The sequence below is a fragment of the Camarhynchus parvulus genome, chromosome 3 (genome assembly GCF_901933205.1).
Source record: "Camarhynchus parvulus chromosome 3, STF_HiC, whole genome shotgun sequence".
Taxonomy (NCBI): Eukaryota; Metazoa; Chordata; class Aves; order Passeriformes; family Thraupidae; genus Camarhynchus; species Camarhynchus parvulus.
The window spans coordinates 92,974,189-93,262,546 of NC_044573.1; the positions used below are offsets into that span (position 1 = coordinate 92,974,189).

The 288,358-nt window shown below is 39.5% G+C and overlaps 4 protein-coding genes across 15 annotated transcripts; all 4 read left to right on the forward strand.

Moving 5' to 3' along the window:
- Positions 1-2,085: 2,085 nt before the first annotated feature.
- Positions 2,086-104,230, forward strand: FILIP1 (filamin A interacting protein 1). Of its 7 annotated transcripts, none has more exons than XM_030945424.1 (7): positions 2,086-2,527; positions 43,973-44,251; positions 61,592-61,765; positions 63,773-63,951; positions 86,662-89,467; positions 95,500-95,723; positions 103,384-104,230. In XM_030945424.1, the coding sequence occupies exons 2-6, from the start codon at positions 43,979-43,981 to the stop codon at positions 95,704-95,706; spliced, it is 3,639 nt and encodes a 1,212-aa protein (XP_030801284.1). In that variant the 5' UTR covers positions 2,086-2,527; positions 43,973-43,978; the 3' UTR covers positions 95,707-95,723; positions 103,384-104,230. The 7 variants fall into 7 exon arrangements, with proteins under 7 accessions (XP_030801284.1, XP_030801285.1, XP_030801283.1 ...); XM_030945425.1 differs by having other exon boundaries at positions 95,500-95,557; positions 103,384-104,213; XM_030945423.1 differs by lacking the exon at positions 103,384-104,230 and adding an exon at positions 30,153-30,291 and having other exon boundaries at positions 95,500-102,390.
- Positions 104,231-108,946: 4,716 nt separating this feature from the next.
- Positions 108,947-120,642, forward strand: TMEM30A (transmembrane protein 30A). The gene is made up of 7 exons (XM_030945974.1): positions 108,947-109,248; positions 114,581-114,697; positions 115,314-115,421; positions 115,672-115,759; positions 116,232-116,375; positions 118,016-118,222; positions 119,121-120,642. The coding sequence occupies exons 1-7, from the start codon at positions 108,973-108,975 to the stop codon at positions 119,312-119,314; spliced, it is 1,134 nt and encodes a 377-aa protein (XP_030801834.1). The 5' UTR covers positions 108,947-108,972; the 3' UTR covers positions 119,315-120,642.
- A 4,195-nt stretch (positions 120,643-124,837) lies between these two features.
- LOC115902205 (cytochrome c oxidase subunit 7A2, mitochondrial) lies at positions 124,838-128,732 on the forward strand. Its single transcript, XM_030945546.1, has 4 exons — positions 124,838-124,986; positions 126,043-126,129; positions 127,587-127,671; positions 128,513-128,732. Exons 1-4 carry the CDS (start codon positions 124,969-124,971, stop codon positions 128,569-128,571), a joined length of 249 nt encoding a protein of 82 aa, XP_030801406.1. The 5' UTR covers positions 124,838-124,968; the 3' UTR covers positions 128,572-128,732.
- Positions 128,733-141,933: 13,201 nt separating this feature from the next.
- Positions 141,934-242,703, forward strand: COL12A1 (collagen type XII alpha 1 chain). 6 transcript variants are annotated; one of them, XM_030945580.1, is made up of 67 exons: positions 141,934-141,952; positions 142,848-142,947; positions 145,475-145,582; positions 153,787-153,903; positions 154,580-154,723; positions 155,603-155,659; positions 156,338-156,601; positions 156,715-156,879; positions 157,333-157,506; positions 158,320-158,610; positions 158,834-159,436; positions 160,821-161,093; positions 163,345-163,617; positions 164,534-164,806; positions 176,369-176,638; positions 178,469-178,735; positions 180,666-180,858; positions 182,434-182,555; positions 185,147-185,296; positions 185,383-185,502; positions 186,007-186,171; positions 186,361-186,507; positions 187,135-187,274; positions 188,426-188,555; positions 189,594-189,739; positions 190,006-190,135; positions 190,923-191,062; positions 191,813-191,942; positions 193,328-193,467; positions 193,720-193,852; positions 193,954-193,980; positions 194,291-194,433; positions 196,592-196,721; positions 197,563-197,702; positions 198,806-198,935; positions 199,591-199,733; positions 200,637-200,766; positions 201,673-201,815; positions 203,210-203,339; positions 203,536-203,655; positions 204,263-204,409; positions 205,146-205,262; positions 205,695-205,841; positions 205,929-206,003; positions 206,553-206,692; positions 208,745-208,868; positions 209,051-209,194; positions 211,042-211,206; positions 213,935-213,973; positions 214,068-214,206; positions 216,279-216,421; positions 216,794-216,903; positions 221,825-221,974; positions 222,391-222,468; positions 223,079-223,165; positions 224,010-224,063; positions 224,582-224,677; positions 226,118-226,171; positions 227,102-227,155; positions 228,367-228,420; positions 229,532-229,603; positions 234,897-234,932; positions 235,040-235,106; positions 236,693-236,881; positions 237,920-237,988; positions 239,029-239,199; positions 241,610-242,101. In XM_030945580.1, exons 3-67 carry the CDS (start codon positions 145,510-145,512, stop codon positions 241,789-241,791), a joined length of 9,369 nt encoding a protein of 3,122 aa, XP_030801440.1. In that variant the 5' UTR covers positions 141,934-141,952; positions 142,848-142,947; positions 145,475-145,509; the 3' UTR covers positions 241,792-242,101. The 6 variants fall into 6 exon arrangements, with proteins under 6 accessions (XP_030801440.1, XP_030801439.1, XP_030801441.1 ...); XM_030945579.1 differs by lacking the exon at positions 141,934-141,952 and adding an exon at positions 142,475-142,493; XM_030945581.1 differs by lacking the exon at positions 141,934-141,952 and having other exon boundaries at positions 142,516-142,947; positions 240,364-242,703.
- Positions 242,704-288,358: the final 45,655 nt, after the last annotated feature.

The following is a 288,358-nucleotide window of genomic DNA, read 5'->3' on the forward strand; positions in this document are numbered from 1 at the left end:
ATATATTCTCTGAGTCACATGCAAAACCTAATCTATTCTATTTTACCTATTTTTTTTCCCTGAAGTTCCCCTGGTGTTAGAAACTCCCCATGGTGCATGGTGGGGAGTGAGTTTGCAAGTGTACAAGAATAAGCAGACTCGCACCAGCAGGTCACTGTTGAAACTCACCCACAAGGGCTGGCAGCAGAGAATGCCTCCTAAGAAGTTGTATTGTTTTCCACTCAGTGAATGTGCCAGGAACTAATGGGAGAGAAATGTTGAGAATAGCTTGTTTTTTTCTGAGACCTATAAGCCAAGTTAATTGTTTTGTTTGCCTGATTTATTATACTTGAATGAATAAAGTGCTGTTAGAACTGCACTTTGAGCAAGAATTTAAAGCCAGAATAGTCAAAAAGTTATACATCTGGTTGGAGCACCTCAATTTTATGAGGGAACTAAGTTAGAGATTAATTTTAGAATGTGGATATCTGTATTTCACTGCAGTTCAAAGTGGAAGCATATACCAGCAAACTTTATGCCAATATATTATTAGTCTCTAAAATAATCTTCCAAATAACTGTTTTTGAAAACCAGAAGTTTTCCCATTTTTTATACATTCTAAGTATTCTGTCCAAGTCAAGTATTGAAATGCAAATGGAAATTAGTGATTATTACTTGGTCTCCAAAACAAAATATATTTGACATGATGGAAGTCTTTGGGGCTTTCATAAATGTGTCATCAATGTCTTAATATCAGTTACTTGACATAATACCTAATATTTACTTCATTTTCTCTTTATGAGCAACTTGGGAATGAAAGTATTTTTTCATTGTTCCTTGCTTGTTTAGATAATGACACAGATCAAGCAGAAGTCATTCCAGAGACAGGGTTGGAGCACCAGGCTACAGCTCATCCCACAGCTGCTTCCTGTAAGGGCTTGTACTCACCCTCCGGTATCTCATATCCTTGTGGCCAGTTATGCTCCTGCATGTTGAAATTGCCACAGTGTGATACCATTTCACTCCCCATCCTACTCCTTGCACAAAGACCCAGCATCACTGCAGGGTACTGTTATGACCTGCTTGAATATTTTTTTGCTCTGCAAGGTTGGTGTGTCCTCACATATAAATATCAACAAGCAAATTTTTTAGCATCATTTTACTTGTTTTCTTTCCTGGCTTTCTTCCCTGCCTCTTCATCTTGCCCTAGATCAGTACCTCAGATCATCACTAGAGAAAAAGCCCTCCAAAGGAGGGTCTTTCTGCATTTAACTCTGAAGTACTGCTCAGATGAGAACAGAGTTGTTGGGATAGGGAATTTTCCTTGCCAGAGACATTTACAGAGGCTGTTCTGCCATGAGATGGTAGAACCTTGTTCTAGAATCTGAGATCTGCAACATCTTTGAGTCTTGATATCATGACAGTTTGTGGGCTGAAAGCTGTCCAATGTTACTGCTGGTCTGTTGATTAAAAGACTTGTGGCTTAGAATTAGGAATTAGATCCAGAAGCAAGTGTGGGTACATCAGAATGCATACAGCCCTGGAGCAATGTGTTCTGAATACTCCCGTCAAACCAATTGTGATTTGTGTGGCTTTCCTTTTCTTCAGTGAGAGACAGTGTAGGAATAACTGCAGGAAGCTCTTGGTCTGGGAGAAGAAGGTTGTCTTTGGAATAAATATCACAGTGCAAACTTTCCACCCTAAGCCTTCATTAATTTCTCCATCTCATCTTAGTATATTTAAACTCTGTAAGAAATCATGCTGCAAAAAGTTCTTCCCACGTGTAATTTTTTCTCAAGTGAAGTGCATACCTTTCAAATTATAAACTTCCTACTTGTCCTAGGAAAATTCTCACTGTATAAATAATTGAACTCATCTGCAGTGAACACAAGTATTCTTTCTCTAGCAGTCTAAAATATATTCCTAAATACACATCTTGTACTTAGTGCTTTAAATAGTAATTACTCCTGTGAAGTCACTGGAAGCCCTTAAAAGGATTTGACAGTTTCCCCACAATCTTTCAGGGAATGTAGTAGCTGGGCTGTGCAGTGCAACATCCACTGATAATTCAGCAGCTGAGGAACTCAGCAAAGCCTGCTCCAAACTTCTCAGCTGTTGACAGGCTTGACTTGCTGAGAACACTGGTTAAATATAGCACAAGCGAGCTGAGCTCAACAAAGTCATTGCTGTAACACTGTGTGAAGAGACCAGAAGAGGGGAAATACAATCTGAGAACTAAACTGCCAAAGCCTAACACCACCTAGCAACAGTTGAAAAAACTTTTAAACAAAAGTCTGGGTGAGACACAGACAGAGTATACCTCCTACTTCTCCTGCCTGGGATTTCTGCGAGAAGCAGCTCCGGTCTTCTGCTCTCTACCTTGTTTCCTTCGTTACTTCAACTGCTGATAGACCCAGAAAAGTGGGAAAAGTTTCTGTCTTTGTGATCTCCTGAGCTGGATCATTCTACTCCTGTGGTAGTGCAGTGGGACAGGCTACTGTGATCTTGCAGTGTAAAGGATATATTCCTAGGTCTGTGTTGCTGAAAGGTAAGACTGAGTTAACCACTCCGTCTTTTTTTTTTTTACAATAACCTTTATTTTCTAATGTCTTCTTTTACAAAAAAATTCTTTTCTAATGTTTATTGTCTCTTTCCTTCTTTGAACAATCTTCTGAATGATTTGAATATGTCAATATATGAAAGCTGGGATAAAAATTTTAGAGGGTTTTTTTTTAATGTTTTCATTATAGAAAAGCATTGCTTAAATAATTTTTGCAGTTCTGAGAACAAACATAATGAACTAGCCAGCAGTAATATGAAAAAATGTGCATAGACAGAAGATAAATCAACATTTAATAATAGAATACATATCATCTCTGACCAGTGATAGTCCAGCAGCTATTAAAAACAGTGACAACCTGTGTGATAAATAAAAGGAAGCAGCCTTTCAGTAACAGAATTAACCAAATAGTTCGTGACCCAGCGCATTTGTACTTTCTGTTTCCTTACTAACTTTTAGGACACACCTGGTGCCTTTCATACTATCTTAGTGACAACCACTCTTGGTTCTTGTGCTTATTTACATAGAATGAATATTAATCTCTGCTGCTTTGATTAGCAGCATAATGCAACCGTCCTAAGGACTGACCTTATGTTCATTGTACCTGAGTGTGCTTGAGCTGGGTCATTGTTAGTAAAGTGTATGTTTCTATCAGCAAAATAAATGAGAAACCAGTTCTCAGATGATTTTTTTTTACCCTGGCAGCAGGATGGAAGCCTGTTTGTTGTTGGAAATGCACATCCCATGGCCCCATAGTGGTCATGTAATTTAGGGGAGGAATTGCTTAGTGTGATTTACTTTGTCTTAACTGACAAAAGCTGTTTGATCCATTGGAGAATGAATTCCACTCCTCCCTGCCACCTCTTTTAAAGCTGTTTTCTGCAAACAAAAAAATCTAGTGCGCATGAATTTTAAGAGATTGATTGCAAGTTCATATGCAATATGAATTCAGTTATGAAGGCACAGATTTAAAGAATGCGCTTACCCTGTGCTAAAACCCTGTTCACAGATTTATGTAGAATTGTCTCAGATGAAAAATATTTGTCCTAAAGAAGGAATGAACTAAGTGAGTCTGTGCTGTCTGTGGTGTTTGACACTTAGTCTGTGGACGCTGGGACTGCCTCAGGGAGATGAGAAGGTCTTGCTTTAACTTAATAATTCTAGTTGCATCCCTGCATACTACATAAATGACATCAATACCACATCTTAGCAGTGGATGGATTGGATGGAATTAAAATACTCTGAAGCAACTTGTACTTGGTGACTGAGAATGTAACTGCCTGTGCAATGATAAAATAAGTTAAGTATTAGGATGGAAGAAAATTCTTAAAAGAAAAAAGTAACACAGTGTACATTTTTTTCATAGGAAGGGGCACACTAAAGCACTAAACACTTTTTGGCAGCTATCATTTAATGTGATAATCATTATTGTGGAATTACTAAAGCACTATGGTATCCCAAACTAAGTCTCAAAAGGAAACTTTGGAATTACTTTTTAATAAGGACATATCCCGAGAAAGTTATTTTTTTCATAAGAAGGCTACACAGTGAGAAATAAATCTGAGACAATATGATTTGTACAGTCTTTGTCATCTTGACATTAGAGTGAAAATTACTGCCTCTTCTCTTTAATGAAATATCTGTCAAATTAAACTGTGGAGAAATGACAAATTTGGCCTTCTGAAAATGTAGGGATGGCAAAATCTGGGAAAATGCTATGGTAATATTGACTCCCTTTTTGGTTTAGTAGTTGCTCAGTGTAATGTGTGGTTATGCAACTTCCCTTTTTTCACACAATTTAATTTTAGCCAAGTTTTTTATATCAAAAGGCAAATTATTAGCTTGATAACTGTCAAATGAAGTGACATTTGAACAATCTAATAGCAACTTCAAACTCTAACACGTGGAGTTGTGGTTTTACATACATCTGTCTTCCTTTCCACTTCAAAATGGAGGAGGAGGCTAAAATTACTCTTTTCAACAGGTGTCCACAAAGAGGCTCTGGGATTTTCCAATCAAATCTGTGGAATATATAATGTGGCTATTCAACAGATGGTTTCATATTTGAAAGACAGCCAATTCTTCTAATGGCTACAGTGAAACCAAGGTTGATTTTATATCAAATCAAAAAGTAATTTATATTTTGGTGATACACATAGTGATTTTTGTGGAACACAAGTAGACATAGCATACCCATTTATTTTCTCCCTCATGCATCATTTTGATTTTGTTTATATTTACATAACTGTGGAATGGATGATGCCTTTCATGGTGCTAAAGACTCCTTCCAATCTGAATCCACTTCCAGAGTATGTTGGTGACTTTTTTGATTTTATGATAATGTTTTCATAGTTATGGTTATTATGTATTATTATTATTTCATTATTACATTAATTTTGTTATAATTTTAGCTGATCTAGTCCCAGCTAGAGTCACCATCTTGACTGAGTGTTTTAATCACCTCAGTCTTTCAGTCTCTCTGTAGAGGATCTGATTGTTTTTAACACCAAATTCAAAGACTTGAAATTCATCTCCAAAGCTCGGCACTGTTCTGTCCCTTCTTACGTATGCCTTGATTTTCCTGAGCTCCTCCTGCTCATATGTGGTAGATGATTGACCTCTGGCTCTGGTGTTTACTGGTACATCCTTTTTGCTACTGGTTTTAGTGAGCTTGATGACACCTCACAACATCCGAGTTTTCTGTAGTGCCTCTCACTGTTACACCTGACACAAATGGAAAGACTAAACATTCATATTAATAGAATTGTGTCAGCCAAAGTAGGATTCCTGAAAAAGGGGGATGTGCTTCCTGGAAGCAGCCTGTGGACTAAGCATTAGAATATTAGGAAATCTCTGTTTTGCTGGTATGCCCTGTTGCTCCTCTGGGTTACAATTTCACCACTAAAGCCATTTCCATAATAAAAGCTTCCTATTGATAGAGGTGTATCAGTGAAACTCCTCCTGATACAGGATCTTTCTGCTGGCAGACATTCCACACATATTTAATTTAAGGCTTTTGGTAATCTTATCTAACTCAGTTCACGTACCTCCAGGCAGAAATTAAGAATGTGCCTCAGAGCTGTGCCAGTCAAAGGTCAGGTTTATGCCACTGAATTCAGACTGAGATTTCCTTTGAATTTAATAAGATCAAGTTTTAGTATTCAGGAATTAACAGATACATTTCCAGCCCCCTCAAGAGCATTTAACAAAAGAGATAATCTCTATTTCTGTCCAAATATTTTTTTCGAAGAGACATTTTACTTTTCTTCCAATTTCCTGTTTCTTCCTTTCTCAAGGTCTGTTGTTGCAGGTTGCCCTGTTATTTAAATGTATAAACTGAATTTTGGTCAGGGGTTTTGTCCTTCTACATATCTAAAATGACAATTGGAAAAATAAAGTGAATATTTGTGAAGAAGCCAGATAAAACAACATTAAAAATGAGAAGGAACTCCATCTATTCATACTTCCTATTTCACCAAAATATTTAGCCTATAAAACCTAGGATAAGAGTTGAAAACTAGAAAGATAAAATAAGGATTCTTATTTCTTATTCTCTATTGTATAGAGATGTTTAAATACTTCTTTAGAAGAAGCTCAAATGTCTAAACTTTTCAGCTTGTGGTAGTTTTCATTTTTAACCTTTTCTGTTTTCCTTTCTCTTATTGTTTTCTACTGAAAGCTGTTTCCTAATTTTATACAGAATAGTGATAATTATTTGGGGACGACAGGCTTTTCTTCATTTTGGAGCATTCTGGATAACAGAGAAAACAATCAATTCATAAAATATTAATATTTTTTAACCTCTCTTTTCCTACTTAGTAGCCAGTATTTGTACCAAGCTAGTGACACTAGAACTTGTAACATGGTCCTGCAGTTATGCTTTGAGGTGAAGGCAGAAACAATTGTGCCAGTGTTCTGTTCACAAGAGACAGTGGGAGTCTCTGGTCATGTTGAAAATGTGTGATGCCTCATGTATTTGTGAAAATCCTGCATTTCATGACACTTGATTAGATTTTCCCTTTTATTTTGGGTCTTTGCAGCTACTCTTCCTGCTTCTGCAGGTATTATCTGTACTTTCTATATTACTTTATATTCTCAGCATCATAATAAAATAAGTCCTCATATAAGTGCAAATAGAAAATCTTCCTAGATTGGGACAGCTGTGTTTTGTTGTTTTGTTGTTTTATTTTTTTTTTTTTTTTTTTTTAATTCAAGATGGCTTGGCCCTGTGATTCTCATTCTGCTTTGTCTGGACTATCTCTCTAAACGTTTTCTACAAGTAAAGCATGCAAATTGTAGCTGTAAGGTGATCTGTAACATTACATAGATTGTGGCATCCTTCACAATATTTTACACTCAGAGATACAGAGAAAATACAATCAAAAGCTAAATTAAACTTTCATCAGAAATGGGAGTGTATGTGGTCATGTGTGCATGACTTTTGCGAGGAAGGAAGTGCTTTTTGGCACAACAGAATGCTTTGCTGAAGGAGTGGGACAAACACATCCAGAGCACAGGGAAATAGGCTGGAGCTTGTACTTTTTCCCTTAAATGGACAACCCTGGTTGCTGTGTGCTGACAGAGGCAAAGGGGGGTGTGAATCTGAAAGATTGCTGCACTTTGTCCAAGTGAGTTTCATGTCAAAGCTGATAAAATGACAATTAAAATCCTAATTATCTAAGATGTGGCCAAAGTCATTCAGGTATAAACTGGTGGGGTTTCAAAATGAGCAGAAACCTCGATGAATTGCACTAAACTTGTCCAGTTTGATTCACACACTTTTAGAGCTCTGTAATACAGTAATGGTTACTTTCTTCACTTTTCCTTTTTGGAGAAATGGTGACAAAGAGTGCAATGTTTTGTGATCTATGCTATTCAAAAATCTGTTCCAGCGCATATGTAAAAGTGTATTTTGGAATCTAAATCCATTTTCTTCCTGAAATCCTCTAAATCCAGTATTTAGAGGCTTGTGTGTTTGTGGGAGGGAGGTATCTAACTGATTAGTGTGTTATGGTTGTCGACAGCAAGAGCTACAGCTTCACTAACAAACTTTGAAAAACCCCAACTGATAAAAAATTGATTTTATTGCAGTAACAGAATACGGGTTTTTTTAGAAACTGAGTTGAAGGCTGTTCCTATTATTAAAAAAAAAGTAATTGAAAATGAAAGCTCATGTGTCCTTGGTAGAAGAATTCTCACTAGAGTTTATCAGCCTGCTTGTGTTTTTCAGAAAATATAAAGGAAATGAATGCAACAGAAAGTAGAGACTGCTTGCATCAGTGTAATCGAATTGCTGCCAACTTGCCTTGTTTATCTAAGAGATCTCTGTGAAAATAAGGTCTTTCCCACACAGGCATGAGTCATAGGATGTAATGCAGCTAAGCAGACTTGCTTCAGCTTTCTAATGCACACAAATCTAAACTAACCTGTTTTAGTGCCTGCTCCTGCAACTAAATGAAATCTAACTTGACAACAGGAAGGGAGAAGTAATGGTGAGTTCATGGTGCTATTTCAGTGCAATAACCTGAATGCTAAGGAAACGATGCAATTTCCATTTATTGGGAAAACTGCAGTTACTGTGACAACAAATATACACTGAAAAACACATACACAGTTTATCCTCAAGTTCAAATTGGTGAACACAGTAGAAAGGGTATTCGTAAAATCTCACACTATCTAGTTATGTGTCCCAAAGAACATTCTTACTTTTAAAATATATAATCCAGATTGTTCAAAAAGTAACCCTTTAAAAGCCACAAGCCAGGGCATAAACAAAAGGGTGGGAGAGAACACGTGGTTAATGATGACTTGTTTAGTGTTGGCCTGGCTAAAAAATAATTAAGCATATATTTCTCATGCTGAAGTTACTCTATTCCGGTGTCTGTCATTCATACTTATCCTGAAAATCTCACTTCTCTCACCATCTGTAATTACAAAGCCTCTTGGATCTAAGGTAAAGGCTACAGTAGTTCTTCTATAATGTGTTATTTCTCCTTTTATTTTTCAACAAGGACTTCTGTAATGAAAAGAAGCATACATTTTATTCCAGTAGATAAGGATTTCAGTTCCTCAGTCTGATAAAATTCTTTAGTGAAAATGATACATTCCAGCTCTTGACTCTGGGCAGGAGATGGCAGGAAGGGAATGATGCCATGCTGGATGTCCTGAGGCATGTCAAACACAGCGCAGAACAAGATGTCCCTGTGCACAGAGGGACACACATGGCAGCAGGGCTCAGTGTGGGAACCACTGCTGCTTCAGTGGCACGAGACAGAGGCTGGAATCCCAGGCATAAAAGGCATCAGAGTGCAAACAGAAAAAGGCAGGGTCACAGTATCATATCCTCTGCCACTTATTTACAGAACCATAACTCGGGTGGGAGGAGCTGGCAGAAGTCATCCAGTCTCCCTCAAAGTGGAACCATCTCCAGACTCTGATCAGGTTGCTCAGGGCTTTGATAATTTTCATATATCTTGAGTATTTTTAATTTATAAATATTCTAAGGTCTCTCACCTTTGTGATCTTTGGATCAGAAACTTTTGGACATGGCTATGGAATATTTTGCAAGAAATGACAATCAGTATATCAAAATGCATAATACACTGAATAAAAGATGGCTTGATAGTAACAAATCACAGATCCTTGGCACTTTCAAAATTGCAAAAAGCCCACTTGTAGTGGGTTTTGTTTGTTCGTTTGTTTGGGGTTTTTTGTTTGATTTTGTTGTGTTTGATGTCTTATGTCCTAAAATAGGAATAACAAGGACAAAAAATCTTGTATGTAATATTTTATCTTAGTTTACTCCAGCTTTCAGAGTGCACACCCTCTTCCTTTCCTCCTGCCTGCTACAGTCTGTTTGAAAGCCAAACATTTAGATTTAGGCACAGCTGAGGTGCCATCTTTCTGCAAAAACAATTCTGAAAAATGTTAAGTATATTCTATCCAGGTAGTCCAGTAAGCTGCAAGGTTAGCATTGAGAATGTAAGTAATAAAAAAGTGTATAAGAAAGGATAACAGAGATGCTGCTCTTGAGGAAGGAAAGTCTGGAGACTGTTTCCACTACTGAGTTTCCCTTTTTCACTGAACATCTCTTTCCAATTCTATCCTAATCAGGAGCAGAGCATGATGCACATATGGCAAACAGGATTCCTAGATGGAGTTCTGGTTAGCCTGACTAGCTTAGGCTAGTTTTAAAAAGCCAAACTTGTGGAAGCATCTAAATTGACCTGTTAGCGATGATTGTAGCATGAAACAAGGACAAAGCAGAAGGCTTGTGACACTCAAAGGGATGTGGCAGTCAGTCTTTCCATATAGGATTTCTTATAAGAATAACCACTGAAGAGAGGTGGTCTTCTCTGTAGATAAATAATGTTTCTAAAACTGGAACTTTAACTAGAATGTTGTCATCATCTGTACATATGGAGGGAATTCTTGTAGTTGGTGGTGTACAGAGGTCTCAGAAGCCATTGTACTTGTCTGGAGCAAACGCAGCATTGGTTGCAGAGAGGAACTGGAGGAGCTGGTACACACACACTGGTCATATAAACCCTTGCAGCCTTTTTAATAAAAAAAGCTGCCATAAGCTCCAATGGGGTTAATTTAGTGAGAAATGTAATGAGATTTAGGAAGAAGAGCTCATGCTTTGAAAGGCACCAGAACAGGCTAGGACAGACAGTGCTTTAGCAGGAGGCCAGGAAGTTGAGTGTTTTAAAGCTAAACTCTAAACCTCTTAATCAAGAATTTCCAGGTAAACATCTTCAACTACCCTGCCTTGAATCCGTATGGGAAGAGGTTTCAAAAGTAGCTAGTGAGTTGGAGAAAAAAAAATACCTAAATTGATTTTTCTTTGATTTTAGAGAACATATTCTAAAACCTCAAATTATTTTAGAACAGCTTTTTACTAGAACCATGGATGGGGTGCAATATAAGTACCTTTGGTACAGAATCCCATCCGTTTGCAAATGAAAATTTACAGAACTTACACAAGAGGATTGTACTGCTCTGGTACTTGGGGGCCCAGGAGGAGCTGTTCAGAGCCCTCCCTGTGACAGTGGCACAGCTGCCTCATTCCAAGAAAACAAACTCCCTGCAGTGCTACAAGTTTCCAGCCCCTGTTCCATATCACTATCAGCCACACAACCTTTATCGCTACAGGTCCATGAGAACTAATGGAGTGCTAGAGAAATATGTAGAGAGCTGTAGACAGTGTTATGAGTTTCTCATCCTAGCACAAAAGAAGCCTAGGAAAATAAACAGAAATAAACTGAATAATCTACAGAAGTGTTCAGTGAATACGCTCATCTTAACACAGCAGTTTGTAACAGCTTGTTAAGGAGTTGGTAGAATGGCAACAATTCTACAATGGCTGTTGGTGTCAGCTCCAAAAATCCCTCCAGGACAGCAGTGAGTGTCTAGAAATAAGGCAAGCATAATTGCACGCAAGGAGGGTTAGTTTACTTACCACCAGCACTAGTTGTGTAAACAAAGTCTAAATAACACTGCAAGAGTGTGCTTGAACTGCAAGGCTGTAAGAGTGGCAGCGCATCTCATAGATTCCTTATTCACCAGAAACACTTTGCTAAATTCAGGTTCCCTCTCCAAAATATTCATGTCATGTTTGAATTTTGTTGCTTAAAATAATGCTACCTTAAAATGTGAGGTGATAGTTGTCGTACCAGGGAGGAGAAATGCTGCTTAAATTGACTTTCACATCAGTGACTCCCTGTGTGACTCTCAGCAAGTTACTTTTCCACTTTTAATAACAACCTGGAATGTTACAAGAATAAACACAGTAGTGACTTTGACACTCTGAGATGTTGCAGTGTTGAACATCATGTCAACAGCTTTGAATAAGAAGACTTAAATAGCCCTCTTTAGAAATCAGATTCTGCAGGGAGAAGAAGGAATAGAAGTTGAATTAGTCTGCGTGACAAGAATATGTATTTTTAGAGGAGCTCCCCAGAGGGAAGCTTAGCTGTGCCCTTAGTTGTAAGTCACACAAACCAGCCATGCTGGTAAAGCACAGCAAAGAAAGGAAGGAGGAGGACCAGCGATGTGACCAGGACAGGAACAAAACCATACCAGAATAGAAACCAAACTAATGTCAATACTAAGATGTTTCAGGAAAATCAAAACCATTCCCTCAGGTTCAGTTGTACCATGAGTAATTCACAGGGCAAAGGGGGTGCTGTCAGTTTGTGAGCTTGTTGTTATTTTGGGAGTGCTCAGGACAAGCTCTCTAGTACAAGGAGGAGACCACTGGGAAAAAAAATAATCCTGAAGGAAAAAGAACCTTTGAGAGGAGGGGTGAGCCGAATGTGACTGCCCAAATAAGCTGGTGTTTAGAAGCTCTGGAGCCGCTATGGGGCTGTGGGGAGGGACGAAGGGGGAGCACCTGGAAAACAGAAGTGCCTTGTGGCACTGCCTGTCTCCTGCAAGCTCCTGCAGTGTCTCCAGTCATGCCTGCTTTGTTAAAGCAATGGTGGCAGCTCAATTGACTCTTGCCAACTGGGATTTTTGATGAGGACTTACCAAGGAATTAAGCTGCCATAACATGGCACTCAGCTTTAATTAAAACCAGAGAAAATTAGAAGAAAATGCAGTTCTGATGTCTTCAAGGAAGTTGAAGTCCCTGATCTCTAGATGATCTGATGCCATGATGCTTTAAAATGTCCTGAAAAACAACTATGGAAGATTTTCTCGAGATTTTGAATCTGTGTGGTTGGTGATGCTAGTGGACAGAGGGGATGGTGAGTCAGGGAGCAGGGCAGAGTCTCACCCTTACAGATGTGCTGCTGCTCAGGAGAGGCCATGGCTGCTGGGACATGGCCAAGGGCAGCGTGGGCCTGCCACACTGTGCCCTGCCATGGTGACAGCAGTGACAACTGCACAGGTGACCTCAATACTAGCCCAGACCAAAGCAGGAGGTCTGGAAATAATTTCTTAGTTCAGTTGTGAGCCTCTCAGATTGAGGAGAGAATGGGGTAATGAATGACCCTTCCTTGGATTTCATAGGGAGATTTAGGCTCCCTTTCAAAAGAAGCTCAGCTCTTTATTGTGAGGGCTCCCCTGAAAAAAAGGTGTGAAATGTGCAAGTCCAAGCAGCCCCCCACATCCTGGGTTTACCAGCACAGAAAAATTATCTGCATGTCCTGCTCTGCTGGGAGGGGAGTGAAAGCTGTAGTCCCCTTTTGGGGAATGACACAGGGAGGGGTCGCAGGAAGATAAGGAAAAGTCACCTACCAAAAGAATGAAAAAATCAGTCTTCTGGGGCAGTTATATTCAGATGCAAGAAAGAGGTGTGGAAAGGAAAGAAAACAGTAGTTTCTTTTAAATGATCCTAGTTAATTTCACTTAAAATCAGTGACCCACAGTGATGACATTTAGAATGCTCAGAAGAAGGAAAGGGAGTTGCATATGTACCATGTACTGAAATGTAGCAGCATTTCTGCAAATGCTTTGTCATTGTGGAGGGTGGAGCTTCTCCCCATGTGTACAGTGGTTACACCCATTCTCTTACGAAAAACTCACTCCATACTATGGCAGAATATGAGTTCAAAAGGTTTGTTTAAAGTCTCACAGCAAATTGTAGCGCATCAGGGGGCTTTTTTGGTTAGTTGGTTGGTTGGTGTTTTCTTGCTGTTGCTGTTGTTGGGTTGTTTGATTTTTTTTAATTTAGGGTTATGGGATTGGTGGTTTTTTTTGTGGAATTGTTTTTTCTTCTTTTCATAGTGAAAGAACAAAGTAAAGCCCTCAGGATTTTGAGCCTAGTGTCTCATGGCTGAACCGAATATCTGACCTCTAAGCTCCCCTGGACAGCCTACTTCATTGTTGTTTTCCTGATATAAAAACAAGGGACCCTGAGAAAGTGAGAGGTAATTACCTCTTTCCTGGGTGGTCATTTGGGCGCTTCTTGGATCAGGCAGCTTGAGATGCTTCAAAACAACCCAGTGTATTTCCTCCAAAGGATGCATATACATCTCATCCCTGTGTGTCTAAGCCCCCCTGGCCTCTGTCCAGGAACATCCACATTTCCTGACTCATAACAACTGTGCCCTGTCTGGTTGTGCTTCATTAGCAGCAGCTCAAAAATCAGAGCAATATTCTGCTGTTGCGTAAGTTTCTACAAGCAGTAAACAATAACACATTGCCACAAACTTTATTGTATTTATCTTGGAATTCAAGATTCTGAAGAGACCACTGCTTATTATTATTTTATTTAATGACTACCCGAAAAGATTGTAAGATGCTATTATTTAATAAATACCTTCAGGATAATTTAGTATCTTATTAATTAAAATGTCTGAAAAGGAAGAATAAATGCTACAGAAGCTATATTAAGCCAATAGTTTTTCTTCCAACTGAGAAATGCAGTTATGATTTTTTATTGTCATATCAGGTTTATTGCTGTATCAGAACTTACAGAATAAAATGGCGAGGGCAAATTTAAAGCTACAGAAATAGAAAACAATTAGTAGGAAAAATTACAAATTAAAAGTTTAGTAACATACCTTTCAGTACATCCTATTCTAAATAGCTCTTCTTTACTTGAATCTCAAACATTTAAAACATTGTAAAAGCAGTAGCATTATCAACTGGCTCAAAGCAGCTTAGAAAATAAATGGTCCTTGACTATTACTGGAGTTCATGAAGAGAAAACTCTTGTCTGACTCTAAAATCTATTTTGGAGCTACGGCTGCTCCACTCCCCTGCTTGTGGCATGATGCAGCTGCTATTCCTTTAATATTTTTGCTGACAGCTACAGCTGACAGATAACATTTCAGTTCACCCCAACATCAACTGTGTTTCAAGGCTCCCTGAGGCTGAAAATGCTGCCTTCCTTGTGCCTTTACCTGCATCACAGTGCAGCTCTGCAAGTGTGCAATATTCACTGGCCACTTGTAATGGAGCAGCAGCCTCAGGGCTGCAGGCAGGTCATGTGCTGGGGGAGCACATCACCCATCTCTCATCTGGGAATGGTGCAGCAACAGCTCCTCTTCTTTCCCTTCATTCCTTCTCCCACGTCCTAAGAAAATAGGCACCTGAGCCTGGGAATAAAAATAATTTTGCATATATAGCTCTGCAGTATGTCGACTGATATTTTACATTTTACATTAGTTGTCACCTTATATTTTTGTTTTAATTATATTTGTTACTATAGCCAACATAAAAGTTATTTTAACCATCTGAATGTATAATTCCCTAGCAAACAGGCTTTGATTTCTTGGTCCATAGGAGCTTTCATATCATAATCAAGCACCCAGTAATACTATGGTGATCCCACAAAAGGAACTATTCACAAATGCAGGACTGTTTTCCTCCCTGAGAGAAAACAAGAACATTTACAGTGCTCCCAGTTTTGTCCTTGAACATCCATATCTGTTAGAAAGAAGAAGCTGGAGGACAGGTAAGCAGTCAACATGTAAGAGAGAGACAAAGAAAAGTGAGAAGGAGGCATTGCTCAGTTAGTCCTCCAGAGAAATTCTCAGGAGAATGAATTATGATATAACTGTACCTTTTTGATTGATGACAGAGTTTAAAAAAAAGGAAAAAAAATAATGTTTTGCTATGTTTTCTGGTTGGTTTTGGTTTTTTTTATTTTTTTTTTTAGGATTTGCAGTGAGATCCATTAGTTTTTCTTTGGATTTAATATTTTACTAGACTTCAAAATACTGCCTTTATTATGGGGCTCATGTATCAAAATTTAAAGAACAGGAAGATGGAAGACAAGTGGGAATTTGGAACCATGAAAAAAACCTACCAAAACAATCCAGAAAGGAAGAGGTTACAGTACCTTTTTACTACAGTATAGACATTAAAACATCTCCCAGGAAAATACTTAGACTGTTTCACTTCACAGAAAAAAGTCAACTTTGTGGGAAATCTTTAATTATTCATGGTGCAAGAGCTAGCACTTTGGAAGACTCAAAGTTCCATGCAAAGTGATAGCGTTGGTTGGCTCCCTGTGACCCAAAATCCACATATTTTTGTTCAAATACCCATTTTTGAATCCTGCAGACAATTTGAAAAACAGTTTCTGTATTGTAAGAATTTAAGACACTACTGGGCTTTGACAGAAAATTGGGACTTTTGGTAAAAGAAGGCAGAGAAATAAATTTCTTTAAATTGTTCTACTTCCCTCCTATAGTACCTTTGACTTCTTGCGATCTTAGTGTGGGGAAAAATATCAGAAATAGGAAAAGGAACTGTTTCTGCAGTTCATATATTCAATTTTCATTTCTTGTTTCTTTTCAACTTTATGCTGAATTTGACCCAAATCTGCTTCAGAGTACTCAAACCCATTCTTTTAGGCAGAATGAATTGTTTACTAGAAGAAATTGCCCAGCATAATTTCAGCTGCAGGCTCTAATCAGACTGCTGTGCCTCCAGTTCCCCTGTGGTAGGAATCCACACGAGGCAAGCAGCAGGATGGTCGCATAGCTGTAACACCAGGGGCTGAGAAAAGCACATCCTTGAGCCTTGACAGGTAGTGTGAAGGTGTCCTAGCCCTTCTCTAGGGCCCATGGGACGCGATTTATGGCTGGAGAATATTGGTATTGACCTCATATTCCCATTTCTCTGCAGAGAGAGAACATAAGCAAGCACAAAGCCACCACTGAAAACCATACCTGCCAATACAAATAAATAATACAGTGTTATTATACTGTGAAGAAAGCAGCCAACCTCAGTTTTTTGTGTCAGGTGATGATATTAGATTATGTAGTGTTCGACAGTTCAAGAAATACCTAATATAGGCACTCTTTTGTTATACTGGATCCATTTTCTCTTTGGTGCAACTCCCTTTCCACAGGTTTCTCAAGGAAGGCAAAACTTCTCAATTCTGTCCTGCAGTTCAGTGCAATCATCTGGTTTCTAACTCTGACAAGTGGCATTTCATCTGAGTAACCCCTCAAATCAAAACACTTTCTTCATGGAAACGAGCCTGCCTGAAACAGCTTGCATTAAAAATCTGCTGTAGTTAATAGGTCAAAATTCCCAAGGACATTGCACAAAAGTCTGGCAGTGTCAGACTGGTTCATCTTAAAAATGCTGTCATAGAGCACTGCAGGCAGGAAAACACAAACTGCAGACATTATATTATTTTTACATATTTTTTGAGTGCTGCCAAAATAGGCATCATTTGCAGGTCAAATACAGAAAAAAAAAACTTAGCAGGTTTGGCTGAAATAATAATAAGGAATATTTAGAAATTTCTTAGAGCATGTCTGAGAATGTGCTGTGTATGTCAGATTGTGATCATGTCCTTTTTTATATATTCACTAAGAAACCACAAAATCAACCAAGAATAAGATAGTGAAAGTCAGAACAGACATCCCTTCTGATGTTTTGACTACAAAAAAAACTATATTAATTTATTTAATAAAACATCTGGTTTTATTTTTAGCATCTTTAAAAATACTTCTTTTAGAACACAGAAGGGAGGGAATGGATTTGTTGATAAACAGTCTTATCAACATTAGTTGGTACATTTTGAGTCTCTTCGGCGGATTCCTCTTAAATTTTCTTTGCAAGTCCTTCCTTAAAGTCAAGAAAAAACTGGTAAAAATCAAGGTGTTCCATGATTTTTTATACATCTGACAGATTTTTCTTATCTAGACAATAACCTGAAACTCTGTTAGTGGCGGCACTTGATGGATTTCTCTTAGTTTGAAGGTTTGCTTTGCTATTGGTAGAATATATAAAATCAACTGGTAATTCACAATGTATGAAAATTTGAAGTATAAATGTGAGCAGATATGAAATGCTATATCAAAACACTATAATAAACAGTCATTACAATTGATTTACAAATGAAATGTTAGGCTGAGATATAAGAAGAGAGCACATACTGCAGAGCAAGCTGATAACAAAGCCCTATCTAAGTTTGCCTGACACTTTTCATTAAAAATCTAGTCTTATATGAAGCCCAGTTGTTTACAGCTTTGCCAAACTTCAGTTGTTCAGGCTGGATGTCTGGCTGAGTCTGAATTGTTTTTGGAAGTTTCAGCTAGAAAGCTTTGAGCATTTCCAAGAATTAGTTGAGAGAAAATTCTTGTTTGCCCATGTGAAAACAATCCCATAACCATTTAGCTGAAGAGCTTTAATGTCTCTGTGTTCCAGAGTGATCTTCTGAAATTCAGCCAGGAAAATGCTCTGTGGCAGAAAATTGACTTTTGCCATTCCTGTGAAAATTATGCTGGGCTAAGAGCCACTGAGCAAAGCATTTCACCAAGGATGTCTTGTGAAAAGATACCTGGTAGACATTGGTAACTGGCTTCCCAGAACAGCCCACACATGCTGAAAGCTGTCCCAGCTTCTGCTATCTCACCTATTGCAGGTGACTTAGGCACGTGCCATTTACAGAGAGCACCTCTGTGCACCACTGGGTTAAGAAACACTCTTCCCACAGTTACTCCTTCCCCTGGTGCTTCAGCTTACAGCTCAAAACAAAATGAGATGAAAGTCCTTGCTTTTTCTGTTTCAACAATACTTCTTAAGTAGAGCCTATGCCATGGTGGCAAAAGATGTGTGGATAGCATGATTGCTTTAGCTGCTAGGAGGGTCACTGGTGAGGAACTCCACAGTGATAAATCCTTTTGTGATGCCATTGTGCCTTGTCTGTCAGGATTTCTTTGCCAGCAATAAATATTGGTCATCACCTTTGCTGTGGGATGGATTTCTTGCCTTTGGGACGGCAGAGAATAATCAACAATCATACTGACACTTTGCCAGTGTAAATATGCTTTTATCAGGCATTTATCTCAATCTTCAGCTGATTCACATTTGGAATCAGAATTATCTCAGTTTGTGTCTTTCTGTGGTGTGAGATTTGTGCCATTGCATTGTCTGGCATTCACCACTGCCTGACAACAAGTTGGACTTCTCTCTGGGTCCCAGCATCCACCTCAGCTCATCTTCCAGCTGTGAGCTTTGGAAGTGTTCAATCTCCAATGCCCCTATAATAGCTGCAGCTCTCCAACTTCACCCATCTGCAAGGTACCACACTTCCCTGCAAAGCTGTCTTAGCTCTTCCCTTTGGATTTGGGGACAGGGCAGGCTCCTAAGGCAATTTGCTCAACCTGCTTTGCTCTTGTAGAAACAGCTATGGCAGCTGCTGTTCCCTTATTTTTACCATGCTTACTGTTCCTCTTCTCCCTGCTGCAGTCCTCCCAAGGAATTCATTCCATCTGACTGTGCCATCTGTCTCAGTGTTCCTCGCTTGCCCTCCTCTCCAAAGCCAGGGCTTTGCAGTTCTGCTGCAGTTCTGTAAAGCAAAAACCTCCATTTCCATTTCTCACAGTTTGAAAGCCACACAAAAACAGTTAAAATATGTGGGTGATACAAAACAATGCCAGTGCTGGTTCTCTGACCCTCAGCCATTGTGTGGTCATACCTACATTACTAAATGTAGACTTCAGAACAGGTTCACTACGTTCAGGCTGCCAATCTCTGGCTAGGCTAATCCCCAGGCAGGGCTAACTCCTGAACCATTCTAGGAAGACCCCTGGTTAGTCCATGCCAAAATTTTGACCAAGCCCTGGCACTGCTTAATCTCCTTGTTTAGATGTAATCCTCATGTCACACTCACCTGAGCACACCAAGTGCCTGGGATCATCTGAACAATCACATAAAACATTTCTGCAATATAAAGCTATAGTTTATTATTATTGAATCAGACTTCTCTAAGATTACAGCTAGAGAGACTGTTTTCCAAGCATATTTTGAACGTCTAACATTGGAAAATTCTAGCATTGGAAAAAATATTGTGACACATGTTTAAAGTGATTTTTTGAGTTAGTTCCTTAGGCATTATTTTAGTATATATCCTCTGTATGCATCTTTTTTTACTATCTACTTTCCTTTTTCTCTTTTCATTAGATGAGTAAAAACAACACAGACAATTTTAATAAAGCTCAGGGATCAGTGTTTCCACCTGAACTATCTTCATTAATGAGCCCAGCAGATGATACTTCAGTCAGATGAGTTGAAGCTAATAACACCTCATTGGGTCTTCTTAGTTCCTTATGGACAAACAGCGCTTTGTGCTAGAAGCACAATTGGGTACATGATTTCACAGGACTATCTCCTCTTCAAAAGGCAACATGTAAGCAAGAAAAAAAAAGCCAATAATAAAAGTTAATTTTAACCATATGTGGTTTTGGAGGACTGTTTTTTATTGAACAACAATTCAATGAGTAACACAAAAAACTCATACAGGCAATTCTAAGCTCCATCAGAAAAAAAACTCCCAAAACTTCTTGATACATCAACAACTAAACTGTAAACAGCCAACAAACCAACCAGAAACTCAAAGAACTACTTTTGAGCCCTTGTCTTCAGCAGAATACAGCACACAACTCTTATGTTTGTGGGGATATCAGGCCTTGCAGGGCCTTTCTCACTCCTCCATGCAAAAGTAGAGCATTGGAACTTACAGCTCATGAGGACTGACCAGATGAATTCCTTGGCCTTCCTGTCCTGTGAAAGGACTGTGGTGGTGCCTTAGAGCCCCAGGAGTTGCTCACTCCTGTAAGTGAAGCAGAATCTCAGAGGCAGCTCCATCCTGAAATGATAGCATGAAGCAAAAATGACCACCCATTTTCATCCACAAGTTTTCGATGCCCTGTGTTCAGTGCATGTTTTGTTAAAGTTTGAAAATCACAGTTTTAGAGCAAACCAAGAGACTTTCATCTGCCAACATGCCTTTCAAATCCTTCTCCAAGAGCTGATGAAATGATCTGACATAAAGCAGACAAGTGGCTGCATTCTTTACAGAGCTTTGAGTGATGCATATTTTACCAACCCATCCATGAGAAAGAGATTCTTGAACAAAATGGCTAAGTGAAATAAGAGATAATTTAAAAAATATGCTTAAATGGAATTTTAGTTGTGACATGCACTGCAAACATTGCTAATAATTTCAGATATAAGATTGTCTACAATTAAGAAACAATTCAATACACTTTTAAATTGTAGCTCTGAAAACATAATTTATGTTTCTGTTACTTTTATCTTAAATAGTCTTTCTGACTTTACAAAAATTTAGATACAGATTGGTTAAAAACTTGCAGCTCCAGTGCTAATTCAATAGAACATTTTCTGAGAAACAACTGTTACATCAATAAATATAAATATCTAAATACACGTAATAAATATAAATATCTAAATACACGTAAGATTAAGATCCTTCCTATCCAAGATATTTCACCTTTATTTTAGGTGCTTGAGGCATTAGCGAAAGCTTTAAAGTGTTATTGAAAAAGTGCTGTGACATCTGAGCTATGGTATGCAATTTGTTCACATGCTCAGCAACAAGCAACGTGCTCTGCCCTTCTTTTCTGTCCATGGGAAGAGTTGCTTTTGGATTTCATTTGAGGGTGAGGCAAGTACTTTTGAGATAACGTTTTGCAGTTCCCTGCTGCTCTGTTCTTATTTGCAGGCTCATTAGTGACTGTTTTGCAAGAATAGCTTTCACATTTGAACCGCTTAGTAATGGCAATAAATTTTTGTGGTTTAAAACTAACAAAAGTCAGCTCCAGATACCTGCCGGGAGGTATTATAATTTTTTGTGTACCTCAGCCCAGGATACAGTTGGCTTTTGTTGTTTTAGGGTATGAATTACGGTTTTGCTTCTAAAAATAGAAGTCCTTTGTATTTGAACAAAACAGTTCAATAAACCATCCTTGCCCAGATAACAGTATGCTTTTCATGTCAGAGCTACAGTGGGACAAAGAAGCCTGCTTTCAAGGGTACCAGCCAAGCCACAGTAATTTAAAATAGCTGAGCATCAAGTCTTTCAGTTTTACTTCCATGTCTTGTCATAAGCAATCAGATGAAGAGAGGGAAGTCTACTGAATTAGTAGTAAGCCACCACTGGTTTTCCCAAAGTGAGGTTCAAGGCTTCTCTGTGTGAGCCCCTGAAATTCAATCAGCTGCAAGGAACTCTGCAGCATAATTAGTGGCAGCTGGGGATTGCATTTGTGCTCCACTCTGGGCAAGCAAACAAACCAACCCACACACAAACCAGCAGCTGAAAACTGCCATCAGGGGAAAGCAAGTGCATGGCAAGGATTTGAAACTTCCCCAAAGCACTCTTTCTGTCTCCAGCTATTTTCAGTTCAAGAGATTGCCCTAAACTGATGTGGTTTATCTGGGTAGCAACCATGAGTGAGTATTTGTGCCAAGAATGTCTCCTCCTGAGTCGTGTTAACTTCTGCATTCGTGTAGAAGGCATTCTGCAGTTCTGCTCTTCAGTGTGTGAAGAACCATCCTGTTCTGTTTGTTGGTGGAGACTGCTTCAAAGCCCATGTAAAGCAACAATAATCAGCAAAAGAGAGCAGGTGCCAGAATGTGATAGGAGCATAGACTAGTTTTCTACTAGAACTCTATGGGTTTGAAAGATATCAGCATCACTCACCTTTCTGGCTCTCTTCCCAGACATAGCCAGGATGGAAGGCAGTCAGTGCCAGAGCCCTGCACAGCTCAGATCCCTGAGCTGTGGATGACCAAGGAAAGCCAAAGCAAATGCTCTCTGGCTGTTGTGATGCACAGAAATCATCTGATACCTGAGAGATCCTCAAGAACAGATTTGTCTTCCACAGGAAATGAAAACAAACAAAAAAAAAAAGGGAAGCACATAAGCACATGAAATTCTTGTCCAGGGTTCTAAACCTAGAGTTAGTATCATACACTTTCTGACCATCCTTACACTGTTTCTCACTAATATTTCAGAGGAGCACAGAAACTAGCAGTCCTTACAGAGGCTCTACTATACTTTGACCAGTCACAATAGGGACTTAAAACCTACAGTGCTGGAGATTCCTTGGTGAAGCTATGTCTTGTTTCTGACATACAAACATGAGCAAAATAATGTGGCCCATGAGGATTGTATCAGAATTTCTCAGAATAATATGTAAATCCAGAATCTAGTGTCAGGCAGTATATAACTTTTTCTTTTGAATATGGATCAAGTTTTTTTTCTTAAAATTAGCACAGACATTTTTCCCCTGTAAGAGAAAATATTTCAGAATATCAGTCTTCTGAAAATCGATCAGTCTTCATTTACTCATGACCAATTTGCTTCTGAAAGGGTTCAAAGCATGTGGATGGTTTCTATTCAAATCAAGAACTAATTTTGCTTGAGACAAAAGTAGCAGTTTAAGGAGGAAAGTTTAAAAGTAGCAGTTTAAGGAGGAAACATGGCTGTTTTGATGTATATGTGTCATGTGGACTGCTGAGGCAAATCAGGAACTTGAAAAATGCCTATCTCTTCTGATTAAATCCTTAATCAGATATAACGGTGTCATGCTTTAATCCCAGCTGGCAACTCAGCCCCACACAGCCACTCAGTTCCTCCTCACAGTGGGATGGGGAGAGAATCAGAAGAGTAAAAGTGAGGAAATTTGTGGGTTGAGATAGAGACATTTTAACAGGTAAAGTGAGAGCCGCACATGCAAGCAAAGCAAATCCAGGAATTCATCCACCACTTCCCATGGGCAGGCAGGTGTTCAGCCATCCTGAGGAGAGCAGGGCCCCATTGTGGGTGTCAGTCACTTGAGAAGAGAAATGCCATCACCCCAAATGTCCCCCCCTTCCCTTCTTCCTCCCCCTGAAGGTGACACCATATGGTATGGGATGCCCCTTTAGTCTGTTGGTGTCACTGTCCTGGCTGTGTCCCCTCCCAAGTCCTTGCACACCCCCAGCCTCCTCACTGGTGGGAAAGGGTGAGGAGCAGAAAAGGCCTTGACTCTGAGCAAGTTCTGCTCAGCAGTAAGGAGAACCTCCCTGAGTTATCAGCCCTGTTTCCAGCAGAAATCCAAAATACAGCCCCATACCAGCTACTGTGATTACCTCTATCCCAGCCAAAACCAGCACAAATAGGAGTAGGGACAGAGGCTATGATGAAAATCATCAGCAATGTCAGAGTCAAAAGTGAAACTTTCGATTTGTTTACTTGAGAGACAAAGGTGTGAAGAGGCATGGAGGAAGGATGTTGAATAACAAGAGGCTAGAGAAGATGGATGGGTGGATGCTCCTTCACAATATAAGTGAATGTGCATATGATAAAAAAATTTAAATGAAGAAATGCATGCAAAGTTATGTAGGTATATGTAAATTGATTTTCACTGTCTTCCAATAAAGTCAGAAACTTAGAATGCTTTCAGAATAATTTTTACATAAGATAGGAAAAGATGTTGAAAGTCAGTAATTCAGGTCCTAAGCCATCCATTAACTCATGACAATGGAGACATATTTTCCATTCTCCTGGATCCTTTCTTCCTGAGTATCTAATGCTGAATCTTGAGAGATTAATTCAGCATTGCTTGCAAGAAAGTGGTGAGAGATTTTTAACTAATTTTTAATGCTGGCTAAGACAGTGAACTGCTAATAAAACCAGGAAACCTCAAGCTAGGTTTAGGAAGCCATCTTAGTTGAGAGTAGAGTGAATCAGAATTTAGTATTATTAATTACCATAAGATATGATATTACAGTAATTTTGGGGCATCTTCGGAGCAAAATTTGCCTCCACTGAGCTATATGAAAATAGCATGCTGGTATTTTCATCAAAATTTCAAGAAAGAGCTACAGGAAAGTAAAACTGTGCATAGTACTGTCATGGCTATAGTTTGGTCCCATTCACAGGGGCTCTCTGTGTATATGTATGTGGGTTCGTGTTTAGAAAGAAGAACTTTCCATAAATGATTAATTTTTATGTAACCATTTTACTGATTTTGGTGGAAGTAGATTTTTACAATCTTCTACTTATTTTTACCCAAGAAATTTTCTGCTTTGTAGAGTTCATGCGTTTTTACTTCAAGCTCAGCATAAGAAACCTTTTAAGCATAAAAAAATGAAGTATCTCCAAAACCAGATGACTCTGTTTTTAAAAAAAGTCTTCCCTCTCATGTGTCCAACCCATGCTATGACCAACATAAATTAGAAACAATCATGATTCTGTTCCCTTGGCTATATCTTTTGGATACCCTCCAACATAAAATGCATTAGCACAAAAAAATGTTCTTGTCCTTAATTAATTTATAGCTTAGAGCAGAATACCATAAATAACAGTTGAACTTCAGCTGCAAAGGTTTTAAATCTATGGATAAACTATTTTATAAAAAAGTGTAATAAAGCTTAAACAGTTCTAGATGACAAGTAGAACTAATTAACAATAATCTTAGGAATTTTGGTGGGTGACAAGTGAATGTAAAATATTTTTATTTTGTAATATATTTGGGTTCTATTGAATTTATTGTCATTGTGGGAGAGAAAATTATTTAAAGTTTTATCCCTACCCTGAACAAATACACTTACTAAACCAAACTATTTGGTTAGAGTTGTTGGTTTGGTTTGGTTTGTTTTTAAATAGCTTAAAACATATAAAGTATGCTGGCATATCTTGTTTTGAAGCATACATGACTGAGGTGTACAGAATCTGCATGAGATATTATAGCTTTATATGGCAACAGAGGACTAGAAAGGATCTAATGGGTCATCAAATATATTGTTGTAATATTGCAGGAATCATGTTTTATAATCCCCTTCATACACTTATCAAGTTCCACTGTGAGTGCATTTAGGAGTTTTGCTGCTGTTTCTCCAGCTGGAAAATTGTTCCCAAATCCCATTGCCCGATGTGAGAACCTGTTTTTGGTCTCTCACATAGGTTGAATTCTGGCCAATCTATGCCATTGGGTTCTACTGCCAACGCTGTCATTTAGTTGAAATGGCTCTCCCATCTCCCTGATGTTTGCCTCTGTGATATTTTTATACACAGCAACTGGATCCCTTAACAGCCTTTATTTTGCCAAGTTAAACAAGCCAAGCTCTTCATTCTGTCTTCTCATATGATAGGCTCTCCATTACCCTGATCATCCCATAAGTCCATCTTTGTACCTGGACAAGTCTGAGGTAATGTGCTACAAATGACAAAGTACAACAATCTTGCATAACAGCACAATAAAAGAAACCACAGCAAACAGAGTAATAATTTCAGGCTTGCAAGGATGTGCTGTGCCAAATATTTAGGAGGTTGAGTAAAAGTTTTGAATCTTCTGAGGGGATCTTCATTAGAAATAATGTGGGTTCCCCCCCCTCCCCAAGTTGTTGATTGAAATTGCAGTATGAAAGGTTTTAGTGTTTCAATCAAAAGCTGGGAAATCAATGAAAATTTTTATTTGGTTGAGACCTTCAGCCACCATTGTATGCAGTTCATTGGATTTCTGACAGTGACAATTGAAGAAATGGGTCTGGCATCTTGAAAGTTTGTTTGGCAAAGTTTTACAATTATTGACTGGAAAATTCCTATGAACTCTGTATAATATGAGATGAACCTTTCCTGGAGAAGGAACAATTTCATTCGCATGTTGCTCTTAAGAAATCTCAGTTACAGAATTCAGAGGGTTGGAATTACCCTGGAATTGCCTCTGCAGGGTGCTCCTGTTGGTGTGAGCCTGTGGAAAACAGAAGAGAATGTGGGTACAACTGATCCCACCATCTCCCAGGACCACAGAGGAAAGGATGTTTGGTCAAATCCAGTATCCCCTGGTCTCTTGTGCCACAGCTTCTTGGAAAACTCCAGGAGACTCCTGACTGCCAGCTATTAAGACTGTGACAGCAATCTTTTTTTGGCTGTTTTACTTGTAATCCTTACTGAGTTGATAGTTTAATCAAGTTTCAAGGAGAGCTTCAGAGAGAAACTTTTCCCCAGTCATTCTGAGCCTGACATCCCAGTGCTTGGTATCTGCAGAACCACTGCAGAACAGGATGTCTCTGTAAGTGTAAAGGAGAGATACTGGGGGAGCATTTGTTTTTCTACAGTCCTTCTTTTCTCAGGAATAAGCAGGCTGATTTCCATTTTTCTGCCCTGTGGCAAAAAGAGCTTTTGTAATATATGGTAGGAAAAGGGAAGCACAAACTTATGCTACTACGTGCACATATGAAGATCAATGAAAATGAAAAACTTTTAAAATACTTGAACAAGAGCAAAGGAGAATCCCAACTGTGAATACAAGCAGTTAAGTAGACAATTAAAGAAATACATGCAGGAGTGGCTGCTTTCTGAGGACTGGGGATGGCAATCCCTTGGGGAACAGAGACCTGAGGGAGACAGCTGGGGACAGCCCCAGCCCTTGGCATCAGGAACATTCCTGGAAATAGGAGGAGCCCAGGATGGGCTGTGGGCCCAGCTTGGTGGCCTCCAGGGTTGGGCTGTGTGTGGCTGTGTGGCAATCCTGGGACTGGGGCTGGTGGCCCCAGGGGGGCTGATGTAGGACCCTGGGTACTTGGGGCACTAATAATAAATTAAATGGAACTGTAATTCTAACAAACACTTCTGATGAGAACAGTGATAGTCAAAGGGTTGATCTGATGGTGGAAGCCGTCACACGACTCCTGCCCCCGTGGTGGCCTGTGGGTCATGGGAAGGAGGTGCCCCTTCCTGCACCCCAAAGCCTTGTCCAGTGGTGCTGGTGGGGAGTAGGGTGCTTGACAAAATCAGCTTCATTTTGTGTCCCATTCTGACTAACTGTGCACAGCCAGACCTTCACAGTGGCCCACCAGCCTGTCTGCCCAGGATGTGCCCTTTGTTGTACGATCCCCAGTGTAGCTGCTGGGGCTTGGCGTGAAAAGCAGCTTTGAGAGCTCTTTGCTTTCCCTGGCTTTTCCTTTGAAAGTCCTGGGAATGGTGGCTTGTAGATCAATGGGAATATGGGGACTTTCACTGACCCCTTTCATTAGGACTTCTTGGCAAACATGCCAAAGAAAACTTCAGCTTTCTGCTACGTTTGGTTTCCTGATCCATGTTTCACTGGGGGAGAGGGAACATGTGCCTGTGAACGAGGGAAAGCGAGAGACTTTCTCCAAAACTAATCTACAGAGAATCAATAGCTTCTTACTACTCTGCTGAGAGTAACGAACAAAAATTATTCTGTTTAGTGCACATGATAAATCTCTCAACAGCTGGGATGGAAAAGGCAGCCCAAAAAGCTGTAATGCCATTGCAGCCCTGCTAGGTTTAAGTTGCTTGTGAGGGAGTCTGCAACCAAAGCTTTGTCTTTCATTAGCCTAACAGGGGTTTAGGAGCATTTTGATGCACCTGTGTGTTGTCTGCTAGTGAAGCATCAGCTGTATCAGTATTCAGCTCAGCAGCAAAATCTCATGGGCTTCTTTCTGTACACAATGTTGTATAATGGGGAATATTTTAAGTGCTACAGTGATATTCACCTTGGCTCTTTCTTTTGCTCACTATTTACTTTGTCATCACTTAATTAAAATGAAGAAGACATGTATAGGCATAAATATTATCTTGACATATTTAATAGTTAATGAAAAAAAAGCTTATCCAAAGAGTATACTGTGTCCACCTTATCCTGCTGCTTGGTCAAGAATTAGAGGATGGAAATTACTTAAGTCCTATCTGTGTTCCAGGATGTCTCCTCTTGGGAAGATATAGATGTTATTACTACACTTGTAAAATGACTTTAAAACAATAAATAAAGGAAAGAAAGTACCCTTAAGGGCCTATTTTTAAACAATGTCTTCTGTGAACAAGGTTTCTGCAAATAATGAATAATGCCACTTTTGTTTGCTTACAGAACATCAGACTTCAATCTCATTTAGGCAGATGAAAATCCAGAGTAACCTCTTTAAACTCAGAAGAGTAAAGGCAAATGAGGTCAGAATTTGACCCACTAAGCCTGCGTCCACCCTTTTTGTATCTTAATAATTAGTATGTGCTTGTTGACAGCAAACTCTTCTTTGCTTCTAGCACTGTGTGAATTGCATTGGAAATTCAGCTCTTCATTACAAAAACATAACTCATTTTCTTTTTCTAGGTCTAGATACTTTTAAAGACAGTAGTCTTGGTCCTTCCTCCATTCAAATTAATGAAAAAACTCTCACTGAATTTTTTTGAAGGACAAACCTTTCACAGGCCAAAGAATTAATTACTGTAAATCCCATATGTCTCATACAAGTTATCTCTATTTTGCTTCTTGTGGATTGTCATGAGAGATGTGATTCAGGGCTTGTGGTATAACTGTGTGATAACCCAAATTCTTGCACATATAGGAAATGCTTTCTGCTATTCATAAATAAATAAATAGGTAATTGCTCAATCTTTTCCAAGACGTAGCTGCTGCTCAGGATTGAAGTTCTCCAAGCAAATTTTCTAGAAAATGAAAATACTTATCTGTAAAATAACCTTCCTTTAAAGCTAAGTTTTTCTTAGTATGTATGCACCAATTACAGCTGTTTAAGATTTCATTACTGTATCTCTCCTTATATTGCCCAGAATCCGATAGATCTTGTTCTTTCCACTTAGAGCAAGGGAAAAATATACAAATACCAAGTGGATAGTTACTATTTTGCAAGAACTCACATACAGTTTGTTAAGAAATAATAGACAAATGGATCATACACTGCTCTGACTGCTACTAATTTAGTGCGGTAGTTCTTCTTTGTTCCTTGAATGCTAATGTTCCTTGTATGGCTATACTGTTATTAGAACTACATAAATTATTTAAATTACAGTCAGTTTGTAGAGTTGAACAAAATTGTTACTGTTTTATTTAAAAAGATCACAGCCTCCCAGAACACCATGATTTCCTTGCCCAGGAAAGACCTCCATGGTCTCACAGGCCTCAGAATCTCTGTGAGCCCTGCCACTGAGCCTGCCAGGATGCAGCATTGCTCAGACCCACTGGCTCTGGTGTTTCCATGCCAGCTGTGTCTGGCGTGTATTTGACCCACAGAACTTTGTCTATGCCATAACCATGCTGCTCAGTCAGGAGGTTCAGGGCAGAATGCAGGGAGTCCACCATTCCGTTTGTTTAGGCAACCCAATCAAATGCATGAATGAGCTTTTATCAACACGAGACCCGGCCTTTGTCCAGTGCGATGGCTCTGATCCCCATAGGCCCAGCAACATCCCCAGCTCTGCTGGAACAGAGCTCCTGGTTCCCTGCACATCTTCTATACCTCCACAGCATTTGGAGTTGTCACCAGGTCCCCAGCCTTCCTTTGTTTTGTGGGCTGTGGCAGAAGCCATGTCTTGCTGTGCTGCAGGTTGGCAGCTCAGCCAGCCGCGGGTGCGCCGTGTTCCCTTTGAGCAGACTGCCTGCAGTGTCACCGATACTCTGCTCTCCTGTCACCACGCTGTGCCACTGCCCTGCACATACTCTGCAGAACTGCTCTGCTCAGTGAGGAACCAGCACATCACCTACCAGCTTTTCCCTTTCCTCCTTACAGCTGCTTTTTTTGGGATGGAGGGGTTTCTTGGTGTTGATCGCCGAATTACAGCAGAAAGCTGTGACTTGGGGCATGGCTCTTTGGAGGCAAAGGGAGTGTGAGGTTTCACCATCCAATTGCTGTGCTGTATCATACCTGCAAGTCCTCCTGGATTCTTCAGGCCACTGTGCACTGTCATGGCTTTGGAAACACAAGGATAAAGCCAACAGGAGTCTCTAATTAAAAATATTAGTATTCTCAAGCCACTTACGATCTGGAAGCCTGTGTTTTCTAGCTGGACTGCGGGCTGGCTGTCAGACAAGCAGAACATGCTGCTTCTCTCTTTGTCCTGGCGTGTGGCCCCTGAGCCTTGTCTCTTCTCCAGGGAGCAGCAGGGACCCCAGTCAGCCTCAGGTGGGAGCAGCAGTGATGGCACAGGGACACCTCTACCCTCGACTCCCTGCTCCCCACTCCGGACCTAGATTCTAGTGGAGCCCCTGCCCTGGGAGCATCCCTGGACTCAGGTATTCCTGCACAGCACGGGCTGTTCTGCTGACACAGCTCCCAGCTGGAGCCACACTCCTAAATAATAACACTCAGGACATGCTGTTGCAATAGCATGGCTGGAAAGCAATAGCTGAGCTTTCTGCAGATGTCAGCTCCAGGAGGTAACCAAAATGACTTATTTCAAACCAAGAACATGTGAACGTGAAAACCAAGAGTTTTTCAAAGGCTCATCTAAATTGCAGAGCTGTTAAAGCCCTTGGGGACTGTTGGCAATTCCCAAGGACATCCTCAATGAGCATTATTTTCTCTGAAACTTTTTAGCATAATGAGTTAAAAATAGGCATCCTGAGTTGAGGACTTAGTGTAATGAGGAACTCTGCAGCAGACACCATGGAATCCTATGACCATATTATGTGTCTTACAATATTCATCTTGGATTTTTCCTGTCTTTAAAAGCCCCATTGCTAGTATCACATTGGTTATACAGCATTCTTTATTTCCAGTTTTAAAGTTCCTCAAGGTGCTAGAACATACTTTGGAGCTGTGAACCCAGCTCAGAAACTAGAAGGCAAACACTAAATTATTTTATAAAAATTTCACTGCTTTAAGCCCAATATTAGATCATATTTTAAAATGTCTGAGTCATTTGGAAAGCTCGGGACTGTCTGTATTAATTATGGCCCCAGAAGATCTATCCCAACAGTTAGAAAGCAACTCCATTTGTAGTCAAGGATTGCAAACACAATCTTCCTGGAACTGAAAGTTGCACATTGTGCAATTTTTATGGCTTGTATGGCTTTTCTATTTTTAGTTGTTTCAAACCTGCAATACATCATCTAATCCTCCTTAAACTGTCATCCATAATGCTAATTGACACTAACTTGGCATAAGAAATTTGCTTTCTTAAATTTATATAGTTACTGTTTTATAACAATGTTACACAAACAAAACTTTATTTTTCTCTGATATAAAATTGATGTGAGTGCAAACTGGTAATGATGTGTTTCTAGTTATGGACTTCAAAACAATTAACAAAAAAAAATTACTCCCTCTCCCAGTATTTTTTTTTTCTTTTAAAAATATGCATGTGTTATAAAGTCCAACAACTGTTCAATTATTTCAGCAAGCCATTTATTTAATATTTGCCTGTATAGACATTTGGAAAAGTTTCTCTGAGGTTTGAGAAAGACTAATATAATGGCACTTCTCAGCTTTTTCGAATACACAATGCGAAGAACAATTTTCAGGGTTTTTTCCTTTCTAGAAATGCATCTTCAAGGTATAAGAGATGAGTCAGCGGCAAGTATTTACACAGAGCTCCCCAGCCTTGTTCTTGCTTATTTAAATACTTGTTTGGCTACCTGCTGAAACCTGCAAGACCTTGTGTCACACTCTGGCTGAGCAGAGGACAGGGGACTTGCCACACCAGTTCATGACTTTTGTACCACATTCCTAAATGTTGGGTTCTGCCAGTATTTTTATTTTCTAGGCTTTCCTATCCCTTTGATTGTAATCCTTTGACATGTACGCCTATCTAACAAGTCCAAGGTTTGTCAAATCCTTGGTGTTTGCTGCTTCCACTGGGTGAATTCTAATGCCTGGAAATCCAGTGCTGCAGCCAAGTCATCCCACAACACTGGGGTGTGCTGCTGAGCATTTTCCATGCAGGCTTTTGGTTTTCCTTGATGGCAAAAAGTAATAACAGTACCAGTAAGTACAATCAGAATAAAGATAATTTTTGCAAGCATGGCAGCCACCTTAGGCTGAGCCATCTGCCAGCTGTACAAAGTTTCTCTAAACTCTCTGGCCATTTCATAGCAGGGTGGTTTTGCAGGCCTAGAAGACACTGACAAACTGCTGATTGATTTTTTCTTTTTTTTTTTTTTTTTTTTTAATTTATGTTGGGATCTTGGGGTTTTTTTGCAGTCAGTGATGCTGTTCAGGATGAATTGAAAAGATGGATACCATGTTTCTGAATTTACCATGTTTCTGAATTTACTTTGTTTAAATGAGTTGCACAATTTAATACAGGGGCATAGGGTGTATGTATTCCTCAAATTCCATTTCATTAACAGCGTCTTTCAGGTTTAAAGGTATAAAATATTCTTAATTAGTAAAAGTAAGGAAATATTTATTCAACATGGGGACTTAATTCTAACTTTTCTGAAAGCCTTGGGAAATATTTTCAGTATATATACAGTGGAGGCTGAACTGTTTAGTTTGAGCTTGCTTTTTTGGCACAGCTGTGCTTAGCAGTTGGCTATTGGATGCTCTGGAGAGCTGCCCTTTAACTTTCCTCTGGGCAGGTCTGAGAAAACCCTCTTACCTCTGAGATTCATGCAGTCCACATGTGGACAAATGCAGATAAGGAAAAGCTCTTATCTGTGGTCTCTGTAGTGAATAGTACCACAGCAAGCAGTGGCACTGAGAGCTCACTCAGGCACTCTCACTAGGCATCTAAAGCTCAGTGAGGTTTATTCTCACTGGGAGTAAAACAGTAAATGAAATGTGAAATGTAAAACACTAAATGAAATCTTGTTTCTTAAGATAACTAAGTATAGCACCTTGAATATGACAAGAGGTGGATTTGCTTCCTCAAAGGAGAAAAACTGGTTCATCTTCCTTTTCCCAATCACAGCTTGGTCCAGCTTGGTCACAGCAGAGCCAAGACATGACAGAGCTGCCAGCAGCAGCAGCACCTGGCCCTGGGTCCACCACACAGGAGAAGCAGCTCCAAGTAATTTCTCAGTCACCTAAACTTCCTTGAAGGCAGATGGAAAATATTTAGGAAACAAATAAGGAATGCTGAGACATTACATAACTGCAGGGTCAGACAGCTTTTCACTAAATAAAGAAAACCAGTAATGTATTTATGTATGCTGCTTTCTTACCTGACCTACCAATAATATGCCATCTGTATATGCACCTCTCCCTCTCTCTCTCTCTCTTTTTTTTTTTTGGATGGTGACCAATATTTTGTGAAATGTCAAATCAGTCTTGAAAATTTGTATTCCAAGACCCGGTGATGCCTTAATATTTAGAGACATCCCACCAATTCCCTTCAGCAACAGAGATCTCCTCTGCTTTTCTGTCATTCAGCTCCTCATATGAAACAAGAACTTGAAAATTTTATGATTAATTTTTTTCAGATTTTTCATTAATAAAAATTAGTTTCTAGTTTCGCTTTCCCTAACTGAAAGAAACCTAATGTAGATCCATTTTTACTGCTCTTTCCTTAATTAGTTGTTTTGTACAATTACAAATTCTCCCCACTCGTCCTCCCAAGAAAAGAATTTAGCATGAGAGGTTGTAGCTGGAGTACCAAATGGGCTCATTTCCAAATTAGGGAGCTCAGTAAGGGTCACCCATTGACTCTTTTCACCTATTTCTTCACAGTATTTTTAGGAATACTGTGTTCTCTGCCCCTCTCAGGCAGAAGTGTGCATGCAGCAAGAGATCTCATGCCTTGTAGAAAACCCATCCCAACAGCACAAGCCACTCCAGTTTCTGACTTCATTGATACAAAGTTGTCAGGGTTGGTTATAGCAGGGACTGTGAGGGCAGACACGATCCCACAGCCTCTGCCATGTCCTAACACTTGCCACCAAGTGTGGCACTGTGTCAGATGCTGATAACGAGGTGCCAAATAAATACCTGCTATTGCCTCCCCACCCATCAGCAAAATCGGCCTTTGTGATGATGCATTTCTGGATCCAGCCCCAGTTTATCAGTGCCCAAATTAAGGGTGCAGTCTCTTTGGAGAGATTAGGGCTGACTCAGAGGGGCAAAACTGAGTCCTCCAGCCATGAACTCTCACAGGGAGACTGGAACAGCACCACCCTCAACCCAGCACCTTTTACCATGGGAAGATAATCAGGGGATGCTTTTCCTGGCGATAAATAGGAGCCACGGTGGGTCAGCAGTGGTCACTGGAACTGCCTGACTGAGGAGGAGGACGACGGACCTGCAGTTCTAACATGGCCTCAAGGAGCTCAGACTCCATTTCAAAGACACTGCAGATTATGGATGGAACCTAAACTTCTACCTAAGTCACACAAGTGAAACACTTAAAGCTGAGCACTATGAATTTATAAGTGCAGACAACTTTAACATCACGTAGGCTTGTAAAACACCCATTCCATTTGTTGGATCTCTTTTAAATGTCTTTCCATGGCTCTGAACTGAAATTACTTTCTAAGAAAAGCAACTGAGCAGCTATCCTTCCTAGTTAAAAAAAAAAAAGAAAATTAAACTCTTTTAATGAAATTAAGAAAGGTAGGGTGTTTGGCTAGTTGCAACAAGACAAACACAATTAACTTATATTTTATCCCTGATGAAATTGGATTTTAAGATGTCACAGACATGAAAGAATCTGGCAACAGGTAATCCTAGTAATGCTAATGCAAGACCAAGCCTATGCAGAAATATTTATTTGCTTCTTCCTTCTCCTTTACTTCCTTACTCAAAGTAACTATGCTGTATTTTCAGCTTAGCCTGAATTTTTGCTCTGAATTAAAAGGCCAGGTGAAGATTTAAGCAGATTAACATTAAAAGGCTGTTAAGAAAACCCATCAAAACCAGCTCAACCTGTACATGCAGGATAACTCTTTAACTTCATTCTTTTCAAGTGAAGAAATTGTTGTCTAGGGATTTTGAAACCATGACATTATAAGAGGCATGCAAATATGGTTTCTAAAAATGAAAGCTATTAAAGTGGCTGAGGCCATTCTCAATGCCCAGGTGAGGCATCTGCAGATTGTTGTGCTGCTCCCTGTCAGCAATGTGAGCCATTGGTATTATTTAAATCATTTAGGCTGACATTTACTTCTTTACTTTCTTTGCCACAAGTTCTGAAGTCAGTGGAAAGCCTGCAGGATTACGGGGAAATGATGACAGTCACTGGGCTGGCACTGCCAGGAATGAAGTAAGACTCTCCTTTCCTGTTACCTCTCTGCAAACAGTAATGGCAAGTGAAGGCCAGGGCTTTGAATAATGCAAGGGCCACTCTGGAGCCTCACAGTGCCAGTCCCCTTATCAGTGACACAAAGAGCTCCAAGTTTGAGCCACCAAGCCCAACAAAAGCCAGGATAAGGCTGGTGTGAAGTGAGGATGTTGTACAACCTCTCTCTGTGCTTCAGCTTGCCCGTCTCTTCCTGACTCCTGCTGAACCTCTCTATCACCAAAATATCCCTCAGTAGCAACTTAAAAATATGCCTCTAGAATAAGTACTAGCGTTCTGTGTGCCTTGATCTAACTTGAAAAATTCGAGGTTTTTTTCTGTTTTCCCACCACCCACTGCTTATTTTCTCTCTCCAGACTGTGTATTTATGGTGAGTTGCACTTTTCCTTAGCACGGCTGATTAGTTTTCCATTTCCTCTGTTTGTAAAGGCTGGGGAAAGGAAAGGTTGTAAATTAAACAGTGAGGGGGCATGAGCACAGATACTGGAAGGTGGATGTGTGTACTCTTGCTAAATTCTTGCAGTGGTCCTTGGCACACTTGTGGCCAGGGCACTTAACACCCTCCCATCCCATCTGAGAGCACGTTTCAGGAGTCAGCACAGGCTAGGAGCAATTCCCAGTGGGCACTGTGGATGCAGCCAACATGTTATGGATGCTAAGAGGGCTTAAGAGCCTGAAGTATTTTCCAGGACAGCTGGCCTCACAGTCAGAGAGGAGTCCTGGGCATGGTTAATCTCCAGAATAAGTGTAGCCAGAGAAATTTTTTTCCCAATGGGAAAAATACTGCTGTAAAACCACCAAAATTCATAGAGAAACCCAAGGGCAGGTTCAGTATCAGAGACTATTTTTAACTCCTTGTTTTGAAACCAATTAAAATTCTCACAGGAGGAACCTCTTGGGAGGTGGAAGGCAGCCCAGTCTAATGGAGGGGGTTAAATTCACATCTCACCAGATGACAAGGCATTCATGTGCAAGCTGGTACTCTGTGTCTATCAACAACTGAAACTTCCTACAAAGGAGTCACTGACAGAGATTTGGAACTTGCTCCCTGCTTTGGTTGACAGTTGAAATTTGAGATGCTGCAGATGGCTTTTTTTACACTGTTGTCTCTTGGAGACTATATTTGTAGATGATACAGGTCCTCTGTCTAATTATTTCCTTTTGCTGTAAAATCTGTAAGGGTATCTATATTGTGATTATTTTTTGTATTTTTTTAAAACAAAAGAAAGACTAATTAGTCACATGTAAAACATAGCTATAGTTTACTGTTTCAGCAAAATCAGAGCTGTGCAAATTATGGCTACTGAAAAGAAGACAGATTCAAGATCCACATCAGGTCAGAAGGAGACACCAAAATGTTTACCTCTACCCAAAGCTTAGAGTTTGCTTTTGGGACATTAATCTTTCTGTCTCATCTCACACTTGTTAAAAATACAAGTTAATTTTGAAATAAAAAGTAATTTCAAAGTGAAAAGTTGAAACTTATCTTGTAGAAAGCTAAGGGCTTCCTCATTTCCTAATTGTATTTGCTATTTGTCCCATGGTTCGTCCCTAGGTTGAAGCAGGCTTGCAAATGAATGAGTTTACTTTCTGTGCTGTATTCCCTCAGTGATACTTCATTTTTAGGTATTTTGGTTGGTCATGGTGAGGATACAAACAAGGCAAGACCTGTGATGAGTTTCAGCCTGCTCCTGTGTACTGCTGCTTTCAGCAGTTTTCTACCACCTTGGCAGGAGACTGTGCACTGTTACAGGAGCAGTGATCTTTAGAAACTACTTACTAGAGACACTAGAGTGTTGTTCCTATGTCCACAGTGTATTTCACCTTGTGGGTTATCAGCTTGGTTCTATGCTGCCAACAAAAAGAAATGACCAGTGCTTACCTAACACCAGAGATTTCCCAGCTGCAGGAGTGAAAACCCTTTGGTAGGCCAGCTAATCTGCATCACCTCTCTCACCATTCTCCAGGCACGTTCTGGCTGTCAGGTGATAAAACAAATGTTTAGGAGGTTTGGACTGGAACTAATGGTGATGTTGCTATTGTTGTCTTCATGTGAAGTTCACAGATTAATTTGAAATGGGTTAACTCAAAAGAGCTGTAAAACAATATGTGAGGAATCATGACAGGGCACAGTGCTCTGAGAGTGGCTGTGTCTCAAGACAGGCTGCATCAGCTGGGTGCAAGACCCCAGAAAGCAGCAGCATTAATTTCTTCCAAAGATTCATCTTCCTTCAGATCAGGGGTATTCCTGGCCATGGGACACCCCAGTGTGCTGGGAAGAGGGATGATTCACCCACCTGTCCCAGCTCAGCTGAAATGCGCTAGAAAGGCTGCACTGCAGGCACTTGGCACTGCTGCCCCCCTCCTTGCTCCTGGCTAGTCCCTTTCAGCCACATGGCCACTCCAGAGAATAAATGTCTCAGCCCTCATCAGACCTTGTGGCATGTTTGTCCAGTGGTGTCAGCGACTTGAACTGTCTCCTCTGTGACTCCTGTTTGTACTTTCTGGCAGCTGGGAAGCACAGTAATCAAAACATGGGTAGGGTGATATATAAAAGTTTATTTTTTTGACTCAATTATGATCTAATAGCTTATCATTCCTCATGCCTCATGCATCCAAGATGTTTTTCCAGATGAAGCCTGGGAAACATGAATCTTTGTGAAACAAGTCTATGTTACTCCTTAGTTGGTCAGCATGCATTACTCATGTAGAAGTATTCCAGATGAAACCACAAGTTTTCCTGAAAATGACAAAATTAATGGAATTATACCAGCACAAACTCTGTTCTTTGTAAATCTCTGCCATAATTTAGCTAGAGAAGAGTTTACCTTGGAATTAAGAAAATGGAGTTAAAGTGGTATAAATCTGCCTTGGGGATGACTGTGTTTCCTCTTTTAATTTTGTAGAATCCTTTTCTGCTTTCATGCTGATTATACTTATTTAGAAAGACACCTGGATATGGAATTTTCAGAAATCTATTTTCTTTCTGAGAGTACATTTATGCTTATTCCTCTTTTTTTCTTCCAAGCAAAGCAACTATTGTTGATCTAGTCCTTGGTGAACACAATCCGTGTGTTACTATGCGCCACTGTTTCAAGAATAAATTTTAAAATAAAAAAATAAGTCTTTGATAAAGCAAAAAGGCTTTGCTGATTCTCATGCTGCACCTCAGCAAGTATGTCTGCTACAACCTTGCTACTTTTCTACACTACTTGCAAACACCAAACCCCACTATGGCAGCAGTGTCAACAGGATGAAGCAAATATTTATTCTTCAGTGCATGAGGCTCAGCACTGGGTGCTGTTCCTCCTAACACCTGTATGACAAACACTTTTCCAGGGCAGCAAGCAGACCAGGTGAAAGGATGAAAGCAGCAAAGGTTTACATAGCTAGACTAGCCACAGGTCCTCTGCTAGTCCGTACAGGAATTACAGCCCTGTGGTTTGGTTATTCAAACTCTTCACTAAATAGAGAATTGTCCTGGTTCAAAGAGTATCCATAGCTCCGTGCCAAGAGTCCAACAAGAAGGGCAAGCAGCAAACATGTGCTCTCACAAAAGCACATTGGCAAAGTGTAACACTGTCAAAAGGAACAAAGACCTTTTCTTGTTTGCTCAAATCATGATGCATATGAGGACAAGAGACTGGGGTTAGACAGCACAACAGATTAGTACTTTAAGCTCGAAAATTTAGAAATTCAGGAAACTCCAGGATGACTAAGGTCAGATATTTTTTCTGTTCTTTATTGTATTAGTCATTAGGTTTATTGCTCTCCTCTGACCATCATGACTGAAACAAACACAGGAGCCATCTGCAAAAGCAAAAGCCAGAATGAGGTCTGCATTCCCTCGGCCTAGTTCATTCACAGTCCAGAGTCTGTCACATCCAGAGCTGCTCCACACAGTGTTAGAGTCCAACTGCACAGCATTGCTCATTCAGTGCAGCTACAGCTCCTACTGGGCCTATCACAACCTCTTGGGAACGTGACTCCTTTTAGTCTCTTCCAGCCAGACAAAATAATGAACATCAGCAGAGCCCAGGAATATGACCTGGAATAACCAATATGAAAACTAATAATTTTAATCAGTTTCTGAGGTGGTATGAACAGTTGTATCTCTACATGATTGTCCTGTGACAGTCACACCATTGAAGCCAGGTAAACTTAGTTGTGGTTATCCAGATCCCTTGGGGCTAAAGACATCCATTCCCATCTGGGGTGGCTCTTGCTGAGGACTTCTAAGCCAACAAGGTCAATTTGATGTCCCCACCCTCCTCTCCTCCTGAAATTTGAGAAAATGTCTTTTCCCCTTCCCTTCCCTTCCCTTCCCTTCCCTTCCCCCTTCCCTTCCCTTCCCTTCCCTTCCCTTCCTTCCTTCCCTTCCCTTCCTTCCTTCCCTTCCCTTCCCTTCCCTCCTTCCCTTCCCTTCCCTTCCCTTCCCTTCCCTTCCCTTCCCTTCCCTTCCCTTCCCTTCCCTTCCCTTCCCTTCCCTTCCCTTCCCTTCCCTTCCCTTCCTTTTCTCATCTTGTCTTTGATGTTTTTTTTTTGGTTTTTTAACTGGTACCTACAACTTTCAGATACAGACTGACACTATTAAAAATTTCCTAGCTCTCCTCATCATTTTTGGAGTGTTTCAGATCTGATGGAGGGTTTATATAATTTGGTGTCCACTTTGAGTATATTTATATTATTTTTCACTCCTAGTCTTATATAGTGATCCATAACCTCCAGGCAGAAACTTGAATTGCTCAGTGCTTGAGTTCTCCTCAATCAACCCTGTGTACCCAGGCACTTTTGCACATCACTTTGCTCCACTCCAAATTCCTGCACAGCAGAGCCCCTGAAAGATACAGTTCCCAAAGCAGAGAAACAAATTCCAGTTTTGGTTCACTAACCCAGCTGCACTGTCCCTGCAATACTTTGTTAGCCTGTCAGAAACCCAGCACTTTCATGTCATACTCTAATCAGTTAGATCTGCAACTGAGATCCAGACTACAAACTTATTGCCAATGGCAACAACCATATCATGGCTTTAAATCAACTTTTGTGCATGTGTGTGTGTATTATAACATTATTATTATTATTATCTTAAGGGAACGTACTATGGAGCCAAAATCATCATGTCCAATTAGCAAGAGGGGCTGCACATTAAGTTCAAAGAGCCCCTTTGCGTTATCTGATTCCAACAGAACCAGTAACAGAGTCTAATCTAACCTGCCATTTCAAGAGCTTTGGGGAGAACAAATTGCCATCAGAGGGGGAAAGACTTGGAATAGCATGCAGCCTGTCCTCTCCTGACATCCTACTCAGCAAATTCCTCACAGATTTCCTCCTGATGTCAGTAAAACTAACATAAAGGTTATTTCATAAAATCTTCTGTGGATTCTAACTTGTGAAAACTGAAGGATCCATGCCCAGAACAACAATAGAGGCTCATGTAAATAACCATAGCATCTGTCCTATGTGCATAAAGCTTAACAAATGACTGAACCAGAGGAGGGGCTGAAGAGTTCCCATGCTGTGAGCACATATTGAAATGAGCAGCCAATAAGTGTCAAAATCAAGGTGACTGATCACATAAAGTCTTCTTTTTTGACTGGAAACTGTTAGGAAAGGTTTCCAGCTTAATATGCAATTTGATAAGGAGTGGGAAAAAAAGAAGTAGAGTTAAGTGCTAAAGTTGTTATAAATCATATGAGCTATTTCTTCAGGGAACACAATCCCTTCAGCAGATCAGGAATGCTGTAAGATATGGAGATGTGGTCAGGACTGACAGCAGGAGGTCATTTGTTACCAGTGTAACAAATGGCAGTGTCCCCAGAATCAGTTTTGGAACCCTGGTGAAACAGCGGATAAGCAAAGTTTGGGATTTGGATATTTGCATACTGAAATCATGTCATGCAAATACTCAGAAACTTTCCTTTATCGTGGTGCCATCAGAAATGCAGACGGATATCCAAAATGATAATGCTGAGCACTCCTTTCCAGCACACAGTATTTCAGCCAACATCACTGGTATGTTCTGGCTACTTCACACTGCTCTGATTAAAACTCAGTCACCCTTACAGCTGCTTTGTGTTCCTAGAGCACTGCACAACAGCTGGATCATGCCGTTGATTTTGGCCCTTAAACTCCTTGGAAATTACTGTGTGAATATCAAAACCTTGGCCTTTTCTGTCACCATTTAAGCTTCTGTCACCTATATCTCTGGCTTCAGCACATGACACCTTTGCATTTGGGTAATGTGTTGAAAAAGTATCAACATCATAAGGGAAGACAGAGTAAGTGTTAGCATTACCCTGATTTTGGCAGGCTTTCACACTAAGAAAGGCTGTTAGGGGCAGTGTCCCTGAGTGTGGCAGACTGTCTGCCACACCTACTGTCAGGTAAGGCTTGCTGCAAAACAAATCTACAAGTTTAAAAGTTTTGAAAGAGGCCAAGTTTGATCTCCTCTAACAGCAACCATATGCTAATTAGCCAGATGATACGAAACACCAGGTCAATTGGTTAAGCCTCTCTGTTGCCATTTTAATGAACATAACTTTGCATTTGTCCTTGGTGGGCCTCAACTGATTTACATTGAGCATAAGCACACTTGAAATATGCATTCCTAATTTCTCTGTTAACAGGTTGATAAGCCTATAGCCAGCTGCTCGGTCTTTACACGGCCTCATGAATTGCTCTCTCAGCTCCCACAAGGACAGATGGATCAAAGTGGCTGTCTTGAGCTATGATGTGCCTGGGTGACACACCACCTTTCATGAAGTCTAACATACTCAGCTAAGTGCATCTGGTTGATTATGCAATGTTTCAGGTTGATGATGTGTCTCAACTACACATAAGTTAAATTTAACATTAATTGTGCACTTTCAGGTCTATAAGTTGAGTCACCTTGCTACAGAGAAATCCCTAAAATGGCACGTTACTAAGCAGAATATACTGTAATATAATAATCTGTTTTCCACTGCAAAACATATACAAGACAGTCTTCAAATATTTGTTCTTAAAACATGTGGGATGTCCTGAATCCATGAAGCTATTCACTGTAAGCCATAAAAAATAGGTTTGGTTTAGAGATGAAAGTGGCTGGAGGCTGTGACCCACAGGGACTCAGAAGGAAACACTTAGAAAATAGAGACAGATTGAATCCCAAGTGCTCTCTCCTGAGAGGAAGCATGGTTGGAAAGTTTCAAACCCATTAAAGTTAAACAAATTGAAAACCCCTATCTGAGAGGAAACATAGTACTATGTTTATTTTTCCATTATAAATCTGAAACCTAAAAGATTTCCTGAGGTTCTCAAGTATTGTTCATGCTTATAATGGAGATCTGTTTTTAGAAAGTGTAATTCATGTATTTAATCCAAACTGTTTGATGAAAAACACCCTGAATAAGCATTCAGGAAGCTAAAGGCCATTGTATACCTGTATCACATATTGTTTGGATAAGAGCAGGGCTACAATGCAAGGAATCTCTTTGTGAAACTCTCTCACTCCAAAATAGAGGGTCTAATTCTCTCCCTATTTATGCTGCTGGATGAATTCCACTGAATTAGTGAAGACATGAGTAACCAGTCATAATGAAAAGACAATCTTCATGCTGAGTGTGAAACTACAAAAGTGCAAGGCTAATTGTGGCACGAGATTTATAATGCTGGCCTGAGTCAAGTACATAGGCAAGCCACTGCAGACCCAGTGTAATTTAGCAAAGCTGAATAATCAATATATTTTAGGTTTTGCTCCCTTACTAGTGGACTGCTGCTCTGCACTCCTTATCAGAAGCGTGTGTGATGTTATTGATGTTGAAAAGCATCTGTTTGACTAATGAACAAACTGCAAACTAACACCAGAGATTAATTTAAATGAGAGGAAATACTTGGAAGCAGTGGAATATTTTTCATTAGATTTATTGCTATAAAATTTAGCAGTACAGTTGGTCAAGTGACAGAGCTGAGAAATGTTTGATGTCATAGTGTAAGGCTCAGTGTAGGTGCTTAAGAAAACAGAAATGTGAGCATTGAATAACCATGACCTGACATTTTGGAGAAACCCTGAATCTTCTGGAAAGAGTGTGTTGATATTGCCCATTTACCTGTTAGTGATTTCATACCATTTGTGCTCATTTTTCAAACTTCTTTTCAACTTTCCTTTATGGAACTTATTGTCTAATAATCCTGTGCAATATTTGCCACCTGATTTACTCTGCATTCTCCATTTTTCTTGGTTACCTGCAATAAAATCATTGTTTATTTCAGAGAAACAGCAGACTGACATTGGTCATGCTTTGGCACTCCACTCTCACAGAGAATTTCTACTCCAGCAATATGCTTTTCAAAAATTTAATCGCATTTCTGTTTCTCAAGTAAGCCACGTATTAAATAAGATCTATTTGACAACCTGCTTTGTTTTGTAGTGTTGAATTGTGAATGATCAACACGTCAGCTGAAGAAAAGGAAACACTGGAACATGTTGTCCCACATCAATTTTAAGTTCCATACATTTAAACTCATATCAGCATTTGGCGTGCTGAAAAAGATGGCTAACCTTACCTCGGGACTTTTTTTCTGCCACACACAGAGTTGTTGGAATGGTTGAGCTTTCTACCACAATCTCTTGAGCACAACAGTATTCTCCAGTTTTTAGAAGACTGTTGTTCTTACCAAAGGCAGTATTTCCACTGTGGCTTTCTTTTTTTGTAAGTAATTTTGTTTACAAATGCATCTTTATGTTTGTTTCTTTCTAGGCAGGGATGAGGTCCCGAAACCAAGGTGGAGAAAGCTCGTCTAATGGGCACTTCTCCAGTTCCAAGCCTGTCATCAGCCACACAGAGAATGAAAAACTTCAGGAGGATGCCAAGAAAAAGAACAAACCTCATCGGAAGGAAGATGAGGTCATGGTTTCAGCAACTGTCAAACGGCACTCAAAATCACCCGGTCCTAGTGAGAGAAAGAACAAGAAGTCCATAGAGTTTTCTAAAGAAGACTTGATAAAACTACTCAGTATAATGGAAGGAGAATTGCAGGTAAATTAAACATCTTCTAAACCATATTTTCTATGTACCTATCTATTTTTAGGTTGTCCAAAGAGCACAGAGCTCAGCTAACAGGAACATCATATTTAAGGCAAAGGACCACAATGATAGAGCAGTGGGAGTTGGTCTTTAACAGTCATAGTTTTAAGTGATGCTTTATTTCCCACTACAGCTACCAAAGCAAGATAAATTACAAACACCTGTCAAAGAAACACCTGACAAACAAATGTGGATCTGCAGGTGAGGCTGAAAACAACCACAGGGAAATCAGTGGTGGGTGAGAAGAAGGGAGAGGGGGAAGACAAGTAAATATAGGGAATGCAATTACAATCATTACTCAAGAGGCCAATATACAGGTCAGGAATACTGAAAATGGACCTAGGATGTCCCCTGGAACTTCTGCATATTTAGATGTTACTGAGGCTTCAGCCAAAGCTCTGCCTGTCCTGTCTGATTTCCAGAGCCTGGTGCTTTGCACATTCCTTGCCTTTCAAAGATCCATTCGTTTATTTCTTGGAGTAGTGCTTGCTTGAAAGCTTTCTCAGTTGTCATGGTTTGCATGTTAATTCCGCCCAGTAGTAAGTCCCTGATGGCAGTCAGCCTGATTCTGCACTTAACTTGTCCCCAAATGTCTGTCCAGTTTAGAAATTCTCTTTAATGCTAATACATCATTGAACTCTCTGTAGTGTGAGAGATTCTCTCCAGAGAATTTCAGAAGAAGCTGAAATGTGGTATTTCAAAAAGTCAATATGAAGACTTGAGGCTTTTCAAAAGTTACCCCCTTTTGTGGTCGGACTGCTTTTCAAATTCATACACTGTTTTGGTTGTACTTTAGTGACCTTTTTCACTGAACCTATGGACAAGCAGAAAAAAGCCACCTGACCTGTATGAAACATTTTGTCTTAATCCCTTTATTCCAATTAACTATTACTATTTAGCTTTTCATAGAAGGCTTTACTTTTCCTCACATTCATAACATTATTACTTTAATGTTGAACTTGTTACCATCTGATTTGTTACATAAGTCATCATTAGCACAACTCTGAGATTCCATCTCACTAAGTATCATTAAGTATCACTTTTTCTGCACATAATTCACCTCTAGTTTGTCAGAAACTACTGTCAACTTACAAGAAGTATGCATTCAAAATAAATAATTTTGTCAAAGATGGAGAATGGTCATTTTACAATGAAAACCTGCAGGGGAAAAAAAGGAAGAAAATATGTTGAATGTAATTTTGCAGAGGAAAAAAGAAATTACCATTACAGAAAAGTAACCATTTTTATCGTGCCTCATTTTACTTTATTCAAAATCTTGTATATGTAATTTCCTTAGAGATGGAGCTAGTGTGCAGCTTCTGTGGTGAGAGGAGCCAAACCTCAATAGAAATGTATCATGCTCATGTTATTCACAAAGATTTACCCTGAAGTCACCTTTGTGGTCTGGAAAGGCGAGGTGAAGAAAGTCACTAATGTTTCCTGTGTGGCAATAAATGTGGTCTTTATTGCTTGAGTAATTCTCCTGTTCTTCACCATAGTCTTTCACTTTGTGGGGTAGTTACACAAGCTTTGAAGGGCTGCCCATGTTCTCATTATCCCTATGGGGATGATGGGAATAGATCCTGGACAATACTTTTAGGGGTTTTCATACATACAGACCCCAAAGGGATGTCAGGCACTGCTGAAGCTTCCTGGCATGCCAGGAGGGTATGGGGACACCCACACTGGTGGCCATAGAGTGCTTCTGTTCTTCTGCTCCTTGCAGCCAGGCAGGGAAGAGAGAAATTATTTTTAATCCACACAAGTTTTTAATTTCATGTCAACCCCCCCATTTTAGTTTTTTCCCTGGTACCTGTGTTGACCCATTTCTGAAGTGGGCAAGCTACAGCACTTTGGCTTGAGATGAGAGCCTGGCTTTTACGCTACAAAGGAAGATGAGCCAAGGAAGGCTCCAGCCAAAGTAAATACTCTGGTATTACCTCCTGGCTGTCACAGTGACCTAATGCACTGAGTCATTTCATGGCTTTTTATTTTCAGATCTTTTCAGACATCTCTGGTGGCTGGCTGGCATTTCGTTGGACTGACAAGTCGTACTGCGGGTTTACTTTGAAGCCATTTCAATTCTGGCAATGCAAACACTATCTAGGCATATGTAAGAAGAATTTGTTTTGAGAATAGCATCAGGCTGTACCTGTAGGGAGATGCATTATTTTCTGAATTAAAAAATGGGATAAAATACCATAATTGTTTACTCAGCCATGAGCAGGGGGCATCTTATGCCTGTTCCACCAGGGTGACGCTGCCTTGGAACCCTCAAACAGTGAGCTAAGCCATGGAAGGTAACCTGTGACAGTGACAACTGTGGGGTTAGCAGGGTGAACTGGTAATGTATTTATATGCATCATGTGCTTAGTTCAGTACTCTCATCCTCTCACATCATAGACCCACACCACATTGATCTTGGTACCAATATCGAGCACTTACTTTACAACTTGATGCCCCAGCTCAATTTTGAAGTCAAACATGCCAGAAAACCATGGAGAGATGCCCTGTGCCCTGGAAATGATGTTTATGTCCTCATTTTTACCTTGATTTTGGTTTTTGTTTTCAAAATTATAATACCCGCAGGTAGCTTGCTTGTGCTTTAGCTTCTAGAACCACGTTGGACTCAGCTGTGCCTGTCTTCATGTTTCCTGGCTGGACCCTGTGCATTTACTGAATATAGAGAAGGAAAGCTTTTCACAAACATCTGAGGTCACCACATAACCTATGCCTTATTTTGTAAGAAAACAAAAGGGAAGAAAAAGTTTACAGAAGCTGTAGTGATGAGAATGTGTCCCAATATACATGGCAGGAGAGCTCTTAAGTACAGCCTCTCTGAAGGAGAGTGGGAAGCAAATGAACTGATGACAGGGATTTATTTTAATGGGCCTACAGCTCAGTGGAGTGTATTTTCTCTTGTGAGATCTAACTGCTCATATAAAAAAAGTAGTGATTACATGGTCTTTAAACCCATATTGAACATATAGTGGCAAAAAATCCATGAAGTACTGCTTCCTATACCTGGGGAAAAAAAAATCTAATTTTTAAATATTGTAAAGCTGGTTTGAAAAGAAAACTTCAAATACCAGTAGAATAAGTTGGACCATGAAGGCATGGCATTAATTTGCCTGGTTGTTACAGTGATTTCAGTCAAACCCACATGTGAATATTATTAATTACAGAGCAAGACAGGCAGTGTGGATCTTTACAATGATGATATAATACTATCTGTGGTTCACAGATTTTTGTCCAATGGCCTATGTATTTGTCCTGGCAGGAATATATTCCCTTTCTGTATGGTTTCTGAGCAGCAGCCATTAATCTTCAGCAATACCAACACTGATTTTCAACATTTCCTGATTGGGAGCCCAAAAGGAAATGAGGAGGAGTATTCCTACATGTTTACGACTCACTCTTTCATTGCATGTTTGGGGAAAAAAACCCCACAATAATAAAAGTATATTTATAAAGACAGCATCCCACTACAAATCATTAGGTTTTTCAAGGAAAATAATTTCTTATCCAGATTCTGTGCCTATTGCTGGAGGACAATTTAAGCTTGGGAGACAGTTTCCCATATTTCACACCAATTCAAAAAGGAGCAACTTTTCCACTCAAGGCCTTTATTATAGTCTATGTTTTACTGGGTTTCTCCAGTGCCAACGTGGCATTCATCCCCTGCAGCTCAGCCCCTCAATCCTGTCGAGGTCCCTTGCATGCTTTAGGGCTGAGGGAAATGTTTCCTGAGAGCCTGGCACTGTTGGGTAGCAGAGCTCCTCAAAGCCATGCAGCCATGGGGTGTAAAGGAAATGCATTTTAAGTCGTCAGCTGCTGTCACATTCCCTCTGTTGCAGACCTGAGGGTGCAGATGGGCAATGTGTGAAATCTGATGTCTTGAGGAACAGAATGTGTCATATACAAGAGATGTATAAATTAATATTTATTAATTAGACAAGACACAATTTCTGACAAGTCCTCAGATTTTCAAACGGTCTAATGTAGCACTGGGTTGGGTTTGGTTTGATATTTGAAGGGAAACACAATGTAGCAGATATTCAGAGGTAAATCTATTTATATACCATTCCTGGTTCAAAGGGTGAGACCAAAGCACTCTGCTGTCAAAGAAGTCCCTTCCTTACAAGTATTTAATCAAGACTGCATTTAATGGTTAATTTGAGTGCTTACACAAGGTGCCAGAGCAATATCTTGTTGAAGGGCAGGTGTGGGAGGCTGGTTGCTGAAACAAGACAGTCGTGGGGGAAGGAGATCTCTCATCCAACAGAGACAGGAGGAGCTCACCTTCAGGTGGGCTGCAAGACTTTCCTCTCACCATGGGAGGATCAGGGAAAGGTTAGCAGAGGACTCTGTTTTGTTCTCCCTGGCAAGATCCTTATGAAACACTTTGGTATCAGTGGCTGCACATCCGGCCACCAGGAAAATCCTCTGTCTTAACAAAGTCAATTAACACAATGGGTATAGGTGATAAACTACCCATTGCATGTTAACATTTAAAAGGTATTTTAGTATTTTTCTGTCTGTCTTTCTAGCAGAAAACTATGCTTTGTAAATGCAAAGCAAAGGAAAATTCTTTACTGTTTCCATCTTTCTGCTTTCTACTTTCCCTTTTTTCAGGGTTACATATTATATAATACCTTTTATTCTATAATTGCTCTGTTCAGCTCTTTTTCCCAATATCTAAATTTCCCTATTCACTTTTCTTCCCTTCTTTATTTTTCTAGTTGTGACCTTTTTTCTTACTCTACCTTTTTGTCACTTCCCAGCTCAGGCTTCCCTCGTACTGCAGGTGCATTGACTGACCTGAGAATTCTGGAGATAAAATTGTGCAAGATCTACTGTATATCAAATCCCATAATCTAATTTTTTAGGCAAATGCTCCCTTTAACCTTTTTGTTAACTTAGTAAGCCGTGTTTTAAGATTAGGTAGGTTGTTTACTTTGACTAATCCTATTGGAAAACAGTCCCAGAACTGAAAATCTTTAATGTTTATCTGATTTCTCCCATTTAATTTCTAAAGCAATTTTAGTTATGCCTAGTGAAACCTTTATGAACTCTGCTATACAGTGATGCTGCTTTGAAAGCCCACCTCTGTCCCTCCTGCCTTTAATGCCTGATGTGTTTGTAGGCAGCAGCCTTGCATCCTCTGAGCCTTTGGTTTTGCTGTGCTACTGTACCACATCCTGTCCATTTCCTCTGGCAAAATGGGCTCTCCATGTCCCCATCTGCCCTTGACCAGCAGCAGTCACACGCCGGGGTCACTTTCTTGGTGGCTGTAGCTGGATCTGCACGTGGGGCTTGCTGTGGGACAGAGCTCCCTGTGCCTTGTGCATTTGCTTTCATACTTGCCTTTCTCTTTAGGCATGGCATTACCTGGCCTTCCCATCACTTGTCACTCTGACTGGCATAAGCAAGAGAATTTGACTCTGTAGCTGTTGTTGTGATGTTTTTGTCTCTTTTTCCTCTCGCTGAAATGTGTAAACTTGCATGTAATGCCTCAAACTGCTTTTGTATTGACTTTCCCAAGATATTGTAACCACATTGGGAGAGCCACCTAGTTGTTGTTTAGTTAAAAACACTGTACAAACTTCTATATTTTTCTTCAGTGCCTTTTTATTTATACTCTTCCATTAATATTAATAAATATGGATCTACCTGAAAGCTCAAGCGAGGAATGTGGGATAGATAGATGGGTAGAAACCAAACATGTTTCTTGTGCAGGTAACAGAAACCAGAAGAGAAAGTCGGGCAAGTTGCCTTGGCACCAGAGAAAGCAGTGAAGAGAAGGAGTTTTCAAATGGTCATTAGCAAAATAGCACTGATTAACAAGCAGCAGATGAGCCAAGGCTGAAAGAATAGGTAAAGCCAGAGAAAAGTGCATGCAGGGTATCTGTGAAGTCCTGTTGATTGAATTGAAATAATTTAGGACTTATGAGCATATCATAGATGAAATACAAATTCCCCATGGGAAAAATCTTGGCACGTACAGAGCTACAGGGAAAAAAAGAAGATAGGGTTAATGTGAGGAGGGAGAGGTGACTTAAGCAGAATGGAATGAGGGGAAAGAGGCTGGGCAATAGAAGAAAAAGAGTGTAAGCAAAAGGGGAGTACAACAAAGATAAATGGAGCCAAGATAGACACGCAGAAAGTGGGCACACAAAAGGCAAGAAAATGAGGGGATAGATGTGTAGCAGTGTAGCAAAATAAAAGCCTAAAAACAAACCCTAAAAATGTCTGGCATATCAGTAAATGAGTAAATTCTCTCCTCTCTGACTGACCCCTGGTTTGTTTGTGTTTTGCTGGTGAAGAATGCTTTTGCAGCACAAAAAAAAAAAAAAACAGACCACAGATGCTCTCTTCTATTTTTATTGAATAATTTATAACCAGAGATTAATTTTGTCCAGAATAGCATGGTTCATTTTCTGTAGCTTGCATTTTCTGCTGTGCAAAGTGCAGAATATACCATAGGAGGTAAGAAGAACTTGTCTAGCAAGTCCCAAAATCATCAATTTTAAAATAGAACCTGGCTGTTTTGTGAGAGGAAAAAGAAAAAAAAAAAAAGCAAAGGTAAGACAGTATACTGAAATATAGTTAAATTGTGCTATTTCGGCAGTTTCCTGCTCCATCTGAAATAAAGGGCAGAGGTACTATCAACTATAGGGATAGTAGCCATCCATCTCTTTGGTACTAAAATTGCTTTAGATATACATGTATGCTTTTCAAAGTAATGGTCCCCAGTAAAATGTCCCTGTCACAGGACAGCTGTAGGCTGAAGACCTCTTCACAAAGATATTTTAACATTTTTCTCTAGTAATGCCTGAGCTGTACTTAACAGAGCTGTATCTGTTGTGTTAGTTAGGCTTGAAGGATCAGAAGAGAGAGGAATAACTGAAAAGTGTCTCTGACCCATTGAACATCTTATCTAGAGTGGAAGGAAGAGTGGGAACAGCTTGGGGTTTTTTTTCCAAAAATTCTTGGTCTTCTGTTCAAAACAGAAGAGAATTGCCCACAACCAGCTTTTTAAGTTTTGGTCTTTTTCCAAACTGATCCTCTCTTGCAAACTTTTAAAAATTAGTTTTAAATAATGATATAATTTGACTATTTATTTTTCTTTTTCTTTACATTTACTTAGTAGAAATTGTATATTCAGTGCAACACTAATGAAGACGTTCGTATCTCTTCTCATTTTTCTTGAAAGTTCACTCTGTGGGAGAGCACATGGCCGATCATTTTGCAATCAATGTTAAATGCATAAGCTTTCTGGCTTTAAAATATCTGGGATTCTTTGGAGAGCTTGCAATGAACATATGTCTTATGTGTCATAATGCTGTCCAGTAGTCTGAGTCACCAGTTGTTAATTTAACATTGCAGTTGTAGATGAACCTGTTTTTATTAACTTTGCTGCCCCAGTTCACTGTTTATTAAGTTTTTGTCTGTTGTCCTCTAGCTGAGGATCAGATAAGCTCTTGAGAGCAAAACAGATTATTTTTCATCCAAAACAAACTTTAATAAATGCAAATATAAATCTTTACATAATAATTGTCATAACATGGCTGAGAAAAAGTCTTTTTTCTAGGGTTAAAGGCTCCACCTATTGGTTGACTAAAGTGAGAGAAATGTAACATTTTCACATAGAAAACTCCAGGTCCTACTGAACATCCTGTGTCTTGCCACATCTTGCAAAATTGCTGCCTTGAGTGTTTGCATGATGTCCAAAATGAAGTAAACTCTGACTTATTTCAGAGGGCTGTGCAGATGTGGCACCCAAAATGATGCACTGCTGAGGGAGGCACTATGAAGGGAAGTCCTTTCCTGAGACAGGAAGGGTTTGGATTTTGCAAGTGATATCTTTCTTATCCTGGAAATTATTGGATTTCTTTGCAAAAAATTAGCATAAACTCTTCCATGCCAGAAAAATGAGTGGAACTGAACTAACTCAAATATACAGTTGCATGGTAGCTTCCAGACATTTTTCACCTTCAAGTTTAAACAAATCAGAAACAGAAATATTGATGTGAATATGGAACCCCAATTTCCCAGTATTGGCTCAGGCAATCTCAGCAGTTCAGGTAAAGCAGCATTCTGAAAGGCTTCAGAGTCATTCTTGGAAATGCAGTGGGAGAATAGAGAGGGGAAAGGATGTCCCCAAGCGAGGCTTGGGGAGGGCAAAGGGAAGGACAGACACTGGGGGGAATCAGGGGGATTTTGGAGACAACTGAGAGCATTATGGGCATGGCTGGGAGCTCTCACTCTATGCCTTTCACTGCCCACCCACCCCAGTTGCTTCACACTCAGAGTTTGGCCACTTCCCTCATTTCCTCTGACAACTCCTCCATTCAAATAATTGGTTGTGCTGGTGAGCGCTTGCTGAAATGCAGTCCTACTGTTCTTGCCCATTCATCAGCCACCAGTAACTTGGGTGCACATTGTGCAGCACAGAGTACTCAAAAACATCTCGTTGAAGCCAACAAAATGCTTGGACAAGAGAAAGTTGTGTATACAGTTTACTCCACATGTACACAGACTTAGGTCTGTTAGTGTCCCACATGCTCCTGTCTCCACAGAGGAGGCAGAAGGAATGCCTCTGACTTCATCATCCTGGTGGTTACAGCCCTGCTGGCTCCAGCTTGTCTTGCTCCATCCTGCTCCTTGTGTGCTTGTTCCTGCCAGAAGGCAGCAAGATCACTGTGGAAAAAAAAAATGCCTGGGCTGATTTGTTCCTCTTGGAGACAGGGTACTCACAGCAGCTGCTTGAAGTGCATCCCTGAAATTCAACTCGGAGCACCTAATTTCAGATGCTTCTGTTCTTTATACTGTCAATGTAGCACTTGCAAACAGCAATTTAGACAAGATGAGTTACACATTTAATGAAGATACTTTTTAGTTTCTAATGGATTTCAACAAATTGGATGATAGTACAGAAGAACCTGAACCTGGCAGAAATAAAATATAACAAAAGGGGAAAAATTAATAGGAGAACACTGATATTGATGTCAGAGCGCCATATTTTTTGTAGCATTCACAGCATATCTAGATCTTCTATAGGCTTGGAAATTAAATTTCATTCATGAGAAATGTTATTTCCTTTATGGAATGGAAATTAGAGCATGGTGGGGTTAATTTTATGTGTGAAGCATAAGAAAGAGGTTCATGATCCATGGGTCTCTTGTGTCTTGGTCCAGACTTACTAATAGGGCCAGATGATAAGAGAAGAAAGAGGAAAATAAACGCTTTTCCTGTTATTGCCCTTTCATTTCATTTCACTTTTTTTCCCCTCCTAAAGAGCTTCTAACAGATCACAATATAATTCTGGTTACAAAAGGAACATGGCAGCTTGATGGCTAGATGGATCAGTCTGTGGTTTCTGCTTGCTGCTGGGCTTCAGGCCACGTGAAAAATATACAGTTAATGTTGGCTGAGACAAACACTCTGTGACTGGATACAGCAAACCCAAACCAGTGGGTTTAGCCATTGTGAGGCATTGCTGGAGCATGTAGAACATATCCCAACATGCAGAGTCATGCACATAACTTGACAGTGACCCCTTGCCCTGGTGTCTCTGTGCTGACTGGATCATGACACTGTAATTCTATATGCTGTAGTAACTGCCCCACGGCTTGATAATATCAAGCAAAGCACTCTTTCAGTGTGAAAAGACAAGACAGGGTATCCCAGACCATAATAATTCTGAAAACATCAAGCAGTGTGGAGTTAATACTTCTCAGGGTCTTGCCATGGGAATTTTGCTGGCTATGGCCCAGACTACAGATAATTAATTATGTCAGTGAAAGGCTCTGGTGGCCTGTTTTCTTCAGAAAAAAAGTGACATCATCCATGGAGCGCTCTGGCAATAAAGCAGAACAAAGCTGTGTGGGCAGGAAATAACAGACAGATGTCTTCTAGTGCTCATTTGATCTGTTTCAAGGCTTGCTGGAAGAAGTAATACATTGCTCAGTGCTGCTTCTTCTCAGCTCTGCAATCTTTAGCAGGGACTTTTTCAAACATAAGAGGCCAAAATAATTTCTGATGTAATTCTTCTGGAGCCACTTCAGAAGATTTATGCAGTGGCTGAGCTAGTCTATCATGTGCCTCTTCTCCAGTATTGATTTTAGAAGAGCTTTCTGAGCTATCACAAGATAAAACACAATAAAATTAAATACAGTGTAGAGCTCCAAAGGCATCATACAAGGCCAGAAAGTTCTGCACAGTGTGGAGAAGACAGGGCAGTTCTGTTCAATATCCTCAGGGTCATGAGGGATTATTTGTATTTCTGGATATATATTTCACTTACCCTTTGTACAAAATCAACAATCAACAATGGTCACTTTTCATCACTGAAGTAATCTCTACCTCCAGAGCATATAGTGTATATCGTGTATCTAGACTTGAATACAGAAAAGTTAAAAGAAATTCATGCAAGTGAAATTCCCAGTTTCAAGTATTATGAAATTAAGCTAAGATGAAAGGTGTAAAAAACCTTTGCTGTACATAAAGTCTTCCTTGCACAAAACCACGAGGTATTCCTGTTGCTGGTACAGCCTTACTTTGACTCGAGTGTGTAGTTGTGGCACCACAATATTAAAAGATATAAAGCTATTAGAGCATGTCCAAAAGACAGCTGTGAAGATGGTGAAGGGTTTAGAGGAGAAACAATAAAGCAGCTGGAGTCCCTTGGTTTGTTCAGTCTGGAGGAGACTGAGGGGAGATCTCATTGCAGTCTACAACTTCCTCATGAGGGGAAGAGGAAGGGCAGACCCTGATGTCTTCTCTATGGTGACAGTGACAGAACCCAAGGAAATGGCCTGAAGTTGTGTCAGGGGAGGTTTAGGTTGGATATCAGGAAAAGGTTTTGTCACCCAGAGGGTGGCTGGGCAATGAACAGGCTCCCCAGGGCAGTGGCCACAGCCCCAAGCCTGACAGAGTTACAGAAATGTTTGGACAATGCTCCCAGGCAGCTGGTGTGACTCTTGGGGCTGTCCTGTGCAGGGTCAGGATTTGGATTTGATGTTCTCTGTGAGTTCCTTCCAACTCAGGACTTCTATGATTCTATAATTTTGCGCAATTAGCCAGCATTTTGCATGGCTAGCATCATTGAGTGATGCTAGCTACTTCAGATATCTGATACAGGAGAAAAATATATTTACTCAGTTTTTGGCAAAAAAATCTTCGTGTGATGCAATATGCAATAGAGCATCTAACATCCCTGCTTTGAAACATGCTTTGTACAATAGAAGGGCTAGAGGGAACAATCAGGCCTTTAACAACAGTGTCATTCCAGCTGTCAGGAGTAGTTTTTATTACATTCTGTATATATATTTATAGTATTATGAGACAAAATTAAGAAAGTACACTTTCCTTCTAATTATTTTTGTTTCCTCCTAAGATAAGAATGAAGGGAAGTTATTTGTCTTAAAGAGGGACTAGTGGATTAGTGTTAGGAAAAATTTTCAGATACAGGTGTTTGACAGGTGTTCAAGCCCCTGCTTGAACGTGCTTGCTTTCATTAAAAACAACCAACCGAGCTAGTGATATCCACTTTCTGAGGTCTCTAATGGAACTTTTCAGAAATAAGGCTATTCCTGCCCTGATAGCAGCACATCATGTTCTGGATGGCAGGGAAAGCAGTGTGAGAACATTCTCCTGATCTGCCTCTGGATGCTTTGAGTGTGATGTTTATTAACTCTAGGTGAAATATTTGTAAAGCCTACTGGCATTTAGGAAATCAGTCACCGGTAAGACCCCAACATTACATGGATAACCTGTGACCTTATCTAGTTTCGGATGCTGAACAGAGCAGCTGTTGTGCTATAAATAACCTGAACTGTGTGCAATGCAAGGAACAACAACACAAGTAGAAGTAAAGGTTCCTGTCTGTGGCTTCATAGTTATTTTTTTGTCATTAATCACTGGCAAGAAAAATACAACTTCATAAATATTAAACATCTGCTACTTAGTGCACTTCCTTGTGTAGGTATAATAAAGTGTCTTCATAACCAGAAAAGAAATATTCAAAAGCTGGAAATATCAGGTTGCTAAAATATTACATAATTGCATTTCTTGTAAACTGTACTCCTGCTCCTAAATTTTGAAAACTTCTTTCTTCTAATTAAGAGGATTTTTGTCATGTTACTGAAATAAAGATTTCTCTAAAGTAGTTAGGTGTAAAGCAGTTAGGTGCCTCCAAACGTGGAGCTATGAAGGTAATAGTTATCAGTAACTGATTTTGAGAGATACAAACTGTGAATTTGCAGGAAGGCTACTTAGGAAAAAAAAATCAGGAGAAGAGTTTAGGACATGTACTGGCAAATGATCTTGAGTTGGGTTTTACACCTAGCTGGCAGTCATTACTTTGACTTCATTCAACCCATCTTGAATACAATTGAAGTTTTCCCCGATTTACTAGATGCCTTATATGAAACGAGTTTGATCAGTTCAGTCCCATTTCCCAGGTGACAAATAGCCTGTGGCAAAAATTCCCTGTTTAGTGGGTGCTGAGTTTTGTCAGCAGGCTCATGGGAGAGGCCAAAGACTGTGGGAATGGGGAGAGAGGGCTGTAGTAAATTGGCAGGGCAGGGCATGAGGAAGAGGCACGTCTAAACGCCCAGCTCGTGTAACAGTCTTTCCATTGACCAAGAATCCGGTTGCTAGGCTGCCAGACCCCTTTTACAAGCAGCAGAGTCATGCTATTGTTTCCTAAATGGTTTCAATTTTATGCAGGAACCTCTTTACATCCTTTCTATATCTTTTAAATATTTTACTAGGCATGTAGTAAAGCGAGGTTTGGAACACCACCCCCTGCTCTGCTCAAGTCGGTGCACAAAACCAAGTCCTTCTCCTTTATTCTGCCAAGAAGTGAGTGTTTCAGGGTGAGGAGAGGGCTCATGTCAGCCTTCCATCTGGGCAAGCAGTGTGCACTCATGAGAGAAGGGGAGCATTGTCTTGGATTTCCCAGGTAGTTACACAGACCCCATCTCTTTGGTAAGTGCACTCATGAGTGGGGAATAGAGGGGAGGGAAAGGAGAGCAGGCAAAACTTTGTGGGACAGCAGTGCTCCCTAGCACCTCAGGCCATCCATGGCATGCTCAAGAACTGAGGTCATCAGCCTTTAGATTTTGGCACCTCCAGTAAGCATAAAAAAAGCTTAGACATAGTTCAACTTTGCAGTTCTTCTATCAGCAGGAGCAACCGAAGGAGTTAAATGAGTACATCTTTAATCTGTCTTTATTGCTCCTACTGCTTGGAGAATCTGGTACTTGGGACCAGATTTTCATTAATGGAAAAGTATCTTTATTTTCAAGAACTCACAATATTAACAGTATAGACAGAAAGGTAGCTGAGTGTCTTCTGTAGGAAAATGGAAGTAATAAAAAACTAATAAAAGTAAATTTTTAAAATTCCATATTTTGACTTTAAAGAGCTTCTCTGACTAATTGCAGTCTTCTGGACTTTTGAAAATGGGTTTCATTGTGTTACAAGCTGTTGCAATATGCAGTCTTCTCAAGCCTGGATGCTCTTTCTCATCACAGCACCAACAAAACAAAACAAAAGCAGGGCTTGAGAGATGATTTTCCTGTGCCAAACATCATGTTCCTTCTACCAAAACAGCTGAAAACTGTTCTCTGGGATTTATACACAAGTTTATTCGCAGTTTGAAATATCTTCCTTGTGTTTGTCTCCTAGCTTATGATTTTCACAAGACAGGACTGTGCTTTGGGGCAAGAGAGGCACCAGCAGTAGATTTCCACCAGCAGAAACAGCTTGCCAGAAAAGTCCCCTCTTCTTAGCTAGGGACCCCCACTTTGAGCCTCTCATGCTCAAAGGTATGCTACTTCAAAATTCACAGGTTTGGATTTTGAAGTAGCTCCAGTGCTCCTCTGCAGGATTATTCTGACTTGTTTTCTGAAAATGGTCTGCTTCCTGCAGATCACTATACATTGGAAGAAAACACCTCTATCTGACCTCTCTTCTAGTTATTTCAGGGGAAAATTGGTCATCTGGAGAAATATGAAATCACAAGATACACAGGCATGCTCCTTCAGCTCCTTCCCTCTATATCATCCTGAGGAGTTTCAGAGACACTAACTGGAACTCACAAACCCTGAGGCTGATGGATGTTGCCTGGATGTCTCTCTGACCTAGGTTAGCTGCCCTTCAGAGTCTCCCTGTGATGGAGCTTGTTTCTGACCAAATAAAAGCAAATTTGTCTCCAGTTTATTATTAGCATTAGGTTCCCTTTTTGGTCCAATGCTTCCTAGCAACCTGTGTGTCTGTTTGTCCTTTGTTTTTCACAAGCTGTTATCACAACTGAAACAAAGTCCTTGGTGAATTAACCGATACCCTTGAGAAGATAAGGATAGGAGAAATGGCTGAGCCCAGAAAAGGCAAAAGGCAGCCTGCCCCATTAATGCCATCCAAATCTGAGGGCCAGCAGAGTGTGGGGTACCCAAGAAGGGTACAGGACAGGGCAGCTGACTGTGCCCCTGGGCATGGTGCCACCCAGCCTGACTCTGGGCTAGGTACCCTCCCATGGGCTGCAGCAAGGGCTGTTCAGTGCTGACTGTCCTGCCCTGTTCCCTTGGAGCTGGGTGTGTCATTGCTTCCCTTTAAAGATGAAGCAACGAATGGGTTTTATTCTTCAAAGTTCTGAAGTGAGCTTGGGCACCTATTTTCCTTCTTGGGGTGTCAGTTCCTCCATTCAGCATCATCCATTCCCCTGGCTTGGCTCCCTCTGGCTTGATTCCCTCTGTCTTTTGGGGGACCCAGACCTGCAGCATCCAGAAGCCTTTCTCAGTTAGCAGGGGCATTCTTAGCTGTTTCAGGGACTCTTATTCCTACTCCCTTGTGCTAAAGTTGCTCCATTTTAACAGTGAGTGATGACAGACTAATGAGGCCAGAAGGAAAGTCAGGCAGTGCACAACTGAACAGGGGCTGGGGCACTTGCTGGGCAGAGCAGCTGCCTGCACAGCTATTTCTGTATCAAATAACCATTGCAGGGGCTGGAGTCCAGCTCTTTGCTCTGCCTATTCACAGTGTTAAATCCCCAGTCCTGAGCTGTCTCTGTCTGCTCTGCCCAGCCCTGCCAGTGTTTAATTATGCCATCCAGGGCCCAACAGCTCCAACGTGAGAGAATGAACTCATTCTCCTCCCCTCCCAAACAGGGTCTGAGGTGTGCCTGTCCCTGAGGAAAGGGCTGTGTGGGGCATGAAGCTTTGTGCACTCAGAATGAAAACAAAAAGACATTTCAACATGATTGGTTGTGTCCCTTGGTGCAGAGGGTAGATGGGAGCTGCTCCCTCATCCCCATCCCTCTGTGTTGGTGCTCCCTTTGCACAGGGCTCTCCCTGAGCATGCCTGTGGCACAGGGCCCCTGCTGGGAGGCACACAGCAGAATACCAAATTAGTTCACTGGGACAGGGTGAACCTCATGGCCTCAGAACTGCCTCTTCCTAAAAGGGCTTAAGATAGCACATCATAAAATCTGGACATTTAGGAATCCCTCCATACTCTCATGCTATCCTATTGGACTTTTTAAAGGCTTTTTCTTCAATATAAAAGCATTGGCCTCATGGTGATGAAGACACTAAGACATCTGTTATTTCTACAGGGATAGAGAAAAGTAATACATTCACAAACCTGTCAAGAACCTGCCTAAAATAACATTTTTCCTGTATTGAGAATGGCAGAGTCTTAGGATGTGATGTAGTGAGGTGTACATGCTCTTCTGCCTTTCTTTGGGACTAGCTCACATAATTCACTTAGTTGTAACATCCGTGAGTGATGAATCTTTCCTGCTCTCTTTTTGGAATAAGATTAATACCATTCCAATTTGCATTTTGTATCTTGCAGACAAGCGCAAATATTTTACTTCAGGTTACATAATGTTATATATATTGGGCTAGTTCTTAATTAGATGGCATGATCTTTGCCTGAAATTCATTACTTATTTTCATGTTAAACTGTTTTAAATTAAAAAAAAATAAATTAAAGGATCTTTACCATTTCCCAAAATTATTTTCTTGCTCATTTTAAAACCAAGTAGTTTTGTTGAGCTGTGGTGCCTCTGTGGTTCTGGGTAAAGATTTAAGATTTGCTACAGGCATGAATTGAATGCTGTTATGAATGGCATGGAAAAGCGTGAAGAGTTGGTCAGTTCATAAATCTTAAAACAGTTATTGCTTACATAGGGGCAGGATTTGTGAAGAATTTTTTCCTAAAATGTCTGAACCTTTCCTTAGTGCTTAATTTACTTCCCAAGCTCACATGGGTTGTCAGAAAGGCAGGCAAGAGAAAGATGCCCATACTCTTCTACTCCCCAGCCATTTGCACTTGTGGGGAAGATGTTCCCTAGGGAAATCCAGGAGCTCCCCTTTGCCCACCAAAAACCTGTAGATTTTACAGTCCCTCCCTGGACTATGGCCTCATAAACATGCCTTGAAAGAAAATCAGGTGCCCTGCCCCCATTTTACAGATGGCTTAACAGGCGTTGGCAAGTATCATTAGAAACAGAGCCCTGGCTCAAGTGTTTGTCCACAGCACAGCCCTAAAGTGCTCCTTGTTCATAGCCAGGTGGCTCTGCAGAGCTGAGTGGTCATGCCCAGGTGTTTGCTCATGCTGCTGGAACTGGGGGCTTCCACCTGGGGCAGGGAGCTCCAGGCTGCCTTTGGCCACAGGTGCACCCCTGCTCCCAGCCCCTGCCCCAGCAGCACAGCCTTCCTCCAAGCTGGGAGGATTTGCTCAGACTTTCCCATGTCTCGTTAGCTAGGGTCTGCAATGTCTAGGGTTTTGTTAAAAAAAAAAAAAAAAAGGAAAATTATTTCAAAGGTTACTTGAAAAGCGTATTTAGTCACAAATTCAGTTAGGGAGTGACTAGGAAGTAGCTGTCGGAGAAATATTAGCTCAGCTCACTTGTGCTGCTTGTTCTCCTCATTTCCTTATCCCTTCAGGGAACACCATGGGCAACATCTAAGATCCAGTGTATGAAGAATAATGATGTTCTCTGGCTATAGTTGCAACTCAGATAAAAATTCATAGCATTCAAATGTAATGCCATGCAGGAACAGAATAGTTCATCCCTTAAAGTACAATATTTGTATTGGACTGATCGTGTTTAGTCTGAGATGTCCCAACATTGTTATATTTGCATTGACAGCCTGTCATTTTTCTAATTTATTTTATTTTTGTGTATGCAGTCTGTACATATGAAATGCCCCTATTTTCCCCATGTTCCATCCTGGTTAATAGGTTGACTCATGACGGTGATTTGCAATATTACAGGCAAGAGAGGATGTGATCCACATGCTGAAGACAGAGAAAACCAAACCTGAAGTTCTAGAAGCTCATTATGGGTCTGCAACTCCAGAGAACGTGCTTCGAGTGCTACACAGGGATGCCATCCTTGCCCAAGAAAAGTCTGTAGGGGAAGACGTCTACGAGAAACCAATTTCAGAGGTAACAACTTCTTGATTATTCTGTATGTGCAGGGGGAAGCCTAACAAGAAGTGAGACTCCATATATTTCGGATATATTCAAAGCATGCAAGAGGATTACACAGAATTTGTACACTGAAAACAAAATCTTGTTCACTCATATGCAGAATAATTTGTAAGCGAAGTCACTGGATTTGAACACAAAGCATAAAGAGGTTGTATGCTTCCTAGGGCTTGTGCTGATATGCAAGACCAAAATCTTTGGGTGTTAAATTTCTAGTTTTTGAATTCCTTTCAATTACAGGCTTCAACCTCTACTGCTCACAGCACTGGTAACTACTCCTTGATTTTCTTGGCATACTAGAACACTGTCATGAGGGTAGTTAAGAAAAGAAGACCTTTGGAGATTGACTTTGACCATATTTATGGGATCATAAATCCATATTCATTTTACGTCACTTAAACTCTAGGGCTGCAAAGCCACTGCAGACCCTAAAGAACACTTATAGGACTCCTAGCTTTAAAATTTAAACAATAAATGAATGTCAAGTAGACCTGAGAATTAGAGTAGACCTGAGAATGTCTGAGGCCATAGTGAATGCCAAAATAAAGAGCCATTGCTCCTGTTCATAGTTTCATAACACTCCAGGTCGTGGGGAAGGAGCATGCAACAACATAGTTCATCCAATTAGAACACTTAATTTGTTAACCAGGAGTTGTGTCTACCATGGGATATCTTTGTACTGTGTATTCTCATTGAAGCATCTCCTGGAATTTTTGGGATGTTAGTAAATAAGGAAATCAAACCATAGTATGTGGGAGCATACATAAAATACTCTCAGACAAGATTAAAAGAGCTTAGCAAGGCTTTTTCCAAATAAGCTGATAATTTGACAGGGACCTCAATGTAAAACTTTCGTCATGTACAGATTCACAAGGCTTACGTTGAAATAAAATAGAAAAACTAAGTGCAAAATCTACTCTGAAAAGCTGAATCCAACCTGGCTCTTTTATAAAATGCAATGATTTTTTCACTTTGACTGCTATGGTCAGCTTCTGGAGACCAAACTGCCAAGGTCCTCCTGCTCTCTTATTTCCCTCAGTTTACTGAGATGTGATGTGAAACAACAGCAGCCCAGGGCAGCTGGGGCTGAGGAAGATGTGATTCTCACAGGGCAAGGGTTGGGAGTGGGCAGAGCAACCAGACAAGTACCAAGGCCGAGGGCTGCTTTGGCAGGGAGGAGGCTGGAGTTGGTCATCTGCACCCAAGAAATAGCAAAAGCAACATGAATAGCCATGGTGGGTTTGGAGTACTCTGGCAAGTTTTTAGACACACCTTCCTGGGTTTTTTTTCTGTTTGTTTGAATAATAGTTGGCATGTTAATAAAAAATGCAGAGAACAAAAAGGGCAAAAGGTTGTGAATAAATAAAGAGAATTTCTGTCAAAAAACAGGCTGAGGGGAAATTCCTAAGGCTTATATTTAATTGTATTTGGTAATGTAAAACTGAATCTGAGCAGAATATAAATAATTTGGGTCTTTTATCTCAGCAGAGTTGCAGGTGTGTTAAAGATGTGTGACTCAAATTTCAGCCTTCAGATTACACTTTATGCTCTTCATGCAAGTGTCCAGTCCCCTACAGGTGTGTGAATTCAGGCTCCCAGGCTCTGAGTTCTGAGCTACAGCTTTTTCCCAGTGAAATGAAGAAAGCGTGCACAGCACTTCACCACAGGGGAAATACAGTACTGCAACAATATTATTTGTTACCCTAAAGCTAAGTGAAATTCTGTCCTTTGTGCATCTGAAAACTGTGCAAATGTTTATTGCTAATATGTCATCCAAATAAATCATTACTTTCACGGGGCAGTTATTCTTATTTCTTTCTTATTTCTAGTCACTGCTTTATGTAAAAGGCAAAACATATAATTACAGGACTTGCATTTACCAAACACAACATTGTTGGTTAATAAATCAGATGAAGTAAGCAAGGAGACCTTTAAAACAGTCTGTTCTCCTTTCCCACAATCCAGCTGGACAGACTTGAAGAAAAGCAGAAGGAGACGTACCGGCGCATGCTGGAGCAGCTCCTGCTGGCAGAGAAGTGCCATCGTCGCACCGTCTACGAGCTAGAGAATGAGAAACACAAACACACAGATTACATGAACAAGAGTGATGACTTTACCAACCTCTTGGAACAGGAGCGGGAGAGGTGAGTGAAAGACCAACCCCGGTGTCCCAGTGCTTGTCCCTTCAGCAGCGACACAGACAGGAATTTTCTGTGTTTAAATGACACTAAACTTTTGTGTAAAACATCTGTAAATGTCAGTCCACTCCTGTCATTTGTACACACGTTACTGTGCAAGTCTGGAGCTGGAGGAATACCACTGAATGTTCCTGTAGTGTGAGCTTGACTTAAGAAACAAATTTGTTTTGAATTAGCCATGCCCATTTTGGGTTCACCTCCACGTAGCTTTTGATCAGATGTTATTTGTGTTGGCTAAGTTTGAGACTGGCTTGCTTAGCTAAGTGCTGAGTTTGTGAAGGACACAGCACTGTTGTCACTGCAGGAGGGCAGGGTAAGGAAAACCAAAACACACATTAGGATACTGGCACACCAGTGGTGGGACTCTGCCATGCCCTTTGTGTTTAGGCTTGCAAAGTCACAAACCATTTATATTCTCTTTCACATTTTGAAGACGCATGCCTCAGGCAAGTTATCTGGAAGAAAATATTATCATGCATTACAAAATGTGCCCAGCCTGTGATGGACTATCTGTGGTTTTTATCTCACAGTCCCATACACCCCACATTTCTTTTTTTTGAGTGTTTATTCTGCTTGTTGGATGAGTAATTTGTTCTCTGTGTCTCTAAGAAAAGAAAGATATCACTTACCTTAGATGAAGACTGAGCACCAGTAACAGCCTCAGTTTTTCAATATGAAATTTTTGTGCTTATACCAAACTGCTTGAAATCAATCCATGTTTGTTTATTTTTTTTTTAATGGTTCTAAGAAAAATACTTAAGGCAAGTTCAAAGAAGAAATGCTTTTGAGGAAACCACAGGCTTGTGGCAGATGTTTGCAAAAAGCCAGGAGCAAAACTGTTTAGAGTATTTCCTGAACTCACTTCAGTGCCAGCTTTGAGTAGGTGGCACATGAGCTACAGTGACCGTATTTCCTGGTTTAATAGGTTTTGGTTTTGTTCTATCTTTACTTTCCTGGGTTGATTGGCAAACTTTAAAGAACAAAAATGCTTCCGCATCTTAGGAAATTGATTCTCACAGTAGAAAATGAAAAAATGTAAAAATAAATATGCTTTAAGAAATAAAAGATGTTGTATTTTCAAGTAAGGAGCAACTTCACATCTGATTCTCATAGAAGACATTTTGTCTCTATACTGAATATCCACGTATGTGTGGACACATACAATGTGTGGACACAAAAGTGGTTTTAAAATACCAATTACATTTGTCCTTACATTTTAATATTCACATTAATTTGACAATTGTTGCCTTCTTATTATTCCCTCTCAATGTGTGAAAGCCACTAAATAGTCTACTATTATGACCTGGGTTGAAATGACTTCCTTTAATGAAGTGATTAAAGAGCTTTTTGTCTTGCCACTAAGATATCATGTCCCATATCTGTGGACATTTTCTCTTACCCTTCCTGCTCTCTCAAACTTCAAGTTTTCTACATTCTACAATTTTTGTAGAAACAGCAATAAGAAAAGGAAAATTTGAATTTTAATTTCTCTTGAAAGCAGATCTTTAAGAGCAACTAAATCCACTGGCTTTATTCACCAGTTCCTCTGTACTGGTGTCTGCAGGGGAATAATTGCAGTGCTGAAGCCCTTTTGATTTATGTTGAGTAACACCAGAAATCTGATGTTTGCTATTTAATCCACTTTGTTTGTCTATGACACTACTTTGTTTCAAGATAGTAGTGGCCAAGCAGAGAGAACATGACATGCAGCTAAACGTAGAAAACCAAGATGCATGTACCTCCCTCTTCAGGTTCCTCCTCTCAGATCACTTGCAGAGTAGATTGGCAAAATCAGGATGGGCTTACTTGTTAAGCATAAAGTCTTAAACAATCTCAATTTCTTACCTTTGTTTTCTGAGTGCACATGAAACTGAGGCTGAACTCACATCTTTGTAGATATTAAAAACTAGAAGTAGTATTGTTTGAGGGCTATATTCACAAAGAAAGAGAGGGTGACAGGATGACTTCTTAGGAAAGCCCCAAAGTGGCAATAGATTTTGTCAAAAAGAAAGTTTGAAGTGGAAAAATTAAGTTGCAACAGATTAAAGCATACAAAAATCTCATTCTCAGTCTACATATTGGGATAGAGAACTGACCTGCCCAAAGGCATTTTTTAAGGTCCTGCATAGGCATTCTTGTTTTATAAGTACCACTGTACATATAATTCATTTTACTGTGGTACTTTGAGGATTATTTTATTAAGAGCTGAACAGACTTGTAGTCTCCATGAAAACGAAAAGGGACACAGAGTTGAACTTTGCCCGTCAGCCACTCTGCTGCACCCACAGTTATAATGTTAATGAGACAGGGTGAGCCAGAGGAAGAACAGTGCTGCAGGATGGCCATCTCACAGCAGTCTGCTACCATGAGAGAAGTAATAATTTTTACACTGGCTCTAAGTAATTTCAGCAGTTTCTTTCCTCACAGCATTTTATCAATCTTCCTGAACCATTGTTGTCTACATCAACTTTTGCAGGCCACATCTGCTTTTGCTGTCTTGTGAAAGTTTGAACAAAGCAACAGGGGATTCTTTAAGAAAGAAATATGCCTCAGTTCTAATGTATGTCTAACACTCTCTTAATGTATTTACTTTGGAACATTTTTTACATGAGCTTTCATACATTATCTCTAGTCCATCTACAACAACATGCTATGAAAGCAAACAGTTCCTATGAGTGACTAATTATTAGGCCAGCCTCATACAGGAAGGAAGGAACAGGAAAACATGATTTCTCAAAAATAATGATGCGTGAAAAATATGAAAAAGAGAAAATTGTGCACTGGGATATTCAAAATGTAGAGAGCTGGGGATGTGGGGGTATATGGAGAAGGCTGAAGGGCCTCACTTTTGCTGTTGGCTCTGCAAGACCAAGTGCAACTGACCTGAAGAAAGATTGTGGAAAATGTTGGCGTGTTACAGGAAAAGAGCAGTGACAACCATTTGCCAGGTGAAGAAAGAAATCTGGTACTTTTAGTGGAGGGTGCTTCTACAGACACGGTGGCTGAAGAGTTTTGCAAATTTCCCTATAGTATGCTATACTAGTACTAATGATGTTTGAAACATCTAATGATGTTTGAAAGTTATGAACAGTATTTTCTATTTTTCTGTGGTATCAAATTTCCCGTTTCAACGCTTGCCCACCTCGGCTGCTGTTTCTCTAACATCAAGCTGTGCTTGGGTATCTCTGACTCTGGGGGATGCAGAACAGACATCTTCCTGGAGCCTCCTGAGGAGGCTGAGGAATATGGAGAAGAGCTGAAGACCCCCAGGCCCCCTCAAAGACTTGGATGATAGACGGTGGTGTAAGGAGTCTCTGGTCTGAGAGGTGGAGAATGAAGGGTCTTCTCAGAACTGCATTAATGCTGTGGCTGGCAGTGGGCACTTGGAGAGCAGCAGAGCAGGCATCAGCAGCCCCAGGGATAAAATTAGTCTTCTTAGCACAGGCACCCTCATGAACTTCAGCTGTGTTTTGGGGAGGGAGCTGGTGGCGTGACTTTGGGCTGAGCTGGGCACAGCTAAACCAGCCATTGGTACTTCATGACCCCAAAAATTCTTGTATAAAGCAGGCTTAACATGAAATGGTACTTGGCTGTTCTCTGTGCTGCCTAGTCCCAGCCCTCCTGCCTTCCCTTTTAGGGAACTGGGGGGCAGGGCTGGGGGGAATCTTTAGTTTATCAAATATAAACGTTTTCATTTGATCAGCAGGGCTTTTTTTTCTGGTGGAAAAGGGTAGAGATCTTCGCAATCTCAGCATTTCTTTGATGTTTTGATTGACCTAGGAGATGAGGTTTAAAATGCTGACATTTTTAGAGGTGCTAATCTCTGAAAATTTTTTTCTTGTGCCCTTCTTTTAATCCTCTTGGTTGACAGCACATTTTGCTCCTATTAAAAGCACTGGAAAGCTCCCATTGATTTTAAAGGTTCAGAAAGAGGCTTGAGGTGAAGACCACTGAGCCAGTCCTGCCCTCCAGAATGGATAGAAGAAATAGCCTGAAAGCCTGCAAAAATGAGGAGCAGAGAATTTCTTTTATATGTGGATCAGACGTGGGTTGCCAAACAGAGGGTGTGATGCGGCAGAAAGGCTCTGTAGGAGCTCTGTTATGGGGGATCCATCCGTGCGACTGCTTTGTGAGGCATTTGATCATTTCCAGCACAATCCCTGAGCCTGCTGCGACTCTGTCACCCCACCACATAGTGATCAGGAAACGTACACCCAGTATCTCAGTGCTGTCTGTGCTAAAGGATAGATATATTTTATTGTAAGGCTGAATACTTTATTGTATTCACTGAAGTGATGAGGATTTAATATTGGTTCTTGCTTTTCTCAGCGCTTCAAATTATTCTTTACAAGCACTGGGAGTGTTCTCAGTGCACTGAAGCATTTCACATTTTCCTCAAAGGCAAGGCTGAGGATTCAGTCTGTACTTCCTAAGCATTGCCCTGCTAAATCTGGTTTTAGTTAAACCCTCTTTTTGAAGTACATGGCCATAATTAGATCTGCCTAGAGGAGACAGCAAGACTGTGACCCCAGCTCTTTCCTCCACAAAGTTCCCTTTCAGTCTTCACGTAAAATTGTCTCCTCTTTGCCTTCCCCACTGCAGCACCCCCAGCAAGGAATGCACTGGCAAGGCCCTCGGAGGTCTGGGATAATACATTCCTCTGGACTTCAGTCATGCTGGCACCGAGATGCTCTTGGCTGCTCTGCTGGTGATGTAATTCTGGGCCCACATCACCTGCAAAGGAAACTGATCTGTGAGCAATAAAGCACACAGCCCCCTTGAAACAAAAATGGGAGTGTTGATGTTAACAAGTTTACAAACTCCCTTTTCTCCCCTTTTTGCATTTCTGCTTTTAGTACCAAGGCTTCCCTCCTCCCTTTTCCCACGAGACGGCAGCACCAAGCCTTTCACTGGGAAGTGCTGGCCTTTCTGCTTCCCTGTATTTCATGGATCCAAGCAAGTGTAAAGGCTGGAGTGTGATACAGATTGGAGATTTTGAGCGTGTTGCCTTTCCAGTTTGTGTTTTCCCTCAATTTTTATGAAGACTGTAAAATAAAGGAGCTGGCAGGAAGACAGCAGGGCAGAGTATCCAGAGTATCCATCAGTCAATTACTTGTTTAGAGAACAACCAAGCCAAAAAAATGAAGTGTTCAGGACTAATACATTTCTGTGATTTATCACCATAAAGCCAAATTCTGTGGTAAGAATAGGCCCATACAGAAGTATTGGGGTGAGGTATAAGATCCAAACATGTAACACAGATTTTGCCCTGTAACTGTAATCTGCTGGTGATTCCTCTTAAGTCTGGAAATTAAGTTGCTACCTTCTTACCCACCCTCCCCCCTTCCCTGCAAGAGTTTTTAGCCATATTTATACTCTGGCTTTTTTTTCTCATATGGAGATTTTTTTCTATGCCCTGGTTTCCAAATTGTGACCAAAAAAAAGGAAAAGCCATCCCGAAGGGACCTCACCATGGCCTACAGCAGTTACTCATTTTACTGCACATTACTGGCCTTACTAGAGCACTGAGTCACTCTGTCTACCTTTCAGTAAGTGCATCTCTAAACTTTTAATATTATAATGTAGAAGACAAGGGCAGTAGTGCATTTTTGTTCTTTTCAGGCTGGCATGCTATCAGTATGGTTTGAAAAAGCTGGTTATTTTCCGTCAATATAATATATTCACAGGGTCACAGATCAGAAATTCTGGGGCAGTCTATTAAAATAAATGAATTAAAAAACATGGCAATGACAAATACAATTTCTGCACAGTTAAATAAATCTGAAGGCAGTCCATTTTGCAGGTCCTGTTTTACAGCTCTAGCTGACTGCAAGGCAGAGATGACTAAAAGTTTATGTTTTAACTAATGAATCTGGTCCCAGCTTCCAACAAAATGGTTCCAAAGGTAATTTGAAAACGAGAGAACAAACAGCTACATCTGACTGTGGAGAAACAATATGAAAGTATTGCAAGTCTTACACAATGTGAGCTGGGACTAATCCAAATCCATCTCTTTACACTTGGATAGTCCTCAAAACTGTCCAGTCTTTCAGTCACTTCTGGGATTATATAAAATGGCATCATGTGTTGTTTCAGCTACTTTTCCAAAATTTTTTCTAAGTAGGCATCAGCTTCACAGCCCTTGAGAGAGAATTATTATACAAAACTATATGTACTTCATTATTCCTAGCAAGTTTGCTTGCTAAAATCATCAATTCAAATGCTCCCAGGGTCAGACAGGGGGAAAAAATTACTTCATTCAAAATCCACTCACGAACTCAAACTCTGTCCAGGGTGCAATAGGTAACAATTTGAACATTTAGGAGGCCTTTGGCATGTTTCAGAGTTATTATACTACTGAAATAAATATCAGTTCGCAGCTCTACTGAGGCCATCTTTTTAAGTTGTCATTTTTTAGGCAAAGAAAACAAGAATTGAATCAGGGTCATGTAGGGAAAATTGCTTCCTCATTCAGAGAGATTAGAAACAGGTTTCTGTTGAAATGCCAGGTTTCAGTGAATTTCTAAAAAATTTAAATAGATACCACCACTTATTTACAAGCATAAATATATAATGGGCTCTCGAGCTTGAACACGTTGGATATTTGCTTTATGTTTAAATGCAAGTTTACCTGTGCAGAGATGCACAGTCTGATTAGTGAAGTATATGACCTACTGCCCTAATGCCCTACTAATATCCAAGACCTGTTCTGTATGGTCTGATAACTTCCATAAGTTCTATCAAGAACCTCAAGACATCATCTGGCTAGGGGGGTTATTCTGAATCAGTGAGCCTATATGGAAGCTTTCCTAACCCTAAACAGATGTAATGCTTTCTCCATCTTCTTTCCCCAAAAGGGTGCTGTCGTGCATCTCTTCTCATTCCTGCAGCGTCTCCAGCAGCAGTGGAGATTAGAAATACTGAGTTTTATATTTGCATCATTTCACTTTTCATTTCATTTTAAGGCTTGTATGTGAAGAAACCTTAAGGCAGAAATAAAAAATCCAGGGGCTGCAAATATCCAGACAAAGCGTTCCTGTGAAATTTGCCAAGGCCTGTGCAAATATGAGGGCAGAGAAATGCAAAATGTATAATTCACCACATATTTGTAAGGTACTTGAGTAAGTGCCTGACAATAATATTGTGTTGCCATAGTTAGTATTTCAACTAACTTTTTAAAAACTCATTAAGACATACCATTTTGGGTGTAAGACTATTATTAATGTCAACAAAAAAAATCTGGTGACCTAATTCACAAGACCATCTAGTCAAAAAACCAAATCAAATAACCCTGTGATTATCCCACTCACATGGACCATGATAGACTTTTAATCCTCCTGTCCTCTTGTTGGGACCTGAAGCCACCCCTCAGGGGAGGCCTTCCTGGTCACATCACTGGTTCCTTGGGGTGTCTGTTCCCATTTTTCTTGGGAAAAATAGTTATATTTTTACAAGTAACTTATATAATTTTGGGTTCTTTTCACCAAAGAGATGAAAATCTTCTCGTAGGTCAGGGCCTGAGTATTCAAATTTCCCAGACAGAGGAACTCACTGGTCCAGGCAGATCACCTGATCTTCTGAAAAGGGAGGATTTTCCACTTGTTGGTTTGGTGAATTGGGCCAAGATACAGTCCTTTCTATCCCCTGCTTTTCTTAAAATGACAAAAATGGAAATGAAATGACCGATCTGAAACAAACAAATGTTTCACTGAAATCCACATGAAACACTTTTTTTCACTTGAATGAGAGAAAAAGAATAAGCTTTTTAAAATATATTTTTAAATTTTTGGTTAAGCTCTGAAACTGAAAAATCAATTACACAGCTTTGTTATGCAATTGCTTATGCTAGGGAATGATTAATAGTAACATGCAATGCCTTAATGAGGGAAGATAAAGAAATGAGCAGAAAATGAGGCTAAATTATAGCAGAATGACAGCAATGTTTTTCTGATGATGGCAATTATGTCATAGCTTAAAAAGTATCTCTTGGTGACAAGTACATATATCACAGAATGAAAGTTTCTGTACAATTCCATTTAAAAAGTTCATTTTCAGAGTAACCAGAAAGGGATAGATGTATTCTCTTTCATCATTTAAATGTCAGGCTTTTCCTAGATGACTTAACTCATTTTAAAATGATGCATAGCTGTCAACGTTTTTTCATTTTGAAAATTACTGCCTGGGACACAGCCGTGGTTTCCAAAAGCAGCAGGGGCAGAGCTGTGTCTGTCACAGTGAAAGGCAGTGTGGAGAACAGCCCATGTGACACTGGCACAGCTCATCCTGCAAGGGAGGAGAGTCTGTCCTGCTTTCACTGCCTCGTGTCCCCGCCTGACAGAGCCAGTGCTGCTGCTCCAACTCGCTTTCAGTGACAGGCACCATTGCCTCGTGCCCACCATTATCTCACCCAAGCTTTCTACATCCATCTTCTCCAGGTCTTAGGAAATAATTAATCCTGATGCTGGATTTTATGAGCACAAAGCTGGCATTGCTGCAACTCCTTTGAAGTCAGTAGAGCTCTTCTTGATTAATGGGATTAATAGAATCAGAGTAGGAATTCTGAAATGTGTGTATGCTTGTACCTGTAGAAGTCTATACATGCACATATAAACGTATTATGTACAGCAGTTTGTTGGGTGGAATTACAGCTTCTGCATGGGAGTCTGCAATCCAGAAAATTAACTTGTCAGCAATACATTTCCTGTAAAAGAATATTTTTATATAACTCATACAGGCATTTTGGTTCATCATAGCAATTATAATAACAATCGTACCAGCAACAACAACAATAACAATGATAATACAGCATAATAGTAATAATAACAATAATAACAATAATAACAATAATAATTATAACAACAGCAATAATAATAGGAATAGTTTTAATGACTATAATGTTTTACATAATTTCCACAGCCAAATTACTCCTTTTAGGTTTTGCATCATTTTTGGTTAGTATTGCCTATTGATTCCACCAAGGAGGCTGTAAACTTCTGCCTCCTTGTGCATGAGGCATCATCTGCACTTATGTCCCTAGAAGATTTTAAAAAATAATAGTGATTTGTAAGTGAGGATGCCCAGTGGAAGTCAACAGCTAATGACCGAATAAGTGATTGGAGAGCAACAAGGCCAGACTGCACAAGCCCTGCAGTTATTCAGAGATCAATACAGACAGGGAAGAAAGAAATGTGAAGACCAAGGCAAGCACAGCACCTTCCAATTCCCACTTACTGTATGAAACTGGCCCAGTTTCTCCTTGCTTGCTCTCCATCTCAGAACCTAAGTTTTCCCTGTCCTTTTTTTAAGCTGTTCATATGCTCAACAGGCTACAGTCAGGATATGATCTTGGAAAGGGATAGCGCAAACTAGAAATATTTCAGACTGAGGAGAGAAATAAAACCACACATGCTGTTTTTGTGGCAAGGGATGCACAGGGGCTGGTGCAAGTAAGAGTTTCTTTGAATGGAAGCACTGACAGCTCCTGTTCTTATACAAGGGCTGTCATCAGCCTGTGTCTCTCTTGTCCCCAGAACAAAGCCCTGGCTTTTAAAGACTGTATTTCATAAGGCCCAAATAACCTCAGGTGCAGAATGATGCTCAGTTCAAGCAAGGTGACGGGACTACCAAGGATGTGCAACAGCAAATCTGGGCAACCAAAATACAGATCTGCTCAAAAATCAGATGCCTGTGGCCATTTATATTTATATGTGTACTGGTCCTGTATTTTTGTTTTGGGTTTGGGTGGGGGCTTTTTGGTTTTTTGTTTTCTTTATCTTTTCCTTTTAAAATTCTTCATTGATTGCATTCCAGGTATTAATGAGAGTCTTTTTTGAATTCTGCTCTAAGCAACTAGAAGTAAGAGGGTAAAATTAGCAGGCTCAAACCTTGGGTGAGTCTAGGCCCTTTGTGTTGGCTGGGGAGGGGAGCTGTGAGGACAGACTCTTCTCTAATTGTCTCTCAATAGACACAAATCTAATGCAATCAGCAAACCTTAGAATTGCATGAGCTGTAGTAAATAGCTATGTGATAATCAAAAACCTTTGTTTAAGTATGGGGGGTTTATTTAGTGGTTTTTCACAGTTGTGGTGGGTTTGTTTTTTTGGTGTTTTTTTTGGGGGGGGGTTGGTTTTTTTTTTTTTTTTTTTTTTTTTTTGAGGGGAGAGGTGCCCATTTATGCTGCACCTCTGGTACACAGGCAAAAAGCAGTAGCAAAGGTGGGGCTGTGGGATGGATGTGGTGGGAAAGTGTGTGGACTTTTGTGTTCAGGGCAAGAGCTGAGGGTCCTGGCATCAAAAATAATGGAAATACCTTCCCAGCCTTTCAGACTGAGAGTTGGGACATGGCATATTAGGACAGCCAGGATTACTCTATGCTGATGTTAAAATTTATCAGTCCCTTTCTAGATCATAAAAACAGCTGCTGGCTGCTCTTTTACAGCATTTGAAAATTTTTCTGAGGATTCATTATTTGCTAAATAATTGATAATATGACACTCACAAGGAAGTAATTTAAAAATCAAGAAGGAATCTTCATTAGATTATTTTTGTCCGCTTTTATAGGTGTGTACTGTATTATTCTTAGGTCACTGTGACCAAGGTGGCTGAATATGATATGGACAAGTGCACACAAAGGCTGTATTTCTAAAAAAGTCTGAGACCCTGTATTGACAGAGATGAGTTTTTATATTGACTCCATTTGAACAGCTATTTGCTCTCAAGCTGCATTGCTGTTGTACAGCTGTGTGAGCTTCTCCATGCTTGACTAGCCCAGCGTGTGCAATTGCATGCAAAAATGATGACAATATTAATGATGCTATTTCCTAAATCCAGATTTTAAATTTTGTCACTCTTTTTTTTTTTTTTGGCACACTTTCCAATGTTGGTGACCCTCTCATGGTGATTCCAGACACAAACCATCACTAGTATGGTTTGATGTGAAAATTAAGCAGGAATTCCTTGGTTTCTGTTTTCTCCCATTTTCCCTGCCCACTAGTTTTACTCACTCTATCAAATACTATATTCCAGTGGTGTTTCAAATGTGCAGCAGTGAGGTAGACAACCTTTCGTTTTAGGTGTAGGACCCAGGTGCCTTTCAACCTCAGCAAGTTATTGGGTTACCTTGCTTGAAGGAAGGGTCAGTGGGAAGGAACACAAAGGAAAAGAATGTCCAGGAAAAGTCAGCAGGAGTGAGAGCAATGGGGCAAGAACTGAACTGATGGACCTGGATTGAAAAAAAGAGGAATAGCAAAGAGACAGGTTTAGGCCAACAAAACAAAAGCAACAGAAAGGAGACAATCAGTCAGGATTAATTTCACATCCTAGACCCAGCTGGAGCATAAGAGGCCAAGACACTCCCAAAAGACTAATTCTCTCTGGGTAAACTGAGAATAGGCATGGTTCTCCCTCCTTTTAAAGACTTGAGCTCACTCTTCCACCTAATTTTCCCCTATGAACACCTAGCACCTCAAAAGCAAGTAACTTAGAAGAACAAGGGTGGAGCCCAGAGCAGGCAGACAGCGTTGGTGAGGGGCTCTGAGAGAGCAGGTGAAGCAGCCAGCACTCACAATGGTGAGTGCACAGAGGGCAGCAAGTGGCATCCTGCCAAGTGTCCTTGTCTAAGCTCCAGGACACCTTTTCCCTTGACTCCCACGATGCTCTTGTTGAAGGGCCACAAGAGGCTTCTATGAGACTCCTGGTGCTCATTCCCAAAATATGACCAAATCATACTATGAAGCAATAACCGTGACACAGGCAGGTCCTGTTTCAGCTGCAATCACTTTTACTTAAAATAATTCCAGCAGTATTAGAGATGCTGAGCTTTCCAGCTGTCAAAAGGATACACACAAGTGCCAAGAAAGCAGAAAACCAAAAGGAAGGGGGTAGAGTGCAACAGGGAAAAAAAAAAAAAACAGAAATGCTTTTGTTAAACTTTTGAATCATGCTTTGACAAAAGGCAGCAGATCCCAACATAGAGTGATTTTCATGCTGTAATAAACAGAAAAATAATTTAAAACCTAGGCAGCATGACTTATTCTGGAAGATCTGAGGGATAATAAAAAAGCCTGTGTGCAAACGTGTGTGTGCACACAGTTTCTTTAACAGCTGTATGGAACAACCTGTTTTAAATAAGAACAAAGGTGAACAAAGCCAGTTGTCAGGGCAGCTCACCAAATGAAGTTTTTTAATGTGCATGACATATGCCATATAAAGTGTATTGCCTGAGATACAACAGCACAGAGTCCAACTCTCAGTATTTTTCTCAGGCTTTTCCTACAAAGCCATGTTTCAAGAATTTACTGCATTTATCTTCAGTATTTATTTCTCTTCTCCAAAAGGCCCAATGGATCACCTTGCTCGTTATATCTTCAGCAGCAAATTAAAATCAGCCTCTTCCCTCCCTAAATATTCAAAATTTTCTTGTTCTATCAAGATGTCACTCAATCAATTTGTATTTGTTGCACTCTGAGCAGACAACTGTAAGCAGAAAGTGGAGGTCAGGTCTGACTTACCAAATGAGTTTGACTTAACCAAGAGAAGGGAAAGAAAGAAAAACCAAATAGTGATGGAAGATTTTCACTGCTTTGAAGCTTTTCTGAACAAAAAAAAGTCTGACAAGAACACAGTGTACCTTTTCATGTATGTAAGTAAACACAAATTTAGGAAAAGCCTTGCTTTGCACAAACAGAAGTTTTGGGGCTTTTTGTAACATGTTTGAGAACTTGGAGAGAGTTACAAGCTCTCTGCCTTCACTATAAATGTTCCATATGTTTCTGCACTGAAGGTAAAGAGACAACTGAGAGCAGGGACAGTCTGCTGGGAAGGTTACAAAGCTCTGTTTACAGAGAATTTTATAATCAGGCAATAATTTGTTACAAGTCTCTAAGATCCACAAGAGGAATCTATTGCTGTGCATAGTTAGGAAATTTTTTAAAGAGAGCAGCTTATCAAAGATATGTGCAGTCTATTAGCACATCATTCAATTTTTATTTATTTCAAGTTCCATCTTTTGCTTCCCAGTTACTCTTCTCTGTAGTAGGCAATCATGCCAGATGCAAAGTATCATTTCTGATTTTCAGGATTAGTTGAAATTTGGGATTCTTATATATTCCCTCTGCTGCTTTTATTTCTTGTTGTTTTTCTTATCTGCTCTCACAATGTTGCAAGTGGTGCTTTACTCAGGAATGCATTTCTTGAACTACTTCATCCCAATGAATGTGTGAACAAAAAAATTCATGAGCAAGTTAAATTTTCCCAGCCTTTGAAGTGACTTAAAGTTGAGGTACTCTTGAGAAATAACAACATATGACGTACCTTTCTATTTTTATATAGACACACAATGTGATTTCTAAGCAGTAAAAGAAAAGCTGTAAATATTAAAGGCCTTAGCTGTGACATCCTACCTCATATCCCCTATAGGTCTGGTACCAGTGTAGTGGTGGGTATGCAGAGTAGCTGAAATGGTGATGGGAGAATACTTAATTGTGAAATCGCCTGGTGGTACAGACTTAACCAGTGCAGGTGTGTAGGCTCACTACTACTGCACTGCACTTTATCATCCTCTTGACATCCCTGACCTTTCTGCTCAGAGCTGAGACCATGAAGACACAGATGAGGGAAGATGTATCTCTTGCAGTGCCAGCCTGGCCCAAGCGTGGCAGCCCAGACAAAGGGACAGCCAGAGCAGACACCAGAGGACACCTAGAAGGGCTGTTGATTTGGGAGACGTGGGGGTTAGCAATGGAGTGCAGAGGTGAGGAGCACCTGGGACTCAGCAGCGGAGGCAGTGGGACCGGGATGAGCTGTGCAATGAGCTCCAAGCCCAGAGCCAGCTGGGATGGGGTGTGTGAGCAGAGATCATCCTCCTGCCGAGCCAGCAGCGCCGGTGGAACACAGCCTTGCTCCTGGCTGCTGATCACAGCCAAACCCATCTGTCAGCAGATAGTTTTGAAACTTGCTTGCAAAGTGCTCCATGCCTTTCTAGTATCAAACTGCGTCGAGGCTGACACCCTGCTATTGCTATAAATTATTTTGTTAACTTAGAGTGCAGACTTTTATGCAAGGATCTAAGCTCTTCTGATGAACTCTTAAAGTGCCCGTATAATGCCACATCATTACATTTCAGTGGTCAATATCTTAGTGTTTGCCATTGTGTATGCAATTTCCTCTTTTAAAAGAATGTTTAGCTCTACCAAACAATTGTTGGGATTGCAAAGGACACAGTAAATAGAATAAGCAGATCATTGGTCTGCTCAATGCATGTGATCATTTCTAATTGCACAATCAAACACATTTTGTACAGAAACCTTTCCTCTGACACTGGAAAACAGAAACATACCAAGATGCATCAGCTTTGCACACAGGAAGCAACAATCTCTCTATAGGACCCCAGCTTCTTCTTTTGGAAAGTATTTAGTAAATGAGGTAGAGGAATATGAAATGGGAGAGAATGATTAAGACTTGTTTAGATTTCCCTGGAAAATGTGACTTCATTGTTGTGTTGGTGTGATGGATTTCCTACATGGCGCTAGTAAAGTCATGTGAAGTCAATTTACATGGATTGTGAATGTTTTTCACTCTAAGAATGGTTCTCATTTTGGGGAGCATATTGAATCTGGGCTCAGACATGCAGGAGTCTGGAACATCATTCCTGGGAACAGGCAAAATCGCAGGGATTGTGATCTGCATGCACCACCCACCCTGCTGCACTCTGAAACCCACACCCAATGTACCCCAGGGCAGGTGTCCCAAGCAAAACCTTGGTCCTTTTGTACTTATATCTCCCACCCAAAAATTAATAATTCTGTTCTCAGCAGAGTCTGAAGAGGGTGAGGTAAATAACATCTTGAATAAAAAGCATAAATCAAGTCTCCAAGCACCTGCTTTTCAAATGAGCTCTGTCCAGTCTATGTGCTGAATGAGGGTCCTAAGGAAAAATAATGAAAGATCATTAAATTAGTTTCTAAAAAATGTAAACTCACATCCATTTTTAGTGGATAATAATATTTGAAATTCTATGCTTTCAGTGCTTTCGGCTATTGAAAGCTTTCTAAGAAAAGTGGAAAGTGAATGGCAAGGGAAGGAGGAAAGCAAAGGCATAAGAGAAAGGGAAAGGGAAAGGGAAAGGGAAAGGGAAAGGGAAAGGGAAAGGGAAAGGGAAAGGGAAAGGGAAAGGGAAAGGGAAAGGGAAAGGGAAAGGGAAGCCTTCTTCCTAGCTCCCCTCACAAAGCCTGAAAAAGTGACTGTGATTAATACAGGCAATCATAAGGGAAACAGAAGGAATCCTCAAGTTCTTTTATGCTGTTTTGGGAACAAAAGAGCTGGTTTAGGACTTCTTTAAAGCAGGGAGCTAGCAGAATGGTGCTTTTCAGACCTCACCAGACTTGGTTAGGCTTGCTACTATGCATGGATTTTCAAAAACAAACACGCCCGTATACTAAATCCCCAGGGGATTTTCTTCATGTATTCATGCCATTATCAGCCGATCTTAAGATCAGCCAGCGCGTACCAGCAGTAGTACTGCCACTTCAAACACCGGCAAGACAAGAGGAAAGCAACAGGAACTTTTGTTGAGCCGGCGGAATGAATCGGCAGCTGGGACTGGGAAGCAGCAGCGCTTCGTGCATCCCAGTCCACTTAAGCAAAACCAACTCCCAGGGGTTCTCTGCGATCAAATTATTATTTCTTAATCGTTCGCCTATGAACTGTAGCTACAGAGAGCCCGGAGGGGCTGTCAGTAGTAAGCCCCGGGAGACGGGCGGCGGAGGGGAGCCGGTGCTGCCCCGGCCCGGCGGCTCCAGCCCCGCCCGCCCGGGGCGCAGCCTCACCTGGCAGCGGCGCCGCGGAGCCGGGCCCCGCATCGCCCCCCTGGGCTGCTGGTTTGGTTGCTTAAAAAAAAAGAAAGAAAGGAAAAAGTAGGTCTACTCATAAGGTAAGAGAATTTTTTTTTTCTTATTTCTTATTTTTAATTTTTTAATTGTTTTTTAATTTGAGCGCCGCTAATTGCCGAGTGCATGCGCCATTGGCTGGCTGGGTGAGCGCACCGGGCAGTGGCGTAGGCGCGGGCGGGACGGAGCGGGGCTGCAGCGGAGTGCGCGGGCAGCGGGGCTGGAGCGGGGCTGCAGCGGAGTGCGCGGGCAGCGGGGCTGCAGCGGAGTGCGCAGGCAGCGGGCGCGCCGGGATGCGCGGCGGGCCCGGCTCCAGGCGGGCCGGGCGGAACAGGACAGCGCCGAGCGGCCGAGGCTGATGTAGCGTTGGGCTGGAGCCTTGGAAGGTGCACCTGGTGGGGCTGTGCTGTGCGGTTCCCCCTCCCGAACCGCGCACCGAGGGGTCAGGGAAGGATAACCGCAGCCCGGAGACAGGTTTGGCAATTCTCATCTCTCAGCTGAAGGCTGCTTCGTCTTCGCTGTCTGGTACTGCGTGCCTGCTTTCTGTGCATCCCCCTTCCCCTCCTCTAAACTCCGGAATTAATGTGGACGATACTGTTGTGTAGTCCGAAAGGCTGTCGGTCGGGTTTTGTTCTTAAAGATCTTTAGTGTTTTTCTTACGTGACCAGTGTGCTGGAAGGGTGGGGGGACACTGAATTTAGTAAGTGTTCGTATTCCAAAATACTGCCTTCAGTCACTGCTCAGTTGGAGTAAGACACTTTCAACACAAATGAACTATTTCAGCAAACTGGATTTCAATTTTTTCAAAATCAGTGTTAGAAACAGAAGATAAACTGTTGTAGATTACAAGCAATGTGTCCTCCTAAGGAAGAAAACATTTCCTTTACTTTCAGTGTATTTTAGAAACTATCATGTAGTTTAGAAGTAGCAAGAATATTAATTTTTTTGTTATATAGTTTGATACAATCACTTTCCAAAGTTAATTCAGTTCTTCAGCAATGAAGAGCATGCACTTTTTTACACTTTGAGTTTGTACATTAGGTAGCCACAAAAAATTGTCTTTAGGTTTACTAGAACTTTTTTAAACAAGCTTGTGTTTGTTTTCAGAGTTGACCCTGTGATAAACTGAACAAGAAGTTGGAAAGTTCTGTAGTAAGGTCATTCAAACATTTTTCTCATTCCTTACCTTTAAAATGTAATGGATAGTAAGGAGAAAAGTAATACAGATGTGCTTTATTCTCTTTCTTGCCATGGGATCTGATCTCGTTTACATATTTCTTCTCCCAGTTGAGATGGATGCATGGGAAGTAGTGAAGCTGATGATTCGAAAGTGTGACCTAATCACCTAATTTAAGTCTTAGGCCCTATTGTTTTGTTTCCTAGAGAGCCTGACCACCTTTTGGCTCTCTTTGACTTCAGCTCAAGTTGTAAGTACTCAGAACTAGCAAAATTCAGCCTTTTGAGTATCTCAGCCTGGCCCCAAACATGGAAGCACTGGGAAATAGTCCTGACATGTGGAGGATTTCCCAGTGGCTGTAGAAATAATCTTCAAAATCAGCTGTTGTACATTAAACAGATTAAAAAAAAAAGGAACTCCTTTATTGAGTTAAACCACCTCTTGCTGGTTTTCATTGTCCTGGGATTACAGACTCTTGCATCACTTAATGGGCAGCAGCTTTCTAGCTACCACTAGGAAGTTGTCCAGTCTCTCTAACTCTGCGTGTACAGTAGCAAATTTTGGGTTTGAAGTGGAAAGATGAGTTTACAAAGACATTTGCTTTCCCAGTGGAAATTCCCTTGGGATTGCTGTGTGAGTGGCAGAGAAATGCTGTTGGCCCCTCAGGAGGAAGCGGCCTTCATCAGCCCTCAGTCATCTGATCCTTAGAGTGACCAAGTCCTCATTAATGTATTTGCCTTAACCCCCACTTACTGGCCATCCGTGAAATGGGATAGAAGTCATTACACCCCGTAGCAACAGACTTTTGGAATGTAAATGACAAAGGAAGGTACTACAGGAGTGGGAAGTCACATGTCTTTGTGCTAGAGCAGCAGTGAGAAACTCTGTGGGTCTCCAGGCTGTGTATGAACTCAATTAATAAAGTCCCCTAGAGACCTTATCTGCTTGACTCCTTTCCATCCTCTTTCTTCTAACTGCTGTTCCTCCTGCTGCCAGTTTTGATAGCAGGAGAAATAGCTCTCCACTTCTCCAGATTGCCTTCTACATTAGCCCTTCCTTTGAGAGCTTTATTAAACACTGGGAGACACCTTGGGAAGCTTGGCTTTGTTTGTTTGCAGAGCAGGGGGCTAAAACAGGCCAACACAGCTGAACTGTGGTGCTGAAATGTTGATGTGTATGCACACCATGGGAGCAGTTTATGGGCTTTCAGGGCATCATCTGGCTTGCCCTGCTTACCCAGGATTTCCTTGTGTGGGTGAGTGCCTGTTTCTATGCTAGAGGTGGTGTACCTGTGATGTTGTATGAGTACCTGTGATGTTTTCTCATCTTACTGGAAGTACAAACAGAAAGGGATTTTCAATAGGTAGGATTTTCAATAAATGTTTGGGGATAATAAATTTGCTTTTGCATACTCTGTTTTAAACACTTGGAAGTGGATGTTTCTTTGAGAGGATGTTTTTTTGAGAGGAGCCATGACTAAAGAAATGAAGCCACATCACTGAAGGGATAGAGCTGTAGCTGTCAGCATCCCACTGCACTTCTGTTGATTGATTCATAGCTTGGAGGAGGGAAGGGGAAGCAGAAGGACTGTGCAGTGAAACAGTTCAGCACCAAACGTAAAGGCAGGAGGAGAGGGAGAGCCTGGTTATTGCCCATCCCCTCCTACATCTTCCTTGCTAGCTACTTCCAGCACACCATTCATCAGAGTTGTTAAAACTAATTCTATAGTTTTTCTTCCTTCAGTCCAATGTCTGCTTTTTCTGCAACTGAGATTGATTGCTGAAAGTTTTCAGGCTCCTGCCTTCCCAGCACGGCTGCCAACAGAGCTCTCCTGCTGCCCCAGCACTGCCTGGTGTGGCTGTGAACAGCTGAGGCTGGTGGGGATCCAGGAGAGGCAGCTCCTGTGCAGCAGGACCATGTCAGCTTGCAGCAGTAGCTTCTGTACTCCAGCATCCTGCACCATGCCAGTCAGGTATCTTTCTTTATAGAACAGAATGGGAGCAGCAGCATCCTGGGGTGTTTGTTTGCAGCTGAGGCAGTGAACTGTTGCACACGGTCATCATACCTGAGGGTTTGCTGCTTATTTATACAGTGCTGCAAGGGGTAATGTGCCTGCCTTGAGTACTGGACCTGTTCCTCAGATATTGTGGGGAGGACAGATGGTAAGGAGAGGGAGAGACCACCAGGATCCCCATGGCAGCAATGACTGTGTATTCAGGTTGTGTATTCAGGGACTGACTCGGGCTGCAGGCTTTGCCATGGTACCTGTGGTAACGAGGGCAGGGAGCTGGAGCACATCTGTGTGCTTCATTCTGGGGTGATTCAGCCAAACCCGTGAGACTCTTACTGATGAGTGCAGGTTATCCAGTTGCGTCCAAATATTTCTCATTTCTGTTTCTAAAAACACACAAACCAAGATACCACATGCAGGCTGGGGGGGTATCAAATTGTTGGATTGTCAGTGTTTTGGCTGTATCAAGTGTTTCAGTACTAAAGGTTTTGTTTGTTTTGATTTTGATCCTGAATGCAGGTGCTTTCAGCCTCTTGACAATCCAGTGTGCAGTTGCTCTGGCTAACACATTGAAGATCAGGTGCTGGGAGTCTAAGGGCTTTTAGTGTTGCATAGGAGCCCACGTAGATCGTTGTTGCTTAGCAAATATTAGCAGCAGCAGTCAGATGAAAAGCCTGATAGCAGCGAATGTGCTGTGAGGGTCAAGAGGGGACAACCTCACCTTGCAGTCCTGCTGAAATTCCAGTTTAACCACTGAGGTATGAAAGTTGTACAAAGATGGAATAGCAGGAGCAAACTTAAACTCAGCTTTTAGTCGCTAGAAGTAACACTGAAAAGGTGTAGGTTTTTAAATTACTTTGGCAATTAACACATATATTTGTGTGCTGCCTTCCAATTCCCCCACAGACCCAGATTTTAGAAGTTCCCATGGACATGAAAAACAGAAGTATTGTTAAGTATCTTCTCTGAAAGTTGGCTTGTCATATCTAAGACATGTAGTTTCCCTATGCTAAAGCTGAGGCAGAATGAAGTGCTGAATGTTGCTTTATTTTCCCAGAGGGGCCAAGCTGGTTATTCCCCACTGATAGCACTCTTGCAAGGCAGTGACAGGGCTAACGTGCTTTCTTCTCTTGCTCAGCCTCATGACTGGCATTTTCTTGTCTTAGTTAAACAGGTATTTGCAATTTTTTTTCAGTGGCTTTCTCGGCAGTATTCCCCAGTAGACTCTGAGGTAATCACGTGGAACCACGTATGGTCAGTGCATTATTTTGCACTCTGCTAAGCAGCCTGGCTGGTGTGCACTGCCTGGAGCAGTTGCTGGGTGAAAATCACACGTGCAGGCCTAGGAATTACAAATCAAAGACCGTTATCTAAGCATCTCTAGGCATTTGGGTGTCAAGATTTTTTTGGGTTTTTAACTTATAGGGGTCACCTCAAAATTTTCCTGTGGGACAAGGGAAGCTGGAAGCATTCTCCTATGTTTGTGACTTTGGAAGATGTGTCATTTAGAGCACCACCAGGTTCGACTTCACTATTCTATCATGGCAAACAGTATTTTTGTGGAAGGATACATACTATTCCTTAAAAAATGTAGCCTGGCAGAGATGAAGAAGAGTTCTTGGCTGAAACATTTGCATGAAGCACTGAGACAGAGCAGCCAGGGAATATATTGCATGCTAATAAAGTGCCTTCTTCAGTGTGAAAAGTGCATGCTTTGTGAGTGACAGTGGGTCTTTTTTTACCTTTTGACATTCTAACTTGACCAATAATGAGGCATCCACCAGCACGCCTTTTCAGTCCTTTCCAAAGAGCTGCCACAACTAAAGAGACTTTTCTTTTGAGAATAATCTGTGACCCAGCAAGGTTGGCTGCAATGTTTGTTTGTTTTTCTCTCTACTGCTGGTTCCTACTATTCTCTTACTCCCACATCCTATCCGAGTCTTGTTTTCAAATGCATTCTTCAGCCTTCTCCTTCCCTACCTACTGCATCCTGTGTTCTGCTTTCTGACTTCCTTCTCTTTTCTTAAAGCTTTTCTTTCCAATTCCTTTTGATTCTGGTCCCCGAGGAACAAGTGAAATGTTAACATTTGCTGAGTATGGAGTTAATCTGGCTCTTGCTAGGAGTGTAGAGTTCAGGTGAGGGCTCTGGGAGACATCCTTTGTGTATGACATTGTGCCCCGGGGCCCTTGGCACCACTTCATTGCTGGAGTAGCAGAGAGGAATGTATATCTGTGCTCCACCTGCTGTCGTCTACAATCCAACATGTAAGATAAGAATATTGATAAAAGTTGATCTTTGCTAAGATATGGATGTTCCAGTTACTGCAAGTTAATTACCGGGCATTAATTGCTCTGCAGTTACCACCTGGATGTGCATCTCAGTTACAAAAAGGAAGCTGAGAAGCTTCAGACTTAGGATAAGCAAAGCAAGTGGATTTGAATTAGCTCTTGTCTTGATAGAGGATGTGGGAACTGTAGGTGCTGTGACAGCAGTTTGGAAAAAAATATTATTTCACAGTGACTTCAGTGTGCATACCTGTATTTTTCTAAGTCAGACTGCTGGTTTTACAATAAGGCTCTTAGATTGGTTGGGATGCATCCCTGTGTTATCTGTACCTCTTTGACAATTGAGGATCACCATCCTTATAAATCTGTGCTTAGAACATGTGCAGGAATTTCCTATGTTGGTGTCAATAGATCCTGAATATTAACCACAGATATAAAATAGTTATATTACTACATGTTGCATGGCTAAGGCTGAGTAATATATGCTTTTATTATCTTTCTGAGGAGACACCTAATTTGGATATATGGCGAGATTTATATTGTCTGAAAACGCAGCTTTAGAGGCCATACAGAGAAGAGCATTTTCCAGATGAGGTCAGCTATAGCCAAAGGTTTGACTAGTCTGGTCCTTGTGGTTCACAACATCTACTAAATGAAATGCAGAAGAAGAAACCTTTTAGCATAATAGTGACTGTGCTGGAAAATTTATCTTCCTGCTAATTTCATAAGCCTGTGATGCCCAGATGGTTATCAGTGTTACTGTAATCTTCTGTCCTGTGGGTTTGTAACCAGGATTAGTCTGTTTATGTATGGCTGCATATAATGATTAGTTTAATCTTTTACCTTATTTTACATATTTTTCTGTATGCAAGACACAAAGAGGAATTCACCTTGTAAAACAAATTCACTATAAATGGATTAGTGAGTAGATAATACCTGTTGTTGGGATATTATATACTTTTACCAATATCATCCTAACAGAGAAATAAATGTAAGGAAATTAAAACCTGATGTATTTGTTATCTGTACATGTATAAAATTTTACTGTGTTTCCAATTTCTATATGATTTTATGTATTTTTCATTTAACTTCTGTAATTCAAAATACTTGGTTTGGGAATACAACTGTAATAGGTAGTTATTTCTTGAAAATGAAATAGCACTAACAAATTACTTAATTATTAATGAATTAATAAAAAAAGAAGCTAAAATAAAGGTGATTTAAAAAATAGAGAGATACACACATAGACATATATATATGTACATTTTAGTCTAACACATCTCTTTTGACTTGTTTCAGGTTGAAGAAACTTCTTGAGCAGGAGAAGATCTATCAAGCCCGGAAGGAGAAGGAGCATACAAAGAGAATCAATAAACTAAGAGAAGAACTAGTCAAGCTCAAATCATTTGCACTCATGCTGGTGGATGAAAGACAAATGCATATTGAACAACTTGGTCAACAAAGCCAGAAAATACAGGACTTAACCCAAAAACTAAAGGAAGAAGAAGAAAAGCTTAAAATTATTACTGCAAAAACAAAAGAAGATGGACAAAAACTGATGAAATTAGAGGCAGAACTTGAACACAAAACATCATCGTTTTGTCAAGAGCATGAGGAGATGACTGCTAAACTGGCTAATCAAGAGTCACATAATAGACAACTAAGGCTCAAGCTAGTGGGGTTGACTCGCAGAATAGAGGAGCTAGAAGAAACTAACAAAAATCTTCAAAAAACTGAGGAGGAACTTCAAGAATTAAGAGATAAAATAGCGAAAGGGGAATGTGGGAACTCTAGCTTAATGGCAGAAGTGGAAAACCTCCGCAAGCGTGTGCTTGAAATGGAGGGGAAAGATGAAGAGATCACAAAGACTGAATCCCAGTGCAAAGAGCTGAAAAATAAACTGCAGGAGGAAGAGCATCATAGCAAAGAGTTGAAACTTGAAGTGGAAAAACTGCAGAAAAGAATGTCAGAATTAGAGAAGCTGGAAGAAGCTTTCAGTAAAAGTAAGTCGGAATGCACTCAGCTACACTTAAACTTGGAGAGAGAAAAAAATTTGACTAAGGATTTGATAAATGAGTTGGAAGTGGTGAAGACTCGAGTGAAGGACCTTGAGACATCTGAAAGCAAGTTGGAAAAGGCTGAAATAAGCTTAAAAGATGACCTTACAAAGCTAAAGTCGTTTACTGTAATGCTGGTTGATGAGCGAAAAAATATGATGGAAAAAATAAAACAGGAGGAAAAAAAGGTTGAGGGCCTAAACAAGAATTTTAAAGTTGAACAAGGGAAAGTTATGGATGTAACAGAGAAATTGATAGAAGAAAGTAAGAAATTTTTGAAACTGAAATCTGAAATGGAGGAAAAAGTATCTAGTTTGACAAAGGAAAGGGATGAGTTAATTGGCAAACTGAGAAGTGAAGAAGAAAAATCATCTGAATTAAGCTGTAGAGTTGACCTGTTAAAGAAAAGAATTGATGGTATGGAGGAAGTAGAAAGAGAAATTACAAGAGGTCGAACTAGGAAAGGAGCAGAGCATGTTTGTCATGAGGACAACAAAATTAAGGAACTTACCATTGAAATCGAAAGATTGAAAAAACGTCTCAAACAACTGGAAGTGGTTGAAGGAGATTTGATGAAGACTGAAGATGAATATGACCAGCTAGAGCAGAAATTTAGGACTGAGCAGGATAAAGCTAATTTTCTTTCTCAACAGTTGGAGGAGATGAAACTCCAGATTGCCAAAACGAAAGCAATAGAAAAAGGTGAAGTGGTGAGCCAGGAGGCAGAGCTGAGGCACAGGTTTCGTCTGGAAGAGGCCAAAAGCAGAGATTTGAAAGCAGAAGTTCAAGCTCTTAAGGAAAAAATCCATGAGCTCATGAACAAAGAAGACCAACTTTCTCAGCTCCAAGTTGATTATTCAGTTCTTCAGCAAAGGTTTATGGAAGAGGAAAACAAAAACAAGAGCATGGGGCAGGAAGTTTTGAACCTGACAAGAGAGCTGGAGCTTTCTAAGCGTTACAGCCGTGCTCTGAGGCCCAGCATGAACGGGAGAAGGATGGTTGATGTTCCCCTGACGTCCACCGGCGTGCAGACAGATGCTCTAAGCAATGAAGCAGCAGAAGAAGAAACTCCAGCAGTGTTTATAAGGAAATCTTTCCAGGAGGAGAATCATATCATGAGCAATCTGCGGCAGGTAGGTCTGAAAAAACCCATGGAGCGTTCTTCAGTGCTTGAGAGATATCCTCCAGCAGCAAATGAGCTTGCTATGAGGAAATCCTGGATACCATGGATGAAAAAGAGGGAAACTGGGGCCCAGACAACTCCTGATAAAGGCGCCCGAACCCACAGTAGTCCAGCACATCCCGGGGAGGTTGTCCTTTCACCAAAGCAGGGTCAACCTCTTCATATTCGGGTGACACCAGACCATGAGAACAGTACAGCAACTTTGGAGATAACCAGTCCATCCGCAGAGGAATTTTTTTCAAGTACCACTGTCATTCCTACTTTGGGAAATCAGAAGCCACGAATAACCATCATTCCCTCTCCAAATGTTATGCCACCAAAAGGAAAAAGCAGTGAAAGTCCCATGGGCCCAGATCGTTCCATGTCTCCAGTCACTATAACAACATTCTCCAGGGAAAAGTCCCCAGAGGGAGGGAGAGCACCCTTCGCTGACAGACCTGCATCACCAATTCAGATCATGACAGTGTCGACATCTGCGGCGCCGGCAGAAATCTCCGTCTCTCCACAGTCACAAGACATGACCATGGGCAGGGCTGTCTTCAAAGTCACGCCAGAAAAGCAAACCGTCCCGACTCCAATCCGCAAGTACAACGCCAATGCCAACATTATCACAACAGAGGACAACAAAATCCACATCCACTTGGGTTCCCAGTTTAAACGTTCTCCCAGTGCCGTGCCTGATGGCGCGAGCCCTGTGATAACAGTCCGGCCGGTGAACATCGCGGCAGAGAAAGAGGTGGTGACTGGTACTGTCCTTCGATCGCCTCGGAACAACCTGTCCCCACGACCTGCAGCCAGCAAGGTGACAAGTACTATCACCATCACGCCTGTTACAACATCTTCCACACGAGGAACACAATCAGTGGTAAGCAGTGTGGTCTCATGGTGTGGTCTTCATGGCAGGGAGAAGGACAAACTGTAGCTTGGGTTTGAGACACCAGCAGGGAAAATGGGAGGGGTCAGGAGAAACTTTTGTCTTCCCTACATTTCTTCCAGGCTCAACCTTAATTATAAAATCAGAATTTGCCCAATTCATGTGTTTTTGGACCAGTGTTGGAGCTGGTACGCTTTTGGTATTATCTCCCAAAGCAGTTAACTTCCAGAGGAAGTCCCTTCAAAGTTATTTTCATAATGGCAACCCAGCAAAATTACAAGTGAGAAACAGAGGGACAAAGAATAATGGGCATGACAGAGCAGGAAACTGTATTTTTATTTTTGATGAGTGCAATATCTGAATTTTGAAAATACACCTCATGTTTTTTGGCTCAGCTGGCAAGTCTTTAGACTCTAATTATGCAGGCTGGCATTTCTTTGATATAATCCCATGATCCCCATATAATTCTGTTAATATCTGCTATATTACTGAGTTCCAGAGGAATAATTAAGCAGACATGTTATCATTGCTTACAGCTCTTTAGCCAGTGAATAGTAGAGCTCTTTCTGTTCCTCTGAACTTCTGTAAGTGCTGTATTACAATAGAGCTTCTTGTAGCATATTGTTTTTGCTTTCTCTTTGGGCTTCTGTGGTGGTACCCCAGCTTCTTTTTCATAGTGAAAGACTTCTCACCTCTGTCTTTAACCATAGCGGGCGGTATTTATTGATAGTCTTCCCCCAGTTTATTACTGGACATGAGTTTTTATTGCTTGAGTTGGAAATACCCTGGGAAAGAATTTACCCAAAACAGAAAACTAGCAGTACTGTATTAGTCCAAAAACTTACTTAGCTAGACAGAGTCTGCAACAGATGCTTAGGGGAAGATTATTTTGAGTGGGTAAACACACAGTAATGTTTCCCTCACCGTCTGTTCCCAGTTTTTGGCAATAGGTGGGTATTTCTTTCTGAACCGGAGCCTGTAGCCACATCTTTGTCTTTAATAGACCATGGCAGAGTTTTTTTCTATTTATTCTTTTAATTGCTTTTTGAACTCATTTACGCTGTTGTTTCCACAACATCAGGGGGCAGTGAATTCAGTTGTGGGTTTTGGGAAAAGCTCTTTTGTTTGATACCTTTTATGCAATACCTTCATTGGTTACAGCCTTTTTCTTGTATCTTGACAAATACTGAATAGTCATCCCCTACTCATTTGTCCGTGCTGCTCAGGAGTCAGCAGAGCCCGACAACACGCCTCATCAGCCATCTCTTCCCAAGCTGAAATGTCAAAATGTGTTTAAGATACACTTTCACACTTCTGGGAGAGAAGCTGCCATTCCCATTTAAGGCTTCTGAATTAAGAAAGCTTGCATTCATCACACAGATATGTTAGGGATTGCACATGTGCTTGCTCTCTCTTCTCACCTATATAAAGTATTGTAGATACTTCATTATACAGTGTTTCCTTACATATTAGAGGCAACTGTTCATTTTTTAAAGTCTTGAATTAATTTACAAACTCCTTTGTCTCTCAGAAGCCTGGAAAACTTTTTTTAAACTTTTTCTTTTAACTAGATGTCTGTCTCTACTGTGATGATGCAGTGAACCATGGCAGACAGAACTTTTTTGTGTTTTTTTTTTTTTTTTTCTGGCTAAAAACTGGCTTCTTTCTTCACTTTATCCTCCCAGATTTGGAATGTAAGGAAAATAGTTCAGCCATAAGATTTACTTTATCTTATGCTTCCCTTTGTTTTTTAATGTCCCTAGTCAGCTGAGCAGGCAACTTCGAACAAGCTCAAATGTGTCTTTTCCCCCCAGCCTCTTGGAAAGAAAAAAAAGTGTATTCACCATCTGTTTTGCAAATGACAACTTTACAAACACACTTCACTGCCCCTAGTCAGAAAACCCAAGCTGTGATCATTTACTCAGTAACCCTAGACGAAACCAACAGATACAGTTTTGAAGGCTAAAGTTAATAAAATCTAACAAGACAAGCTGATACACAGCTGCTTTCTTAGCTCACTGGTTTTAATTTTTGTCTTAACTCTCCTCACACAAGATGCTTTGTACAATGTATTAATGCCTTTTTATGGCAGCCTATGGATTTGGATGGTTCCCATAGAAACAGAAAAAATGATGTTTAGTCCTCCTTAGCTTGATTAGAGTCAAACTCACTCCCAGGAAAATACTTGGACTATCCTAGCAGACCTAGGATATGATTTTTTTTATTGCAAATGGACCACAGAGACCAGAGGATATGGAGACAAAAATGATCCTGCTTGTTAGTTTTCCCTTAGCACATTGGCCCAAATTTCTGTTCCCAGGACAGTTCATATAGTTTGCAGAAAAAATTCCACAGAATAAACCCAAGTATTCTTTGTGAAAACCCCCAAAACAGCGGTGCCTACATCCTGTTTGATTTAGGCTTTTGTTTGGTTATAGGATTGCTGGTGAATGTGGATCTTCTTTGGCTACTATGATGGGTGTCAGTCCTATAATCACTTAATCCCTGTGCTCCCCACCTCCTACAAGCCTGGCATTGAGTGCCAGCTGTTTATGCTGCCAGGGTACGCAGTGACTCCGGTGCCATGCAAATCTGCATGGAGCAGAGGGAATCCCGGCTGCAGCACAGCCAGCATGGTGGCACAGCACCAACCACGCAGGGCATCCTGTGACCATGGCAGGAGGGCCCAGCTGAGAAGCTGCTGGGTGCCAGAGTGAAGGGGACAAGTGTTTGTGCAGCTGTAAGGCCACTTGCAACTGGACAGCATTTAGTTTGAGACCAGCACCTAAATGTAGCTCTGTGTAGGTGTTCCATGTGTGCTCTAAGCTGCTGCTAGAGCTCCTGGAGGGGCAGGGAGCAGCTCACCTGCCTGTGCAGAGGTGTGGTGCTGGCTGAATGCCTGTGGCAACTGAAAAGTGCTGGCAACTGTGTGCCTGTGTGAAGCTGGGAGGGATAACTGACCCGTCCCTTTCTGCAGTGGCAGCTGATGGGACGCCTCAGATGGCACGAGAGGCCTCAGTGTGGGCAGCTGAGTCAGTCTGTAGTCTGTGCACTCCCCATGGCAGCACTGAGGCCTGTGTGCTGGCCTGTGGTGACTGGGGGGTGATCCAGCTGAGACAAGGCTAGCTTCTGTGTGAGCTGAATTGGCCACTGGCTCTGCTGACTGTATTGCCTAGATCTCAAGTCCCACCCTTTCAGGATAAAGTTAGCTAAACATACTTTATTTTAGTGCCATTTTCAGTGCTGTCGTCTGCCTACCTTCCAGCTGCTTTATTAGAGTTTTAGGTCTCCTTGGGTCATCTGTCTTGTCTACCAGCCCTGTGTACATTGGTTGAGTAGCCCAGGGCATTTCAAATTGCACAAGGTGTCCATTGGTCACTAAACTGAACCATTTCTGTCCAGGGCAAGCCGGGGCCTGATCAGGTTGAGAGCAAATGCTGAAAAAGCACTTTTTTACTTAAAATACTCCAGAAGCCAGTGTGTGCATGAAAGCATTCTCTTTGTGTGTCAAAAAAATGCACCAAGCAGGATCTGTTACAAACTACTCAAACATGCTACGTGTTCTGTATGTTCAGTTTGCTTTTTTCCTTTAATGGGATTGGCCAACCTTCACAGGTTAATACACCTGTGTCTGCAGTGAGAGCTGATTATGACTGCACCATAGCAGCTGCATGTGTTCATCTCAGTCTCAGTAATGTCTTGTGTGGCCTCACTGGGTCCCTGTTCCAGCACCAAGTCTTGCCTTGCCAGCTCAGATCCAGCTTGCATCACCCAGTGTCCCACAGGGCTGCATCTCGAGCACTCCATTCCAGCTATGTAAGTGTTAGTTTCTGGTTGGAGCCACAGTCCTGGACCAACCAGAAGACAGCAGCCTACAGACAAACAGCTGGAAGGAATGGCTTTGAATTCTTGGAAGAAATGACGGAGAGACAGGCAGTCGTGTGGGTTCTCTGCCGCAGATGCTGCAGACGTGGGCTGGATGTCTCTGCTTGCTGCCCCTTCCCGTGCCCAAGGGGACAGCCGGCTGGGGAGGCACCTTTGTGCCATCTCACTTGGCAAACACAAAATGCTTTTGCAGCTGCCTGGGAAGCAGGCATTAGCTTCCATGCAATCAACATGTTAGTATGCTGGAATGAAGGCAACTAAGAAATTTAAAGCAAGTTAGAGTTCTTTTCAAAGTGCTTTTGAGTGATTTAGGCTTGAAATGAGTAACTTGAAAGCACCCAAATCCTTAGCTAATAATTTACATGTGAATAAAGCTGAAGAAATGCCTGAGATTCCAGCTACTCCATTTGATTGCCTCATGTTTACTCACTGTGGGACTCTTTCAGGGAGTACAAGATGTTTGTCATTTGGGTTCCCTGGGATGTTGACATATTTTCCAAGGCTGATGGAATGCATTTGCATGTTTTGCCCTACAGAATTGTATGGGCCTAACTTGTTTTGACATCTACATGTGAGTTCCATATTAGCCTTTAGACTGCTATTGTAAATGTTGCTTTTAGTTATTGAAAATGGCTTCCTTCCTGTCAGGCAGACAGCATTCAAGTTTTCCAATTGTGATTTTTTTTGAGTGTACACATGGGGTTTTGAACTGTTCTTAGAAGATTAAGGAATGGTTTTCCTTTGCATGCTCAGGATGCAGACAGACAGCTCTGATACCACTGGCTGAAAAACACTTGTAGAACATTTTTAAGTAAATGTACAAATGCATGTTGCAGCTGACATGGGCCCTAATCCAGTCTGTTTCAGAAGTTAAGTTTTACTTTGCTTATATGTCATAAGTTGCAGAGTTTAGTCGTTTAGCAGGTGGGTCTAGCTAGGATTACAGGATTTTAGAATTGTTCTCTTTTGATAGATCAAAGTCTTTATCCATAATCTGAACAGCAATGTCAGTCACATATGAAATTTAGCCAAGACACTGAAGTTGTCACCATTATCATTTGTGTCTGTATTGCACACTGCAGGAGATAAAGCCCATTTTCCTTCCAGAATTGTCATGTTTATAAGTATTTTCTTTAAGTCATGGTTCATATGGGATAGCTCCAATTTGACCTTGAAGAGTACGTGCATCATTATCCGGCCAAAGCTATGGGATAGCTTTGGCCTGGTCTCCAGCTGGGGCTCCAGAAGGACACAGGAGCTGTGTTGGGTCTGCCAGCCCCAAGCCAACCACTTAGGCTGTTCTTTTTTTTTTAATTCTGAAATTGAGTAAAATTTTTAATTTACTCAAACTTGAGGATAAGCGTGCTTGCTAGGCTGTTGTCCAGGGCAAAAGACTGGCAGAGATAGTAAAATGACCATGTCCACACTGCCTTGAGGTATCCTTGGAAATCTGGTTTAGCAGCTTCACCCTTATCCAGAGTTTCTCAAGTTGTGATTTGTGCTTGGACTGGGAGAGCTCTTTCCCACATCCCTCCTGCCACAGCCACAGGAAAAGGAAATCCAGATCTTTTCTCTGCTCTTTATCTCCCAACCCCCTGCTCTTCCCAGTGCAGAAATAAGTGGCCCCAGCCATGAGCTCAGCATACTTTGGGAAGTAAAATTCAATTTTATTTACAATACTGAGTGATCATGCCCCAGCTCCTAAAATTTGGCAGTTACCCTGGGTCATTAGCCTCACCTGACTATGCTGTTCTGAAGACCTGTACTAGTGTCTGTACAAGATGCTAATATTTTACCTGTCCTGACAGCCAAGCCAATGTTGTAGTAGCCTCTAAGGCCATCTTGAACTGTGTCATACTGTAGAATGGGAGATTTGCACAAATTCCCATCCTTGTGATATCTTGATTCAAAACACTGCACCTCACCTCTGGGAAACTCGTTTGATCGCAGCTGTGCCTTTGGCCCTACTCTAGCAGTATGTGCCATGGCCAGATTCCAAGTGTGAATATTACTTTGCTAATAGGTATGATTTGGGATATTGTTGTTTGAGAGGTAAATGAAGAAGCAAAGTATAAGATGAGCATGTATGAGAAAAAGTCCTCAATTCACTGCATTTTTTCTGTGTCTTTGTTTTGCAGACAGGACAGGATGGGTCATCCCTGAGACCTACACCCACCCGCATTCCTGTGTCAAAAGGTATGAAAGCAGGAAAGCCAGTAGTGGCAGCCCCAGGAGCAGGAAATGTGACAAAATTCGAGCCTCGTGCTGAGACTCAGTCTATGAAAATAGAACTGAAGAAATCTTCAGCCAGCAGCTCTGCCTCCCTGGGCGGGGGCCAGGGCTGATGGCAGTGGCTCAGGGGGTACGTTCTGCAGGTTTTACTGCTGCCATGGAAGTCAGCTCCCCTGTCTGTGTAGCTGTTCACATTTGCCTGTACTAACAGAGTCCTGCAGCTGTCACTTAACAACAAACTACTAAGTGTGTGCACTGACTACTTTAATAACAAAAACCTTTTGTTTTCTTACTCAAGTTAAAAAAAAAGAAAGCTGTCAAAAAGGCAGTTTTATGCTAGGAAGGTTTTCAGTCTAGGAAGTGAGAATGGGTAACTGAAATAGGTTATTAATCTGTATCAGGAATTCTTAATGATAGACTTGGTCACTTTTTCGTAGATCAAAGGAGGTGTGGTCACTTTTACTAGATTGTTTTCCACCTTAATGCATCACTTTCCAGCTTTGCTGCTGCATGCTCTGCTTTCCTTCCTGCCTTGATCACATTATTGAAATGCCGCATGGCCTAGGGAAGCAGTGCCAGAAGACTTGCCATGTGCATTGAGGTCCTGTTTTAATGAAAGCCAGTACCTCGTGTGTGGGAGGGGAAGAGAGGAAGGATGGGCACCATGTGACCATGTGGCCTCCTCTCTAGGAGCCTCCCATGAAAATCACCATTTCTCAGTGGTGAGCTATTTCTCAAGATAGTTACTAAATTCAGGGGCATAGGGATGTTGCACAATGTTTGCCAGCAATTTAATTCTTCCAGAGAGAGTCAACACTTGTAGACAACACTTAGAAGCAGGTCCTTGACCTTACACACACTGGAATACTGCTAGCTCAGGGCTCAGATGAAGGCTTGTGAGCCAGAAGGTATATAGTCTTTAGCAAAAGCTTCAGAAATACTATCTGGCAAAAATCAACACAATTCATTTGTGCCTGCTCCAAAGACCACTAATGGCTATGAAGCACCTCATTCCATTGACCTGACTAGGTTTTCAGTTTTCCTGGTTGGGTCTTGGGTCTTACATTTAAACCTTACTTGCCAGGCATCCTTATGTCTTACAGGGTAAGGCAGCACAGCCTGCTGGTGGCAGGAATTGCTATCTGAAGGCACAGCTCAGGTACACACAATAAAAGAGAGAGGGTTTGGTAAGGAAATTATCCTCAGTTTTCAGTTGTTTAAAATATTTTGTCATAAAATGAAGACTACCTTATAATACCATGGTGATTCATCATTTTTCCTTCCCTCTTTGTGATTTCCTCATGTGTATGTTTGCATTTTTCAAGCATGTTTTAAGGAATTTTTCCAGCATGGAAATAGTGTGGATGCTGACGATTGTTATGATTGTTTATTTAATAACAGTAGAGTTATTAAAGCACATTTCCATTAAGCAATCAGTTTCGCAGAAGAAAGTCACAACCAAAAGAAATTAAGCTGAGCAGACCAATAAATGATGGGTTTAAAGTTGTATAATGCTTCACTCACCTCAGCAAGCTGTGAAGAGCCCAGTGGTTAAAACAGAAAGCAAGGTGGGAAGACCACCAATAAATTATAAATAAAATTCACAGAAAGGAAAATGCACTGAAATATGAAATTTGGTCTGGGAGAAGATATTTGATGGAAGAACTCTGTCACCAAAGGTCAACAAAATTATATTCAATCCAAGCAATGTTTAGTTTTCCATCTGCTTTGCGTTGCTTTCCAATTTCACATCCAGATATGACAATTATCCCATTGTAAAGCTGGCATTTTATTATTCACATGAAGGGCATTTTTTCTTTGCCACATTAAAAAAAAAAGTAGGTTTTGGTTTTTTACATGTGTAGTACCTAAAATGCCTGTTAATTTTAAGGTTCTAGTTCCTATGACATCCAAAAATCAGATTAGTATTAGTAGCATTTTTTCATAACTCCTATTTCTAGTACTTCGTATAAAACTTGGAAACTGGAATTAGCAAGCAATGTGAGTTAATATGTCAGAAATATAGCAGATCCTCTCAAGGAATTCATATCACTTAAAAGCCTCAGTATGTCAATAAATTGTTTCTGAGATCTTACTGTTCTTTCTGTAATACAAACTTTTAAACAAATATTTAAAGGAAAATAAGGGGTTTTTTTTCTGGATATTCACTCTAAATACCGTTGCTGAAGGAAGCTGTAAGGTGAAAACAGTCAAATAATATTGCAAACATGATCCCCAAGCTAATGTAGCTTGATACAGCTGCCTTAAGCCTTCCTTGTGTCAAAGAAGCTTAGTTCCTTAGTTAACTGTTGCCATATTCAATGTTCTGTGTGTGCCTGTGGTTGAAAATTTTGTTTTTGTTTGAGGTCTAAGAAACTAATTCACCCTGAAGAAAAAAGCCAGCCTCACAGTACCTGAAACCTAGGGCACACAAACTGGCACAGCTAGAGCCAGAATTGCAGGCATAGGCTGGGAGTTGCTCCTGTAGAGTCAGTAGGATTTGATGAGACAGACTTCAGAAATTCCAGAGAGGTCAGACTTAGGATCCTGTTATTTTTCCCCAGGGGCTGCACAACAAAAATGGACTTTTGCTCTGCAGCAGAAGTCTAAAGAGTTGGAATTGGGCAGCTGGTTAAACTGTTAGCTAAAGCCAGGTATTTTGTTATACTCAAAACTTTTGACATCTGTTTTAATTGACCTAATATTCTTGTTTCCTGAAGGTAGAAGAAGGGTAAGACTAAGAGAAAAGAAAGCCTATAGTTCAGAAGTCTTAAAAGTTCAAGTCTAACTATTTGTAGAAATTTCCTCTGAATCTGAAGACAGTTATGTTTAGTGACTACATTAAGATACTCCATTTAGTAGGTCAGCTCCAAAAGGCAATTTAAACAACCAAATCTAAAAACAATGCCTAAGCCCAAGAGGCATCCTGAAGATCTTTCTGATGTTCTTCCACAGACCTTATCTAGTCAGTGTTTCTGTTCTGAGTTAAATGTAGCACTGCAGCTGCTGTACCTCACTGAGATCCATAATGCAGGTATTCTCGTATTTCCTCTGAGGCTTTTAAGTCAAGCTAGGATTTCATGGTCACTTAAAGTCAGGATGTAACTCCACACTGGACTGAAAAGCTGTAGTCCTGTTTTTGTCACCTCCAGCCAAGAAAGTACTCACTGACTATGTGGTTGTCCTTTGAGCCGGCACAAGTGTTTGAATTTAACTGGGGAACTGATCTGAATTAAAAGGAATCTGGCAAAAAAGTGTAAAGGCTGGCTTTAACATAACTTAGTGCCAGGCTCACAGGCCAGAAAAAGAAAGAAGGAGGGCACAGGAAACCAGTTGGTGTTTTAAAATGACTGTGGGATCATGAATGCCTTCTAGTAGATCAAATACCACACAAACGCAGGGGTAGTGCTGCTTATTTTCAAAAGCTTTTGATTGAAACATTTTTTCAAAGGTAGGAGACGGTATCTGAGGAGACTCAAACCCACATCAGCTGCAGGCAGGTTCACTAGTGGCACTGACAGCTGAGGAGGAAGAAGGTGGCATTCTCATTCCCTCCTGGAAAGGCTGAGCTGTTCTGCATGGAATGTTTCAGTATTCACTGAGCAGAAAAAAGGGAGTGGTTGAGGAGGATATTGAACTAGGAGGGAGTCCTCCCCAGATCTGTGTCCCTGTTCCAAAGGCTGCCTTTGAGCCTGGCCCTGTTGAAAAGGAGGCTTATAACATGAAGTGTCTGTGTTCATCCATCCTTCCCTCTCTCCTTCCCTAATGAATAACACTGAACAACCAACCAATTTCATGCAAACCTGACAGAACGATAGGAATCTCCAGAATAAGAAGTTTTTCCAGTTTAATGAAAAGGAGGGCAGAGAAGAGGAGCAAGACTTTAGCAGTGCCTCACTGTGTGGAAGAGTAGGGCGTGAGCTCACCTTCATACAGCATCAAAGAATGAACACAAGAGTGATGTCATAAATGCCACAAGGACAAGCTTTGTTCAGACCTCAGCTTTTACTGGACACCAAAGAATCAATCTCTGACACATCAATCCAAAGGATAATATTAGGGCTTTATTTACAGGGCTTTTGTATATTCTGCATTACTGGATTATAATGCATAATAAACTAAGCCTTCCTAAATGATCATTTGGAATCACTCATCCTTATGCTTTCTGTCTCTTAACTTTTTTCTGTCATTTTGTTTGGATTTTTTGTAATGAAGTGGAACAATTTTAGTGCCAAAATAATGCACTCAGAATCATAATGATAGTTACAGTGCTTTGTCAGGAACTAAGATGACTGAGTAATCTTTGTACTTTTAGTCATCAGTGTCAGCTGGAGAGAAGCCCTGTTTTGGGGCTGATGACATGGCCATATAAGCAGTTGTGATAACTCAAGCCCAGCAGTAGTAATACATGGCTTAGCACCAGCAGTAAGGTGGAGAGGGGGAAGAGCCGGGAAAATGCCAGCCCATTCATGGGCAGCACACATGGACTGAGAAGGTGCGCCCTCACTTCTCCAGATGATCTCTCTGATTTTAAGTTTAGTTCCTAGCAAGTTTTCTACTGTGTTCCCTGAGTTAGATCCCATCCCACCAGACTTACTGCTACATAGGGGTATTGCTAATGTAGTCATTAGTAGATCAATACATTTGAGTAAGTGTGACTGAAAAAGGAGCAGAGAGCTTCAACTGTAATGCCTAGAGGGATTTCTCTCAGAATAGTAAACATCCTAAGCAAATGGTAGAAGAAAAATAGAGATTTTTATTTACTTTGCTCGCCTTTTTTCCTTTTAGGACACCTGTTAGTGTGATTTTTCAAAAACCAAACACTTTGTGACTCTTTGTAATATGCCCATGGAGAACACATCACTGTATTTAAACCTCAAACCACTTATAGCACATAGTAATTACCACCATGGGAGTAATCTCTAAAGCCACATTAATGTGTTGATCCAAGCCAACAGGATGCCAAGTCATATGTTACTGCTTGAAATATGCCATGCAGAATACATGAATACATTCAGTAATTCTGATCAGATGTGGAAGAGCAGGTCTTTAAATAGAGTAAGCTGCAGTCCCTCTGGGTTTCAGGTACTTGGCATAAGCTGCAACAGTCAGGACAGTTTTCAGACCAATTATATGTTCCCATCACATGTCAGTGGCCAATTTCATTGAATTGCTTTGAAACACAGTTTGCTGGCGGGAATTTTTGTGAGCTCATCTTTTGAACTTGCTTTCATTTAGGGGAATGGTTTTCTCCCCTGTGTCAGTGTGAGTTACCCTCTTTCTCCTTATTTTGCTTGAGCTCTCTTAGGCAAAATTATATGCAATATTTCTCATTACAGATATTAACTTCACTTTGAATCTTACTTCCTACACATTGCTCTTACCTTGGCTTTTTTTCCTTAAAATGTAACTAGGGTTAACTACTGTCAGGTGCAGAGCTATCAGCTCTCGGGTATGAAACACTCAGGTGTGAATGGTTCTCTAAACGAAAAAAACCCCTCCTAGGGATTTTAAAAACAGAAATACTGATGTATGATTCTCTTCTGTTGCTTGGGTGTGCATTGTCTGTGGTACATTCATTTTTGTATTATCTGGTGATACTTGTATATATTGTAAGGAGAAATTAAACTTTATATGTTAAAATGTCACTTGATGTGCTTCATTATATGAACTGGTATCCTGATGTGTTTCCTCGAGAAGTTCTGCTTTACATCAGGAGGACTGAAAGCAGAATTAGCTGTTTTACATTAACTTCATTTTCTTTTTTCTGTCATTAAAATAAATTGTTTTGTTTAAGTGAATACTTAGCTCCTTGAAATATTCCCATCTAGAATCCTAGAAAAATTTATTTAATCATATCCTTCAAATATAATCATATTCCTACAGAGGGTGGCCCAAAAGCACTCTGACAAAATTGGCCCTACTCTAATTTTAGCTTAGTAACTGTTCAGACACCTCTTTTAGTAACTACACATGTGTGTGTACATTATATATATATATATATTCATACATACAAATCAGTATGTAAGGATTTCAAATAGAAACAACTGAGACAAACTTAGAGTGTGTGTTCTCTAGGTGTGTGAAAAATGAATGGACGATAAATATCAGTGGAAATTATTTGATTTTTTAAAAAAATTATTTTTTCTCCTACTTTTTTCTGCACAATTACTCTTTGGGTCTGTAGGAGAAAGGTGTCTGATTCAGACACCAACTGTAGTTTTGCTGTTTATTCAGTGACTGAGCCTTAACAAAGAGCATGATATTTTTCTGCTGCCCATTTTTTTACAATTTTGAAACTTTAATAAATGTGCACAGTGAATACAGAAAAAATATTTTTCTTTAAAAATACTATTTTTAATATTAAGAAAATAATTTGTAAATATAGCTTTTAACATGATATTCCACAAGAGCTTCAAGTTAGAACAGCACAGTTAGAACAGTAAGGTAAAATCATGCAATAGGTTGTGGTTCTTTCACATTCACTGCTCAGATATGGTGGAACTGGTATACATTTCTTGTTGAAAATATTTTGTTATTGATAAATTTTATGGAAAATAAATACTTTTAATTCGGGAAATTCTATGATTTCATTCGCCTTAACGTATTTTATTGGACGTTGCCTCATCCCTGCTCTTACTTCACCATATATGAAAAGCAGCACTGGGATCTGCCATCTAGTGGCAAAATTCTGGATGTAAGAGTGCATGGAAAATATTTTCATTTTTCTTTCTTCTTAGAATGTAATTTCATGAAACACCTTGCAAATATTAGTTAGGAAGCAGATAAAGGCAGAAGCCAACAAAATTGCAAAATTTATATATATATTTATATAAAAGTTATATCTATATATTTATTAAAAAGGCAAAAATTATATCAATAGTGTCATTTGGGTCTTGGGTCTTGTAAATTTTGAAAAATCTTCATACTATTAAGAAAGGAAGGTAACAAAATTAATTTCAATTAAGATAAATATTTCTGAAAATGTTTAACTGTATGCTTTAATTAGTATTGGTACAGTTACATTATTTGAAATTCATAAAAGACACCTTTTTCAGAGAAAAATGTTAATTGACAGTTAAATTCTTATATTAAAAAGGTTGCCTGTAAGAGCTGCATATATAGGTAGAAGAACAGAAGACAAGGCCGTTAGTACTTCAGCAGATTAATCAGGGTCAGGAACCTCAGGTACTACACACAGGGCAAATTAAACCCAGCATTTTAAAGAAAATGCCAACACCCAGTTTTGCAAGCTGTGGCTGAAATTTATCCCCATAAAGTCAGTAGCAAAATTCAAGAAGACTTGCTGAATAAACACACCATAGGTTTATAAATCAAGTTTAAATTTAAAAAAATGAGAAATGACACCTCTTCCTCATCCCTATTTATGAATTGCCACCAGATTTATGATGAAGTTGCTTAGACAATATACTAGACACCCAACTCCAAGTCTTTCTCTACCTAGTTTGGATGTGGAACTGGAACTTTGGTGTCCCTCTGCTTTAATCCATTCAACTGTATTACTCCTTTTTCCCTATGGACAACCAAATGATGGTCTTGACATTGAAGTGGAAGCCAAGGCCCTCTGAGCCCTCAACAGGTACTAATTTAGTTTGCCTTTCTAGCATTAGCCAGGACAGTTTTATCAAGCAGTGATGTGAGAGTATGTTTGTGACACTTTTTAGAAAAATGCCTTGCACTGCCACTGTAATTGTTCTTCTTTAAAGTAAGCTGCAATGAACACATATGTAGTTCCATAAACCCGAATGTTTTGCTCTCTTTTCTTTTAGAGAGTGTCATCATTCACCAGTTACGCGTGAACTCTAGATGAGTTACCGCCCGCTAGAGCTCTCTGTGTGCACTACCCTCCATGCCTGTGGATGGATCACTGTAGAAGCTCTCTGCCATCAACACCAGGGTCACTTGTGCTACTGATTACTTATGGAAGTATTAGTGCTTCCATTAGGTTTTATATATATATTTTTTTTCTTGGTAGAGCTTTATAAACCAATGGCCTTGCTGGTATTTTAAAAGTATCTAATCAGAGAGAGAGCAGCAGTCTTTCCACCAGCTGAATTTCACTTTTAATTGCAAAGCCTAAGGCACATGCTTGATTTTGTTTGATATTTGCCATATAATTTATTTTTATAATACACTTTGTAAAGTAGCTGTGCCAAAGTTGCAATTCCTGTTGCTTATGATGCATTTATTTGTAGAATACACTGTCAAATTTGCAATTTGATATTTTTGTAATAGACAGTATGTGAAGAAAGAAAAATGTAACTTCAGCAATGTTTTCTGTTTAAATGGAAAATTATTCAGTATATTTTTTTTGCCACCATGAGATTATGTGAGACTAAATACTCTGAAGACTGCTGTATGGAATTTGTTGCAGAATATTTCTTGCACTGTGTGATGGTTTGGCATAAAATTAAGTATTAAAGTCCAATGCCTTGAAATACAACCAAATTTACTCATTTTAAACTATGTAAGTCAGTTTTTAAAGCTGTGATTTTTTTTTCTATATAAAGTATGTTTTTACTTCTGCCTGTACCAAAAAAAGTTGATTTTCATTACACTGTAACTAATAAATTTTCACAACTATGCAAATGTAATCAGGTGTTTGAATTTAAACTCCAGTTTCTTAAGGTTGGCATTGCTCATCTATGTATTTGTTTATGGGAACAGAATATGGGTTTGGAAGTTCCTTTTTTTGACTGGTGTCTCATACAGTGTCACAGTGATGTACAGGGTGAAACTGATTCATAGAATCATAAAATGGTTTGGGCTGGAAGGCCCTTAAGGATTGTGTAGTTCCAATCCCCCTGCCATGGGCAGGGACGCCTTCCACTAGATCCATCCAACCTGGCCTTGAACATTTCCAGGAAAGCCATTCAACAGCTTCTCTGGGCATTTTGTTCCAGTGTCTCACCACCCTCAAAGTGAAAAACTTCTTCCTAGCATCTAATCTAAACCTACTGTATTTCAGTTTGAAACCATTCCTCCTTGTCCTGTCACTACATGCCCATGCAAATCTCTCCATCTTTCTCGTAGGCTCAGAAGTTAGGATACAGAGATGGATCAATCACCAAGCTCTTAATGACTTAACTGTTTCTAACCTTGTGCTTTCACAGCACAGGCAGAGGTGTTTGACTGGTACTGTCAGAATCTTCAGTCCTGGACTAGCACCTGGACTAGACACCAGGCACTCTTGACATGCTGAGGGGTCCCTTTTACACTGGTGGCTGTAGCTTCTCAAATAGCATCCAGAGAGTTCTGTGGCAGATATACTTAGGATGTTTTTTGAAAGAATTATAAATAAAGCTACACCCAATCCAGACAGGGTCTTTTTTTCTTTTATATTTCATAACCAGTGATTTTTAATCTAAGTCACTGGCACATACCTAAAATACTGCAGATTTTTAACTGCAGAAGCTACTGGGAGAAATTAATTTTTGGAAAGGAAAACAGTGTTGCTTGCAGGAGATGTGCTGCGAGATGCCAGAAAGACTGCATTAATGCAGCATCCCACAGTGATGGTTAGGTTGGTCCATCTTTGAAGCTGGAATATTACACTGCTGTGTAGTCAATTTGGTCTTCATGGGAGCCACGGGAGCTGTTTTTCCTTTTACATATGAGTTCTGCAGCAAATGCTGACACTCTAGAGAAGCAGGATATTCTGGCACCTGTGTGAACTTTTGTGGAGCTGATCTCCATTGTGAAGAGTTTACTAATATAGCCATACTGAGGAATCAAAATTAAGTGCTGATTATCCTGGCAGAAGAGTAATTTCATTGGTATAGCTTATACTTAACTGGTACACCATGTTTTGTAAGGAGTGGTGTTTTTTTTTTTTTTTTGTACAACAGACAATATGTGCCAATAACATAGCTGTGTCTGTAGATCATATTTTAAAAGCTGTAATTTTTCTCAGCTTGCACTAGAGAGCAATACAGCTGAGGTGAATAAAGTTTAGTGCGTGCCACATTTCAGTTTACTGCGCAGCAGAATGAACATTATAGTGACCCAGATCTTCTATCTTCAAAACATTACTTGGGAATTGAAACCTATCCATGTTAAGATCTACGTTAAGCTCAGCTGGGCTAAAATTCCTGGCTATTTGAAAGTGATGGTGACATGCCTGAAATAAACTTCAGCTTTTAAACATGAGTAGGACACAAGTAAAATGGTATTCCAAAATTGAGTCTAGATTTAAAAGGTCCCAGTCAAAGTAAAAAATATTTTTCCTTGTCTAAATTTTAATATAAAGCCAATTCATTATGAAGGTAAGTTTATGATTCATAAACAAATACATAAACTTTTATGATTTTGCACTTAGATTAAGTTTTTAAGCTTCCCAAAATAAAGCTTTGTTTAAAGCATACATACAATGGTGTATTGAAATAATTTGGATTTTAAAATATTTTTGATGAACTGCAACACTTTGGAGTAGGAGACTGGTGATTTCATCTTGCATTTATGTTCCTAGTCAATTTTTTTACATTACCTAACTTGAATATGAATCTAAGATAAATATGTAAAAAAAGTGCATTAGCCACATAATTAGGCTGTATTTTGGGGACACTCAGGAAGAAATCTAATTAATATAGACTAACAATGTGATTAATTTCTACAAGTACTGTAATTTTAAAAGAGGTAATTGGGAAGAACTTTCACACTAAGATAACGTGAAATATAGATTTTATATATATAGATATAGATAGGTATAGATATAGATAAGATATATATATATATATGATATAGATATCAGAAGCTGTTAAGCAATAGAAAACCAGTGAAAGATCTACTTTTCCCTTAGAGATCTCTTACTGTCTAAAGAGGATTGAACGACCTGTGTAGTATAATTATAGTGATAAAATATAAAGTTTCAATCCATGAAAAAATCTCAAATATTTAGATTTCTAGAGACAAACTCTACAGCCTGTGAGTTTTCTTTTTGCCTTCTTGTGAAACATAATTAGACTAATTTATCATGCCCTTTCTTGCCAGTCCTGTCACACCTGAGAGCATCAGGTCCCAGCTTCCCAATATTGCCCCTTGATTATCCTGCTGCCAGGGAAATTTCTTGCCATCTCTCACCACAGGTTTACAAGCAGTCTTGTTCCCCTGGGATCCCAGGCTGAATCTCTCTGGATTCTCTGTGATGCTGTGGGAACAAAAGTTACTACAGCTGAAGGTAATAATTGCAAACAGAAGACAATAAAGGAAAGAGTGGTACTAGAGACAACAGGCTTATTTAGAAGGAATGGCAGCAAAAGTTGGGTTCCACAAGATAGTGGAAAAGATAAATTAGGAATGAAATATAGTTTTAGCACATATGCCACAAGGAATATGATTAACTTTTGTACCCTATATAATTATTTAGGCACAGAATTAATACTTATATTTTAGACATTTATGTATATATCCAGATTTCCTATGCTATGTCAAGGAGGCCTTTGGTGCCTCCAGAGCAAAATACATTTGCACAAGTCAGGTGCTCCCCCCAGTGGTCTTGGCTGATGCTCTCGGTGCTCCAGAGAACTTAAAGGCATTTATTTTACATAAACTGTTCCATAGCCAGCTAAAAAGTCTTCAGATTGAACTACATTATAAAGATATTCAATTAAATAGTTCCACTTACTTTTTTCCTTGAAATCAAGTAAATACATGAATATTTGCTGAATGTGGATTTGGTAGCACTCTTGGGGTCCTGCATAGGAAGGACTGGAGAAGCCTCACAAAATAGACTTTAATGCAGAAGTACCAATGAAGTGAGAAACGTGAACTTCCAAGGTTGCGTTAGCTTGAGCAATGCCTGCTAAAGCAGGTATTCTGGGATACAATACATACTCCCACACTGCATTCCACAAGGTGACTGGATCACCATGGAAAGGGTTTTAACCTCTGGAACAGGCAGCCCTGGAGGGGTGGTAGAATCCCTGTTCCTGGAGGTGTTAAAGAACAGATTGTAAATGGCAGCAAGTGCCATGGTGTAGTTGGCATGGTGGTCTTCAGTCAAAGGTTGGACTCAATGATCTCAGAGGTCTTTCCCAGCCTAACTGATTCTGTGTTTCTATTTAATGCAGTCAGGTTAGCTCCTGGGGGCAAACAACAGCATCCATATGTGTAAGTACCTAAAGGGAGGTGTCGAGTCAGAGGGAGCCAGACTCTTCTCAGTGGTGCCAACCACCAGAACAAGAGGCACCAGGCGGAAACTGATGCACAGGAAGTTCCAACTGAATACAAGGAAGAACTTCAGTGTGTGGGTGACGGAGCACTAGAACAGATTTCTCAGAGAGGCTGCAGAGTCCCTCTGACTGGAGATCTTAACAAATCGTCTGGATGCAGTCCTGTGCCATGTGCTCTGGGATGACCCTGAGCAGGGGGGTTGGACCAGATGACCCTCTGTGGTCCCTTCCAGCATTACCAGCTCTGTGATTCTGCATTCACTGCACTGATTCACTCACACCTCCTGACAGCAGAGCAGGAGTACAGAGCACAAGAACTCCCAATAGTGGTGGTTGGCACACATGGCTCCATTAAGAGAAACTCAAAATTCTCGTGCATTGTTACACCCCTACAGCAGCACTAATCCTATTTATGAGGGTAGGAAGCCGAAGCTGACCTCTCTGTTGACCCAATGGACCCTTGGGTCAGTGCATGCCAGCAGGGAGCATGAAGGGCAGTGCTCCTGGAGCACTGAGAGGGGAGGACAAGGCTGCAGGCCTGTGTCTTACCCCAACCCTGGGCATGAGGAGGCAGGACCCCTGCCCTAAGTCTGGAATCCTAATCCTCACCAGAGCAGAGCCTGCCTGGCCAGCACACAGAACACGTCCTGTGAGGAGCAGCTGAGGAAGCTGGGGGGTTTTGGCCTGAAGAAAAGGAGGTTTTGAGGGGGAGATCATTCTCGCCGTAACTCCCTGAGAAAAGGTTGGAGTGAGGCAGGGACTGGTCTGTTCTGCCGTGCCTGCAGTGAGGACAACAGGAAATGGCCTTAGCTGAGACAGGAGAGATTCAAATTAGATATTAGAAAAAAATATTCACTATTAGGGTGGTCAGGCATTGGAACAGGTTGCCCAGGAAGGCGGTAGTCACCATCCCTGGACGTGTTCAAGAGATGACTGGGTCTGGCACTGGGTGACGTGGTTTAGTGGTTCAGGGGTCACAGTGGCAGTGCGGGGTGGATGACCGGACCGGATGATCTTGAGGGTCTCTTCCAATCTTGACGATTCCCCGAGTCCATTACTCCCGGACTCCGACACTCCATGATCTGGGCGGGCCGCGCCCGCCGTGCCCCCTCCCGCAGCCGCCGCGGCCGAGTGCGCAGGCGCGGTGCCCTCGGTCACGTGTCGCGCGGTGGCGGCGGCGGCGGCGCCATGGCGGTGAACTACAGCGCCAAGGAGGAGGCGGACGGGCACCCCTCGGGCGGCGTCGGCGTGCCGGGCGGCGGCGCGGTGGGCGGCGGCGGCGGCGGGGGCGCCGTGAAGACCCGCAAGCCCGACAACACCGCGTTCAAGCAGCAGCGGCTGCCGGCTTGGCAGCCCATCCTGACGGCGGGCACGGTGCTGCCGGCCTTCTTCATCATCGGCCTCATCTTCATCCCTATCGGCATCGGCATCTTCGTCACCTCCAACAACATCCGCGAGTACGAGGTGCGCGGGGCGGGTGTGCCGGCCGAGGCTTTGGGAGCCCGGGGCCCGCTCGGGGTGGCCGGGCCGGGCCGGGCGAGCGGGGATCGCCTGCCGGGGCCGCCTGCGACTCCGGGGAAAGCCGGTCCCCTCCCGGCCGGCCGGGACGCGGCGAGGACCCGGGCGGGTGCTGTGCGGGGCGGACCCGGGTGGTTCCGACCCGGCCTAATGTCTGTGCTCGTCAGCAGCGCGTCCATTAATTACCCTGAGCAGACAGCGAGTTGACAGTAGTCTCCACATAGGCTGTAGCTCTTCCGTGAGTTCTGTTAGTGCTCCCGAGGGAGCTTCCAGGGAAGTTACTGCCTGCCTTTAATCGACACAGCCCAGTGCTCGTTTTTTTCCTCAGTAGTACAGACAGTAAACGCATCATCCGTGGGGTGGCCTCTGGCAGCCCATTATTTATCTCCAGATGTTCCACAGTAATTGTATTTTCAGGACGAAGCTCTGTAGTGAATGTATTGCTCTTATTCTTACCTGCACCGGTGCTTTAATATTGCGGGTGCTGTGTGGGGGACCAATGCGTCCAGAGTAAGCTTGGAAACAAGGATCAAAGAGTATGGCTTTTTCTAATTAACACTTACAAAACTCGAGTCGGAGTTTATCAGATTTACAGTTTTATCAGATTTACATCTGATAACCAGCCATGCTACTGCTATGAAAAGTTGCTGAGAATTAGCTGAAAACTGAAGTGTGTTTCACAGATCGATCCATTTGATAACAGAACCAGTTTGTGTTGAAAGGAAATAACGCACAGAGCTTAGGGATGGGCAGCCTTGAGAAGCAGTTGACAGCTATTATTAGTTTCAGTGAGCTAGTATGACTGAGATTGATTGTAGGGAAGAAGGTGTGTGGTTGTTCATTGTGTTTTTTTATTGGAGAGTATGAATTTTTGTGGATCAAATCACTCCAGTTACTGGACTAAGCTGTCACTTTCAGATAAGTAGAGTTTAAGACAGTAGCATGGCTGGTGGCAAGTTGTCACTGAAGTCCAGTTAGCTAAAGAAATCATGAGGTAGGGAATGAATGGTTTTTCCGCATTTCTCTTAAAATGCAAATAAGGTTATAATGAAACCAATTTTATCTCCTTTTATATTAAGATCTACAGTTACAGTTAAGGAGAAAAGCAGAAGGGAAAAACCCAAAAGCTGAAGTGTGTTTTACAGCATCCTAATTTGTATGTAAGCATATTTTTTAGAAAGTAGTTGCTTCTTATAACGAGTGTTGGGGTTGTGCTGAACATCTGAAAATTGATACAGGTGCTTCAGAGAACATGGCCAACTTGTCATGGGCACAAAGATTTTTAAATTGTCATGTTGTAGCATATTTAAGGTAAATACAATTGCACGTTTCCAAGGCTCCTGGAGAGAAGTATAAAAATATCCTTGCTAACTCTGATTTTTGTTGACAACTGCATTTAAAATAGCCATTTCTATAGTAAATCAGTACAAAGTTTTAGATCATTATACTTGGACAAATATATCCTTTTTCCATTATGACTGAATCTGCATTGATCTATGGGAACAAGACATGCATTGGTTTCATGAGTCCAAAAATGTATGTGACTTCTTGTGCCTATATTGCTGCTGTATGCATACACAGGATTTTTATATACTGTTGTTGCTTAAGCTGCTCAGTCAGGTACTCCTGGTAAGTTCCAGTAGAACCCAAAAACCAGCTGTTCCCACCTAACATTTGGCACAAAAGTCTTTGTTGAGCTGGGAGCACAACCAATGCCCCCTACACAGTCAGATTGTGTATAGAGAGTAGCAGTAACCATTTGTAGTGGAGACCAGTTGGCACAAGCCTTCAGTCCTCTCCAATTTCAGAATAGTCAAGACTGAAAAGAGCTTCATTTGTTTGTTTTACTGTATGGATTTACCCTTTCACCTTTTGAAATTCTCGAAATTCCGATTGTTTGGCTTTTGTGAGGACAGGAGGGACTTTGGAGCCTGTGCTAAGTCAGAAGGGGCAAACTTGTGTTCAGTTGCCTGATCCTCATACTTGTTTTATGAAGTGGCACTCTGCAAGTGAGGTTATCATCCTAAAGGCAGCTGAATTAAAAAAAAAAAAAAAGTTTAAATCAAAAAAGGCTTTATAGTTGCAGCTGCAAAACACAGATAAAGCATTTTACCAATTAGGACCAACGTCTGGGCTCTAAACACCACTGAGGGGTGCAGTTTAAGACACTGCTGTCACATACATGCTTAGATTACATACATCCCTGCTTAGAATTCTGGCTTTTGTTACAACCTCCAAAAGTTATTCACAAACAGCTGTAAGTTTAGCTGTGGGAGACAAGGCATCGAGAAGCTACATACAGTGACTAAGCTTTTTTAGAAATGTTATCGGGGGAGGAAGCACAGGTGGTGATTTACACCTGCCTCCTAGGCAGCAGCATAGCTCTCAAATCTCTGTGTATGTGCCTGTAAATTTAGTGTATTGGAATTGAATAGGATGTATAATTTGTGACCCTGAATACATATTTAGGTTCAAGTCACTCTTTCCTGAAACAAGGTATGGTAGCCATTAACGTCTCTGTGGACTGCACTGTTCTTCTACAGGTGCAAAGACTGAGCAGCAAAATGTACCTCTTCCATTGATTTCCTTTATAAGATGTCTTGAATTCAAATGTGGAAGATTTCCAACAGTTTAAGTGTACTAGACCTATCAGGTTTTTGTTGTGTTTTCTCTAGCATTTTTTCATGGTTTCAAAAGGGCATAATCAGTCATTTATCTTGAGTCTGTTGTTAAAATAGTTCATTTCTTGGAGGTGCTTTTTTTTTCTTTGGAGTGTTGTTTTTTTAAAAATATATACAGAGTTAATAAGAAGCATTGACAGAGCATATTAATATATGATAAAATGTGAGGAATATACAAAGTATTAAATGTGTAGGAAAGAGATCTTTGTGCTATGACTGCTGCTATGAAATGCATAATGGTAGATAAAAAGCCAGATTGACTTAAGGCATGGCTAGGAATGGATAACTGAAAGTAACTACATTACTGTTGCGTGCATCTTCAGCCTTGTGTGCAGTTCCTGTAGCCCCATGTCAGGAATGATACAAAAGCTAATAAAACCTACAAAGAGGACCAAATTTATGGATTGCCTTTTATACAAGAAATGGTTAAGCAGAGTAGGACAGAGTATGAAGTCTGCAAAATCACAAGTAGTTTGGAGAATATATGTATGCAGTAATTATGTTACTTCTGTAGGTGTATGTCAGCTGACAGACATCAACAGCCTGAAAGGCTGTTGGTGTGGAATAACTTGGATATACCAAATGACCCAATGTCCTTAAATCTGGAGTTTTTTGGAAGGGCTCACTGTGTCTGGTTGTCAGCTGTTGGGTGATCCCACAGGACAGAACAGAGGGGTCAGGCAGGTTCTTGCCATGGACTCCATAGTCAGTCCTTAGCTCTCACAGTGAAAGTGTTACTTTGTCAAGAGGTGAAGATGGATGCCTTCATCGTTTTAAATAAGCTCTCTTGAATGTAATCTGTAAATGTTGATGCAGAAAAGTACACTTGTGTTGGCAGTTACTGTACAGGAAAGCTCTTTGATAGCATGCAAGCTGATAACAGTGCATCAAAGCATAATACTGCTTCAATATACATCAATTTCATGCTCCACAGAATTTAGTCCATTACGTTTTTAAAAGTGACGTCTTTAGGTCTCGTCTTTAGGTCTTTTGCAGTCTTGTCTTTAGCGTGCGCTCTTGACCTGAAACAACTTCTCACACTGGCAAGTTCTTTCTAAGTGAAATGCTTGCTTCAGCTTACTTTAGCAGAACACACCCACCCCTTAGTTAGCCTTCAACAAATGAGATGCATTGTTCATTGAGAGCAGCAGTGGGGTCTGTCTGCTGTAGCTAAACAAAGCTGGTCATGGCTGCTGCAGCAGTGCTATTTCTAGATCAGCATAAACTTAATATTGTGTTCAGCTGAGCTGTAAAGATCGTGATCCTCTCTCAATCTCCCTCTCTCTGCCAGGTAATAGCTTCTGAAGCTGTCTAGTTTCAGCTAGGCTCATTAGTGTGTAGGTTTTGTCTGTCAGAAGTCTGGCAGCAGAGCAAATGCCAATCAATAAAGGTGTTTGCTGATGGAGCTGGTTGCAGCTTAATAGATACTGAAGAAATCACAGGAAGAGAGACCCTGAAGAAAATGCCGAGGAAAATAGGCTTCAGTTCTTTCCTGAATACATTGTGTGTGTTTATTTTAACTAACCTTAATATGGGCATTAGGACCAGTCATAAATCAGTAGTTCTTGGTTATGCCCTTCACTACAAATATAAATCAGGACAAACCACTTGCAGCAGCCTTTTGTATAACTGTATAGATGTTTTAGTTTAAATGCTACTGCTGCTGTGCAGTTTTTTTGCAGTGAAGTATATATTTCACCAGTCTGAATCTAAATTCTGAAACAGGTAATTCATGTTAAGTGTAGAAATACATCTTTTATAGACAGACATAAGCTTTCTCCTGCCTCACTTGCTGGAGCTATATGTGAGAGAGAGCTGATGTGGTCAAGTTACTTGAGTTGCCTTGGACTGTAGGGTGAGCTTGTGGCTGATAGGGCTGAATGTACAGATTTAAAAAAAAGGCTTTTTATGGTCTATAATATTCAAGACAGAACATACTGTATAAGCCACATTAATACGGATCATCTTTCTTGTCCATATACTGATTATTTTTCTATTCCTGACAAAACAATATTGGTGTAATAATCTTTCCTGTTTTAGGACATTTTTTGGGCATTAAGTGATTTTAAATTTTTTTCTTCTAATTAGGTGGCTAAAAATGGCCAACAAAGCAAGTTTTTCTAACGCAAATCTTTTTTCATTAAATAGCTAGACTTTTAAAAGCTTAATCTCTCTGGAAAGCATGTAAAAACTGTGATCTGCTTTTCATAGTGCGTGTGTTTGAAAACATCACATTGTGTGGAGTGTCTGCTGGTTTTGTTTTGGTGGGTTTTTTTGGTTGGTTGGTTGGTTGGTTGGTTTGGGGCAGGGTTGGGCCTGTGTGGGGGGGCTTGTTAGTTTTGTTTGGTTTTGCTCCAGGAGTAATTTAACCTCAGTGTTTAATTTGTTTGCATCTGAAATCAAGCATATAGTCAGAATCAAAATCTCATTTACAGAATGGTTAAGGTTGGAAAAGACTTCCTGAGATTATCAGATAGGCCTGAATGTGCTCTTGGTGTTGAGATATGATTGCAAAATAAATGCCACGGCAACTCTCTTGCTTAATAATTTTTCTTTACTCTCCCATTGTAAATTAATGACTGCTCTTTCTGTTACAGATTGACTATACAGGAACAGAACCTTCTAGTCCCTGCAACAAATGCTTAAATGTGTCCTGGGACAGCACACCCCCTTGTACATGCACCATCAATTTCACGCTGGAGCATGCGTTTGAGGTATGCTGCCCTGTATGCAGGATGAAGTCAGAACAGTTTATATGATCTGTTTCATATTGAAAATTAAAGTTTTGTCACTAAAGAATTTTTTTTCTGTCTTAGAGGATTAGTTTTAGTTTTTCTTTGAACTTGGATCTGATTTTTGTGTTCACTTTTTCATCAGGAGGGATGAGCTGTTTCTTAATGCCTCTGTTTGTCTGGAAATATAAAACATTATGTGGAATGCTTATGTTTTACACATTCAGAGTTACCCTATGTGTCACATAGCTAGAGGGTAGATGAGCTATTCCTGCATGATACAAAAACTCTCAGTTTAACAGGAATTGGAAATACCAGATAAGTGCTTTCTGGCAGATTGGAGGCAAATGAGGCTTATGGGTTCTACACTGGACAAGACAGATATTGGGGTTGGTGGTGGTGAATATCATTCTGATAGTTGGTGGCACGTTTATATTGTTTGACTTCAGCCTTGTTAGGACAGTACTTCTGTGTACTCAGTATGAAGTTTGAGGATTGAGGTTCTTTATGAATGTTGCTATAAACCTAAGAGTTTAAGAACTTAAAATTGCAGGTTTGTGTGAATGAAATCTTTCTTTCCCCATCTTGCTTTTTGTAGAGCAATGTATTCATGTATTATGGACTTTCCAACTTTTATCAAAACCACCGTCGTTACGTGAAGTCTCGAGATGACAGCCAGCTAAATGGAGACAACAGTTCACTACTTGTAGGTATTCATGCTTGGATGTGAATGAGCAACTAATTTCTGTCTATTGCATAAATCACCACATTAAATTATTTAGTTTCATGATAATGAGGTACTAGAATTTTTGCATAACAGTAGGCAACCATAAGGAATTGATATTTTGTTACTGAAAACAACTGTAAAGTATTATAATTTGTATTGATCATGTAGTAAAAAGCAAGTTAGTTGTGCAAACTAGGACAGACTCATGTGCCTTTTTTCTTTCTATCAGAATCCAAGTAAGGAGTGTGAGCCTTACCGCACAAACGAGGACAAACCCATTGCTCCTTGTGGAGCTATTGCCAACAGTATGTTTAATGGTATGGTCACAATTTTAAGTTATCATTTATATGGGTCTGTGATCTAGTTTATGTTTTCTGTTGTGTTGCACATTATTCTGGATAAAGATGCCGTGGGCTTTTTTTTGTTTTGAATTAATACATTTTCGTTGTTCAGAATCAAATAAATACTTCGTACTGCTTGTACATTTTTAAAAATTGGTAGGAGAATAAATTAAATCTCATAGCACAGAAAGGATGGGAATACCTGTTGTGAGAATCTGCTACTGCTGTGATGTAGAAACATTGATAATCATATATGGATAATAAACTGCTAACTCATATGCATTGATTCTTACAGAACAGGTTGTTATTGTGTCAGGCAGATAGTAAATGCCTTGCCTGGTTAGCTTTGTTTTGTTTTCTCCTGGAGGTAATTGTTTCAATGCTTATCATGATCATCTGTCTAAGGAATGTTTCTGCAGCTGGTTGTCTAATTTGATTTTGTCTTTAGATACACTGGAGTTATACCGCATCGATAATGACACAAGGACTCCAATTACTTTGATCAAAAAAGGCATTGCATGGTGGACAGATAAAAATGTAAAGTTCAGGAATCCTACAGGAGATGGAAACAACTTAACTGCGCTTTTCCAAGGTAAAAAAAGAAAAAAAGTGAAATTTTAAGAATAGCAAAATGCTTCTGACGCCTTTTATTTTCAGTTTTGATTTCAGAGTTTTGCCTTACTGACATTTTACTAAATGTGCTAAATAAATGTTCTCTGAAGAAATCCAACCTAAGGACTACTCTACTATTTGAAAGATTGTCTTTAAATAATAAAATCTGCAAGTTTCTCATAAACATGTTTGGTTTTTACTTATACTGTAATCATTAATTTGGTAGTTTTTAATTTCTGATTTTTTCTTGTACCCTGAATACTAAAAAATGTGTAATGTACATTGCTGGGGTTTAACCCCACTTGGCAGCTAAGCATCGCACAGTGTCTCACTAACCATGCCCTTTTTCAGTGGATGGAAGAATTGGAAGGCTGAAAGTGAGAAGGCACATAGATTGAGATAAAGAGTGTTCAGTAATTAAAAACAAACAACCAAACCAAAAACACAGCAAGGAGAGAGGAAAATAAGACCCAAGAAAAACAAGTAATGCAAAAGAAAATAATTGCTCACTGCCATCTGAGTCCCTGAGCTAAAGTAGGCACTGCCTACCTCTACCTGCCCTTTCCTATGGTATGGGATATCTCTGGTTAGCTGGGCTCAGCTATCCCATTTGTGTCCCTGCCCAGTCTCTCCTGAACACCTCTCCTATCTCCTCACAGGTGAGGAGCAGAAGATGCCTTGATGCTGGCAAATACTGCTTGGCAATAACAGAAACATCACTCTTTATCAACAATGTGTCAAGCACAAATCCAAAACATTGTCCGATGCCAGCCACTGTAAAGAAATTTAATTTTATTCCGGTCAAGACCAGTACAAGTTCTGTCATGTTTGGATTTAACTTACAAATAAATCCTACAGTTGTTAAATGAAACTCTTCATGTGGAGTTTTCGTTTAAATGTTTCTATGTCTAGGTTGTGCTATTCTCTAAAAAAACTGATTCTTTTTTTTTTGTTATTAGAAGTGACTGATGTGTCTCATTTTTTAGATTATATGCAGTTTGGCAAATAAAAGTTTTCTTTGGCTACTATGTCTGAAAAAGCCCCTTCTTAGGGCTCTAAGAAGATGTGTGTTTATGCAAGGTATATAATAACTTCAGGCTTAACCTGATGTGGGTTTCTTGCTTAGTCATAGCCAAATTACGTGTTGCCAGTGTGATGGCTGCCCTTGGAAAAGCAGATACCTTACCTTAATACAATGTGGAATTGTATTGCCAATAACAGTAGCAAAAGCATTTGGACATAATCTGAAATGATGTTTACAATATTACATGCTTGTGGTTCTCAAATTCTACCAAGTGAGCAGAGGGCCTACCATCATAATGAAGAATTACCCACCAAGCAGTGCTTTGAGACATGACTTCCCACCTGCTTGAATTGTTTAAACAAATGGACAGTGGTGTAATGAATTATGTTATTAATGTATAGAATTCAAACTATTAAAACTGCAAAATAAAAAGTTCTTAAACAGCCCAGTGTGTTGCAACAGTAGTGAGTCAGCCTGTCTCTTCATACTCTTTGGAAGTTAATGTTTTTTTTTGTGACTTTAGAATGGATTTTGATGAGCCAATGTGTTACTCAGTCTTGTATTTGAAATACTTTATTATTTTTGTTTAATCCTAGGCACAACAAAACCTGTGAACTGGCCCAAGCCAGTGTATATGCTGGACTCAGAGCCTGACAACAACGGCTTTATCAATGAGGACTTCATCGTGTGGATGCGCACAGCCGCTCTGCCAACGTTTCGCAAGCTCTATCGTCTCATTGAAAGGAAGAACAACTTTCAGCCTACCTTACAGGCTGGAAAATACTCTTTGGATATTGCATACAGTATCCTTTGAAAGCAGGCCTTAGCTGGATTATGCAAATAGATATCTGCAAGTTACCAGATGAAACTAGCCTTTCTTCTTGCCATCTCTAAAAAGAGATGGTATTGATCTGTGGTTGAAAACTGGCACTGAGACCCATATAGACTGTTACCATCTTGTACTTACTTCTAAGTGCTAGTTTTATAGCATTAATAGCCTCTTAGAGACAGAGAAATCAGATTGGTTGGGTACTGGGAAGGAACTGAGAAAAGCATAGGAAAAGAGGAAAGAACAGAGGTAGCTGGTAGCAAAGGAATTTAAGAACTGTAATTTCAAGGTGAAATGACATTATGTGATGAAAGGCAGACTGACTCTGAAGGTCACAAAAATGACAGAGCTGTGGATCAGGTGAAGGTCCGTCATTCTTTGTTGAGGAGACTAAATATTAGAAATGCAGGAGACTAGAGAAGGAGAGTTGTCATAGTTACTGAATTCTTAAAATTCAAAAGCACTTAATGATACTTTTTATATAGCTACTGCAGTCTTCTCCTCTGCTGTAAAAATGTGGGGAGTGCATGTAAAACAGAGAATGTAAAGAAAAATTTTGTAGTAAAATAGACACAGGACTAAAATTTGTATTTCCCTCACTTTATTGAAGCTACTTTCATAAACACACAAAATCATGCATTTTACTCTTCTTCAGGGTTAGTGTCTCCTAACGTGGCTTTTGTTTTGAAGTAGCTGACAATGCCCAGATTAGTTTTATCCAAAAAGAACAGCTGAATGTTCCATATTTGCAATTCCGGTTCCAGAGGCAGCAGTTAGTATTTGGAACCTGATTGAAATGACGAAAATTTTCACGTGCCCACTTCAAGCTGGATTTAGAAACTTGTTTCTTGTTTTCCTAAATGTTTTTTCAGATTATCCTGTACACAGTTTTGATGGACGAAAAAGGATGATCCTAAGCACCATATCGTGGATGGGAGGCAAAAATCCCTTCCTAGGAATTGCTTACATCACTGTTGGGTCCATATGCTTCTTCTTAGGAGTGGTATTGCTATTCATTCATCACAAATACGGCAATCGAAACACCAGTGCAGACATTCCCAATTAATCTTGCATTCTGAAAATAAGTGTACTGCATGTGCATCAAGGCCAGTCCAGAATGGACCCAGTTTTTGAAAGACAGTCCTCTGCTTCTGTCATTTCTGAGACTGGGTGCATAACTTTTACCTAAAGCTCCCCTTTCCCATACTGTGGATTAACTCTTGAAAATGACGGGTATACAATTAGCTCTATTGATTGTATCTCTGCCTATGTCAGAAACAGTTTTTCTGATGTTTGCCTCTAACTGGGCAGGCCACATGATGCATATAGCTCCTGTTCCCTTGATGCATCTGCTGCTTGTTCACATGCTATGTAATGTCGGTATGATTCAGTACATTTAGATTGTGTGGAGAAAGATGGTTTAAGATACTGTAAATTGTAGACTTTCCAGAATTCAGGTGTCAGTGCTGTTGGAAGAAGTCAAGTCTTAAATGTTTTCTTCGATTTACTGTCTTGTGTGCATGGGCTCCTACATTTCTTGCTGAGATTTTAATATATTTATACAAGTTGTTAAATATTTTTCCTGTGTCCTACCCACCTCTATTATATTAAATCCTTTAAGTGCTCTGTAAACTTCAGCACTCTGGATTCTTTGTATATTTACAATATATGTGCCTGGCCAGTAAATGAGCATCCTATGAAAATACCAGAAAACCTATTTGTTAATTATCTGCGTGAGACCCTTTAAAAGATTGTTCTAAATTGGGACATGCTTGTTGCAGATATAATCTTTTTCTAATTTTCTTCGCTTTAAGTCATATCCAATCCTAGTTCACTTTTTGCTGGTTTTGCTTTTTATGAGCAGCACCTAGCATTAATCAAGAAGAACTTAAAAGGTTTTTTTCCATTCATACATCGGGGTGAATTCCTTTTACTGGGGTGAATTCCTTTCACTCGAAGAGTTTCCTAATATTTTAAAGCATATGTATTCTGAGCAGGCTTTGTTTTAAGGGAATTGTATACTTTTTCCTTATTTGGAGTGAACACCACATTAATTTTTTGTGGTGTTTAGGAAGTAAACGATAGAAGTTCAGAACTTGAGATGGCAGTGACATTTTTCTCTGAAATGCAGGTTCAGCTTGCTGTGAAACATAATTTAAATATTGCAGTTAGACGCAATGTGCAGGTTAGTGTCTTAAATTACAGAGGGATTCACCTTTAGGTTAATTAAAAGTTAACTGCAACCTGTAAAATATTACTTTTTGGTGACTTTTTTTAGATGATGCACAGAAACTCTAATGTATATGGTGGAGATCACTTTATATGCAACTAGCTTGATAAAGTATGGAATATATTAAAAGAGACCTAATAAATTCTGCAAACCATTTAGTAAGAGATTTGGTTTTGTTCTTGAACATATTTATATTTATTTTTATCTAGATGAAAAGACATCATTAAGTGTAAATGCAGTTTTAAATGACTTGTATTTCTGGGATTGCATATTTATTACAAAAATGCCTGGTCCAATAGCTTAATCTACAGGCAACTTTAAACAAAACTATTTATTTATCACATAATCACATGACTGGTTGTACTTAATTACTTGTGTAGCCTAAGATTTTAAATGTGTAAGTCTGGATAAACTGTGGAATGAGGCAGCATTTCCAGCATGCTAGCTTTCTGTAACTACATATAATAATTTATTTGCATAGTACAGCCTGGCAGAACAGGGCTTTCAAATAGTACCTTGTAAGATTTTATTTACAGTGTTGTATTCATGTTGCTGGAGTTACAGAATAAGGTTTTGTACCCTCGAAAACTTGCAGAATGTGTTAAACTGGCTGTGGAGTAGCTGCTAGTCTAAGATAGAGTAAATGAGCAAGGGGATGTCTCACAATTACTGGTTATTAAAATATTTTGGTTTTTAAAGTTTGCGTTTGTTACTTGAAATGCAAATATATTCTGCTTCATTCATAATTCCTATTTTTTCCAAGTGGGAAAGGCTGCTTTTTGGGCTGTGCTTAAAATTAAAAAAGAAATATTTTTCTCTCTTCACCTTGTAATACTTTTCAATGCCTTACTTTTTTTTTTTTTACTGACTATAGCTGCCAATGTATCTTCAATCTCAGTGAAGTGCATCAGGGTGAGAACTGCTGTCTGGTTTTTATTGCAATTAAGTGGGTTCTCTGAGAGCCTTTAGCAGTAAATACATGGGACAGTGTGCCTATGGAACTTAAAATGCTTGTAAGAGTTCAAAATATTTGTCAAATTTGTAAACTCTTCCTTCACTCATGCTCATTTGTCTGGATGTCATGTTGATAACAATGCAGATCCTTGGAGGATCCTTGGAATCTTTCAAGGATTGATTATGAATATTGAGGAAGGATGCAAGTCTTGTCTTTTTTAATAAAAATCTCTGAGGGAGGAAAGGCCATCAGAGTGTAGGCCGAGTAACATCTGCAAACAGAGCAATGAGCATGGCTGGTTGGATTGGATTCACAGGAAATGTTATTGACTGCACAGTTCTGTCACATGCCTTACTTGCAGTGGGAAAAGAACAGACTGAGTTGAAGAGAGTGCTTAGTGGAAAAAGGTGACTTAAGTCTAAGTCAGGTACCTACAGTAAATTAAAAGTTACTTACTTTAATGCAACTGCTGAAGAAGACAAAGAACATTGCATAAACACACAGTAATCTGATCTTCAAAGTTCATGTGACAAGAAAAAGGGTTTCTGATCTTTCCTGAAAATGTGATCCACCCTTGGTATTACATATGGTTTTTTTTAAATTTTTTTTAATTCAGTAACTCAACATAAAACCTCTCCAATACCCCCAAAATGTTCCCCGTATAAAAGGCTTGTCTGTATTGAACAACCTGCCCAAAATGCTCTCTTTGAAAGGAGAAGACAAAACGATGAAAATCTAAGTCAATTTTATTCTTGCTTGCTTCTTAGCACTGTGGCCAGTTTATGGAAGAGACTGCTTCCAGCAGTGTCAAAATAGACTCTGAGGTTTATTTTCAGAACGCCCAATTGTGAAAAGTTTTGGGATTTTACTTGTTTGATTAGTAGTAGTATTAAATTTTCCTCAGAGCACCAGGAGTATTTTCATGTAAAAATTCCCTGACTTCTAGCTCACAGAATGTTCAATCACCATATTGCATTCTGTGCCTACATGTGAAGTCTAATCTTATTTGACAGTATCAATTAAGACTGAAGACCATTACAAAATGGCCTGATAAGAATTAGCAGGTCCTTACATGACCTGAGTCTCAAGTACCTCCCCATAAGCCTTCCAGTCTGAACATCTTTAGCCTGTGCTTGCAAGTGAAGTGATACTGTCCATTTGAGTTATATCAACTGCTGCTGCAGAGTCTGAAGTTGGAAGATTATCTCTCATTTTGTCATAGGTATGAAATAAAGAGGAATAAAAGTGTAAGTCAATCATTAAGGAAGATCAAGAAGTTTTTTAAAAAATATAAATTTAAAGGAAGTATTTTGAGATCTTTCTCACTAGACCCTGGATAAAGATCATTTAAAATAAACAATTTGAGCAAATGGAATACCAGAGTTATGTGCAAATTGAATTGAATTTTTACCTGAGGACTGCCCAAATTTTGCAAAATAAAATGGTGAGATGCTTAATGTTAGAGGTGCAAGAATGTAATTAATAACCTCATTAGTTCTATTATGAAAACGGGAAGGACTGGACTGTGATATTCTTGGAAGAAAGGAAAATACTGTCTTTAGGATCGCCTACTGAGGCCTAATTTTATGTCATCTCTTTAGCAGGATTTATGTACCCTTGTATTACTGGTTGAAGAGGTAGAACACTTTTTTTACGACAAATGCTTCTAAATAGCTTCTTTACGACAAATGCTTCTAAATGCTTTCTTTCTGGCTTAAACAGAACTGTTCAACAATGAGTTTTGAGAAACAATTTTGTTACACAATGCAATACATGCAAGAGTTGTCCTGTTCAGTTAGGAAGAAGCAGTGTGTTTGTTTCTAATGAAACATCTTCATCCTAAAGCAGCAAGTTGTCATTTCTCATTCCCTCAAGTTTTCATTTCTTCACTAATTAGTCAACACTGAAGAGACCAGCTGTGCTTGCTCTGAGCAGTTATTATGTAGCTTTGATCAGGTAGGTAACTCACATGCCAATCCTTAAGTATGGCCTTTCTGTTGCAAAGTGTATTTTTACAGAAAATGTCCCTGAAATTTAGATTCAGACATACCAGAAAGTAGCCCATACAGCAGAAATCAGGATTAATAATTTCCTCTGTGAATTATGATTCTTTTACCAGTATCTGGCGTTCAACTGAGTGTATGAAAATCAGAATAAACTATTGTATGCACTCATAAGATTGCAAGAGGAATGAATGGAAATCTGTCTTACAGTGATAGTAATGTATTTTTAAGTGTTATTCTCTGATAGCGCTGTGCAAATATTTGAAAACCATTTGTTAAATAATGCATCCAATTTCCTCCTTTGTTAAAGCACCTATTTGTCCATGACTGCTTTCTAAATGCTATTTTTAATATTTTGCACATCTGTGGCTATACCTATAAATGCTTCTTCATCATTGCATTTTTAGTTTCTTTCTGGGACAGCTTGTAAGATTGAGAGTTTAGTGCTTTGAGATATGATCCTTGTTATTTTCATGCTGAATTGAGCACTAATTTGTCATGTTTTACACACGTTGTTCATCATGAGGTTTGGCACCAGTGCAAAAGTATAGTAATGCCAAAAACTAAGTGCACTTCAACTGCAGCAAAGCCATTCCCGACAGCATTGTATTTCAGCATAAGGTTGAAGCATGGGAAAATGCAATTAAGGGGCTAGATCTGCAATGCAGAAAAAACATAGGCTTCTCAGAGTAGTTTCTTGAAGGACAAATCGTTCTTTCCTGAGACTCGAGTAGGTTTGTATTTCATACAATTCTGACATTTCTTCACTCCATGTAGTTATACATCGTGAAACACAAAGCTGAAGTTGGTTGGTTTTTGTTTTTTTCCTCATATGCAGAACTCTGTGTCCCAGCCGCCAACGGAGCTTGAGGCAGTGGGGAGGTACTGCACGGGGTACTTTGGGGTTTTCTGAGTTTAGTGGCTCAACAAAGGATGGATGCCACATCCACGCAGGGGTGCCAGAACCCTCCTGAGTTGGACCCAGGCTCTGCCTCGCTCGGCGTCCTTGCCTGAAGTGGCGGCCCCTGGGGATTCCAGCGAGTCCAGGCGAACAGGCGCAGCCCAGGGTGCTGCTCTCCCAGGACGCGCATCCCGCCCTCTGCAGGTATTGAACTTCTCAACGAAAGGAGATTTAAAATTCTGTATGGAGGAGCTCGGGGGAACATTTCTCGGATTTCCCAAAGCGCCCTCTGAAGGCGCAGGGAGGCGGCCGCAACCACAGACTCCCGCGGTAGCAGCTTCCCCGCCGGGGCTGTGTGGGCAATCAAACGCTCCCGGTGCGCCTTAGCCGCTGCCGGCCCTGCGTGTTCTGAGAGGTCACCGCTCCTCCTCCCCGGCGCCGGGGTCTCAGCCCGGGCTCCCGGCCCCGGCGTGCTACCCCAGTCGGGCCGGCGGACTGGCGGGGGGCGCTGTGGGCTCTGCGGCGGCGCTCCGGGCCGCTCCCTCTGTGGTGCGTCCGCCGTGGGCGGGGGAGCCGCTTCCCCTTCCGCTGCCCTTGCTGCCGGCGGGAGGTGACAGGACCAAGAGCCGCGATGTGGCGGAACGTGCAGGTGAGGCCCGGGGAGAGCGGCCCGCTGCCGCCGGCGGCGTGTGGGGCTTGCTCAGGGTGCCCGCCCGGCTGCGGGGCTCGGCCGCGGTGGCCTCTCTCCCTGCCGGGCGCTGCGGAGCGACCTGCGGGGGTCGGGGCAAGGTCCATGTAGTGCTGAGCTTCAGGGACTTGAGAGGATAAGGCTGAGTCGCGGGGCTCGGGTACGCTTCGCTCGTCCCTAAGGAGATCTGTTTTATAGCGTGTTTGTTTGGGGTGGGTAAGCAGAGGAGATGCCTGGTCCCTTTCCTTGCAACCAGCATCACCTGTATGTTTGCTCGCCCCGTGGCTGCGTTTCCAGCGGGGGTAATTGTGTGGAAACGATGTGTTGTCAATGTTGCCTGGAGGAGGCCGAGGCCGCTGGCAGCTTAGAGCTACCGCGCTTTGAGCCTTGACATTTTAGCAAAGGCAGATTAAAGAATTGTATATAGGTCATTGATTTTGGTAGGCTACCCTATATGATCAGTGTGTGGAAACAGATTCCAGCTCAGGACACAGCAAGGTGATTTAAGCTGTGTGGTGGCATGAAGGTGCCTCCTTAGCACTCTGAAGGTTGTCTTCTGTCCTGGTGGCTCCTAGGTGAACTGCAGCAGTGACGGGAGTTCCTTGTCTTCACAAACACAAATATTTTTGTCAAAAATGTTATTGTCCTTTTGCTATTTAGATACAGAAAATGGTGCCTAAAACTAAGGTCTAAGGGGCAGAGTCTGAGATTTCTCCTGAAAGGGAACCTGAATGTTATGCTGCAGATCCATAAATCCATTGTATCTTACTTAAAGTAATTTTCCCGAGTTTTTCCTTTTCAGGTAAAACATAGCAGTCCTTTACATAGTTTGCTGAAAAATTTACTGAATTCAAAACTAGCATGTTTGGGTGAAATTTTGTATATTTGTTTTTAAAAGCCTTTCTTTTTTTTGCTGTCCCACTTCTATCTTGCTTTTCAAAGAAGCAATTTCTACCCAGTGTGGACAGAGATGTAAAATGTCACTGTTCCTAAAACACTGTTTATCTTTTATTTCAGGCTCTTCGCCAGATTTCCCAGCGAACCATAAGCACTGCTTCACGCAGGCTTGTAAATAGAGTTTCTGAGAATCAGAAGCTATTTCAGGTAATGAATGAGTTGAATAATGTTAGTAGATTAACAAGGTTTTAGTAGATCATAACTGCATGGTTTTTTCAAAAGAACTGGTCAGGCTCCCCTTTACATCTGAAGAGAGCTCTCAAAATCAATTGTATGACTAGAGCATTTGCAATTAGCAGGTTTTTTTCTGCAGAGGTTGAGTATTTTTACATGCATTCTTGACTTGCTGACTCTTTAGGGTTTTTTTTTTACCCCATGAAATGATTTGTACTGGAGTTTCTCATAAGTATTAGGCATGGTACAAAGATAAAGTACTCTGAAATTAGTTGGTATGGGGGAGTATGTCCAGTGAACAAATAGAGAAAAAGAGTGAAAAGACAGAAATAACAGTGAAAAGGTAAACCTGAAATCTTACATCTCTTTCTATAGCTCATAGATTAGCCCCATAATTTTTAATGAGGATGTGGTATTACTGTATTCTCAGTTATGAAAACTGTAAAGGTCTTAAATGATTGGATTAATTCTGTGAAAAATATTGAATCTTTAAAAATAATTTCTGAATTACTCTGTTCCTGATTGATAGGGCCACTAAGTGAAGTAGTAAAAGCAGAGAACACTCCAGAGAGTAATCCTAGCTGTGAGCCACAACCTGGAGCTTTAGCTTCAGACTGAGGATAAACTGGTCTTCAGCTCTGTGAAAGGGACCAAATATATTAGAAGCCCCACTTAAATAGTTTTAGTTTTTTATTACTTTCCTTTCCTCTGAAAGAGAAAGCCAGTCTTGGTGAGACACTGGACTAAGGAGCACGGTGTTCATTGTGAGCCAAGGGGAAGGAAACGGGAGGGTGATGTTGGTGATGGCAGGGGGTCAGAGGTTCAGTTTCTGCTTGCAGAGATCTATAGGCATATCTCTTCCTCCTTTCATTCCTTTCTTGTGGGACAGCAAGTTAAGCTGGGGTAAGGTGCAGGTCACCGGCACTGGAGGCTGGCTTGAAATCCAGAGCAGCATCATCTTGCTGACAGGGGTAAAGATCACGTGGGTCTGGTGTTTAGGAGTTTTACTTTGGGTGGAGCAAAACAATTTCCTGTATGCTACCAAGTGACAATACAGACTCCTCCCCCTGTTGCTCCCTGTAGCAGGGACTGACTGTACTGGAGATGGACGGGAGGTTTCTAGGGGTGGTAATCACATCCTGTGCACCTGAGGGCTTTGGCTGGTGTCACAAGTGTTGAGGCATCTGCCAGTCACTGCTTTAGATACAAACTGTGCACATGGTTTATTATACTCCCTCAGTGAGCCATCACCTGATAGCAGAGTGAAGGCTTTCAAGACAGAGCAGGATCTAAATAAGGTTCAGTGTCTTTTGGGAGTCAGAAAGATATTGTGGGGTAGTAATTCTTCCGCTGGGTAATTGTAGTTATATTAACACAATATTGTAAAAACTGCATATAAATAGTTAATTTTTGTCACTTGTTTCCATTAGGAGGATAATGGCCTCCCAGTGCATCTTAAAGGTGGGGCAAAAGATTCTCTTTTGTATAGAACCACTGCGGGTCTGACACTGTTTGGTAAGGCTAACTCTGAAATATTTTCTCTTTGGTACAATTTCCAGTGCACTAATATTAAAATATTTTTTCTTTGGTACAATCTCCAACACGGATGGTGTTTTCTCTGTAAAATAATTACACAATGTCTTCAGTCTCTTCTTTATAACATGCAAAGTTTATGTAGAGAAGCAAAAACCACATTTGGCCATACTGTGTATTCATTTGTGCCTTTTTCAGGTTTAGATTTTCATGTGACTTTTTCCCAGACTAAGCACCATGGTCTGAATACTCCTTCAGGTTTTACATATGGTGTTAGAGAAAAACAGAACTACTTCATCTATTCTGCAAAAGAATGAAATGTAATTATAGCATGTACATGAACCAGTTTTCACAGTAGCCTGACTCTTAGTGACAGGTGATACTCAGTGTACTGAGTTTTCATGTGCTGTGAAAACTAGCAGAATTATAACCAAGGTTCATAATACTATATATATATATAATCTTTATGTTGCTTGTTTCCTAATTTTGCAATAGCCTCTTAAATGTGTTGATCAAATGGATTTTCAGTTCAGCTACTTTAAGACTTAGTAATTTACTTCATGATTGTGTAGGTTCCACAGACATGCTTCTCCCCACTTTTTTCCCCATCTCTTTATTTTTGCAGCCTGTGGAAATGTGTTTAAATTTTTTTTTCTTTAAAATATGAATTACCAAAAGAAAATTGAGATGTGGCTATGGAAATGTATTTTGTCTGAATTGCAGCTGCATATTGTCAGTATTTCTTCTGGAACAAACTGGAAAGCTGACTTCAGAGGAATTCTGTGTGCTAATCTGAAAATATCTTTTCTGTCTCTTAATTCAGGAACAATGTATACTGTTTATTACCTTCTTGTCTCTTCAATGCCCAAGAAGCCGAACTGATTCCATTTGAGGATGCCTCAGCAACTAACATCTCTTTGTCCAGTTCCCATGTGACTGTGGTGGCAGCTTATTATAAGCAGCTGGCTTAATGATTGGAATCATACGTTAATTGTAACATGTAAACTGCAATCAATAAAGCAGTTTTTACGTGGTGGAGTGGGTGTCTGGACTGTATAATCTGTTTATGTGTGTGAGCATTTGTGGTCATAGGGTTGCCAGGCTGGTGAAGAGGTTGCTCTAAACTAAGGTTGCTGGCAGAGGGGAGCCTCAGCCCTTCCCATGCCTCATCTCAGTTTGGTACCAGTGCCGGCCATAGATGCCCAGAGCCAGGAATGGGATTACAGATCAGCAGGAGCACCTGCAGAGCAGCACAAAGGACTCACAGACACTCCAGCCAGCAAGTCTGTCTCATCAGGGACACAAGAGTGCCTCTGTGGGAATGCAGTGCCTCGTAGGGAATGAACAGGAGGAGTTAGAGACATGCTCGTACGTGCAAGGCTGTGCTCTCAGTGGAATCACAGGAGCACTGGGATGGAAGGACTGGCGGGGAAGATGAGGTGCTACCCTCCGTGTCAATGACCAGCCAGGCTGCATGGAACTCCACTGGGGATGGATGAGGAGTTGATGGGGAGCTTATGGGTCAGGATTAAAGGGAGGACAGGGACAGGCGACATTGTGGTGGGGGTCTGTGACAGCAGTCACAAGGGTTCTTGAGTTGGGGAAGAGACGAGAACGTTGACTCCATGTCCAGAAGGCTTGATTTATTATTTTATGATACATATATATATTACATTACAACTACACTAAAAAGAAAATGAAGAAAAGGTTTTCTCATAAAAGCTAGCTAAGCTAAGAATAGAAAAGAAAGAATGATAACAAAGGCAGCTGGCTCCGACAGACAGCAAGAGCCAGCTCTGCTGTGAGTGGTCACCGGATCCAAACATCCACAGGAGACCAATCACGGACCCACCTGTTGCATTCCACACCAGCAGATAATTATTGTTTACCTCTTGTTGCTGAAACTTCTCAGCTTCAGCAGGGAAAATCCTAAGAAAGGATTTTTAATGAAAAAGATGTTGGCCACCTGACCAGGAGGACTGAATGGATGAGTCTATAGACAGACAGCAGCAGCCTCATATTCACCTGCCCTGGGTCTCATGGGAGACTTCACCCCAGTCCCTGTTGGAGGGACAACACAGCAGGAGATAAGCATCACTTGTAAGGTACTCTGATGGCTCTTACTAACTTGATTATTGCAATTACTGGGGAAAGTCACAATGGAAACACATTGTGGTGTGCATCCCTAGTTCAGTTTTATGTTTCTAACAGAATTTGTGCCTTTTTAACTTTGCTGTCGAGTTGCTACTTGTGGGTTATTGTGCCCAAAGTCTGGTATTGACTCTGTAACAAATGCGGGGCTTCTAAAAAATCCCCAAACAATTTCATCAAAGTAGTCATTTTGTTTCTCTTCTCAAGGAAACAGTGGAATTTTCAAAATGTGAAAACAAGCTCAAACATCTAGCCTCCCACTACAGTGCTATTTTAAGCCTTTTTGTGGATTAAGTTTGTTTCCAATTTTTTGTTGCTATCCTGGAGAACCAGAGTATACTTGTTAAACTAGAGGCAAACTGGAAGAGAAGGATGAGTGTACTCAGGACTGTCTCTAGTAGAACCAAAAATCTTAAAAAAAGGTGAGTGTGGGAATACTCCTCAATGGTAGCTTCTCTGCACAGGTGGCTTTGGCCAACTGCATGACTGAAAGAATAAGAAATACCTGGATGGATTTGTTGGAAAAAAGTTTGGGAAGTGGGGATGAACATTGATTCCTACAAAGAGAAACCCCATGGCATAGTAAACTATACTACACAGAATGTGAAGAATGTGAAACAGAGCAGTCTGCTCTGTGCAATGCTGGTAAAGCTTTGCTGCCATCACACACCAGTGTTACCCTCAAGATGTGGACCAAGTGATGAGCATCTGGAAGGCAATGTAAGGAAAGATCAATGTGTTTAAAAAGCCTGCATCTTTTCCTGCCTACAGGGATTATGAAGAATTTTGAAAGGAGTAATTGTTCAAATAGTCCAAACTATAAAATCCTGTGATGAGCTAGGCAGTAAATTTGTGTGTACGTGTTTGTGTGTGCAGCCAAAGCAGAATGTGCAGCTGTTCTTGTTTTTGCACTGAGCTGCGTCTCAGAGTCAATGTCCCCGGGATCCACAGCAGGCTGTGAGGTGTGGGGCCGGCAGCAGCCCTGGTGGCAGAGGATGGGGGAGTAAAAAGCAAGCTAGGAAAAAGTTTCATCCTACAGAGCAATCACCATTTATAGTCAGAGCCTTGAAATGTTATTTAAATGAATATCAAACGGCAAAAACTTGTTCTGGTGGAGTTGGGTGCAGTATCCCCGGGATATGTCCCGGGAGCTGGAGCAGGCGCCCGGGCCGCGCTGTGCCGGGCGCTCGCGGGGAGGCGTCCGCGCTCCGCGCTCCGCGGGGCGGCCAGCGCTCCGAGAGCTCTGCTGCTGCGGGAGCAGGAGGAGGAGGAAACCAAACAAAACCCACGGTCAGCTGCTCAGCACCATTTTATGGGACTGCATTGCAACACTAGCAGGGAAATTCCCATCTGCTGCGCAGTCTACACATGTATTTCATTGCAGGGTCAACCACATCGCAAATGGTGAGAGGTAAACTGGGTGCCTGTATTGACTATATATTGTCTCTGTCTAGGAGAATACAAAAATAGAGCCATGTATCTTCTCTATTGCTAAAATATCTGAAGATCTTAACTTTTCCCTATGGGTATTATATGACTAGCAGAAAGTAAAATAGGCAACATCCATTACTCCTTGCTAATATGAAAAAGTTGCAACTATAAAGGAATAAAATGGTCACTGATATGAAGGCATGGGCTTCTAGACATTAATATACTCAGCTTAGAAGTGTGGCACCTTTGTCAAAATAAAAAAAAATCTTCATGCCACTGTAAGAGAAATTAATATTCAAGTAATAATCGGACAAAACAGAAAATGAAATCCTCAGTACTGCAGTTCCAAGTTCCAAAATCCTTTCTGAGACTCCAAATGTACAGACCATGTTTTCACTTTCCCCATTTGGAAGGTAGCTCAGAATATCAACTCTTAAAATGGTGCCCTGGGCTACATTTTCTTGGCTGCTGAATACATGTATACATCCAATTAGCTTGACGCATACAAAAATTTCCCCAGTAAAAGTCTGAGTACTAATAATACTACAATAATACAGCATTGACTTCCTAAAAGACACCGTGAAAAAGTTCAGAAACTTTCTGAAGTAAAAAGAAAACTCCAGGGAGATCTCTGAGTGTATGACCTTCATTGTACTTTTTTTTTCTTTTTTCAGATCCCAGAGTAAAAATATCACTTTTCTAGTGTTGCTTACCTTAGCTATCACTGCTCTGAGCTATGAGAAACCATGATGAATTTTTTTTCTGTTTTCATACTATGCTGTCACTCCTTACTCTCCCATTCTTTCTCAATTCTTTTCACTATCAGAGCTGGAGATTAACCTTCACAGTTGCTAGGGTGAATCAGACTTTCAGAGTTAAAATCAATCTGATCAACCTGACTTGACCCTAAATAAGGTATTTAGGGGATGAGTAAGTCAGAACTAATGTATCTTTTCATGTGCATGCTTGTGCGATTATTTTTTCAAAGAAGTTCCTTTTAGCAATAACACCACCTTCTCTAATCTAACTTGCCTGAGCCTTTCCACTTATTTTTTCAGTACTCAGTCAATTCTGCTGTAAAAATAATAGCTTGTCCAGAAACACCATCTGAGGAGAATCTCTTGGCTGGACTGTAGTTTTCTGAGTGTAAGTATTCACAGAATCACAGAATTAACTAGGCTGAAAAAGACTTTTGAGATCATCAAGTCCAGCCTATATCCAAGTCTTCAAACTCAGAGAGCAACACATACAGTCTGATACACGTTTTGGTCTTGCCTCAGTATTTTTGAAGAGTTGTTGTTATTATTCACAGGTTTTCCATTAGACTAACTGATCACAGCCTCCCCGAAAACACATCTAGAGATAAAAGCACACTTGTACCTATTTCCTCAAAAATATGCATCCTTGTCAAAAGTGGTCATAGGCTGGGATTCCTGTTTATAAATGTTGTGATGAGCCAAATTCATTCTCAGGGAGCTGGGGAGGTACTTGCCGGAAGGGGTTATCCCATTTGAGTCCCCAGTCAGGCAGTTCTGAGTTTAGATCCTCAGAGAAAACCAGTGTCTGTATGCAGCTCACTAAGTTCTCAAAACATTCACTCCTATTGCTTGTAGCCTGCTGAGCCCTACAGAAAGCTGCCAGAGAGATAAATTTGTCCTTTGCTTGTGTGTTTCTTTGAGTTCCCAATCCACAAGTGTGAACTTTCTGGAACATAAGGATCTTCTGCCTCTTCAGTCTATCATATGCAATCTTATAATCTTCTTTTTGCCTCCATGGTATTTAATTCTTTTATTATTATATTAACCTGCTTTAGTATTTTCATTCATGAAAATGTCTGTCCTTTGCCTTGTTGGGTCTCTGATCTCTGCAAGAAAAGGCAAGATGCTGTCTGGTGGGCATGGAAATAGGTTGGAAAGTGATGATGAAGTAAGATTCACTAATATTTAAGATTTATGTACACAAGAACATGGAAGGAGTTGCAATAAAAAAGACCACAGGAGGCTTGGAGTTTTAAAGTTACCTAAGGTTTAAAGTTACTTAAGGTTTCCTAAAAAGAATTGTTGCAAACCAAGTATGAAATGAACAAGGTCACAGTATTGCTTTAAAAGCATATTTCAGCATAAGCACTCTCCTCTGTGAACTACTTTTGACTGCTAACAGAGTTCTAAAATAAGACAGAAGTAGAATGTCTTGTGATATGTCAATCTAATACAATTTTATCCTTCACCTTAGAGATATGTTGTGGAATAGCTCTCTTGAGGCTGCCTGTGAAGTTCACCTAGAGATACAGTTCCTTGTGATTTCATCAAGAGCAGCAGAAGAATATTTTCCTTGAAAGGAACAATAAGATGTTCAATGGAGATACTTAAAACATAGTAATTGATTTAAACATTTTGTAGAGGACTTCTCAGGCCCAAAGAGACATAGTCCAGTTTCAACAATATCTGAAACAGAAGAAAAAAAAAAAATACTTTTAGATAGCTGTCTTATTTTTCCATGGAAGATTTCCATTTTAGCCAAGAAATCTGGGCTGTGCAGGACTCAAAGTACATGATCTGTCCAAAATATTCATTTTTGTAGATTAAGATTCTTATAAGAGTTTCTCTGTAAATCTTATGGTATCATCCTCATCAATGCAACTGTAACATGATTAGTAGATATTTGGAAATGCTTTTGGGAATAAAAGAGAGAGAGAGGGAGATTCAATGCTGTTACACTTTATTGCAGGTATTGAGACAGTTTGCTCTGAAAAACTGTGAGTGGCTTCTGTTCCTACAAGGTTCCAAGGAGAAGTTTGTGATTCTGTTGGGGCCTTTAAGTAACTAACATGTTCTTAATAATAATTGAGTTATATATGTTTATGTAATATAAAAATGGTTCTGCATTGTTTCATCTCAACATCAGCACTTACTCTGTATGACTAATGCTCTGAGTCCTGAAGTTTATAATGGAAAGGCTGACACACACTCAATCTTATCTATCATAGCACTATGCAAAAGGGAATTATATAATTAAAACATTATAATGATCTCTATTGCTCAGTGGGCAGTTACAAGTCCCACAGGAGTCAGGCCAACTGTGTTATCAAGGTTTATTCAGTCATCTCTTAGGAGCAGTGGGCACATTTTGCTAAATATAGTGTGGTGTGCTAATAAGTGCTCCATGTGGAGCATTGCACTGGGATCACTGTGCCACAGAGCTGGAGTGCAGTGCATGGGATGTTAGCCCACCTCCCTTTGGCTGAGATTTTCAGAAAGAAGTTAAACTTAGACTGCTAAAGCCATACTCTGACATTTACATAAATAGCCTGATTTTTCAGAAAAGGAATACAAAGAAATTATCTTCTATTAAAATAATAAAATAGAAAAATGTCTTATAACAACAAGGAAAGATGTTATTTTCTGGAAATAGTGCTCAAATGTATGAGCAGATTTCTGGGGAAAGAAGAGAACCACAACTTTTGGTTTCCCATCTTAATCAATTGTGGGGTGTAAATGCAGTTTCTGTAAGAAAGTCACAAAACAATTGTGGTGTAGGATGGACCTCAACACTATGTCTGGTCTGTATATGATGCATTTTACAGAGTTAGGCAGGAATCTCTGTTTGGGCCTGAGATCCAAAAGCAGAAAAACAGATGAATAGGACCTGAAAATCACATCTTTTGATCAGCTCCAGGCCCATTTACTGATCTTATTCTGGTTCCTGGTAAATAGATATTTACATGAGTAGAGTACAAAGCTTTGTATCAGCAGAAGACTTCACTGGCTAAAGTACCAGAGATGGAAAAAGTTTTTGATTCAATGCCTCAACTGGAGTGCCCAACACCATTTCAAGTTATACCTGAGGCATTTGCTTGGGGCTGGCAAGTACAACAGAGGACCTACAGGAGGCTCATACACTTGCTTTACAACAAAGGGGAACTCTCAGGAGGCCTGTAACACTCAAAACATCACTGGGAGCTTGCCTCTGCCTTCTGGGTGGTCCAGAACAGTTTGAGATGTGTCAGCATATGTGGGTCCTTGTCTATAGCTGGCAGCTCCACAAGAGATCTCTGATGCTGCAGAACACTCAGATGGCTCCAGAGCCCAGTGTGATAGCAGCTGATCCAAGCCCCATGGATGGTGGGTGGCCAAACTGCTCAGGCACTGCTGAGTTCAGTAACTCAGGGCTTCATCAGCCACTGCAGCAGTTTAGATGCTGGGCTCATGTGCAGGCACATAATGTACCATAACCCAGAGCCAAATGCCACCTGAGGTGGCTATGCAGGACAGAGCAGTGGGCACAGCCAATGTTCCTAAAGGGCAAAGCCGCAATGGTGGGGCCAACATCAAGGAGTACACATCCTCTGCCTGCCTCCTCAACCACTCTGGAAGTTAGAGAAGCAGACTCCAGAGTTTTTATTAGAAAATAAAGTCCTGACAGCTACTCCTGGCATAAAGGGATCTCATGTTGCAGCAGCTGTTCTTAGCTGGGGAAGAAGATAATGATGTGGTAAAGCCCCATAATATGATATGCCTTAAACAGGAAATCCCCTAAATACATTTCAAAGGGTACTGGGCAGAGGGTAAAGGAGCAACAAGTCAGATTTGCCAAAAGCCTAGTTGTTTAAAAATCCTAAGCAGATAAATTTATTTATTTATTTATTTATTTATTTATTTATGTATTATTTATTTATTTATTTATTTATTTATTTATTTATTTATTTATTTATTTATTTATTTATTTATTTATTTATTTATTATTTTTGTTAAACAAATAAGATACATTGGAGCTAGTAGCAAACACATTTCTCTGGATAAAAAATACATGCAGAAATCAAAACAATGCCAAACCCAAGACATGTGTGCTAAACTGGGCTGACTGAAAGCTAACAGAGTAGCAAGGCCAGCTGGAGAGCATCCAAGAGATCGGAGGAAAGGGCATATGAGAGGAGATATTTTAACAGCTTCAAGTGAAGCCTCTCAGCAGGCTGTAGAGGTGTTGATACCCAAGTGAGAGACTCAGCTCCAACAGGTGAAAAAGGCTGTCAGCAAAGAGTACATGGAAGCTTTCAAGTAACCTTTTAAAGTAGAAACAAAAGCCAACAGTTTTCTGTTTACACAATAGAGTGCTTCTGATACTGAAGCACAGGGCAACATCTATTTATAATCCAAATAAATCTTGTGTTCTGGTATTTGGAACTGTCCATATTCAACATATTGGGAAGCAGCAGCCACAAGGCTGCATTAAGAAATACTGATTTAGATCTGCATTGTTTTAGTCCATGTATTTTCCTCCTTAGTCACTTGCCAATTAAGACTTTTGCAGAAGAAACAGGTTTCTTTTTCAAAGCTGGCTTATGTGGAGTTCATAAATGTTGTGACAGGTGATACCTAGGCTGTATTTTTAATGCCTTTGAGCTAAACTCTTGCCTGACTCTTTTTTCCACAAACTCTCAAAGTGTCCAAGTGTCCATCAATATCTGTGATAGGTGACATGCAGATGAGATCCCCAGACGGTATGTCCCACGACAGTATATATCATTTAGGCTATCCAGCTCCTTGGGCCTGGTGCATTCCCTAGATGTGTCCTAGCCCAAGTTTTGCCTCTGGTACTCTTTCTTTTGCAGAGGAAAAAACTGTGATGAATGCCACAGTCTGCCAGTTTGAATATGAAGGCACTCAGATTGAGAAGCTGGGGGGAGTGGGGAGCAGAGATGGTGGTGACCATGGAGTTCAACCCCACAAAGTTTAGAAATGGTCAAAAAATTACTTGACTATCATATGCAGACATACTGTAACAGTAAAAGAGGTTTTAGCAAGACTGGTGGGATCTGTACCTCTGACAGTCACATACAAGAAGGATTTTCCCAGTCTGGCTTCTTTGCTGCCTGAGAGTTTGCAGACATGCCAGCAAGCAATTGCAAGCAAGCGTTTTTTCACAATAAACCAAGGCTATTTTTGTGGAATCCAAAGGATTGGAACTTGATGATACTTATGGTCCTTTCCAACCCATACCATTTTAGGATTCTCTGATCCAAAGATACAGGCTTCTCTGGTGTAGTTGTATTTTTATTTCTGATGGCTGTGCTCATAGTCATAATACTGGACAACTTGCAACCCACCTAAAACAAGTTATTATCTATTGTCAGCTGGTACAAAACAGCTCCCCAAAGTATGCTGTTAGTACTAAGTACGGTATGGAGAATTTCTCTTTGAAGTCCTGGGGTACTTGAAATAGCAGGTCATGAACTAAATGGCTTCTAGGGATCTTTTCCAGCCTCATTTACTATGGTTCTGTGCATTCACATCAGATTCACTTGTCAGAATGCTTAAAGTTTTGAATGTTTGTCCTGCTGAACTGAGGATTTGGGGTTGACCTTTACATCCTCTAAACCTTCTTGGAAAGATACGTATTGGGACAGAGTGCAGCAGCAGCTGATTATTCCCCCTTCACAGCTTTCCTCCAACCTGCTCTTCAGTCAGAGGAATCACCACATCCTCAGTGCCATTTGTGTCTGTGGGGGAGAGAAGGCCAGCATCAGCAGTAAGCCTGATGACAAGGTATTGAGTCTTAAAATTCCCTCCCATCATTAATTATTCCACTGTCTGCAACAAAAGGATCAGGTCACTCGTTAGCTAATGCAACCTGAACTTTCAGCAGCTTTGAATACTTTACATTCAGACGCAAGATTTTCTTCTCTGTAAGACTACCTGCCACAGACCCTGCTGTCCCAATAGATTCTGATTTTTTTCATATATAGAAGTACTAAGAAGAATTAGCAAAATGTTCCTATTCAGAGCTTGGTATTGCGTCATTTCAGCATTTGTTGCTGATTAATATTAAAAGGTTCTTCACAGGAAGAAATTACTTTGCAATAGTTGACATCCTACCAAATATAGGGAAACCCATGGCTATTAACCCTTCAGCACATGTTGAATCCAATTAGGTACTCAGTGAGCACTGTACTACTATGTTCTGCAAGTAGCAGATAGTGGCTAGTGATTTCTAAAAATATTTTATTTTTTCAAAATTGTGGGTTTTCTCAGTGAACCATCATTGTTTCACCAAGAAAACCTCAGCTACGTGAAGATGAATGCTTAGATCTGCATTCACATTTCTTTGTGGCCAGTCCATTGCCGTGACAGGAACAATTACATTAAAACATACAGTGATACCTGAAAAATATACAGAGTCACCGTCCTCAATTTATTTTCTTGTCCTCTTTAATCAAGCAAGATTTGTACTGGTTTCATAGAGGAATGCTTCCTGAATAGATTAGGACTCTGTCATGAAATAATGAACCAGCTTCTTTGAAAGAAAGCAACTTTATTTAGAAATGTTGCAATATAAAGTGTGTTTGTGAATATATAAGGGTCTATAAGATCGTTGCATCTATTTTTTCCAATTTTAGTATTAAAGATCTATATTTTTTTTAAAATGACTGCCTACAAATTAACTGGACTTTCTCAGACTCACAAACTCCACTAAATACCAGCTTCTTTCTATTTATAACTCTGCTTTTGAAAGATTTATTTGCCTTTCCAGTTCTACTTATCTGGAGCCACAATAATTAACTTTCACAACATTACATGATGGGGAAAAACAGTTACACAAATTAGAGAAATAAATAGTTGCTAAGGAAAACATACCTGGTAAAGCAGATAATTATTTCATGGCTGTCACACTTTCCAGGGATGCTGCTTCTGTAGTTGTTCCACTGAATGAGCAGATTTCAGATAGAACAAATACTCTCAGAATACTGCTAATATAAGAAGCCAATCCTCATTATGAGAGGTCAGACTAGTTCTGCTCTCTGAATTCCAGCTCTGAAATGAACTTATCCAAATAAACAAACACCAGACTGAGTTTTTCTCCTGCCACTGACTGGAAATCTCTCATATAAGGAAGCACCTGGTGGAAGCTGTTAAATATGTTTTGTCCTTCTGCATTTTATGAGTGCAGATATAATCCTGTGCAATATTAGTCTTATGGCTGATTTAATAGGGAATAGAAAATATGCTGGAAAGGCTGTCCATTGTGCAGTCAGGAACAAATGGGCCTCTTAAATGACTGTACTAAGACAGCGTTTATTTTAGATGCACTGTAGTGATAGACGCAGTGATAGACTGACCTGCAAAGTTCTTCCTGGGCAGATGCACTATACTGACTGCAAGTCACTGGCAGCAGCACAATTTATCTTGTACAACTATACTTAATGCTTAATCTATATATTGTTTGATGTTCAAAGAGCTGACACTTTTTTTTTATTCTTCCTCTGTGCAAAACATATAGTCAAATGCATATATACGTATGAAGAACACATTTACCATATTCATATGTAAAGCAGATGCAACTAACTGTCAGTACAATGCAGAGGCCAAATCTAGTGTAATAGCCACATGGAAATGATATTTAAAGTTTACAGTGCTGAAATCCAGAATATACTGCTTTATTCTGCCCTGACAATGCAGTTTGAGGTAACAAAAAAAAAAAGAGGTGTCAGAAAGACAAAGTTTCCTGAATTACTCTAGATCCAAAACATTTCAAAATTTCTAAGAAATTCCTGGTTACCTACAATATTACTATTACACACCTACACCAGAAATGGATAATACTATTAAAAGTATAAATATTAATTTAAATGTTGATTTTTGTATTTAAATCTGCCATTGTTTCAGTGTGTTCAGATTAGATAGCAAAGAAAACTGTGGAGTTGGAGTGCAATGGTCTTAATGTGTTTAACACTTGTCTAAGAAACAAGCAGACAGGAGAATGTTAGTAAATGTTTATGCATTTCAGAAATGCCTTCTGCATCACATACTATGTACTCAGACTATGAATGTACATAGCAACAGTGCTGATTGAAAACAACCCATTTAATTATTGTGATATATGGAAGGACACACTCTAAATGCAATTTGATGGTGTATTTTGCACGTAAATGATCTTAGGAGAATCATGGTTAGAAGAGTTAGAATAAGGAGATAAGGATAAGAAAAAAATCCTGCTGCCCTTGGAGTCAATTAATTGTTTACTCTTGCCAGCTCTGAATCTTATTTTCTATGAAGAAATTAAGCAATGCTGGTCAGCTGAGAGGAAGGGGACATACTCTCCTCAGCAGCATCTAGGTCTGTGAGGGAGAGTGTATGAACTTCTTGCAGACCTGAAAGACCCCTTGCTTTCAAAGCCTCCACTACTGTAAATCCACTTGTAGCGATACACCAAATTATTTAAACAATATTTCTGGGTGATTTAACTTTTCCATAGAACAATGCATATTTTCTTCCAGCTTCATTTTTGCATTAATTGCTTTTAACTATTAACATAAAATCTTGATTATCCTGTGATGAAAAAATCCACAGTATATTGTAAAAAAATATCGTTGAAGTGCACAAGTGATAAAAATACCTCATTTGCATTAATTCACTTCCTGTGGAAGGATATTTCATTGTAATCCCTAATGTTCACTCTTAAGAAACTATTTTCCACACCACATTTATATTCATGTTCTTGGTGTGTTCATTCGGGGAACTAAAATTTTTAAAATATACTATTACTTAGAAATATTGCTTTTCCATATCAGACCTGGATAGGAAGAAATCCAGTTCCCCATGCCAAAATGATGCCAAAAGAGAAAATCCAACTCAACAGTTGGGCAAGGGGGTTTAATAGGTCAAGAGTTTTATCAGTGCAGGACATGTTGCTTTTGGAAAGTGCATTCTACAGCTGAAACTGTGCCGTGTCCCAAAGAGGAGCTGACTCGCTTCCAAAGTGTCTGGAAATGTCAGCGCATGTCTTCTGGTTATCACTTTCTTTTTAGCATTTGGGTTCTTGTGTAGATGACAGGTCTGTTGCAGAAATGAAGCTCAGGAGACACAAGTCCTCCTGCCGACAGGTTCTTGATCTCCCAGTCCTGCGGAAAAGTGCCCAGGAGCGGTCCTCTGATAATATATTAACCTCCGCTATCGGTCACTTCCACCCCGGCTGGAGCCCCCGCGATGACTGCAGTCATGTCGTGCACGGAGCCGAAAGGCACCCAGTGCGGCCCCGGAATGCCCCCGGCCGCTCCGAGCGGGGCTCCCGAGCTTCGCGCTGAGGCATGGCCCCATCTCTCCGCCCTTCCTGGCCCTGTTTTCCATCTGGTCCCCACAGCGGTGGCCCCGGGGCCCAGCGGCAGCCTCGGCAGGCGGACAGACGGACTGTCGGTCACCGCTCCTGCCCAGCGCCGCCACCGGGGGGCGCTCCGGCACCACGGATGGCCGCGGTGCGGCGGGGCCGCGGCGCTGGAGCTCCGGGACGAGCGGGGCTGCGGCCGGGAGAAACCCCCAGCTTCTCCCCCTCCCTGTTTACCCCTGCTCCTCGCTCATCTCTGTTCCGCGTCCCGAGTTTGCGCACCCGCTCCGAGGGGACGGTGACATCCCGTATTTTAGCCTGAAGGGGTCCCGGAGGACCGCGAGCGTTACGGGGGATGCCGTTCCCCACGGGTGTGGGAGCAGCCCCGCTGCTGGCGCGGGGCCCCCCGGGATGCACTGTCTGGGCCCTCGGGCAGAGAAGGGCCCGGCTATTTTGCCGTGTCACTCTCTGGCACGGCGTGCTGCAGAGGCCGGAACACGTCGGGGGGCCCGGGGAGGCTCCCGAAAGCGAGTGATGGGAGACCCTCGCGGAGCCTGTCCCCCAGCGGATTATCCGATTTTGGAAGGTGAAGTTCCTGAAGGCACAGAATTTCAGACATGGGCTACGGGCGCGGATTTTCCGCGGGGTCCGAGGGACGGTCGGTGCGGCCGTGCGCCCCGTCCCTCAGCCCGGGGAACCGTACCCGCCCCGCCGCAGGCGGAGGGCTGTCGGGGGGAGTGTGTATTTAATGCAGGTTTAATGTATGTATGGCTGCATACGGTTGAGGTTAGACACACCTGAACCGTGACACCATGATTATTATCACCTTTGCCCTCAAGGCTCCTGGGAGTGCCCGCACTCCTTTGCAAGAAGATTGTGCCAGGGATCAGCCCAGCCTCGGGTCCTCCGCGGGGGCGGCGGGGGTTGCGTGGAACCCCTCGGCCGGGGACACCCTCCGCGCCGCCGTCCGTCGAAGCCTGCTCGGAGACTCAATTTTTCCACTGCCCTCCCGTGTCCTCCCCGTTTGGGAAGCCTAGGGGAGGGAGGGAGGGGGCGGCGGGCCGGGCCCCTGCCTCCGGGCGCGCTGCCGCCGCGGCTCCCGTCTCATGCCGCAGGAATGCGCGGAGGTATGCGCCAGTTTCCAGAAGTGGATCCCCTTCCTTGCTGGAGCACAGCAGCGCATATATCACCCGGTGGCAGCAGTCCACCTTCCCTGAAGTTTCGTAACCGTTTACGAGGGTAAATTGAGAGTTGGGAACAGCCCTCTATTAAGTAGCAGATTGAGAAGAGGCTCTTCCCACTTGGAGAAGGCAAGTCTTCCCAGACAGACCCCTCGCACCGGGAGCTACAGTAATCGAGACGCCTCCTCTGCGCTCACTGTTGCCACTGCTGCTGCTCCTCATTCGCCGCTGCTGCTACTTGCTGCTCCCTCCACAAGGTGCCCCCGGAGCTTCATCCTTTATCCTCCTCCCTTTATCCAGGTCCGACGGCTGCGGCTCCCGCCGCTGCGAGCACCACCGGAGCCATCGCCGGAGGAGCTGTCCCGTCACCGACCCCGACACCCTGCGGCCACCCCGGAAGGTCTGTGTGTGCCCGCGCAGGAGCGGGGTCCCCTGCCCGCCGACCCCCGCGTCCCGCTCTGTCCGCACGCACCACGCACGCAGCCCCTTCCAACGCACCTCGGGCTGGAAGCTGCCGCGGGATTAGGAAGGAGCGTGTGTGCGCGCGTTGGGCATGCCAGAGCCGGCTGCAGGCTGCGGCCGGGCGGGCGGAGAGGCTCAGGGCAGAGCGCCCCGGGGCTGCTGGCTGTCAGCCCGGGAAAGGCACGGGGAAGCCCGGCGGGATGCCGGCCCCGAGCGCTGCCCGCGGACGGGTGCCTGGGCAGAAAGGCGAGCAGGGGCGGTGGTGTCCCGGAGACGGAGGCTCGGGGTGGCCGGAGGCTCCAGGCGGAGCCTGCTGTCAGCGCCCAGGGCGCCTGCAGGCCCGCTACCGCTGCGGCTTTGGCAGCAGCTCTCGCTTCCCTCCCTTGTGTGTGCAGCTGCCGGTGATGCTTTGTCCTGCTTCCAGTTTTTTATATCTTTGATAGGCTTTTCCTGCGTTTTTTTTTTCTTTTTCCGTTTACATTAGTTTTTTCTTCTTGAAAGTGTTAAATGTCGTGCATTGTGTGGTTTAGAAATGCTTTGGCTAAGCTTTTGTAGGTTGAATTAGTCTGAGATAGGATTGGTAGTGTGAAAGCTCGGGTCTGAATCTTTCTAAGTGGTCTCTAAAGATCAATGAGAAAACCTTTAGTGCGGACACAAAGTCTGCTTTGTCCCTGCTGAGCCAGTAGGTGTCCTCTGCCACCTCCAGGGTTTGAAAAACCTAAAATCGTGAGAAGGAAACAGTGTTTTTAGGTTAGTAAATGAATGCTTCGGCTGAGGTGGTGTATTTAATGAAATAAAAACGTGTATCAGGAATGGAAGACCTGCAGCAGTGGAGAATTCCTAGATGCCATTGTGAGATGATTAATTTCTGTTGCTTTTCAAAACGATCAAAAGATGGCAGTCAAAGCTCGCACGAGCTTATCAGGACAAAATGTCCTGTAGCGTTGAATTTAGGCGATCTTTAAACTCACTGCAGGATGCTGTGGATCTGCCCAGGGGCAGCCGTTTCCCACGCAGAGCAGTGATATGATTTTGGAGCTTTCAGAGCTTGGCCTTTTTTGGGTTAGTGTCATTATGGTCAATATTACTCCTCTGTTTAGCCCCTGGAACTGCCATTAGACTGAAACCTTTGATTAGATTTTTGTTGAGCTTTTAGTATTTTCGTGTGCCGTCAAGGCGTTTGGCTAAGGCAAGTATATACAGCTGCTCAAATGAAGCCTATTAAGTTCAGAGTCAGTAACTGGGAAGTTCCTGGATCTCCATAGCATCTTCCCAGCAAATGTGCCTTGCTGGGTAGTTCTTTAGATGGTAGAAGAATATTGTTTTCCCTTTCAGTTGCTTCTGCAGGCTAATGATTTATGTTTTCTTGTTTTGTTTTGGTCTTGGAACATTCCTGATAAAATCTGTTGCCTAATTGCTTTGGAATTATCTTTCCCCCAGTCTAATTATGACATATGATGCATGTATGACTTTATTCATACAAATTGCCACTCTCCTACTTCTTGAGATAGAAAATCTGAAACTACAGAAACACATGCATGTGTAGGTTCATATTAGATTTTACTTAGACAAGGAAATAATTTGGAAAGTTTTGCTAGGGTAATTGGCAGTAATTTTACATGGTTTAGAGCATATAGTTATGAAGGTATGGCTGTTCGCAATTAAGATCCACTAACTTGGCCTAATCCCACTTCTTTTGCTAGACTACCGGCAGTTGGTGTGAGACTCTTATGCCTGTCAGCTTTATATAGTGTATTTTAAATATATTTTCTCTCAGGACATGTAAATGAATTATCAGATGTTGAAACATCATGGCTAGACAGACGTGTCAAATTTCAGATGTGTTACACACACTTCTGTATAACCTATTTCAGACTTTCAAGAAATGAAGAATAGCGCAATTGTAGGCAGAACCCCTCAAAAAAGTTTTATTACAGTTTCCAAACTGCCTTGAGACCAGTAAAACAAAGCTAACTAAGTGGTTCAACAGTTATGAAAAAGGAGCCGATTAAAATCCCCAGCTGAAAGAGACATTTAGTTGATCCAAAGCAGGAATGACCTCTGAATTAGCTATCATCACATTCAGCGATGAAGTCATGGAGCTCCCTTCTGGCTCCTGCCTGTGCGGAGGCACAGATCTTCACTGCGCTTCCCTGATCAAATTAACCCTAACTGGGTTAAAGCTTCAAGTGCTTACTGTGATTGGAAAGGGTTCAGCAACAAAAGGCACATTATAGTGAGACGAGACTCTCCAGTTAGTCACACAGATCTTTCGTCGTCTTGGACAGCTTTCAAGTCTAGAGGTTTCAACCTGGTCCCGTGGGTGGGGGCTGGGGATAAGGGAACAAAGTGAAATCCACGGTTTGTCTTTTTTATATTTCATGAATACACCCACGCAATCCTTTAATCCACATGTATCATTTCCTTCTCGTTTCTCCCCCTTCCTCCCTTCCCCATCATTGCAGATTCATTCATGTTGTTGTGATCTGAAAGGGCAGAAATGAAGACAGCGCTGTGCTCGGCAGTCGCTGCTCTGTGTGCAGCCGCCCTCCTCTCCTCCATCGAGGCTGAAGGTAACCTTCTCCTCCCTGCCCTCTTGCCCCGGTGCCCCGCTGACCAGCAAACCTCCCAATCAGCCTTGAGCTACTGGCTCACTCCCTCTCTGTTTTTGAGTGTGAATACTTCACCTGCTTTCTTTCTCTCCTTCAGAGAAACGCCTCTCCTTCCTTGCCCAGCTCCTTCTGTGTTCTGTTTCTCCCGGCAAGTGGGCCGGACCGTAGCTCCCTCTCTCTGTCCCTCTGGTGTGCTGTCCACACCACCCCACAGGCAGGACGTGGGCCAGCCGGTGTGACCACCCGGGCGCAGGGCCCAAGGAGCCCTTTGCCACTGGCGGGCAGCCCGGCATGGCTGGGGACATGGCTCTGTCCCCAGGATGGACCAAGAAGGGCTGGTCTCTGGCCTCTTTTAGTAATGCTGAGAGAGGAAACGGAAAACCTACTACTCAACAACCTGCAACTTTGAAATAAAATGCTCCAACAGAGTCTGGCTCTCTGCGCCTGTGTGTTGTGTCCGGCCGGACGCCTCGCCCCTGCCCCACCGGCCTGCCAGTGCATCGGCCTCCCCTGCTCGGCGGGGCAACCCCCGGCTGAGCCTCGGGGAGGCCGGACCCTCCCTCAGGGACACCTCAGCTTCTGTGCTGGGTCTGACCCGGGGAACACGCCTGGGGAAGTGCTGCCAGCACTGTGACATGTGTCACAGGCACCGCTGAAGGGAAGGCTGGGCCAGGCCTTGCTGTTGCAGCCGGGGCTCCAAGGCTCTGGCATGCATGTGGTACCGTCACCTCCAAAAAGGCTTTCCTTTTCCTTCTCTTCCTCCTCCTCAGCGCAGTCTCTCTGGAGGCTGAGGCCCCTGGCAGCCCTGGCAGCATCCTGCCTCCAGCTGAAGACCTGGGGAGACCCATCTTCATTACTACACTTGCCACAGCGTGGCTCAACATGGCCTGGCCTGGCATTTGCTCCTCAGTAGATTAACAGCAACAGTGTCTTGTGCCCTCAGTGTGAGCTGCTTGGCTTTTTGGTCATAGTCATGGCATTTCTGCCAGCAGTGGATTCCAGGGGCAATAAAAAGGCTGAACGTCCTGCACTGAAATGACTTGATCTGACCTCTGGGACCTGACTCCATCATAGGTGGGAACTCTCCTGGATTTACTGGAAAAAAACAGAAGCCAGCAACTGATAATTCTTTTTTTTTTTTTTTTGCCTTCCTTCTCTTTCTGTCTTGAACTGAAACAAGTTCCCTGATCATGGCCTGCCACAAGCTCCCTTGTCTGGACTTGGCCACCTTGGCTGATTTCTTCTAAAAGCATGGGGTGTCAGAGATGCCTCTGCAGTGTTTGCCCCCTAAGCAGTAGTAAAGTGCTCACTTGGGGCATGCAGATGTAAAATATACTGGCTTTCTGGAAAAGATGGCATTTTTTCCAGTACTGCAACATCTGGTCACCCTAGGAGAGAATCATTCCACTGCCTTTCTCTTGTGCTGTGTTGCTGTTGGCAAAGGAACCAAAAAAGGTCATTTGAAGTCATTTCAGAGTTGCATTTGAAACGCAGGACTGCTGTGCCAGAGAAAGCAGAGAAAGTGTACATTTTTGATGGAGGAAGGGAGTGGATGTGTTTGTGCATTCTTCCCCATCTTAGAAGAGATCTCACTTAGAGCTGGACTAATATTGCTGTTGTCCTGCGCTACGATTTACATGTGTGGAGTATGTTATTTTGGAATGTAAGCGAAGGTGTTTTATTTATCTATAGTGTAGACTAAACCAGCCATGGCTTCAGCACTGTTAAAGCAAGCTACAAAAATGTATTTGGAGCAGCAGGGTTATAACAGCGAATCTTGACACATAGCTGGATGACCTTGATTAGATGTTGGAGAATGCACTATTGCCAAGCAAAAGACTGGATAAAACCTGATCTTGAGAGTTGTAGAGGGCTCTTGGACAGAACTTACATTATTTTGCACTCAGAAATGTTTGATAAATAAAATACCTAATTTACAGTGATCATGTTTCTATGAGAAAATTCTCCTACCTCCAGAGTTTTGAAGTAAGAGCAGAGAAGTGTGGGGTGAAAAATTGTGGTGCTGAAAACGGAGTGAGAAATAGTGGTGCTGAAAATGAAAGTTCAAAACTAGGAGTGGCTTAGAACTTGCTGTGGTGGGAACTGCTTTTGTAGAGATTTTTACAGTGGGGCTTTTGTTTGCACTATACTGATCATTATTCTGCACTGTTTTAATTTTGTGCTGCAAGTTTGCATAATTTTGTAAATTGCATCTTATTTACTTTAGCAAATTATTTCCTTACTTATATATTTACTTTATTTTGGTGTAATTGCATCTTAGATCTTGTTTGCTGAACTGACTTTCTTCTGTGAACATTTGTCCCTTGGTCTTATTTTTCCAAATTTGAGATCACTTTGTGGCAAAGCTATCCTCCCCCACCAGTCAGTCAGTCCTGTGTCTCTTTTCTTGGTTCTTTTTGACTCTCCACGTACCATTCACAGGACATGCATTTTAAAATTTCTTTCCCAAAGGTGTGGGAAGACACTTGATAGGATGAAAAAGTGAGAGGAGAATAAGGGAGAGGGCCATTTAATGTGATGAAGATTCTTGATATGATGTGGAAAGATGGGGTGAGAGCAGAGGAAAGAACAAGCTTAGTTTTATTTTCTGCCCTCCTTCAGCTTTCATTTTTCAGTCTCCCCTGGGAGGAGATTGGTGTTTATCTGATGCTGCTGCCCATAGATTCCTGAACTTTTTTCATCAGCATCACAGCTGCTCTGAAGTGCTTTGTGAGAGCTGTGCTCTGCTGCTCTTGGCAGTGAGCAGTAAGTGAGCTGCAATAATGGCTTTAGAGGTTTTCTACAGAGGTACAGCAGAACAGGAGTTTCTCGTTGGGCTGTCACTGTAGGAGTAGAGGGAGGAAAGCCCACATATAGTCTAAATGCACTCATGCCCTTTCACTGGGGAAGTTTTTGTTTATGGTGGTCAAGGAAGCAAATCTGTTTTTATGCTCAGCATTTTTGCTTTCCTTTTACAGTGAAATTCTTGTTTTATTTTGCAATCCTTCTGATATCTCTCTCCCAGCTTAAACTCCTCATGTGTGATTCTATATTTTATACTTACATAAAGTTGTTTATACTTAAAGTTGTTTTGTGCCTTGTTAGTCCAGCACAGCAATACTTCAGTGCATTCCATGTCTGTCCACGTCAGAATTTTTTCTGTTACAGTATTTTTTTCATCTGTGATCACAGAGAGCCAAAGGCTCTTATTCTAGTCATAGTTAAGTACATTGGCATGTGAAGAATCTATTAATTATAACCTCCAGTTATTACCGTGATGTTTTCATGGCTTCTGTAGCATATCATGTTTCTTAATACAAAGGGATTTTCAAAGGCACAGGAAAGAAATGAGGAAATAGTTGATTTTCTGTAGCCTAACTGAGCTTCTGAAGGGGCTGACTTCAGTTTTTCAGGAATTGGTTCAGACCTAGAAAAGTCTGTTTTCTAGGCTGGAGGTAGGGAAGGAGGGCATCACTGATCCAGGTGTGGAACCTTTGTGCATAAAAAGGTTTGTCTGGTGAAAAATCTGTTACCAGGACACCAGAATAATAAATGACAAATAATTGCAGCATAGCAGTTGCAAAGGATTAGAATTTTTGGCTTGTAATAAATCTGTATTAAGTACGTTAATTTTCATTGGCTCAGTAATTCAGAGGTGACCTGAGATAGCTGAAACTTTTGAAGTTTTGAAACTCGTTGGTAGAACCATTATTTTATTATCTTTTGATGGCAATATCTTTTGAGAAAGAAGCTATTGATTTCCAAGTTCCTAAATGGAGAGCCATGTAGATTGACATGGGAAATTTAAATTTTTATATACATGGGGGTGACTATACTTTTTTCTTCTGCTAATTAGAAGCAAAATATACATGCATGTGTAAGTGTATATACACAGGCATATACATATATATGCACACAGGTGTAAAATTTGGTAAATATTCATACATACAATGTGTGTGTATATATATATGGGTTATGTTATATATGTCTTTATTTGTATAGGTATGTAGTTTTAAATGATTTTTTTAAAGTACATTTATGAGCTTTGCATTCAAATTTGAAGAAGTTTCATAAACATATATAAAATTAAAAAATGCAAAGATACAGATGGCAATATTTCTGTGTTGTGATTGGCAATGAATATCTAACAAGTCTGAGAACTGCTCTTTTTAGAAGTTGCTCTTTACTACAATTGTAGGCTGTAGGTCATTCCAGTCACCTTGACAATGCAGGCTTCAGAGCAGCTTAACTGGGGTGATGATCTAGTTAGTTGAACCAAATTCATGCAACTTCTGAAAAAATAGTAAATGAAGAGTTCTGGCACCTTCCAGCCTCAGCAGGCCTTATCACTGGGATGGTAAGGCTGAGCTTACTCTTCAGCTTCTGTAGATTGTATGATATTTTAACATGGGCTAACACATTATTTTACATGCTAATTATAGTGTGTCTATTCCCATGATGGAATCACAAAATATATTTCACATAGGGATTGTGGATGGCAGCTACTTCCAACTTCTATCACTTCTAAATCTGGTTCTAGATATAAACTACTTGATATTCCAGTTACATTTTATTTCTGTCTTGTTAAGGTATTCATTGGGATCCTCTAGCAGTCACATTGTGTTATCTGCAAAAAGCTGTAAATTTTTTATATTTCCTGTGAAGTAATACAAGCTAATATAAGACCTGCATAGCATGAGAAAGATGCTTTGCCCTCTTTTTTTTTTTTTTAATTACATGTGTATATAACACAAAAACTGGCAATGCGTAAAGTATATTATGTATGATTTTTTTCTTTTGTTTTTCTTTCGTGGTGCATAATATAGAGGATCCAGTTAAGGAAATGATCATAACACAATTCTAAGGGTGGTCAAAATTAATGCTGTGGAAACATGATTGTTGTACAGCAGGATATGTTTTTGCTGCTCTGGAAACCTGTAGGGCAGCCGTGCATTTCTGTGCATCCACAGTTGGATCACTGTATGAAGGCAATACTACAACACCATGACACGTTACGATCATGATCCTGTACCTTGACAAGTCAGTGGGAGGTTTGGCATGGATTTTGATGGACACAGCATCAGCAGTGTCACTACACTAAGAATAGGTGCAACTTCACTGCTGCAAGTAGCCTGACATCAAGACTGCTTGCTGGAGTTAAGCTGCACTCACACATAAGATTTTGTTGAGTGAAATTTTAAGGTTTGTCCCTGTAAAGGGGAAAACTCCTACAACAACAAGGGGCATTTTTTTCCTAGACTCTGGTTTGATTCAGTATTGCAAATGTATTATTTTTCCACTGGTGAATTCCCTTCTAGAAGAAGAATTTTAATGAGATGGAGTAACAGTTGCCCTGTTTTATTATCACAATAAGGTTTTTATCATGTAAACATTTTTCTGTACTTCAGATCAGCTTACTACTCTCAGTCATATGACCATGGTTTGGTCTTCACCCCACAGCTGGTTTCACTTGGGTGAAATCTGACCCCTGTGAAGGTCCATGGATGTTTTGGAGATTCTGTTTGAGTATCAAAAGCTCACAGGCCATCTGGAAGACATTTTGATGACATTGGATCCAAAGAGCTTTTTTTTTTTTTCACTCAAGAAAGATTCCTTTTTGGATTTCTATGGGAGAAGTATTCAGTGCTTGAGTTTGATAAGCCAGCCATAGGCTGAGAATGAATGGATTTAAGTACAGCAATGAAGGCGGGGATTAGGTGTCAGAAATAACTATGATGATAAAGGCAGTGAGGTTTTGGAGCAATTTCTGTGGGAAGCTGTCAGTCTTGACAATAATGGAGGTCTTTAAGAATGATCTGAGGAAAACATGTCAGGAATGACACAGGGTGGCCAATCTTGTCTTGACCATGGGATGGACAAGGGGACCTTCAAGTTCCCTGCAGTACCATTGTTTATGATCACCTGGATGAATGGATACATCATTCATGTGTCAATGTACTATTCTTGTTACCTGCCAAGACCCACATCTGAATTTTCATAAAAAGGAAAAACATTCTTTAAAATGCTAAAGACTTTTCCTCACAGTCAGCTTTTTCAGTTTATCTGGAATCCGGTCATTTGGATATCAACAAGCTGGGCTGCTGCTGTCCTTCAGCAGTTAAAGCCTAAAGTCTCTGCTGCAACATGCCAATTTACTTGCAAGGTTGGTGGCGCTACTTTTTCCATGTACTGAATTTTTTTAAAAGCATGCTCAGGTCAGTTGTCTCTGCCTTTGCATTAAATTTGTCCTGAGCCACTGCTACTGAAACAATATTTTATAATGATATTCTTATCATCTAAATGTATTTTACTATTAACACATGTTGCATGATTTTGATACTAAGTAACTACCCTGCCATCTCTAGCATTGTGATACTCATAAATTGAATGATGAATAAACTGTGCATGCAGGTTAATGGTCTAATCTCACTGCCTGTGTATGGACAACAGGAAAAATAACATTTACTTCAGTACTAGTGTTATCTATTGTATCAGTATTATAAAGCCATATTATCCTCTGGTCAGAAATTACAGAAAATTAAAAGGAAAAAAATGTCATGTATTTTTAGCTCAGTTTTACTTTTTGTAATTGGACAGTGTCTTTTCATAATTAAACATTCTAGCATTTACTACTTTATCTGCTTTTAAAATTATATTCAAATCTGATATGAAATCTGACATATGATGGAGATCTTCTATGAAACAGAAGATCTGTCTTTTAAAAATGCCTGCAAAACTCTCTCACTAGTAGTTAAGGAAAGTATGGCTGGATCTAATCTTACTTTGTAGACCTATTTAAACAATAATATATAATACACCTACCATGCACTGACAGTGAGTCAGTAAAATACTGCATGAATAAGCATGACAATTTTAAAAAGAGAATATCATTATAAAATATTTATTAAATGTCTTTGTGTAATGAACCTTGTACATGGAGGCTTTGTCCATTGTGGGAAGCTAAAAAACCAATAATCAACATTCATTTACGTGTGCATGATGCTGCAAATTAGCATATATAAACTATTTCTTTCTGTACTGTTCAGTTACTTCTGTCATCAGCTCCTACAAGTTTTATTTGCAGTCATTTGTTCAGTTCACTGGTGCCCTCTTTGCCGTTTTCTATAAATTCTGTAAAATAAATGTCCTTAAATATATTTTGATGTTGTCTTTTCATAATTAACCATTGTGTTGTTTGGAACCATACTGGCATTTTATGTTAAAATGCCACTATTAGTATGGGTACACCTGCTGCAAAGGGAACATGAAAACAATAGTTTACACCTTTGAAATTGTTTAGAAATCTGGTGTAAACAGGTAGAATTTTATTTTCGAGAACTTCTCATCAGCTCGAATATTTTGGCAAATTGCAACCACTACTAATGCCATTTATTACTCCCTTAGTTCCTAAATCCTTTGTTGCTATATGCAAAGTATGTCACTTTAGTGGCTTCTAGGAACAAGGGGATGGAGTTCTCCATATTTTGGAATATAATGATACATCAGTGTATCATTATTGCTGATATACATTTTGCATGTATATTCCTATCTAGGCCCTTTACTGAACATTAAATGCCCAGTCTTTTCCTGTATTCTTTAAATAGTTTATTTTCTCTGCCAAGTTTCTAGATTCAGTGAAATTGATAAGAAATATCATATGCAGAGACTATATTAAAGAAGCTGATCAATTCTTTGATGTCTAATTAAGAAGAGTACTGTATTTTCCACATCCTAAATGATCTCATGATATTGTAAGCAGGTTGTGATTTGGCATGCTTGTATGGATTGCACCCAGCATGTAAAAAAATTTCCTTTAATTGTTATGTGAAATGTTTGCATATGTGGTGATTATCTGTGAACTCATTGTACATGTATCCAAATGTGTTTTCTATTGTGCTTGATTTTGCTGGCCATTCTTGAATGTCTTGGCAACTCAAGAAACATATGTTCTGTGCTGTCCTCTGTAATGCATATACTCTTTAATGTTTTGTCATATTTTGTCAGCTTTTATTTTACTCTTTTTCCAACAATATATCTTTATATTTGTTGGAAACAAATTTATGCAAAGACAATTTTAGTAAGCTTTGCTCAACATTATTTTATTAATTAATTTGCCAAAACTTGTTCAAGATATTAAACATCTACCTGGTATAAATCTTTTGCAGTTAACCCACCATCAGACTTGAATTTTACAATTATAGATGAACATAATGTTCAAATGTCATGGAAAAGACCACCAGATGCAATAGTGGGTTACAGAATAACTGTGGTTCCAACAAATGGTGAGTTCTGTCAAATTTTTTAATCTGATTACGTGTTTTGAAATGTTGAGTTTATTTTTGCCTATATCTAGCTTAGGTATGAGAGGAGCCATTAAAATCTTTTGTAAGTTAGTGATCAAGCCTGGGTAGCAGCTAAGGGCATACAGGAAAAACAGTTTTTCTTCCAAGTTAGAGCTATTCTTGCCTTAGTGTTTACCATTTTGGGACTGCAGGTAACAAGTTTTGGATGCTTTTGCTTTGTAGAGAGCAAAAAGGAGGTAGAATCATCACTCTGCTCCTCTTCTATGCTTTTACCTTAAAGTTCAAGAATTGTATTGTGCTGTGTAAGACAGCCATTATTCTATTTCACTTTAAGAAATAATGAGTGTAAAAGTGATATTGAATGAGAACAGGACATGATTTATTAGATGATAGTACATTTTGTATGTGCATATCAAGTTTCAAATTTCCTGTAATTTATTAAACATTTTAGCATTTTTTTCACTATTAAAAAAACCACATTAGCCTAAAATTTCATGTTTCAATATTTATACTTCATGAAAACAGAAAGTATATAATTCTAAAATTATTATTGGGTTTGAGATAGATTATTGCCTGTTGCATTTTGTTTTACAACCATTTTATCAATATTATTGTATTTTAAGGCTGCATTGAGTGTTTTATATATTTATTGCAGATGGACCTACTAAAGAATTTACTCTTTCACCTAGCACTACCCAAACTGTCATATCAGATCTTATAGCTGATGTAGAGTATATTGTATCAATAGCTTCATATGACGACAGAGAGGAGAGTCTGCCTGTTTTTGGCCAGCTGACAAGTAAGTAGCTGCAGTACAATTAGAAAGCCAATTAAGAAAACTGAGAGGTCATTCACAAAACTTGGCTTTGATCCAGTTCTTCAACAAAATTGCCACATACCTAAACCCTCCTTCGATGGAGCTGTCTGAACAGCCTTTTTCTATTAGTCCTAGTGGAAGCAGAGAAAATTTGCAAGAGATCAAAGGATACTAACATGGATAGAGTGTCTGCCAACCTCTATAGAATTCTTGGCAGGAGGCCACTACGTTTTTTGAGCTATACCTCTTCCCAATGAATTGCATCTGCTGAATTCAAGGGGGAGACAATCATTGACCTCAGTAACAAATGAATTGAACTGGCATACTGTGTGAGAAAGCAAACTATCTTCATCAAATAATAATAAAATGTGACACAATCGACCTAAATGCATACTAAAATATGGAATTTAAGCTTTAATAATTTATATTAATAATTTAAAAAGCATAAAATAAATTTAATTAAATAAAAATGCACAGCAGACTCTTTTCTATGACACATTTTGTATCATGTCTCAGACTTCACAAAGATCCATGGAAAAATTATCAATTCCCCTAGGTGATAGAGAAGGGTAATACTGGTATTTCTTCCAGGCATGTTGCAGTTAATTTTTAGGAAATGACTCTACAAGATGTACAAATACAGAAGATTCTTAGATATTTACATTTTCTGTATTTTGTGTCATGCTGAATACTATGTTGTCAAATCTGTAAGTACAGGTGGTATTTTCAGAACCTACATTTATGTTTTTGTGTTCTGAGGCTTGTTAGATGCATGTCTCTAATTCCTTATGCGCTTTTCTTTGATGTTTAAAAATTTTACCGTTTCCCCCATTCATTTTGTCTATGTTGTGCTTTGTGTAGTTCAGACAGGCGGCCCAGGGATACCAGAGGAAAAGAAGGTTGAGGCTCAATTACAAAGTAAGGTGCTTTGCTTTTCAACTTATCTGACATTTATCTTATCTGAAATCTAGCACACAAAGTTAAACTGTGCTTCTGTGCTACCTACCAAGAAGTTAACTGGTAAAGTTGTGTAGAGTTAAGAAAACTTGTGAAGGGACTTGTGACAGAAAGATAAGCTACATTGAAAGATTAAGGTGCAAAGCTGGTACTGAAACTAGGGATTTCATGCAACTAACCTGAGCAAATCTATGAGTGTCTTGGTCCTATCAACAAAAGGTGTTGGGCTGTCGATAAAAGGCTTTGCAGAAGAACCTGTGCAGTTATAATGGAGAAATAAAGATGCGAGGTGCAAATAGTAATAATAAAAAAAAAATCTGTAGCATCCAATCATTGCAAAAAGTTTTATATGGGTGTTTTCATCTGTTGTGGCATAACAGATCTTGTGGATTAGCGTGAAAGATGTCTCAAAGCAGTTCCCTTTTGATAATGGCTGTTAGCAAACTCATATGGGTGCTCACTTACGTGAGTAATGTTTCCCCACGCGAAGTATCCCAGATAAAATCAGTCTTTTAAATATTTATTTGCTTTGGCTTTTACCTACTAAGTTTCCCTTAGACACTTCTCACTGATTTTTAAGAATGCAGTTGCTAATTTGCTAATAGAGTTGGTTTTCCTTTTTTCCCTATTGTGTTCCAGGATGCTCCATAAGTGCAATGACAGATTTAGTTTTCCTGGTAGATGGTTCATGGAGTGTAGGAAGAAATAACTTCGGATATATTCTGGACTTCATGGTTGCCCTTGTATCAGCTTTTGACATTGGAGAAGAAAAGACAAGAGTCGGAGTTGTTCAGTATAGTTCAGATACAAGAACAGAGTTCAATTTAAATCAGTATTTCAGAAGAAGTGATCTTATTGATGCAATTAAAAGGATACCTTACAAAGGTGGCAACACAATGACAGGTACAGATTTCCCACATACATGCCTATTCAGCATTTCATTTCATAGTTCAAATTTGCTTTATATCCTAGTTCATGCAAGTCTAAAAAGACACAACTTGTGATGTTGGTTTTAGGTGAGGCTATTGATTACCTTGTTCAAAACACCTTCACTGAGTCTGCTGGAGCAAGAAAAGGGTTTCCCAAAGTAGCCATTGTCATTACTGATGGAAAAGCTCAAGATGATGTAGAAATTCCTTCAAGAGAGCTTCGCAACATAGGAGTTGAAGTTTTTTCCTTGGGTACGTAGAGTTTTTCTAATGATTGAGAGATTAACTTTTACAAAAAATTAATAAGTTTTGCAGACAGTGTGGTTGAAGAATTTCACTATGCCCCTCTTTTCACGTGTATGCCTTGAAATGGGTCATTTGTGCCCTCCAGAGTAGAACACATCAGTTGTGTTAATTTGATGGTAATTATGTAGCTCCTACTTGGAGATTAATATGACTGACTAGCACAGTTTCAACCTTGGCCTCATTCTTCACTTACACCACACTATTTTCCCTGGTTGAAAATTAAGTCTGCCACCTCATTTCATTAGTCATTATTTTGTAGTTTGATTACTGATCATGACAGAAGGCAGAACTAATTTAAACTCAGCTTTACCCCAAGATGTTTCAATACTTCGCAAGTATGTTGAAGGTGCCTGTATTTTATGGCTACTTAACCATAGCCCTGTCTATTACAACTTCTAGGTATCAAAGCTGCAGATGCAAAGGAACTCAAGCTAATTGCATCTCAGCCGTCACTGAAGCATGTGTTCAATGTGGCTAATTTTGATGGAATTGTGGATATACAGAATGAAATTATCTTGCAAGTGTGCTCTGGTGTTGATGAACAACTAGGTGAACTGGTTAGTGGAGAAGAAGGTGAGACACTTAAAAAAATGTATTTGTAGCTTCAGTTTATTCCAATGTCTATTGAAGAGGCTATCCCTACTTCCCTTGTTTTATTTCTAGAGTTTCATCTGTTGCTTCGCTTAGCAAGTGTGGAAAACTGGTTTCAGTTTTGTGTCTTTAAATGCAGGATAACAGAACATGTGATGTAGCAGATTTGGAATAGCTCTATTATTCCATAGTTTCAAAGGCAACACAGTGATGTGCAGTTTCGACACAGGCATCACTTCTGTGGAAAAATGTATTAAAGGGAAAAAAATTGCTTGGTGAAGGGTCAAAATATGTAATGGATTGAGAACAATTGAGAACCAAAGCATGAAAACTGGAGAAACTGAGAAAACAAAGACATGAAGCTGTATCATTGCAGCTTTCTCTCCCCGTAAGGTTTTAATAACTAGTTATTCTTTGACAAAAATGGCAGTAGAGATGACTCTGCTATTGTAGTATTCTGCTCAAGTCTGCATTTGTTCACATTTTCTACCATGTTCCTGTAAGTGTTTCCTTCACTTTTGATTGAAGCAGTTTTAGAGCTGGGCAGCGCATCTCCTGGAACTCATGCTATACTTGGGGGACCACAAATGCCTTGCTCATGTTTTTGCCCTCTCACTGATGTCTCATTTGGACTGTCCTGTACTTAATTTCTGTCTATTTATGCTAAAAAACCCAAAAGTGATTTTTAGTAAAGATCAAGCAAAGATAACTAAACTTATTCCAGAAATAAAAATTGTTAAGAAAATATGTTTATAATTGTACCTAATATTTGGATTTACTTTTGATTTCTTTCAGTGGTGGAGCCTCCTTCAAATCTGGTGGCAACTCAGATCTCCTCAAAGTCTGTTAGAATCACTTGGGATCCATCCCCAAGCCAAATAACTGGCTATCGTCTGCAGTTCATTCCAATGATAGCTGGGGGAAAACAGCATGTACTGAGTGTGGGTCCTCAGACAACTGCTCTGAATGTTAAAGATCTCTCTCCAGACACGGAGTATCAAATTAATGTTTATGCAATGAAAGGACTGACCCCCAGTGAGCCAATAACGATAATGGAAAAAACACAGCAAGTAAAAGTTCAAGTGGGTGAGTTTGGAGCCACCTAATTTTCAAATTGTATCTCTTCCTTCATGAAATCTCTGATGCTTCTTCTAATATTATGCCTTTATTATTTCTGAGACACAGCTTTGCTTAGCATGGTTTGCTTTGTTTATAAGCAGTTGTGTGTGATATATGAACTACAGATGTGATTGTAACGCTATATGGCTATTGAAAATCCGTTTACAGTGGTTGCTCTTTTCCTTTGCAGAATGCTCACGTGGTGTGGATGTAAAAGCTGATGTTGTGTTTTTAGTGGATGGTTCCTACAGCATTGGTATCGCCAATTTTGTCAAAGTAAGAGCCTTTTTGGAAGTGTTGGTTAAAAGCTTTGAGATATCACCTCGAAAAGTACAGATAAGTCTTGTCCAGTACAGCAGAGATCCCCATATGGAGTTTTCTTTGAACAGATACAACAGAGTGGAAGACATAATTCAGGCTATTAACACCTTCCCCTACAGAGGTGGATCTACCAACACAGGCAAAGCAATGACATACGTGAGGGAGAAAGTATTTGTTACCAGCAAAGGATCAAGACCAAACGTGCCGAGAGTAATGATTCTTATCACTGATGGAAAATCATCAGATGCTTTTAAAGAACCTGCAATTAAGCTGAGGGATGCAGATGTAGAAATATTTGCAGTTGGTGTGAAGGATGCAGTGCGTACGGAGTTGGAAGCTATCGCATCGCCTCCTGCGGACACCCATGTTTACACAGTGGAAGATTTTGATGCTTTTCAAAGAATATCATTTGAACTTACACAGTCTGTCTGCCTACGAATTGAGCAGGAACTGGCCGCTATAAGGAGAAAATGTAAGCAACTACTAGTACTTAGAGGAATGTAGAAAATGCAATGAAAAGAGGATCTGAAACAATGTTTTGTGCTTATAGTTATCTAAAGAATTTATTTTGATGAAATTGTCCATATACAAATGATAATTTTAATAACTGGGGATTTGCTTCTCATTTTCAAATATATTAAAAACAACAGATGAAATTAATGGATAAATGGAAATGCAAAAAAATATTTGAGAAAATTTTCCCCCCACCCCTGCTAGATATCTAAAAAGCTAATAAAATGTGTGTCTATTGGAATGACCTTAGATAATACGCTCTGCTTTTGCACTCAATGTTTTGAGTAAAACAGTTACCAGAGCATTCTTTTTTCAGCTCTACAAAACGAGGTGTTAAGGCTAAGCTTGTCTTTTAGATGTTCAAAGGCAATGAAGTAAGGCCAACAACTCTAGAGGACAATTTGATTAAATTTTAGGGTAAAATTAATGGCCCTCTAAAATGGCAAGACAACTTGAGACAGCAGATGCTAGGTGATAGTGATTGCAATCTAACTGTAAAGACTGAAGTGAAGAGCACGTGAAAGTCTTCACATGCATCCAAATTAGGCCAGCATGGATAATGTTTAACATTCAAACGTTTTCTAAATTGCCAACTTTGGTCAGATAAAGTTTCTTGTGATTAGTTGCACCCACAGTGCCCCTCTCTATGCTTAGTAGGACACTAACATTGAAAAGTCCCTATTGTTGAAAGCCCAGTTCTCTTTAAAATTAAACCTTTTGTTTCAGGATAGCTTTGAGGAACAAACCAGAAAAGCAACCTTCGTTTTAGAGGGCTTGAATAGTTTTAAGATCCCCACTGACAGGCTAACAAGGCCAAGCAAAACAAGCCCAGGATGTCAGATTTGTGTTTGTTCCTTGTGTCAAATTCCTTGTTCTCCCTTTGACTTCATTCCTGAAAAAATACTGGTTTTTATTTTGTCTTATTTTTAATCTAGATCTGAAAAAAAACCCAACAATTTTTAGTTTCCATTGAGGACATAATGTTATTGCTGTTCATTGTACATATGAAATAGGGACCCCAACTTGATAATCAGATTCTAAATTAATTTTTCATAAATATATATATATAGTTTTTACATGGACTGTTTTCATTTTATCAAAAAATTCACTGAGTTGGTGCTTCTACTTACTGTGAATGATTTTAGGCAGCCTAGATGTGATCTCCTTGAAATTTGATAGATATAAGCAAGTGTAGAAAACAAATCCTGTGCACATGCAACAAAATACCTGTTCAATTAGAATAAATCAAATTATTGAGGAACATTTATTATTTATTTTAGAAATTTTGTGATTAACATATTCTGCCAAGTATGCCTCTTATGCACATTTTTATTTCCATACAGCTTACGTACCTGCAAAGAACATGGTCTTTTCTGACATAACATCAGAGAGTTTCAAAGTGAGCTGGTCTCCAGCTGGACCTGAGGTTTTGTCCTATCTCATTAAATATAAAGTAGCAGTCGGTGGAGATGAATTCATTGTTTCTGTACCAGCTTCAAGTACTAGCTCAGTTCTCACCAACTTACTACCTGAAACTACTTATGCAGTCAGTGTGATTTCTGAATATGAAGATGGTGATGGCCCTCCCTTGGATGGAGAGGAGACCACCTTAGAAGGTAGGATTCCCATTATTCTCAGACACAAGGGAGTCATATGTTCAAATAAGAATTTGCTTAGCTGGAGAACAGGGAAATGAGGAACAGACAAGTAAGACTGAGAAGGAGTACTGCCATGCAGGATGAGAAAAAACATTATTGTATCTCAGTGCATTCAGTAAAGATTTAAAGTTCTAATAATATGCAAGCATTAAGTTGCTAAGATTGCACTTTAATTTTCCTGAGGTTGGATGTGTTCCTCTGCTGTGTTCCTTTGCAGTGGCCTGCTTTCAAATGAAGTAGTGTGCTCTCAATATTAAATTCCGTGGCACGAATAATTGTCAGTATAGACTCAAGTTGGAGTAGATGAACATTGTAGATCCTTTCCAATGGAACTATTCAGTTCTATTCTACCCTATTTAATAATTATGAGACTGATGCAGGAATGCATGTTGACTTCAATACATTTAAAGACAAATGTGTGCCTATGCAATTTGCTATGTCTACATCTAATATAACACTGATAGAAATCTTTTTTTATATACGCTAGGCTTAAAAGGCCTTGAGTTTTGGTTAACTGTTTTTTTAATCAGAAATTCATTGGTCTGATCCAACAACTGATTCAAAACTTCCTTTTATGTCAGTATGTGTTTAATGTGATCAGTGGCTCTAAATTTAAGCATGGTAGCTTTACTTTTTCTTGATAGAGTTGCCATGATGCATTTCTCCTGATTGAAAAGAGCAGCACGACAGTAGATGTGATTTTATAGTCCAGTAGTTGAACACTCTGTCTACTCTAAATCATGCTTTTAAAAATATTGATCTACTCTTTTTCATTATTCCATGCTGTCATTTGTGACCTTTGGTGACATAAATAGTTCCAAGGGAGCAAAAAAACAGCTTGAAGATTTGTTAATTGCTCTTTTCTGTTAAGACTGATAGAAATAAACACTTATAAAATTGCTTAGTTTGGATGTTAAGTTTGGAAGATACAGGTTTCACTGTCAGCATGCACATTTCCATGACTGTACCAGTCAGAATATTTTGTCCACACATAATTTTCCCTTAGGAAAACAGACAACTCTTGGCTGATAGAACATGTAGCTTGTGTGCATAAGGAACAGGAGAAGGAAAAGATTTAATAAAAATAATCTGCCTTCCCATTTGTAACTGATACTATCTTAAATAATTATTAACATTGTGATCTGATGATGTCCCAGCACGTCTCAGAAGACAGAGTTCTTCTACAGCCACGTAAACATCAGCAGCTCTCCATGCAGATCTAGCTAACAGTTTGAGCCAGATGGCTTTCTTGGCAATTAACTTTGGTTTTAGGCTTTTAAAGGATTTGAAGTTGAGTATTGTGTTTCTGATTAATAGAAAACAAGTTTCTTTTTTAAAACTTGGATTATTAATTACTCTGCTCTTAACTTTGAAGAACAATACTTATGGAATATAGATAGCAGACAACAAAAAACCAGAACTTTTTTCCCTAAGTGACAATGTTATGTGCTGCTAGACAGCGTGCAGTACAGTGGATCTTAATTTCTGTTGGAAGAGTCAGGTCTTTTTTGCTGTGCCCACTGAGCTCATCTGAACTGCTGTATCTTTTGTCATGGAGCAGACTAGGTTAAAGGATTCACCACAGTTTTTTTTTTTTCTTTACTTTCTAAGATAACAAACCATTTAATTGAATTAGAGACTAAATTAAGAAACCTTTTTTGAACATTAGATGCAACTTGTATTTCAATGAATATATTTTTTGTTTGAAATATTCAAAGAAATGGAATTGGTTTGGTGGGGTTTTTTGCTGTTTGTCCCTTGTTTGTTCTTGCAAACAGGATAGCTGGGTGTGTAGCCAGGTGTATCTGACAACTGCCAATGGAAGGGGTGCAGAAGCAAAGGGTCGCAGCAAGGAAACTTATACCAGTTGTTGTGTTAAGAAGTTTCCTCACTATGCCCAAATGTCCCTCACACAGTTCAGTTCTACTGTTACCACTAAACACAGTCAGAATATCTTAAGTTTCAGAAGCAGTTGTATAAACTGGGATAAATGTACTTTTGGAGACAACTTTTTTCCTCTGCTGAATGTAACTATTATCCTAAATTTTCAGAAATCACTAAAGGTGTGTGTACCCTAAAGCAATGGGAGGGCTATATAAGCAGTTTTGGTAACCTGGATGAACTAACAGAATGGTTGACGTGGTTTTGCTTCAGATACTTCTTCATTAAAGCCAAATATTTACAGCTTACATGTGTACATTTTTTGCAGTTAAAGGTGCTCCTCGAAACTTAAGGATTACAGATGAAACTACTGATAGCTTTGTAGTTGGCTGGGCTCCAGCTCCAGGAAATGTCCTGCGGTACAGGCTTGTTTATAAACCACTTACTGGAGGAGAAAGGAGACAAGTGACTGTCTCAGCAAATGATAGGTCAACTACTCTGCAGAATTTGATCCAAGATACAAGATATGAAGTGTCTGTTGTTCCTGAGTATCAGTCTGGGCCTGGGAATTCATTGAATGGATATGCAAAAACTGATGAAGGTACATGATCAATGCTGTGAACATAGTAAGCATGAGAAAACTCGCTGCACGTTGACATATTCATACTGAAAGGAGAATAAACCATATAGGCCATATGTATTATCCTAGATGAGCAGAGAATGATAACATTGCTCAAGCCTAGCTAAGGGATAACGTAAAACAATAGAATTTATCAAAATTGCAGTATTTTGTTTTAAAATATAATATCTTGAACCTGATATGGCAAGGTAACTTGGGTGAAGAATCTACTTGTATGTTTAATTAATTGTCCCCATGATTCTTCATGTTGTCAATGATATAAATTATATACCTTATATAAATTCAGACTCTGTTTGCACTCTGTGCTGAATGTTTAGCAAGAAATTAATGGAACATTTAACTTGCTCAAGTTATCCCTGTAGATTTAATGTATGTGAAAATGCATGATCCTTTAACATGTATCATGCCTTATTAAACAAAATCTAGAGAATACCAAAAGTATGACTGTCCTGATCATTGTTGAAGTTTCACTGATCCATGAAAGTCATCATCAAAAAGACCTCTTTAGGAAACCAAAATGTGTTAATTTCACATTTCATTTCTCATCTTCGACTTGATTCTGAAGACAGTGACTTCAGCATGGATCTTTGTTGAATCTAAGCATATCTAGAGGTGCTAGTATGTATAAGTGCTCCAGGATTGAGCCTGCTTTAACGGGGAAAAAAAAATAAATGGACCTTATTGTGCATTTTTGCCTAAGGAGGGTGGGGATGGGAATGTACAGTCCTGATTACAGTAAAGGTACACTGTAGCAGTGTTGGTCCAGCCTATTAGAGAATTATTTTTTAGCATAAAATCCTATGTAGTGTTAACCTAAAGATAAACCAAGAAATTAAGCTCGCTTCAACTTTTTTTCAACATCTTTTAACATGTGCAGTCCGAGGAAATCCAAGGAATTTGAGAGTTTCTGATGCTACAACATCAACAATGAAGCTGTCTTGGGGTGCTGCTCCTGGCAAAGTGCAGCAGTACTTTATAACATACACTCCAGTCGCAGGAGGTGAAACTAAGGAAGTGACTGTGAAAGGTGACACTACCTCTAAGGTGCTGAAAGGCTTGGACCAAGCCACTAGGTATGCACTGACTGTGTCTGCCTTGTATGCCTCTGGAGCAGGAGATGCCCTTTCTGGAGAGGGAGAAACACTTGAAGGTAATTATTTATTGTTTCTGTTATTATTTATTCATTATCAGACCAATGTTTATGGTGTCTTAAAGTGTCTTCCCAAGTTTTCTGTAGAAGTAAATATCTAAATGAAAAATAGACACAGACACTCTCCTACTTTACATGGACTTTCCAAATCTTCTATCTCTAGAGAAAAAACAAGGGTTAAATCACTAGTTGTCGAGGGGACTCTGTCTCTTGAAAAAACTATTGGCAGAAGCACCAACCACAACTGACTTTACTTCCACACCAGCCTCCATTAAATATTTTGTCTTATAACTATTACTTTCTGAGCTGTTTTAGTGGCATATTCTTCTTAATGTAACAGGATTAATTAATGGGGTTAAAGTATCTCATCCATTTGAAAATTTGCAGCATTTCTACAGTACTGATTTTGAAAGATGTTCAGGGGCCATTTTTGCATCAGAGAAACAACATGTAGTTTTAGGCATACAGAGTCAAATCCTGCTTTTAACAAAGAACCTGAAGCTAACCATAAACAGAATGCTGGCAAAAGCATAAGTCAGACCCAAAGGCTTTCTTATAAGGAGGAAAGGCTGTTCTTTGTCTGACATTGAGCAGATAATTTCCCAGACTAATTCTCTGTGAGCATTCTCAATGTGATCTGTAGATTGTCAGAGGATAGGGAAAGCTTCCTCATAGGCCTTGAAAGGAAGTGTGACTCTGCTCTGTGCTGGCCAGAGATGCTCTGCTGAAATCTGGCACTGTAGCTGTGTAGGCACTACACTTGAAAACATCTTATGGATGAATTATGTGGAATTAAGGCTTGTCTCTTAATGCTAGTCAAGTTACAGTAGGACTATACTTGATTCTCAGTTTCTCCACCAGTTCAACTTTTCGTTTATGACATAGGTTATGAAAAAATCCAGAAAATGTATTTTAAATAGGAAAATATAAAATTAAATAATTTTAAAAATCAGTTTCAATGATTCACCAATGTGCTGAATTCTTCCTACTAAAATGTAGGCACTTGAATACTGCTGTTTGCCGCATGGGCTCCCTAGGATTCTTCTGTGATTGATGAAGAAAGGCAAATACTTCCAGTAGGCAGATAGTCCATCTGAGATCTCATTTTTCCTTCAAATGAGCATTTCTCTGTCCACTGACTGTACAAGGAATAAGTGGCAGATCTTGACACCAATTGCCTGCCTGTCCCACTGCCTGAGACCTGCTTACTCTGATGGATGCGGCTGTCAGAGAATCAAGCACCTTGCAGTTCATGCTGAAAGTTTCCTAACTGCCTTGCTTTCACTACAAATGCAGGGTCCAAAAAGCTCCTTTTGTAGGAGAAAAGAGCCTGTCTCCTGCCCAGAACATTGCTGAAATCAGGTAAATGAAATCAAGTATCAATATTCTGCCCATAGCCTCCAGAAAAGCCAGAGATGATCTGGACATAATGAACTTCCCTGTTGGCGATGGTGCTGCCACTTCCTAGATCTAACATTTTTAGGAGGGAAGAGGGAGGGTGAAAATGTAGATTTTGTACTGTATGGGAGAGTTTGAATTCACCTCCACACCCCCCAGCAGGTTCACACGACTGCAGAATATATTGGGCAAGAGTCTCCCTTATTTTTTCCACTGAACATGAGCCACTGTCCACCCAGGAATACAAATTTCACCCTCAGAACAAAAACAAACTGAGTCCCAAGTAGACATAGGAAGCTGATAGCCCTGCTTTCTCCTCTGTGCTATCAGTGTGTAGAGCAATGCCTCAGTCTTCCTTTGCAAATCTTGAGAAGCCTCTGTCTCATTGTTAAACAGACTGAATGGTTCACTTCCTTAGGGACATACCTCAAATTTTAGTAAAGGTTTGACCAAGTTAGCTGTTTACATTTGGTGGAAACATTTTCATTGAGTATGTTTGCAGTATACTTAGGAGAGCTCCTTTATTAACATGGAGACATAAAGTGTGTTTCAAATTCATAAAGTAAGCTTAGCATTTTATCCTATCATAAAACTTGAGCAAAAGAAAAATCTTTTAGGGCACTGCCTAGAGCTTCAGTTAAAACACATCCTAGAGAGAGCAGTGAATGAAATACAGTAGAATCCAAAAGCCAAAATCATCAGAAAAGCAGAATTCAGTCTTAATACAGACTGTCTTGTCCTTCCAGTGCTCCCTGCTTTGTGTCTTCCTCGAGGGCTCTGATTCTTATTTGGACTTTCTGCATTGCTAAATTGTTAATAAAAAGAAAAACATTCTCAACATGGGTTAAAGAGACAAATAATTTAAAAGAATATTTGCCTCTATCTTAGAAATAGGCTTATATGAAACCAGATGAAGTTTAAAATGGGTGTTGGACTTAAAAGATCACAGAAGCTTTTCTGCAAGAAATTTTGCTCTCAGCAACTGAATTGAAACATTACATTAAAAATTAAGTGACAGATTTTTTCTTGGGATAAATATGAGTAAAGAGCATCCTATCACTCAACTGAATGACTTCTTATCCAGTTCTTCAACTGGGAGGACACCAAATTAAAAATTACTTACCACTTTGACATGTATAGCTTTATAACTTAAGTGTAAATTCTTTGAAGATTCAGCAGGATTTGAAAATCCTATCAGGGTGCTCTTCAGAAAACATTACTCTTCATATTAAAACTGTCTCTTAAATTTTCTTGGTTAGATAAAACGTCAGTAAAAGCACTGTGTAGATGCCAATGCTTACTGGGCGATCAAAGGGAAGCAACAGAATACAATTTCTTTTTGCATGACAGCAAAGACCTAATTCCTTATATTTCCTCATTGAAATATCTACCATGTATTTTGGTAATCAGCATATCTGCACTTTCATGGGGCAATAAAAGTACTTGAATGAGGCCAGAGCTCTTTGAACATAGTTGTAGATATTTTAAAATACTCTGTGACTAACAGTATGAAAGGTTTTCAGAATATTTGTTGCAGCATATAAGACAGTATTTCACTGTATGGCCCTATCTTACCACACTGAAGGATAAAATAACAAAACCTTTAAAGAAACCCAGACAATTATGAATAAAGAGTTGCAGTTTTGGAACTGAAAGGTAACATTCGAATTTCAAAGCTCATTATAGAAGTTTACATGAAAAGAGATGTCATGCTGGCTGGGAAGCTAAAATAAATATGGTTGGATCAGGATGAAAAGTTACACAGGTCAATGAAGTGAATACTTGACTAATGAGTAGCTGAAATAACTTGTCTGACTGAGGCTGGAAATAGGACAGGTCTTAACTTCTGGAGAAATAAACTTATCAACAGTAATGACAAAAAAGCTGTGAAAGGAAGCATAAAAAAGTGTTTAGTATTTTAGTTAGTTTTTCCATGAGCCATAGTGTCTGAGAAACAAAATAGTGTGGTGTGTGTTTTTCATTGCCAACAACCCAGAAAGACTGAGCACTTAAGTATTTTTCTGTATCAGAAATCCCTATGGGGCTTACTTGATGTCTTCACCATATGAATTCTCACCAAACCTATTCAGTCAGTGGTGCCATAGTTGCTCATCGTATCAGGAGCTAGGCTTGAGATTGCCTTTCAAACTGGGATGGTTGCTAGTTCATGGAATTGATATGTAGCCTAAGAGGAGTGAGTTTGAGTGTAGAGAACATTTCAGCACTAATAGAAAAGTGAGAAGAGTTGGATACAATACCTTCTCCAACTTTCTTCTAGTCAAGAGGCAGGAAATGAAAAATCCAAACTCTCAAATGTTTATGGAATTTTACTGAATCACTAAAGGGTCTACTGTGATTAAGGATGTAGGCAAGCATTCTTCCTGCTTTCAGTAATGATTTATTTTGTTCTGCATCTAGTAGTAGAACCCACATGGGCAGTTACTCTCAGAAAAGAGTATCCTTCAGCAGAGAGGAAAAAACCAGAAATTTTTAGGCTGCTCTAACCTGATCTGCATGGACATGTCTGCCCAGGAGTTCATTGAAGGCCCTTCAGTTATGTTTGTTATCTCCAAAATATTTTGGAGCAGTTACAATTTGCCCCCTATTACTCTGCTTTGCTCTGCATGGTAGTTCTGCAGTGTTTTGAAGTGGCTTGTTCGTTTCAGGATTCATGGGAAAATCAATCCACAGAAACCTAGAAACCACTCTGTGCACTTGATGTAATTCACCATGTGGGTAATCTCAGTTTCTCCTTGTGTTTTTCTTTTTGCTAAGCATATGCTTGCCCTTATTGCTTCTCTGCATAAAACAGAGAGGGCAAATATTCCCCCAAGTAACTGTAGATAATCTCTTTTATAAACTGTTTGCATAGCTCTCTGGTCCAGCCCAAAGATAAACACATGTCAGAGGATCAGCATTTTATGAACTGTTCGCAGACAACACTGTGTAGAGAGCTTAGCAAATGAGTAATCAGAAAATGACTCATTTCTGAGTGCTGTTCCATTACCAGGTAATTGTTATTCAGAGAGAACGGATTTATTTCTTTTTGTGTGTGTGTTTTTGCAGCAGGAAAAGGGAAACAACGTATTTGCCTCTTTGTTGAAGGAGTATTCTTTCCTTCTTCAGAAATCTAGATTTTAGGAAACTTAGAGTGTTCATATTTTATATGACTTTTTTCAGTCATTGGCTGATTTTGTCTGCAGTGATGAAGTACCATCCAGAGGTGAAAATTCTGGAGCATTATATTTCATACTGCTTTAAGCATAACTGCATGTGCAAAATATGTACTGTAGAAAACTCTCCACTTTTATTCTCTCACTTTCAAAAGCGCATGGCAATCCGTCACTGGGCAGCTTTGGTTGGAGCACTTCTATAAAGGTGCCATGGAAAAATTTTTCTCAGACATACTTTTTTGGATATGACTCCCCTCAGCTCGCACAAAGTTGTTGAAACTGCTAAAGTTAAATCAGTGAAGGCTGCCATTGGCCTTGGGGTGGAACAGGGTTTGTGACAGCTGGGGAAGCTAAACAAATTTGCACTGATGGTTATATTGATGTTGTGTAATACAGATTGAAGAACAAGCAAGAAACAGCCATGGAATGTCTTAGGGAAAAGTCATTCTCTTATCTCCAAACACTCCAAACAAACCATTTGGCTTTCAATATTGCTTGGGATCGTATGATCTTTACCGAAGTCCTCATACACCAGAAATAAAATACAATGAGAAGCATGGTGGAGGCAGTGAGTCTAAATGCAGCAGACAGCGGGCAGTTTGTGAGAGCTACTGTTTTTCTAATCTGTTTTTTAATAAGAGAAGTGGTTTTAGGTCTGGCAAGAATTTGATTTTCTGCCCAAATGCATGCTGTCAGATGAAAAGAACATACTGTACATTAGCTGCTAAGCAGATTAACTTTCATAAATTGCAGTTGTTTTAAAGACTAAAAAATTCATTGCAAGATTAAGCAATCAATACAGAAATGCTTGATCCTAATAAATGTCTGAAAAGCTTGAAAGCTGAAGATCTGTTTTATGTGTCTTTTTGCTGGCAGCTATATAGTTTGCAAAAAAGTTTTAAGAACATTTGAAGCAACTGACTGTAATCAGGGAAGTCATTACACTTTTAAACACGAATTTCAGAGAAATTTAGAAAAAAGGCTGGTTCATTTTTTTTTCTCCAGAAAAAAAACTCAGTAATCAGGTTTTCATCTTGCTTGCACTGAGAAATTTCCTAGTATTTCCACTTATATCAGTGGAGATCCTAGGCTAGACATGCTGTTGGTAAAAAAGAAGAAAGTTCTTTGGCATATGTGAGGTTGCCAGTCTGCTATAGCAGAGGTGTCAGCCTGTTTTGTTTCTTATCTTTGTGCTTTTTGGAATAAGCAAAAAGAGGCATATTGTATTATATTCAGGAGAGTATAAATAAATTTGAGAGATAATTATGTCATTGTGTCTTCTGCTTTGGAAAGAGAATCTTTGTTTCAGTGATACAGGGCCCAAATCTTCCATACTGTTTGAGGAGTAGCTACTTTTGTTGTGAGAATTAGGCTGTACCACAACAAGATATGAAAAAAAGTTGTCATAACTAGATCATTGTCAGCTTGAAGTGATTTTCTGTTGTATATATTTCTTATAGTTTAGGTTTGGGGATTTTGGAGGCAGGCTTGTTTTTGGTCAGAAAATGAGTAGCAGTTCTTTGCTAAATAAATGATTCTTTTTTGCTGTTTCTGTAGTAACATAAGAATGCTTTAGAAATGAATGGCCTCCTACAGACAGAATAGTACAAATTCAAGTGACATTTTCTTACAATGAGATTTTTAGCCTATTACAGGCACTTTACGTAATGGTCAGACAGCGTAGTGCTGCTTCCGTCCTGACAGAAACAAGGACCCAGTGTCCTCAGGAGATTTAATGCTGTATCATGCATTTTTGAAATTATACATTCCAAGATTTTTGAGTGTGACCTTTGAAACAGACTTAATAATCTGAGGAAAATTATCCTAGTTTTTTTCTAGGAAACGAAGTATGTATCAGAAAAAAACCCCAGTGGGGGAAGGTTGAGTGAATAATAGAAGATATTTCTTCACAGTGTTAACTGAATAACTTTTGGAAAAGACAGATAGAATATTAAAGGGACTGAATGTGAACACCTGTTGGCATTATCCTACATCAGGGACTCAGGAGTGCTCTGGCTAAAGGTCCTCTAACCATTGTTTTGGGTTAGAGCTCTCCTGGTTGGCCTTCTTGCCTTTCTGCAGAAGAGAAGAAATCTGCTTTAATGGGGTTATGTGAGTGTGTAGTAAGTCTTTGGCTGTCCCCTGCACCATGGCCATATCCCCTCTCTACTTGCCTGAGGGCTGGTTGCTAACCACTTTATGTCTTGGAGAGAGGGATATCAGCCCACCCAAGTGGTTGCCTCCTCCAGTGCTGAGGAGAGTTTGACCACTGGAGTATCATCTACTATCTACTGTCTAGAGTATTATCTGCTATCATCTTATCTGATGCATGCACTTGGATCCTTGGCTGTGGCAATCTAGCCTGCTGACACAATGGGATACTCCTGACACAATGGGATTCTTCTGACTTTTGCCTATTGTAAACAAGGCAGGACTCAGGCCAGAACATTTTGGTCTATGCCTCTACAAGTGAAGGCTTATTTAGTTGATTCTGACATTTTAGGATGCTAGCTTACAGAAATCCTATGTTTAACTTAAATGAAACATAGCTCTGCACAAAATTTACCACTGCAGATTGATTTTGAAACCTGGTTTTAAAAAAAAACACACACAGAATGCTGTTTAAAATTTGGGCCCAAATTACATGTAAAAATCCTACTGAGATCAGCTGGAGTTGTGTAAATGTCTCTGAGGGGAAAGGCCATTTGAATAAGGACATTTGATTTTTATGAATGTCAACATTTTAATTTTAGCTGATTCAGTCTTGTGTTCAGTAACAACAGTGATTGCTGGAGAGCTACAGGAAGTAAGCCAAGTGGACAGAGGGAAACTGCTTTATTGTGTCTCTGGCACACTACAGTGGAAAAACCTAATATGGAAACTGGACATTTCAGAAGTCCAGAACAGAGTATAAAAGCACCTGACTGAAGGTTACCAAGTGAATTTTTCAAAGTGTGTCTGCTCTAAGCGATGGTAAAGTTGTACAGGGGACTGTAGGCAGTGAAAAGTGCTCTGAGATAAAAACTGCCAAAGTGAATCTGACAGCCTGAAGCTGGTGCCTGGCTTGCTCTCCCAGGGAAGGGTTTGACCTGTCCATGCAAGCACTTTGTTTTCCTGTGTACGTACTCACCACGGCTTACTGCTGTGCTTACACCAAGTGGTTTGATGCTCCAGAGCATCATAGGAGTCACGCTTGTTAGGGAATAATTTAAAAAACACATCCTTGTTTGCTGATGTCTTGGGAGCTGTATGAAGTGATGAACACACATTAACTTCCATTTCCAGTCAAGAAAAAGCAGGAGTCCTTTGCTAGCCAGCCAGCACTTTTCTTTCTTATGATGTGCATTGTCTCTACATGCTCCTTAATCATCCTGTTTAAACAAGCAGGCAAGAAGTGGATATTCAACAAACATTTCTGAACACACTGACCAAAGAATAAAAATAAGTGCTCAGGTGTTACAGTTGTAGATTTTTGTGTGTACATGAAATATAAGCAAGTTACCTAGGTGTGGAGTTTAGGGAGACACAAGAAGCTTCCATCAAAAACTGTTAAGACCCCATTGACTCCTTCCCTTGTTTCTATGTCCCTGAGCCACTTCCTCCCTATTCCTAGGTATTTTGTTTTAATCCAAGGGAAGAATATTTCATAGGTCTCATGGTATGTTTGTTAGTGGCCACATTATACCATTGTTATTGTGGAGGATAAATGTGTTTCTTGACTCTGAGTGTAGCAGCTTTGATAATATTTCATGGAATCCTAACAGTATAAGACTTACAGTTGGACTTCATCTTAAACATAGGTGTTCTCCTAATAATAAATTAAAAATAAACCACTGTGGGAGATCAAATGAAGCAGGAAAAAAAGCTGTGAGTGAACTTCCACCTCACACGTGAGGTGGAAATCAAGTTAGCGTGTTATGTTGAAGAAATGTTCTCAGTTGCAGTATAACATATAAAATGTCCAATTTCCCTTAGCAGGTAAGTTGTCTTGTCAGCAGTTTCCAACTACTTGAAGTAAAAATTTTCCATTTAGTTCTAGTGGTTTGGTAGAAATCCCAGTTCCTTTTCCCTCTTTTACCTTGACTTATAAAAAAGACATTTAGTTCCAAAGAATATTTCTTTCAGAACCAACATATTACAGCAACTGCTGTTCATTATAGTCCATTCCAAACAAACTATTTTCCTCTGTTATTTAATGACCTCAATAATGACTTAATCAATAAGGGTTTAAAATAAAAAGTTATTTTTGCAGTATTTCCAACATATATCATTAGCTGTAGTATCCAAGAGTAGACTTGCAAAAAATTGTGCTGTGGTAGCAGATACTTGAATACTGAAATCATGTTGTGGCAGAGCCATGTTTTAAAGTAGCCAAAATAAAGTGACTTGTATATTTATATTACATTAAAATATGGAAAGAAAGGTTTTTATTGTGAGACATCTGTGCATTCTATCAAGTTAGATTTTCCATATTTTTTGCATTTGGATTGCCTTAATATTTTTTTTATTGTATGAAAAAGCCAAGATTTGAGAGTAGGAGCTTAAGAGCAGACAGAAAAATTGCTGTAATTTACTTTTGAAGGCAAATCTTTTTTTCAGGCTTCCAGGAAAATTGTTATTTGGAGCTAAGATTCTGCCCTGGCTTTCATTTAATGCAGTCACTGAATTTGGTGAGACTTCATGAAGCATGAGCTGAATTGGGCCTTTTCACTATAACTTTTTCAGTATGTGCAATCACTATTGGGAAATGTTAACTGAACTTTACCAAACCCTCTGTATCTTAACCTTTATTTGAAGAGAAGATGCCATAAATTGTGGTAATTTATATTACGCGGCTAGAAAAACCAGTTTGAAGGGTACAATTTTAAGAACTGATGCAGAGTTAGGACAGAAAAAGAACTGTCTACAGAAAAACATGATGGAATGTCTCTAAGACTGAATTAAAATGAGAAATCCCCCCACAACACATGTTCTGTTAGTTGTATTTGAGAGTCATCTTTGTGATTGTTGTGGTACTCTCTGATTCTGCATTCTGTGTAGCTGGTGAATCTTTGATAGGTTGACATTAATTTCTATTCATCATTGAGTCAAGTGGGATTAGTTGTCTTACTTTTAATGAAGTTGCACCAGCAATGAGATGTTTCTAAAACAAAACTTTCTACAGATAATATTTTCTGCTGCACTGGGATTGTGTTTGGAAATGCTGCAGATTGTGGTGGAAGTAAAAGACAAATGAATATGAAAAGTGAAAACTCAGACTATGACTTTGAGCAATTTGCGGCTCAGCCTGAAACTGCTTCAGACTTCTGAATGTAGTGAGGTCTGTTCTTGCAATGAGACTAAGTAGTGGAAAGTGGATAAGCATTGAATTCCTCTGTGTTCAAAGAATTGTGGTTCTGCTCCTGTGGCTGCTATGGATTAGTATAAGAATATATTTTTATCAGTGAGGGTAAAACTTAACTGTGATGCCATGAGTCCACCCCAAGTGTTTAAGTCCTCTTCCTAAGCAGGAGCCACTTAGGAATGTCCTGTACAGTGAGAAATCCCACAGAGAATACACACCAAAGAACTGAGTACTTCTTTGTCTATGTGGATCTGGTTTCATAGAGCCCTTTTGCAGATTTTTCTATGATGAGGCTGTTGCACTAAATCTACCAGTCAGTGCTCCTTTCCTGCTATCAAAAGCAAGCCATTGCAACAGAAAATTGAACATATGTTATAAATGTACATTGAACATTAAGCAGAGGCACTCCTTTCACTGCACCACTTTACACCAATGAACTGGATTTTTAAGCAGAGGAACTACTCTGGTGCGTTGGGTGAGACTCGCATATCCATCTGACACTGGATTTCACATACTAATGAGCTGCTTCCTTTGTTCCAAGCTAGCTGAAACAAACTACAGGCAGGAAAGAGGTACAGGTCTCATGAATGGAAAGATGGAGAGTGTTTTCTACAGTAAGTGTGGGATGATGTAAGCACATGCAAATTAGTCGTGAACATAAAATGAAATAGCTGATCTGGTAAGTGGGACTCTGGAATATACTAGTACTAATAAATAACCAAATAAAGTTGTCAGAGAAAGGACTCTGACTGATTAGAGGCCTGGGCAATCATCAAGCATATGGAGTTCAGGAAGGGAAAGTGCTGGATTCTGCACCTGAGTTGGGCAACCGTAGATGTACAGACAGAGTAGGGAATGAGATGCTGGAAAGCAATACCATGGAAAGGGACCTGGGGGTCCTTTTTGGTGGAAAGTTGAATAAGAGAGGGAAGATAGGAGCAGACACTGATCTCTTTTCTGTGGTGACCAGTGACAGGACTAAAAGAATGGCCTGAAGCTGTGTTAGGGGAATTTTAGGTTGGATATTAGAAACAGGTTCTTCATCTAGAGGGTGGTTGGGCACTGGAACAGGCTCCCCAGGGCCGTGGTCACAGCACCAGCCTGACAGAGTTTGAGAAGAGTGTGGACAATTCTCTCAGGAACATGATGTGACTCCTGGGGATGGTGCTGTGCAGGGCTGGTAGTTGGTGGTCCTTCTGGGTCCCTTCCAACTCAACATATTCTGTGATAAGTCTCCATCATTTAATCCTTGGAAAAAAGGAACACACATAACAATGACAATGAATGAATGAAATAAAATCTTTTTTTTGAGAGTTAAAATTTACCTAAGTGAGCTGCACCACATTTAAGTACTGGCTTCATTCCAGGTCCTTGAATACTGCCATTTTTATTTTGAAAATTCGAAAGCATGACTGCTAAGTATATTATATGGTAGGGATAAGATCATTCATAGTCTAAAGTTAGCTTTAAGCGTTTTGTTGAAACCTTCATCTATTTTCTCTTGGGACTACCCTTGTATGTTATTGAAAATAATATTAATGGGAAAAGTTCAGTTTAGCTTTTAAGATCATTCGACTTTTAAGTTTGTACTTAGCTAACTTTTGCTATTTGTGTTTAAGAAAGAATTTGCTGTTTTCTTTCTTGCAGAACGTGGTTCACCACGTAATTTAGTTACCACAGACATAACTGACACTACAGTTGGGTTATCATGGACACCAGCTCCAGGAACAGTTAACCATTACAGGATAGTATGGAAATCACATTATGATGATACCATGGGAGAGAAGAGAGTCCCAGGAAATACAGTGGATGCTGTGATAGAAGGCTTGGAGCCAGAGACTAAATACAGGATTTCAGTATATGCAGCCTACAGCAGTGGAGAAGGAGACCCAGTAGAAGGAGAGGCTTTTACTGATGGTAAGTGTAATACATTACCACCATTTGTAACATTCTGTTTTTGATGAAATTATAATTTTTAAAGAAAATGGATCTTATTTTTCCTCTTTTTTTTTTTTAATGAAATGTTTCCCCAACCAAAATGCCACCTCAGCTCAGCCAATTTTGACATTTTGTTGGACCATTAAAAAACAAAAATCTCTTCTATGTCATATAGGTTTGGATTCAGCAATAATTACTTCCAAGTTAAGGTATTATTTGGTCTGCATATTACTCTGAATTCAGGCTTTTATAGGTTTAGTGTGACTGCTAAAAATCAGGTGAAGGAAATATGGATAGAGCAAGGAGGAAAGATGGGGTGCATTCCCACAGAATCAGTGAGTTTCCTTTCCAAGTTATTGCCCTTCCAGTCTTCACAGTCCTCAAACTGAGGCTCACTGGTGATTTTGATGTTTGTTATTTACCTTTCTGGGGCTCTTCTTTTTCTTATTTGCCAAATATTATGTTGTATTTGCCAAAGCAGGCTCAACCCTCTCCCGCAGTGTAGGCAAAGTGAAAAAACACAGAGACCAGGGATGGAATTGCAAGTAAAGGAGTCAGAATGAATGAAGGGATGACCTGGATAAGGCTTGACATTCCTTTTGTTTGCCTAAAGGGGCCATGCAAAGACAAAGCCTGAGGGAGGGCTCTGGGCAAGGATCATGTGTGTTTACATGTTCTTGTGCTCTGTCTTAAGCATCTGTTTTGACTACTGTTGGAGACAGGCTAGGCTGCTGAATTACGTTAACCTTTGTCCTTGACCCAGAGCAGTTGTTCTCAAGGTTTTGCAAGAGTAGTGATTGCTGCTGTTAGTAAGAGCTGACTCCCCAGAGTCAAAGCAGACTAGCAGACTGCTGTTCCCCAGCTTCCTTCTTGGTTCAAGCACAGCAACACCAGCTGTTCTAGCTTTTCCAGGTTAGGTGGGTAGCCTACCCTTTTCATTTGTACCGACTCTCTGTGTGCTGACTGAGGGAATTTGCTGTTAGGCCTATCAATAGCCCCAGACCTGGGGCTAATCGCCTGAAATGATTGTATCTTTCTGGTATACAATTAGAAATTGTCAGTTTCTAGAAGCTACAAAGCCTACCTTACTGTGTGTTGAAATACTGACCAATTCCACCATGCCAAGAGGGTTCAGCTTTGCCAAAACCTAAATGGCTTATTTTGGCTGACAGCCAGCACTGCATACCTGTCAGTTCACTTTGGATTATTTATACCATTTGTACAGTCTGGAAAATATCTCTTAGAGGCTGAATGCTGCAATTTGTTGAGAAAATGCTTTCTTAGTTCAAGGGCCTATTTCAGCACATATGCTATGTTGTGATGAGTGATTTTCCAAGCATTTGGAAAGTCACTCACCTCTATTTGAAGGACAGTTTGCATGGAGTTCAACAACCAGCTGTTTAGGTATTCACCAGTACCTTATCAGACCTGTAAAGTCAAAACTTAGAAAATCTATAGGACATTGAGTTCATGAAAATCAATGACTTTATCAATTTGAGAGTGCTGAATCTATTATTTAACGGATAAATGAAAAACATGACTAAGTAAAACTCCCACTTATGCTGTGTCATCATGTGATTTATACTTCCCCCTTTTTTGAAAACCGCATATCTGTTTGTTTAGTCCATCACAATCAAAAAATAATTAACAACAGTCTGTGAGATTCCCCTGTGTCTTCCCCACAAATACTGGAATTTTAAAAAGGGCAATTTTATTTTTTAGTACAGCAGCACTAATTTTGTAGTCATGCGTTTGAACATATCTGTGTATGATAAAGTAAAAATTAATCCATATTTTTACACTGAAAAGTGTCACCAAATGCCAGGACTCTGACAGTAGACAACGAGACAGAAAATACAATGAGAGTTACGTGGCAGCCTGCGCCTGGGAAAGTCTTGTCTTACCGTGTGAACTACAGAGCGCGCAGCGGAGGAAGGCAAATGTCTGGGAGAGTAAATGCTCCTGCTACCAGCATTGTGCTAAAGCGACTCAAACCCCGCACTACGTACGACATAACTGTGGTTCCAATTTATGATTTTGGACATGGGAAATCAAGAAAAGGAGAAGGAACAACAGGTATGTACCACAGGGTTGTACAGGATTTCATAATGCAAGTTTGTACTTAAAATTAATAATCGGGAAACATAGAAAAGCATGGCAGAGTCTGCCAAGATCATGAATTCACAGGAAAATTGAAGAAAATGTTATAAGTTGAGAAAAGAGTTTGGTTTGTTTGAAATTTCACTGTGGCGTAGCCTGAGCACAGCTTTTTGCTATTGATATTAAAAGGTGTAAGTACAGTGTAAAATCTGTTTGAAAATACTAGAATTGTTTTGAAATGCTGTCATCAGAAGTTCAAACAAGGTGTTTTGTAAGGAAGACAGCTACTTAATCAAGTGTTGTCAACTGTTGCGTATTTTGCCTTTTGCTTGTGGGTATTGATTAAATAGCTACCCAGCATCCTGTTATTTAGGTTTGTCTTCTCTGGTCACTATATTCTCAGTGGAAAACCCAAGGAACTAAAAAGGGGAAGTAGATGATTTAGAAGTTACATATGTGGAAGTCTGACTTCATGGTCTTTTAGACAGGCTGTCTTCTCCCTCAGAAACTGAAACTTTAAAATGTTTATTAAGTCTCACTGAAGGCATTTTTGTGGTAAAAGCAAAACTCATTTTCTACTCTACCCTTAGTATGAATGTGATACTGGCCTTATATTTTGTAAGGAAATGTTCTCTATATGTTCAGATCAATCAGATTTAGTGTCAGTTTTCTGCTTCCATAGATGGAAAGTTATTACCTAAAGAGAATCTTTTTCAAGATGTTTCTGCCTGTCTGACACTAGTGCCATTCACAGAGGTAGTCTGTAGATAGTTCATGACATTCTCTGTTTTCTGAATATATGTTATATTGAATGACAGGAAGTAAGATAAAGGTATCCTAACAGTGGAGATATCAGCACCTCAGTTACTGAAGAAAGATTTCTTCTTAACCTAAAATGTGGTTGATATAAAGGAGTCACAAAAACTTGATCAGCTCTTGACCAATATGTAGTTGTTTAATGCTGAAAATTATACCGAGATAAATTTTAGATAATCCAGCTGCTTTTGATTTTTGAACTTTTCATCTTGATACAGATATGTCTCTGCTTTCAGTCTAAATAACTGCGGTGGTAAACACTCTTTGGAAGCAAGTGAGGCCTGAGTCATCTTTTTAGTGGAAGCTATCATGATAATTCAGGGAGTATGATGAGAGATGAGACAGAGAATCTGTACTTTTCCTTGTGAGTAGGAGTGTATCTACTGTTTCTCAGCAGAACTCATTTTGAGGACATTTATGATCTTGTGGCTGTAGCTAGACAATTGCATAGGCACAGGGACAAGGCAATTTTTTTTCCCTCTGTATTTCAGGCCAAAGCAATAGTGGTAGTTTTTTGTTTACTCTAATTCCCATTTGTTTTTTTGTACTTTGAGCTTACACTGATGCATTATTTTCCATGACTGCACTTTAGAGTTGCACACAAGCAAAAGTTGCACAAAATGCAGAAGCTAGCCACAGTTTGTTAACCATTGTCTGTGAGTACTGCCTGCAGTGGGCAGCTGTTAGTCCTCTGAGGAACTTGCTCTTGACCTAAAAACCTTGACCAGCTGTTTGGCTGGCACTCCTCAGAAGAATTGGTTTTTGACACAGTGCCGCACCTGTGGTTGGTGAAGTTGCTTTAGCTGCCAGACAATTTATCCCTCAGTCCATTGACTGCAGAGGGAGCCTCAAAAATAGACTTAGCCCACTTACCTATTGGTTAGATAGGTAAAAGTAAGTGTCAGGAATCTCATCTTTCATCTCTTAATACTTGTCTTTGCTAAAGAAAGGAACAAAGAGTTTAGGACTCTCACTAATACTAGATTTGCATATATATATATATATATATATATATACTTAAAAGCATACTTGTTGATTTTTTTGCCATGTGTAGACCTGATCTAAACTCTTTTGTTTCCCGCCCTTTCAGCCTCTCCCTTTAAGCCACCTCGAAATCTGAGAACTTCAGATTCAACTATGTCAAGTTTCAGAGTAACCTGGGAGCCAGCCCCAGGGAGAGTGAAGGGGTACAAAGTAACTTTCCACCCTACTGAAGATGATGGGAGCCTTGGAGAATTAATAGTGGGGCCCTATGACAGCACAGTGGTATTGGAGGAGCTTAGGTATGCATACTCCCTCATATTCGTTTTTGCTTTGTTTTGTTTAGTTTCCTTTAAATAACTTTAGCCTAGGATTTTGTTTAATCCCGATCTGGTATTGAAATGCCTTGTAAAATCTGCTGTAAGTTAAGCAAGTAATTTTGTCAATTAACTATGAAAATCCTGTTATGCCATGTCTGAAAGGTACCTGGCAGGTTTCTTTCTAAGATTATCCATTTACATCACTTGCGGTCTTCTCACAGGAACTGAAGGAGGCAAAGATATAGGCTGGAGCTGTATTTCACATATGAGAAAGATAATGGAATAATGAAGGGTATTTGAGATTTCTAAAGTTTACTCTCAAGAATTTCTTGTCTCATGTTTCTCAAAAGATGCTTAGTTTAGCTCTTGATTCATTATCTCAGAGGCTTAGATTTTTAGAACAGGCTTCACACCAAGTCAAAATCTGTTAGGCAAGTATACTAAATATAATTAAAATAGGATCATTAAGTCAAAGAATCATACAGTCATAGAATGGTTTGGGTTGAAAGTAACCTTACAGATCTCTAGTTCCAACCTCATTGCTGTGGGCACCTTCCAGCAGATCTGGTTACCATCCAATCTGGCCTTCATGCCCTGGGATGGGACACCCACAACTTCTCTGGACCACCTGTTCAAGTGTCACACCACCCTCACAATAAAGAACTTCTTCCTAATATCTGATCTAAACCTAGTGTCATTACTCTCTGTCCCTACATGCTCCTATCAGAAGTGCCTCTCCAGATTTCCTTAGGTGCCCTTTAGGTGCTGGAAGCCTACCATAAGGTGTCCCCAGACTCTTCTCTTCTCTAGGCTGAACAACCCTAACTCAGCCTGTCTTCACAGGATAAGTACTCCATCCCTCTGATAATTTTTTGATCTTCCTCTGGACTCATTCAAGAGGTCCAAGCTCTTATATTGGTGGCTCCAGAGCTGGACACTGTACTTCAGGTGGGGTTTCACATGAGCAGAATGGAGGGTGAGAATCAACTCCCTTGACCAGCTGGTCCCTTGTGATGCAGCCCAGGCATCACTCCCAGTCCCTTAATTTGCCCTCTGTGACCTTCCAGCTGTGTGGCTGGAGCACTTTTCAGTGAAAACTGAGGCAAAAATATAATTCAGTACCTCAGCTTTCTCTATATCCTGGGTAACCAGGTCTCCAGTTTTCTTCTGGAGGGGGCACACTTTCTCCCTAGTCTTCCTTTTATCATCGATGTACCATAAAAACTTTTCTTGTTGCCCTTGATGTCCCTGGCCCGATTTAATTCTATCAGGTCTTTAGCTTTCCTAACCTGATCTCTGGATTCCTGGACAATTTCTCTTCAAAGAATTAAATAACTTGAATGAGGAAGGCTATAAATTTAAATATAGAGTGTAAAATCAGCTTTTAAATTGTTGAAACATCAATGTCTTGTGGAAGAGCCAGTATTTAGGCTTCATGTTTTAGCACCTTCTTTTCCATTAGGTATTTTTTTTCCTGTGAGAATTTAATAAGTGAAGTGTTTAGCATTTTACTAGCCAAATGACTTCAGTTAAAGTATACCTCTTTGACTATTTCAGGGCAGGAACTACCTATAAGGTAAATGTTTTTGGGATGTTTGAAGGAGGAGAGAGCAACCCTCTGGTTGGACAAGAGATGACCACCCTTTCAGACACTACTACGGAGCCATTTTTATCTAGAGGTAAACATGACTGAATTGAAGAAAAGGCAGTCTTGTATTTTGGATTAAAAAAAAGATAAAAAGTTTACTACATTTCGTTTTTGTTTTTCTAATGCACATAGTTGTTTACAGGACTCATTATATTCCCTTCCCTGATGACTTAAACCCTGTTCTGAAATGACCACAAAGCATGACCCAGTTCACAGTTCTAGTCCTCTGCACCCTCCAGATGATCTTACAAAGATGATAATGCAGGCAACCTGTGTTTTGCTGATTATTCAAAGCCATCTGCATTGCATTTTCAAGCTGTCCACATCTGTGTTAGTTCACATAAGGTCAAATTTTTGAACAGAGATCATGGCTCATCTACAGGGGTCTTCACAGGAGTAGAACAAGGAATTTTAAGCAGATTGTTGGCCCTTTTCTTGTCCTTATATGGTGACTTGTAAGACTAAGATGATATAATGAACAAACATCTGATAGTTGGGAACGTCCTAGTGTTAATGTATATTATTTAAGTTTATATTCAACATAGTCATTGTTTAGTCTTTTGGTTTGTTTTCTATAGTAGGAGGAGACTTTTTCACAGAGGCAATTGCAGAGTGCTCTCCAGTATCTCTTTGGGAGCTTCTCACTAGTAAACCTGTAGCTAGTAAACCTTTCTTTCAAGACTTCTTTGAATTTTGTGATATTTAGCTCCCTTTGGTGTACTTAATAGGCCTCTGCATGTTAATATTTGTGCTCACCATACTCTCAATTTTACCATCTGAAGAAGGTTTCAGGGCTCAGTCCTTCACGGAAAGCATAAAAAAGCAGGTCTGCTTCTGAATAGTCAGGTATACATGAATAAGTAAAGCCTTTTCTCCTCTGCCATTTCAATGCTTGGATAACCATCAGAGAGAATTTGGTGAGGAGAAAGAACCTAACTGCAAAGCCCTTTGAGTTAAATAAAGAAAAAGAGGTTTCTGACAGCTGACTATATTGTTTTTGCTTAGCTCACATTGGGCTGTGTAAAAAATACTCATCTTGTATATGACTTTATTGAAACATTTTTAGAAACTTCCTAAATAGTTGTCCTACTCTGTCTAATAATAGAGGGTAAACTGAAAAAAAAACCCCTAAAACAGTCCAGGAGTGGCATTAGACTAAAGCTTTAATAAGGCTGGCAATAAAAAATTGCACAAAGAGTGGTTTGTTATTTTTCATTATAGTAGCTCTCATTTCTGTTTTCAGTGTTATCCTCTTTAAGCTAATTGTTTTATTAATGCATGGATTTGAGTAATGGTTAATGTGAAAAATGAATTTATATCTTGGACAGCAAATGTACATTATTTATTAATGGGGGGAAAAATCACCCTAGATCTGGCACATTTACTAGAGTTTTCCATGTGGGGGACTATAGTATGTTGGAAGAAACATAAAATAGATTAACTTTTTAATTGTACATAAAGTTAACTTTAACTTTCATATAAAAGTTATGCATGCAATTTTTTGAACTAACATGGTTTGACTTAAACCCTACCCCCAACTGATTTTATTGTCCTGACTAAAGACTAGATCTATATTTTCTGTGCAGAAGAGGATCATGCTTTTAACCCCCAGGTACATGGAATAGTTATATTCATGAGTCTACAGTGTTGGATCAATTCTGTGGAACATATATGAAATCACAATATCTTTCAACTGTGATGAGTGTGGATGATTTTTCTCAATGGGATTTCTTCCATATAAAGACCAGAAGCTCTGATGGCAGGAAGCCAGAAAATTTGCAGCTGGTAACAAAATCTACAGGAAAAAAAGAGAGAAAGGATTTTGGCTTTCTTTTTTTCAAATGGCTGTGGATAAAATTATTGCGTCTTTCTGTTTTGTATAAATATTTTGTGATTTTCCTTGTGATGAAAACAATATGATGCATATTTTATTTTGTAATTTGTAAACTGAAGATATCTGAAATAACTTCCTACCTTTAGAGAACATTGCAGCTTTGTATGAATGTTTGTTCTTGTTCCCTCTGTATGTCTTGACCTGTGTTTATGTTTGTGTGTCTTCTCTGGATTGTGCTCTTTCTTTTCTGTACGTGCAAACTTCTATACCACAAGTGTTATTATGTCTTTTTCCCCTGAAAATTGAGGAATGCTATTTATGTGAAAGTGATTGTAATACATGCTGTTAATCCCACTATTACATGGTTGAAAATTAATCAGTAATTTAGCTAAATGTGACAGACTAAAATACCATAAAATTGTATAATCTAATAGTGCTTACTGCCATATCAGTGGTTCGTATAGTAGTCTTGTACAAAACTTCTGAAATCAAGTGATCAGCCATATTTAAAGGCCAAAACAGACAATGACATGACAATAGAGAACACTGGCCTTGACATTTGCAAAGGCTTATTTTTAAAAGGAAACATACATGAAGGAATTTAGACAACTTTTGCCATGGAACCACTGACTAGTGTGAATAATGCTCTCAAATAGGTCATACTTGACAGAGTGCCAGTGAATAAAACTAGAGCTATTTTGGAAGCTAATTCATGACATATGTCATCTAAAAGGATGGGGAAAGAAAGCCATCATGCTAAGGCTATATTTTTCTGGTTGACATGGCAGGTTTAGAATGTAGAACCAGAGCAGAAGCTGATATTGTGCTGCTGGTGGATGGCTCATGGAGTATTGGGAGGCCAAATTTTAAAACCATCAGGAACTTCATTGCCCGTATTGTTGAAGTTTTTGATATTGGTCCTGACAAAGTGCAGATTGGTAAGTTCTCATATGTTGGAGGGAAAATGGAGCATAACTCCTACAGAGACACATAATGACTGAGTAAATGATGGCTTTTTTCCCAGGTCTTGCGCAGTATAGTGGTGATCCCAGGACAGAATGGAATCTCAATGCTTACCGAACCAAACAGTCTTTGCTAGAGGCTGTAGCCAACTTACCATACAAAGGAGGCAATACTCTAACAGGTATGTCACAGTGCCAGGATTTTACTTTAGCTTCAATGAAAATGATTCTAGTAGCTGACTCTGATTTTTTTCAGTGAACTCAAATGTGTCTGTGATGAAAAGGACTTAACAGTTCAGCTCAGTATGGTTGGAACAGCACAGGTATATAAACTCAGGGGGAATGTGTTAGGTTTTGGGTGATGAAGAGCTTGTGTTGCTGTTGAGCCTATGAGAAGAAGAAAGGCCAGTTCCATTTCAGGGTTGGGATGAAGACAACCAGGAACCAGAAGGAGGGGTAGTGGAAGTCAGGAGGGTGATGAACACCAGGTAAGAGAGCACCTGAATAGTATCAGTTGCTCAGATCTAGATGATGGGCTGCAATTAGATTCAAAATGCTTCTATAAGGAAATAAACAGTGGAACTATGTTGTCAGAATGAAGTCACTAGGATGCACTAATTTCTTTTACTGTGACTACTATATGAAAGTAGTTTACAGTGATGGTTACTTTCTTTGTGTCATGCTAGGAATGGCCTTGGATTTCATCTTAAAAAACAACTTCAAACCAGTTGCTGGCTTAAGGCCCAGAGCTCGCAAAATTGGTGTTCTCATCACTGATGGCAAATCACAAGATGATGTAGTCGCCCCTTCAAGAAAACTCAGAGATGAGGGAGTGGAACTGTATGCAATTGGTAAGTACTCCATGAAGGCATGGCCTGCAGCAACCCCCTCCTGCTCATCTGCTAAGCCCGCAGAGAAGTGGCCACATACATAAGTACATAAAAGATTATTTGAATAGTGTGTTTAGGGATTTAATTGCATGTTATTGTGCTTTGTGGCCATAATTTCTAACAGGTTTTGCTTTCTTGTTCTCTTGTAAGGTATTAAAAATGCAGATGAAAATGAATTGAAGCAGATTGCAACAGATCCAGATGACATCCATGCTTACAATGTTGCGGACTTCTCCTTCCTGGCTACCATTGTTGATAATGTAACCACAAATCTGTGTAACAGCGTGAAAGGTCCAGGTACATCACATTTTCAGTCTATTTCATTCTTTATCCATTTTACGTGCTTGCACTGCTAGTTCCTTTTTATTACTTATTGGGAACACTGTGTTAGCCGTGGGCTGTTTTTTCAGCTGCTGGTGTGAGGAAGTTGTGCAGACCACCTGGACTACCCTGCAGGGGTCCTTCCTTTCCTTCCAACAGTGACTGTGTTATAACTAACACAGCATGACATTGCTGGATGTGCCTTCTTTTTCTCCCCAGAATTGTGAAGTATCTTTCTTAGTGTGTCAGCTTTTTATTCATAGTGGCATGTTTTTGATGATACTCATTCAATAAGGAAAATTTTAGCAGCCCTGCTCTTTTCAAGTATTAATGTCTGACAGCCCAAAACCAAAGCTGAGCATGAAAAAACATGTACATGTATGTAATGTTAGCTGATGGTTCTTCAGTGAAATACTGGTGTTGAAATGGAATAGGAATTTCAGGGAACTTCTTTAATCTTGAGTATGTTAACATGGGCTATCTCTTCATGCAGTTGTTTTAAGAAATCCTGAGGAAAAATAAATATAAGCAACTACACAAAGTGTTTTTTCCCCTGTCTGACAAGATAAATGAATATCTTTCTCATTTGCTCCCCTCTTGCAGGTGATTTGCCACCTCCTTCAAATTTAGTTATTTCAGAAGTAACACCTCGTTCTTTCAGACTGAGATGGAGCCCACCTCCTGAGAGTGTTGATAGATACAGAGTTGAATATTATCCTACCTCTGGAGGTAGCCCTAAACAGGTTGGTATTGTATGTTCATCTTTTACAATGTCCAGTATAACCTTGGACATCCACATTACGGTAATATCATTCTGAATTTGTGCTGAGCAAGGTGTAAAAGCAACTTAAAAACACTCCTAAGGTCAAGAATATCATGCCTTGGTAAATGTTACACAAAATTACAAAAAATAGGAGCATATATATTACTTTGGTTGTTTTAATGTTATGAATCCAGAAGTTAAATATATTTCTTTTAAAGAGTTGTCTTCTATTTATAGTAACTCCTTTATTTTCATATTCCACTGTCATATATTAGGTCAAATATGTCTGCACCAGAAATTTTCTGACCATACTCATGGGTAGGCCCCCTGTCCTTTTAATGCATTTCCTTCTTTGTAGAGAACAAGACAGTGGGGGATACAGGTTGTAAGAAGTGTTCAGTTTGACACTATATGACTCCAAACTGTTTCTTGCAGAGGATCAAACTTATCTTGTGGTTGCTGCTTCTCTACACAGAGAGCCAATGGCTGGCAACTCTTGGTCCTGGGAAATCTGAATTGCTCATTACTGTCTTTAATCAAACAGAATAATATCTAGGAAAGTGAAGTGTTTAGTAGAATGTAGTTAGGTGCCTATGTGTACCTAGCTCTGAATGTCCCATCTCTAATTGTGGCCAATCTTATATTTGGCTCATGGAGAGTTCAAGATTTGACCTTTGATTAAAGCTTGAGCTGTTGTTCCAGTGCACACTGACTTTACAATTTGATTTTTTCCAGGCATTTCTGTTCTACAAGGTGTTTCCAGTGCCTTGTGCCGTGACCATCTAGATTATCCCAAATTTTGAATTTTTTCCCAAACTGGCCCCTTTTTCCTGGTCCTTTCTTTATGTTCTTTAGTGATATAGAAGTGTAAACCATGTGTGAAATCAGAATGCACTCTAAGTGATGCTAAGCAGATCCAATGCAATTTGAAACAAGTGTCTGTCTGAGATTTCCCTACTGCTTGCTTTGCAGAAATAATGCTATAATGTCAGACAAAATGTATACAAAATTAGGACCAGACTTATCTCCTTGTCATTGATTTCTGCAGTTTCACAAGGAATGATTGCTTTTCTTAGAGATAATATTACAAAAATATTTTTCTTACAGTGATTAACATTGCTTCTCTTGCAGTTTTATGTAAGTAGGATGGAAAGAACAACAGTTCTGAAAGATCTGCAGCCTGAAACAGAATATGTGGTTAATGTGTTTTCTGTGGTAGAAGATGAAAGCAGTGAACCCCTGATCGGCAGGGAAACAACTTGTAAGTTAGAAATGGGTCTTGAATAACATGTTAACAGCCCGTTTGGCACCTGGGGAGCTGTCCAGTAGAACTTTCAGCACTATGGATTTTCTTCTTAGCAGAAGTAAAATATTTAATTTGAATTACCAAACTGTATTGTGTTACTCTGGTTGTCCAGACCTTGTTGTCTTGAAGACTTCAGCAAAGTGAAGCTACAATGTGGTAGAAAATATTAGTCCCAGCTTCTTTCTAGGCTCATGTAGCATGGCTGTACAAAACTAGAACAGACATGAATTACAAGACCGAGTTTATAAATTCCTGAAATCTGATAAAAACCAAATTGTTTATGCTACATAATTAATTCCTGCTACTGCCAGACAGAATTATTTCTAATTAGCAAAAGCTAATTCAACACAATTATGCCACTTCTATGAGTTATAACTCAGCTATGTTTCTCCTATGAACTATCTACATGGATTTCAGGCACATTTATGCTGTATGCAACATAGAATGACTCTTCTGCCTCTCTAATAATATTGAATGTCTGCTGCTCATTTCACTTCTGAATTTTGTATTAGGCTTGTCAAAAAATCCTTAAAATGTATATAAATTTTTATGAAGTCTGTGTTACTTTTTCATATGGTTTCATGGAAACTTTTCATTTATTTAGTAATTTGAGAAATATAGAAAACAAAAAGAGAGGACAAAAATCCTCTTTGTACAGATCCCAAGCCAGTCATGTTGTTTCATATTAGAATTTTCAATGTTAAATGTTGAGTAAAATGAGTTAATGTTGCTTTTTACAAGATTAAAATGTTCCAGTGCTGACCTGTAAGAGTTTTAGCTGTGTATGTAAAAAATCTGTGGCCACATTCAAAACAGTATTACCATTACCTCATTCTTAAATTAAGGACTTAAATACCACTGTTTGCAGATCACCTCTCTACTACCCATAACATGCCCTTATACCCATATGCAATATTCTCAGTGGTATGAATTGTGATACAAAATATTAAGAAGCTGAATGAAATAAACTAATATGTATTTTTTATTTGACAGTGCCAATCTCTTCAGTTAGAAACTTGAATGTTTATGACATTGGATCAACTTACATGCGAGTGAGATGGGAACCTCTCAGTGGAGCTACTGGTTATTTGTTAACATATGAACCTGTGAATGCTACAGTCCCAGCCACAGAGAAAGAGGTAAGAGAATTTGTCTTTGCTACCTGTTCTCTACCAAAAATGAATTAAGAAAAAATGTTAGACTATCATAATAGTCAAAAGACTGGCATGTACTTCTTGAAGTGCAGTGAACTTACTGGGATATTATACACGATGACATCAGTCAGGAAACTGTAAATATACTGTGAATCTCACAAACAAAATTCCCTTGAAGTTAAATCATTGTTTGCTTTTCTGCCATTGCTTTCTTCAGTTTTTGAACATGGTGTGTTATTTTTCATGCGCAGATGCGTGTGGGACCGTCAGTGAATGAGGTGCAGCTGGTAGATCTCATCCCCAACACCGAGTACACTTTAACAGCTTACGTATTGTTTGGTGATATGCAGAGTGACCCACTCACCACACAGGAAGTGACATGTATGGACATCTTGATTTTTGCTTTGTTATTGCTTCAGCAACGCCTAATTTTAATTTCATGCAACAGTTTTTATATAATCTGTTTAATTTCGAAGACCATCTTAACCATGTTTTATGCATTTTCTAACATTTACACATTTCCTGAAAGCCTGCAAGTCAATTTGAATGAGAAGGACCTAGCTACTAAAAGGGGAACAATATAATTTTTAACTTGAATAATGAAGGAAATCTTGAGATCACAGTGTTTTTAAAAGGTTTCAATTTTGCTTGTATTAATTTAGAAACCTTGTTCCCAAATTCAGACATACTCCTAAGCACAGAGAATACTAAAGAAGCATGCTATATCAAGAAAAAAATAGATCTAAAAATGGTATCCTTTTTTATACCTTTCCTTAAACATTTCCTATTGGCAAAGGCATGCTTCTGGTCTAGATGCACGCAGCATGGCTACTTTTATGTCCTCAAAATTTTTAAACCATTAACTGTAGATGAAAATTGGCTATTGTCACCAAACGTTATGGTCTTAATCCCTGATACTTCTGGAAGTATTGCACTCATAAGTTACAAAGGTGAAACTACCATAGTTTATAGCTATTTTGCTCATTGCTGGGAAAATAAGCTTCTGAACTCTCTTATCTAATGCCCAGGACAATGAACTTGTCAGAAAGTGGTTGCTTCCATTCACTGAAAAGACTTTAACTGAAAGACATGAAGAGAATTCACTTCCATCTATGAGAGACCTCTGCTATGAGTAGCATTCACTTACTACTATCATTTTTTTTTACAGTACCTTTGCCTGGACCCAGAGGTTTAACAATTCAGGATGTTACTCACAGCACCATGAATGTTGTTTGGGATCCTGCCCCAGGAAAAGTTCGAAAATACATCCTAAGATACAAAATAGCTGATGATGCTGATGTAAAGGAGGTAAAATTTTTAAAGTACTAGGAAAGTTTTATTTTGAGAAGCTAGATTACTAAAATAATAATAAAGGTAGTATTATAACTCACCAGTGAGAGTAAAGAACATCAGTTCATAGTGATTGCAGTCAAGAAAGTGTATGGATTTCTTGGAAACTGAGTGAGCACAAGATAGATTTCTTAGGTACTCCCTTCTTCCTCCTCCTCTTCCTTCAGAGAGGAAAAAATCCTTAAACCGACTGGAGAATTTTCATATGTTTTGGTAAATAGCCATTTCTACGCTCTGCTTAAATGTCGTATTACCAAGGTCTAAGAACAGCTTACAATTAAGAGGACAGAATAGTGAAATAAAGTTAGCCTCTTTGGCTACTGACAGAACATGTGCGAGCATAGTTAGAGATGTCATCTAGTTATGTACAAGTTTTCCTTAATTGTGCTGCTAGGCATAAACCAGCTCTTGGAGAATTAAATTTGTTTTTTAAAGGAACCAGAATTTCCCAAAGGTTTCGTCTGCATCCTTGTATCCAAAGGAATAAAGCAGCGAATGATCCACAAGGACTATGTGTATCTGATATAATATGTTTTGCAAAGGAATTAGTAGAGAACTCTCAATGTTTAAGTGTAAATTTAAGGGCAAATAGTAAAATGTAGTGCAGAATACTTTGTTTTTCAGTGCAGGAATTTCTGCCATTAGACCAAATGGAGAGTAAGAAATAGAGCAATTTACAATTCTTTAAGTCACTGTTTTTATTCTTAGGTGGAACTTGACAGACTCAAAACCAGCATTACTCTCTCTGACCTTTCCTCCCAATCACTGTACAATGTAAAAGTTGTTGCTGTATATGATGAAGGGGAATCCATACCAACAAATGCAGAAGCTGTCACTCGTAAGTTTTCCTAATAATCATTCTTGTGGTTGTTTTTACCTTATGTTTGATTTAAATGGTGTGTGTTGCAATATGTTATTGAGTTTAAGTGAAGCTCTAATTTAATCTGAGAAATACTTTATTTGCACTTGTAGCATTATTTGCAATATAATAAACCGCAGAAATCTTAGATGACTTGTGTCTTACTGCAGTGAACACTGACATTGCAGTCTGCAGAGAGATGAAGAGCCACTGAAGCAAAACTATTTCTATTTAAAGACTGAAGGAGAAGTGTAGGTGTAGAATTGATAAGAAAATGTAAGGACAATAGAGGAAAGTTTTAGCAAGTCTTTGCAGAAATCTAGGCAAGTGAGTAAGAAGCTGGGCCATATACTAGAAGATTATAGAGACATGATCCTGCCACTGATCCAAGAGAGTTTTTGCATCATGGGATGCTAAAGCAGCATTTACTTTTAGAGAATCATAAAGAAGGCACTTGAATAACCTCAACAAATAAAGGCAAGGAAATGGGGCTGCACAAGCTGTAAGAGCTGACCTCCATACAAGAGATGTGTCAGACTGAAAGGAGAAAGCAGCTATCAAGGAAGTTCTCATCCTGATCAAAGCTTAGGATTTAAGAATATAGTTAACCAGAAAAACCTACAATAGAAAAGAGTAATTTTACCTTGTCACTGCCCCTCTATCTGGTATGAAAAAGAAGAAAAAAACCATTAATATTCTCATTTTTTCTTCTGAATTTTTCATTTGGTAGTCTGATGTGTATAAAAATGCTTGTGAGATTTCCTGCTTGCTGTTGTGCTAGTCTTTGCTCTGTACCTGTGGTTTTGTGTGAATGTGTTTGTAAGGAAAGAAGAGGAGAAGTCTGCCAAAGAAATGATTTCAAGTTTAATTCTCTGGTTCTACCTATTTACATATTTCTTCCCAGTGGCTATAATATTTTCCCTCCTTAACCTTCAGTTAACCTCTGTGAATTCTTTCTAAATAAGTGGCGACTTATTTGGCTTATATAAAGAATTTTAAGATTTGTGAGAAACTCCTGCAGGAACTTGACCTGTGTCTATGGGAGTTCACATTCACTCCATATAACTCCAAAATGTAACAGCCAGGGCTTCAGTTGTTTTGAGTAGGCATGTGAGTTGTGACCTCTGCTGAGGTCTGTTTTATCAGACAATGACCTAATGACGTGACCTTATGAGGGATAATTCACTTAGTGTACATGGACTGGGTAATACTACAGTGTTTGACTGTAGTTATTAGAAGCATGGCAGCTGAGAGATGAATCTTCTACACAATCTTCTAAATTATTTGTCTGAGTAATTCCTTTGTTTAACTGTATTTATTTTGTAGTTACATTTTGTGGAACATTTTTCCTTTTCTCATAATAGAGCCTGTGCCAGCCCCAGTCAATCTCAGAATCACAGATATAACCACGAATAGTTTCAGAGGTACTTGGGATCATGGAGCTCCAGATGTCTCTCTGTATAGAATAACATGGGGGCCCTATGGAAGAGGAGAAAAACAGGAGGTAAGAATAGACAGCCACGTTATGTATTTGTGGGCAGTATCTCAGAGGGTATATTTTTAAACTCAGAAATGTAATTGATAAATGGTCTGTAACTTGGAAATTCAGTGAGAAGGTGTAGGACACATACTTACAGCATGTTCAGTGATGTTACTGAGTAAAAACTCAGTTATATCCCACTCTGTTTGCCTGTTTCATTTGTATGTTTTGGTTTTGTTTATTTATATTTTCTTTTTTTTTTAATTTCTTCATAAGACTATCTTAAATGGGGAAGAGAATAGTTTGGTCTTTGAAAATTTGAATCCAGACACATTATATGATGTCTCAGTTACTGCCATCTATCCTGATGAATCAGAAAGTGATGAGCTCATTGGCAGTGAAAGAACATGTAAGTAAATAAAGGGATTCTGCATGTTGTTATTCATAGTTATTGAAACAGAAGGCATACACATACAAGAATTCTGAAAATTCTTTCTACTTTTTTCCTAGTACCCTTGGTACCTATCACTACACAAGGTAAGAATCTGAATTTCCAGGTACCATTTTATTGAAGGAAACTCATAGCTTCCTTTTTCTAAACTGTGATGAATGCTGACATTAAAAAGCTGAGATCATTTAATAAATATTATTGTGTATTTGGAAGAATACTAAACACTCGATTACCACATGTTTATTATTTTACAAACATTACAGTTTATGTTCCCCTGTACTTAATACATTCAGCTCTTGATCAGGCATTCATGCAGCCCTAAAAGTAAGAATGAAGTGTTTGTCTCTGCTCTTTGGTGAGCTACATATTTATTCCTTTCTTTATTATGCTTCTCAGCCCCAAAGAGTGGCCCACGAAACCTTCAGGTGTACAATGCCACTTCACACAGTTTGACTGTCAAATGGGATCCTGCCAGTGGTCGAGTGCAGAGATACAGGATCATTTACCAGCCTATCAGTGGGGATGGCCCTGAACAGTCGGTAACTAATTTTGAAGTGTTAAGTTATTGAGCCTTAAATGCAACCTTCTCTAAAGTAATCCATTGGAATAATTTCTTTTCAAAACACATCACTGTATATATTAATTATCTTTTACATGAAGATTTACATTTGTAGTGAATAAGTATATATTCCCACCGTTTTTTCTCCCCTTTCAAATCCAAGTTAGAACACTCTTAATTGAGCAGCAGTAATTTTGGATGCATCCTGTTATCTCAAAAAATCGCATAATCATACACTCATTCAGGTTGGAAAAGATCTTTGAGTTCATAAACTCCAACTGTTTATCCATGGATAAAACTAAAATAAAGTGTGTTGAGGAATAAGTCAAGCAGCATCTAAGGCTACAAGTCACAGATAGAGGTGTCAGGACAATCAATAATATGAACTACCATGACTACTTTCATAATCCAGGGTTTTCCATCATTTTCATAGTGTAGTTCCCATGTTACCAGAAGGCTTTGCCATGGAACATGCTGTGAACAGTTGACAGTGTCTCTCACCACTCTAGGGTCAGAATAAACACGCAGAGGTAGCAGTTCTAAAGAGAAATACATGCAAAATATGTGCTAATGAAGTATTTAAGGTATTTTAGATTCTTCTCATCTTTCTTTTAGATGATGAGAAGCTGTAATGCTATGGAGAGACAGTACTTTAAGATCAGCCGGCTTTCCCTGTGTTGTCAGCACAAATGGTTTTGGCTACTGGCAGTCTATGCAACGCAGCCTGGGAGTGGTAATTCAGTCAGGCTGTTTATCAGAAATTTGTGCTACTTAAAAAATGCCCTATTCTGTAGTGGGAGGCTGTTGTGGTTACTGTCAGATGAGTCAGAGGAACAGTCTCAGATGAGAACCACATTCATTCAGCTCGCCTCTGTAATTGGAGATCACTCATGTTCAGAAGTATATCTAGGAATATTTACTTTAGAATCAGTTGGATATTTACACACCCATTTAAACTCTCTTCTGAACAACATGCATATGGGTTAAGGTAATTGAAATGTATATTGAGCAGTCAAACACTATTTTAGTGAGAAATCACTAGAGAAATAAGGAACAGCAACACATTTAATTAACATCTGTAATTAATTGCTGGCAGTGGAGTAAAAAGGGAATTATGATCATTCTCTTGAAATCTGTGCAAAGAATATGGTTAAGAGACTTAATTGCTTACAGCTGGGATAGAGTCAAGCAGTGGCAGTTGGAAAAAACAGCTCTATTTGAGGAGAGCACACAGAACTCTCCTGCTCTGCTCATGGCATTTAATGTCTCTTTGCAAATGACTTGCAGTCATATGATCATAATTCCTTGTCTTCTTTTGCTACTCTGATATTTTATTAAACTGTAGGTGCAGGGTAGGCAGTAGAATAATCCACACCAAAATATTTAAAATATAATTTCTGGGGGGTTTTTATTGTCCTGTCTGACTTTTAATGGCCTCAGCACCAAGAGGAATCACAGGTGATCTGAAGACAGAAAAAAAGATCTGCAAAAACTGCACACAGAACTGCTGAGACCATCATGATCATTTAGGGTCAAGTTTTGAAAGGCAATCAGATACTAAAATTGTAGGGGCAGCCATGATGGGATGATAAAAACATTTTTGCTTTGAAAGGAGCTTTGTACACTTGAGTACAAAAAACCCCTTTGATTGTAAGTTAAAATAGTCTGCTTGTAAATTAAAATAATCTACTGCTATGAAATGTGAAGATGTGTAAATGCTTGCTCGTTGTCAGTTCATCAGCAGATGATTGGAAGTGTTATGCCAAACACCTTAGCTGAATGGGCTTTGAAAATGTGCAGATGGTCTTAAAAGTACAAAGAATGACAGGAGTTACAATATAATTTGTGCTGGTACAGAACTGGGAGTTTATATATAATTGTAGTTGTATTCAAGTTTGGAGATTTTAAAGAATAGTGGCTTTGTGTCTAAACTTGCTAAAACCAATATGTACTAAATATTACTACTTTTCAATGTCTACTGCCAGTGTCAGTCAGAAGAAAATTGCAGCATTGTATGTGGAAAACACATCACAGTGTTTTCCACTCTGCATCAAATGCTTGTGTTCTTTACTGTAGCAATAAGCACAAAATAGAGAGTATAAAAGGGATTTTAATAGTTTCCTTTTATTTTGCTGCAGACTACTGTTGGGGGACGACAGAACAGTGTGGTGATACAGAAGCTGCAGCCTGATACACCCTATGCTATTACTGTGTCATCAATGTATGCAGACGGTGAGGGGGGGAGAATGTCAGGACGAGGCAGAACCAGTAAGTAACTTCTTCAGGTCTTCTTAGACAATATCAATGTATTGCTTTCAGAAGAGCTGAGAAAAGTTTCTTGTGGTGAAATTCACCCCATCTGTATTTGTCATTTTTCCTTTGGTGGCTTTCAAGTTTCTGAAGTAACAGCACCTGTCAGTCTACTGTCTCTAGAGAAGCCCTGGACCACTACCTTTGACTGGATGCCCAGTTTTTACAGCTGAGGGAAACCCTAATCTTACTATGGAACTTCTTCCTCACTTTAATTTGTTTAATTGTTTTATGCCAGAACTTCGTAAACACCTTAAGGCATCTGAGGGCACGTTACTCTCATATATGTGTGCTTTTAAGGATCTTCAATTGCTGACCTTCATAGTGTGCACTTTAGGACTCTACCATTTTATATTGATGCATTCTTCTGATCCTGCTATAGAAATCGCAGAGTGATTTGCTATCAGAGACACTTCAGTTATAAAACCTATTTCAATGTATTTACTTAAATAATTATATAACTACAAAATTATTAATTCAGTTGCATTTATTTTAATTATGAGCTTGTAATGGGAAGTTAGACACAGCAATGGGTTTGGTGAGGAATGAAGAAAAAATTCTAATGAACTCATTGCATAATTCTAAAATAGTGTCCAGAAATAATTTTTTTCTAACTTAGCATTGTTTGTGGTGTTGGATAGAGCTGATGTATTCTGAGTGATGAAGATAAATAGGATTTAACATGAGCTACTAAACCTATTTTAAAAATTTTCTAAGGATACATTACAGAGGTGTGATCTGACAGCAAAAAGGAGAGAATAGGGTTCCACATTTCTGACATCTTATTGATCTGTTTCAGAACCTCTCACAACTGTGAAGAACTTGCTAGTTTATGACCCAACCACCAGTACTCTGAATGTTCGATGGGATCATGCCGAAGGAAGTCCTCGCCAGTACAAAGTATTTTATGGACCTACAGCTGGAGGTGCAGAGGAAATGGTAAATTCTTCATGTGGATCTCACTAACCATCTCAGATAAATTACACCTCATGGTGGTGGTGAGAGAAATGCTGCTGAGTGAAGTAGGTCTTGTTTGCCTATGCAGTGGCTTTTTTTCTGTTCATAGCCCCCCTGGAAAAAATGCACAGCAACTCCATGAAAGTTCCTCATGGAACTGATGGTCTACTGTATGAAATCAAACATATGTATTACAGATGTTTGATTTCATATAGTAGACCATCAGTGATTAGTTCTTAGCATGGGATTTAATACCACACACAATTTTTTGTTTCTTTATCCCTAGGGTACTGTGTGTGAATGTAAAGCTGACTTCAGGGTGTACAAAAGCTTATAAAGTTGGCAGACTTCATTTCAACCTATCTTTACTGCTAAGAAGTCACATGACTGTAGGCTTCAATGGTATTGGTGGAAGCAGAAAAATCCATATTCTAATCTCCCAAAATTATGTAATTACTAAAGAGCTAAAAGAATCCTGAAAATAGGAAACCTTTGCTGCAGACTGGGAAATATTGTTTCCCAGTTGTGTTTCTTTTTCTACATCAGGCAATTCAATGTGCACATGAAATGAGTCGTACATGAATGCCATTGTTTCAATAGCAACTAAGGTGCTACTGGTGACAAATATTCTTAAGTGCTGTGGAGTTTTATTTTCTAACATGAGCTGCTCATAATACTTCTTGTCATCAGCATGTTGTAGTGCTAAGTAATGTTTTTTTTTTAAACTTAGAAAGTGATATTGTAATGCCTCTGAGCTGCTAAGTAGTAGTCATTAAAGAGATCATGGCAGATTCTGCTACTTTCATTTGTACAGCAGGATCTGGACCCAAAAGTGGAGAGAGCTGTAAGGGAGCTATATAGGAGTGCATAGAACTCATTTGTATTAAGTCTGAGAGATAATCTTTTTGAAAAGCAGTTCTAGAAGATACCAAAAAGCAAGTTATTTTAAGCTTCACCTTTTGTAAAGTTTTTATTCCATCCAGTCTGGAAATTAGATATGGGAGGGAAGTGATAAATAAAAAACCTTAAACTATTTTTTGTCATGTTTTCGTAAGTTTCTTGACCCTTTCTTTTTAAATTTATAGACCACAGTACCAGGAAATACAAACTATGTCATCCTGAGGACTCTTGAACCCAACACACCTTACACTGTAACTGTGGTTCCAGTTTTCCCAGAGGGGGATGGTGGACGTACCTCTGACACTGGACGCACCTGTAAGTAAAATAGTCCTTTTCAAGAAAATGTTAGGATTTTTTTTTATGAATGGCCTCAGGTCATTAGAAATTGATTTTACATTAAAAGTTTACCTGTTTGGTTATTTTTGCAGCATTGGAACTTATTCTGTTTCCTTTGCTTATTTGTGTGGAGGCTTTCAGTCCACTTAACTCAGGCAAGCTTAGCTCCAAAAGTTGTGCAGCACACTTAGTGTTTACTTCACAGAACAGTAACATTTTAATTGCAGTGCTATTAGAAATACTTGTGAACAAAGAGTGAATATTGGTGTTAATCCATGCTAGTGTCCATGCGTGTACTTAAAATTTTCTAGGAAGTTTGGGCTACTAATGTCAACTTGACCTAAAATGTGTAGTTTGTGGTTATTTTTCATACATATCTGATCAACAATAGGAAAACAAAGTGTTATGATCATATTTTCAATTTGCAGTACAAACATATACTTTGCTGCCTGGTATGGAAGTTTGGAAAAACTGGACATGGAGATTCTTAGCTTTGTAAATTTTAGGCTAACAAAAGTAATGTGTTTATCTTGGGCTGAGGTGCTTTTCAGCTTCTTTTGAACACTGTTGTAAATTCATTTAGAAATAGAACTTACAACTTTGTAAAACTTAATTTAAATTATCCTTGATCTAGTGGAGCGAGGAACACCAAGAAACATTCACGTTTACAATCCTACACCAAACAGCATGAATGTCCGTTGGGAACCTGCTCCAGGTCCGGTACAGCAATATAGAATTAATTATGCTCCACTCTCTGGCCCAAGGCCATCAGAATCTGTAAGTAATTTAGCTTTTATACTATTAGTCAAATGTGTGTAGAGAATATTGCTTCCTTTGATGAGTGTAAAATATAATAGTAAACTCAGGCCAACTGTCTGCCCAGGAGAGTCTCTGCAGAAAGCACAGTGTTTATAGGAGTCTAGTCCATTGTTAATAGAGGATTAATTTGGTAAAATGAAAAAAATAAGAAATAATACTCTCCCATTTCAAACTCTGTATTGATGATTGAGTATCCTTTATCATATTGCAGATAAATATGAGTTAAATAATTTTTTTTCAAGAGAGTCAGAGACAACAAATATTTATTAGGAATTGTGCAATTAGGAAACCAAATGCTATCTACTTACCCTAAATAATTACTCTTTTGTGGGGGTTGGCGAGCAGTGAAATCTGGATATGGGTAAAAAAGTACCCTCTCAGGTGTGAAGTAAGAATTCCTGGATTTCTATAGAAATAAGTGCAGTTTTAAAGTTTTGACTATGAATGTACTAACATAAAATGAACACCCATATTGTACATTTAGATGTACATGTTTTTATGTAAGGAATTGTAAGGACTTTTTATGTCCTTTATACATAGTAAATTGTGACAGAAATTACTTTTTTAGTTTCTGTTTATGAATGTTTCTCCTATTTTTTCTGAATGATTTTAATGTAAAATATAAAAAGTAACAACTGTGTTTGCAGAATGAGAGCTCCTTATACTATTTGTTCTTTTTTTCACCAATATTGAATTTTTTTCAATATTACATGTTTATTTTAAATTTATGTTTTTTTTCTTGGACAGTGTGCAGCATGGTCATGTTTCCAATTTTTCTATATTTCATTTGAATTATTTTTTAAAAAAAGATTATATAAGCGGAAATTTTATTTATATAGGTTCTTGTTGTTTCTGTTCTAGATTGTGGTGCCAGGCAACACTCGTGATGTGATTCTGGAGCGCTTGACTCCTGACACTGCTTACTCAATAAATGTTATAGCTCTGTATGCAGATGGAGAGGGAAATCCAAGCCAAGCACAGGGAAGAACATGTAAGAGACAGTCAGTACTTGTGTTGTGGAATATACGTCAAAACTGGTGTGTGGAGAATGTATAAAATTAGTTACAATTACAAATAATATAAGCTATTTAGTGCAACTCTGAATTAATGCATCTGAATTATGCCTGCAGCAATTATAGGCCTCTGTGGCAGGGAATTTTTGCTATGCTGTCTGTCAGTTGTGGTACTTGAATTATTAGCAATGTAATCTTCAATTGGGAAATAAGCTTAATTTGCATGTGTAAGAGTTAAAAAGCTCTTTTCAAAATCAAATTACCAATGAATAACAATATGACTTTTATTAAAAAAATAGCCTATTAAGATGGGTGGAGTTAGTGGTCAATAGAAAAAAAGGGCTTCATGTTTGGTGTCTGACATAGTAATTGTATGTGTTGGCCTCCCCAGCTGTTTGTTTTGTGCTGCAGACACCTAAACACCAAAATCTCCTTGTTACAACTTATCTCATAGGATCTTGGTTGCGTTATGCTTAGATTCTTTAAAATTCACACTAGAAGTAACATGAACAGAACCTGTCCACAACAATAATTTTGCTTCTTCTATGTTTTCCCTGTAAAATCCCTATATTCATCTAGAAACTTGAAGATGTGGCAGGCTATAGTTATACTTGTCTGCAGGAGTTTGAGAAGCAGAATGTGTGTAGATGCTCACTTGGCACATCTGGATGTTCTCTCCCTTCCGTACTGTTTCAGTTTGGCTGTCTTTCTATTTAAGACCTTCAAGCATGATCATTGACTTAATCTCCCCATGTATATATATTTATTCAGGGTTTCAGGAAGGGCCCTTGACTTTGGCTTCAGGGCAACATTTGCATTGATAAGGGTGACACTGATCTAGAGGTATCATGCCCTGTAAAACCTTCTGTATTTTCATTCTTCAGTGCCTCGCAGTGGTCCAAGGAATGTGAGAGTATTTGATGAGACTACAAACAGCCTTTCTGTACAATGGGACCATGCTGATGGGCCAGTCCAGCAGTACAGAATCATTTATTCACCCACTGTGGGAGACCCTATTGATGAATACGTAAGTTCTGTAATTCTGTAGTAAGCACTGGGATGTTTTCAGTCAATTCTTTAGGCTACACAAAAAACAAGACACGTGTTCTACATGCAGTACACTGTGCAGGCTCTGTGGGTTTTCTGATCATTGCTGTAAATGTTAGGAAGCCATGGTTTGTATAAAACAGAGGTTTTTTTTTCCATGAAGCTACAGAAAATATATGGTTTTGTGAACAAATATGTATGTGAAATAATGTTAAATATGAGTCACACACTAATCAGAAGATTCTGAACAGAATCTGCTTCCTGGCATTTTGTTGAAGTGTGATGGATTGAATAGCCATCTATTACTTCATACTGTATTCATTACAAAGTCAGTGTTCTAGGATACAGAATAAACATAAATCTGCATTTCCTAAATTGAAGAGAATTGACAGAGTCTAATAAGACAGCAATGGTAACTTTGATTTAGCATCTAACTTGCTGGTCTAAATTTCAGTATGAATTGTAAGTGTGTTTCGTTTCCTGCACCTTAATGATAGCAAAAGTTATTCTGAAACTTATAAAATTCACAGGGTATTTATAGCAAAGCAAAGCTCAGATCCTGTAGAGGACAATGGCAGAATTCCTGCCAACTGCCACCAGCCAAAATGACATTTTTATTGCTTTTGTATTACTGTATAGCACATGCTGAAAATTCACTGTTTGAAAATTCCCTATTGGACTCATTATTCAGGACACACATATTTTCAACACACATATCTTTGCAGAAAAGATTGGACAATCCATAAAAACCGCAAGTCTCAAACAACTGAAAATTTTAATCAACTATTCATAGCAAGTACTGACTGGCATGCACTTTTGAGAGAGATACCTCAAATTACTTCCCTTAGTTTCAGTGCTTTATGTCTTCCTTATGGAGCAGGATCACTTTTGGGTTTATACCTACATTTTCATTAGAAGGGAGCAATAGTGCATGGCTGCATAAGGAAGTTGAGATTGAGGGATGCATAAATAGGGACATTTTTATATGTCAATGTATTAAGAGCTTCCTTCTCAGAATAGCTTGTTTCTGCCAAGAAAAAAACCCACATCATTATGACTTCTATATTTCTATGAGGGAAGAGTACTGAAATTTTGGTGGAGGACTGCAGCATCTCAGTCTGATGTGTGTTGGGACTGAAGAATCAATTTGATTTATGTTTTTGTGATGGCCACATTGTTTTGTAATTCAAAATAAAAAATACTGATACTTGTTTATAGGCTGTAACCCTTAAGGTATCCTGAATGACTTTTTCTATGACGGGCATAAAACATAGTGTGTCAAATGTCAGAACAAATTTTTGTTTCTAGCTACTGTCACTACTGATCAGTTGCAAGACTGTGAATGGGTTTACGTCTCTTTCTTTTGTGTTCTAGACGACAGTTCCTGGCATAAGGAATAATGTGATACTACAACCACTACAATCAGATACGCCATATAAAATTACTGTTGTTGCTGTGTATGAAGATGGAGATGGTGGACAACTGACTGGAAATGGCAGAACTGGTAATTATAGTTTTCATATTGATTATTCTTTTTTAAATTTAAGACATATTCCTTGAACACTTCAACATTGTAAAGGTTTCATTAAGTTAATTATGTCCTTGATGTGATTGTTACTTGCAGAGTAACAATCTGCATTTCTAAAAATTGAAAAACAATTAGTAGCCTAATTAGAATGGGGTTTTTTCTTTCTTTTTAGTTGGCTTGCTTCCTCCTCAAAATATGTATATAACTGATGAATGGTATACACGCTTCAGAGTTTCCTGGGATCCTTCACCATCCCCTGTTCTTGGCTATAAAATTGTATACAAGCCTGTGGGTAAGAAAACTTGTTCATTCTGAGTATACCACTCTTAGAACAATGAGTAGGTAATGGCAGACCAGAGTAGAAATCATATGTATCATTTTGTGTTAAAGGATCTATTTATTTCCTCTGTTTACCAATTTTCATGAAAACTAGTCTTATGATCAGTATTCTATAATAAACACAAACTGTCAATTGTAGTATCAGACATTCAATTACAGGGATTGAGTTGTATAGTTAAAACTTCATACAGTGACCTGATTTGTTTTTAGCCTCTTTAATGCCTCTTGTCCTTCTAAGGCTGTGAACTGGTGTATATGAGAGGATATTGGACAAGTATTTGGGTATTAATGTCCTGCAGAACTTTTGTTTTATGTGGCCTTCAAACAATATACGTATCTTTCTGGAAGCTGAAAACAAAAGTTGCGCAATAGTTTGTAAAAATATGTGTATGTTCTGTTTGCAACGTTGTAATATGCTAAAATTTAAGAAATCAATATGCTTTGTTTTAGAAAAAATGAGGTTAACATTTACTGACGTGTAAGAGACGGAATAGTTTTGTAGCTCATGTAATCATGATTCTTTCTTTCTTTCTCTGTTCTTAATGCTTCCTTGATTCAAGGTTCAAATGAGCCCAGGGAGTTTTTTGTGGGAGAAGTGACTTCCTACACATTGCATAACCTGTCTCCCAGTACTACTTATGATGTGAATGTTTATGCCCACTATGATTCTGGAATGAGCATACCTTTGACAGATCAAGGCACTACATGTAAGTCAGAACAATTTTGTTGTAGTCATGCTAGATATATATGCTGGTATGAGATAATGTTGATTAAGAGAAGATTTTGATGGCTGGTTGCTGAGAAGCCTGAGCATCCTCTCATGGAGAATACTTGTCATCTGTCCATGGGGTAGATCTTAAAAACACTGATCGTGGAAAGAGTAATGAAAATATATTTTAAAGTAATGACTTGATGAAATAAAATTTTCTAGTCTATTTCCTAAAATTTTGTTAAGCTATACTTGGAGTCAATCTTTACCTGTCTCCATAGTACTACAGAATCTAACCATGTTACTAAGCAGGTCTAGGCTTTTTGGTACTCCGCTTTTACCTCATAGGAATGTTCAGTGATTTTGATGGTGGCCTCAGCTAAGAAACTTCTAAAATTTTTTTCAGTTATGATGAATTAAGTACATTCTTTTCATGCTGCTATGTATATGAGTCAGTTTTATTTTTGGAGGTTTCTTATTTTGTAAAGAAATCATCTTCATGTGAAAACTCATAAAATGGGCTGTTACCCATTATGGGATCTGTGGCCTAGCAAGTAGCTAGGTGGGGATCTATAGGGTGTAAAATAAAGAGATTTGACTAGAAAAGCTCTTTCTTTCTGCAAGTGTTTTTAAAAATCAAGTTCCAAACCAGCACTGCTAATATAATTTTCATTTGGTGTGCTTTACCTATTATATACTATTTTCCAGAGAAAAATTTCTCTCTCTTTTCACAGTATATTTAAATGTCACTGACCTAACAAGTTACAAAGTGGGTTGGGATACTCTCTGTATCCGGTGGTCACCTCATCGGTCAGCAACATCTTACAGACTGAAGCTAAACCCAACTGATGGTAAGTGTGTTCTATTTTTTTGCATCTTCTAGAAACATAATTGTCTTATGCCAGTGACAGCACCACTTATTTGGATTGGTGGCAAGCACCAATCATAATGATACATCTGGTTGAGTTTTAAAGCTCTGAACATAATCTCTTTTTCTTGAGTGGTGAAAAGGCTGCAAAGAGGGAGTACTGCTTATTGTCAAGTGGACAATAAGCAGTACTCCCTCTGGTTTCACATGTGGGCTGCAATTGTACTTTCCAGTGTGCTCCAGGGTTCATAATCACCACACAATTTTGGTCTAGACAGGTTCTTATGGGACAAGAATAAGAGTGCTGTCCAAACCTCCTCTCAAGAAGTTTCTTCATTTCTACACTTATGTATATATACATTAGAAGGAAAGTAATAGGTTCCAACTTTCTTTCCATTGGTCTTTTTTTTGACAGGTTCCAGAGGACAGGAAATCACAATTCGTGGGTCAGAAACAAGCCACTGTTTTACTGGCCTCTCACCAGACACAGAATACAATGCTACTGTCTTTGTTCAGACCCCTAACCTTGAGGGACCTCCAGTCTCTATGAGGGAGCATACAGGTAGGTAAAAGATATTGTGAACTTTAACTTTTAGCTATAGAATTTGTCTTGTTTCAGCTGTAGAGTAAAATTATTATTTCTTTTCAGTCCTCAAACCTACAGAGGCACCAACTCCACCACCTACACCTCCTCCACCTCCCACAATCCCTCCAGCTCGGGATGGTATGTTTGTTTCTAGAATTATTCAATATTTTTGTGTAGTTGCTGTACTACTTCATAGTTTACCTCCATTTTTCATAACTTAGTAGATTTAAAAATAGCACAGCCTTTTAGCGAAATGGATATTGAGACCTTTCCTAATGCCATCTCTTTGTTCTAGAGCTTTGCTAGACTTCAGCATTTCCTGGTTTAGAACAGCAAGATGCACACCTCTGGGGAAAAAATTATTGATATTCTATAGCTCTGCAGAAAGTCTATGAGATTATCTGCTCTCAGCAGACAATTCATGTTTTATGGTAGCTGATCAAGGAAAAGAAGTAATTTACAATGTTTACATTTTAATCTTGAACTCTTTCACATTTCTTGAAGTTTTCTTTGATATGTTTTAATAAATGCTTTTGTGTAGACCGTTAGTCATGTGCCAGGTTGAATGTGTGGTAGTAGATATTTGCTGAATATTTGTCATTCTTGAATTTTCAAATTTTGAAGCAATATTTATTTCATGGTGGTATGGTTGATGTATTTTAAGGGTTCCTTTTCTTCGACTTTCAGTATGCAGAGGTGCCAAAGCAGACATTGTATTCTTGACTGATGCTTCCTGGAGTATTGGTGATGATAATTTCAACAAAGTAGTGAAATTTGTTTTTAGTACAGTAGGAGCCTTTGATTTAATCAATCCTGCTGGAATCCAGGTAGGTTTGTTATTGCCATTGGGTACATTTTGGAGGGAAATTGAAGATTAACTGAATTGTTACTTCCTTTCAGAATGCTGTCATTTTTTGTATTAGATTGCTGTAAAAGACATGTATCTGGCTGTGCATGCCTATTATTTATTAAATATATTTGGCATTTTATAAATACAAGGGAAATCCAGTCTATTTTGAGATGTTAATGTTCTGAAATACAGAAGTTACAGTTTGTGGGAATCCTCCAGGTAGAGAAACTGGGACGATGTATGGTCAATTTTATATTTTTGTTTATTTGTATCCAGCATCAACAACTGGCACACTGCTAGGTTTTGTCTCTGTCATATCAGAAGTCTGTTTTAGTGAGATTCTGACTTCTGACTGAGGGCTACATTTTAAATTCTCAGTGTAAAAGATAAGTCCTGTGCCTGCCGGGTCTAGCTGGCTTGCAATTGCTGAGCTCCCTAGAGTCCCACTGCACTAAATAGCAGAATGCCTTTGAAAAAGGCACTCGCAGAAGCCTTTTCATGCTGTGCTAACATGGGTCTGCCCCACAGTGGGCATAGTGAAAGTATGAAAAGATCCTCTTAATGAATTAGTGCGTTTTGAGAGAGTAAACAGAAATAGCTAATGAGGGATAGACTTTCTGGAGTTCTGGGCTGCTCATAGTTGTGTCAAACTAACTTCCTATCAGGCTTCTTATCATAAGCATTGCACCATTATCAGTTTTCTTCTACTTGTAGGAAGCCGGATGAAATCAATGTCTAGGTTCCCACAACCACTTCTCTTTTACTAGATGAAATGAATGACATGAGTCTAAGGGAGTTTCTTACATGGTATTTCTGGTTGCAGAGAGCTGCAGGTGCAATGCATTTTCTTTGGTTAGAAGGCTGACAGGATATTTACATTGTTAAAGGTCTGCTTTTCATCTTCTAGCCATATTTTTAGTAATTTGATTCCCTATCTTTAACTCTCTAGACTTTTAAAGGAAAAGATACTACTTAAAGTCATTCTGTGTCAGACAATCTTTATCACTCTCAGCTCTAATCTATACTGGATAGTTTTCCTGTTAATTTGGTTTTTTTTTTCCTTGCTATTATATATGGAAGTAGAGAAGACAATAAAGGTGACAGACACATATAAACACTAATGTTTAGTAAAATAATGAAGTCACATACCACTTGAGATGCAACAATCTGAGGTTTTTAAATTGAAATTTGATACTTTTAAAAGGGGAATTTACTACAACAAATGTGAATATATACATAACAGAAATATTTCTATTCAGCATTAAAATAAAATGCTATGATATTTCAATTTTACAGAATATTAAAAGGAGCAAAATAAAAGAAAGTAAAGATTATGTAGGAATAAATTTTTAGTGATTGTATTTCAGTGCTTAAGGCAAGTGAGTATGCACTCATGTGTGCATTCAACTTTGTTGACATTCTATTGACAAATTCTTTTTTATTCCTAAAAAAAAAGCTGGAAGAAGTTTAGTAGATACTGTACCTCTGCTCAGAATTAGAAAATGGGCATATATACCTCACCATAGTAAAAGGAAGAAATTGATCATATGCATTTAAGGATATTTTATACACAGACGAGAAAGAAAGAAAGAAAGAAAGAAAGAAAGAAAGAAAGAAAGAAAGAAAGAAAGAAAGAAAGAAAGAAAGAAAGAAAGAAAGAAAGAAAGAAAGAAAGAAAGAAAGAAAGAAAGAAAGAAAGAAAGAAAGAAAGAAAGAAAGAAAGAAAGAAAGAAAGAAAGAAAGAAAGAAAGAAAGAAAGAAAGAAAGAAAGAAAGAAAGAAAAGAAAGAAAGAAAGAAAGAAAGAAAGAAAGAAAGAAAGAAAGAAAGAAAGAAAGAAAGAATGTGCACAAAGAAAGTAAAAAAGAAGTCTATATATATAAATACACATGTGTGTGCATAATCAGACATATTTGAAAAATAATTTTTGGTTATTTAAAAATAATTAATATACAGATTTACATATTTCAATGGAGAGAGTTGGCCTGAATGTGGAGGTGTGAGACTGAGCACTGTGATATTCCATTTCAGGTTTCATTTGTGCAGTACAGTGATGAGGCAAAATCTGAATTTAAACTGAATACATTTGATGACAAAGCCCAGGCCCTGGGAGCTCTTCAAAACATTCAGTACAGAGGAGGAAACACAAGGACAGGTAATTATATTTATTTAAGATAAAATATTTTCAGAAAATGTGTAATTATCCTAATATTGCATGGCTGAAGAAGTAGGTTTTTCTGTTGTGTTTTAGCTCTGTGGCTGTTGCCCTTAAGAAGTAAAAGAATTCTTCTCTTGTGGATAATATGGATGATTCCTTGTTTATCACACACTTTGCAGGCAAAGCCCTAACATTTATCAAAGAAAAGGTTTTGACTTGGGAGAGTGGCATGAGGCGAGGCGTTCCCAAGGTACTTGTTGTTGTCACTGATGGTCGGTCTCAGGATGAGGTGAGGAAAGCAGCGACAGTCATACAGCACTCTGGTAAGCAGTCCACAGCACCTACCTGGCTGTTTCTTTTCTGTATTGCTTCAGTTATCTGGGAATCATTTGCTCATCCTTTATGGACTCAGAAATGTATTCTGAGTATTTGGGAAAACCTCAGAACTATTCAAAGAATTTGTGCTCTCTGGACCTAGACTTAAATTTTCTTTCTTAAGCCTTCTCTCTGGGGAAGGATGTGGTTTCCCAAAGATTTTATATGCATATCATTTCAAAGATGTAGCTTTTGGTTACTTCTTCCTCTTTTTGGTGTTTGGACCCCAGAAATCACTGGGAAGTGTACTCCATACTAGTGCTTATGTTTTGAAGGGCCTGGTTTCCTGAGGTTTATGTTTTATCTGGTATAAACCAGTGGATCTCCAGTTTAAATAACTGTTTTTGAAGGAGCTGAGTCTGAATAGACTCCTCTGTTGCCTTCTGAGCTAAGAAGCACTTCCTCATCAGATTTGATGATTGTGGCTTATGTGGGTGTAGTAATCTGTTCCTGTCCCAGCACTCGGCATTTTGAGTTTCAGTGCATGAACCTCCTAGTCCTGATCTCTGAGCAGGGAGATGTTGTACATCCTTATGGGAATGACATGCATGTAAAGCACAAACTATCATCTTCTCTGTCTCTTTAATGTGAAAGAATTAGCTCTGTCTAGATGGTTTCTCAGTCTCCCTGGAAAATATGCTTCAGTGCTTAACTACCCTACTGGTAGGAGACCTTCGTCTTGCATTTCACCTGTCTTTCTCCATGCTAGTGAGGTTGTTGCCTTCACTTACCTAGTTAATCAGGAAAGCTGATTGCTGTCCACTGTAATGGGCCTTCATATTTAAGACCTGCTGTCATCTCCTCTTTAAGACCTGCTGTCTTCTCTTTTCTAGACCAAACAAACCTATTTTTTCCTTCAATGTCATGTTGATCATGTTTTTGAGACCCCTTATCATTTTCAGTTTCCTCTCTACTTGCTTTGTTTTCCACACATATCATGCTCAAAGCTGGACAGAGTATTTCAGTCAAAGCTTCACCAGAATTGACTAAAGGGGAATAATGGAATAATTATCTTCTTTTTAAAAAAAAAAAAGTTACTTTTATCATTTGGAATAAATGTGAATCCCAGTTTCAGCCTCCAACTGGCTTTTCCAATGTCTGTGCAGTTTCTCTTCAATGAAATTTACACCTGGTGATATGATTGACTTCTATGGTCTAGTTCTTCTCATTTAACTTAAGACATCTGACAACTAAATGTCTAGTCTAAGGTCATTGCATAGGGTCCTTTTATGACTGGTGAAGAGAGCAACAGACAGGCATCTACAGACAATGACTTTTCCTATCCTGAATTCAGCATGTGAAGAAGCTAAGATGAATTGCTTTCTGAATCTGACCATGTCTATCTGGTGATTACAGAGAAAAACTAGACAATTTAATTTGGAAAATAGATGTTGGTGAGGTGAATACCACTCTAAGAAAGAGAAACTGAGAGGCATGAAATGCAAGAGGTGGAAACAGATAGACAACTGTTGAGTAATAGTCTGTACAGTTTTTTGCCACAGAACAGATTTAAGATACTATAGAGTTGAGAGAATTGTATGTTTTGTATGAAAGAGTGAGGAGACTATGTAGCCAAGGGCACATGAGATTGGATTATATCCCAAAAAACAATGAGAGAGGAGAAATTTTTGAAAGAAAGATATGAAACATCTTTCAGAGCTTTGACAGGGTGAAAAGAGATCTGGAATGTGTGCTCATAGGTAGCTCATCACAAGTCAATGGTTTGTGCAATATTAACATTAAAAATCGTAATGTATGTTTGCTGCATTTCAAGTAACAAGTGCTATTTCTACAGGCTTCAGTGTCTTTGTGGTTGGTGTGGCTGATGTGGATTACAATGAACTGGCCAAGATTGCCAGCAAGCCCAGTGAGCGTCACGTATTTATTGTTGATGACTTTGATGCCTTTGAGAAGATTCAAGATAACCTTGTCACCTTTGTGTGTGAGACAGCTACCTCAAGTGAGTAGAAGACATTGGTTTCCTTTTTCCCAAATTAAAATGTTTGCTTATATACTGCTAAAAGTGAGTGGTGAGCTGACCTTTGCTGGATACTGGGTACCCACCAAAGCTGCTCTGTTGCTCCCCTTCTCAGCTGAACAGGGAAGAGAAAATACAATGAAAGGCTCCTGGATAAGGGCAGGGAGAAATAACTGAGCAGTTACTGTCACAGGCAAAAGATTCCCCCCACAGATTCCATGTGGGGGAAAATGAATTTATTATCAATGAAATCAGGAGAAATAAAACCAGGTATTGAAAACCTTTTCTCTGCCCCTCTCTTCTTCCTGGAGTTAGTTTTACTCCCAATTTTCTTTATCTCCTCACCCTGGGCACCACAGGACTACAGAGAGAGATGTGCTCAGTTCATCATGTGTTGTCTCTGCTGCTCCTTCCTCCCCAGGGGAAGTTGTTTTCAAACTTTTCCCCTGCTCCAGTGAGGGTCCCTACCATGGGAGACCGTCCTCCATGAACTTCTCAACATGGGCCATTCCAATGGGCTGCAGTTCTTCATGAACTGCTCCAGTGTGGGTCACTGGATCACAGATTCACCTTGTTAGGATTGGAAGGGAGCTCTGGAGATCATCCAGTCCAACACCTCTGGTCTCCTAGAGCTGGTTACACAGGAACACATCCAGGTGGGTATTAAATTTCTCCAAAGAGAGAGACTCTACAGCCTTCCTGGGTAGCCTGTTCCAATACTCTGCCACCCTCAACGTAAGAAAGTTCTTCTTCATATTGAGGTGAAGCTTCTTGTGTTTTAGTTTGTGCCTTTGCTCCTTTTTCAGTTGGTGGACACTACTGAAAAGAGTCTGGCACCATCCTCTTGACACCCACCTTTGAGATATTTGTATGTATTAATGAGATCCCCTCTCAGTGCTCTCTAGACTAAACAGGCTCACTTGCCTCAGTCTCTCCTCATAAGAGAGCTGCTCCAGACCTCTCATCTTCATGCTCTGCTGCTGGAACCTTTCCAGTAGCTCCCAGTCTTTCTTGTACTGAGGAGCCCAGAACTGGACATGGCACTCCAGATGTGGCCTCACTAGGGCTGAGCAGTGGGGCAGGATCACTCCCCTTGACCTGCTGGCCACTCTTCCTGATGGAATACTGGTGGAATAGGATACTACTGGCCTCTCTGGCTGCAAGGGCACTGCCAGCTCATGGTCAGTTTGTTGTCCACCAAAGCTCTCATGTCCTTTCCAGCAGAACTGCTGTCTAGTAGGTCAGCCCCCAGTGTGAATTTGGAGTAATTCCACTCCATGTGCAGAATGCTACTCTTGCCCTTGTGGAACCTCATTAGGTCCCTTCCACATGGTGCAGTCTTTCAGGCACAGCCTGCTCTTATGAGGTCTGCTAGTCCTGCCAGCAAACCTGTTCTGGCATGGGCTTCTCCCTCTGGGATGCCACAGGTCCTGCCAGGAACCTACTCCAGTATGGGCTTCCCACAGTGTCAGTCTCCTTCAGACCTGCTCTGCCCTAGGGTCCTTCAGGGGCCGGCAGATACCTGCTCCTCTGTGGACTTCCACAGTCTACAGAGTGACAGTCTGCCTCACCACAGTTTTCACCACAGGGAAGACCAGGAATGGACTGGAATCTCTGCTCTGGTGCCTGACAGAGTTTTGTCTCTCACACATTTTCATTCCTCTCTCCAGCTGTAGGCTGTTGTGCCATTCCTACATACAAAACCCCCAACCCCAGCCACCTCCCCTTGTTGAATGTGTCACTGCCACCACTGCTGATGGGCTCAGCCTTGGCCAGTGGTAGGTCTGTCTTGGAACCAGATGGAACTGACTCTGTTGGACACAGGGGAAGTGTCTGGCAGCTTCCCACAGAAATCACCCTTGTAGCTCCCCCATTACCAAAGCCTTGCCATGCAAACCGAATACAATTTGCCATCTTATTTAAGGTACAACAGAAGATATGTTCATATTAAAAGGTAGATTTCAGAATAGCTGGATATAGTTCAAGGAGGCAAGTTACTTTTTAAAATATTGAAATAAATATTGTGTTTTATGTAATCTAATTTTGCATTTCAAAAGTACTACTAGAAGAAGAAAAGAGTAACAGTCACTGACAACTTTAAAAAGTAGAATGATGCCTAATGTAAACTGCAGGGCACAAAAGTCTCTTATTTACCCCTGGAATTAGTGCTAAAGATGTATAGCTATACTGTGTGACGCTGTTTGAAAATTATCTAAGTAAAGCTCAGTTGTTTATTCAAGTTAAATCCTTCTATGGCAAAAATAAGAAATTCTCAGGCCTGTCATGTGCAACTGCATGTTCCCTAACTGCCTCATCTCCTGGCTCCTGAGGAGCCACATAAATTTGCAGTTATTTCTTGAGAATCTGACAACTATTATGCTGCTTGACTCACGCCTTAAATATTAATGGAAAGACTGTGTCATTGTCCTCCTTTCTTCTTATGAATTATATTCTTAAAATATTTGGGGTTCATTTGTCATTCCATATTGTCATTCCAATTTGTTAGAGTAGAAATACCCTACTAAAAGTGATGAGTAGAGATTTTGACATTGCATCTACCACAGGACACAGTATGACAAATGTAACAAAGACTGTCTCAGAATTAATAACAGCATAGACTTCTTGGTAATAAAACTTTCTGAACTATACATATGTTCATATCCTGTTAGGCTTAGTAGTTTTGAATTATATATTGTTTCATATCTTTCAGCTTGTCCCCTTATTTACTTGGAGGGATACACTTCACCTGGTAAGTAATTGTCTAATATTTTGGCATAGGTTCATTTGTGTCTTTTACAACTCTACAGTGTTTCTTATTTTTTATTTTCCTTCTGGACTTAAAGGTTTCAAGATGCTGGAATCGTACAATCTAACAGAGAAGCATTTTGCTTCTGTACAAGGAGTTTCTCTGGAATCAGGCTCTTTCCCAAGCTATGTAGCATATAAACTCCACAAAAATGCCTTTGTTAGCCAGCCAATACGGTAAGTAAACCTCAAGACTTATATTTAGGGTGACCAGGTGATGAAGGATTAACAGAGTTTATAGATAGCATATGTGTGTTATGAAAGATGCATTAATTTAATGTTCTTTTTACTGAGCTTCAAGAAATACACTCTGAAGAACATCTATCATTGTTTTCATTAAATGTTAATCTATCTCTCCCACTGCAATCATAGTTCGCTATTAATCTAGTTGCTTATTTTTCTTTGAGATTATGCTTCTTAACCATTAAAGTTGCATATAATCCACAGTTTATACCTAGGCAGTTGAACAACAACTTCCTTAGTAGAATGAATTCCACATTGCTGGACAGAAATGGTTTCAATATGGAGGGATTAGCATCACTTTTTCCAGAAGCATTGTTCTTACTGCAGTAGGCAGCGCATTGATGCCATTGACTTAGGATAGTTTCTCCTCTACTTGACTTGCCTTATTTGGCAAATGGAGCAGAGTTTTCAAGGGCCTGTGGTCTTAGAGCTTGGTTAGGGATGGGTAATATTGCCAACATTTTTCCCAAAGAGAAAAAGGACTTAGTTAGCAGTTAGTTTTACTGGAAGTACCTTTCTCCTTTCAAAAAAGGTTATTCTGGTTCAGAGGAGATGCCTAAAATAGCCCATTGTTCCCATTACATTTAGGAAAATTTAGTTTTCTTTTAATGGAAGCCTTTGAAATCATCTGCAATCCTGCCAGATTGGGTAAAGACAAGATCACAAGCACAGAAGCTGAGGTTTATGAAGAAATAATTTATTTTTGCTAGCCTTCTGAGATCACAGCTTCAAAAGTGGAGGTCTTGAGGATTTTTAAGTTCATTGGCATGCCATTAATACCTGTAGGGATGATAGGTCTCCGACAGCATGGATTTTTGCAGTCTAGGGAAATACAGATAATCCCAGTTTTGCAACTCTTTTGCATTGATAGATATTGCATTTAGGATAAGTTGATGAAAATACAATAAAAAGATAGGCTTCATATTTCTTTCATTTTTTTAGAAATGTTGTGGTACATGGTCTAATGCTTGCTAAAGAGGTGGAATAGACTTGCCAGAGTATTCTGGGCACTTATTTTTCATGAGAATCCAGAAAATAAAACTCTAGACTGAGTTGGCGAAACAATAACTCATACTGATCCTAGCGGCATAGTTGTTTCCATATCTAGAATAACTTATCCAAATTATAAATTGTGTTGCTGTATCTAGTTTAATATTTGAATTCTTTCACTGTGCTGTGTGATGGTGTTGATTTAGTGATGTGGTTTTTATTGCAGTGTTCCTAGTTGTTTGGGTTCATAAGCTTTGCCCAACATATAAAGCAGTTTCTCTTTTAATTTAAGATCTTTATGTTTATGTTCATGTGACTGAATCTCCTTCCGAGCTCCATTAAAATGGTTGAGGAGAAGCAGTGATCACCTCTTCTCTTGCTGTTCTCTTCCTGCGTTCCCTCCTTTCCCCTATAGAAAAATTCTGGAGGCTCTTTCATGCATGTTTTTTTATGTACTTTTGGCTCTCTGCTTATTTAATGTGTAACAGTCCAAATATCACAAATTTAAACCTGAGCCTCTAAAGAATGAGCTGGAGCCCAAATGCATCACCAATTGCAAAGAAGATATTAAGTATTGCATCTCTGTATCCGTGCCTGAAGGGCAGTAATAGTTAAATGCTGTTGCCTGACTGAAGCAGGCCAGATGAAAAAAATGAATAAAGCTGTGGTATTTTTTTCTGTACTTATCAACAAGGAATTTAAAACATGTGTAATTTATACAGAATTTTGCCACAAGAATACATACCCAAGAGTTCTTAGTCATATTCTGGCAACCTCTCTAATTGTGGTTCTGGGACCAGCTGAAGATAGTTGTGAGTTCATCTTAACAAATCACAGTGTTTTTATATCACAATGTTTTTTTCTGTTTGAGACAGTAGTTAAAATGCTCTGTTCCACTAAACACTGTGGTCTCCCTGTTACTGTTGTGTCTTTTCTTTGAAAAAGAGCAAACAATGATGATCTACTTTTCGTCATGTGTTTCTGTGTGAAAAAATGTCTTTATATTGTCTTACCAGGGAGATTCACCCGGAGGGGCTGCCACAGGCATACACGATCATTCTCTTGTTCCGCCTTCTGCCTGAATCCCCCAATGAGCCTTTTGCAATTTGGCAGATTACAGACAGAGATTACAAACCACAAGTTGGAGTTGTGCTTGATCGTAAGGATGATTATACTTATTGCATAGAGAATTTACATGTTATGTTACTTTGCATGCGTTCTTACCAAATATTTCCAAACCCAAAGCATTTCTACATGATAAAAGGATTATACATTTTTAGTTGTAAGAAATTTTTTAAACTTTGTACATCTGTAGTTCAGCTAAGAATAATTAATCTAAACTGCATTTCAACTTTAGTATTAAGTCTAAAATCAAAGGAAAATACATCTATATTCTTACAGGTCATTAAGATATCTATGATTTGTGTTTACTCAAATAAGGGGTAAACTAGATTTTATCTATAAGGTTATATAAGTATGGTGGTTTTAGTAGTATGTATAAAATGAAAGGTGTTATTTTTATTTATTGCAGCTGCCAGCAAAGTCCTGTCATTCTTTAACAAGGATGTAAGAGGAGAGGTTCAAACTGTAACTTTTGATAATGATGTCGTAAAGAAAATCTTTTATGGAAGCTTCCATAAGGTAAAGGATTGAAATTATGATGTTGCTTTCTGAAGTACTGTTCCTTTAAATAGAAGAAAGCCAAGCACAAGTCACTGTCAGGTGACTATACCTGTTTTTTGGATAGTATTTTAAGTTGACATAGGGGCCTGCAGATCATGTAAAACAAGATTTCTGAAGTTATAGGTCTTCTTTGAATCAATGTAAGAGATTTGTCAAGAATTTGTTAAGATTGTGCAAGTGGAGGAATATATCTGAAGAAGACATTGTAGCCTGGTTCTTGCCACATGAAAGAGGAAGAATAAAAGTTAAAGTGGAAGAATGAAAGGAAGTTGTGGTGAGAAAATATTGCGTGGGAGTGTAATGATTTGAAATCATTCAGAGTTGAGGAAGATACAGCCAGAGAAAGTAAGTAGGCAGGGAACCAGTGTTGGGAGGTAAATAACATATTGAATAAGATTTGTATGTTTAACAAACATAATACATGTGTATATTTCATAAGTATGATTTTTTTTTGCTTAAAAACACTAGGCTTAAAATATTCCAATGTCATGTTAACTGAGGAAGCAACAAGGAGATAGCCCATAAAATGTCACTTTATCGTTTAGAATGAAGCTTACAGTTTGTGTATTGACAAAATGACTGGTGAAATCTTTACGTGTTGCTGCATGGGTCTTCACTTGCCATAGATATGTGCTTGCTTTTCTAATTTTGTGTGCCAAGCTATGAAAATTTGGTGTTCCCAAGCTTCCTTACCTCTAGTCATCAGGAAGTGCTTGACTCAGGCTACATGTACACCTAAAAACATTTTAAAAACATTTTCTTGCTGTGTTTAGTATATATGTTTAGGGCAAGAAAGTGAGCTGAAATTGCAACATTTTTGGTTAGCTGAAATGCATATTTTCATGTTTTCATTTATCTCCCTTCTATTTAGTTAAGTTTTCATCTGATTTCTAAATATGGCTTGAGTATAGCATTTGTTTTCTTTATGATAGCATCTTCTGCATGACTTGTCACTACCAGCATTCCATTGTGGATACTGATAAGGGGTTGCCTCTCTCAACTTCCTGATACTGGAGGCCAAATTGTCAACTGAGCTTTGCTAGACTGAAAGCCAGGAAAGATAACTGGTGCCAGCATTATAATGTTTTGTGACTTCATCTGTTTAAAAAACAGGTGATTATGAAAATAACACAGTACTATAAAAGCTATTGGTTTCCTCAGAATTTGGAGTAATTTCCCAAACTGGTCTTATATTATATCCAGTTATTTTTGTTTTAGAATTTATGCCTGGTTAGTTTAGAATTTAGGCCTGCTTTTTTTGACTATATGAAGAAATGTTTATGTCATTGATTTTGTAACTGATAGTTATGAGTAGCTTTGGATCATACCTACATTAAGCAGCCTTCATTTTGTCTTTGACATTTGCCTCTTTTTTTTTTAATAACTTGGTAGGACAACACAATTTTAGGGAAATATAAGAATCTACTGGAGTGAGAAAAACTCTCAGTAAAGGCTAGGATGTATCTTGTTTTGGTATGAAGGGTGAGTTATCCCCAAGTACTGCTTAGATGCAAAGCAGTATGTAGTATGCCTCATTTTAGATATCACTGTGAGAGATGACACTTCTTCAGGTCAGTGGTGTGGAGCTCTCCACATGCTGTACTGCCAGCAGTCTCTTTTAAATATCCGTTGCTAATTTAGCTGATGTTTAGAATCATGTTTTCTCTTAGAGTTTCTCTAAATGTGATGGAGCTGAGAAAACTTATCTGATAGCCCTTACAGTGATGTTCTGCCCATTTATCAGAGCAAATGGGGAAAAATCTGTGGCCCTTGCTAGCTGCCAGAAATTAGCAGTTGTGTAAAATTGTCTATTACAATTGATAGTAAAAAAAAATTACAGGGAAAATAAAAATCCAAAATTTGGATTTTAATAGTTAAATACATGAATACATATGGAGAGAAAGTGATTCTACGATGCCAAAAAACCAACAGGGGTAGCAGTGATTTGCAAATTATCTTAAAGCTTTACAATTACAAATTCTTGCTGAAGAGACTATTTCTTAAGAAAAAATTCTCAGTTACTTAATGCAATGTGTAATTCCCTGTCTTTTTTTCCCAGAAAGGAATCAAAAGTTCAGATTTTGATATTTAAAGTAGCTGGAAGAGCCTTGGTTTAGAGCGATATTTGGGATTTTTTACCATGAAACTAAGATGACTTTTCTGGCTTCTCTCCAGATGATTACTAAAATTGCTATCTCAGTCAGGTTGTTAGTGATGGCATAATGGGCTTTCCCAGTCCACCTGCTGGGAAAGCCTTATGCATCGGCTGTGTTGATTAGGTCCTAATAATGGATAGCAGTTTCAGATGGATGAAGGAAGGAAAGTAAGATTAACACATTTCTAAGGGTACGTTTGCAATTTCTCCTACTGTCCAGTTTCAAAGAAATGACAAATCTTTACAATTCAAGGAGAGGTTTTCCAAAATATTAAACATTTTTGTGGCTTTCACTTGATGACTTATTGGCTTATTTGCTGAAATACAGTTAACTACACCTAACTGTGGGGAAATTTACTTTGGCATTCTTGAACACTCTGTGTAGCAGAGCCATGGTGAAAGCTGTTGAATCTGGCAAGTTCCATAGGAAAAATTCTGACTGCCTGAGACAGTCATTAAGTTTCTAACTGATGTTTTGGAGAGACAGACAGCTTCTACTTTCTTATTCTTATCACACTAGACTTCCTTTTAGCTTGCCATTTTACAGTAGTTAGCAAGAGGAAATTTGATAATGAGTGTATATCTTTCTGCTGATAGACATATGGGAAATTAGTTTGCTTGGCTTATTGATGTGATTCATTTAGCAGAGGATCAGAACTTCATCAAAGTTTATCTTATAAGGCAGCTGGAGAGAAAAATTAAAGTATGTTTTGTTTCCTAAAATGTCATAAATTAAATAAATAGAACTAATCAGAACAGATTCTTTATGTTGGTGCCTTAGAAACTGTTGAAAACAAAATGTGTTGGAGTTGAATGCAGAGACGTGTTATTTACTGTAAACACCAGATGCCTCCTTTAATTAGATTTATTGCCTAGGCCATGAGATTCAGGCTGGAATGCAGATCTGGCAGTGATTTAAGTGTTTAAGTGACTGAGTCAATGACTTGGGAGAGCTCTTCTTCTTTTTGATTGTTGGCGTTGCTTCTTTTTTGGATGGATAGGTGATGCTCAGCAGTTATTCCTGTTTGAACCTTTTCAAGCTGATCTCATTCAACATTCTGATGTATATTTGTCTTTACTAATTTTTTTTGTGTGCTAATGAAAAGATAATAATCTATATTTGCTATGCAATGTGTTTTATTTTATTTAAATTGTGACAAATACTCAATATTCCTGTAGAAGAACTTGCATATTAGGTACCTTTCAGAGCTAATAAATTACATCTGTGATGTGTTTAAACTGCAGTATATTTTGTATGCAGTAATAATTTTTTATTATTATTATTTGTTCAACGAATACGGTGGGGAATTTTAATTAAACTCTCCACTTGTATAGACAACACTGAGATATAAAGTATAAGCACATAATTTTAAAAGAGTTTTAGATAAGCTGTGCTGATGCCTTGGAGACAAGTTTGCATGGGAAAATATTCAAAAGGGAAAAAAAGGAAAAAATTCCCGGGAGATTGTTGAGGCACTTATTGACGCAGGACATTTAGGGCAATCTCTCAACTTTGTGCCAATTCTTAAAGCAGTCATCAAATAGCAATATGTTTCTGTATGGTTATGTACTGTGATAAGAGAAGATTTAAAAAATATATATACTTCAGGGATTCTTTACTCCTGATCTTAATGTGTTGATACTTTAACAAGTACATAGATATTATAATGACAAAATATGTGTACGAATATGTGACGAAATATGTGACGAAATATGTATACGAAATATGTGCTGTCGGTAAGGTATATAAAGCCCCTGAAAACTTTCTTTTGCCTGAAGATCAGGAACTGCATATTACACATGCTAAAGTGGCACTTGTTTATTTCTCAGGGACACCTAAATATTTTCTGTGCTTTCAGAGAAATGTTGAAATTTAACTTTTGTAACATTTGCCATACATATTATAAATGTTTGGAAAGATAATCTTTGCTTAGGTTATGTATGTTCCTCTGTTTAAGATTTACTATGTTTCCCCCAAGCTCTTCATTCTTGTCTCCTGGTAAACGTACTCTCTCTTTATTACAATCATTCCTTTCTCCCTCCTAAGTGTCTTCTATTTCCAGTAATTAATCTCTACATCTTCCCTGTTTCCCCTTGTTTTGGCATATGTTTGTGTAACCAGATTTCTTTTGTGGAAATTTTCTCTTGCATCTTCCATTATTATGAATTGCTCTGGGCAGGCTTCTCTGGTCACTTCCTGGACCTCAATGTAGGTAATGCCTCTGGTTGAGTCATCTGTGGAAACTGAGCTCTGCATCTTTGGGTCTGAAAGAATCTACTCTCTGAACTACAGAGTCTGTTAGCCAGTGGGCAGTCCCAGGCCTATAAACATCTTGTGAGGTCCCAGCCATCAGAAGAGAACAAGAAATGCTTAAATTCACTTCCTCTCAAAAGTTTTTATTTTTTTTTACTTTTCTGCCATCTTAAAAAAATTAAGGCAAGCTTTTAAAATAGTTAATAATAGTTCAACTATTACATTAAATATATTTCTTAACGGTGCTTTTGTGTTCATAATATTGGCCTTCAACACATTCTGAAGAGATTATAAATGTCATAGATTTTCTCTGAGTTTGAATTTTTCCACCAGTTGGAAGTAAATCAGGATTACTAGGAATGAAATTTAAAACAGTACTATTAAATCAGTGAAATACTATTAAGGTGTCAATAGTATTTCCATGGTGTGCCCGTGTGCCATGTCTAAATATTGCATTAAACTTTTTTCAGGTCCATATTGTTGTTACTTCATCAAATGTTAAGATTTACATTGACTGCAGTGAAATAATGGAAAAACCAATTAAGGAAGCTGGCAATATCACAACTGATGGCTATGAAGTACTTGGGAAACTTCTAAAAGGCGACCGAAGATCAGCAACAGTAAGCAAGAAATATGAATTTTTGCAAGACCTTGACATTTTCTGAGGGTAGAGATTAGGGATTGTTGGGAAACTACTGTTGCATGACCCAAAGCTTTCAAGCATGTGTACTGACATGTCTACTGACTGTACTACAAGTCAGTAGACTTGTCAGTCTAGTCTTTACAGCTTCTTGTTCTAGCAGAATTGCAAGAACAAAAATGTAGTAGCTGGAAGTCGCACTCAGGTAAATTCGAACAAGGGAAGGAATTTTTTTCTTTTAATAGGGAGAGCTGATAGTGATTGAGTGCATATACTGTGGATACTCTACCATTAGAAATAAATGGAGGAATGATTTTTAATGATAATGTTGATAGATTTCATACTTAACACACACCTAACTTAATGATCTTTCAAGAGTATTACTTTCTTTTACAGTTAGAAATCCAGAATTTTGACATTGTATGCAGTCCAGTTTGGACTAGCAGAGACAGATGCTGTGATCTCCCTTCTATGGTAAGTATGAATGAACCAGAGGCTATCCAGAAAAATGTTATTGACAGTAAACTTAATAATATTACTGTTAGGCTGTTATTAGACCTTGTACTGACAACACATCTAAATCACAGCTGTCAGAGCAGCCAGTCAACTGCGCCTTATTTCAAAGTTTTTTGTCTGAGACAGTGAAGCTGTAATGCTAGAATTGAGCCCCTTAGAAATTTTGCAAAAAATGTCTGTTATATTTATATTGCAGTGGTGTTTCAAATTCTAGGTATTATAAATGGGGAATCTATTTATTTATTTATTTATTTATTTATTTAATATGTTCTTGGAGTGGCATTCAAAAAGTAACTGTTTGGCAGCACAAGCTGATTGTCAAGTGCATATAAGTACTAGGACAACATTTTGCTTGTGCCTCTATTGTTAATGCCTTGCATAGCTGACAGAGAAAATCTGCTAAATATATAAAAGATCCTGTAGAAACATTTGAAAACCACAGTTTAGCTGTGAGTTTTACTTGGAAACAGGGTAATAGAGAATCTTCCTGGTATTGTTTCAGAAAAGCATGCTTCCACTGAGTACATTTCTTTAAAAGGACAGTAATAAGTTGTGATTGAATTTTCAGAGAGATGAAGCAAAGTGCCCAGCTCTTCCAAATGCTTGTACCTGTACTCAAGACAGCGTGGGACCTCCAGGACCTCCTGGACCAGCTGTAAGTTACCAGCTGTAACCATTCACAATAGAAACTTTTCTGATTTTTAAATTTATGGAAGTAGTTTTGTGTTGGTCTGTGGTTTTGTGAAACAAATGTCAGTCAGAGATATAGCTTCTGTCAATGTATCCTTAACAACATGGCAATCCATCCCCTTTTCATCAGCTCCTACCACGTCTACTTGCTTGTGTGATCTTTTCCTATATTTCCAGTGTGATCACTGAGATTAGCTCCACCTTGTTTGATAGGCTGAAAGTCTCTAGCCCAGACTCTTACACATCATGTACAAGACATTTTTAATGGACTGCAAAAATATTTTTCCTAAATACAGAGTCAAGATTTCACTCTGAGGAAAGATTCTTTACTCTGTCAGGGAAATAATTTATTTTATTTTTAATGGGGTGAGATATTAATTTATGGAATGGACATAGTCCTATCAATTGCGTTGATTATTAGGGAGTTATAGTCATGCCAGTAGTCATACTTTGAAACTATCAAAAGTGCTGCATGAGGAATCTAAAGCCCAGTTAAGTTGTCTGGTAGTCTACTAGAGGGGTCTTCAGAGTTTTTGATGAATATAAATTGAAGTTTATGTCTGCAGAGACAAAAACCAAAATAATAAATTTTCATGGGCTGAATTGGAAAGGCTGAAGCTAATGTGGTTTCCCTGAGTTCCTGATGCATATTTCATTCTACTACTTTTTTTAGCAGTACAATATGTACACTTCAAGACTTTGGGGCTTCACTTAAGAGTTTGTTTAAGAGAATTCATAATGCACATAAGTATTATGCACCTTTGCTTTCTGTGTATGAAATACATTTTCTTTCCAAATACTCAATTTAGGGTGGCCCAGGCGCTAAAGGTCCCAGAGGTGAAAGGGGTTTGACTGGATCATCTGTAAGTATGTTTCCCAAAATTCATCTATAATGATGTTACTGCAGGCTTACGTGTATGAAAATTTTTATGCTTAGTTTTAGTCTAAGAATGTTGATCAAAAATTTAGTTGCAATTATGCCTTTATGTTACTTATGTGCAGCCTATCTATTTGAGATTATATATCACAGTCTATGTAGCCTCAAAGGCATTGACCACACATCAGGATACTGGGATTATGTGCATCAGAGTGTTAATACACACTCTGCAGCATTATTGTTCTCTCATCTGTACAGAGGACATGGCAATACTTCTAACTGGCACTGCCAGGGGGCATGTACTGGCCTGAGACTGCCAACATGAATCAGAGAATAGCTTATGAAAGAGTATGCCTCTTGAACAGTTATTTCCACTGTTCTTCCGAAGTATTAAATGTGTCTCCAAGCTTCTGACTTACCTTAAGTGTCTAACCCAAAGGATTTTAGTTATGGATTTCAGACAGGATTGTCATTTACGTTTTTGTTTTAATTTTCTGCTTTAAGGGGCCTCCTGGTCCTCGTGGTGAGACAGGTCCTCCGGGCCCTCAAGGTCCCCCAGGTCCACAGGGTCCCAATGGGCTGTCAATCCCAGGTGAACCGGTGAGTGCCCCTTCTGAGTGTCCCTTTTGAGTGCCATCAGCAGGCAGTGTGTGTGGAGCCAGAGCTGCTCATGGGGAGGGTGGTCTTGGGAAGAGGGTGGCAGCTTAGCCAGAGCATTCGTTTGTCCCTGCAACACAGTAGTATTGTGAAACACATCTCTTTCTGAAACAAGTCTCTTAATAAAATAGCATTTTCTGTCCTGAATGTTACATGTGCTTATAGGATTCTAATGAAGGGACAAGGTCTGAGTGCAGTAATGTAAGTTGTGCTACTCTGTTGTCAGCCATAATGGCATTTCTGTAGAGTTGCTAGGCATTCCAGTTTAAGGACTCAAAACTATCAAATTGTGGTACAGAAAAATTAAGGATGCAGTATTACTTTGAAGACTTTTTCACAGATTTGAACAGACATGTTCAACTTCTATTGACTGGCTTAAATCAGTAGCTAGGGGTTTTCTTGGCAACAGCATCCATATTTTAGCAAGATGCTGTTTCTGATTTCATGTCCATGCCTTCAAAGCCAGAGCAATTCTTATTAACACTGATGAAGTTTCACTATGTTCTGGTTTTTATAGAAGATTGTATGCATAACTCTTCGTGAATGTATTAAGGCTGCTTTTGCCATATTTCAATAAATAATCACCCTGAAAGCAACAATATAATTCTGATGTTCCGTATTTAGGATTAACTTGAATTTTAATATATTCAGGAGATTTTTTTATGAAGTCTTTGATCAAAATATAAAGTCTATGGAAAGAAGAAGTGATGTCTGATTGCATGCTGCGTCATTTTTGATTTGAAAATTGGTTACCTGCTCCATCTGTAATGGAATTTGGGAAATGGAAAACAAAATGTGCTTTAAGGTAGACATTAGGAACACCTTCTGTTTTGTAAGGACAAAGTAGAATGATTTTGTTACCCTGTGTAGATTCTTTTCATGCTTCTTTTTCGTTATACACTGGGAGGAAAAATTTATTAAAGAAGATATAGAGGTATCAAACAGCAAGAAAGGAAAAACATTTCTCTTACATGTGTAATGCAAATAAGCCATTTATTTGTCAAATTCACTTGAAATGTCTGAAAAATGAAAACACCAACATTCGTGGAATTTCTCATTAGCTAACATGAATTTAGAGCACTTTTGAGTCATGTACTTTTGTTTTTCATATCAATTGCAAACCACAATCTCAGTCTATGTTTACAAATTTTTTGATTAGTACCAGTTGTTAATGCTGGGTTATCATGCAAGCCACTGTAAAAAATGAATATTGTTTTGTCTAGTTTAGCTCATGTCGGTTTGGACTGTGCTTTTATACTACAGTGCTGTAGCATATATGGAAGGCAAGCTAGCTGTGAAAGGCAGCAGATTGCTTCTTTATATCCTCCTACACCTTGTGTCCTGAAGTATGATGTACTCTGTAATCATTTCTGAAAATTATAGGGTCGTCAAGGAATGAAAGGGGATGCTGGCCAGCCTGGACTCCCAGGGCGATCGGTAAGTTGACACTTAGGTGATGTCATTTTGCACTATTCCTGATGCAACCTGGCTGCTGGACAGCTGTCTTTGAGATCACTAGGAGTCATGGGCTATTGTCATACCTCCCTGGGCCACAGTTTTGGAAACACAGTTATCTTATACTTAGAAATTTGAAATATAGGTAATAATAAACCATTCAAAACAGCAAATGTTTTGAAAAAAACCAGCTGTGCTTGGTCAAGCCAAATGCCCATCCTGACAGTTGTGAATGCACAATAACAGACCATTTGATTAGGAAGAGTACTCAATTCCCCAGGAAGGTCTCTCATCTTCTGACCACTTGCAGTTAAATGTCCTCCTAAAATAAAGATTGCAGAACCTTTGCTGAGCCCTTCTTTAGCAATTACTAATTACTTTCTACTTTTGGAATTCAAATGGCCTTGGGACATTAATTGTATACTTCCTGAAAGAAGAAACCAATATTTAAATTCAGTTACTTGCAGGTGTCTGTATTGTAAACTATACAAGGAGGAGAAAAAATTAGGATCTTTTTTAATTGACCAAATTTATAAATAATCTAAGGTCATTGATCTGCACATGTCCTGGCATGATGAATATTCCTATACTATATTGTCTTTAATTTACTGATGATAAAAAGACTACGTGAGGAGTACTTAAGTGTTGTTGTGGACTCAGTTTCATGTATTGGATAAGGTCAGTCATGGGCCAAGGGCCTTGTATTCTTTGTCTGTTTCGTTAGTCCTTATAAACCTGAGTAGTATACTTTTAGGTAGTAGTAATGTCCTGTAGGAAGCAATGCTACATGTTAGTGTACAATGAGATTAGATAGAAAGGAGGGAAGAACATATATACTTGAGATATATGGAAGGACATAGCAGTGATGTTTGTTCTGTCATGGATACAATTTCTCACTCTTTCTTCCTCCAGGGAACGCCAGGTTTACCTGGTCCACCTGGACCAGTGGGACCTCCAGGAGAAAGGGTAAGGCTTCCTCAGTTTATGTTCTGAGAAGACCAAGTAATGTAATTTGTGTGTTTTTTCAGATTTTTCCCGTTCTTTATATATCTTTCAATTTTCAAATGTTTTTTCAAGAGGAGTCCTTTTATCAGTGTCTCTTCTGGAGAGACAAAAGGGTTGAAAATACATCAGGGGTGAAAACCTCCCCAGATTGCTATTGGTAGCCAGATAGGTTCTGTAAAAATTGCCCTGCTCCCTCCCCTGACTAGGTTCTCAGCTGCCTTCACCCTTAGGGCAGGCAGTATGTCCCCTAGGCAGGGCTCTGCTGAGGGACTCAGCCCTGCTGTCTTCCTCACATTGTTGCTGCTACAGGGAATCCCTTTGAAACTCTGCTTATCTCAACATCTGGGAGATGCCATATTCGTAAGGAATCTGTCTGTGCCAACCTTACTGTGAAGGTTAGGCTTGCCCCTAAACCTTTGGCTGTCAGGAGCTTCTTTGGATGGAGAACTCTAAAATGTCTTCCTAATGAAGGGCATGTACACAGGTATTTCATTGTGGAGTTGCTGCAATTCCTTTCTTCCAATTGGAGTCAAATAAATCTCTTTTGTTGTCACAGATGATGAAGATGATTAAGATGACTGAAGCAATTATTTGCGTTTACAGGCAAAATTCGTAGCTGATATATGCATTTATAGCTGTCCTTTAGTGGGAATTCAAGCTGGAAATGAAAATAGATGACTGTGTGATTGCCAAAGAGGATACTGTTGGATTGGTGGGTCATGGACCATCAACATTGACTTGTGGATTACTGAATGTTGGATTACTGAAATGGGAAACTTCAGTAAATTTCTGCTTAGCCTTCATTCTTGCAGGGGAAATATCTGAGAGGGAGGTGGCTCTCCAGTTAAGTATAAACCTGTGATGATCCAGCTAAACTGTGAATGAGAGAACAGTGAAAAGAGAGATTTTGCTCCTCTGGGATAGAATAATGATTCCTTTTCTTAAAAATATTAAGAAACATTGACTTCATTTTTAGTTAATCAACAGCAGCTGAACATCTAAAGAGTCTGAAGCTCAGTGTTCCATAGCCCTCTCCAGCATGATTTGTGATAGTTATTTCCTAACTTGTACTGTGGATAGGTTTTGAAAGAAATGACAGTAGTAATCATATATATACAATTATATAATTGTAAAGACCACTTTTCTCTAATCTTACTTTTGTTTTTGAATAGGGTTTCACAGGAAAAGATGGCCCCACAGGTCCCAGAGGCCCACCAGGACCAGCGGTAAATATAATTTTGTCTTTGATATACTCTGAATTAAGAGACCTGAGCTAAGAGAGAGCCACATTTACATTTTCAGTTTCTGTCAAATATGAAATGGATCCTTTGCTCAGTCTCCTAAATGGGTCTGAAAAACTCTTGGTAGAAGGTGCTCAGAGAGCTGGGCAAAGCATATATTCACAAACGTTCATAACAGTGGTTTTGAAACTGATTTCTGCCAGGGTAAATAAGGGAAGAACTAGTTTATCTGGTTATTTAGGCATGATCTTTAAATGCATAGCTAAGTCTCCTGAAACCAATTGGCTTATTACTTGTACACTGGTGAAAACAAACACTGTTAATGCAAGTTTTTCTTGACAAGAGCATTTGAGGATTAGTTTTTGCTTACAGAGCTGCTTCGCTGTGTTTTGTGGGACCATGCTAGAAAAGAGGCTGGCTGTTAAGAGAAAAGCCTATGGTGGATCATACAGCCCAAGATAGGCAATTTGCTGCAGCCCCATGTCACCAGGTCCAACCTATAGCAAGTTGGAAGCTGCATTTCCAGAAGGCATATGCATGCAGAACACACATTTGCATTACATATATAGACAGCAGTCTCTAAGGCAGGGTATTATTTGGGCTGGCCCCACGTCCCCACAATTGTCTTCCTCATGTTCCTTTGTGAATGTGCAGATGAGCTTTTGTCACATAATCTGATACTGTTATTTTAATTTTTTGTATTTATCTAGTATCACTAGAATGGCTTTTGGTCTTCTTGTTGTGGATTTTAACATGGATCACAGATCTGCTAGGTGAACTTAGGAGACCCAACTATTTTGTACTGTTTTAAGAATTGGTCATTAAGAATGATACCAAAAACATATACACACCCTCTGCATCTTTCAGTGCCACAACACCTGTTAAACTGTGGTGTTACATAAAAGAACACATTTCCAGGACAAACAAACTGTTTATTCCATAAAAAAATTTTCAAGCCTGATACGTACCTAACAGAAAACAACCTGATAGGAACTACTTTCAATATTGCTTTGTACTCAATGTAATAACATGTTTCTTATTAGGGCTTAGGTAATTGTGTATTTCCACAACTCATTGTACTTGTCTTCTGTTGCAGGGTGCTCCCGGAGTTCCAGGAGTTGCTGGCCCAAGTGGAAAGCCAGGGAAACCAGGAGATCGTGGGACACCAGTAAGATAATGATACACTTAGAGTATCAAATTTAAAATTACAGTTTGTCGATGAACACGAGACTTCTGCTGCTTGAAATAGTCATCATGCAGTTATGATGGTGGTTAATACAGTGGAGCTGATCTAAACCCACAAGTCTTTTTTTAAAAATAATTTTATTTTTACAGTATGCCATTTTGCTGAGTTTAATAGTTGGGGCTGGAAATTGTGCTCTCTGGTTTCCACTAAAAAGATCGTAGGCTATTATGTGCCAAGACATATATTCATTCCTACACTGCACAAGCATGGAAAACTAGGTCAGCAAAATGATTGTAAAGTCTTCACACTAGTCCACGTAGATGTAGTAAAAAGTGATAAACTGCTGAAGGTGGACAATCTTTGATAATATTACATAATCAGTTCTGTTTTGCAAAGGTTTCATTGTTTTTACTATGATATTTCACAGTTATTTAGGAGTGGTTTCTGTGGGTTCTATTCAAACTTTTAAAGTGCTTCCTGCACAGGGAGAAAAAGAAGGAGATACTGCCTCCCACCAACAGTTTCAGGGAAATTTAATTTGAGTCATTCATGGGGTCTCTGAGAAATTATGCTTGAGTAAGGAGTAGAGAGAGCAAGTGAAATGAGAAGTCATTCATTACTTGTGGATAACAAGTATGACAGTCATCTAGAATTTTCTATCCTGCCTCAGTGTAGTTGTATATAAAAAAAGCTGGATAATTTGAAAGAGTGTGTAGTAGGCTGGGAAACTTGATGGCCATGAAGCGGAAGCTCCCAGGAGTACCTGGAAGCTGGGTCATTTTCTCACACACAGGTTGAATTCAGTCTGTGTTCGCCAGACTATAAATTCTATTTCTCCTTGGAGTAGAGGACATGGAGTGTCTTAGGAAAGTCTTGAAGCTTTCCTGCTGTTAGATATACATTGTAATGGGATATTTGTGCTTGGTTACATGTTGAAGAGACATGGCCAGAGCACAAAGTGCTGTGCTTCACAAGGGAGATTTAAATTGTCAGTTGTATCTGATTTTTCATTCACCTGGGACAGTGGATAGCTGGTAAGTACCCAGTTCAGAAGGAAAGATCTTCTGCAGGTAAATAATGTGTTTAGAAGGAGATCTGGCTACAAGCCCAGTTTAAAGACTTTTGCAAAGCAAGGCAGTCAACTCCTGTCCAGGCACCATGTGTAAATTCTCCTGTACTCTAATTCTTAAGAGTTCCTTTCAATTAAAAATAAATGTTTTCCCCTGCAGTTATTGAACTTTATTGTAGTGGGACACTGTGCATCATATTTACCATTTCTAATGTTTCTAGAACAGATCCCAGCAGGGATTCTGGCTTGTACCTTGTACAGATGTTTTATCAGATTCCTGGTGGACAGAATTTCAAGGCCTTCCTTTGTTTGCAGTATTACAGCTGCCAAAGGTGCAGCCTGACAGCCAAATGCAACTTGCACTGTCATGAATCATAATTCTGCCTGAAGAGAATGAGGCTTCCCTTTGCCTCTAGTAAATACACGGAATAAATAATTTTTCACCAGATCCTGCCAATTATTTCTTCTACCTGATCAATCTGTATCGATAGTACTATTAAATGAAAGTGAGGAGAAAGACCCCTGCAAGCCAAGGGATATTGCATTCCAGGTAAAAGGTATACAGTTACCTGCAAATTATGAGCAGCCTTGGTGTTCTGAGGTTACTTCCAGTGAATGTGGTCAGCTGGAGCTCCTTCCTGAGGTATTCAATACCACTAATGTGCTAAGCTGAGGCAGACCACACTGTAAACATTTCTCTACCTCACTGTGTACTTATACTAGAACAAGGAAATCATACAAGTGTTAACTGAATTTTCATGGAAATAGGAAATTTGGCTTTTTGGTCTGCTTACAAGTACCTCCAAGAGAAACTTAGGTGTTTTTTCCAGTGTAGCAGCAAAATGACTGAAAAAGGAACTGTAAGAACACAAACAAGTTAGTAATTTATTGAGAATTGTATGCAGACTATCCTAGAGGAGACTAAAACATCTGCTGTCTGTCTGGTCAGAGAGTGAGAATTCCATAGTGGTTCATACACATATCATAAGGTAACAACCATCAACAGTAAGAAAGACTCACTAAACTAGAAGAGGATATTGGTTCAAGAAGAAATGAATATGTTTTATATGAATAAATATAATGGGAAATAGAAGATGCTGGACTATTAGAGAGGAAAAGTTCCAATTCTTGTTTTATAGGTGTGAGACTGAAAACAGTAACGATAGGTAGGCAGACTAAGTTGTGTTAAGGTAGAGCTGTCGTGTTTATAAAACAGACTCTCTGACAACAGGGTCTGATTTTGTTGATTTAGACAGTTCCTGAGAAAATATGCCAGGCATTTAAATTTTATGAGTAAGGTGCTATTGAACTGATGCCTCCAGGACCAAATAAACTGTGAAAAGCTTTTGGGAGTAGTCCAAATCAGTTGTGAGTTACATGCAGGTTTTGAGAATTTTGCATTCTCTGCTGCTATGTGTCCACTGCTCTTGCATCCATCTATGCAGATGTCCTAGATGAAGTCTCAAAAAGGCACTGCTTTGGGAGCAATGAGCTGGTGGTTCTTGAGGGAAGCGAACATTCTTTTGGGAAAAACAATTGAGCACATTATCTTTAAAAGCAAAAATAGCAAAACTTCCTTTGTTTTGTCCTCTTTCAGCAGTAGAACTATGCTGCAGCCCCAGCCTTCATCCCACAGCTCAGAAAAATCCCACATGCAGCATAAACCAGCTTTTCCTTGCACTGACCCCAAGTGACTCCCTCACTGCAGGATAGCAACAAAACAGAATGCCAGCAGCAGCTGCTGTTTCTCAAAATGCTGTCAAGCAGCAGGCTAAACTGCAGTTTTTGTGTATTAAAAGAAATTTAAGAGGCATATAACCAAGAGGGAGGAAGATGCAAATAGTAACACAGTAACTGCAGTTGTAATTATTTTTTTGAAAATTTGATTCTAAAATATCCAGGTGGAAAATGTACTTTATTGTTAACATGGCCAGTTGGCCTCTAATCTTCCAATTTTAAAGGCAGCTCCAAATAGGCTCTAGACTTCCAGCCACAAGGCTGAATCAATGTGTGTTTGCAAGGTCACAAACTGAGGAATGAGGATCATTTTATTTCAATGAATTTGAAAATTGGCCGTACATGGCATTAGCATTTTCCTAGTTGGGGGACCTTGTTGCCTTGTCTTGCCTTGCCTCCTCCCTCTCCCTCTCCTCTTGCCTAGTGAATAAACAAAAGAGGTACTGTATGATTTGTTTCTGGTAGAAGGTCTTACTATGAAAGCCATAGAAAGAATGAAAATAAAACAAGAATGTATTATAAATACATAAACAGCAGATAATTTCAAATGAGTACACTTGTAGGAAATAAATAGAAAAGTTGGAAAGTTTCAAACAGAAAGAGAAGCACTGTTTCTTTACCATCCCCCCCCCCCCCCCCCAGATTTTCATGTAATAGACTAGTGCAATTAAAAACCTACAGTTCTGTTCAATGAATATTTCAGGTACATGCAATAGTTTATGAGTGAGATATTAATGTCTGTTTATTTGGGAATCAAATTAAGGGTTTTTTAGAATTTCAGTACATCATCATTTACCACAATGTTAATTATTAGAGAATGACAGACAGAAATGTCATATTTTCCTGATGGTTTTAGTTGTTGCCATTTATTTATGGTATGGCATTTACAATTCCGTAGTCTGTTTCAGCATATGGCTGTAATAAGCTAAAACTAAAAGACAAACATTTCCCCATGGACTTCACAGAGTAAGAAAAATATAGATGAAAAGCGAAGGACAGAAGGGAAAGGATATTCATCAGCTTCATGGGAATATTTTATACATATTAGCAGCTGCCTCATTGGTGGCATAATTTATTCCAATGGCACATTTATGGTGTCACCATTCTAAATCTTTCATTTGAGTCTGTACAATTAATTTAGCAAGAACGATCTGTTATTCATGATGCAAATGTACTGTATGACAACTACTTAACTCGGTGATGGATGAACTGTCTCATATTTTCTGTGGCGTGTCATGGGGTAGGTGTGTGCAACTCTGCAGCAGAGAAGCTCAGAGACCACACTAAGCTCACACCCTGACATACCCCAAGGGCATTTTTCTGCGCAAGGCCTCGACAGAAGTGTGTGAAACAGTGTCACCGCATTCGAGAGGTGTCTGCTGTGACCTCAGTGGAATGATTTGGTGTTCTGTGCTGTTGAAATTAATTGTGGGTACTGTAGGAATGTTATGAGAAACAGCTGCAGCCCACACTTGGCCTTTGCTTTGTTAATGGTGAGAAATAGATTCCTTAAAGAAATACTACACTGCAAAAAGCAGTAACACTCAGAATGTATGTGTTACTATGTAGAGAGCCATGCAGAGCAACAGATGACCAAACTGATCTTTCACCTTAGAAATATGCCTTATGTTCAAGTAGTAATTTAGGCTAGAAATCAGAATCCATGTGAACTCATGCTAGCCCTATCATTATCCCCAGTCTTTTTCACACACACATACATACATAAAAATTAGAATCAATCCTCCTGGTTTGCTTCTTTCATAGAACTCTTGAAAACTGAAAACACCACAACCACTAAACTATTCAAAGGCAAATGGAAAGTGCTGCTAGAGAAAAGTTGGCAAATGTTAGTAATTATAAAGGAGCTCAAACTAAGACTTCTCTGAGGCATTTTAAAGACTAGAAATGTTTGAGAATTAAGAGGGAAACTGTCATTATAAATAGAATAAGCACTCTCTCCATGTTATGTGTCATCTCTGCATAACTATTTCACTTAATATAGAATCCTTTTTATATGTATTCAAGAAGACAACTACCTTTCCTTGACATATGTTATTCTTCCTTACATACCTTCTGTAATAAGTTGTCTTACAACTTAAAATTAAACAGTCATATATGACTAATACAAGACCATTGATCATTTACACAAATATGATGCTAGAAATTCAACTTTGAAATTGACAGTGTGATCCAAGTGTCAGAATACATCAATTTTTTGGTCCTAGTTTGAATTTTTCCTTCAGATCTATTTCTTCTGCATCTATTAGTGTGTTTGATGACAGACAAAAGATCATTGTTTCTCCAATCTTTTCTGGCACATTTTAGCGTCTTTGAATGAGAAGTTCAAGGAGAACCAGATCTTTCTTTTGAAGGAGTCAAAACTTTTTCTAGAATTACACATCTCAAACTTATAGATGGGGTGAAATAACATAATCATTCAGTTGCTTAATTTTTACTTATTTATTTTAGGGTGCACCTGGAATGAAGGGAGAAAAAGGTGACAGAGTAAGTCTGCTTAAAAGTCAATTCTTCTCATAATTTTAAAATTAAACACTATGTGTTTAAAAGTACAAAATTCTAATGAAACACTTGTTTTGGATTTGATTATTTAGGGTGATATTGCTTCTCAGAACATGATGCGAGCAGTTGCAAGACAAGTTTGTGAACAGCTGATAAATGGTAAACAGTGTTGCTTGCTTTGTATTCCATACAAGTAATTAAACACTTTCTTAAAAAGATAAACCAATGGTTTAAATTTGAAGTGACAGATATTGGCCACAGAGCACAGTGGGAGCTTGACAATCTGATAGCTGTCCAATGCAAATGATTTGGTGGAAAAAATGTAGCAGCAATTTTTTGCTAGATCCAGAGGCTAGCTTGATAATCACAGACTAACAGAATAAACTGAGTTGGAACTAATCTGTGACCTTTGGAAATACATGTGCAATTTAAACATTCTGGTGAGGTTTCCTTTGTCATTTTGTTCCAAAATTACTTCATCTTTGCAATAAAATCAGCATATATTTTCTCATTAAAGATGTCCTATCTTCAAGAGAAGAAAAAGGATCTTCAGTGAGAAAAAGGATGCTTACTGCAGGTACTTTGCCAGCCGAGAAAGACAGATGAGTGCTGGTTAAATACTGTGCACAGAATCAGTGGTGCTATGCAAGTAGAAACAATATTTATTTGGAAAATTACTTCAGATTTAATCTTAGTCCTCTACTGCCACATAGTGCAGCTCTGCAGCCCATGAAGTTGCTCTCCACAGAGGCTTTCTCTCTGATCTTGAATCATAGTGCTTTTGCTATCAGTAGACCTGCCAAGAAAGAGAAAGGCAAACTGGTTTTTAATATTGTATCTATTACAATGTTAAGTGCTGACTGAAGAAAACAGATATACCTTTTGGTTCATTAAAAGTGCTTGTGTACAAGAAGGAGGAAAGTATGTCCTTTGAAATGTCTGTGATGACTGCTAATCAAAACATTCCTATTAGTTAGCCATCACAGAAGAAGTAAAGTACATTTGTGAATGTGTTAGGTTTATGAACAAGGAGGTCATGTCCAAGACCTTTTAACATTTCTTAGTGCATTCCTGCCTTATTTTTTCTTGTTCAGCTGATTTCTTTCTTCAGTGTTATGGTAGGACTGACACATTATACTAATCAGATGTGTCTCTCCATTAAGGCTTCCTTCCTGCACAGCTTCGATATGGTGTGGCTTTTGTTCACAAACCCTTTTTTTGGAAATGAAATTTTCCATATGCAGAAGGTGTATAGGTACAAACCTGTGAATCCTACAGGCTTAAGAAAATTACTTCATTGACTGTACTGCTAACTCTACACATGAATAATTTATATTGTCTGTGGTAGCTGCAGAGGTCTGAAAGTACAGAGAAGTGTGATATTACAGTTTTAGAAGTGGAGCAAATGCTTTCTGTTCTTCAGAGTAAAAACAACCTCTAAATAGAACTCCAAAAGCAAGAGTATTGTAAAAAATTGCCTCTTTTTTGATTTTCACAGTTCTATGATAATTGTTTTAATGTCATTGCCTTCCAGAAGCTCCCTTACCTTTCCTCCCTGACCCCCTCCCTTCTCCATTTATGTTCAGCTTTCTTGTCAGACATTCATCTTAAGTCTTTCTAATTAATCTGTACTAATTTATTGAATAGAAACAAGAGTAGGATTTAATTAAGAGAGATAATATTTTATTCCTTCCCACTCTGATGAAAGATTTTCACTCATTTCATATTTTTATTTTCTTTTGAAGGTCAAATGAGCCGGTTCAATCAAATGCTGAATCAAATCCCGAATGATTATTATTCAAACCGAAACCAGCCAGGGCCACCAGGTCCACCTGGTCCCCCAGGAGCTGCTGGGACAAGAGGAGAACCTGGACCTGGAGGAAGACCAGGATTCCCAGGACCTCCTGGGGTTCAAGGACCACCTGGTGAAAGAGGTGAATAAATTCCAAGGCAACTGTACTGTGGACCTAGTGCAGAGGCTGCCAGAGGAGCAGTCTGCTCCTTTTACCATGTCAGACTAGGAAGCCCTGCTAGGCCAGTTGGATTGCCTGAGGGACACTGGTGTACTGAAGGACAAGGTTAACTAGATCAGTGCTTTCCTGTCTCTCTCTTGCTCAGGTTTTATGAAATACAAATTGGTATAACATTTTGGCTGCTGTCTGAGACTTTCACATAATATCCCAGAAAAGCAAATGTTCTCAGATCTCTTCTGGCACTATAGAGCTACATCTTGAAAGGCAGTTTGGAGTAAGACAACTCTTTGCAAAGTAGAACACTGATTAAGAGAGAAAATGAGTCATTAACAAGTATAAATTTAGGACTTTAAGGAATTATATCAACACCCTTAGGTCTTTACAATATTCTGAAGGAGGGAAGCAACTGAACTGAAAGTGAACATATGGGTAAACCTACTTTACATCTATCTTGTATCACTGCAATCACATGGGGTGTCTGTAGTGTACTCTTTTGTGGCCTTTGCTTATTTCCTCTACTCTACTATAGCATAGACTCGGTGCTATGTTTTCTAGGATATATTTTATACACTCTTTAAAAAAGGCTAGGAATAAATCAAGGAATTCAGAAGGATTTCTTAAACGTTTTGATTATAACAGTTCCTAAGAGAGTGTAAACCATCCTTTATAACAGAAGTATGCAAGACTGAAAATAACTTTCTGATTGTAGTTTAAAATAAGAAGACTCTGTGGTGCTTCAGTATCTCAAAACTTTTCTATGTTTGAGAGAGTTTATTCATGCTAAGTTACATCTACATCCTATTTTGTTCTTGGGTTACTATAATTATATCCAAATTATTTTTGCAAATTCACATTTGAACATCTGCAGAACATAAATTTTAACCACTCTTGTATTAAATCATGGAAAGTAAATATTAATGTCAGTGAGAGAGTTTGAAGAAATATCTGTTGATGTGGTTTCCTTGCTTTGATTTTCATTGCCTTTGTATTATTCTGTAGGAATCCCTGGAGAGAAAGGTGAAAGAGGGACTGGATCCCAAGGACCACGAGGTTTGCCAGGACCACCTGGTAAATACTTTTTTGTTTAATCAGATTGCAGAAAAGTAAGAGAAGAGCAAATATTTCTTCATAGAGAACTAGACTTGATATGGTGAATGAACACCCTTTGCCCACTTCATGTTTTTGACATATGTTAGAGTTTACTCTAATAAATTTGTAGGAAATCACCACAAAAATAGCAATTTAGAAAGATTTTTGGACATGGCTAATAGGTGTTTATCTTCATATTTTAATTTAGTAATCTGGCATGCTTGGTTAATGTGAAAATGTGTTTCATAAAAATAAATTGTCCAAATATTTGACAGATATTTTTCATAAGTCTTATCAGATGACTCTTTTGTAGTATGTAGGTTTTTTTCTTTTACTTGCTGGACTACAAAATACTCCCAAATGCAGAGTTACTGGACAATAGAGACAGATTATTTGCTTATTAGTTTTGGTTTTTGTGTTATGAAATTTTGTTTACGCCCTAGCATAAATCAGCTGCATCATTTGTTTCTGCTTGTAGTTTACTAGGCTAAAATGGCTTTTCATTACAGGAACCGTAATATGCTTGCAGCAAATTGTAGCCCCAGTTACTTGAAGCTTTACTTTTCTGCTAACCATAATAAGATTGGTTCCAAAAACAACATTACCTCATCTATCCTGGGGCTACTGGGCAGTATAATTGATGTACTGCTATATTTTAATAGAAATCCAGTGTGCTTGTCTAATCTAGTAGTTTCCCTTGAGATGATCATATCTTACACAAAGGGGAAATTAACCAGAGAATACGTTGACATTTCTTACTTGGCTCAAACCTTACTAAATTAGTTTCTAGGAATAAATACTTAAATAAGCCACACACAGGGAGGCAACTCATGATGAGTCACATTTCTAGATGTCTTTTGTATTTCTTTCTGTTGACCCCCATATAGCAACAGAGTGCGAGTGCTTTCTCACCAAAGGCAGCCTGGGCTGTGTAGTCTAGACAGAAGTATTGTTAGCTGTTTTATCAAGATGTCTCTTAAAAAAAAAACAACCTCCCAACCTCTCAATTCTAAAATTAGGTCCACAAGGAGAATCTAGAACCGGTCCACCAGGCTCCACAGGATCACGAGGACCACCAGGGCCACCAGGCCGTCCTGGAAATGCAGGCATTCGGGGTCCCCCAGGGCCACCAGGATATTGTGATTCATCCCAGTGTGCTAGCATCCCTTACAATGGCCAAGGATTCCCAGGTAGGTTATGAACAACTTAATCTTAACCTTGCCCTAAATAGCCTTCACAGGTGTGGCTGTTCATGTTGAGGTGCTTTACATGAGACAGTCCTGCTAATCTGAACATAATGAGTCAGGAGGAGATGGGTCAGTGAGCGGGCCTGCCTCATTGTAATGTTCAAGTATATGAGCAGCCATTTACACTTTGCTCTAGGATTGCTTGATGTTATGCATGATTTGTTTTAAATAGGAAGTTGTGAGTAAATATAGTAGTCTTGTTTTGGTTTTGGTTTTTTTTTATTTTATTTAATGTAGATGGTTACTAGCTGGTGGTGTTGCTCATAGGATTTAAGTGACCAATTTCTTCTCTTCTTTTTTCCCCCTCTATCACCACCCCTTCCAATCGTCTTCAGAACAAGGTTGAATTCTCCATGTTTCTCTTGAAAAATAAAAGGAATGCTGTGGTTGGCAGTTTCCATGTGTCTCTTTTTGAGCCATGTCAGGATTTATACAAAATTGATTCCTGAAATAAAAAATTTCCACAAAGGAAATCCATTTGCTAATAACAGTGCAGACAACTGAAAAGCACCACTGTCCTACAATATCTACCAAGTTAAATGCCATGGAGTTTCTGATTACCCTGAGTCATATAAGCCTTCCACTTTGTGGCGTTGCTCGAAGCAGTAGGCTGCTTCTGGAACCAAAATGAGGGGTCCTAGTGACCACCAATTTTTTGACTGGAAAGATTCTAATATATTTTAACATGGGGATCCTGCAGGACCACAGTATTGTTAACAAATTAATATGTATGCCTTGCCAGATCTCAAAATTAGTGTATGTGATACTACTATTGGATGTGGTTTGCTGTTAGTGTAATTGTGCATGTATCCATGAAAAGAAGAAGAAAAGCAAATATATATATATATATGTACACACTTGCAGATTCAGTGATACTGGTTAAAGAGCCAGGTGGTTGTGCAGATCTCACAAAAAATTCTTATTTAAATGAAAAATAAAGAAAATTGTGTGTGTGATTCAGCAGTGTTCTTTCTACCAAGCAGCTATGTATACATATATAAATATATGCCTAAGACTTAACTGTTATGTATTTAGTTGGATGAAAGTATGTTTTTGCACATCAAATGGACTTTTTAAAAGACTAACATCATCTTTGACCTGTTTCAGGTTTCGGCTAACACATTTTCTAAGTCGCCAGTGCTGCTTACAGTTTGAATACATGAAAATCCTGTTTCTGAGATGTTTGCGCACGTGCTTGTTAGAAAATGAGTCCGTATGGATATTTCACCACGGATATGGTTCTTGAACCATGTTGACCTCATAGAACGGGGAGATACTTTTACTAACACAACTCATGAATGAGATAAAGGACAGTTACGTCAATTCATTAAGCCCATTGCATTTCAATAATAAAATAGACAGTCTTTCTTTTTTAAAAAAGACCTAGACCATCAAAAACCTCAGTGGCAAAGGAGGCTTGTAAAACTACTAACCAGTGAAGGTAATGCCATTAGAAGAGAGACAGATTTAACCTGGAAAATGAGAAATAACTTATGTAAATAGTAAACTAATTGTGGCTTGTAGATGATTTGTATGGGACTGTATCCACTAAAATCTGTTAACAACTCTATGTGATACTTTTGCATAAAAGCCTGCTGCTGCTTGCTGTATGCCAGAATAACATCTTTGACAACTTATGAAACCTACCTGTCTGTTGCTTGTTACCAACATGTCTGAATTGGGGCATATACCTTTTTTTTTATGTGTAATCTTGTTGGATCTGTAACTGCAGTTATAAATACCAAAGTTTTATAATAATTTTTCTTCTGTTTTGCTGTAGTTTTTGGTGTTCCTGAAGCACCAGCTGTAACTCGGTTTGTTACGAGGAACAGCACGACAAAATGACATGTACTGTATATTGCCGCTGGTGATAGTTATGTCTACACTTTCCCATTCTCACAGAAAATTAGCATACACCAAACCCATCTCTTCATCTTACCTGCTCCATGTCTTCTATTAATTATGCAGTTTAAAATAAAGCCCAATGCTTAGATTTACTGAAGTAGCTGTAAAATAGTAATTTTATTTGATTTTCTGGGTTTTGTTTGGTTTTTTTAAATAGTTTTATCATGATTTGTCCCTTGCCTAATTTATGACTCTTTCTGCACTGTTTTGTGTATTATAAATACAAAGCCTTTCAAGATGAATTTAAAACCTTTTATTATTTTACTGCCAAAAAAGCATTCATGAGCAAAACTGAGAAATACCCCCAGTGAACTAAATATTTATATATTTATTATATGAAAATAAGGTTGAACTAACATTATTGTAGCCAGACTAACTTTCATTGCATATGTGGATTCAAAGACATGCGATAACTATTATGTTCAATCGGACAACTATTTTCAACCAGAACCATACGTGCCTGAAAGTGGACCCTATCAGCCTGAAGGTGAACCCTTTATAGTACCTATGGAGTCAGAAAGGAGAGAGGACGAGTATGAGGACTATGGAGTTGAAATGCATTCACCAGAATACCCTGAGCACATGCGCTGGAAAAGATCACTGTCAAGAAATGCAAAAACAAAACCGTAAAAGATCTGTGTGTCTTGATTTGGTTTTTTTTTTGGTTGGTGGGTTTTTTTGTTTGCTCTTTTGCTGTGCTTGCATTTGCAGATACACACAGGGAGAGTGCATCATTCCTTTTGCAATATGGCTTTCTGGCCTTCTCATATCAGACGGATCCCTGTTTTGTATCTCGCTTATGTGGGGATAGCAATGTGTGTACCCAAACACTTCATGTTGCTCTGGAAATGCTTGTAAAATACTGTTGCTTATAGTGGTTGCATACAGATTAAGGTGTGCATTCAGTTATCCCAGTGCTGCCTTTTCATTAAAATAATGTAAAAACAAATACATTAAAAAAAAGAAAACCAAAAAACCAAAACAAAAATAACCACAGAGCTGTTGCAAATTTTCTAAGGACTGTCTGCTTTAGCTCTACATTTTTCTTTTTTTTCAAATGCATGTTTTCAGTTCAGTCAGATCACAGGTCTGCAATGTCTAGTTAAAAAGAACCGAAAATTTTCCTCTCCTTCCAGTATCATTGTAATTTTCTTCTATTCTGAATTACAATCTGTGGAGCATATACTGCTCTTATGCATCTCCTCTAAACACCACAAACATTAAGTAGCTGAAATCATTGTATCAACTGGATACAGTTTAATAATGCCTGAAATCTCCTTGTTTGTAGACACAGTTACATTTATGCCAAATTGCAGTCAATCCTGCAGAGATGGAATTGCATGTTTATGTTGTATATTTAGTATGGATTTTTTTTTCAGAATACAGTGTTTCTTAGTTACCAAAAGCAGTTGGAAATTGTTTGCAAGACTATGGATATAGAATTGCTGCTTTTATATTTTAACTGCAAATTGTGAATTTCACTGCCTTATATTATTTATTTCTGAAATGAAAGAGGCATTTTTCAATAAAACTACTGAAAATGTATGTGTCTATTCATTTCTGAAAGGCATTGTGGGACTGACATATTTGTATCGTATTAGTGTTATTTACTCAATAATCTGGAGATGCCAGATATCAAAAATCAGTTAGAATGAGAATAGATTAATAGGTATTTGGGCTGTGGTGGCTAGAAGTGGGGGGACTGAAAGCAGGAGATGCCTCCTCTGTCTGAGGTATTAATAACTTTCAGGAAATTCAGTCTTCAAGGCTTTTGATGAGGAAAATGAGATCAACTGTGAGGATTAATTGCTGTCTTTTGGGGGATGTCTGGTGGATGGCTGCTGCAGGGACAGAGACTTTCCACCTGAGGGGCTACTTGAACTGCAGAGAGTGCCTAGAGCTACACAGGCTCTAAGTGCTGGTGTGCTGTGAGCGTTGTGGCAGCACAGACATTAGCAAATAGCTCGCTTGAGGAAGTGGGGTGTGGCATCTGCTGAGATCTATCCTTCTGGGACTGCACAAGAGGTGGCTCCTCCCTCACGGGGAGGTCATCTGTGTTCACGCAAGCTCTGACCGCAGTGGTGGCTGTGATGGAGCTTTACCTGCAGAGGGTCATAAGAGTGATTTGGGAGAGAACAACAGTGGGCCTGGAGAGTTACTTACTGACTGAGGAAGCAAGAGTGGACTGTGGTGATCCTTCTTTTCCACAGTATCTCAACTGTCCTCCTGATAAGCAGAAATGGCTTTTGCCATAGGGCCTGGAGCAAAGCCTTTTAACGTAATGGGGAAAGCTGGAGCTGTGTTTCTCATCATGTAAGACATCTGTCACAGAAGTGAAGCTAGATGTGTAGGCTGGCTTCCTGATCACTGAATCTGCACTGGAAGCTGCACGGCAAATTTTAGTGCCCACAAATGGAAGTGACACAACTCCTTAGGCTGCCTGACTCGTTATCAGTGAAATGAAACACAAACAAATGGCATTTCAAAGTGTTGCAGACATCTTTTTATGAAAAATTCTTTCCTTAGGATTTTTCCTCCTGAGAAGCTGAGAGGCCTCAGGAACAAAATGTAAATAATGATTATCTGCTGCTGTAAAATGCAACAGGTGCATCTGTGATTGGTCTCATAGAGTTGTTTGTAATTAATGGGCAATCACAGCCCAGATGTCTTGGGCTCTGTCCGAGCCACAAACCTTTGTTATCATTCCATTCTATTCTTAGCTTAGCTAGTCTTCTGATGAAACCTTTTCTTCTATTCTTTCAGCATAGTTTTAATGTAATATATGTCATAAAATAATAAATCAAGCCTTCTGAAACATAGGGTCAGATGCTCGTCTCTTCCCTCAACCTGAGACCCCTGTGAACACCATCACACAAAGAGTGGTCCTGATTGCATCCACGTGTCTTTTAGTCTGCAAGAGGCTAATTCTGGGTTGAACTGAGGAAGGAGAATCAAAGCTATTAATTCTTTATGCTTTTTGTCTAAGTGTTCAGAGTTGAGTATCAAAACCATGTTTTGCAGTTTCATATACAATAAAGAAAGGCATGTGTCAGGCAGAAAAAGAAGAAGTAGAAATTTGGAGAAGTGATTAAAAGGTTTATCTGAATTGTATTTAAAAATAATGACATCTTGCATTGATCTCGCATCTCTCTGTTTCTGGCATTGTCTCTACAACAAATTTAACTAGATGCCCATGACTTCATTTAAAAGATTCCTTTCTGTCCTTTCAACAGAAAATTTTACCTTTTTTTAAAGAATATATTTTAATTTTTTTTTCTTCACAAAATACACCAAATGCTTGCCAAGGATGCCTGGTATTTTTTTGTGTTCTTTATTTGATATCAATCCCAATAGTGATGCCACTATTTGATTATCTGGCGGCCTGAAATATTTAAACATTCAATGAAACCTGAGCTTATTTGTATTCAATCCATTTTTAATGGCAAATTCTGCTCACAGATGTGTAGGGTAGATGTAAGCTCTAGGTTATGTGCTCCCTACAGAATTGCAAAGTATGAGTTGTGACCATGTGTGTACTTGAGATAAGTGCTGATAAGCGTTTGTGTTTCATTTAAAAATCCCCGCAATCCTGGAAGCTAGTTAGCACTTCTTTCACCTGTTTGACATGTGTCAGATTTCTGACTACATTTTGAAGCAAAAAGAACTTTCAATGGGCCATCCAGAATATGAAGAAAATACTTTAGATGTTTGGGCAGCTTATAAACTAGTGTTTACTGTTGGAGGCCAACAAAGAAGAAAACTTATTTCCAGGAATTCTCAGGGAAATGGCTCTAAGGAGGTGATGGGGGCTACTGATGACAGTTCTAGGAAAGCTGTTGCCAAGGCAAGCCAAAGAAATTCTGGAAAAATACAGATTCAATGCAAATACAAACAAATTTCAGTTCCTGAATATCTCATATACAACTGAGCAGTTTACATAGTCTGGCAGTTCAAAAGAAAGAAATTGTTTGAAAGCAGAATTTAATTGCATACACATTTCCTTTCATTTTGGCTCAAGCTGAGGATGCAAACAAGCAGGTGGGAAAGGGCTGCTGCTTGCTTGGGATCAGGGTGGAGCCCTTGACAGGCTGAGGGAGCTGAACCTGTTCAGCCTTGAGAAGAGAGGACTGAGAGGGAACCTCATCAAACTCTGTAAGTACCTGAAGGGAGAGTGCCAAGGGGATGTTTCCAGGCTCTGCTCAGTGGTGCCAAGCAACAGGACAAGAGGCAATGGGCGCAAACTGCTGTACAGGAAGTTCCATCTGAATATGAGGAAGAACTTTACTTGTGAATGACTGAGCACTGCAACAGATTTCCCAGAGAGGGTGTGGAGTCTCCCCATTCAAGAAACATCTGGATACAATTGTGTGCCATACGCTCTAGGATGACCCTGTTTGAGCAGGGAGGTTGGACCACATGACCCACTCTGATCCCTTTGAAACTTGCCCATTCTGTGACTCTCTGATTTTTGTGATTCCGTGTTTGCAGAGGGGAGGTTAATGAAGACAGTCTTTGTTCCACAATCCCCCTGCTCAGAGAGCAACTGCTTTGCATTTCTGATAGCATGGATAGCCAAACTGAAAAAATACCCAATGTTCCTGATTTATGGAGGCTAAATATTGAGGTAATGCATCTCTGCTGAAATCTTTGTGCAATAGTGGGCAAAAATGGAGCAAAGGAAAGGATGTAATAGCGCTGCCCTTCATTTTTAGTTTTGCTGTGGTTTTGCAGTAATCTGTTGAATTCCCCAGTGCTGACTGCACAGAGAGACTTCTAAAAGAAGAAGATACAGGGAAAATAAATGATTTGGCCAGACAAAAAGGGTTTCAAAAACAACACAAGCAGTTGATCTTTGTTCCCATGAAGGCCCCTCTTTGTAGTAAAAAAAATTAAAATACATATATTAGTGATACATTGATCAACCTCTGCAGATCTTAAATGCAATAATTCTTATTAGCAAGTTTCAAAAACATATTCTTCTTTGGAAGACACATTAAAGAAGGCACATAATCCCTGAGGTTTTCCCTTGATGTTAAGAAATGAAATAATGTGTTGGCATTTTTTGACTGCAGCCCACATCACAGCTATGAATGGGAAAAAAATTATGGGAGAATAGAAATTGTTTTCATGTCAGTTTTTAGATAAGAATGAACACCTTGCCTATAATTTTATTTTGATGTACCATTGAACCTGCTGATATGAAGGTAGTTGTATTTCTGGTCTTCAAAGTAGAAAAGATCATACCTTATATAACTTATAGCCCTCAAGAAAGCACAGATTCTAATAAAGGGTTTATTACCTTCAGTATCCTGCAGAATGCCTCACAGTTTTGCCTTGACCAACTAGTTAAAGAATGCTTACTGATCACTTTCACGTTCTGGAAAAGGACTTGAGGATTGAAATAAATTCTCTTGAATGCTTCTCCAGATCTGAATATTTCTTAGATGACACTCAGCTAAAAAGAATAGAGTACAACAGTGATTTTAGTGCTGATGCACTCTTGGCACCTGAAAAAAAAATTGCTCAGTTGCATTTTCATTGATTTATGCTTAATATGTTTCCGCCTTTTTGTTTTTGCTATTTTGTGCAATCATTGAGCTAATTATGACTGTTACACCTCCGAGTGATTGTGAAATTCTCTTGTATGATCAACTATGTTTTTTCCACCAAATTTAGTGAGGTTGCATTTTTACTCCTGCTTTGAGTGAACAAATCTGTTCCCTAAGCTTGGAGATTTAGAAAGCCCTTAGTAAATCAGAGATTTGCTTTTTGATGAGGAAATGCAGCAAGACTGTATAGAGCTGTCACACAAGCACTGGTCTCAGTTTCATTTATGTGTCAACTTTGTGGTTATGAATTTCTTCATCCTTGAGCACTGCTGTTTGTTTCTGAACTGTTTACAAAGAATAGTTTTGTGTACAGTTTGACTCCCCTGTCTGTCATTCCCCTATAGGCAGTCCAGGATGTCTTGAGGTTTTTATTTATTACCACTGTACATTTTCTTTGTGAAGCTCATATTTATTACTTCCTGGGCTGATGCAAGCTACTCACTGGATTTTCAAGAGTTCCTAAAGTTTTAAGAACATGACCTTTCTGGGTGCTTACTTTGAGACACCATTGATCTCTGAGTTTCAGAAAGCAATATGGCCCTCATAACTTGGCCTCTTTAATCAGCCTTGAGTTACCTTCCAAGTCACTACAAAGATTATTTCTATAATATTAAATATTGAACAAATCAATGAAAATGGGACAGAGAAGAAATAAAATACTTTCTGTTTCTCATTTTCTGAGTGGGTTGTCCCTGTAAAGTTCTGAAGTTAAAAATACTGAAGGAGATGTATTTTCTTCCTTCATCCGTAATGAAAGTAGAAGGTCTTCAGATGCACAGGAAATACCAGAAAGAAGAAAACAAAAGCTGTCTCTTTTTCCATTAGAGAGGGAACATATCCAGGGCCTACTGTCATGAATTTCACCAGAATTATTGGTCTCTGAGAAAGAAACAGAGCTCCAGCATTATGAAAAAAAGTATTCTTGTCTGGAATAAGCAGAAGTATATAAAACTGATAAATACCTTGAGTAATACTGGTTTTGCAGCTGCCAAACTGAAAAAAAAAGTTTATCAGTTTTAGTGCCCAGATGTTTATGCCTCATAGCAACCTCTACTGGAAAATTGCAACACTTTATTCAATATTTGCAGCTTTGGGTTCTGTTTGCAACAATGAACAGAGCAAAGTAATTAAGATTACTGTACATGGTAGAGGAGCATTTTTGTGTCTCATGTTATGCCAACACGTCGTGCCTGGCAGTGTGTTCCTTACCTTCTTCCATGCCCTCTTTCCTTCCTGAGGCTTATGTGCCCTTCCCCACTCTAAGGTCTCCTGCCCGTTTAACTCTGGGAAATGTGAAGGATAAGGGCATGTTACAGCTAGTTCATCTGAGCAGCACCAAGGGGTCCAGGGCCTGGAGCACCTGCTGATTGCAAGAGTTGGGCTTGTTTAGCCTGGCAAAGTAAAGTCTGACAAGAAGGAATCTTTCTGCTCTCTTCCACTCCCGCTGCCTTCCTGCTATTCCAAGCACTTGTTATTTTTCTGGCAATATATGGACAAAAGATTAAGAAATTCTCTAGGGTTCCTGAATCATGTACTCCATGTGACTTGCAATTTGCTATTTTCCATCTTGCATCCAGAATTCCAAAGCAGGGGATTGGACACAGAATTTTAGGGTTTCTTATAGCTGACACTTTTATAAGTATTGGCCTTTCCAAGTCTCCCTGTATCTTTTTGAACTCTTAGACCTCTTCCAGCTTTTATACTTCTGTTGTGATAGATTAACAAGTAGGAAGTCTTCTGGGTAGATTATATTATTTTCTTTGTATAAGTAGCTTTACAGCGTTGTCAACTATGAAGTGAGATGGTTCAAATCATGATTTTAACCCAAATCTATTACTTTGCAATTCCAAGGAACAGAAGTACTTTTTTGGTGTACCGGAAAACAGTGGAAAAGAAGAGTCTTTTAATTGCAATGGCCTTTAATATCAACATTATTTTGCATTATGGGTAAATAAGCAAAGATATAAAACCATAACCAAGGTTTGAGTAGAAAGCAGGAATCCTGGCCCAGAATCCATTCTTAGATGTTCATCCTTTAATTTTCAGTTCCAGAAACCCTGTTCTTGTGAAAAATGTCAGCATAACATCAAATAAAGGGTAATCTGCAGGCTTGGTTTCTTTGGCAGCTCCTCAGAATACCATGAATACTCTCTGTTGTTATTTGGCAATGCCTTTGTGTACAGTATATTTGACAGAAAATGCCTGTAGACTGTCCTCTAAGGCAGTATCCTGCAGTTATATTTCTGTCTCCTGAACTGATCTCTTTTCAGTAGCAACAAAAGTCAAAACAGCACCAAACATTTCCTATATCTGTCCAGTTTCTGTCCAGTCTGAAAGATGTGTCTTCTTTTTATGGCACTTGCTTCCCTACAAATGAGGCAAGAAATTTCCTAGTGAAATAGAAAGCTTTCAGAAAATTGAAGAGAAAGATGTTTAAATGTATAGTAACGATCCAAAGCTTTCCTTAGACAGGGGTATGAAATTAAAGTGTTCTCACGATTCATAACTGTGCTGGGGCAGGGGCTGATTGCCCCAGGCTGGGCTGAAATGGCATCTTGGAGCACAGGAGGGTGGGGAGGTCCCCATGTTTGTTTGGAAAGGACAGTCAGGCTCAGCATTTATCTCTGAAAATATTATTTTCTGCTCATGCCATGTTTTAACAAGATTTAGTTTGGGAAATCCTTAAATGGTTGTCACTGGGACTATTCCTTCACTGGGTTGGATGGTAAAACTGTACAAAACCTCTCCCTTAGGACAGGTCTGTATGGGCTGTTCCTACCAAGGCTGAAGGTGTGCTAGGAGGGCTGTTGACACAGCAAAGTCTTGCTGGAGGGATGGAAGAGAGTGAGTTTTGTCACTACATAAAGATAAAAATGAGGCCTCTGCTGGAAACAGAGAAGTGGAATAAATTAAGAACTGAGATATTGCACATAAAATACCTGAATTACAGACACTGAAGTAGAAGTAAAATTTAAGAAAACCCACAGTATTGCTCACAAATCCTCTTGTTAATATTTAAGGCATTGCTTTGTGCTGTGATTAATTGATACTTACTGGGAAACATGGTGAAGATTGTAGCTGATTATCTACAGAAATATAAAAATAGAAGTAAGAGGCCTACACTTTAAAATAAATGCACTCACCATCCCTTTCTGGCAGACGATACACAGGCACAATTTCTGCATATTCTAAAAATACAGTAATTGGGAGCAGAATGTGATTGATATTTTTTCAAAAGGGAATAGGTTAGAAATTTGAATGATAGCTATATCCTGCCTTTTGTACCAGTATGCAGAAATAGTCCTAGAAATGTAGAATGGATGAGAGTTGTCGCAGACATCTTTTTATGAAAAATCCGTTCCTTAGGATTTTTCCTCCTGAGAAGCTGAGAGGCCTCAAGAACAAAATGCAAACAATGATTATCTGCTGCTGTGGAATGCATCAGGTGCATCTGTGATTGGTCTCATGTGGCTGTTTGTAATTAATGGCCAATCACAGCCCAGCTGGCTCAGGCTCTCTGTCTGAGCCACAAACCTTTGTTATCATTCCTTTCTATTCTTAGCTTAGCTAGCCTTCTGATGAAACCTTTTCTTCTATTCTTTTAGCATAATTTTAATGTAATATATATATCATAAAATAATAAATCAAGCCTTCTGAAATATGGAGTCAGATCCTCATCTCTTCCCTCATCCTAAGACCCCTTCACAGAGAGTCACAAGCAGTTTCTATAAATAGCTATTTTAGACAATTCTCATTGAAATTAGCTCTAAATGGAAAGACATTAAAAGGAGACATAAATGATAATCTTTCAGCCAAGCACTGACTGTGTCAGGAGTAGTATTGCCGATTTCCTGAAATAAAGGTTTTCTTTAACAACCTTACTCATTCAGCTGTGTGACTGACTCAGTCCATTTTTGATGTCTCAAACTCAGTCTAAATGCATTACTCAGACTTGCAACTTATAATTTTAAATTTCTCTTTTACATGAAAAAAAAATTCTTAGCTCTGAATCATTCTTGTCTCTAATTCAGAGGTGAATGGGTAATATTACAGCTATATATATGTGTGTGTGTGTGTGTGTGTGTGTATACACACATATATTAGGTATCACAAGAAGAGTTTTTCCTATTTTCTGCAGAGTAATATAATATATTTTAATAAATCCATCTTGCACATTCATGTAAATGAAGAGTTCTTGAGATCTCAAAACCAAAATATGTTATCATTCCTTCTTAAAAGTATTTCTAAGATGGTCTCACAAGATGGTGGTGTTCAAACTGAACTTGGAAATGCTGGAGAGGTAAAAAACCCTCTGTAAGGACATATGCAAAAACAGTTTCATTTGAGATCAAGGTATAGGTCTTACATAGAAGCGATAAAAAGGCAGATCTCCCTTGTTTTTCTTACCTGTCAACTGTCTTTGTCAGACTTTGTGCTGTATTGCAAGGCTTCAAAGATGTATGGAGGTCAGAATATAACACATTGGTTTTGTGGTAACTATAACACCATAACTTTCATTAAAATATTTTTCATTTTGGAAGGATACTGCTATGATGCCTAGACATTCCACTACATGATAAATTAAGAAAGTGTAGTCAACTTTTACAACCTCAAGATCCAAATAGTTTATATTTCACATGGAAATGGCTTTGTTTTCCCCTTGTTTTGCATTCTTTGTAAACAGAGTGAATGGAATGATAAATTATGATCATTATGACAAATTATAATAATTACAATTAAATGTATTTTGTGATTCATAAGTTGTATATATACATATATATGTCTTATATACATATTTCTCATATACAACTGATTTTGCTTTTGCAGTTTTAAGAATGGCTCCAGCTACAGCAGCTGGGAAGATCTTACTTTTATGCCAATATTTTATGGCATTTTGTTCCAGTTTTAAATTTCCCTTCCTTTCTAAGCTGTACTGGATCTTATTCTTGCTAGTCTTTCCCCAGGTTGCAGACCTACACAGATTGCTGCAAAAGGATACAAATTTCTAAAGCTGAATGAATCAATTCAGCTTTGGCAGCCAAATTTTACAACCAATATTTCTCGCTTAGAAAGCAGTTTTTTGGCACATTACCTTGGACTATGGTTATCCTGTAACATTAGTAGCATTGTGCATTGTACTGTGGGAAAAGCCACATCTCAGTGTGGTGGAAATGCCCCTGGAGAAAGAACAAGTTCCTTCCACACCAATTGAGTTTTGCCTTTAATAAACTCATTGGAAATGAATCAGCATGGAATTTCATGAATTCTGGCCAGATTTTCATTAGGTCTCAGTACCCTGAGTTATTTTTTTATCCCAGAAAGTTCAGCTTCTGTTTGGCACTGGGACCGGTTATACTCTGGTTTCAGACATGAACTAGCTTTCTAAAGAAGCCTGTTCAGCTGTGCTGTCATGGTGCTGAGCCCCAGCTAGCAGGATCTGATGATGGCAGAGTAGGATAGCAGTATTTGCTGAGATCTAGTACCACATTAGTACATCTAAGTAGCCTCTGAACGGGAGGTGACTTGTAACTCCCCATCTTCAGATGCAGGTTGGGTTAGCATGTGCCTCTGTGCAGCCTTAATTTAAATGAAGTGGTCATATTTTCAAGAATCCCTTCCATATAAGAACTTGTTGTGAGGTTTCCATGCACGTGCATATAGAGCACTGGTTAGTTTACTTGCCATCCATAGCTACAGTAAACTCATTCCCTTTACATCGTAAAATTGTGCTTTGCAGTCACCCAGTGCTTTCCATGGGGAAGGAGGAGGTCTTGCAGAAAGGTGGAGAGCCAAGAGTAAAATATGAAGCCTTTTGCTAAAATCTTTCCCTCCCTGATTAGCCAACCAGGACATATAGACAGAAACTGTATAGCAAGTGCTCTTTGGTGGGGATCTCATGCCTAGTTGATGTTTTGGGATACAAAACCTCAGTTCCTGTTGAACTTTCTCAAGCCCAAGACTGGGAAAATATCATCTTTTAGTGGGTGAATTTGGATCTCTCAACTAAATATGTTACATACATAGTTCAAAAGCAAAATGCAGAATAATTTTCCTGTGGGCAATTATTAGTGTAGAAACAAGAAAATGCTCCAAGGAGAAATATAATAGATAAAAGAATTGTGTCTTTCATATTAAAAATATCCATCCATCTTTCCTTAGAAGCAAGACACAAGCTGCACATCTGCTCAGAATATCTCCCACTGAACAGAAGCATATGAGCTAGCTTATATAAAAGCCAAATTATTTTAACAAAAGATGAATAAAAATGAAATCAGTTTTATAGTTCTTACAAGTCTCTCTGTCATCATATAGATTTATATGACATGTAGGTAGTTGAACAAGCACAATTTAAAAAACACCAAAACCAACAACAACTTAACATTTACATCTCTGCCTTAATATTTACAATATTTTCAGAGGTTTCAGAGGTCCAATTCAATTGTGACTTCATTTGTATTGAAAAATGAGGTCAATTTTAGCGCTGCTGTTCTTAACTGGGGAAAAAGTCGATGTAGTAAAGCCCCATGTTGTAATCATCTGAACCCATTTCAAAGGACACTGGGCAGAGGGTAAAGAAGCAACAGGTCAGATTTGCCAGCTGGACATTTACACTCATGGCATTGGGTGGAAGAACCTGGCTGGACTGTTCCTTCTGGGCAAGAGAAGGCTCAGGGTGAATCTCATCAATGTGTATAAACACCTGAAGGAGGGAGAAAAGAAGACAGAGCCAGGCTCTTTCCAGTGGTATCCAGTGACAATGGGCACAATCTGAAACACAGGAGGCTCCATCTGAGAATCAGGAAAACCTTTTTCACTCACTGAGTGGCTGAGCAGTGCCACAGGTTGTCCAGAGATTATGTGGAGTCTCCATCCCTGGATAGACATTCAGACATTCTCTGGACATAGTCTTGGGCCACTGGCTCTAGGTAGATGGGACATCCAGAGGCTCCTTCCAGGCTCAACAGTTCTGTAATTTTATGATTCAGTAATAGGCTCCTTCTTAGTTCTTGTGATGCAAAGTGGATTATACCTGCATACAAAACACTTGGGCAAATGCAATAACATGAATGTAATTTTAATTCCTGGCACAATTCCTCATGCTGTAAAAATAATTGTTGAGGTAAAGCACAAAGATGTTATTAGCAGTGTTCTATGATTTCCTCAGATTTTGATGTCTTGCCAGTGTAGCCTTCCCCCGCAGCTCCCACTGCAAACTTATCTCAAAGAAATGTTGAGTATCCATCATAAGCAAAGCAATTTTCCAAGGATTGTGAAATGTACCATGTAAATTTATGCAGTCACTGTCAAGGCATTTAAAACAGAGGCTTATTTTCAGAAGTGAACCCTTAGAGAGGACAAAGTTTTTATGTAAACAGATGACAAAATACTAAATAGTGGCTGCAGTTTTGGTGGAGGATGTGTGCAGAGGTGGCTTATAAGCATTTCTGCTGGGTCCTCCATGGACCCCGTTCCAGGGACTGCACAATTTCCTACCCAGTTTATCCAGCATGTCATAGCTCTGATCCCACACACAAAGGAACTGTGTGCTCTGTCTCAAACACCAGTTTCTACCATAGTTTGAAAAAATGCAATTCTGAACTGGTTTGTGTAGAATTCAAAATTGAGGTGATTTATTCCACGGAAAAGCTTTTAGGTAAAGAGCCATCTTAGGATCAATTAAGGGTAATGGAGTTGGTAGGTCATAAAATAGCTGATTTTCTGACTGTACTCCCCCAATTCCTGCTCTTAACATTTCCCCAGCACCTTGTAAAATAAATAATTGTAGACAGTATGGGAAGTGAAATTTTTACAAGAACCTTTTTTATTTTTAGACTTAAAAAGTTAAGCAACAATAGATTCAGCTCTTTTCTGTGTGGCTTGGTTCTCTTTCCTCATAAGGCTCTGAAAGCAATGAAGAGAAAGTATCTTTCCTTTCCCTCAGATGCTCTGCTTTCAAATTAACCTCTAGCTGCCACTCAGAGAAAACTTTGGAGCACAGACCCCAGCACTAACTGGAACACCAGTGACTTGCCCAAGGGGGAATGTTCTTATCCATTGAAGGAGTTGTTTGTTGATTTTTCAGATCACTGACATCTGTCTCTGAGTGGTTTGTCACTTTGTGGAACATTATTGTTTGGATGTTACATATTATTTTGACATTATCATTAAATTGTTCTTTCTGGAGGTGTAGATTTGGGCCTTTCAGTGGAAGCTTGTTTTGTTGCCAGGCACTATCACAAACACAAACATTTTCAGGAAGGGATGAATTATATGTTTATACATGTCAACATAGACCCTCTTGGTTCTGTTACTGTGCATATACTGTGAACAAACAAAAGCATCTGACCCTTCAGTATATAAACCAGCACTTCACCTCCCTACTAGGAGGAAAATCCATGCCCCATAGCTCTTTCTAGCTATGCTGCTCTTCAAGAAAAAGGCTGAAATACATAGTGTCAGCTGGTGGGAAACTGCCTTCAGAACTTGATGAATAGAGGAAAGTCTTGATGGCTTGTTTTCCTTTCCCCTCTGGGGTTATTCAAAAACTCAAGTCTAAAATTAATGCTTATGACACTTGAAGCAGAATGAAACCCTAGCACTGGAGGCTTTTATGGGTTGTGATGTCATGCCTAGAGACAAGTTTGTTTATGTGGTTGAAGGGGGATTTACTGGTCTTTCCCATTGCTTTTTGTCTGCCCGTGCCAGTACAGTCTGTTCTTGAAGAATGCTGGGTTCTCACAAATGGTTTGGAAAGAAAAGCAAATATTATACCTATAGACATCTTCTCTTTTGATCTTTTATTTGTCATTTTAACTTTGATGGGTTGTTCTAGTCCTCCTTGGAACTAATCCAGTATTGATTGGATTGGTCAGTGGCCTTGATTGCTCAGTGTTTACCTACAACTGGAAAACCAGGTGGATTTCTATATTTTCCTGTTCTTATTTTTACATCCCCAAAGAGCGACTTGGTTTGGTGTGTTCAGATTTATGATGATAATTTCAATTACTTCAATCTTACAATCAAATTTGGGTGATTTAAAACCATAATGCTACTCCATAACATTTGGAAATTCATGAATTGAAGCACTTTGCCCCATCTTCAAACACAGGAGCAGCCTCACAAGAGCAAGGACACAATAAACAGACTGTTTTCATGGCAGTACCTTGAAGAAGGACTTAGACCATTCTGATGGTCACATGGCAGTGAGAGCTGGGTCTTCCTCAGTGGGGAGCAGCAACAGGGCAAGTGGTACAAGTGGCTGCATGTCCAGCGCCTTGACCCCAGCGCCTCCAAGTGCCCGCATGTCTGGGCAGGGCAGCAGGTTCACCTGCTCTGAACCTGGTGCCCTGAGCTGCTCCTTGGAGACTGAATCTGGGCTAGCTGTTCTATTACTATTAACTCCTAATTTTATCTTGTGCTGCTGTGGTGGCTCTGGATGTACACAGTGACACTTGTGCCACCTCAGTGAGACTGCTGTGATTCCATGGGATGCAGACTCAGCAGGGCCACTGCTGCTTTTCACAGCACCAGCTGTACTCACGCAATTAGCCCATCACTGTCCCAGAAGCTCTAGGATTTCCACTCTCCAAAAAATCCAAGTCCAGCAGCCCCAGGCAGAGAAGTTCCTGTGCTCCCTCTCTCAGACACATTAAGATCCCTTCATAACAGTTTGCAGGGAAAAATCTTCTTTTGCTCACAGGCTGTGCAAAGAGCCCAAAGTTTTCAGTGTGCCAAGTTTTCCTGTTCTTTCGGGAGCTCAGCAATTGTCACGCTTGATGAAACATCTTATGATTATTTTACAATTTTGGCAATCTAACAATATTTTTTTGTCAGTGAAAACAATCAACGACTTCCACTAGAAACTGGCAGAAATATTTTATTTTTTATATACAAAAAATACTGTGTCTGTGGCTTCCAGAGTACAGTCCCACATTATTCTCTTGTTAATTTCCCTGGCAATTCTGATTGCTGCAGCGTTTCATAAATGGATCAGCTTTTGTACAGACTCATGCCTTCAAAGTGGTAATCCTGTTTCAAAGCTTTTCTGTCTGTTTTCTGCACATTATAGATTATATATTATCTTTACTGAGCATTTGCTACTCACTGATTTGTTGTTTTGGGTGTGGTGACTCACAGTTGCTGTTTATGCCCTCTGGAATTTTTCTCTGAAGAAGGGAACTTTGTGCAGAGGCACTTGGGTCTTTGTTTTGGACCATTATTTGGAAAATATTTGAAAAGGCAATATGGATGTGCTACTACGTGGAGAAAAAGCAGCGAAAGACAGCATGTATGTTCTAGCCCTATGAAATATTCCTGGTCCAGAGAGAATGGAAGTCAACCAAAAGTCTTTCCATTGACTGTAGTGGGTTTTGGATCAAGTCTTGTGTATGTAAGTGGCGTCCAAATATCTGAGCTCTTCACAAATGGTCCATGTCTGTTATAGTTACCAGGAAATGCAGGCAGTGGGCCAGAGTTCAAAGATTCAACTTTTTCAAATCCAAGTCACACTTACAAAAAGAAAGATGCCTTTATCCAACCTGTTCCAGTCCTCCAGGGTGCTGAGTTGTCTTGTGACTCAAGTCTTCAGCTATTAAAAAAAACCAAAAACTTTCCTAGCTAGATGCATATTGGGCAGGAACTAGTAAATCTCAGGAAAGGTGGAGTGTAATTCTGAAAATGGCCTGGAAAGTCGGAACACAGTGACTTTTGAAAACAGAGTGTGATATAAACTCAACCTACAAATGCACTGAGTTTTGAGATGAGGATTGGTAAGTCTCTCCCTCCTTGGTAAGTAAGGAGGGGAATGTTATGGGAGCAATTTGATTCTGGTAAAGCTGGTAGCCAGAGAGTGTCTTAGGAAGGGGTTACATGGTACAGTGTCTCCCACTGTGGGGATTAGGCCCAATGAATGTATTTATGCTATGGTAAATACACTGAAGACTGCAAGGCATACAGCTACCAAGGGAGCTGCAAAAACACACGGGGGAAATTTCTGTGTACACTCTATCTAGGTACTCAATCTCTTCGGCTGTAACATAACATCATACTGTACTGGAGAACAGTCATGGGTCTCAATTTAAAAGCTTTTTCTCATGTTGATTTTAAGTACAACATTTAAGAAATTGTGAGTGCTTTGAACTTGAACTTCCCATGGTCACATTCAAAAAATACCAGAAACCAATGACCTGAAGAATCCTGTTCACTGGAACAAATTAGACTATTGGTAAGTCATTTTCAGGGAACTTACGTGCACAGATGGAAAACACCTCAAGAATAATTGCATAAACAATAACCAAAATAAATAAGAATTTGTTGATCTTTTCCTGAGAAATGGTGGTCTAAAAGACAGCTGTTTGGTGTACTGGCAGCTAGTTCACCCATAAGTATTCCTGAGAAGGCCGAGTTTTCATCTCCAGGTGAGCATAATCAGTGGCACAGTTAAGTAGAATGTAAACTGCATTCAGCATCTGCAACCTTTTACTCATGTTAGCTAAGAAAATAAAAATTACCTCTGGCAATGCTTCAGATACTCCCAAGAGGTCTAGTGTGTATAAAGAACAGGAGAGAGAAAATTGGAAAGCTGCTCCTCCTTGCTTACAAGTGCCCCACAAATGATTAACAATTGCTTTCTTCAGAAGAAGTTCTACAATCTGGCCTGGTTTATCAATCAGTTTCAAGAATAAAGAAAAATCTTCAGCTTTGTGGCACCTTCACAAATATGGCAGAATATGTTTAAGACTGGGTCATTACCAGTGTGTCCATTGAGAGGACTGCTAGACATCAACAGCTGAACACACAACAGAGGGCAACATCTAGTTAGACAATTATTCACTGTTCTGGGAAGTCATGGAAAATTCTCCGTAAGTTAGCTGGCTATCACTGTCATTTGATTAAATCCTGAAAAGTAAAATTGCAGATCAATCAAAAGATGAGGTTCTGCATATGCACTGGGTGCTCTTCATGTCTAGGAAGCATATAAATTTTGAGAAAAAACAATAAAAATGGATATGAATTTGTATTCAGATACAAATGTACCACTTTGTATTCAGACTTGCAAAAATGCCATGAGAAAAGTAGCACAGAAGAAGAATTTGCTTTACAGTTACAGAAAATCTATTCATCCCTATTTTCATCAGTGGTGACAAAAAGAGCCAAAAAATGCTTTACTTACTGCTGAAAATGAAAGGTGACTCACACAGGCAGTATGAGTAAGTAAAATTTTCAGACTGCCTTTCATATTTGACCAGTTTAGTGATTATGTTGCAGACCTTTTATGGATGATTTGGAGTACATATGAGTACAGAGGGAATGTGGGGGTGAGGAACAGCTTTTTTCCCCACATATAAACCCTAACCACATCCATCTTAAAGGAGCCATAAAGCCATAGTCCAAACCAAGCCGACCTGCACTGGACTTTGCTCTAGATTCTTCTTAATTTGAAAAAAAAGAGCAGGAAACAGGAGCTTGTGCCCTTTTCAGAGTCTGTTTAGTACAAGACGACATAAATCCTGGAAGACTAGAAGCAGAACAACTGCTGTCTTCCCTTAATCAGAAAGGCTGTCACACATAGTCAGGTTATGCTCACAGACTTGATTCTATTCCCACCACAGATATTCTTGGGGCTATTTCTCCTCTCTTCTGCCTGGCCAACCCCCTGCAAATTTCTTTTTTTCTGTGTGGATCCAATCTGAATTTGTCTGCAGCTTTAGGGATGTGAAGAAATTTGTAATTTATCTGATCCCTCCTGTTGTCTGTCTCCTGTCCTGTTGTGAAGGAAGAGTTGAATGTGGTGATGTAATAGAACAGAACAGTGCAGCTAAAGCATGGGACACTGGGTACAGGACAGAGAAAAGACATACACTGATTAAATTCTTCCATTAGTTATGTCTTTCTCTTTGGGTTCACTGTGAGTACCAGCACCTCCTCTTGCCATATAACCTCCACTTCCACTTCTTCATGAACAGGAGCAGCAGACAAATAGATGTACATTTCAGGGGGAAAAGAATCCTATTAAATGCAGCATTATCCTACATTTGATACCCTTCATGACCCCGAGGAACTAATTGTGGAAAATCAATACAGAAGGAGGGCAAGGAGCATTATCTTTGACAACTCCCTAACCTTGGGAAGGTTTTTCTCTTACTGTGACCAGGCATGCAATTTTACATCTTTTTGCAGCCGGAATTGCCAAAAATCCCAATGACACTTATAAATTTTTTTACTCAGCTTCTAAATCCACTTAAATTGACATTTAAGTCAATTGGGACTATTATTCCTTGCAAGTTCCTTGCAAAATCCCTCCTTTTAATGGTCAGATTTTTAATTTCCTGTTCTAGACATATCACTTCCACGATCTCTTAGTTACAGAAGTATTATCTGAAATGTATAGTTTAAAAACCAGTTGAATTTATTTTTGGAAGTTCTCTGGAGATATGACAACAGAGAAAGAAGAAGGAGGCTGTTAGTCAGTAAGACCAAAGTAAGTTATGTATGCATGGTAGCATTTTCAGTAATTCCTTCCTGATTTATAACTTATTAGTGTTCTGATCAAATTATGTCATCACTGCTGGGGTTTTCCCAACTATATTTTTCAATTTCTGAAACTGTGTAGTGTAAGATGTGTCAGAAATATAAATAATTATGATATATTGTCCTTCTGACATTTTTTATGTTGGAATGAGTTAGTGCCCTTGTAGGGATCATCCAGCTAATCCCTCTTTTCAAGCAGGTCACTGCTAGAAGTCACTTGACAGCATCTGGAGTGGATTGCCTGAAGGAAATGTAGGCAATCTTTGGATGTCTGGCTTTTGTAAATATTAATGATGATATGATGCAAGCAAAGTCCTGCTTTCCTGCTCAGCCTTGTCTGCAAGCAAGTTCCTTAGTGCTACTCTGAGACCAGGCTGTCTAATCTGTCCTGTAGGCAATTCAAGGATTTCCACTGCCCTTTTGTCCCACCAGCAGCTAGAAGAATGAGCAAGACCACACAGTTATAAAGAGCCTTAGGATGCGTGTACCAAACCCAGATAGTCCAGGGTTAGGATGTCTCTGTTTTTGCATCAAGGTTTTGGGGTTTTTTTGAGCATGTGAACACTAATGAATACAGAGCAGGTGTTTACTATTTGATAGCTCCTTGTGCCTTATTTTCTTGCTACCTAAAGTCAAAGAATTAAATAGGTTTTCTATTCTTGGCAAATCTGGGTCATATCCAACACAATCCTACAGCTACCTATACCTTGTAAGATTCAAGACAAAGAATTGTGAAGGGTCCTGGGCTTTTTACTCCGCATTTTTGATATAAACCACAACAAATAGGCAAGGGACCTGAATCAGTTTGGTATATTCAAAATTCTGCTCTGCTCTGTACTTGTTTTTGTTTTTTTAAGTAATGATTAATTCTGCTGACAGCTGCAGGACATGACTTCTATGAGGCTGCTCTGAAGCTTCTTGCACTGGCTTGTAGAACTCCATCAGATGTTCCTCCTTAGCTTGCAACAAGGCTGTGTCTCTGTAGGGAGATGCGCCAGGGCTCAGCCCTCACCCTGAGCTCCGCTCATTTCTCTGTTTCCTCCACTGCTCTCTTTGGCAGTCCAGTCTGCTGTAGAAGCCTCCAACTCTCCAGATGGCATAAACACTTTTGAGGAACTGCTGCCTCAGATGCAACTAAGTAATGCGCTGGTGTCCTTCAGAGTGGAAAGGCACAGCAGACACCTCTTTTCAGTTCTTGCCACCCTTTCTCTCTAGTCTGCCCACCAGAAGAGTCTGTCAGCTCCTAGAGGGGTGGATGTAGCTGGGAAATCATGTAAAGGATCTGTTGACTAAGCCTTTTTCTTAACACAAATTTAAGCCATATAGAACCATTATTCAGGCTATCTAATGAAATAAATAGAAAGGTTAGATTTCCTCCTTTGTGATTTCAGTTTGGCCTCATATTAGCATAGTATTTCAGCATAGTATTTCACCTGACCTAAAAATGGCATGCCAAATATTTTTTCTCCTAATTAAGAATGCTTCTGCAAGTGTTATTTTCCTTGTCCTTTCCAACTGCACTGAGAAGCTGTTTTATCATCTATTTATTGCCAGTGCCAGCTCTAAGCAATACAGTACCATCCTCCTATCACATATTTATGAGAAGCATCTTCATGCATTTTCCCAAGTTGCTCTTCTGATGAGATAGAAACCTCTTCATATGTATTAATAAATTCAGTAACCCCAGAGATGTTTTAGCATCTGCCTTTTCTATAGTGCCTGAGAGGCTCTGAATTAGTTAGTGAAATGCTGAGAGAGTTGCCTATCAGGTGAAGTACTATCCATCTATATAGGTCTAACTATTGTCTCTTTGTCTCTTCCTTATACAAATTTTTGGTGTAGTGCACAGGGTTCTGTGACTGACACACAGAGGTGTCACTAAAGCAAACAATCAGTAAAAAGTAGCAGTAATAATAGTCACAGGACAGTCCTCCATGTGTCAGGGGATGAGGTCCCATCCTGGGCTCCATTCAGGGGAGAAATGAAAAATTATCATGTGTGCAGGAAAGGGAGAGGAATCTAATATCTGTAATTAACATATGTTTAATCAAACTGTGTCAGATAGGGCACAAGTTCTTTGGAAAGGTGAGATAGAAATAACACAGACCCACACTGTATTTTTCATGCAAATCTGCATTAGCATATACATGCTCACTAAAATGTCCTTCTATTTTATGACTGACAACAAACAACTAAAAAAAATAGATTTTCTGAGCTAAGGAATGTTTGTAAAAACACTGTTGTTGCTCAAACACAAAATTATCAAAGGAAGTGGTTTTCAAAAAGCAGTCAGGGATAAGGTTTGATTATACTGAGTTATGGTTCACCATATTCATGGTACTTTACATTCTACTTTTAAAAAGAAATCTTGTCTCCCTGATTTTCTGATCTAACTTTCCCCTCAAAAGCAATGCAAAACTGCACAAAGTACCATATCATTACTATGTAGCACTACTGTCTTGAATAATGTATGTAAAAGCTACAGGCTAAAGCACATTACCCAGTAACTAACATAATGTTCATGTTCCATCATTTATTAAAATAGTTTCCCCTCACTTCTCCATGGGGACATAAGTTTAATTTGCTGAAAAAATAAAGCAGCTTAAAATAGAAAACAAAAGGTCCAGCAGCTGGAAATCAAACCCAAGTAAACCAGGTGACACTATTGACTGCAAAGGTAACTATTAAAATGTTGTAACTAAGGAAATGTAATTTCTCACAATTTAAATCTTTAAGTAAGAGCTGTGCAAACTTTGGAAACATATGATCTGGTTGTGGGAATAATTCAATGAAAATCCATAAGCAGAATAGAGACAGTCACGAGAGAAGAAAAGTGAAATGGTTTTCTCAATCCTGGCTCAGATTTTTCAGGCTTCTAGGCAAAACAGCTGCTATGAGTATTGGTTTTGTTCCCAATGACACATTATCTGGACTTGAAATCACCTATGATCTAAAGATCGAATACAAAGAAGAATATGTTAATATTAGTTTGTTAATAGCTAATGTATCCCATAGGATGTGCCCTGACATGGAAGGATAATGGACTTGAGAAAACCAGGTGAGTGGGAAAAAAGTTCAAGTCCCTGTGTCAGAGATAGATGGCTCACAAGGTCTCAGGAGTCCCTCTGAAGCTTGTGTAAATCCTTCACAAAGGCCAGAAGCCTTGGGATCATGTCCAAAGGTCTGAGTTACGTATGGGAAGCTGCTTTCCCCAAATGGCCATCTTTACAAGCAAAGAAGGGAAATGCTCTTCTCCAACAACCTATAAGTTGTGTTTCAGCTTACTGCTTACTTCAGGCCCTTCTCTACTGAACAGAACAGTTCTAGGGTACTGGATGAAATTTAGCTCTTGGGAATGCTTATTTTGGTACTTCCTTTCACTTCTAAGCAAATATGCCAAGATGGCAGAGTTTTCCAGTTTCATTATCTCTGCTAACCTCTCTGGCTGATGAGTTTAAGGGCTTGCATTATTAAGAGCAATTGTTCAGTCTGGGTCTGTAATTTTCAATATCTGTATTGCTGGGAGCAGAATTGCTCAGAGTAAGCAAATATTGAATTGATCCCAGAGGAAGCCTGGAAAATACTGTTTTGGATAAACTGCATTTTTATATGTGTCCAGAGTTTTTGTCTTGCTCCAAGTTTGGTTTACCATGACGGGTCATTGTGGTGGCGTAAGGCAGAGGAGGAGCCAGAATTGACTCTTGCTAGAGCTGTGTCTCTGTTTACATCCTCATTTGAACATTTGCTGGCTATGTGCAGGCTCTGATCCTTGTCTGCAGGGACCAGCTTGGCAGCTTTGCTCTCTGGCTACTGCTTAGCCTCACCCAGTCAGATGTTTGGCATCTCTGACTGGCCACTCATCTGCCTGCACACTTACCCACAGAAGGAAGGTCCAAAAAGATAGATTCCCTTGGGTTTGCCTAGGAATGTAGTTGCAGAAGGTCAGTATATGAAGCTGTGGTTTGAGTAGAAGTAGTGAGAAGAGGGAGGGCAATGTTGTGGTTGTGATTCAGAACCCAAGAGATCCAGCACTAATTTAGCCCCTCTGCTGCTCCCTGAGTAACTTCAAGGAAGTCACGTAGTATCTCCAGGCTTTGGCTTTCCATCAGTATGTTGAGTTAGCACTTCTCCTTTCTTAAACTTTGTCAAGACATGGTTTCTGAAATAGTGGGGCTTTATGAAAGACTAAAGTGAATGTAATGTAATTATAGAGAGTGTATATTAATTATAAAGTCTTCAATGGATAAGTGGATTTAATTTTAAATTTTGAAATTTAATATTAGCACGTTCTGTTCATGTAGCCAATATATGGCAGGAGCACAGGTCAGAGTAGGAAACAGCCATGCTGACTCAGACCAATATCCTTTTACAAGAGCAAGGAGAATCCTAGAGGGCAACCATGGGAGGTATTTCTCCCAAATACTCTTCTCACCTCCAACTATTTCAGCCCAGGGAATTTCCTGAGACAAATATCATACTGAACCACACTAATTTGAAGAGTCTGTCATGAAGTAAGTTGGGCAACAGAGCCAGGTACATACAATGTGTATCCAGCTGTTCAGAGATTGTTGGAGGTGGGAGCCTAAATAATCTGCTTGGTGGTCTTCTCTGTGCTCTTCTAGATTGCCTGCTTGGCTCCAAACCCTCTACCCTCCACTGCCTTGTAAAGTTGGTTGGGATTTCTGCTCCCTGCTCATGCTGGCTTTAACAAAGAAAGTAGTTTGAGTAAATGTAGATAAACTGCAGATAACTGTTACACAGCCAGTCATAAAAGCCTGTCCAACAACAACGCCTCAAGGATAAACAATCAGAATGCCATACTGAGCAGTAAGGAATGAACCACTTCCTACTGAGAACAATTTGTAGTCCCAAAGTATCTGTTTGTAGATCTGCTGCCCTTAAATTTGTTTAACACCCTTTTAAGCCTGCTGATATTTCCTGTCTCCACAAACTCCTGTGACAAAAAGTTCCAGAAGTTCACTACTATGTATTAAAAATGTGCTTCATTTTAGAGCTGTTTCACAATAACCTCCTGGTAATTCAGCCAGTACCTGCTGTTATGGTCTTGTGGATTATGCTGAAAAAAGTTTTGTGTTCTTTTTAACCATTCTGTAAACCTCATGGATATACCCTTCAACCTCCTACTTTCCAAATTTAAATGTCCCAGGGATTTTAGTTTCCTGCTGTATTGCAGCTGCTTCATCCTCCTGATCATTTTGAGAGCATTCCTCTGCACTTTATTTATCACCTGCTCCCTGTAGAGGTGAAGACCAGGACTATACACCTTATACCAAATGCAAGTGCAACAAAGTTTTCAGCATTGGCAAAATTATGCCCATAAAATTCTCCATGCCCTTTCTAGTGACACAGCGCACTGCAGTGCTTCTTTTTAGGCTGCTCCTGCACACTAAGCCAATTTCAGAGAACTGACTCCAAATGTTTGAGTTGCACATTGAGTTGCTGAATTTAGACCTAAGCACTGCATCTGTACATTACACATAATACGCATAATTTCTACTTCAAAGGATTACAGTTGCAGAATGGATAAGGTCGGAAAGACTGCTGGAGGCCACCTAGTCCAACAGCCCTTCTCAAGCAGGGTCCCCCAGAGTACCCTACACAGAATTGTGTCCAGATGGCTTTTGAATGTCTCCAGAGAAGCAGACTCCAGAGCATCCCTGGGCAGCTTGTTCCAGTGCTCAGTCACCTGCTCAGTGTAGGCGTTCTTCCTAATATTCAGGTAGAACTTTCTGTGCTCCTTTTTTTCATGTTTCCTCTTGTCCTATTGCTCAAGCAGAGCCTGGCTCCATCCTCTTGACACCCTCTCTTCAGATACCTGCATGCATTGATAAGACTCTCTCTCAGTTTTCTCAAGGCTAAACAGGCCCAGCTCCCCCAGCTTTTCCTCACAACTGAGGTGATACAGGCCCCAAATCATGTTTCTAGCCCTGTACTTACATGCATCACCTTGTGTTTTTCTATACTGAAACTCACCACGTTTTGCTCACCCACTGAGCATTTTAGTAGGTGAAAGGTTTTAGTATCATTGCCAGACTTGGATAGTTCATTATGTTGTTGTGTAACCATGTTCCTATCATCAGATCGCAGACAAAGATGTGAATTAAACCAATCCAAAGAGCACATCCCAAGGGATGCTACTACTGAAAAACTGCTTCCTCTTGTCTAACCAATTCTAATTTCACAATAGGACATTTAATATAGTTCTGTGGTAACTTAATTTATCTTATTTTCAGAGTCTTAGGGCAGCAATAAGCCTTAATTGCCCTGACCATCTTCACCTGGGGCCACATCCACATCTATAACTGAGCACCAAGGGATTTCAGCTCAGCTCTGGCCCTGAGTTATGCAGCAGGTAAATCTTTCTTGGCCTTTTGTCCTCCTGCCCTGGCTTTCTGGGTCAGGTTTTACTGTACTGCTGGCTTAACCTTGTCTCCAGACCTGTCTCATGATTGGGTCTATGCTGTAATCTCCTGCTTTCTTTCCTGTTCCTCCTGGCAGGACATCCTGAACCAACCCTGGGCCTGATTCAGCAGCTGACTTGGCCCTGGGTGTAACCAGGGTGATGGGTGTCACCCCTCATGGTCACCCACCTGGCCTTGGAGAGCTCTGCTTCAGAGCCCAAGGGTGAGGGCTCTGCTTGGGCCGTACTTGCACTTGTAAGTGCTTATCCCCTCATGGAACAGCCCTTCTCCTGCTGCTTTCTGACAATAATAAATTTAGTTTGGAGCTTTATAAAAGCTTTTTAAAAATCTGAATATATTACATCTGTGGGCATCAGGTTAGTGAGGCAGGACTTTCCCTTTCTAGAGGTCACGCAGATTCCTTCATGATTCACTTGATTTATCTAGGTGTTCTGTGATCTAGATCATAATTATAGACCCTGTCATCTCACCAGGGCTGAAAATCTCTTTAGTCTGTGGTGCCCAGGTTTTCCTGTAGAGTCTCTTCTGTGGTAGGGAGTTGTATCTTTAGTTCTCTGGCATCATGGCTACTTGCACGACAGGTTGTATAGGTCAGCCAGCAGTTTTATGTCAGAGTTACTTCAGAGCTCTTGAGTGAGTGGCACCCTGACTATTTTTCAGTACTTTTAAATTTCTTTCTGAGTTGCAGAATTAGCATTGAAGTTATTGGAGTATGCTGGTATTTTTTGAAGTGTCTTTAGTCTGCTTGAAGGGATTTGCTTTTGTGATTGCATTTTTTTGTGAATTTGGTGCGTGATTTCTTTATGTTGGTGCTTTGTGGTTTATTTGTTTATTTTGTTGGTGTTTGTTTTTCCCCCCCTCCCCTAATTTTCTGACTTAAGAGAGTCCTCTTTAATGAAATTCCTTGTGATGCTTTGATTTACTTTACTGGCCGTTTTTACAGCTTTGTAACCAATTGTATTGTGAGTATTACTGCAGAAGGGCCTTCCCATTAATATGCTTTGAACTAAGCCCTGGGAACATTCATAGCCAAATCTGGAATAGTGTCATATCTGATAAGTCCCTCAGCTGGATGGTTGAGGAAGCAGTTTTTTACTGTGAAGCTGAAATCTCTCATTACAATGAAATCTTCAATATTTGCAGCTTCTCTATTCCTGTTCGGCTTTTCCTGATCATTACTTTAATTCCAAAATGAGCTCAGTAGAACAGCTCTAGTATAATGCTTTTCTTTTTAGAACAAGGGATTTCTCCCCGTAGAAACTTTAGGGTGTTTATTTTTTCTTTTGATACTGGAACTGTGGCATTTCAGGTGCAGCACTACTCCCTCACCTATTCATCCTGCCCCTCTAAAGCTGGTAACCTACAAACAGTGCACTGCTCCTCTCAGGAGGCCTCTGATGTGCTGCTCTGTTAGGGTGACTACCCATTGTCTACCCAGTGCTTCCTCTGTCCAAATTTCTGGGTACCCATCACCAGAGTAGAAATGCTTTCAGGCCTTGCTTTTCACCTTTTGTTCAGTATAACAGCCTAGCTCTTTTCCTTATTGCTTATGCTATTTATTTTTCTCTTGAAGTTTTTGGATATCTTGGATGTGCCAAGCTAACTGAAGCTCTTTTCATTGCTCTGAGCCCAGAGAACAACTTCACCCTAATGCAAACATTCTGTTGGCAGTGTTTCAATTACTTTTGGCTGACTAAAATTATCCTAGATATTTATGTTTATGAATCTGAGACATTGCCAGTGGGCCAGGAGATATGGTAGTGATATGAGCCATGACCTTTGAGACCTGCAGCTGGAGGATGTGTAGAGTATTCCTGAAATGGCATCAGATGCTTATGTGTGTAATGATGAATCAAACGCCTGACACTAGCAGCCTGCTCAGTGCTGGTCAAGGTTATAATATACATCTGGTTTTTCTTGACACAGCCCCATTACATGTACATCTGTGCCTGAACACAAGGGCAGAGGATAAGCATTAAAAAAAAAAAAAATGTTTTTCGTGGTCTCAGCATAAGATTTTTGGGGTATCCTTGTGGGAGTGTGAAAACAAGAAAGACTGCTGTGTGATTGGCAGAGACTGAAAAAGCTGAATAAAAACATCGGGAGGAAAAAAATAATGAAATAGCAGGGCAACATTTTTAGAAATAGCAGCAGCATTTCTAAAAATGTTTAGCTTTTGCAATAATTTTTATCATTTCCCTAATGGCCGTTTACACTGCCAACAGTACTACTATCCACTACAGTATTACTTCCTGCAGATAAACAAAATTTCCACAAAGGCAGAGCGACATTAGCACTGCTTAGGGTAAACCCTACTCTGACTTTTTTTTGACTTAGGGACTTGTAAGATACTGTACTTTTTCTAGGAATTAAGTTGTTAAAAGACATTGTCCTTAGATGCTTTGTCATTGGTTTACATTAGAAGAGAAGTGAAATATCCTAGAAGGAAGATATAGTGTAAGATTTTTATTTTTAATTGTGATCATCTTGTGATATTGTGCAGCATTTAACTTTCCCTTCTTCTCATAGGCCCTAAAATGTCATTGACATTTCAGTTGAGTAATTGACCTTAACAGATTTTTAGGTTTATACTCAAATTTGCTGTATGTTCTCAGTAGTCACTGTTCTCAGGGATGGATTTTTTTTCATTATTATTCAGGCCCTAACAGAAACCCTTTATACAGATCATATCCATAGCTCATGTTCTTACACAGGTAGGATTGAAACTTAGGGAATGGGAGAATGAACGTGTGATGAGTCAATATGGGCACAGTGTTGGAGCAGAATATATGAGAGATGGTTAACGGACTTCATTAGTTCCCCTGATTTGATATCTTTCTATTTATTGCCCCTATGTTGTGTGGGGTGAAGGTGATAGAATGTATTTAAAGTCTAAACTACAAACTTCCCTGTTTGTAAGAGTCTGGAAGTCTTGGATGACCTACTAGCTCAAAAGCATTTTTGGAACAGCATGTTTAAAAAGGACTCTTTCTGCCCTCTGGATATCAGTGATGTTCATTGACCCATATCTACTGACCTTGGAGAAGTGTCCAGAACACTCCATAAATAAGAGTCCATGGGTTAAAATTACATTATTTCTGTTTACGTAAGCTCAACATCCTGGCACCACAGCTATTTCTTACTGGTTTGATACAAACACCATATCTGGAAAAAACCTCACATAATAATAGGATAGTTAGCCATAAAAAAAAAATGCAATTACCACTAAAATATTTGAAGAGTGACATCTTCATTTTCAAGGAGCATAAATGTAGCAGCTGGTGGAATTTTATTTACAAGAAAAGAACAGCAGTGCAAGATTAATTGTTGAAGTCATCCTTGAATCCAGAGCATAATCGGAAGAGTAGTGTCTTTTTGAAGTCAGCTGTTAGTGGGATTACTAGCTATTACTAGATCCATTAATAAGGATAGCACAAAGTAAGGAAGGAAGCTTAATTCCTACATCCTATCATTTGTTCTAAAATATTTAGCAGCTCAGTCAATGTGGAAATGCTTTAAAATATGTTGTCTGCACACAGTGACCATTTTAGTGGTCAGACAGAGCAGATGAACAGAAATCATCTACTCATCTTCGAAAGGGCCTTATTTCTATTTTGCATTTTAATAATTTTTCTGGTATCTTTCTTCCTCCCCCCCAAGGTATCTTTTTCTAGACTTTCTCTTTGCTCTCATTTGGACTCTCCCTAACTGATCCACAGTTTTATCAAACTGCAGCCCCTTTAACTGGACGAAATACTGCAGCTAAATTCCTGTCATCTGGACCATATGAAAAGGATTTTTTTCTTCATGTACTTTGCAGAACCCCATTTCTTTGTCAGAATGGGATTTTTCGGTTTTATTCAACAATAGAGCATAGATGATCATTTCAGTTTAGGAACCACCAAAAATTCCAGCTCCTTCCAGAAGAGCTGCTGTTGAATCCAGCATTTCTCAAGTATGTACTCCATCTGCTTACAGAGCATTCAGGATAACCAGAAAGGCACCAAAAGTACTTTAGATGTTTCTAGATTTAGGAGTTGCTAGACTGGGCAACATGGACCATTAATTTAATTATAGACACATTTTGCATGAATCATGTCCTAAGTTTACAAATCCTTTGCCAAAAAAGCAAGGGACATGCTCAAGATCTCATGGAGATGTAACATGAGCTTCTATGCAAAATATAAATGCCCCCTGAGACATTAAGGATGAATGAGAATATCAGAGTATGAATTGAAGGGTCCTTAACTTCCACAGACATATTACTCATAAAACTTTTAATGGCAGAGATGATCACCCTTACTGGGGACTTAAAGGGGTTCAGAACAGACTGTGCAATCAGTCAAGTCCAAATACAATTTTGTTGTGGTAATAAGCTATTCTCCAGCCCAGGCTTTATAGTGAATTATAAAACAACACTCAAGAGCTTGTTACTGCATAGTACCATGGCCTATACAGCTCCTGTCCATAGAGCTGAGCCACAGAAGAGGAAGGATGTTACCTGAGACAGACAAGTTTGAGACACTGGAAGTTTACTTGATTATATGTTACCTACCAGATTACCTTTTTAAGCAGTTAGTGCAAATAAGGCAGTAAAGGAGCACCATTGTAAGTGAGGATTGGCCAGTTCTGTATGCATGTTTATAAGCAGCATTTTGAATTGGTCATGAAATTTTAAAGAAACAATCTTCTGAATCCCCAGACATGAACAAGTCCATTTTATAAGCCCACACTGACTTTAGATTTATGACCAGGGACAGCATTAGAAATGTAGAGTAAATTGAAAAAGATAACTGTAAGGAAAAGAGTTGGTTTTTAGAGAGAGCAAAGATTAAAACTTTGATGAATGTCAGGATGTATGTACGTCAATATATGATGAAACAAAGCTCTTACATATAAGTGACAAATCATAGAAGAAATGTATGACTGTTAAAAAGGACTTTGAGCTTCTCAACTGAGTTTAGAAAAATCAGAGTACCTGTGAACATACATCACAAGGGCAAGTAAAGAGAAAACATTCACCAGGTAAAGTCAGGGAAGAGAGGAGAATATTTTGTTTGGGGTTTCTTTTGGGTTTTTGTTTGGTTGGGTTTTTTGTTTGTTTGTTTTTTGGTTTGGTTTTGTCTTTTTTTTTTTTTTTCTCCAGTCAACAGAGTTGTAACCTCTGAAGGTAAGATAAACTGATGGAAGAGACACAGGAACATTCATTTGATGTGCCTACTGCCTTATCACTGGCTGGGCAGCAGGAGAAGGCCCCTGGTTGACTTGTCCTGGATGCTGCTCTCTGGGACAGCTGTAGCTCCTGGGATTTCTCTTGGACAATCTAAGCATCTGGAGCAGAATGTGGAATGGTCAGTATGGAGCATGAGGGAGGCAGCTGGAGGGTGTTTAGATGCTGGAAGTTTTCTGAGCGGTTTAAGGAACAAACAATTGTCTTACAGGTGGTGGGAAGAAGACTTTCCCAGTGGACCCCATGCAGACTGCCCAGTGTTTGTGGCAACCTAGAGCATCAGGAGAAAGCTGCTGGCCCGAGGAAAGGCTGGTGAAAACGATCTGCATGCCAAAGGGCAGCTCTGTTTTCTAACCTTGTATTATAATCTTTCATCTGTTGGATTTGACTCATTTTGATGTCAAAATTACTGCTTTTTGGGCTGTGTTTTCAGAAATCTTGGCTGCAGAGATCTAAATCTTTGCTATTTTTGGCACCTTCCCTGTAAGTGCAGACAGATGCACCTCAAAGTAGTGGCTGGGTTGCAAGCCTTTCAGAGTCAGCAAGGCCTGGATGTGTCCCACTGAGCATTGAGCATAAAGCTGAAATTATTAAGGGAAGGAGTAACCTTTCCTAACTGCATTTCACTGAGGAAATGTATGTTTCAGTGGAAACTTCATCCCTAGGAATGCATTACCAGGCACAGGAGAAGTTGGCTGGAGGACCAGCAAAGGGCAGACCTGTTACTCCCGGTGATCACCCCAGCGCCTTGTGAGATGCCAGATGCCAGGAATTTATCTCCAAGAAGGCAGAAATTAAAATGCTTTCCTGAAACTGTACAAGGTTGTGTCAGGCTGTAAAAGAAGGTAGTTGGTGACAAGGTTTTTCTTATTCTCAATTGCAGTTACATTGGTGCAACAAGAAAAACCCACTGTTAGGAATACTGGATCCAGCACACTGGCTCTCATCCAGCATTCTCTATTTCTGCAATATCGATCAGGTATCTCTAATAAAGGACATTTCTATTAATGCCAGCAAACAGTGCAGTGTTGTCTTTTACAGCAGACCCAAGGAGAAACATTTCAGGTACTTACTGATTTAGTGTCTCCTCTTCCTTTGTTTGAAAGTTCTTGTTGAGGAAAATGAGTAAAGAGCTGAAGTATGGAGCTCTAAGTGTCAGAGCAGGACTCCTGGGTTCCTCCCAGCCTTTTTGGGAAGCTGAGTTTCCTATATACTGCCTAAAGGAAAGAAAATAGACTGGTATCATAGAACCCCATAACTGAGTCTCTTGTAAAAATACTTGCTTTGACTAATAGGGGAACTTGCTAGCTAATGTTAAGAGCTACAGGATGGCCACTGTGCAATAGCAGACTGCAGCTTGTCTTATCTTTTGGAAGAGAGGGGTTTTTAAGGAAAAAAACCAACCTATTTTTTTTAAAGAAAAATACTCTAACCTCTACTTACTTGCTTATTCCGTGTACAGCATTTGCAAGTATGTCCCTACATATTCAATACCTATATATTTCTCACTGCATATTTAGTTGCATATACATTGGATTGCTATTAAGAGGTTTCTTCCATTAGTCATAATTGCTCTGTTTTTAAAACTGAAAAATAAAAATGAAATTGATTTCTGCTAAACATTAACCAATATACTATCAGTTTAGTCAGAAAAATAGGGTTTTTTAGTGAAAAAATATAGATTTTGTGGCCCTGTGACCTCAGCAAAGAAAGGTTAGTGCCTGGTGAACAAGAACATAATTCACAACAGTCAAAACCAGCCTCTAGACCATGAAAGCACTGCAGGGGATCCCAGCAGACATGCATGCATAATAACAGGAGGAGCCTTTTAAACATGTACATTTTCAAAGTTATGTGAGCATTTTGGCTCCTCACAAATGGTGAAAATCATGGGGTTAACAGTCCTGAAATGCTGTAAAAATTCAGAAGATAAAGAACGTTTGATCAGATGATACAAGAACCACACAGTTAAAGTGTCTATAATTCCAAGTTCCAAGATAATGGCAATTTTTTAAGGCTCTTTATGTTAAGAGACTAAATAGCTAGAGGAGTGCAGTGGGCATGGTGTGAGTTCAGAGAACACTGCACTGCTTGGGTAGATGTATCTACAGGAATGTGAATGTAAGTGAAGTGAGACAATGTGAATGGATTTTTGTCCTTTTCCCCATGCATTTCTTTTTTTGCCCCTGCATGATGTTCCCATACATTGCAGTACAAGTACTCAAATATGCAGGTTTTAGCCACAAAGTTGAGATAGAGGGTTCTATTATGATCAAGAGTTTTGATGCATCTATCACAATTATAAAGACCTATTATAAACAGTGACCTGCTGTCCTGGCTTCACCCCAGCCAGCAGCCAATCCCCACATAGCAGCTCTACCCTAGCAGTGGGATCAGGGAGGAAATTGGAAGTAAAAGTGAGAAAACTCATGGCTTAAGGTAAAGGCACAGTTGAATAGGAAAAGCAAAAACTGCACACAAGCAAAGCAACCCAAGGAATTAATTCAGTGCTTCATCTGGGCAGGCAGGGGGTCAGCCATCCCCAGGAAAACAGAGCCCCATTGTGTGTAATAGGGACTTGGGAAGACAAATGCTATCAGTACAAATGTCCCCTGTTTTTTCTTTTTTGCCCCATTTTATGTACTGGGCATGATGTCACATGGTCTGGAATATCCCTTTGGTCGGTTGGGATCACCTGTGCCAGCCCCTCCCAGTCTCCCAAACACCCCCAGCCACCTCACCAATGTGGCTGTACAAAAAGCAGGAAAGCCTTGGCTCTGTGTAACCCCTGCTCAGCAATAACAAAAACATCTCTCTGTTATCAACTCTGTGTTCAGCACAAGTCCAACACAGAGCCCCATGCCAGCCACTGCGAAGAAAAGTATCAAAACCAGAACACCTGTGTATGAAAATAAGGATCCTAAAATACTACCAATAGTGTAGAGCAAAAGAGTTACTGGTGTACACAAAGGAAAAAAGAAGGTGATAAGAAAGCAAATAATTATGTATTATTCACCTCAGCTTTGGCTCTCTGAGCTGAGGTGTTCAGGTTATGGTAGTTGTTTCAGCTTCTCAGACAAAGGACATGTCTCTATCCAATTAGATGCCCATCTTATCCCATCTTTCCAGAGTTTACCTCCTGAATGCAGCTCTGCCTATGCTATTGTAATTTCTAATCTTCTCTTAAATTTTAATTTCTGGACTGTAATTTCTGGACTGTTCTCCCTTCATTATGTTTTTTCTTTCCTTCAGCAGTCTTGCCTTTTTTTGGGGTTTTTCTTTTTTTTTTTTTTTTTTTTTTTTTTTTTTTTTTTTTTTGTTTTTGTTGTTTTTTTTTTTTTTGGTTTTTTTTTTGCCAGAAGGAAGAGAAATTAGTGACAAATGGGTGAATCCCAGAAGTTTGGTTCCTTATCTGATGTCTCTTATGTTATGAACCTTTGTACATCCAAAATTGGCCTACAAAGTTCATGAGAACAGAAAACTCATGAGAAAAGACTGTCTTGCATGATTTTGAGTGTTTTCCCCTTTTCACTTGGCTGAGGATACAATTTGAATGGAGGACTTTGGCATGCTTACTTGTAGAAGTTGCCAGAAACTGGAAGCACAAAGACATGTAAAATGAAAATAAATTAGCCAAGAGTTTTGAAGCTAAAAATAATTTGGTTTGCAGAGTTCAAGTTTTAACAAAAGGTTCAGGGTCAGGAGCTGGAAAATATCTAATTTGATATGGCTTAAATTTATCCATTGATACAGTTTTCTGAAGTTTTACAATTTGGGCCTTGTATTCAACATGGGTCTGAAAGAAAGGAGAGTTGTATTTATTCTGTCAGACTCCTGCCTGACTGGGGACCAGTGAGCTCTGTTTTATGCACCAGGTGCATTCTTACACCATAGAAGTTATGACTGCTATCATAAAGAGGATGCACTGCAAGCAGGCAGAAAAAAGAGGTTCATTTTCCAGAAAATGCAAGGAGTGCTGGTGGCAGAGGCAGGTGCAGAATTCTGTTTAGAAGCAGATTACCAGAAACCATTTTTGGCCTTGAAGAACAAAGCTTTCTAACACTAACAATAACCTTAACTCCAGGGGCTGGAGGCTGACTGTAAACCACATGTGGTCAAGGGTTTCAAAGCAAACTGAGTGTTACAGATGTGTGATGAGGTTCATAGTGATGGCAAGTGCCAGTGCTTCTAATAGAAGCTGCCTTCAGCCACCTCTTAAAAACCTTAGACTTTATGAGAAACTAAAAGGAGGGTTTTTTCCATGTGATGGAAACTCTAATTTAGTTTTCCACAAGTATTTTTTCCCCCTAAAATAGTGACAATATAAATCTAAAAATATTTCCTATAGGATTGGATGGCGCCTAATTTTTGTTACTAAAAAAATGCCTGAAGAAAATATTAATTTTTTTATTGAAGTAATAATTTAATTTTTCAAACATGGAATAAAATAATAGAAAAACGGACATATCAATACTACTTGGCTGTTATATACTCTTTTTGAACATCATAGAAGAGTGAAATACTGCACTTTGCTTGCACTTGAGCATTTATTTTTGGATTGACTGCCAGATAACTGCTTATATTTGTCTGAGGTATTAATTTGAATTTCTAGATGAACCCAGAAAAGAATTTTTTAAAAACACCCAAAATACAAGAATTCAAAAATCCATCTTATAATAAATTTATTGGTAAATGGATAATGTGCCAGAGCAGAAACAAATATGAATAATGGAGCACAGCACAATCTTTCAAAGAGAAGTCAAAAAACTTAATGTGTCTGGAAGAAAATGAAGCCCAAATGTTTTTCATTACATTTAGGAAGCCAGGGCATTTTAATATGACTTACAGTTTTTTACTGTATAGTTTGTTGTAGTGCACAATATAATTGCTAGAGGAAAAGAGAAATATTTCAAAACAAACTGAAAGTCAAATTATGCTAGTTGCTGCAAATGAAGCTACTCATTGACTGTAAGAATTCATAAATGGATACTTATACAAATGCTTAGTATTACTGTGAATAATGTTCAATGCAAATGCACAAATTTGAGCTTAAGATTCCAAGCTGAATGCTTTTTATTTACTTCTGCAATTTATGTCAATATGCAATTATATGCAAATATTGGGTGCTTTAGTAAAATATTAAAATCCCATTTGCTCATGAGAGTAATTGTGCATAAGCTAGTCACTTATTCCTACTTTTATATGCTTTCATTTAAATATCTAGAATGTTTTCACTGCCCTTGTGACCCCTCTTGATGAAGCAGGAGATCAAGATTTGTGGGGACAAAAGGTGGGGCCAGTCTCAATCAGGGTCTGTTGGCATCAGACAGGGGATATAAGGAAGGTAATCCATGGAGCAAACAGGCCACTGAGGAGTGCTATCCAAGGAAAATAAGGAGCAAGTTATCTTCTATATTCACAGGGCTCTATAGGGCAAAATTAGAGGCATGCTCAATTGAAAGCTTCTTCATCAGCTTCGGAGAGGAAAGTAAAACTGAGGACATCTTGGAAGTCTGCCACAGACCTGATAGATAGGAAACAGGGGAAGAAGCCTTCTCCAAACAAGCAGTGGAAGCCTCCCACCTGCAGGCACCTGTATTTATGGGTGGTCACAGCTGTCCAGACAACTGCTATGAGGTCACTGTGGCTTCATGCAGACAGCCCAAGGCTGCAGTGCGTGGGTGACACATTTCCAATGCAAATGTTAGAGAGAGCTGTCCGAGGATGTTGCTCTGTAGGACTTACAGTCCGCAGACTGAGAAGGACTGACAAAAACAGTCACTGGTGGCATCTTAAGCTGCAGGGAGTACAAGGCAATGAAGCTCAGGATTTGGAGTTAGTCTGGAAATAAAACTGCAGAGCTAGGGCTCTAGACTTGCAGAGAACAGACCTGGTAATTCAAGGAATTGCTAAGCAAAGTCCTCTGCGAAGCAGCCATGCAGCAGCAGGGTATCCAACAGAGCAGTACGACTCCTTCAAGTCCTTCATGATGGATCATGAACATGACATCCTTTTATGTGGGAAAACAACAAGTTTCAAAACAAGACCAGCTTGCCTGAAAGGGTGCTTCTTGATGAACTGAAATACAAGCAATGAAGTGTTTGAAACTGAAACAAAAGCAGGCAACAGAAGAAGAATATGAAAGGATCACTAAGGTGCTTAGGGACAAAATCAGGAAAGTCAAAACCCTAACACTAAAAATAGCTTCATAATATATTGAGCAAGAAGGACAAATTGTAAAGGAGATTTGGGGCTGCTGGTGTATAAGGGATAACAAAATGTGAGTTCTTTGGAAAAAGCTGGAGTGCACAGGGTCTTTTTCACCTTTCTTATCACAAGTAGAGCCTTCTCCCTGATCTCTGCAAGTACCGGAACAGTTCGGGAAGGAGCCAGTGCTGTGTGAACAAGCTAGAAACTGCTTCATCTGGACGTATTCATATTCCTGGGACTGACCTAAAGGTGCTATAAAAGTTAGCTGCTGTAGTTGCCTTCCTGGCTGCTGTGATTCCAAGGCTGGTGTGTATTGTCTGTGAAAAATCATGATGAATGGAAAAAGCAAACAATATAGTCAGGTTCAAGAATGGCCAAAAGTAGGATCTGGAATGCTATCAGCTGCTGGCTTACCTCAGTCCCTGCAAAGATTGTGGTGCACAATCCTCTCTTGGAACCCACTTCTAAACTCAGACAGGACAAGGAGGTAATCAGAAACAGATATCCTGGTTGCTTTCTGTAGTGAGATGACTGGTTATCAGAATGAGGGGAAAGGGGTGGATATGCCTTTGTAGGGTTTCTGATCCCAGACCTCTCATCTGGAAGCCGAGAAAAGACGGGCTGGGTGATTGGATGAGTTGAAATGGCTCTGTGCTCAGGTAGTGGTCAGTAAAAAGCAATGTATTCCAAGGTTGATAATGGAGTTGATGTTCCTCAGTACTTTTGTCCACAAACTGTATAATAAAGCAGAAAGCACTGTTCAGCAAACTTACAGTCATCATTAAGATAAGAAGGAGCTGCTGATACAGCAAAGGACACAGTTTATATTCAGACTGACCTTAAGAAACTTGAGGATTGGGCCAGCATGAATTTCAGCAGCAAGAACAAATATCTGCATGTGGAAGACTGGGAACAGGCTGGCTGAGTAGCAGCCTTGCTGCAGGAGACCTTGGGAATACAGTGAAGGACAAATAATTGCATAGGTTGAAAAAGTCTCTTATTGAATCTTCTGGCATTTTAAGATCAGATTGCTTAGGGCCTCGTCTTACTGTTTTTAAATATTATTTTAAATATCTCCACTTGATATAGTGTTTATCTACCCTCACGTTAGGAATTGTCACTTATATTGAGCTGGAATTTTCTGTGCTGTGCTTCCTGCACCTCAGAGAAGAGTGGCCCTATTCTCTCTACACTCTCCCAGTACACCGTAGGTAGCAATAGTGTCTCCCACAGCCTCTTTCTCCATACTGACCAAACCAAACTCCCTCAGCTTCTCTTTGAACATCCTGTGCTTTGGCCTACTGACTACCTTGGTCACTCTCCTGCTGGAGTGATCCCAAAGCTGCGTATCTTTCTTGTACTGGAGTGAACCCAAAACAGGATACAAAACATGTGGCCTCACAGAGCTAGAAAGAGGGAACAGTCACTTCCCTTGACTGTTGCCTAAACTTTTTAAATATGGACCAAAAACTGGCTGTCTTTCTTCTCTGCATGTGCGCGCTACTGACTTTTCCACAGGGACACCAGAGAATTTTCTGAAGAACTACTGGAATTAGAGACGAAAGTGCACTACCGTTATGAACAAGGAGAAATGGATAATGAATTATGGCACACATTAGGAAGGTGTGGTCAAACAATTGGAGGAATTTATTATAACCCTCTGTATGGCACTGGTGAGACTACATCTGGAACGCAGCAACCTGTTTTAGGCACAGCTTTCAAGTGGATGTTGAGAAATGGCAAGAGTCTGAAGGAGGCCTTCCTTCTTCTGGGCAGGGATTTTGAACAGAGGGCCTTTGCAGAGGACTTAGGAGAACTGGCATATTCATTTTGGAAAAGGGGAGTGAAGGGATAGTCTGGCAGCAGCCTACAAATGCTTGAATGACAGTTGTGAATGTGTGGATCTAATGTCTTTACAGTAGTGGCAGATAACATGAGACAACAGCACAGAGTTCAGTTTGAGGGGTTGGAGAAACAGGCCTAGGTCAGCCAGAGAGCTGATGGAGTTTCTATTCCTGGAGGTTTTCAAGCCTTGGGTAGACAAAGCTATGCCAGGCCTGATCTAATACTCACAATTGTTTGTCTCTGAGTGGGATTTTGAGACTTGGAGAGGTTTGTTTCAGAAACATTTCTCTTTCTGTGATCTGTTGTTGTTAGGCAGAAAAACCTCATGTGAACAGACTGCTGCTCACCAGAAATCACAGATACTTTATAACATTCAAGGTGGCACAGCTTACCAGCTTTCCCCTGGCAAGTGACAAGAATGGAATTATTTTTTTTCCTGTTTAATCTCTGTATCTCTCTTTAGCTAGAAGCTAAAGCATTTACCTTAAAGTAGCTAAAAATAATAGAGGATTAGTGACTATTCTTCTTAAAGAAAGTTGAAAAACATTTTGTTACTTTTCCTTTACTTCTTTCACAGAGTTAGTGTTCTAAAATGAAAGATGTTTAGGAGGGTAAATTTGTTTGGAAATTCTGGTGAATATTAAGAAGCTGGTAGTAAGGGCTATCGGCGTGGTGCCTGAATTTCCCAATGAAACTGACTGGCGATTTAGACAAAACTCTCTGTGAAAGAATCCAGATATTTCAAAGAATGCAAAAAAAGTATTAATTTATTCCTCAAAATGCTGCTAGTACAGATGGAAGTATCACTAGAGAAAGAAGCCCATATCTTAATTTGCATTAGCTTAGTACTGTTTTTAGCCTGTGTTCAGTAGATTCATCCTTTTTCACCTCCAGTATTACTTGATAAGGGAGTACTGCTTTATGTGTCACATTTGTATATGAATGCGTTCTCTTGGCATAAGAATTGCAAGAAATATTGGAAAAAAGGATTCTTTTTGTTTTAAGTTATGGAGCTCAGTACCAGTAGGGTAAAAGAGCTCATGCCTGGTATTGCTTATTTTGAATGAGCAGGAAGCATGACCTGAGCTACTTTGTTTATATGTGTTGGCCAATAATGCAGATGCTGGAGGGGAGCCTGGTGTTATTGACAGCATTAAAGAGCTTGTTCCCTGCAGTGAGAAGTGGGCATTGAAGTTATGAATTGTTTTATCCCTACAGAGGTAGAAATAAGGCATGGCTGCCTGCTCAGAACTCTGATATAATAGAATTTTAATTGTTCTCATTATGCAGGTTTTATTAAGTGCATATATTTAAGTGCAGTTTTTGCCAGCATACCGATAGCTGTTCCTAGCTAATCAAGTACTTGGAATTTTTTAAAATATTGTGGTCTGTGATGTTTATTGGAGTCAGACAAAGGAACTGAGGGTTTCCAAAACTTTTACTCCTGTTGTTCCAAACAGCAGGTTAATTTTTAAATGCTTAAACAGCCTTCACATCTAGACCAAAAACAATGTAACACTGCAATAAAAGCAAATAAGAATTCCTTTGCAAAGAGAAAGCTTAACTAAAGAGCTGGAGGACTATTCCATTTGGAATGCAGATATAAAGTTAATCACAGATCTGTTTAGATTGGAATAATTTAGAGAATGGGAAATTTCAAAATGTTTTGGATTAGCCAATATTGTTGAAGAGGTGACCTGGCAAAGCATAAAGCCCGTGTGCCAATAGCCAGAAAACCATTACATTGTGATTTTTCTTGAGCCTAGAAAAGGCTTCCACACTATAACCATAAAAATTTATTTTTCTTTTAATATTTAAATCTCCAGGCCTTTACTTCAATATTTCCCCAATAATAATACCAAATGTTCAGTTGTGTACAGTGTATGACCCTCAGTTCTACAAATACATATGAACTGCATACTCCACTAATGAAGAGTCCTAAATCACTGGAAATATTTTTTCATGTGAAATTAATTATGTATGTAAGTGGGAGATCAAGGCCTGAGCAGTGTATTTGCTTTCTTTCATCTGTATTATATTAGAGTCCTGCCATGGGAAAACCCTGAGATGTTTCTCAAGGAAATCTAGTTCAGGAAGTTGCCCTGTTTCAGGGATTGGGGTGAAGTCAAATACAGGCACTTATAAGTCTCTTGGAAAAAATTTCTCTTACCTAAAGGCTAAGAAAGGCAGAAGCTGCTGAGAGAGTTCAGACTGGGAAGAGGGCCATAATGGTCCTTTTATAGCATAACTACCTGGATAGATATAGTTGGCTGTATACAACATCCAAGGTATGCAGAAAACAATCCAGAACTGCCTTATGACCTGACTTCTGCAGAGCTTCTAATAAAGACAAATGGCGCAGAGCATAGTCTGACCTCTGTCACAATTAAGGAAGTGTGATAAATACACTGAGGCTCTGGTTGCAATTTTTAGCCCAAGATCTGCACAGTCTCCAATTGATGGTGCCCAGAAAGTAAACTCTTTGTTACTTTATGGGATAAGCAGAACTAGTGCAGTTATGAAAGTTCTCTTTTGTTCTATTTTGCAAGTTGATAATGTTTTCTCAACCAATGAGAAGTTGCTTTTTAGGTAGATAGAGTATGGTCACTAGAGATTTTGAGAAGTGCTTTCCATGAATTTGAAGAGTGTTTTGAAGCCAGTGAGAAAAATAGACAAATTTATTTCTGCAACAGAATTTACTTTATCCTTCTTATTGTCACATGGTTAAATATACCAGGTTCCTGCTGTATTATAAAGCCCCGTCTCCTAGTTTTCCACTGTCTTCATGCTTTAGCCTTTTTTTTTAATCTCAGTTCAAATGTGAATAAAATTAATAGAATGTGACTTTTTTGTGTCCTCTAGCTGCCAAATCAAGGAAATAAGATGAAGCGGATCTTCCTCTATGTGAGTGATAAATAGAAGTAAGAATCCCTTGTTGAATTTTTCTCAAGTAAAACAGGTAATAGAAAGCAGTCCCAGTCCCTTGCCCACAGGGTTTGTAACACCAGCACATAGAAGAATCTTGGACATGCAGTGATTTTTTGTTATGAGCCAACAGCAACTTTGGAAAAGTCCATCCTAACATATTTAACTGCTGGCAGCTGTAAGTGCATCAGCAGGATTTCAGGGTGGAGTGTCCTTACTACAGACCCCTAAAGGTTCCTGAAATTCTACTGGAAAAATTAATTAAAATTAAGAATTTCAATACTGTTAATTTCTTAGAAGACTGGTAAAAATCTACACAATGCAAGCGGTTTGTCACAGTCCTTTGTGAGAGAACAATTTTTCTTAGAATTTGCTTGGAATAAAATATCCCTGGTTTAGGGTTTACTTTTCAATTTGCTAAGGTTGCCTGAGAAGTAAGAGGTTCTGGTCTGAGGAGTGGTTCTCGTGTAATGGTAATGTTGTGTACTTTATCTACACTCCAGGTCCTGCTGTGTGATCAACCTTTATGTCAGTTATCATGACCACACTGTGGATTAAACGTGCTGTCTGGTGTTTTGTCCAGGTCAGAACTTCCAAATTTTCTAATTTGGATCCTGACATTGTGCAGACGGTAAATATTAGCAGGGATGGTGACAACATCTGTTGTCTCTCTTGTGGCTCATATGCGCATGAGGAAAGATTTATACTGTGAATCTTTTCCTAATCCTTCTCTCACATATCTTCTCCTCCACAAACTCACCTGGTTGAATTTTCTGCCACTTGTCTCTCTCCTCATGCTACATTTTGAAAGAAATTTAGAACACTCTCCTGTAAGTGGTACAGAAAGAAACAGAAGATATAGAATGCTACTAACCATGAAAGTATCAATATGGTAGAAATTGCAACCAATTTTTATTCTTGTTCTGTTGTTTTATGCACATTTTTTTAAAGTATAATGTTCCTATGAAGACCACCAATGCAGTGTCTGATGGAGATAAAACTTTGAGGATTTTCACCAAACTAAACCCAAGTTTTAAGACATTTCCTATTCTAAAAATTATTTGGCAGTCCAAAAAAGGAAGTTGGGAAACACATATTGCTTAACAAACTGTTGAAATAGAATGCTTCGTATTAGCACATTTTGCCTTTGGCTCTGCCAGACTAAGGTGTGATGCCTCCGACTCATCACAGCAGCTAATACCAGCCTGGTGGGTAACTGGATAGAGAGACCACTTGGGCGTTTCCAGTGCTATAAACACAAGCCAAGAAACTGTGGCTGAAACCTTGGCAAATATCTGACAATAGAAACCTAGTGAGTGGGAAGGCTTCACTTGACCCTATTGTCATTCCCAGCTAACAGGCTGGAGCAGAAGAAAGTTATTGATATGGTAAGAAGAAGAAATTGGGAATATCTTTAATCCTGGAGACATACACATCACAGAATACTGACTTATTTTACAGAATAAAGTAAATAATTATGTGAGTTATTTTTAGAAATGAGTGGTAATTGTTAAGGAGGATTTCATACAGTAATACCAACGAATTCTTGTCTGAAGTTGTTGACTCACAAAAGGGTAGGGCTGCCTTCAGGGACCTTGATATGCAGGCTGACAAGTATCTCAAGAAATTTAGCAAAGAGAAATGCAAAGGTCTGCATCTTGGAGGGAATGAACTCAGGCTGGGAACTGGCTGGCAGGGAGAAAATCTGTAAAATGTCTGGTGGTCCTGGTACACAAGAAGCTGAACAGGAGTCCAGAGGATGCTCTTGCAGAGAAAAAGGTTCATCACATCCTGGAATGTAGTAGCTATCTGGTCCAGAACCATAATTAGTCCACCCCACTCAGCCCTTGTGAGTCCATATCTGCAGTGTCCAGCTTTCATCTCCCCAGTATTACAACCCCAGAGAAAGATTAGCAAGGGATGGTACCCAGTGCAGAGCTACCACGATGTCTTGGGGGCTGGTACACACAAGGAATGAGGAGAGGCTGAGGTGTTTGGTTTGTTTAACTTGGAGAAAATTGACTTCAAATAAAACCTGCAGAACTGACCTATGTATGAGTAGCTAGATCAGTACATGGCCCTTGGTCTCCAGCTGAAGACTGGGATGCAGCCCTAAGATGTTTCAGGATGAGATACTTCTGCTTGGGACTCTGATCAAAACTAAGAAGCTATTATGTATGATTAAATAACTTTTAAGGTATTTCTAAAGTGTGATTCAATTTCTTATCGCTTGTAACAGCATTCTGCAGCAACAGGAATGAAAGCAGAAATGTTAGCATCCCAAATTGATTCACTCTCTGGATAACTTTGAAATTCAGGGAAAAACCAGAGACTGGTTTAATGTATAAAATGTCTATGAAGTGCATATACTCCTGTACAACTATCTTAATTCAGGGAGTTAAGAACAAGTCTGTGAATGAGATGTGTGCATGGGGCCTTTGTAGAGGGTTAGCAGCTCCTTTTATTGGCGTTTTTTTTGGGCCTGGACTCAGGAGCACTTTATGGGCTGGCATGAAGTACACCAGGCCACATTTATTTAATCTGGGAACTAGAAAGCCAGGCAGAATTTTAAGATTAAGAAAATGTTTTCAAGACTAAAAAAAAATCCTACTATTTTTATTAAATTCATTGCAGGCAAGAACAACCTTTACTGTAGGGACATGAAAAGTTGGCTCTAAAATGTGGGTGTTTCACTTGAACCAACTTAAAAATAAATCAATGCAACAAATGAGCGCCTGCTGCAGTATATTTTGATTCACTCTAGAAAATTATGGGAAGATTGCAGTAAACATCCTTATTAATGAAAATTTAGCACAGCATGTGAAACTATTTAAATTTCAAAATTTACCAGAGACCAATCCCTGGCAATAGTTCTGTTAATTCCCAACAGTTAACTCCAAGTGGTAGTCCCTGGTCACTGTTTTTTCATCTGAACTCTTAGGTGACTTTTCCAATATGGAAAGTTCAGCAGATTGGTTTCCAGGTTGCCAAAAGCCCGAGCTACAACCCAAACTGTATCCCACACTGAGTAGTAGGCACTAGACTTGGGGAATCTGAAATAGTTTAGAGAGATCTATTTGTTTGTGTAAGCACAGCCCTGCAATCACTTTCAGGACCACCTTTGCCATCCCTTCCACTTGTGAATCCTCTAAGTACAGCCTGAAGCACGGGGCCCAAGTACAGCCTGGCCAATATGGACCCAGTGGGGTGTGGGGGGGTTTCAGCCCAGGCTCGTGTCTGTGCTTTGCTCCCTGTATGGAATGTGGCCAGAGAGCAAACAGGGAGGGTAGTCCCAGCTACTGCAGCTCCACTCACTGCTTGGCAGTGTGGCACAAAGATAATCTCTCAATCCCATCCAGGAGGCTTTGCCATGAGCTAACCTCTCCAAGGGACACCTGTGGTATGTAGAACTTTTCTAGGCTCCTCTATGGATGATGAAACACCTACAACCCTGACATATTTTTTGTAGCTCTGGTGCACACACATCCTGAATCCCAGCCAGATGGAAGCCTCACCTCACTGGTTTCTTCTGCAGAGACATAACAAGCAGACTATACAACTTCCATAGGTCAAATTTTCAGGACAAGCAAGGGAAGTCTGGCTGTCCTTCAGTAACTGATCTAGATGACACATAAACTTCTGTCAGTCTTATCCATCACTGTAAGGTATTCTTAGGTACCAAAGAAGCACTATTTGTGCTATAAAATATCTTTCGTGTTCAGTTCATGCACTTATGAATCATGATCCTCCTTTACTATGACCAACTAGTTCTGACTTGAGAGATCCTACAGCTAAACAGCTCTTCTCTAGTATAGAAGTGTTTCTTCTTCTTCTTCTGCATTGCTTTCATTTGCATTCTGACATACTCTGTTCTCTGTGTTTTAAGTGCTAATTGTAGAACTTTTACTTCAAAATTCTGTAGGTGGGGGTTTTTCAGTCCAGAGTACCAGCTACATTCAGGACGATGGAACAGAAGTTTATCCTAATTATCTCAGCAGCTGATCCCAGACACTGTTCCTGTACCAGCTGGCGGTGCAAACAGCACTGTGCCATCATGCCTGACTGGGAGGAGGGCAGGGGAAATGAAGGTTTCTCCTGTGCCATGGTGGTTCACTCCATATTCACAGCCATGAAGAGATCCATAAGAAAATGTTCTCTTGCTATACTGAACTCAAAGATTGCTTCTCCAGAGGTATGTACTCCCAGATTATAAGTGCAGTTCCTTGACATATGTACTGAGGTCCTGTAATACAACATGGATCAAAGAGCTGTAGAACCTGAGTTGTTGTTTGCTTGTGGAGCTTGCCTGTGGGTTGGCTTCATGCTGTGCTGGCACAAAATCAGAGCCTGAGTGCCCTTTGCAAAACTGCTCTCAGGGTCTTGTCAGAGCTTAACTGCTTGCTGACAAAGACAGAAGAAAAGGTGGCAAGATAATGCTGTAAAATCCGTATTTACAATCTAAATGACAGATTTACTACTGCTGAAATGAAATGGAAAGGTCTCAGGTGAGCCCCACCACAGCATAGCCATCTACTGTGACTGATGCACAGGGGTGAGCAGGGTGAGGTGGGTGTGAAAAGGCATCTAGAGGAGGCAGGGAGGTCCAGGTGTGCTGGTGCTTCCAGGGAGGGCTGAGCAGAGCCCTGCTACATGCTCTAAGGCCAGCTGTTGATAAAATCAGCACAACTGCTCCAGCCACGCTGCTCAACACAGTAAAACTTTTCATTCCATTCTCTGGGCAGGAAAGCACAGTTTTTTCACAGTGTTTCACATAATTATCCACATACACCCCCAGCACAATAATGACAGGTGTTTCTGGTTTACATGCCATTTGCACTTAAGCACTTCTGGCATGGATATGCCTGCAAAGAGAAGCTGGCAGGATGCCATCACTTTGAGGTGCTGCACACTCCAGCCCCTTGGCTCTCTCTCCTGCCTTGGCTGAAAAAAATTGCATGGGGATGCCTCTTTGCAAAATAAACTTTGTTAAATACCTTCTGCTTCTCACAGATCCCCAAATAGTGCCTGTGAAGGTAGGACACCTGTTTTTTGCATTTGAAAGAATTCTCTAGGACCTCATAGCAGGATTTTTGAGAAGTATATGAAGTAAGTTTGGTTCAAAACCTTCTGTTAAGGATGCACTGTAATTCCAAGGCAGATGAACCAGCTCAATTTACTTTGGGTTTCAACACTTACACACTCTTCTTTTCATGCTCTTCTTTCCTTCTCTTTTTTTCTGCTTTCCCACCCCTTATACCCCACTTTTCCCCCCCACCCCTCTTTCCCCACCCCTCTACTGTCATATTAGAGTTTTATTTTTGGAAAGAGATTTAGGTTCTTAAGCAGAATCATTTTAAGTGCTCTGCAGTGTCTGAGGCACATCTGCATGGGGCTGGCACATACAA

What these genes read in the sequence shown, in the direction of transcription:
- COL12A1 (XM_030945580.1), top strand. Translation starts at nt 145,510, where the DNA reads ATGAAGACAGCGCTGTGCTCGGCAGTCGCTGCTCTGTGTGCAGCCGCC. An exon ending in CTGGAGGTAGCCCTAAACAG is followed by an intron (nt 187,275 to 188,425) that starts GTTGGTATTGTA and finishes CTTCTCTTGCAG; the next exon opens with TTTTATGTAAGTAGGATGGA. An exon ending in GCCCAAGGCCATCAGAATCT is followed by an intron (nt 199,734 to 200,636) that starts GTAAGTAATTTA and finishes TTTCTGTTCTAG; the next exon opens with ATTGTGGTGCCAGGCAACAC.
- LOC115902205 (XM_030945546.1), top strand. An exon ending in AGAATCAGAAGCTATTTCAG is followed by an intron (nt 126,130 to 127,586) that starts GTAATGAATGAG and finishes TGTTTCCATTAG; the next exon opens with GAGGATAATGGCCTCCCAGT. An exon ending in TGCGGGTCTGACACTGTTTG is followed by an intron (nt 127,672 to 128,512) that starts GTAAGGCTAACT and finishes CTCTTAATTCAG; the next exon opens with GAACAATGTATACTGTTTAT.
- FILIP1 (XM_030945424.1), top strand. Translation starts at nt 43,979, where the DNA reads ATGAGGTCCCGAAACCAAGGTGGAGAAAGCTCGTCTAATGGGCACTTC. An exon ending in TTGGAACAGGAGCGGGAGAG is followed by an intron (nt 63,952 to 86,661) that starts GTGAGTGAAAGA and finishes GACTTGTTTCAG; the next exon opens with GTTGAAGAAACTTCTTGAGC. An exon ending in CACGAGGAACACAATCAGTG is followed by an intron (nt 89,468 to 95,499) that starts GTAAGCAGTGTG and finishes TTTGTTTTGCAG; the next exon opens with ACAGGACAGGATGGGTCATC.
- TMEM30A (XM_030945974.1), top strand. Translation starts at nt 108,973, where the DNA reads ATGGCGGTGAACTACAGCGCCAAGGAGGAGGCGGACGGGCACCCCTCG. An exon ending in TGCCAACAGTATGTTTAATG is followed by an intron (nt 115,760 to 116,231) that starts GTATGGTCACAA and finishes TTTTGTCTTTAG; the next exon opens with ATACACTGGAGTTATACCGC. An exon ending in CTCTTTGGATATTGCATACA is followed by an intron (nt 118,223 to 119,120) that starts GTATCCTTTGAA and finishes ATGTTTTTTCAG; the next exon opens with ATTATCCTGTACACAGTTTT.